This window comes from Nelumbo lutea, chromosome 5, assembly GCF_056320005.1.
Source record: "Nelumbo lutea isolate HS-2025 chromosome 5, American lotus-T2T, whole genome shotgun sequence".
Classification (NCBI taxonomy): Eukaryota; Viridiplantae; Streptophyta; class Magnoliopsida; order Proteales; family Nelumbonaceae; genus Nelumbo; species Nelumbo lutea.
This window is the reverse complement of record NC_142688.1, coordinates 1,904,564-2,176,325: the sequence shown is the minus strand read 5'-3', so window position 1 is coordinate 2,176,325 and position 271,762 is coordinate 1,904,564. Positions and strand designations below refer to the sequence as shown.

At 38.5% G+C, this 271,762-nt stretch overlaps 11 protein-coding genes, 2 long non-coding RNA genes and 2 other non-coding genes across 34 annotated transcripts; 6 read left to right on the top strand and 9 right to left on the bottom strand.

The window, feature by feature from the left end:
* The first annotated feature begins 2,547 nt into the window (after positions 1-2,547).
* LOC148849791 (uncharacterized) lies at positions 2,548-3,642 on the top strand. The gene is made up of 2 exons (XR_016099866.1): positions 2,548-2,875; positions 2,965-3,642. It is a non-coding gene; the product is annotated as an uncharacterized LOC148849791 (long non-coding RNA).
* Positions 3,643-16,376: 12,734 nt separating this feature from the next.
* TRNAH-GUG (transfer RNA histidin (anticodon GUG)) lies at positions 16,377-16,448 on the top strand. The gene has a single exon. It is a non-coding gene; the product is annotated as a tRNA-His (tRNA).
* Positions 16,449-37,925: 21,477 nt separating this feature from the next.
* On the bottom strand, positions 37,926-40,945 carry LOC148849789 (SEC1 family transport protein SLY1-like). Its single transcript, XM_088947485.1, has 2 exons — positions 40,372-40,945; positions 37,926-40,220 (listed from the first exon to the last, which is right to left on the bottom strand). The coding sequence occupies exons 1-2, from the start codon at positions 40,400-40,402 to the stop codon at positions 38,395-38,397; spliced, it is 1,857 nt and encodes a 618-aa protein (XP_088803611.1). The 5' UTR covers positions 40,403-40,945; the 3' UTR covers positions 37,926-38,394.
* Positions 40,946-45,870: 4,925 nt separating this feature from the next.
* Positions 45,871-59,870, bottom strand: LOC148849788 (1,4-alpha-glucan-branching enzyme 1, chloroplastic/amyloplastic-like). Its single transcript, XM_088943970.1, has 14 exons — positions 59,600-59,870; positions 57,241-57,369; positions 55,815-56,025; positions 55,421-55,490; positions 54,808-55,077; positions 53,723-54,629; positions 53,052-53,168; positions 52,686-52,748; positions 49,933-50,040; positions 49,109-49,210; positions 48,561-48,628; positions 48,399-48,480; positions 47,333-47,449; positions 45,871-46,251 (listed from the first exon to the last, which is right to left on the bottom strand). Exons 1-14 carry the CDS (start codon positions 59,672-59,674, stop codon positions 46,006-46,008), a joined length of 2,565 nt encoding a protein of 854 aa, XP_088800096.1. The 5' UTR covers positions 59,675-59,870; the 3' UTR covers positions 45,871-46,005.
* A 12,688-nt stretch (positions 59,871-72,558) lies between these two features.
* Positions 72,559-75,554, top strand: LOC148849787 (small nuclear ribonucleoprotein SmD3b-like). The gene is made up of 5 exons (XM_088943873.1): positions 72,559-72,828; positions 73,824-73,876; positions 73,966-74,032; positions 74,113-74,169; positions 75,238-75,554. The coding sequence occupies exons 1-5, from the start codon at positions 72,670-72,672 to the stop codon at positions 75,298-75,300; spliced, it is 399 nt and encodes a 132-aa protein (XP_088799999.1). The 5' UTR covers positions 72,559-72,669; the 3' UTR covers positions 75,301-75,554.
* A 3,383-nt stretch (positions 75,555-78,937) lies between these two features.
* On the bottom strand, positions 78,938-81,665 carry LOC148849786 (Tetratricopeptide repeat (TPR)-like superfamily protein). The gene has a single exon (XM_088945074.1). It carries the CDS (start codon positions 81,060-81,062, stop codon positions 79,323-79,325), a length of 1,740 nt encoding a protein of 579 aa, XP_088801200.1. The 5' UTR covers positions 81,063-81,665; the 3' UTR covers positions 78,938-79,322.
* A 550-nt stretch (positions 81,666-82,215) lies between these two features.
* LOC148849784 (protein LAZ1-like) lies at positions 82,216-95,759 on the bottom strand. 6 transcript variants are annotated; one of them, XM_088945076.1, is made up of 9 exons: positions 95,444-95,759; positions 94,421-94,692; positions 94,260-94,316; positions 93,874-93,982; positions 89,971-90,155; positions 89,741-89,829; positions 86,039-86,300; positions 84,598-84,846; positions 82,216-82,858 (listed from the first exon to the last, which is right to left on the bottom strand). In XM_088945076.1, exons 2-9 carry the CDS (start codon positions 94,568-94,570, stop codon positions 82,505-82,507), a joined length of 1,455 nt encoding a protein of 484 aa, XP_088801202.1. In that variant the 5' UTR covers positions 94,571-94,692; positions 95,444-95,759; the 3' UTR covers positions 82,216-82,504. The 6 variants fall into 6 exon arrangements, with proteins under 6 accessions (XP_088801202.1, XP_088801201.1, XP_088801205.1 ...); XM_088945075.1 differs by having other exon boundaries at positions 95,349-95,735; XM_088945079.1 differs by having other exon boundaries at positions 94,188-94,316; positions 95,349-95,671.
* On the top strand, positions 82,835-84,004 carry LOC148849785 (uncharacterized). The gene is made up of 2 exons (XR_016099315.1): positions 82,835-82,974; positions 83,285-84,004. It is a non-coding gene; the product is annotated as an uncharacterized LOC148849785 (long non-coding RNA).
* Positions 95,760-101,924: 6,165 nt separating the features above from the next.
* On the bottom strand, positions 101,925-111,436 carry LOC148849783 (BTB/POZ domain-containing protein). Of its 6 annotated transcripts, XM_088944515.1 has the most exons (16): positions 111,257-111,436; positions 110,774-111,008; positions 110,151-110,185; positions 109,887-109,980; positions 108,817-109,658; positions 107,753-108,082; positions 106,775-107,005; positions 106,232-106,393; positions 105,580-105,792; positions 105,440-105,487; positions 105,304-105,362; positions 104,525-104,657; positions 104,364-104,438; positions 104,194-104,274; positions 102,517-102,585; positions 101,925-102,427 (listed from the first exon to the last, which is right to left on the bottom strand). In XM_088944515.1, exons 5-16 carry the CDS (start codon positions 109,615-109,617, stop codon positions 102,209-102,211), a joined length of 2,421 nt encoding a protein of 806 aa, XP_088800641.1. In that variant the 5' UTR covers positions 109,618-109,658; positions 109,887-109,980; positions 110,151-110,185; positions 110,774-111,008; positions 111,257-111,436; the 3' UTR covers positions 101,925-102,208. The 6 variants fall into 6 exon arrangements, with proteins under 6 accessions (XP_088800641.1, XP_088800644.1, XP_088800643.1 ...); XM_088944518.1 differs by lacking the exon at positions 109,887-109,980 and having other exon boundaries at positions 108,817-109,847; positions 111,257-111,400; XM_088944517.1 differs by lacking the exons at positions 110,774-111,008; positions 111,257-111,436 and adding an exon at positions 110,321-110,399.
* A 206-nt stretch (positions 111,437-111,642) lies between these two features.
* Positions 111,643-111,715, top strand: TRNAE-CUC (transfer RNA glutamic acid (anticodon CUC)). The gene has a single exon. It is a non-coding gene; the product is annotated as a tRNA-Glu (tRNA).
* A 2,307-nt stretch (positions 111,716-114,022) lies between these two features.
* ATGRIP (Golgi-localized GRIP domain-containing protein) lies at positions 114,023-198,915 on the bottom strand. 2 transcript variants are annotated; one of them, XM_088942755.1, is made up of 22 exons: positions 198,590-198,915; positions 197,471-197,974; positions 177,213-177,328; positions 174,311-174,480; positions 157,924-158,017; positions 156,719-156,805; positions 156,478-156,558; positions 155,185-155,310; positions 152,195-152,303; positions 152,029-152,108; positions 143,667-143,795; positions 143,480-143,580; positions 139,271-139,404; positions 139,070-139,167; positions 138,865-138,984; positions 138,711-138,738; positions 138,538-138,596; positions 136,775-136,846; positions 136,657-136,704; positions 115,046-115,151; positions 114,857-114,915; positions 114,023-114,490 (listed from the first exon to the last, which is right to left on the bottom strand). In XM_088942755.1, the coding sequence occupies exons 2-22, from the start codon at positions 197,928-197,930 to the stop codon at positions 114,380-114,382; spliced, it is 2,388 nt and encodes a 795-aa protein (XP_088798881.1). In that variant the 5' UTR covers positions 197,931-197,974; positions 198,590-198,915; the 3' UTR covers positions 114,023-114,379. The 2 variants fall into 2 exon arrangements, with proteins under 2 accessions (XP_088798881.1, XP_088798882.1); XM_088942756.1 differs by having other exon boundaries at positions 138,711-138,732.
* A 7,940-nt stretch (positions 198,916-206,855) lies between these two features.
* On the bottom strand, positions 206,856-213,081 carry LOC148849780 (serine acetyltransferase 2-like). The gene is made up of 10 exons (XM_088942754.1): positions 212,624-213,081; positions 211,930-212,127; positions 211,746-211,805; positions 210,314-210,409; positions 210,174-210,198; positions 209,536-209,630; positions 209,002-209,168; positions 208,818-208,891; positions 207,642-207,701; positions 206,856-207,096 (listed from the first exon to the last, which is right to left on the bottom strand). Exons 1-10 carry the CDS (start codon positions 212,891-212,893, stop codon positions 207,071-207,073), a joined length of 1,071 nt encoding a protein of 356 aa, XP_088798880.1. The 5' UTR covers positions 212,894-213,081; the 3' UTR covers positions 206,856-207,070.
* An 8,146-nt stretch (positions 213,082-221,227) lies between these two features.
* On the bottom strand, positions 221,228-225,264 carry LOC148849779 (G2/mitotic-specific cyclin-2-like). 4 transcript variants are annotated; one of them, XM_088947022.1, is made up of 12 exons: positions 224,897-225,264; positions 224,648-224,711; positions 224,363-224,495; positions 224,201-224,257; positions 224,058-224,103; positions 223,822-223,974; positions 223,616-223,741; positions 222,733-222,822; positions 222,334-222,555; positions 222,178-222,228; positions 221,860-222,038; positions 221,228-221,762 (listed from the first exon to the last, which is right to left on the bottom strand). In XM_088947022.1, the coding sequence occupies exons 2-12, from the start codon at positions 224,709-224,711 to the stop codon at positions 221,618-221,620; spliced, it is 1,266 nt and encodes a 421-aa protein (XP_088803148.1). In that variant the 5' UTR covers positions 224,897-225,264; the 3' UTR covers positions 221,228-221,617. The 4 variants fall into 4 exon arrangements, with proteins under 4 accessions (XP_088803148.1, XP_088803146.1, XP_088803145.1 ...); XM_088947020.1 differs by having other exon boundaries at positions 222,178-222,255; positions 224,897-225,142; XM_088947019.1 differs by having other exon boundaries at positions 222,157-222,255; positions 224,897-225,135.
* Positions 225,265-246,685: 21,421 nt separating this feature from the next.
* On the top strand, positions 246,686-252,398 carry PUB15 (Plant U-Box 15). The gene is made up of 4 exons (XM_088945260.1): positions 246,686-247,387; positions 247,489-247,605; positions 250,193-250,627; positions 251,001-252,398. The coding sequence occupies exons 1-4, from the start codon at positions 247,037-247,039 to the stop codon at positions 252,051-252,053; spliced, it is 1,956 nt and encodes a 651-aa protein (XP_088801386.1). The 5' UTR covers positions 246,686-247,036; the 3' UTR covers positions 252,054-252,398.
* A 2,760-nt stretch (positions 252,399-255,158) lies between these two features.
* Positions 255,159-261,749, bottom strand: LOC148849777 (uncharacterized). Of its 6 annotated transcripts, none has more exons than XM_088945253.1 (14): positions 261,347-261,749; positions 261,172-261,253; positions 260,914-261,024; positions 260,190-260,287; positions 260,019-260,102; positions 259,779-259,915; positions 259,206-259,278; positions 259,049-259,094; positions 258,821-258,930; positions 258,612-258,719; positions 258,467-258,526; positions 258,112-258,173; positions 257,369-257,681; positions 255,159-256,475 (listed from the first exon to the last, which is right to left on the bottom strand). In XM_088945253.1, exons 1-14 carry the CDS (start codon positions 261,410-261,412, stop codon positions 255,675-255,677), a joined length of 2,151 nt encoding a protein of 716 aa, XP_088801379.1. In that variant the 5' UTR covers positions 261,413-261,749; the 3' UTR covers positions 255,159-255,674. The 6 variants fall into 6 exon arrangements, with proteins under 6 accessions (XP_088801379.1, XP_088801384.1, XP_088801381.1 ...); XM_088945258.1 differs by having other exon boundaries at positions 259,779-259,907; positions 261,347-261,610; XM_088945255.1 differs by having other exon boundaries at positions 259,206-259,281; positions 261,347-261,607.
* Between the last annotated feature and the right edge of the window lie 10,013 nt (positions 261,750-271,762).

The following is a 271,762-nucleotide window of genomic DNA, read 5'->3' as shown; positions in this document are numbered from 1 at the left end:
AACCCACTTCCTCCTCTTCATGCCTTGGAACAGGCACCCCCCATGAGTCCTCTCTGCGTCCATCACACCTGCAGAAAAGAGTTCGGCATCAGAAAAAATGAAGGAACAAAGCAAACAAGCAACCTGAGCTAAGAAACCTACCCAAACTCAGGTCGGCAGCAATAAGTTTGGCCTCCGTTAAGTACTGATGACACTTTTAACCTTGCCGTGCCCATTGCCGGAGGCCCTTCACTGTCTCTTTATCGAGAGTGACACCAGAATCAGGAGCGGCCTCCCCTCACCCGGTCTGAAAAGGCCACCCTTGTGCACTTTGCACCCCGAAGTAATCCCGCTTCCACGCCGGGGCCTTGTTAGGAAGTTCGTGCAGAAGCTTGAAACTCGGGCAAGGAGACAAGTAATGCGCCCGTCTTCCCTCGGGAAGAGAACCCACTTGTTTTTTGAGCATTAAAATAGAGGAGAATATCTCCAAGTCTAAAGGGAAGTTCTGTTCGCAAAAAAAGGGAGACTGTCCCCACCAGGTTCCGAATGGAGTTCGGATGAAGCTGGCCAACGGTAACACCGAAGTGGTTTATGACCTCGACGAGAAGGGGGTGGAAAGGTAGTCGTAGCCCTACAACAAGCTGCTCTCGAAAAATCACAATCTCATCAGGACCGTGTTCCCAAGGAAAGCTGCCTGAAGGAATGAAATAGGTATACCCCTAGGCAGATTGTAAGAGATGAGTAGAGATTGGAGCCCCTCGGGCATCATGGTCGAAGGACCAAACCTGTCTAGCATCTGATCTCGACGAGAGGTAGACGCCAAACTGCCAGAAGCGGCTCGGCCTACGAGTTCGAGGTCATCCTCAAGCTCCACCTCAGGATCACTAAGGCAGTCGGGGGATACGGCTCGGTTCGTAGAACCTACATCAGTCCTACTTGAAGAATTGTCTGAGCTATCAAAGCTAGACATCGAGGAGAAAATGTAGATTCAGGAAGGTACTCACCGGAAGAAAGTTTTGAAGGCTCCGGAGACTAGAACAAGCCAAAAACCTTGAAGGCGAAGTAACAAGCCTAGATGCAAACCGAAAGGCCTAAACGCGAGTTGAAAAGTTGGACACGAGCTCAAGAAGCAAACCGCAGAAGTGACAAATCGAATGGGGTCCCCTACTATTTATAGCTACAGTAACCAAGAACCGACAATGCAGATCAAAGCCAATCCGACGGCCCACATTCGCACTAACCGCACGTCCCCTGAGATCAAAACGTGATTGACGCACGTCTCTCCGAAATGAACGAAACGTCAGTGCACGTCTTTCTGAAACCGACGATGTGTCGGCGCACGTCTTTCTGAAACTGACAACGCGCCGCACACGTCTCTCTGCAACTGACAACTGCCAGCGCAAGTCTCCTCAAAACGGTAGTGGCGCACTTTTTTGAAAATTAAAAGACCCGCTGTCACGTCCCAGCGGCGCGATTTTTTGAAATTTAAAATAAGCGCACGCTGCCATGCCCGTCAACATTTATAAGCAGTAGGCACGTCTCCCGCCTTTTTCGGACGCTCCAAAAAACTGAAGAACCCTGGCAAAGCACCTCACGTTGTCAAGATTCGAAGAACGGGACAAATCCACCTACCACCTCGCAAACTCCCCGCGCCAGGGCAAGACCCTTGGCGCGAGGAGTGGGGGCAATTGATGAAGGAAGATTTGGCCCGACCTCACAGTTACGCAACACATGGCAAAGGGAGAAACCGGCGGACCAAACTCCCCTACTAGTGGTCCAAATTCCCTACTAGGAGCCCGAACTCTCCCTTCGGCCCCAAACCAGACAGTAACCCGAACTAGCTTGCATGTAACAATTCGGGACACACCTCGCCGAACTGACCTGCCTTATAGCAGTTCGGGACACACCTCGCCAAACTGGCCTGCCTTATAGCAGTTCGGGACACACCTTGTCGAACAGGCCTGCCCTATAGCAATTCAGGACATACCTCCGAACTCAAGACTTCGCCTCGCTCACCACTCCACCACATCGTCCCCAGGACGCCAAAACCAAACAAATCGTACCATGCCTGACACCGAGGAAGTCCGTACCCAAGGGCGGCACACTTGACTGACTTGTGATCTGACGCTTGACGGTCGCGCTCCAAACGACCACCTGCCACCGCCTCCTGACACCGCCATTTCCAGTTACAGAGACGGCTCCAACAAAGAGCAGTGGCGGTTCTGTCCCACTTACAGAGACGGCTCCAACAAAGTCCGTACCCAAGGGTAATCATACCCGACTTAATAAGGGCTTTGGAGTGGGTGCGCGAAATGGTTATAAAAGGCCCCTACCCCCAACAGCTTTGGAGTTATCTCACCGGATTCCCCCCGGAGTTTCCTTATCTTCTCCGTTTCAAGCTCCCCATAGCTCCAGTCAAAAACAAAATCATTGATAGCTAAGACCGGATGGATTGCGCTCCGTATTATTTTTGTTTGTCTGTAATAAGGAACATATTTACGAGCCCAGATTTCTTAATTACTTTTCCTACCCACACTCTTTACATGTGTAGACGACTGCAATGCAATAAGCCAATGACGTTGCCCTCATTAAAAAAGGCTGCGTGCCCTCCCACACGCAAGCGCCTCAACCTCGTGCGGAGCTAATGGGACGGCCGTTACCTCCCATTTCAGTGATTTCGCCCAAAAAAGTGGATTTCACTCCTCCTGTACTCTGAAACTCAGACCTCCCCATCACCTCCTTCGCCAGATCTTGCCAAGAAATCCGACGCCACGATCATTCCAGTAGATACACCATAATTCTCCATCCCTCTCATCTCAATATTCTCAGATATGATTTTGTTTTAGTTTTTTTAACTTTTTTGCAATAGAAAAAACGCAAAAGGGAAGAATCGCCGGTAGGTATTCTCGAATCTGTTCTCTCTTCCTCCTGCAATACTCCACTCTAAATTCACTGATTTGATTTTAACCATGGAATGTCTCGCAGTGCAAAGATAAGAGCAAAATCCATGGTTATTCGAAGAATGAATATGGCGTTAATTAAAACCATAAAAATTGTGTGGCCAGACAAAGCACAATCGTTTCCGTGATCAGAGGGTTGGCGCTGAAGACCTCATAAACAAGTGATGTGTTTCTGTGCTTTAAAGGGAAATCAAGCAGTTGGCTTGTCGAACTAAAAGTTTCATAATAAGGACAAAGAGCTTTCTGGGGATGACACAAAAAGACATCGCTGTCGTTGTTTCGAGCCTTTGAGTCCTAACCAGAGCTAGCACCTGTATCTTCTTCCATTCTGCGTTTCTTTTATTGCAAAAAAGAGGTTAAAAAAACTGAGAAAAACATATTCAAGAATATCTGAGATGAGAGGGATGGGGAGTATATACCTCCGATGTATCTATCGTAATAATCGTCGGCGTTGGATTTTTTGACAAGATCCGGCGGGGGAGGAGATGCCGTGCTCTGGGTTTCAGAGGGCAGGTCGATAGCGTTGGACTGAGTGGCCTACGTGGCCCTCGTTGTTTTGGCCTTGGTGCGTTGGATAAACCCCGTGACCACCGGACACACCGATGGACTAATTGTTTACATTTTGTGTATAATGTAATATACAATATCATTTCTCTTCTATTAATATATTTTATTTTTGTATAAATAAAATGTTTTTTCAAACTAGTCTTTTACGTGGGCTACGAATAAATGGCAGGTTAAAAAGCAAAAACAAATGAAATATATCCTTTCTCTCCTAGAAATCCATTATATTGGTGCTCCTTCACGTTGTTGAATGGTCCAGGGTCTTATATCTAAATCGACGGATGTCGCGATCTAAGCCTTCTATTTTATTAAGTATTTTCAGCCTGGATCAGAAAGTGAGAATTCTGCAGCGTGTGTATCTCTACTCCCTTAAAAAGAAGAGTTTCCCCTTTCTCTATACAATCAACTTCTTTTTTAAAAGGAGTGAAAAGAGACTGCCTCCCGTATTGTATCGGTCTGATGCGCAATACTACTTTATATCTTTTTTTATTTTTCTCGAAAAAATAAAAAAGAGAATATTTGATTTGATTGATAACTATGTCATAGAAGTAATTTATCTGTGGTTTTTCCACAAAAAACAGAAAAGAGAATATTTGCTTTCACGTATACATAGATCTGAAGTTTTTTTTTATCATTATTTTATTTTTATTGATGTTTTCGTGCTGAGCTTTTCTTTTGGGAAATGTGCTACCATTAATCACAGTCATTTGCTGATTCATCTAAGAGAACACCTGCACACAAAAAGTAATTTTTATTTAATTTCTTTTTACAAACATACATCGAATGAGTTTAAATCTGAGTTTCTGGGTATTTGTTTTGAAAACCGAAACTCAATTCTTACGTACATTTGAGTTTTTGTCTCATCAGTGCTTGGGATTTGATAATTGTATTGTTCCCTTTTTTATAAGAGCCTTACCTTTTTCGTCTGAAGATACAATTAAAGTCAAATTTTATTTGTTTGCTTAACTTAGATGATGTATGATTAAGATCTAAAAGCTTTACATTTTATTTGCTAAGCTTTACTTTTTCCAACGTTTTAAAAATTCTGCCCTCACTTTTTTTTTTGTGAAATTTGTTTAAGATCTATTCACATATTTAACTTGTTTGTTATACGAAAACTTGCGGTGGTATTGAATTAGAGTACGGAGCATTTGGATAGTCGGAGTTGAATCATAAACAAACCTAAGTTCCTCTAATTTTTCATTTATTTAATTTTAATCATGAGTGGTTCTTCTTCTTCCGCTGTTAATGTTGAATTGAGCAAAACTGAATAATTGAATAGAACAAAATGCTTTTGTTGATAGTAATTATGCTAAATTTTTTAAAAAAAACAAAATTGCTAGATTTAATATGCTTACATTCATGGAACCTGATATTGAGTTGATTTTTGAAGAATACAAGTATGCTAAAAATATGTTCAATGCTATTATTGAAACTTATGAAAAAGTTACTGAAACTTATGTACAATTATTGATTGAGAAATACTATGCATGTACATAAAAGAAACAGATTTTGTAGTAGATCATATTAATAGCATGAATATGATAGCTAAGGAACTTGCTGCATCAGGAAATCCCATTCCTAAAAGAATACAAATCTCTACTATATTGCATAGCTTACCTAATTCATGGGAACCAGTAGTTATTTCCCTAAGCCTTTCTGTATCTAATCTGAACTTAAAAAGTCTCACTACATTATTAGCATTAGAAGCTGAAAGGAAAAACAAAAAGAAAACAAATCAAGCTATGATGGCTAACACTAATACTATTACCACTAAGATAGATAACAACCCGATAGGAGAAGGAAAGTATAAAGGAAATTTTAAAGGGAATAACAAGTGGCATAAAAAATCTAATTTTCAGAAAAAAATTCAAAAAGAAAGTAACTTGTTATAATTGTGGAAAACCTGGACATACAAAACCTAATTGTAAGGAGCTCAAGAAAGAAGGAAATAATAATTATCATAACAAAAACAACTATCAAAATAATAACAAAAACAATAAGAACTATGGAACTTCTGGAACTAGACATTATTTGTGTTATTTCAGAATCCCTCATGACTGATTCAAATCAATTAGACCGGTAGATAGATTCAGGCTTGACTCACCATGTTTCCAATAATAGGGAATTGTTCGTGAATTTCAAGGAAATGCAAACTGGAGAACATAAAATTTTCATGGGGAATAACACTTATTGTGATGTGTTGGGAACAGGGACATTAAGAATTCCCATAGATGCCTCTACAAACTTTATTTTGAATGATGTATTATATGCTCCTACAATGAGGAGAAATCTCTTATCTGCCCCTCTTCTAGATGAAAAAGGATTTGAAGTTTGTTTTAGGTTAGGAAAAGTAATTATTGGGAAACATGGGCGTATCCTTGTAAGGGGAGAGAAACTTGATGGATTGTATCGTCTCATTAGTAATAAAACATCTTCCTTTTTTTATTATTCCTTTGCTTGTGATGATACTAATGCTTACACATGGCATTTACGTCTATGACACATAAATAGGGATAAAATGCATAGAATGACATTTAGTGGTCTTCTTCCAAAATGGATATAAACTTTAAACACTGAGAACCATGTTTGAAAGGAAAAATGACAAGATTACCTTTTGGAAAAAGTAAGAAAAGTGAATAATTATTAGACATAGTGCATTTAAGTGTATGTGGGCCCCTAAATGTAAAAACTCATAGGGGAATGGAATATTTTATTACATTTATAGATGATTTTTTTAGATTTGGTCAAATCTATCTTTTAAGACAAAAATCTGAAGTGTTAGGCAAATTCAAAGAATATAAAATTGAAGTAGAGACTCAATTAAGAAGAAAGATAAAAACACTTAGAAGTGACAGAGGAGGTGAGTATATTTCTGATTTATTTGATGAATTCTGTAGAGAACATGATATAAAACACCAACTCACCATTAGGTACACTCCCCAACAAAACGGAGTAGCTAAAAGAAGAAATATGACTCTACTTGATATGGTTAGATCCATGTTAAGTCATTCTTCACTAAGTAATATCTTTTGGGGGAAGCTCTAAATAGAGTACCTACAAAAATTAATAAATTAATTCCCTATGAGATGTGGACTGGTAGAAAACCAAATTTATCAAACCTAAGAGTTTGGGGATCTAATGCCTATATTTGGATTCCAAATCAACATAGAAGTAAAGTAGACAACAAGAGTGTAAGATGCAATTTATAGGTTATCCTGAAAATTCAAAAGGTTTTAGACTTATAAACCATAAATCAAATGGATGAATGAAAGTTATAGAAAGTAGAGATGTACTTTTTGAAGACCAAATTGAAACTCTAGATAAAAAGAAATTAGTAGAATTATTTGAAAATAATGATGGGGAAGAAGGAACTACCAATAAAACTTATTCAAATGATAACCCAAATGAAAATCCAAAAGAAAAGGAAAGTACAATAACAATAATACAAGGAGAGAGAACTTCCCCATCCAAGTATAGAGACTATTATACTTTCTTAAACTATGATGAGAGTTTGATAAATGAATGTGAAACACTAGACCCAATGAATTTTCAACAAGCCATGAATGCATATGACAATGAAAAATGGAAAGATGCAATAAATGAAGAATTAGAGTCTATAGAAAATAATAATGTATGGAAGATAATTGATTTACCATCTGATAGAAAACCAAATGGATACAAGTGGGTGTTAAGAAAGAAACTAAAAGCAAATGGCACTATAGAAAAATATAAAGCAAGACTAGTAGCAAAAAGATACAATCAAATAGAGGGAATAAATTATGAAGAGACATATTCTCCTGTAGCAAATTTCACATCTATTAGAATGATAATGGCCTTAACAACCCATTTTGACTTAGAAATATGTCAAATGGATTTAAAACTACATTTTTATATGGAGAACTAAATGAAAAAAATCTATATTACTCAACCTGAAGGTTATACAATTAAAGGAAAGGAGGACAAAGTTTATAAACTCAAAAAATGCTTTGTATGGTTTAAAGTAATCTCCTAGGATGTGGTACTTTACTTTTCATAATGTTGTTTTGAAAATGGGTTTTGTTCCCAATTCATTTGATCACTGCATATATACTTTGAATAATTGGAGTTCTTACATAATATTATTCTTATATGTTGGTGATATTTTAATTGTTGGGAATAATTTAAAAATGATAGAAGAAATGAAGGATTGGTTGAATTTTAACTTTGAGATGAAAGACATGGGTGATGTAAGTTTTATCTTAGGAATTAAAATTGAAAGAGACAGAAAATCTAGAATGATATGTCTATCTCAATAATTATATCTAGAAAATGTCTTAAAGAAATTTAGAATGGATTCAAGTAACCCAATAAGAACTCCTATTGAAAAATGAACCAAATTATCAAAAGAAATGATGCCATCTACTCAAGAAGAGTATGGGGAAATGAAAAATAAACCATATGCACAAGTTGTTGGGTGTATAATGTATGCTATGTTGTGTACTAGGCCAGACTTAGCATTTACTGTAAGTCTTGTGAGTAGATACCAAAGCAACTCAGGAAAGTTGCATTGGAAAGTAGTTAAAAGAATATTGAGATATATACAAGGAACAAAACATTATAAATTGACATATCAAAGCAACGAAATAGAGTTAATAGGCTTTTGTGATGTTGATTTTGTAGGAAACTGTAATGAAAGAAAATCAATAACTAGCTATATTTTCCTTCTTGGTGGAGGAGCAGTTTCTTGGGGAAGTAAGAAGCAAGAGTGTGTGGCAAGACACACCATGGAAGCTGAATTCATAGCTTGTAGTACAATTGCTATTGAAGTTGTATGGTTAAAAAGATTCTTGGAAGACTTAAAGTTAGAAAGTATGCCAAGCAAGTCAATCACCATCAGAAATGATAATCAAGCTGCAATTCAAACTATCAAAAATGGTGAAGTTGGTCCTAAATGGAAACATATTGAATTACAATATCATTACATCTTTGATGTGCAACAGAAAAAGGAAATACATATTGAATATGTGCCTACTAAAGAATTGATTGCTGACCCTTTGACAAAACCATGCATTGTTGGTGATTTTAAGAGGCACACGTGGTCAATGGGTCTAAGAAGCAATTAGTAAGAGGGTCTCATCTAAGGACAATACGGCCAAGTGGGAGATGTTGGATTGAGAGGCTTATGGCCTTCGTTGATCTAGCCTTGGTGTGTTGGACAAAGTGTGGCCCCTGGATATAGCCACACACCAATGGACTAATTGCTTACACTGTGTACAATGTGATACACAATATCACTTCTCTTTTATTATATTGTATTTTATTTTCATATAAATAAAATATTTTTCCAAACAAGTCTTTTACACACTTTCACATGTACACATTTGTTGGGCCAACTCTATCCAATGTTTATAAACGTTAGGAGTAGAGGAGTTGGCAAGAGTGGTTGAGAAAAGTAAGGCTTTAATCCCCACTCTATGAGACACCAGTCTCATCCTGATTGGAGCCGAAGTAAAAGTGAGGATAAATGGCAGGTTTAGAAGCAAAAGTGGTTACCTATATTCAAGGATGTTCCCAATGTACAAATTCTTCATGCAGCTATAAATAGGAATGAAGAATTAGGGAACTTGCACAAGTGAAATATATATTTTCTCTCCTGCAAACCCACTATAGTGGTGCTCCTTCAGGCTATTGAATGGTCCAAGATCTTGTATCCTGAACCGACCGGTGTCGCGATTCGAGCCTTCCATCATCATCAAATCCATCTTGCTAGGTGTTTTTAGATAGGAGTTAGAGACCGAGATAAAGATTGAGATTGACTTTTTTGGGTGAAATGGGAGCTAACCACCATTTCATTAGCTCCCCACGAGACTGAGATGCATGCGTGTGGAAGGACACGCGGCAACTTCTAATGCGTGTGGAGATGCATGCGTGTGGAAGGACACGCGACAACTTCTTATGGGGAGAACCCCATTCACATTTTCAAGTTGTTGGATGTGGACAATAAAGCTTTTTCAGGACTATTAATGGATCGGTTCACCCAACCTAATTGAACTGATTACTCTGGTTCTTCTTTCATGATTTTCTCTAGATTAATAATTGAGTTTTTTTTATTCTTGTTTGTTTTAAATTGATTATTTTGTAAAATACATAAGGTTTTTTAAAATTTTTAAAATTTTTATTATATTTTATCTTAAATGATAAATATAGTTCACTATTTTACTCTCATTTTTATTAAGGTTATATTATCAAAATTCAAGTTTTAAATTATTAAATAAATAAATAAATAAATATAGGCCTCAGAATAATCGGGTCTATCCAGTCAGACCTGGTTATTGTTACTATGTAGAATGCTTTTAGATCCATGATTTCATCTTAATTAATAATCAGTTCGGAATTAGGACACCCAGTCCAACCCATTGACAACCCTTAGTTTTTTATTGGACTTGGGAAAGGTTCAATCCCTTTAAACTTTAATAGAACCCATGGTTTTGAAAATTGGACTAGATTGGATGGTTGGACTGATTGACCTGGGAATTGGTCAGATAATCAGTTTTATTTCATCATAAAATCGCTTTTTGGCCAAAAACTATTGATTTGTTTAGTGATATGTTGGCTCAAGTAGTCAAACTATTAATTCGTCGACCCGGACAACATTTTTGCCCATTTTTATTTTATTTATTTTTCAAGTCAGAATGGACTGTCCATTTAAACCAGACGGTCAGACCGTTTGGCCCATAATCAATCCCATAACGGTTTTGTGTGCAGTCTAGTTTTTTAAACCTTGACAAAACCTCAACCAGAAAAGTTTGAGCCCGGATCTCCTACCCACGTTTATCACAACCACACAAGGAGAACATCTCATCCTTTGCATAGTATTATGCAGGGGGAGATGTTCCCAATTCACATGGAGTGGTGTATTGTGGGTAGGCGTGGGTAGGAAATCCAGAGTAAAAAAGTTTAACGTAAGATCTAATCAAATAGGAACATATTAGATTAAATTGAGAAAGCTTTCAAATTCAAGTTCAAACAAATCCGACACCATTTGCAGCTTTTAGTATGATCCAAATAAAGTTTAGACAACAACCCATTAGAAGTGTAAAGTGGGCTGTGTGGGGCACAACTCACCCCGTGTCGTTCTCCCCACTGGAAATTTTGGGGGTTGGCCCGACATGGTCCACTGTCCATGCCCAAGTGGGCCCTAGGCTGAGCCATGCCGAGCTACAGGCCGTGTCGTGGGCTTAGACCATGCTGGGCTGGGCCACAGAGTGGGCCTTGGGCCTAGGCCGAATCGGGCTGCATTGTTTATTTTTTTATTTTTTTATTTTTTTGAAAAATTTGATTTCTTTTCTAAGTAAAATTGTAAAACTAAAATATTTAACTTTCCTATGAACTTTGGGAATTAGGAACTATTTAAAAACTTAAGAAATGATAAATCTAAGTTATTTAAGACATAAATGAAAAAAAATACTTAACCAAATTGAAATAAGAATGATGGAATAACAAATTGAAAGAAAAATAGGAATTTTATTTAAAATTGAGTGGTACAAATTAGTGAATTACAAATACAATGATTGGATCATTGCATACTTGGATGAATGGAATATAAAAATGGAATAAATTAATAAAATATAAAAAATAAATATGGTTACAAATTGAAAATACAAAATTACATTGTTAAAAAATAAAAAAAATATATATCAAAGAAATTAAATAAAAATTAAAAATTTTACAATAATTTGAAAAAATGAAAATTCTACAAGTTGTCAGATTCATGAATCATCATCATGACTTTCATCATCTGCTTCAGGTGAAATGTCCGATGTCGTATCATGCCCTCCCTTGTCTTGTAATCTATCTTCTACATCTAGCCATCATTGAAGTAGATGCACATCTCTATGCTCTCATCGTTAATGCAGCTTCTTTTGTCATCCAACACCCTGTTACCTGCACTAAAACAAGAATCCGGTGGAACTGTAGACACCGGAGGGGTTAGTAGATCACGTGCAATGGTGGCGAGAATCAGATAGTTTTTTGAGTGTTCACTCCATCATGCTAAAATATAAAAATTATTTGATACTTCACCTAAATTAGAAAAATTTGCTTGCAAATAAAAATTAAGTTCAGTAAATGAACTTGTTGTAGAACTAGTAGATTTATGCCTTCTACTTATTAAATAGAAAAGATTTTCTCTTCTATTTCTGGGTTCAAAGTTAGAAGGAGAAGAAGAAGAAGATGACGATGAATTTCCTACAATTTCAGATTCATACAAATTGTACATTTCAAATAATGAGTTATTAATTTTTTCATTTTAATTTCCTATATCAATATTCATATTTTCATAATATGTTTCAAGTAAAATATCTAAACCATCTTTTCCATCATAGGGTCTAATATTGTAGCTAAACAATAAAGGGGAGAAATGTTCTCCCAATATTTTTTAAATTTATTTTCCATAATTTCAACAATACATTGAAATTGTGGATTATTTCTATGTTTGGAAAAACAATCACTAATTACCATTAATTGATACGATAAATTACAACTAGTTGGATAATAAATTCCAGATAATTCATTTGTTGCATTATAAAAAGGTTTAAAAAATCTCTTATACAGATTGCCATTTCACAGTCTTCCTTCAATATCATATCATTAGGCATTTTTAAATTATACAAATTAGAAAGAATTTGTTTATGAGATATACAACTTTCTAACACACCATAGTTAGAATTCCACATATGCTTTACATCTAATATAAAATGTTTATATTTTAAACCACAATTTTGGTATAAATATTTAAAATCTTGTTTTCTTGCCCTTGAACTTTATATATATATATATAATATAATTTCTAATTTTTGAAATATGATTTGAAATAATATTCAAGGCATCTTGAATACATAAATTTAAGATGTGACATGCACATCTAATATGAAATAATTTACCATTTAAGCATGGTTTTAATTGAGATTTTAAAATATTTATTGTAGAATCATTATTGTTAGTGATGAAGGATGATTTGACCTGATCTATGAAACGACGACACGTGGACACTGATCCGACGTAAGCGACAGTTCAGCATTGCGGCCCAGTACAGCTAAGTAACGGGCCCATAAAGCAGCTTGCCACATCATATTGCGCAAAAGGAGGAACTCGCCACGACGCAAGCTCCGGGTTCCCCGAGCTACCCCCAAAGAGATATTCCGAGGCAACTTCAGCTCGCAAGCTAAGAAAACCAGCTCGCCCAAGCTCCCAAGTAGACAAGTCATCCCGATGACTAATTCTACTAAGGGTACTCCTGAAGTATTCCGAGCTTGTTGCAAAGTAACTCGTGAATGAATCGCACGAGCATTCCGCAAGAAGCTTCTATCTGACAGGCCGTACCAATCAGGCTGCGCCATATCCCTTACTGATGGCGCAGTCCCTATCTTTCGTTAGTCTACGCCCACGTCTCTCAGTAGGCGGAGGCGTGCCTGTCACTTTGGAGACGTGTCACTCGCCCGAGTAAGGAGTACGTCGCAACGGCCACCTGCGCAGCCCTGGCAGGTAACGACTGTGGCAGGGGGCCCAGTGGCGATTATGCCCGATCTCACAAAGAGCGCCCCTATAAAAGCCCTCAGGGCAGAGGAGAAACTTCTTCTTGAGACCTCCAATCTCTCGAGTATAGGAAAATAGTGCGACCTCCACTCTTAGCCTTTGTTTTTCCCTTTATTTCCTATACACAATACTAACTTAAGTATCAGAGTATTCCCACCGGGTAAATCCCCGGGAATCTTTCCTTTCATCTTCTCAGGTGCCGTTCATTGCCAATAAGGAGCCAGTCAGCAGTCAGCTAGGAGTGCCTGGATTGCGCTACATCAGTTAGCATTATCAAAACTAATAGCAATGAAAAGTATTTAAAATACTTGCAACAATAGCTGGGCCACTACGTGGCCATTCAAGCCTAGTAAAACTTAAAATTCCTTTATTCAAAAGCCAATTTTCATCAATGAAATGACCGATAACACAAATATAACTAATATTAAATTTGGATGCCCAAACATCCGAAGTAATCGCAACTTTAGAATTAAGATTTGCTAACAAAGAAATTAAATTTTGTTTATATGAATAAAAAATTTTTAAAGCATCACTTCTTATAGTATTCCTAGAAACTTTTTTATATTGTGGATTTACAGAACTACACAACCATTTTTCTAGCTCTAGATCTTCAGCTAACATAAATGGTTGTTGTACATGTACAATATGCTTAGCAAGTTCTTATCTCATTTTTTCTTGTGAATATCTAAAACTATCAAAACTAGTCTCCCTCCCAATTTGTGTTTTGGTTGTTTCTCTCCCTTCATCTTCCTCTCGCTCATGTGTGAGTAGATGTCTACTCAAATGACCCGTACCACCCTTGCTATAATAACTAAAGTCTTTCCTACATTTTTGGCAAACGCCCCCTTCCCCTCAATATCCTCCACTTTGAAAATTTTCCAAACCGGGCTACTCAGCTTAGAAGCCCTCATTTTCCCCCTAGTATCACTACTACTAGGGGTGAAAGTTCCACTTCCATCGACATAAAACGCATCGGCATTAGTGTTAACACTAATACTATCGTGATGCGATTGAATGTCATCCATGGCGAACATGTTGGGGAATCAGTTTTGAGAAGGGTCGGCTATTTTTTTTTAATTCTAAAAAGAAAAAAATTAATCTAATTCGATTTACCCGGATTGTCAATTCAAAATCCCAACTTGATTTCAACGGTTGAAGCCTTTCAACTTCCAAGCCTCCCGAATTGAGATACTTGAGTTGGTTGAGCAAGCCTTCTTCTTGTTGTAAGTCGAAACTTTGACAAAAGTTGAGACATGAGAATTGGAAAATGCAGAATCGGACAATCAGCTAATCAAAATTTCTCAGATTGCAGTTAATTGAGAATGTATGAGTATAGAGAGAGAGAGAGAGAGAGAGAGAGAGAGAGAGAGAGAGAGAGAGAGAGAGAGAGAGAGAGAGAATTAAGAGAATTGTTGAATTGGTGTGATGAGAATGGTGGAGGATAGGGCTATTTATAGGAATTGAACATAATTCAATTACCCCAAATACCCAAAAAACTATTTGTTTTTTAGTTGTTAGGAGGGGTATTTTGGTTATCTAAAGTTACTTATAACTTTACTCAAAGTACCCCCTAAACTAGTTGTTATATAGCTATTGAGGGGGGCATTTATGTCATTTTTTCAACCCCCATAAGCAAAATACAAAAATACCCCCCCTAATATGGTTGTTTATAGCTGTTGGGGGCGGGGGGAGGGGGCATTTTCTATAATCCTCCCAAAAGTTGAAACCAACCGTTGGGCCCCTTTGGGAGGGGGACCCAATGGCTATATTCCCAGGTGGGCCAAGCGCGGCCCATTACGAGCCTGGCGGGTTGTCCTTCGTACCGTGTCGCGAGTTGGGTTATGCCGGCATGCGGGCTGTGAGCAGCATGGCATGTGTTGTCGTATAGTGCCGTGCCGTGTCGGCCCATGGGCCTCAAACCCCCGGCCCAACAAGGCATGAACCTCCGTGTCGGGCCTGGTACGACCCGTTAGCCATCGTGCCAGACCATGCCAAGCCTGTCCAAAATCATGCCGGGTCGCGGGTGGCCCAACCCAATTTACATCTCTACAACCCATGAACGAGAAAGTTGAGTTTCATCTAGATCATATTGACTTTTGGTTTAGACCCTTCGCTCAAGTTGTGACCATCTAACTGTGGGTCTCGCTCATACATACAGGCAACTAGGCAATTATCAGTCTCGTGTCATTCACCCAAGGCAATCTCTGAATTCTTTTCTTATCAAAAAGCATATGCTTATTTTTTAATCAAAAAATCCACTTGTATGCAAATTTATTTCTTTTTTATTGATGTATTTTTACATCTTATTATCAATGTAAATATGCATTGATCTGTCATTTGTTAATATAAAAATGTAATGTTATAAAAAACAAGCAAAAGTGAACCTGAGTGCAAATTTATCCTGAATCAGGATTTACACTCCATTTGCATCGTTTCCAAAGACAGCCTTTTGCTCGATTTGGGAGGAGTATAAATACAAATATGTAGATTGCAAAATCTTGTATTTTCTATTATTTTTGTATTTATACTCCTTCAAATTCGGAAAGAGTATAAATATAGATAAATACAAAATGATTCAAAAATACAAGTTTTTACACTCTACATATTTGCATTTATACTCTTTCCAAATTGAGACTTTTATTATTGCAAAATACCATTAAAAATGCAAATGGAAAAGGGAAAAAGGGAGATAGGAGAGAGGGTTGTGGGTGGGTCGAGAATCGAGATAATAACGAGGGGTGGTCTGAGTTGAAGAAGATAACATGAAAAGGAAAACAGGGATTCAATGACTCTCCAATAGTGTATAACGAGGGATGGTCTCACCATGGAAACAGAGTTTGTCCATACAAAAGAGCCTTTCTAATCTAAATTTAGTTTTGGAGTCAGTAACTTAAAAATGACTTCAATATTAGTACCTCTCACCGTGAAATAGAGAGGGAAAGCCGATATACTCCAAGTGAGGAGTCGAGTCATCATAACAGAAGGCATGTATATGTTGAAGTTGTCACCCATAATTTTGCTTCAATCTATACACTATTTGACTTAAAAATTAAGCCCACGATTTGGTTAACCGCTACCAACAGATCGAAATAATGAGAAAAGAGCTAATCATCTATGTAGAAAAGGCAGGGTCTCACACAGAGATACTTCGCCATCAAGTTCTCTTATTTTTTGCCATTTAGCGACTTGTTATGAATTCGTGGTTGCGCGAGCTCGGTTGGGCTTCGATTGGTTGTTTCCAATTAGTTTTACGATTTTCAGATTACTATTAAAAATCCTACCGGTGTTTATATGTCAGTGGCTGTAGTTTAGTGGTAAGAATTCCACGTTGTGGCCGTGGAGACCTGGGCTCGAATCCCAGCAGCCACATTTTATTTATTTATTTATTTTTTATCACTTCATCTGCCGCTGAAGGCTTGTTTCTCCTATTGTTGCTAATTGCTAAGACAAGGTATATGGGAATGAGGTAGTGTATCATTGCTCGGAGAGCTCATGGTGATGACTTTTCTTTTTTTTTTTCTTTTTAATTGGTGATGATTGTTGGATAGTGACTAGTTATGAAACCCTTTATTGGGGACTAATGAAACCCAACCTAACAACAAAGCGAAAATTACAAAATTCTCCAACGAAGAAAATTAAACATCCCATTTTAGACCATTAAAATGAGTAGAAAATTTAATGGATTTGATTTTTAAGCTAAATAAACAAAACTCCTGTTTTAAAGCCGGCTTCTCAGATTTTCGGTATCATGTGGGAATCTGTCTCTTAATCTTAGAACCCGTACGTCCATCTCGTTTGATTTTGTAGTTTGCTCCAGTATTATACAGAGAATGAGAGAACCATGAACCATCTATGCTCAATCCCTTCCATCAAGTTTCACTCAAAAGTCAAACCCACTTCGTCTTCCTCCAGTCTGTGCTGGGTTTTTTTGATTGCCAACGTACTAAAAAACGAAGCACAATGGGAATTTCAATCATCAAAATACATAGTTTTACATTTTACATATTTGTATTTATATTCTTCTTTCAATAATGGAACGGACGTGTTCGTATAGTAAGAACTGATCAAAGAATGAGGCTTAATAATTTGTTAGAATTGAAAAGGAAAGTTAAATAATTAACCTAAAAAGGTAATATTAAAATTTTTAAATTATTCTTATGATTTAGTAAATTGATTAATTCTATCCTTATTATTTATATATTATCTTAAATTATCTTTATCGTTTTTTATAATTATCTAAAACCATTCTTATTATTAATTTTCTATCACACTTTGTTTACATATAGCATGTTTGGTATAATTTTTAAAATTCCAAAAGTATCTTTTGCAACTTGATGGTCGGTCTAAATAATCAGATAATGATGAATCAGAGACATCACGAGGTCCAGGCATTATCCAGATCGGTGGTGATCACCTCGATTGCCATCAAGGCGGCTTGCTCCTTCAGGCCCAATGAACTGACCTCGAGAAGGCACAGTAAACGCCCCAAACCCCCTTCTTCGAATCACTGGAGGTTACAAGAACAGAGACAACCACCGTTGCTTTCTCTCGGCAATTACCTTGACTACCATGACGGCCTTCTCCTTTGCTCTAGTCTAAATCTTTGTACTCTACGTGATGCGATAAATGTGTGTAGCCGAAGGCCCGAAGTCGACGACCTATTCTTTCAAGGCCAGATTCTTCCTTTACGACTCTCTATCATCTCCGATAGCGGATTAGCCGGATTTCATCAAGATACCCAGAAGATTAGTACTTGATATTCGAGCTCAGAGTCCTTGGAGCATAGTTCTTCGTGTGGCTTCACTAGTGTGAGTAGGAATAGAGCCATTTTCATACCCACCCAAATTCTAACAAACTGAGCGCGTGGCGAATTCAAATGACAAATCAAATTCCGGAATGAAGTCTAAACAGTCAAATTTAAGTAGAATTGGTGGCAAGAGCTACAGATGTCCAGCTATTAGCTCAACTCCTTACAAATAAAGAAAAATAAAGGTGAATGATGTAGCACGATCTGATTACTCCTAGTTGGAGGGTGATTTGGCTTCCAATCAAGCAATGAATTGAATCAATTTGCAAGACGATGGATCACAGAATCCGGGGTGGCTAACTCGGCGAGGTCGCTTCGATGCTTAAGTTAGTATATGCAAGCTGAATGCTTTGAGAATTTGAGAGCTTGAGAGCTAGAGAGTAGAGTGATCACGCGTACCTGGGCCCTGGAGGGGTTGTTGCTCTTATATAGCTGAGCTTCCGCGGGTTTCATGGAACGGTTCCGGGATCTTCGGATTGAGGAGATGAGATCCGTTTTCGCTTTAGTCGGCAAGTAACGTATCAGTCAATAAAGTCTATCATTTCCGCCCGATCCGGGCGGGGAGAAGATAAGGCTTGCCATTACGCGGCATGATCCCATGAGGTTTGGAGACTACTGGAGAAACTTCTGGAGTCGTTACGTGGCAGTTCGGGTTGTTAGCCCCGAGCTGATACTTCGATTCTTTAGTTCCGAACTGGATTGGATGCCAAGGTGCCCTGACGCCGAGGTGACTCTATGCCGGGGTGACCGAACACCCGAAATCAAACGTTGCGAACTAGGCTTGCTAGGCTGAGCTGTCATTCCTTAGTCAGGTCGCGTCCACGTGTCCCCTTCTTGTTAGGTCACGCCAAATCACCCTTCATCAATTGCCCCCCACTCCTCATGTCACGGGTCCCAACCCAGTGCGAGGAGTTCATGGAGGATCTAAGTGGATTTGGCACGGGGTCTGGACAATCTGAAGAGCGAACCGTTGGTCGGGCATGTTCAACTGTTTGACTCAACCACGAAATGACCCAGATCGCATCCCGGGTACGCGCGGACGTCACACTGTTTATAGACTCCGTGGACGTCAAAGAGCGCACTCAACTGATTTCGTCCTCGGGTGTTGTGCAACCGATTTTCATGAGAGCCATTAGATCGAGCAAGTCCCAGCCGTTGATCGCCATGTGGTGAACTATAAATAGGGGGCCGGGGGGCCCCTCTTCTTCGCCAAAAAAACTTGTGATTGAGCTCTCTCGAGGTCGCGTCGAAGTCTTTCAGCTTGCCACTTCTTCCCTTGTGTTCCGAGGTTGTTTTTGTATGTTTGGTGAGGTCATCTCCTCGCCAAGCAGTTCCTCCCCTCGCCTCTTAGGAGAAACTCCTTTACCCAAAGTTGGGCCATCTTGGCCTGAGGAGCCTGAAGCTCGGGAGGAGGGACCGACCTCCAGAGAGGGGGTCCCGTTTTCTTCTCGAGGTTGGGATCCGGATGACTTCGGCCCTTCCACTATGACCTCAGACAGGTTACTATCCTTGGTAGCCCGTTATCGTCTTCCTGATAACCTTGTTTTTAGTATTCCCTTGGGTCGATATCCTTGGGTTCATGGTCACTATGAGCTCGCGGTTTTCAAAGAGTAGCTCGTAGCTGGGTTGCGCTTCCCGCTCCACCCATTCATTATAGAAATTATTAAGTTCTTTGATATCACCATTGACCAATTACACCCGAACTCCATCCGAACTATAGTTGGTACAATCTCCCTATTCCACGAGTATAACCGACCTCTATCCTTAGATATTTCTAGTTTGATCTGTTCGATCAAGAAGAACTCCGCTTGCTTGTGCGGGGATATCCGACAGAGTTATTACATCTCTCCCGCCCTGGGTTCAAAATCCTGTTCGGCAACCCGAACAAAGTACCAACCTGGAAGAGGAGGTACTTTTTTGTCTGGAACCCTAAGGGGTGGCCATTCCCGACTCACTGGCGGGTGGCCATTAAAGACCCCGGGGTGAGGCTAGATGCGGAGACCAGGGTGGTCGTTAACTCCTGGAGGGACCTCGACCTAGAGATGAGAGATTTCTTGGCTGAGGAGAGGCTTGTGCGAACTAGGCTGAGTCCTCCTGATAGGCCTCCACCTTGGCACTCATATTACTCTTTTTTTTTTTTTTTGAATTTACTTTAGTTTGCGACTAACCCCTTCCTTTTTCTCTTGTAGTAGCTATGCTGGAGGTTGATGTAGAAAACCTTCTGAGGAGCTTCTAGAGAGGGAAAAAGAGGAAGGCCTCAAAGAAGTCTCGTCGGGAGGCTAGTCCTTCTGCCCCCGTCCCACCCAAGGTCGTTGCACCGGAGTCGATCTCAATCGAGCTTTCAGAGGAGGAGGTCTGTCCCCAACCTCCTATCATGGACCTGGACGAAGGAGCTCCACCTCGTGAGCTGGAGAGTGTTTATGTGCCCAAGCCTCAGCTCTCGAAGGAGAGCATAATGATCCCTCTGCTCGGGCTCCTCAAAAGGTAGGATGCCATTTTTCCCACCAAAGTCGCGGAATGGGCTGACATGCCCACAAGTCGGCTCGAAGGCCGGGTTGCCAGTTACTGTATGGTGGTGAGTACTTCGCTTTTATGCTCTATTTCTTTGCTCATCTTTTAAAGATACTTACATCTGCTTTCTATTTGCTAGGTGAACTCTATCATTCATTCGTTAGTATACCAGTCCGAGATCCACCTGAAGCGAGCTCGAGAAGCCAAGGAGAATGCTTGGAAAATTTACCTTGAGCTGGACTTAGCTCGGGGTGAGGTTCTTTGAGCTAAGAAAGAAGCTCGGGGCCAACAGGAGCTGATCATGGTGTTGATGGAGGAGAAGGAAAAACTCAAACGCGAGAACGAGAACCTCGATGCGATGATCAAAGAGCGCATCGAGATCTTCGAGACTACCATCTAGTAGGCGTGAGCTGAGGAGAGAGAGTGTGCCATCGAAGGTTTCAAAGAGTCTCCGGAGTTCCACAATCTCTAGGTCGAGTATGGATCAAGCTCTTATTGGTCCAGTTTCAAACTATGCAAATGGTTGATGTGGCAGAAGTTTCCCGAACTTAACCTCGAAACTGTTTCCATGTCCGACCTTACTCTCGAGATGGCGAAAGCGGCTAACGAAGAACCTAACTCCTCCGAAGAGGAAAGTGATGATGAAGTCCCCGAGGTGGGCTCGTCAGGCTGAGAGGACGCAGAGGAGGATCGCATGGAGACTGACCTGTCTGGTAGTTCGGATGCATAATTCTTGCCTCTTTTCTTGGACCTCTTGTAATGTGCATCCTGGGCCTCCGAGCTCGGTTCATAGTAATAGTTTCTTCTTCTTTTTGTACTCAAAACTCCATATTAATGAAATGCAAGCATTTTGGCAATTTTTGTGTAAAAATATTCTAAGTGTAAATAATTCCCGAACTGGCGAACTAAACCAAATAGGAGCAGATTTTCTTCTAAGTGTTGGTTACCCCGAACTGTCGAGCTAACGAGTTGGACTGCAAGTAGGGATAACTGGAGTAGATTTTTTTTCTAAGTGTCGGTTACCCCGAACTGTCGTGCTAATGAGTTGGACTACGAGTAGGTATAACTTCGCATCTTGTACGCTGAGGTGGGCGGACACTGTAGGGTAGACCTGTCTGCGCACAGGCTACTCGTTTAGGTGTCGATTATCCCTTAGTGCCGAGCCACCGGGCCTAACTTCAAATGGGATTAACCTGTTGTTATGTGCTGAGGTGGGTTAGACATCGTAGGGTTTGTACCTGAACCGTCTATGTCTCAAGTGTGAGAACTGGTCTGCCTATGCTGTAAAGGCGATTAGGACTTGTTTGCCTATCCTGAAGAGGCGACTAGGACTTGTCTGCCTATGCCGAAGAAGCGACTAGGACTTATCTGCCTATGCCGAGGAAGCGATTAGGACTTATCATAGTGTCGATGTCTTATGTCAACTCGGCATCATGACCCTTAGGCTTCTGGGAGTGACTCGCAGTCCTCTCTCCAGTTCGATGGTCCCTTTTGACCAGTTCGGTGGTCACAAATAGTACCTTCTTAGGTTATCAATATTCCACGCTCGAGGTACCTACTTCCCTTCCAAAGTCTCGAGCTCGTACGTGCCTTCCTCGAACATTTGTCTTACTCGATACGGGCCTTCCCAATTCGGTCCGAGCTTATCAATGCCAGGCTCAAGTACCATAACCTTCTGAAGAACTAGGTCACCGACACGAAAGTGTCATTTTCTAACCTGGGCGTTATAGTATCGAGCTACTCTCTGTTGGTAAGCTACAGTCCAAATGTAGGCTAGGTCTCGTACCTCTTCTATCAGGTCTAGGTTGGTACGGAGTTCGTCATCATTCATCTCCTCGTCATAAGCCTCCAAACATAGTGTGGGCACATCGATTTCTGCTGGGATCACCGCTTTTGTGCCGTAAGTGAGATTGAAAGGAGTCTTACTTGTGGCGGTCTTAATGGTAGTCCAATAGGCCCAGAGGATGCTGGGCAGTTCGTCTACCCAGGATCTCTCTAACTTTGGCAAGTAAGCAGCCATAGTGGGGCTGTGGATTTTATATTCACCAGCGACTTGATTGACCACAAGCTGCATATGATGAAGTGTTTTGCCTTCATTTCCCTTGCTAGGTTTAATCCAACGACCAATGCTTCGTACTCTACTTCATTGTTTGATGCTATGAATCGGAACCAGAGTACGTATTCCAGCTTCACCTTGCTTAGGCCGTACAAAATCAATCCTGCATCACTTCTCTGTTGGTTGGACGAACCATCAACGTGAAAATCCAGGACTCCTCGTCCCAGGGTCGAACATGCTCTAACCGGGACCGGCGCCGCATGATAGAAATATCTGTTGACTCCTATTTATCAGGTACAAGGTAAAGAAGATTGTCGCAATTTTGAAAACTGAACAGAAATAGTTGCACAAAACGTGATTTGGAGCTGACTTTTCAAAGGAAGTGAAGAATCATGTTAGCGGAAGCATGAGCAAGAAAACAAACACGAATGACGAACCTAAATGTAAATTCTAATTCCTACCCAAAACTGCAAGAATCCACCAAGCAAAGCATAAGCCTTATTCTTCCGAGAGAACTCCCCAGAATTGCAGCATAACTTATTGAAATCAAATAAAGAGCAACAACGACAATGAGGTGGCTAGTTCCTACTTCTGGTTCTGGTGCTCAGTCTTTAAGCATGGGTGGCCGGGACCGAACTTCTATTGTATGGAGGCTTTTCCGAGTGGGTGTACTACGGGCACCGGAAATTTAGTTACAAGACCTCAAGTGTTGGAATAGAAACAGAAGTGGTAACAGTTCGAGTAGTAATAGTACGAGGAATAGTGCTAACAGCGACAGAGACAGTCCTAGTGAGATCAGAGCAGAGAAAACGACGAGGCAGAGAACAGATTTTTGGATCGGTTGAGTAGCTGTAAGTGTTCCGGGTGGAAAGAACCACCATCACGACCAGCACCAGGTCAACCAGATGGACAATCTGCAATTGCGCAATTCTTAATCCTTGTCGTTGGTTTCGAGTTATGTGACGCCATTGATGGCCGATTTCAGAGGTGACAGAGATGCAGACTCTGCTCCCTTGCACCAGCTCCGTCTCTCTAGACGGTGCTCCTTCAAGAAATTCTTAGATGAGTCTCAGTGCGTTGGGAGCCGTGACGGGTGAGGTGACCTTCTCATTTATTCTAGAAATTCAACTTCGTGCCTTTGGGTTTTCCTGACGGTTTCCTGACCTGATAGCTAACGTAATGGACTGTCTCCCCCGTGTTATCAAGGTTTCTTGAAATCCGGTTAGCAATTAATAATGATGTCAGTTATAAGAAGCAACAAGGATAATTTAAAATAATATGTAACACTAAGTATAGAGTTAGTCAATTAAGCCATAAGGGTAGTTTAAGAAATTTATCCTATTATTTTTTCTTATCAATTGAGTTCGGATGTATTATAAATTCGCTATTACAATGCACGTTACACTTCTTAATCGTAAAAGTAGATTTTAATGATATATAATGTTTAATCTTTTTAAAGGGTAGGCTACACATAAATGTTTAATGATCTACACTTCTAACGCCGGTTATACATCAATGAACACTTGATAAATATTCATACAACTGTTAAAAGTAGTTTTTTATTTTTTTTAAGGATAATCTGTGGGTATTTTAAGGAACAGGTGTCAAAAAATCTTTTAAGTGCTCATTGAACCTGATTACAAATTTATGCTAATCTAATTCAAACTGTTCTAATTCGTTTACTTTTTTAGAAAAATGTAAAAGTTTTTTTTTTTTTTTGAATCACTCGCCTTTGCCCCATAGGGGTGGTATTTCAATTTTCCATGGCATAGTAAAATACATTTTCTAGCAATATTAGTAAATATTCTCAAATGTGGTGAGAGCCGATGGCGGGGCTCAAAACTGCATATCATCTAAGACTACGCAGTTTACGTGCCACCCAAGCCATCACTCAGTTGGTGTATAAAAGTTTAGATAACCTCAGTTAATCCATTTTTTTATTTTCCACAATAAAAAATTTTATAAACTTTTTTCTTCAACTTTTGACTTCAACAACTTCCCAATGATGACAAATAAAAAGAAAATAACAAAAATAATACTGTTTCGGTATTTCCATTAAAACCCTCGTCTTCTCCGTTCATTTTTAGGGTTAAAGGAGCAAGCATAGGTCAAGTTTTGTTTCTCCCTTTCAAAGCAATAGAGAACAAATAACCTACCACAGCACCACATGGGTGGTAAATGCCCTCCCCAAAAATGAAGAAAATGAAACTTTCTGGCAAGTCTACCCGATTGCTCACTCAACCAAGTTCTTCATCAAAGGTTATTATGCATTTTAAGAGGAACATTAGAAACCATGACACACAAATTTAAGAAGTCCCTTCCCCTACATGAAGATCTTTTCGAGATGTTTAGAAGGAAACGCCACAAGAAACGGATCAAGCCAAATGATTGATAAAAATGGTCCATATCACTTGCAAGAATCATTTAGAATAAGAAAATCCTGATCTTCCCACTAGCCGACCCATCCATTATTTGCTTTCCCACAAATGATGGGACCTGCAAGTCTGCAACCCACAATTACAAAGGCAAAAAACTCCAAATCCAAGCTAACAAATAAATCAAACTACACTCCATTCTCCTTACATTTAAGATTTGGTGCCAAAAGAAAGAAAATGTGTTTTTATTGAAATCTTCATCTTACTACCAACATGTATTCCTCTATCTATATTTGCCTTTTGCCTGTATTTGTTATGAACAAAAAAGAACTTTCAGAACTCAAAAACTATAAATAGAAAAAAAACCACAACTAGAGAACAACTTATATTGTAAAGGATAACAGACCACGTTTGCTTCTTTAATCAATTTCTTCTCTCTCTCTATATATAGGGTAGGAAGTTGTAAGGGGAAATGCCCCTTGTAACTTGCTTTAATTTAAAACAAGTAAATGATCAAAAGAAAACTAACAGGTGTCGGGTTTTGGGATTTGTATGGGGAGGGGGAAGAAGATTGTTTGCTATTGGGAAATGAATTAGGGCCGAAGAAAGAATAAATTATTTTAGTTTTTTTTTGAAAAATTAAAAAGAAAAATGAAAGTTATCTCAACTTTTGCATGTTTTCAAAAAGAGCAACGTGTTACTATGCAGACGGAAGTGTAGCCTCCGTTGTAACAATGTATTTATAAACCATCCCGACCCTCATCAGCTGGCCTCTTTTGGGGAGTTCACATCTCCGCCCTACAAACGATGACACTACACGGCGGGATGTGCTGTGGGGCGGAGATGTGCTCTCTCTTGAAAGATACAGCTGTGCATTTGGATATTTTTGTACTTGTATGTTTTTTTAGGTAGATTAGAAGGATCCCCTTGTACTTTTTTTTTTTTTTTTTTTTTATTTTGCGATAAAGAGCCCTTAAACTTTTATATTATGACAAATGCTCTATTGAGAGTGAAATCAAATATCGAAAAATGTTAAATGACTAAAATACCCCACTAAATTTTTTGAATTTTCTTTTTCTTTGGGGTAATAGCATATAACGGCAATTTTTGGGGTTTAATATAAATAAAGGTAATATATTTAAAAAAATTCAAAAATAGGTTAATTTTTTAAAAATAATACCAATAAAGAGCAAAAATACTATTCATCTTCTTCTTCCCATTTATTCCCCAGAGCCGTTGCCCGCTACTATCGTCTGCTACCGCCCGCCGCTGCCTCCGACAACGTTGCCAGGGGTGGCGGCGACAACATTGGTGGTCATTCCTCTGCCTATCGCCGTTACCACCTCTATCTCCACCCATCTCCGGCAACGTTGCCAAAGATGGGTGGAGGCAGAGGTGGCGGTGGCGGCGTTGGTGGTTTCTCTGTCCAACGCTGCCACCTTCGCCTCCACCTCCGGTAATGTTGTCGGAGATGGGTGGAGACAGAGGTGGCGGCAGTGGCGGGCAAAGGAATGACCACCAGTGCCGCCGCCGCCACCTCTGCCTTTGGCCACCTCCGACAACGTTACTGGAGGCGGAGACGGTGGTAGCGGGCAGCGACGGACGGTGGTAGGTGACGACGGACTACAACTCTAATGAATAAATGGGAAAAAGAAGAAGATGAACAATGTTTTTACCCTTTATTGATATTATTTAAAAAGGTTAACCTATTTTTGAAATTTTTTTAAATATATTACTTTTATTGATATTAAACCCCAAAATTACCCTTATATATTAGAAATACCCTACTAAACTTTTCGAATTTTCTTTTTTTTTTCTTTACATTCTCTCTTAAAACCTAACTAACCCAAAAATAGCGGCCCCCCTTCTTAGGCTTCTGCAGCTAAGGGACCTCACCAGACGAAAATGAAGAACAACCTCTTATCTTTATCGGGTTCCCACATTCGATCCCTTTATCACTGAACTGTGCACGCCCACCATGTCAAACGAAGCACTGATGACCGCAAATGATTCGAGTACTACAGGTGTGGGTACTGAAACGAAGGCACTCCTTCATGCTGGTCGTGATGTAATGGAGGATATAACTTACCAGGGTTTCTTCCCTCTGATATGGACCTTGCAGAATTCGTTGTCGACATTGAGAAATTAGATTGTAAATAGAACTCTTTCGGCATGGGGTTTTGGGATTATTAGATTGTAAAGTGGAAGAAAAAACTGACTGCTACTTCGGGAATGGAAGGGTGCCAGCTCCTGTTAATTTCCATTAGAATTTTCTCGGTGCCAATCGCCCATGTCATTAAACAACCACTCTGTTGCTTCGATGCTTCAGGATCAGCCGAAAACCATGGAATTACAATCTACCGAATACAAAACAATACTTGAAAAAAATGAAAGAAGAAAGTGAGAGCATAACGCGTCAATGCGTCATCATATTGACGACACAAAGACATACAATTTGGTATATTTGAAATAGAAAATAGAGAATTTACCATCATCCAACACATACAGACGTACAAAAATAGGAAAAACTTACAGCTCCATAAAAGGCGTCTGATACTTCTATTGCCCACCATCCTCCAACTTCTGAAGATATGCTTTTAAAGTCATCGCCAGTTCTTGCAATTTATAGGAGAAGTCGCATCGATAGAACCCCAACTGCTATTGTTGTAGTGGTACTGTTATCCCTTCTCATTTTCTCCTTCACATATTGCCTAGTTAGAACAAGCTATCAATCTGTAATATCTCTTCCCTTCTGATTACCTATATGCCTGTTCCTTTGCATTTCCTTCACGATCGTTTGAAACAAAAAGAGTTAGTTGTGGTCCTGCCCTGCAGTTTGAGCAAGTGAGTGAGGTTTTGTTTCTGTCAATCAAAACCCATCGAATCTTAAGCTTATCCCGGAGCTTCTATTTCTTTATTTAAGTTGGTATCGGTTCTTACTTTTGTCCTACTTTCATGAAAACTTTCTCATCCTACTCTTAAAAAAAAAAAGTCAGAAAATAAAGAGCAAACATGGGAGTCAGAGGTACGTTAGAATATCTCTGGTTTACTGATCAGTAGTTCTCATAAACAAAAGAAAAATAGTTGCGGACTGTGGACCTTAAAGTCAGGATGGACTGTAAGGGTTGTGAACTCAAACTCTCAAAAGTTAGAAATGCCCTCTCTAAATCTCATTTTTCTCTACCTCCCACTCTCTAAATCTCATTTTTCTCTGGAACACTAATAAAAGGGGTTTTTGTCCAAGGCCAAAATTCAGGGCTTTTTATTGCAAAAAATAATATAAGGTCTTTGTCGCTGATCCCTATCCCCAATGCAAAGGACTGATGTGAGCATGGTCTTGTCAGGACCAAATCCGATTTCCTCTTTTGACTTGACACTATTTTCTACTAAAACAAGTTATGTTTAAACCGTATTCTTCTATCTGGCATTTAATTAATTTGATTATTAACGTTATTCTTTTAGTAGTGTACAGTGTATTCGTCATTTAACCTGCCCTTTAACAATGGACTACTAATGGCAAAAGCCGCAAACATAAACCATATTGCGATTTCCATATTCCTAAGGCTCAGTTTGGAAGGAGTACAAGTACAAATTTGTAGAATGTAAAATTTACAAGTAACCATCGATAGCTATCCTGGTCAGATCTGTGAATTTTCCACACCCATAAGCGATTTTAAGTCTGGGTTTTCATCAACACAATAGACAAAAAACCTGTTTTAAGGTTTATGGTAAAACTTAAGCATACCCTCTCTCGCTTTTTTTTTTTTTTTTTTTTTTGAGTTTTCATAAATTAACTTGAACGTACCCTGCAAGGGAATTTAAGAGAATGACCTTTTTTTTACCCTTATTCATTCTTCAAATTTTGAAAGAGAACCAAAGAGACCCAAACCCAATGAATGCCACCAAACGGAGCAAACCAAGGCAGCAGAAACCTTAAACATTCATCTTCATTCTCCCATATATCTTAGTAACCATTGATTTGATGCCTTGGTGTTGGGCCCAAATGAAAAACACGAGTATATGCGAAAAGGGACCCTGTTTCCGATTGGGCAGGCCTCTTTGGGCAGAGAAGCGATCAACTACCTTTGGATCAGATATTGACACTGAGAATGTTTGAGCAAGTTGCAAGATTGTTGATACTTTCCCATAACCCAGAAGCATAGGGAGGAGATGTTTTTGCTTGCTCGACAGGATTACACCAGGTCTCAAGCTTAGGACGTCCTTCTTTTTGCTACTTGTTAGTTTCCCTTTTTCTCATTCCACCATGAACTCCTCTGCATTTCTACTCTTTCTAGATCACTTGTGATCCTCTCTAACTAGGATCAGAAAAAAGGGAGAGCCTTGCTGAGTCAATCTTGAAAGAAACGAAACACCGAAAACGATTTCAACAATGTTTCACACGAACCAGATGAAGCGGAAGAAACCCAATCTGAGCCTCAGTTACCTTCTTCGTGTGGTCTCTTTCTCGTATGTATGTGAAGGAGAGAGAGAGAGAGAGAGAGAGAGAGAGAAAAGCACAGGTCCGTCTGCGGACAAATGCATTTATCTCAGGGGATCGTTACCTTCTTTCTTCTTTTCCTATACAAGGGTCGAGGAGATCTTATTACGGAAATTCCCCATTATAACATTACCAGAGCCTTTGATGCACACTATTATCACAGAGCTAATCGCTAGCTTCAATCTCCCTCTATCAAACACTACTATTTCACAACAGCTCGGCTGGAAACCGCACCTAAATGCGAACTTTATCTGCTGAAAACGACAGTTCCAAAAACCAACAAGAAAGGGCAAGGTGTGAGGTTTCCAATTGAAAAAATCAGACTATTTTCCCAAGGCTTGCATAAAGAAAGATAGAAAAGGGAAAAGGCCTCATTTTTGGTTCTTGGCTACCTACTGTTATCAAAACAGGGCCGAAGAAAAAGGGATTCTGTATTTCAAAGTTGTAAACTTGTAATTCAGCGACGAGGTTACACATAAGATGAGTCTTTGCTCTTACAGTACAACTACTTCGTAACTGCGTAACTATCGTACAGACGACAGTTGGACAGTAACAGAACGTTATTATAATATTCTAACAACTATATATATTCACTTCAAAGCTCTGATCGTCTCTTTCTACAGTAGTGAGAGAAAGAGTGAGAGGAGAAAGCCGAGGTAAAGAAACGAAGGTCAAACCGTCAAACCCAGTTTTCTTTTGATTTGATTCTGGGTTTTTATTTTTTTTTCTTTGGAGGAAAACTGAGATACGGAGAAAAGGAAGTCGCTCTGATATCAGTATCTGTAATTTGACTTTAGTGAGAATTTGGTTTCCTAATTTAATTTTAAAATATGACAATTCAGAATCCGAATTTTCGAAAAACAACAATCCGGTATTTGCCGTAACCAGGATGTAAAAAGACATAATTACCCATTGCGATTACTAATTGAGATATTTTTTGAAATGACAAAAATGGCCTCCACTATATTAACTTTTCTCTGCGAGTGGGAACTACTGTTCACTACTCTAAGTCTCTAACTTTTCGAAGAGATCAGTTCTCCCACTGGTGTTGAAGTAGAAAATAATGCCGAAAAAAGCAGAAATCAACTGAAAAACATCACCAGAGAGCATCATACGAAGATATTCACCATTTATTTGAAAAAATATCGCCTAAACAGAACACATTTGCCGCCGTTAGAAGTTTTTCTAATCCTACTGTCGTCGGAGAAGATGAATGCCAGTTGCCGGCACCGGACGGACGGCCGTGATTATTTGGCAGCTATTCGCTTGATGTTTCCATAATATTATAGATTTGTAGGCCCTACACGGTCAGAATTCGACGATCTCGCATTTCTGTGGGGTCACACTGAAGATGGCGCTTCCGCACCGAACGTAATAAAGGTCGATAACTTGATCAGTTCTATACCATTCTACCAAGAGATTCCAATCTGACGAAAAGGAAGTACTCCTTACGTGAGGGCTTCATTAGCCAAATGTAGTGAGTCCATTTTGGTCTAACAAGTCAATAACGACGATCACAGTTGTATTTTACTTATAATGTTACTGCTCCATGGAATACATGTCTAACACGGAGGGATAATAACACCGTCCGTGTTATTTGCAAAGTTAAAGACTGGTTGCAATGCAATTTTATTTGCACTAGAATAAATGTAAGGAAAAAAAAAAAAAGCAAATTCTCGTTTAATTTTGTTTTGGGTTTTACCTTATTCTGTTTCATGCCTTAATTTACTTCATTTGTACTGCAATTAAACAAAATAAGCTAAATTTGAAACAAAAAATAGGTCAGAATTTACACTAAAATCATTTGCACTGCCATAGTTTGCATCAGTACAAATTTATTTACATTACAACCAAACACAGCCTTACGAACAACACTCAAATGATGAGTGAGGAAAGAGAAGGAAGGGGGATGGCAGGGAATGAGTTAATTTGCCCCCCTGTTTCAGTTACAAAAAACAGAGTGGTAGTGGCTTGTGCTCCTCAATTGAGCCGCAGCAGCAAAGAGGATGAAAACAGAAATAAACACGAGAAAAGAAAGGAAAAAACATGCAAGTTTGAAATGTGGATTAGAGTGGAGAGGATGATGGGCAACTATGGGTTGAACTTCATCGATTTTTAGAGGGGGATGCTCGCCTTTAATAACCTTTTCATAACAAACTATGAATATAGTTGTTGCAAGCATGGACTGGAGCTGCTGCAGATTTCCAAACATCTTGAATCGGAGACTGGCATATATTTCAGGGGTTTTGGAGAGATTGAGAGGGCATCTCAAATGGAACCTTTCTAGCATATATACAAATGATGGCAGTGAGAAGAGTTATGACCTTAGAGGAGGGTGTTCGCCTTTAATAACCAATTCAAAACCCAGATGTAAACACAGTTACTGCAAATTCAAGGATGGATAGGAACTGCTGCAGATTTCCAAATAGTCAGACACTGACCTAAATTTCAGGGGTTTTGGAGAGCTTGAGAGGGCATTTGAGATGGAACTGTCCTAGAATATATACAGATGATTGCACTGAGAAGAATTTATGACCTTAGGTACCAAAAGAAGTTGGCTTTTTTAGGAAGTGAAATGAATTAGAATAGGAGTCATGCACAAAAGAAATTAGATTTTTGAGGGAAAAAAATGTCTAGCAAAGGGGTAATGACAGTATCTATTAACTAGCTCCACAAGTTAAAGATTCTAAACACGTTTGGAGAAAAGTGGCATTATTTAACTGGATTAGTAGAGTGGTAGAATTGAATTGGTAGAAAATCTGGATTGGCTTTGAACATCCAGTCATGACAGACGTTTGATGGAGGAGAATAGACGTCTTCTACAGCAAGGTTTCCCACTTTCTGAGCTTTGCCTAGTGAGCACCTTCTCTTTAACTATTAACTTTTTCTTTCTGTAAGAAGCCACAATGCACATGATTAGGCTTCTCACAAGTGGTTTTGAGCAAAGAAAGAACTATAAAGAGAGGGATTTGACTGATTTTGATCAAGTAAGGAAAGTTACTGAATGATAGCAGAGAAAGGGTGGAAAGGGAGAGTAGCAATGAAATTGAGATTAGGATTTCGGATCAGCAAAAAGAAGAGTCTGCAAAGACTATGTTTCCTCCTAATGACACATCTGACAATCTCCTCCTCCAATGCATTCTCGTAGCCAGCCAGAAATGAACCCAAAAAAGAGACTACCTTCTTTGCATCACTTGAACCAGACCTCCAATTTTCATTTTTTTTCCCTTCCTATCCCCTTCACAGAAATGAAGCATGAAGAACTGTAAATCATGCTGAAAAACATAATCTAACCCAGGAAAAGAGCATTCATAATCTGCAAAAAGCAGTATGAAGTGATTGGAATTGCTATAACTTGGAAAAGTCCAGAAGATCTCCAAGTATAAAAAATCTACCAGAGTAAAATGAAAAGGTGAAGGATTTTTACAAACTTGAGTAATCTCCCCAAATAAACCTCAAAAATCCTCTAAAAATGCATATTCCCAAAACATGCAGTAATGAAATGATGAGAAAAAACCAAATCGTAAATAAGGAGAAGAAACTCTCAAAAGCATTGATACCTTTGACAACTTATATCTCCTAAGAAAAGTTGGAAAAAAACTTCGAAGATCTTTGAGTTCCAATTACAATTTTTCAGAACGTTGGTTGCAAATAACAAGTGCGCAATGTTATTGTATTATGCTGGACAAGCTTGACTAAAGAATAGAGTCCAGGAGAGTAGGGTTGAGTTAGACATATTCTGCAAACAAGAAACTAAGCAAAATGTGTTTAAAGATGAAGATTTTGTACTTAAATACTTCGTTTCATAGTCAAGGATGGCAAGAAAACCCTGATGTTTCAATTTTTGGCTAAGTACCTCGTCATATGGTCTGCTTCCAAGTGGTCGATGACTCAGAGGCCAAAGTGGAAAATTTTGCTGGGTGAGGACCTAGATGCCGAGCTGACCAAGCCGAGTTGGGGGCAGATTGGGTGCCAAGCTGACTGAGCCGAGCTGGGCAGGTTAGGTGCCGAACTAATTGAGCCGAGCTGGGCAGGTTAGGTGCCGAACTAATTGAGCCGAGCTGGGCAGGTTAGGTGCCGAACTAATTGAGCCGAGCTGGGCAAGTTAGGTGCCGAACTGACTGGGCTAAGCTGGGCAGGTTAGGTGCCGAACTGACTGGGTCGAGCAGAATATTAGGTGTCGAATTGACCAGAGTGTCGAGCTGGATTGATTGTTGGGCTTCGTAGTTCTTTAGAGACCTGCAAGGAATCAATGTCAGAGGACTCGGGGTGGCTAACCCGGCGAGGTCACTCCGATGCTTAAGTCAGTACTCTCATGGTAGATTGCGAGCTAAAAATCATAAAGTATGAGAGCTAGAATATGCTTACTTGCCCCCCTCTCATGCCATTGAGTTTGGTGCCTTTATATAGGCATTGTCTGGCATGGGCTTCACGCACCGTATCCGAGATTTCTGAGAGGTCGTCTAAGTGGTCTGAGATTCCAGGAGGCAACCGCCATGCACGTTGACCATCCTCCGGAACGTTCGATACGTGGGCCAACTTCCAAGGATCGTGGGAATGTTGGGATATGCGTGCCAAATTTGTCGGCAAGCACGTCTCATAGGTCGCCAGGTCGGCGCCTGTGCCAGGCTACCAGTTCGGCGCCTGTGCCTATGCCAGGCCGCTAGTTCGGTGCCTGTGCCAAGCTGCCAATTCGGCGCCTGTGACAGGTCGCTAGTTGGGACACCATCATCTTGGCTAAGGCAAGTTGTTGCCTAAGTGGTTCCGGATGTCACCTAGTTGTTCCAAGATGCCATGTGACACAATGTCATTGGAGGGCCAAATCCGCCCTCATCATTTGCCCCCCACTCCCGAGCTGAAAGTAACTCAGCGAAGGGAGTAGATTGCTCCTTCGAGCCTAGAATGACTAATTCAATGAGCTCATAAGCATCAATGCAATTAGCTTCTCAGGTCAGAAGAGTCCAAGTGTTTGCAGCCTTGGGCTCTAGGAGTGACTCGTAGTCCACTCTCCTTACCCTTGATTTTTCCCATGCCGAAGAGGCGACTGGGTCTTATGTGGTGTCGAGATCTTTTATCAGCTCGGTACTTTAGCCCTTGGGCTCTGGGAGCGACTCGCAGTCCACTCTCCTTACCTTTGATTTTGCCCATGCCGAAGAGGCAACTGGGAGCTCGACCTACGGGGGCAACACTACAGACTTTAGGTCACCAGCTCGCGCGGGAGCCCTTGAAGGCTCGACCGGCAAGGGCGTCCATGCAGTCCGTTGGCTGCCAACTCCCGCGGAAGCCACAAAGAGCTCATCTTGTAGAGGGTACCTCGCAAAGAGGACTGATGAGGCTTTATCCGAGTTGACATAAAGTCAGCAGAGCTGTTGGCCATTGACTTCCTGCTTAGTCTTTGAGTTCATAAAAAATGGAAATTAGAAAGTGAGAGCTTTAGTTTCTAAAAGGCGAGAACTTAGCTTTCTGGAAGAAGAGGACTTAGCCTTTCAAAAGATGAGAACTTAGCTTTTTGTAGTGTTTCCCACAGACGGCACCGATTGATGTTTCAATTTTTGGCTAAGTACCTCGTCATATGGTCTACTTCCAAGTGGCCGGTGATTCAGAGGCCGAAGTGGAAAATTTTGTTGGGTGAGGACCTGGATGCCGAGCTGGAAGAGGACTAGGTGCCAAGCTGACCAGGCCGAGCTGGGGGCAGATTGGGTGCCAAGCTAACTGAGCCGAGCTGGGCAGGTTAGGTGCCGAACCGACTGGGCTGAGTTGGACAAGTTAGGTGTCGAACTGACTGGGTCGAGTTGCATATTAGGTGTCGAGCTAGATTGATTGTTGAGCTTCGTAGTTCTTTAGAGACCTTTCAAGGAATCAATGTTAGAGGACCCAGGGTGGCTAACCCGGCGAGGTCGCTCCGATGCTTAAGTCAGTACTCTCATGGTAGACTGCGAGCTAAAAATCATAAAGTATGAGAGCTAGAATATGCTTACTTGCCCCCCCCCCTCTCATGCCATTGGGGTTGGTGCCTTTACATAGGCATTGTCTGGCGTGGGCTTCACGCACTGTATCCGAGATTTCCGAGAGGTGGCCTAAGTGGTCCGAGATTCCCGGAGGCAACCGCCATGCACGCTGACCATCCTCCAGAACATTCGATACGTGGGCCAACTTCCAAGGATCGTGGGAGTGTTGGGATATGCGTGTCGAATTTGTCGGCGAGCACGTCTCGCAGGTCGCCAGTTCGGCGCTTGTGCTAGGTCGCCAGGTCGGCGCCTGTGCCAGGCCGCCAATTCGGCGCCCGTGCCAGACTGCCAGGCCGGCGCCTGTGCCAGGCTGCCAGTTCGACGCCTATGCCAGGTCACCAGGTCGGCGCCTGTGTCAGGCTGCCAGCTGGGACACCATCATCTTGGCTAAGGCAAGTTGTTGCCTAAGTGGTTCCGGATGTCACCTAGTTGTTCCGAGATGCCATGTGTCACAATGTCATTGGAGGGCCAAATCCGCTCTCATCAAACCCTGAAGGATAAAATTGCAAAGGGTACTAGGCTTCTCTTAAATCCTAAATTCCTAATTAATTTTCTATTAGGGGAAGAAACAAAACCTATGTTTAAACTCTAAGGAGGTCAGAGACCAAATGAACTTTTCAAAGCAAGGTGAACATTTAAAAAAAAGTACAAAAATAGTAATACATTAAAATGAAAACCTGAATTTTAAAAGAAATTAAATGTTTTAAAAAAGCCTATTGGCTTAAATTAAAATACATAAGCATGGCATATAAAACATATTCAAAGTGAAAATATGAAAATAAAAGCAAACATATGTGGATTGTACTAAAGTACTTCACAGTTCACACTAAAAAATTCAATGCGTAACTTTCAATCTGTTTATTTATCTCCTAGTTGCATCACTTCAAGTAGCTATTGTGATGTTGCATGTCTTGCATCACTTTAAGTAGCCTATTGCCTCCACCTCTGTAATGGCCCCTTGAGTCAATCCCAAACAACTCCATGTGAGAGTTCAGGGCAGTCCCCCAACCTAAATTTTGACCCATACATATAAAGGGGTTGATTTTTGTAAAACACACAAGAATATTAAAAACGACGCATTTAAAAAAGGCATGTGTGTAAGCTGTTGTTGAAATCCACCAAAGGGGCTACACCCAAGTTCATGTAGGGTAGCTTAACCGAACCATGGGCTTTTTTCCAAACCAAACTGGTCCTTTGGCTTTTGGAAAACCAAGAACCAAAACCAATTGGTTAACTGGTTGATTGGCTTGGTTTTTTACCAGTTCGGTTCTTTGATTTTTTTATGTTTTATATTTATAATATCATCATCATCATCCATGCCTTATCCCAACTATATGGGGGTCGGCTACATGAATCCTATTTCGCCAATCCATTCTATTTAAAGTCATATCCACTATTAAATTATTAGTGCTTAAATATTTTCTTACTACTTCTACCCATGTCCTTTTTGGTCTACCCCAAGCTCTTCTAGCCCCTTCAATGTGTAACAAATCACTTCTTCTAACTGGTGCAGTTGGTGGTCTTCTATGCATGTGCCCAAACCATCTTAGTCTACTCTCTCTCTCATTTTCTCACCTATTGGAGCTACTCCTAGGTTCCTATAGATAATATAAATATGTAGACATATAAAAATGTAATATATTATACATTATAAATAGCTAATTATAAATATAATATATACATATATTTGTATATAAAGAATATATTTATATATAATATATAGATAATATATAATATATATGAAAAATATATAATATATAAATACATATATATACTGGCTGTTTCGATTAACCACCAGTTTTTCATATCGGTTAACCAAAACTGAACCAGTACCTTTGGTTTTTCAAAAATACCAAACCAATTAGTTCGGTTAACCAGATTTTTGGATTTTGGTTTGATATCATCAGTTTGGTTCAATTTTTTGGTTCCTTGAAAGAATGTGTTTAATGCATCTTATATTTAGTGACTTTTTTTTGTATTTTGTTTCTTCCATTCTATTTAGTGCCATATAAAGGCCATTACCCAATGTTGGTCTCAGCTATCTGGGGTCTTGGGAGGGGTGGACTGGATATGGTCCTAACCTTTGGCATTTTTTGCACAAAGTGGCTACTCTCAGACTCAAACCCACATTTTCATTCTTGACGACCTAAGATTTTACCATTACACCGATAAGGGCCCCTTTATTTGGTGCCATATCCATTATTGAATTATGGGCCCTCAAATCATTTCTTACTACTTAAACCCATGTCTTTTTTTAGCCTGCCACTATATCTTCTGGATCTTTCAACCTGCAATAGATCACTTCTTATTAGTTTTGTAGATGGTCTTCCATGCATATGAACAAAATTTTCAGTTTTTTTTTAACATTCAACTGATTATTCAGAGTGTTAGCATCAATTATTTTCTTTTTGTTTTTCACAAAGTCAAAGGAGTTTTGGTACTTCAGAGAATGCCATAAAATAGAGTAGAAATTTTGATTGTATGTGCCCTATGTCAAGCACAAAATTAATTGGTACGCTCTCTGGAAACAGAAAAGATCAACTCTGCAATCAACATAGATGCAAATCATAATAGCGCTTCCCGAACATATAAAAAATAGTAATTTCCTTAACCATTATTGTCTAACAAGTAACACTTTCCAATCACTATATATCATGTGGGAGCCCCAACCGCTCATTGAGATCCCAAGACAAACTTTTTATCTTAATATTTGGATAATATTAGCACTTCTATTCTGGAGGTTAACTTTTCAAATACCAGAAAAAAGTAAAGGAAAGAAAGAGAAAATAAAAAGGGGAAGAGTAAGAATAAGCAAAAACAGGAAAATGTAAATGGTGAATGAACACTCACAAATGAACATGGTGCTGATCTCAAAAGCAGAAGGCAACGGATAGCAAAATCCACTTTAAAATCTGCTCTAAATAGCTTTTCCTGACAACAGATTCAGATACACAACTTGCCTCTCTTAACAGGAGAGTTTCAACAATTTGAACTTCATATAAGCAAGTTCACTTCTGCAAATGCACCATCAAAGACCAACGTTCAAATATGATATCAGCTTCAATGGGATAAAGAAGCAGCACTACCACCTAATCCCATTTTTTGACCCAACAGTGTAAGTTGCTCAACAAACTCTGCTCCCGTAAGAACCTCTGTCGTTCCATATATAACATGCTTAGCTGGCTGCTGGTGTGCAAGCTCTTGCAAGCTCCCATACTCCATGTAATTACCACCACCTATCATGAACACAATTGCTTCCTTGAATGGTCCTTTCAAATGGCTGCTTGCCCCAGAGTTTGATTTTGGGGCTCGGGGGTCAAAGATGAGGTAGGATTCAATTTCAGGGTTTGATTTCCCCTCCATTAGTGCATCTACGGTCCTCGTTAGTGCAAGCTGTCGACCACTTGACAAGAGATTTTTCATACCTGCTGTCACAGCGCCTATTGACTGCCCATAAAGCTTCTCAGCCCAATCAACAATGTTACTCCTGCTAGCAGAATTCACTGAAGCCAATGAGACATTTAGTGATTTTATCTTCTTCACATACTGAAATGCACAAGTGTCTACCTCAGATTCCCTTAATGCTGCTTCCACTGCTTCCAAGTCTGAATGAGGTGTGGTTTCTAAAGAAAGAAGATAAATGATTGCAAACCGTAGCTTATCAACCTTTGAGCCTTTCCCCCTTAGAAGACTAAGAATTTCATTTCGATCAATGCTTCCTTTTGCCAGCATATCATTTTCCTTCTTTGCATAAGAATCCAAGGACCTCTCCTTGATCTCACCTAAAAGCACTGTAGCAATGTTGGTATGCTTATCAATGATTTTCTTCCGTTCTGTCAGCTCAGGTAGTGAGTTAACAGCATTCATCAAATGCTTGGTATTGCCAATCAAATCCTGGCTGTCAAAATCTGCCCCATCCTGTCCACCAGTCCGCTTGTTCACTTCATCCACATCCTTTTTGTATTTGTTTAATTGGGTCTCTATCTCCACTGCAACTTCCGGGAATTCCAATGACCCATTTGCCATCCAGAACGGATCTGAATTGTCCAATTCATACGATTTTGGGGCCCCCTTCTCCCCTTGCACAGTCAGTTTATTGAGTTTTAAACCAAGAACATCATGGACAAGGGGACGGTACCTGAAGTCATGTTGGATTCCAACTGAGAGCTCAAAATTTCGGTCAAAAATGCACAGAATTGGACGCTGGAAAGAACTCCCCAAGTTCCCTCCCTCAGTGAACAAATTATTCTTCGATATGATATGGTCACGCAGTCGTAAATCAAGTGCGGAAGCAACCATCTCTGCAGGCCCACCTCGCGGGCACCTTATGATGGGGACGACCGCAAGTGTTGCCAGAACACAGAATAGCCCACTGACAATCTTCTCTACGATCTCTTCAATATCGCGATCCCCAGCCGAGGGATCATTCAATTGCACATAACAAGACTTCTGCGCAAGGGAAAATATGCTATCCTCTAGGGTTATAAATTCCAAGTATTGGTCGTGCACCTTGGAGATTCGTTGAATTGATTCAGTTTTTAGGGTTCCAGAGGCCAAATCTTCGAGCAATGGTCGAGGAATGGACGATGAGAAATTTAGGTGAAAGCTCTCGTAGAGAGAAGCGGAGGCATCGGCGACGATCCGCTGAATGTTGGATTTAGTCGATTGGACGAAGTAGACAGCTGGGACATCAGGAACCGGTCTCCTCTCCTTGTCAATGAGGAAGTAAAGAGTAACTCCATATTTCCTAAGCTCTTTGACATGGATCAGGGGCGAGAGAATGTTTTGGCAGAACTCATCATACACTAGGATCTTGTAAACTTCTTCGTCCACATTTCCGCTCGAGTTCAAGGGTTGATTCAGATTCAACATCCGAATAATACAACCTACTCGTTAAATGGATTCCATTGTCCAAATCAAAACATAGAAAATTGATTGAAGCCGCAGATACAATATGAGAATTTTGAATTCGAGTTCATTTCTTTGTTTTAAGTTATTGTGTGGGTTCATGGAGATGAATTAAATAGAAATACTTACTTGTCTGCTTCTGTCGAAGATTGAGCGCCATTGACGTCCTTAACAAAGATTTCCAGTAGTTGGATTTTCCTCCACTTGGCTTCGATGGAGAATTCAAAGTTTTTCTGCTGCCTTTTTATTTTAGATCTGGATTTCGGTTTCTGTGCTTCTCTGCCGGACAGAGAAAGCGGGAAGAAAACAGAACTAGTCTCGGTAGTATATAGTATATAAGTAATTCCTCGTGCCGTCGTGCGCTAACATCGCACAGAGTCCGACCTCGGTACCTGCTACTGTTATAGAGCAAATCTAAGCCATTGATATGTAATAGAAACAGGGCATTGATGCCATCCTGATCAATCAGAGCCATCCAACATGCTATAATGACGTCATACTTCAGTTAAAGACATTTAATGTTAGGAAAGGACTATCCTGTCGGAAAGACATGATACCGGAACCGGAAGGATTCCCCTCAGGGTCTCTCAGTCTCTCACCAATCAAAATCCCCGTGAAAAGTCAGCGAACAATATCCGTTTGGATTACGGGCGACCCGAAATCTTTTCACTTATTATTGGATAGAACATAGATGATGGATCCCTATGGAGTGGCTGCGTTTGTTTGCCATATAAACACAAATATTTACTTTATAATTTATATAAATACAAAATACCTTCTCTTTCGTTCATAAATGCAAAATGGGTTCATAGTTGTAAACCCATCTTTTACTCTTCTTATTTGTTTCAAATCGATCTAAACAACTGTACGGTGGTCTCTCTCGTTCGATTGACCCAATAAGTAAGCCTGTGATCCAAAGAGTAAGTTTGTATCCATGAATGGTACGGATGCAAACAGATCGGATTGAATCAGATCAACCCTTATTTGAATTTGATTCGATATTGTTCATGTCAAATCTGATTCAATCTATGATAAGACTCGATTTGAATTTGAATCCTATTGGTAAATCAAATCGGATCTGATCGACTTGTTTTTTTTTTAATTAATAATTATTAAAATAAAATTAAAGTATATTAATTTAAGTAAAGTAAAAATACAAGTATTTTTTAATTATTTTCATCATATATATATTTTTATAAAAAAAACAATATACCAAATTTATAAAAATATATTTATAAATAAATAACATATATCTATTTTATTTATATATATATATATATATATATATATATAATATATCGGATCGAATCTTCTCGGGTCAGATAGGAGTGATCTGAATTCAACCAAATAGGATTGGATCAGATCAGATCATGATCCAATCCATTTGCACCCTAATGAAGGAAGATTTGGCCCGATCTCACAGTTATGCGACACGTGGCAAAAACAACAGCTCGGCGCAAAAGCGAGCCTAAGGTGCGAACACCAAGGGGAGACACCAGCGGACCGAACTCCCTACTGGGGGCCCGAACTCACCCTTGGCCCCAAACCAGAAAGCAATCCGAACTGGCCTACATTGTAACAGTTCGGGATTCACCTCGCCGAACTGGCCAGCCTTGTAACAGTTTGGGGTACACCTCGCCGAACTGGCCAACCTTATAACAGTTCAAGGTACACCTCGTCGAACTTGCCCGCCCTATACATACCTCCGAACTCAAGACTTCGCCTCGCTCACCACTCCGCGTCACCTTCTGAGCACCAAAACCAAACAAATCATACCGTGCTTGACACTAAGGAAGTCCGTACCCAAGGGCACCGCACCGAACTGACTTGGGATCTGACGCTTGACGGCCACCTGCCACCGCCACCCGACACCGCCATCTCTAGTTAGAGAGACGGTTAGGCAGTGACGGTTCTGTCCCAGCAGAAAGGACAGTGACCGATTTGACAGACGCAAGGGTAATCATACCCGACCTGACAAGGGCCTCGGAGCGAGTGCGCGAAGTGATTATAAGAACCCCCTGCCCCCAACAAACGAGGTATGTGAACTTTGCGCTATCTGGTCTACAATTTGCCTTTGAGAGATTACTGACTTGAGCTTCGGAGTTATCACTCCGGGTTCCCCCCGGAGCTCTCTCATCTTCCCCATTTCAGCCCCCCCCAACGTTCCAGCTCAGAGGCGAGTTCGTTGATAGCTAAGATCGGCCGGATTGCGCTCCATCAATTGGTGTCGTCTATGGGAATGCTTCTAAAAGCCTCGCAAAAGCAACTCGTGCATTCAAGGTTCAAAGGACGAGACAAATCCACCTACTACCTCGTGAAACTCCCCGCGCCAGGGCAAGACCCTTGCACGAGGAGTGGGGAGCAATTGATGAAGGAAGATTTGGCCCGACCTACAGTTATGCGACATGTGGCAAAAACAACAGCTCGGCGCAAAAGCGAGCCTAAGGCGCGAACACCAAGGGGAGACACCAGCGGACCGAACTCCCTACTGGGGGCCCGAACTCACCCTTGGCCCCAAACCAGAAAGCAATCCGAACTGGCCTACCTTGTAACAATTCGGGATTCACCTCGCCGAATTGGCCAACCTTGTAACAGTTCGGGGTACACCTCGCCGAACTGGCCAACCTTGTAACAGTTCGGGGTACACCTCGCCGAACTGGCCCGCCCTATACATACCTCCGAACTCAAGACTTCGCCTCTCTCACCACTCCACGTCACCTTCCGAGCACCAAAACCAAACAAATCGTACCATGCCTGACACTGAGGAAGTCCGTACCCGAAGGCACCGCACCGGACTGACTTGGGATCTGACGCTTGACGGCTGCACTCTAAACGGCCACCTGCCACCGCCACCCGACACCGCCATCTCCAGTTAGAGAGACGGTTAGGCAGTGACAGTTGTCCCAGCAGAAAGGACGGCGGCCGATTTGACAGACGCAAGGGTAATCATACCCGACCTGACAAGGGCCTCGGAGCGAGTGCGCGAAGTGATTATAAGAACCCCCTGCCCCCAACAAACGAGGTATGTGAACTTTGCGCTATCTGGTCTACAATTTGCCTTTGAGAGATTACTGACTTGAGATTCAGAGTTATCACTCCGGGTTTCCCCCGGAGCTCTCTCATCTTCCCCGTTTCAAGCCCCCCCGACGCTCCAGCTCAGAGGCGAATTCGTTGACAGCTAAGACCGGCCGGATTACGCTCCATCACACCCCTAATGAATAAATTCAGTAATGCACTCTTCATAATATGAATATGTCAAAAAAAAAATTAATGGATTCACTTTTATATGACAAACAAATACACACAAACCCAAAAATCAACGTTTGTATTGCAAATAGACGCAACCTATAGGTCATTTACATTTAGGCACTTGGGTAAATTTCCCTTCTTCGTCATCTCTTTTATGGGGCAAGTTTCAGCTTGGAAGCTCCTGCTCCTGGTAGTGGGACAGCACAAATAATCCATTCATATTAACTGATGCTATTTAGGCAAGAAAACCAACGCTACATGCTTCATCCTTGTGCAGAACTTGGTTTCATCCTCCTAAAAACGATACTCACGCTGTCCGTGTACCGAGAATATCAACATACTTCTATGTTTTTATTCATGAGATTGGCTGTGAGTACAATGTGAGCACTGTTTTGTAAAGACTGAATTGATAGTTGGAAAATCGATTCTCTTGGGTCCAACTTGACATGTGTTAAGAGGACGGCACCACTAGGGCACTAAGAAAATCCACATGTGATAGTAAATTGAATCAATAAATTCAGTATTAGTCAAAGGGATATTATATGAAACTTGCCCTGATTTTTTAATATTTCTCTTAAATTCATCATAACTTTTCAAAATCTTTAGAAAATTCTTTATTACTAAATTTTATTGTCTTGTTAGATTCCATTAGAGTACCATTCATGATCATTAATAAAAATTATCTACCTAGGTATTTTACATGGCCAAACTATCTTTGAATGGCTACTCATCCTTGTTATATATTTTTATGACAAAATTATCTGACTCGGGCCTGGGCCCACAGTAGGCCCAACCTACGTACATTTAAAATATATGTTCGAATAAAATTAACCAACCATTCAAGGATAGTTTTACCATATAAAATACTTAAAATGCTTATAAAGTTATAATGGAAGAGAAATATAAAAAAGTCATGGGGAGTTGTACATTATGGAACAAACATGAGTTAGAATTGACTTCCCCAGAGTGCATTGCACACGCACCCACACCAACAGCACATTCCAACCCCGCATTCGGAGTGTCAATGCAAGTTCTTCAAAATTTTACCAGCGCCATCTTAAAATTTCAGAAGGGCTCCCCAGTCCCCACACATGTCCCACACCACATCCCAACCACGCATTGCGAACATGGGGTGTGTGTACGGCCTCTAGGGGTGGCCACGAGCCAAATTTTTATGAGTTATTTGAATTTGACTCGTAAAAAGCTTAATTCAGCTCGATCTAAGTCAAGTTTGAGCCTAATATATAGGTTCTTTTGCAAATTAAGCCAAGTTTGAATTCAATAAAACTCGGCTCATGTGGCTCGCAAGCTTATATATATATATATATATATATATATATATATATATATATATATAGATAGATATACACACAATAATAAATAACTAATTTATTATTGTACATATAAAAAATATTATATATAATATTTTTATTTTATATATAATAATAACTAAATTTTATAATTCTTAAATTTCTATATGTATATTTTTTATTTTTATAAAATGTTTGACTCAATCAAGCTGACCTCAAACTTTGAAACTTTTGACTCAAACCAAATTCAAGCTCAAATCTCTAGCTCGAATCGAACTCGAACATGATGATTTATTGACGAGTCGAACTCAAATAGCTAGATATTCGGCTCAAATCCACCCCTAGGCACCTCTATGGAGAGCCAATCTTAACTCCCAAAGATTTTGCAAAAGCATGGCAGCAAGGGAAGAGGTTCATGGCATGAAGGAGCTATACTACAAAGATATCATCGCCGAGCAAGATCCAATGGTGGCAATAGCAAGCATCAACAAAAGGTGCAGACTATCAGACTATCTGGACATCGGCCATCATCATCATAGACACCCATATCACGAATAAAAGATGCAGCAAAAGGATAAATTTCACACACGTCTCAAGCTAATGTGCTGGCAGACCTTTCAAAAATAAGGCAAGAAAGTGGTATCAAAGGATTATTGGAACAAGCACTACAGGAAATTGGGAGAGTCAGGGTAGAGGATTTGTGGTGCCGCAGTACCCCTAGAAGCTGTTAGTGCAAGCTCTTTCTGTACCCCCCCCCCCCCCCCAAAAAAAAAAAAATCGCTTATAGAACAGTGAGATTGCAAAAATGAACGAGGTGAGTCCTATGCCAATGCACAAAGTGGAATCCAATTATTTAGACGCTTATATCTACGGAAAAAAAAAAAAAAGGAAGCATTAAAACGTTTTAGTCATGGCATAATTGTTTATCTTACGAGCAGAAACCATGGAATCCAATTATTCAACCACATATTTACCAAAAAAAATTATCCAACCACATGCCACAAAGTGGTTTGCAGAGCATATGTTTGGATTCTAGATTTAAAGGGTGATGAAGAAGAACGAAAGAATGTAGACATGTGAATCATTATTTATTATCTATGAACATTATATTAACAATGAAGTACAAGGGGGAAAAAGAAGCCCAAAAAACAAAAGAAGTCTTATACTATCCTCAGATATAAAAGCACGGATCTCAGTCATCCAATCATACATCTCCCACGTCCTCAATTTCTTCATCCTCAATCTCGCTGCTGCCAACATCAACAGATTCTGATTCTTCAAGACTCTCCCCGCTAGCCACCACATTGGCCACTGCTGCCTCGTCTTCGCCAACCAACTTGTCTCCAGAATTTTTTTTGGGTAAGTCCAATTTGTCTCCAGCATCACTGTCTTGTGGACTTTTTTTTCGATAAGTAATGTCTTGTGGACTTTCTTCAACCTTATAATAAGCCTAAAGTTCCAACGGAGGCAATGTCATTCATTGCAACACTATATCATGACAAAGGGTACGCTAAAACATAGAATGATGCATAATCCCTATCAAATGTTGAATCATCTCCCATTCACATGTTGCAGCATTTCACACAGAATTGGATCAATCATTTTGGTAGGTTCCAAAAGCAGATACTTGATGTCGAAAGATCAACTTAGTTTTTTTTTTTTTTTTTTTTTTTTTTTTTAAGTGGGGTTATTCATTTAAACTCTCATATTTTCGGTCTACCTCTTGCATGTGGGTTACAATAGTAACATAATATTCGTGAAAAATGATTTTTTTTAGATTTCCCATTCGAGAGAAGACATATTTTCAGTTTTATTGTACTCTTGAGTGCTCTGGTACTAAAGCCGGTGCAGTATTGAACTCAAGAAAACACTTTTAACGATAATGAAATACCAGAGACTACTCAGAAAAATAGAGGTTTGATATCCAAGTATCAAATACAAATTAACATGGGAAGAGACAAGAGGGCACGAAAGGACAGATGGAAGGACCACTCAACTCTCAGCCACCAGGTAGAAATTACTCAAGCACCATAAGACAAATCGCTCAACTCTTGAATCAGATAACTTTCTAAAAACACACTTTTGAACTGTCTTCCCCTAAGCATAAGGGTGGGCATCCCACAATCTCTCATGCACATTAAGTTTGGAGGTTAAGAAAATGTATTTTTTTAAGATAAATAAAAATAAATAAACTTAATTAGAGAAAAGGAAAAGGAGATTACAGCAGGGTGATATGGAATCACCCAGCAAGAACAGACCCAAAATGTACCTCACTAATTGTGTTTCTAACTTTTTATGCGCTCATTGTGATTCCATGATTCCTAGCTCACCAATACTATGTTCATAGCTATGATTTCTTGTTTCCACCATGTTGTAATCACATGCACTAAATACTTTTTAATGTTTGATCATTGAGCTACATTCATGTAGCTGACCCAATATAGTCTGGACAAAGCTTAGATGATATGCATAGCTTAAACAACACATTAAAAGAAACATATATTCATTAAAATGGAGAGAAATTCTCATACCACACATGTACGAGCTGGTGATAAAACCTTAAAGGAGTTGGGACGGTTATTGAAATTTGTTTCTGGTACACCTGGTATCCCTTCTGGCGATGTGAAATGGTCTACGTCATGGCCCACCTGCAGTAGGCAATATCTGAACTTATCAGCAGTACTAAAATGGTAGATTTAGTAAAACTGATCAGTGGTACTCATGGATGACACAACTGAATATGCAGAAATAGGGTGTTTAGCATGAACACAGACCATCTTATCATAGAGAGATGAGTAACTAATCTTCATTGAAATTACTTTCATCTTATTCAGAAGATCAAACTAATTACTCTACTTGGGAAACTACATATTATGGTGGATTTTAAAAGCAGCTGATATATCAATTCCAGTAATAAAACAAAGGCACTCCTCAGAAGGTGCTCTAAAAAGGCAAGACCAAAGGGAGCAAGGGAGATCCGATGAAGTCCAAGACAAGCTATGAAGATATCATGAAGTGGTAGAGCATGACTCATGTGATCAAACTTGACGATGATGATGATGATGACGATGATGACGATGATGACGAGTATTACTATCATGAAATAAGCAATGAAACAAAAAAAAAGAAAAATGAATAAAGCTATCTAAATGCAGAAATGCTTGGCTGTCTTATGCAATGCTGCAGGAAAAATTAGTTTTCTAAATAACTATTTATATATGCACCCAACTTTTGCAACACAGATTAAAGGGAGTGAAAATACCATGTGTTACTTTGGTTGCTTCTGAGTTAAGACTGCAGAATCTGAAGCCGATACCATGAACAAGAGCATAAATTTTAAATGCAATATTATGTCGTGCACCTTTCAAACTTTCCAGTTTGTGAGAAAAGAGCTGATATATTGTGTAGGTAGGAAGGATCACCCAATCAGGTGGGTTTTTTGTTTTGGAGGTTCTCAATACATCTATGACAATGCCATTCATGGGTCATCCTTAGTTCAAAAGTTAAATCAGAAGTTTATTAATTTAACTGGTTGTCGCTATTATATTGTTCCACTTCAGGCAATACCCATAATCATGCAATGAGCAGAGTACTTACTCTGCCTTGTCCACCAAATTCCCAAGCATCACTATCCAAGGATACTCTATACTTCCCTGGCAAGTCACACCCAACTTTGTACCTGAATGTGTCATGCATGTCAGTAAAAGAGAAAGTTTAGGTAAAAAGAAAACTCTGCCAGCACTATAAGGACTCTTGTACCCATCATATGTATTCTCTGGATGAAAATTGAACACGAAAACCAGATCCCCACGTTCAAACACAATAACCTGCATGCATAAACAAGTAACCAAAGTTTAAAATCCAAACAAAATGCACAAGACATTGGAATTGTGGTGCCAACAAGTTTACAAGTTGACCTTAAGTACCTAGCTTAACTTTCTATTACCAGTTTAACCCTAGAATCATTTGAAAGAAAACTAGGGTGAATCCAAGCATCAGCACAGTTTGATCATGAGTCTAGAAGTTTTTGGAGTCACAGTACCAGCCATGTAGATCAGTGGTTACTGTCATCCCTTTCCTTTTGATTGTAAAAAGAAACATTTGATTATTAGGTAAGAGAAGCTGGACAATTCAACATTACTTTTAATATGAACACGCTCAAGTTCTCATCAAAGACCCAAAGCTGGTTTACACACCATATGGACTTCACTTTAAATCAATTAGAATTAATTTCATTTGAACTGCTTGTATTAGAAGGTAGGCAAAATGCTACTATATTAGTGAAAAATAACCAAGATTATCAGTACCTTGTTTTCTTCATCAGTGCTGCTTACAATCTGCTTTGTTGATGAAAGGAATGAAAATTTTTCATCAAGCAAATTCATGGCTCTGTCAAATGCATTCATGAACTGGATTTTATTTCATGCACAAAAAGGAAAACCCAGCATTATAATTTATTTATTGCAATAAAAACTTTAATCTAAATTTACAACAAAATAAGGAAAACAATCACCCAGTATGGCTTGATGAATATGCAAGGGGCACAATGCCCAATATTTTATGAATCCCAGACAGGATTTTTCCTCAAAATACAGCATACATCTTTTTGGATCATTTCCAAATTTTTCAAATTAAGTGCTAGAAATCAAATGGCCAAGGCCATCTGATTGGGTTAATATTTGGCCTATATGAATTTTGACCACTCCATTGGGTGGGTCTCAATTCCTTTGGATGTGCTATATAGGTGCAGAAGAGCTAGGCATTTCATAAATATACAGGATATGGAGGTTAAGTACACTAATGTCCTGAACCCGGTTACTATATTAACATTTGACTATAATTTTGAGTCAAGAGCAACTACTAAAGTAATATATCATTCAAGTAAAAACTATACTGCAATCCACCTCAGAATTCTAAATGCAGGCCTACAACAATTCAAATTTTCAAATACCCCCACCTATAACACCAATACCTGCCCGTGTATTGGCATCAATTCCAAGCTGGCACCTACCCCAACTGTTCGGTGGAGCTAAGATTTGTTGGGGTGGACTGAACAATAAAAACCCCTAAATTCAATACTGATCAAAAAAATAATAATCATAAATTCAGTGCCAAAATTTACATTCCAAACCTTGTATCTTAAGTGTTCTGTGTCTACCAGGTCCCACTGACGCCTGCATTTTTCATAACTCCAACCATTGCCTTCTCTTGGGAAGTCAATCCATTCAGGATGGCCAAACTACATGAAACATGCATTAGAGAAGAAACAAGATTTGGTTATAATATGAAAAAACATGGATATTGTAAGTGGGTTAGCAGGTATAATTGTTTGAAAAGAGTAATATTGTATTCAAATATCAAAAGTTTCAATGTACAATGAGAAGCTTATTAGCCAAAGTATTCAAGTATCCTCAAAAAAAAATGAACACCCAAAAAGGAAGAAGAAAAATCATTCTCCTTGAAGTGAGCAGTATTTGATAACCACTGCCTTGGAGTCTCAATAATGCTATTAGTCACTCTTTCCACGGCTATTTTTCTGCTAAAAAACCCAAGAATTCCTTTACAGCCACACAAACCATAAAACTGCCAATGGAATAGTAGACCAAATCAGACTGCCTTTCCTGCCCATTCCAGTTACTTTCCATCCCTGTAACAAAGCTTGAACAGACCTTAGCATACAATCACATCCTTCGTAAGTAATGATCTTGAAGAAGAAATCCAAATCTTTTAAGTGAAATTGCAATAGAGGACGAGGTGGTTGGAAGATTCCTCCTCTCTCCCTGCACAAGGGACAGAAAAGATCTAGTAAACCCCTTCCATGCTAGCATCTGCTTAGTAAGACATCTCTCCCAAACTACCAGCCAAGTAAAAAACTTGATATTTGAGGGTGCAGCAGACCTCCGGATGTTTTGTTAGGAAAAGGGAAAGCCACAGCCATATCCAACCCCTTGTTAGGAAAAGGGTTAGCAGGTATAATTGTCAAGGGAATTCAATTTCTAGAAACCGTAAATGGTGATTAGGGATAAGTAAACCCTTCTCCAAGAACGTTTCTCCAGGCATTCTGTGTATTCCTTACAGATCCAAATCCATAATGAAGGAGCTGATAACCTTGCAAATTCTATCAATCAACCTTGAATTATTATTGAAATTCAGCAACTTTTCCTTTCATAGGCCCTACAAAACAGTAAAGGGGTGACTCTCCAAAGCACTTGGCATTTGGCTAGCTGGCCAAGCACTAAGCTTGTAGAAGGCCCTACAAAACAGTCTCGTTTTTCATGTTTAGCATGAAGAAAAGTTTAAATTGTAAATATGATAGTCCTATGGTTTTTTCTTCTCTCATATAAAACAATCTAACTGTAGAAAGACTGATAGCTTCATCAATCAAGCTCCTGGAGCATAATTTCATGGGTGCAAATGATCCTGATTCCTAACAGAATATTTCTTGTGAGGAGAAGATGACAGGAGCAAACTCAAATAGGGAATATCAATGTTGGGGTGACCTTCCAATATCCTACAGTTCCTACCCACTAAGCATATCTCTTATTACCTATCAAAAGGAAATACTCAAGTATGACCAATGCTGTTGTCGAGTCCAATTGTGTATCTTCTACCATTCCATTTTTTGAAATTCCTTGTAATATTGTCTTGTGCTTCATCTATTGGTCTCCCTTTCATCCCTGCTCATTCCAAGTTGGCTAAGACCTAGGAAAAAAGAGTTGAGGAGATCATTGATAATATTACTATCAAGGTGGCACACTGGATTAAAACGCTAGACTTGTTTACTCCGTTCTCCATTGATGACATTAGCAGAAATTGGAAAAGAGTGGCCAATTCTGCTAGTAGGAAGGAACAAATAGCTGCTTATGGCGACCTCCACCTATGTCATTTGTCAAGTTAAACCTTGATGGTTACAGCCTAGGAAATCCAGGCTTGTCAGGTATTGGGGGAGTGATAAGGAATAGTGAAGGAAACATAATTGCTATGTTTTCAGGTCCATTTAGGGTAGGAGATTCTATAAGAGCAGAACTATCGGCAGCATTAACAGGGCTCAAGAAGATAAGACCACTAAACTATTCTAATGCCATCATTGAAAGAGATTCCAAGGTTGTCACAAAGCGGTTGGGTACTTCGGGCTGGAAGCAGTGTCTAGCAGTGTCTAGCTGAGGCTATCCACCTTATGGTCCATTATTTGCACTTCTTTTTCATATTAACAAAGTGTTCTTTGACTAGGAGAAGGCACAAGAAGCATAGGATCTTAGCTTTGAGAAAAAAGACCTTGATTACATAACAGAGACATGATTTAGTTGAAGGACAATGAGAGGTATATCCTACTTTTCTTTAGCTGCTTTGTAACAAGCCAGCTAGCTCACTGAGTCCAAACAGTCAAAGAATTAAGTATTTTTTTGTCCTTCATTTTAGTTCTTTATGTTATATATAGTCCTCTATTGCCCTTATGCATGTTCCAGAAGAGTTATATTTGTCTTTAAAATTTACTCAAGTTGTCAGGATGCTATCATTTTTTACAAATAGTCAGGTTGCTATCATGTGATCACTTAAAGATTCAGTCCACTACTGAACCAAACTGATTCAGGGAGAGGGGAAGGGAAAGGAAAAACAAACCGTTAGACCATTTACCTTGCTTGACAACCTAGAGTAAACTGTAGAACTTACACTAGTTTGCTGTTTTTTTTTTTTTTTTTTTTTTTTTGGGGGGGGGGGGGGGGGAACAGAATAATAAATATGAGTAATGGCCTTTTCATGTATTGTGGGTGTCAGAACGTTTATTCAATGCATTTCTTTTTACTCATTACTTCTTCTTTTTTTGTAGTTAATATGAGGTTCTTGAGTCACATTGTTCTTCAGAAGTGGGAGGGGTTTAATCACCTCATTGCCCATGAAATTTAGATACCCTTCACCTCCTAAGACCATTGTTATGAAATGAATCATCTGCAAAAACATAAAAAGAAAACATGAGAACAATTACATTTAAAATAAATACAAAATCCATAAGAAGGCATCTGAAATTTGAGAATAATCAAGAGAATATTAATGTCAACTCATAATAAAATATATGATGCATGAAACTAAATACTTGGTGCTACATATGATTTCAGAAAAGAAAAGTTTTTCTTCTGCCTAGGTTAGCTGGAGTTTAACATTTGACCATCAGAATGTAGGCTACCAACTAACTGAACTACTAAGACAATCAGATCCACCCAAAGCAATAAGTGCATAAACATAAAGAATAACCTTGTGAAGTGCAATTCCCCGCTCAATTGTAGGAGAAGCATCCGTCAAACAAGACATGCCAGAATACATATCTTTATCCATTAGTAAAAATGCTATGGTCTTGTCACCAACAATGGCCTGCCAATAGCATGAAAGTGCATTTTCAGAAAAAAGAAAAAAAAAAATAGCTGAATTAGAAGGAAATGGTAAATCCAAGGAGATATCAATCATTCAAGGATACGTTCTTTTCCACAGAGAGTTTTGGTCAATGGAGTGATTAGTGGGGAAAATTGACCTTCAAAATGGAATATTCCATTGTATTGAAAAGCATAAAATTACCAATCAATCCTTCCTAGGAGGTGTTTGGTACTTTTTCTGCTTTGGTTAACCTCAACCAAACTAGGCAGGGGAGGGTGGCTAAATTTAATCCTTATTATTTATTACGAAGAGAGAGAGAGAGAGAGAGAGAATAAAGTAACTCCATCACCCTAGATGCAAATATACTATTGTCTTACCCTCCCAAGAGAAACAAAGGGAAGACAGTGTGTCCTATCCCTTGCAGAAAGGCACCAAAATTACAATTCTCTTGCATAAGTGCTATTTTTCCAAAAGGTTAATGTCTAAACACCAAATAAGGGAAACCAAACAGAAGTAACTCACAAGAGAGATTCACCACAAATGCATTAAAATACCTGATCATGACTCTCAGCATATGATATGCACTTTTCTGTGTATCTTCTGTTTGTCAGGGTCCATGATATTTCTTTCATTGACCACTCACTATCCTTTTTATTCTTTAAGTAGTCAATCCATTTGTCAGGGATTGCCATCGCCAGGCGGTAATCAAAACCAATTCCCCCTTCAGAGACAGGTCGGCATAATGCAGGCATACCTGAAACATCTTCAGCAATCACAGTTGCATCTGGCAAGACATTATGAATCACGTGATTAGCTAGCATCAGATAAACAACAGCATCAACATCAGTTGCCTCACTGAAATATTCATTATAGTTCCCTGTATATGCCATGTTGATTCCATGATGATGGTACAACATTGATGTTACACCATCAAATCTAAAACCATCAAATTTGAATTCATCAAGCCACCATCTCAGATTTGATAGAAGAAAACGAAGAACTTCCCAGTTAGCAAAGTTAAACAACCGACTATCCCATAACTTATGGTATCCTCGATCTCCCGTATGAAAATAGGAATCTTGTGCACATTGGCCAACATCAAAACCATTAAGGCCATCTGTTACATTGTTACTTGCATGACTGTGAACAACATCCATCAGGACTTGCAAACCCAAACTATGTGCTTTATCAATCAGATACTTTAAGTCTTCAGGGGTCCCAGATCGACTGCTAACTGCAAAGAAGTTTGTAACATGATACCCAAAGGATGCATAATAGGAATGTTCCATTACAGCCATCAACTGGACTGTATTGTAGCTATTTGCCCGTATGTGAGGCAGCACATCATCAGCAAATTCCCTGTATGAGTTTACTCTGGGTTCCTTGCTACTCATTCCTACATGAGCCTCATATATTCGTGGAGACTTGGGCTTTGGAGGGCGAGGATGCTTAAACTGATACCTACATTATCACAAGAAACATTAAATTCTATTGAACAATAAATCTTTTGTTATGCAATAACATAAGGATCTAGGCATACGTGCAATGTGATATACGTGGGTGCTTTAAGTTTGGCCCCCATGTGTGCATTAATCCAAAAGGAGAAGAGGTAAAGTATAAAATGAGTAAGATCTAGCACCTTTCTGAAGGTGGAGGGTCCCAGTACACACCATCATATGGTGCTGCAAATCTTGTGGGGTCCACAACAGCATATTTGATCCATGCAGGAATGCGGTCGACCCAAACTCCATTCCCATGCTTAAAACGAAACTTCACTCTTGAATTGTGTGGAATAACTGGATTCCCACCAGAATCAGGAATCTTAATGCTCCAAACACCAAATTGGTTCTTTTCCATTGTGTGATTGGAACCATCCCATCCATTGAAGTCTCCAATAAGTTGTGCTTCCCTACATTAAAGAAAAGATGAAGGTCATAAGTGGAAACTTGAATCAGAGGATAACTAAGCATAACAGCCAAGTTAATATACTCATTTTTGTAAAAAGTGTGTAACACATGCAGATGATGCAGAGTAGCAGTTTGTGATGAACCCTAGTGCAGAACTTAGAGTTCAGCATGAAAGTACAAACTTCTATCAAGGTTGGAATGATGATGAATATCTGATATTTAACAAAGGCCAGTTGAGTAATACCAGCATGGTTCTGCATTTGCATGAAAAGTCATCACAAATTGGGACTATGTATAAAAACAACAGAAACAATGAGAGTGTGTGAATGTTATCAAAGAATTTACTCTGCTGCAGGAGCCCATTCACGGTACACAATGCCATCTTCTTCTCTGTTAAACCCAAATTTCAAATAACCTATAAAAAATCAAGTATGCAACTAATCAGGAAAGATTAGGGAAAATACAAGGAAATAGGTAAGCAAACACTTTTACCCAGGTAAAATATTTCTCCCATTTTAACAGACTCTAAAAGGAGTAAAAATAAAAGGAGGGACCAAAAAATAAATCAACGGACCAGCTAGGAGGTCACTTGACAAAAAAAAAAAATTAGCTTAGGAGACATATACTGTTAATCCTTCCAAAAAGTGTCTTGAAGATGATAAATTTATAATCCTCATTTCATCATTTTACATGCATGTACAAACAATGAAAAACAAAACATCCTGCATTAGAATTTGACCTCGTGCAAATTCCTCTAGACTCCCTTCATATTGTTCAATCAGTTTTTTCTGCTCTGCGTATTTCTTTAATCTATATTTGAAGTGATCTTTATATGGTTCCAATCCTGGATCCATTGCCAAGACACCAATATCTTCAGTATCTTCTCCCATGTCTGTCACTGCTGAGCTTTCATCTGCTAAAAGGGTTGCAATTGCAGAATTGTACTCAACCTAGAAAAGAAAAGGGAACAGATTAGAATTCTTTCTCCTTATTGTGGTTGGTAATAAACTGAAGATCATTCAGAAGTTATCAACAGATTAGAATTCAATGTTACTGAAATAGTCCAAATCTTAAACACAATAATTTTCACTAAGAAAAAGAAAAAAAAAAGTTATTTTTGGTTAATACAAAAGAAATATAAGTAAAGGAAAACATAAAAAAGAAACCAAATAACAATCTATTCATACTATAGTTAAATAAAAAAGAGGTTCTCTTTTTGAAAAGGTAATATTTTCATGTGTAATCATTCAGGATTTAAGTGTGCATGGTGTAAAACCAGCAGCTATGCACCAGAAAGTCGAGATATCAATGCGTATTATCTATACTGCCTGCATGGTGAAACAAAATGAAAAAAAAAAAAAGGAGATTCCTTTCTTGACAAGAGAATGATTAGAAAAGAGGTCCCTTCTGCCAAACTTTTCAAAATAGTCACAGAAGTCCAGTTTTCTTACTGATATAAACTGTGTAAACTCCTTTCAAATTCCCTATGCAATTTCCCCCAATGGACCCTGCTTGAGAAGGCACCAAAGACTTCTTTTATTTTTTGATAAACAACAGACACTTTTATTAAAAGATAATAATAGAAATGACAAAGTTCAACACCATCCCTTGCTAGTGGGTTAGCTACTACATTGGCCGATCTACTAACACCATTTAATTAGGCATTCAAGTTTTAGGCCAAAAAACAAGCTTCCTGATATTATGTCTGAATTCCAAAGAAATTTCTGCCCTCCCCTCATCCACCTTAAAGGGGTAACCTGGTGGGAAAACATAGCCTGGGAGTAGAAATAACAACTCTTCTGTGATGGAATTTCCTTCTCCAGTAGGGCCTGAAAACTGGATATACCAGTAACATCTCCCCTTCAAGATTCCAAATTGCTCCTTCTATACTCTCTCTCTGACTGGGTTTCCTAGGCAGCACTAATCAAACTCAAAGTTTGATAGAACCTGGAGAGGGTTCCAAGTCCTAATGCATTAAACAATAGCCCAATGGTCCCAAGTCCTAATCCTGTGATTATGCCACAACATAGATGGAAAAAGTGGTGGCCCATATTTTTAATGCATTAAAGGCCCATGATGAATGGTGAATCTGTTTATTTTTGCTCTCAGATCAATAAGCACACACGGAGAGATTCATGCAATTATGTAAAAAATATTAAGCATACCTTCCCATATATCAAGGGTCTTGGTTGGGAAAAGAACAACTTCAGCCCTTTCTTCCCAAGCAATTTCCTACACTGACAGGATACCAAAGTTGGTTGTAGAGTTGAGAGGCAACAGTAGTCTCTTGAGGCCTGCAGTTAATGTAAAGACTTGAGTCCAATACAAATGTCCAAGCATCAGAAATTATAAAGAAAATAACCTGAAATCATCAATCAGAAATTCATAGAAATGGCATTCCAAAGATGCAGATATTTTTAGAATAAATACAAAGTTACAATTGGGGTTGAATTATGGAGTATAATGTGGTCATTTCTTACATTTATAATAAGTAATGGTTATTTTCCATATAAACATTTCCTGTTTGTATTGCCACCATTATAGAGCAAAGGGTTAAAGAGCCTAGATCATATAAATTGCATTACAATGTATATTAGCTGTTCAATATGCAGAAACCAGATGGCCCACCGTCACATGGGGCCAAAAACATGAAAGAGATGAGTCCAAATTTTTCAATAATTAAAGGTTAATATTAACATTGCAAAAAAAGAATGGTTGCTAAATGATATAACATGGATACAAGTCATGAGAAATAATATAAGTGCCTATGTTTAACGATGGATATGGAAGTAAACAGAGCAAAATGGAAGAACGGGATTCATGTAACCAACAAAATGTAGTTGGGACAAAGCTTAGGTGAGTTGAGTTGAGTTGAGTGAGTAAATCAAGAATCATTCACAGAAACAATTCTTTTAGTTTAGAAACCTCAAAATATCAGACTCAGAATACCAAATGAAAAGTAAATTGCACATAGAGAATGGGAAAAACTACAGAATTAATTCAAATGCCAACAAATCCATATTATCCAAGTATCAACCAAAATCTTTTGTAACTCAAATCAGCCCATCCAATATCAAACAGATGTGAAAACCAACTGGCATAGAAACTCCAAATTACCAAGGAGGACATGGATAGAGAATAGCAGATTAATGACATTTCTAACAGGACATCTATGGCAGATAAAAAGATCAATTTGTAATTGTAATTCATGACCTGAAGCTGAAGAAGGAGAAACAGTCTTTTGCCTGAGCATTCTCCCTTTATTAAGAAGACCAGGAACAAAAAATGGGCTGATTCTGCATATGATCCTCAAAGTAAGCCCATTTACTCTAGAAGTGAGGATGGAAAGCAAGTTGTTAAACACATGAGATCAGGTTGGGGGTGGGAGATGCAATTAAGTAAGGAAACAATAATGCTGTGGGGAGGCAAGAGATGAGTTGAGTGGTTCCTCTTGCCATTGGAATATGCCGGTGGTATTCTAGTTGTGTGACACATGAGAACTACCTTTGGAAATTTTCAGTTTAGTGGAACTCAGAAGTGTGTGAAACCAATTTATCTGGCTTCGGCCAGGAATTTATGGTGTAGTAGATTCCCATAAAAAATGTAATGGAAATTATTCTTGTGGAAGACCAATTCTTTGGACTACCTTAGGAGTTTACAGGCCAAAAAAGAGCTTTTTGCAGCAATCTTTCTAAGAGACAAAGGGGACAAGCACGGATTATGGGCCTTATGGCCAAATGAAATTTATATCTCACCAATCACCACTACGTGTTGCTCAGTAACCGTAGAATATGACCTTATCAAAATTTTTAGTGGAGAAGGGGCATGTTTAGGTCGGTAATAGGAAGGAAAATCATCATTAATATAATTTTGCAGTAGAAAATACAAATTGAATTGTGGAAATGTTAAAATTAAACAAAATTGACCAGAATAAAAATGGGAGGGGAACCATCAAAAAGAAGCATAGGAGAATTCAGAACCTCATCAATCCCAAGGAACAAATATACTGTTAACAGGGATATCATTAAAGTAAGCTCACTTAAATGTGATATGAAATAAACAGGAGAAAATCCAAAACTTGTAATTCCAGAGAGAAAAAAAAAATGAATGCCATTCAATTAGCATCAACATAACTAATACCACAAGTGCCTTTTTTATCTGCCCTAGTTACAACTACAATAATGTCCGATTACATAATTTCTGAATGCAAGGACATTTGTCCAATTTGAATGAGTATAAGCAATTGAGGAAGACTCGCGAAATTCATTAATTCTATTCCAAAAGGGTAGGTAGAAGTTAGTCCATAAATTCAAATATAATAAAATCGTAAGATCCATTGACAGAAAAGCAGCAGTTCTAAACCCACCACTGGAAAGAAAAAACAAAACAAAAGGACAAACAAAATGTAGCAGTCATTGATATATGAAAACCTATTTCCAGTGAATGCATAAAATCAAATTCTAAATAGATAGAATACTTAAAGTGGTCCAAAATCAGCCAACTACAAGAGCAATTGTAAGTTACTTTTCTGCAACCATTCGGGGGAAATGACGGAGACCCAAGAATAGCCGTCTGAGGAAACCCAGAAAAACTGTACATCTCTTCCAGTCTCAGGGCGATTGCTCCCTCTACATCAGCTCACCCCTAGTTCTCTCCATCCACACTACAAGCAAAGAAGGTTTGTTCGTGCCTGAGGTTAGATCGGTACCCTCTAAACGAAGCTACAAAGGCAATACTGGTTTTAATGGATAATCATCCCAACTACAACTGATCTGCTATGACAGACCGACAGAAGCCATATATATATCATGAATTCATGATATAATACTGCGAAGTGTACGTAAGGAAAAGAACATCACACTCTCTCTCTCTCTCAATCTCTCTCTTCCTCTCCCACGGAAGCGGCAAAGCATATATTCTAGTTCTAGCCTCCAGGTGTAACGGTGTATAGCCTTCAAGAAGAAGCCAGAACCGGCCCAGGACACGTGTCCACGTGATTTTATGATATAAATGATAAACCATTTATCAACAGAATTAGCAGAACAAGCCAAATGGTCGTCGATATCAGGATTCAGGAGCAATTTGCCTTTTGTCAGCTTCAACTCTGTCGTTTACAGGGAGCAGATTCCTTTAAGGTGGGGTCAAGTTAATTGTTATCCGTTGGTATTTGTCACAGGGAAGAGATGATCATCATCCGGGGAAGCTCCTAAGCCTACCCCACCTGTGGGTACTGCTCATTGGTGGGAGAATATATTTTTCTCTCTTTTTAAGAGCCAAACCAATAACAATCAAACGTGCAATTTGCCACATGGTTCGTCCATCATAGTTCTCTTTAAATAATTCGATTCAACGGTCGGAACTGAAGACAGGTCCTTTTCATTTTACCAAGTTTTTATAATTATATTTTTTATACTTTTTACCCAAAACTCATTTTTCAACTTTGTTGGAACAGCACAACAAGAGCAAAATGTCTCTCAACGATTATAAATCTTATATACGCTAAAGGGCATTATAGTCATAAAATTAATAAGTTTAACTCACCGTTAGGGTGTCCATAAAAAACCGATAAAACTAAACTGCAAAATGCAGTTAATCGAATCGATTAAGTTGGGATTTTTGAAAAACCGAAGGTCGGTTCGATTTTCGATTAATCTATAAAAGAACCGATGGTTAATCGAATCGCCCAGTATATATATATTTATGTATATTTTATATATAACTTTAATATATGTCACATATTTTTTATGTATTATATATAAATATATATTCATTATATATAAATATAGATTTATGTTATATTTATAATGGACTATTTATAAATATATTATATATATTATATATTTTTCAAATATTTATAATATATTGTATATCATTTATTATTTACTATATAATAGTATACATATATTTGTATAATATATATTATAAATATAAAAAACTGAAGAATCGAACTGGTCAAAAATTAAAATCGGCTAATTGATGGTACTGGTTCGGTTTCAGTTTGGAGAATTGGAAAAACTGGTACTACCAGTTTGATTTACAAAAAAGTATTATAGTTTAGTTAACCGAACCATGGACACCCCCCACTCACCATTATGGGGTAATTTAATTATAAAGCATTACATTTATGCTGATGTGAACAATTTCTATCAATGATTAAAGTTGAGGGAGCCACTTTTATTAATACAATTCTCTCTCTCCAAAACATAAACAGTTCATAATGGTGTACATGTAAAAATAACCTCTATTGATAGTATAAGTAACTTAAGAAGACTTTAGAGGCAAGGTGCCAACCATGGTTAAAGTATTGGTACACCTTGATATGCCAATAGGGTTATATTGATGTTTTTTATCCCACGTTTTTCAATCCTTTAGTTTTTCTTTTTTTCAAAATTTATGTTTTAAACATATTTTTATATTAACCAATAAAAATGCGGGTTTTTTGAAAACATCTTTTAAATGAATGTATTAGAAACCAAAGATACGATGATGTGTAGTATCAATACTTTGAACCTTGGTGTTTACACCAAAGTTGGGGGTTTATGGGTTTGGGCCTTTGGGGGCTGGGCTACCTCTGTTGTGCAACTGCATGGAGAATAAACAAAAATAAAACATAAATTTAAACAGATGTTAGAGGTAAAGTCCTCAGGAGATCTCATTATTTGAATACATCCCCGTATGAGGTACGAGTAATTTTCCATAAACAAAAACAAGCGATCGTTAGGTTAATTGCGCCAGTCTAAGGTTTCAAAACAAATCTTCAATGAAGTTGGACCCATGTAGGTTGACCTTAGGTCAAAGATTTTAACATTTATTAAACATGAAGCATTAAGGCACGTTATAGGGCTGCAATTTAGGCAGACTCAGAATGAAATTTGTACATATTTTTCAATCAATTTTACTTTAAATGAAAATATGTTAAAAATTTATTTCAAACTTGGTCAATCCGCCCAAGCCTTACTTGGCCTAACTTAGGTTGTCCTTGAGTTGATAAACCCGAATTTGACTTTGGATTGGGCCAAGCTCGAGTTGCAACTAGGGTTGGGTCTTGAATCTTGATTGATCCTCTACTCGACCCAATCCACTCGAGTTGCACCCTTAGCATGTGATGAAACAAGTCAACCCTATGGTGTGCTGACTTTTGGTCCATGATTTTAAAGTTTAAACATTTGGGCGATGGTTGATTATGGTGGCCTAGAATTTTAGATACAAAATTTGTACCTAATTCAGTTTTGCATTTGTTTGGAATTATAATTTGTACTTCTACCTGATACAAAATTTATAATTTTTGTGTCAATAGCTCTCACTAACAGTGTAAATTTACACTTGGTTCAGTTTTGTATCTATTTATAATTATAATTTATGCATCTACTTAATACAAAATTTATAATTTTTGTGTCCATAATTTTTCACTAGCAGTGTAAAATTTGTATCTCAAAAACTAATGCAAATTTTGCAACACCTTTCTACCACAATTTTCTCTCATAGAAATCACATCATCATGCTTCTTATCTCACTCCCAAACAAATAACTCTCCTCGTACCTCTGTTTTCTTGCAATATAAGGTGAGACCACACCATTTTACTTTTTATTTTAATTTTCACAAATAAATTAGACAACTAAACAGGTGTCAAATTCTGCAAGGTAACAAAACACAGCTATTATTTGACAGTTTCTGTAATTACAAAGGGACTACGGTGGTCTAGGGGCATATTAGTGTTTTGCCCAGGGTACGGAGAGAAAACTAGAAAGAGATGGTAAGATCTTGTAAATACAATAAGTCTAGGGAAGTTATGATTAATTTTCCCCACAGAACAAGTCACTGACTACTGTGCGTCTGTATTAGTAAAGCCTAAAAGGATTCGAAACAACCACCCGAAAGGTGAACAAGAAAAATAAAAAACTGAATCAAACAAAGAATCAATCAAAACCGAATAGAAAATGCAGTTAATCCGACCGATTGATTCGGTATTTCTGTATTTTTTAAAAACTGAAAACATCGGTTTTGTTTTGGTTAACTAATATAAGAATACCGTCGGTTAAGGAGATGTTTGAAACCGTGGCCGTTTTTCAAAAAAACGGTGCCACGTTGGCGTCACGGTCACCGTTTCGACGGCGATGTTGGCGTCACAACTCAACCGCAAGGGTGGTCCTCGTCCTCCCTCACAGTCAGTCAGTCACTGTTTTCGTTCGCCCTGCTTCTCCCTTCTCTTCGTCGTTCCATTTTCTTCTCCGCCGAGGCGCCAACGTTTCAGCCTTCACGCCTGGCTTCGCCGCCGCCGCCCTGTTTCTTCCCCACCTCTCTCTCTCATATCTCAGACTAACGCAATCACACTAAAACCTCCATCTCCATTTTATTCTCTACCAAAGCATCAGGCCACTGCCCCCCAATAACCAGGAATTGGTGCTCCCAGGCCACCGCCCACCAGGCCAGTTTGCGGTCGCCGGTTGGCCACCGCACCGCCGTCCAAGTTCTCAAGTAACTTGTTTTTTCTTTTCTTTTTTTATTTTTTATTTTCAAGTGCAAAAACATAAAGTATAAATAACCCGAAAAACCGTAATGCGGTTAACCGGTCCATCCTCAAAAAATCGCCCACCAATCACAATTGCATCGGTTCGATTTTGGTTAGGTTTTTGAAAAAATCAAACTGATTGGTTCAATTAAAAAAGAACTACGATTAAACTTGTGGTGGGCCGACCTTTGATCAAAGATTTCAAACATTTCAAAAAACACAAGCCTAAATTTGTTTTAAGTGTAAATTCAGTTTTACACCGATAGAAAATACGAACCAGTTTAGTTGTCGATGGAAATTGGAATTGATAAATTTTGAAAATTTACACCGGTCATGTTTTGCAAGGTATAAATTCTGTGAAAATTTATATAAAGAAGGAAGGAAGCATAGGAAGAAGAAAAAGGAAGAGGGTTATCATGTGAAAATTGGGCCGGGCCATGGGTGGCACGACTCAATTTACATTTTTATATAAGAGGTACTAGATTGGTATATTTTAAAAATCCGCATAATGAATTATCATATTTTTAAAGTTTAGGGACCAAAGTGTCACTAGAGCCAAATACAAGGTACTAGACAGAGAATTATTTGATAGGGTAAATTTCGTAAACTACCTTATTGTTTGCAAAATTGACTAACTCTATCCTTACTGTTTACATATTGTCAATTGACAATTGACGATACCCAACTGGTGAACAAATAAACCCAAAATCATATCATCGGTGACGACGACATTTTCCGGCCAAAAATGAATTCCCTCCTCATCTTGCATCATGAATTTCTCCAACTGCTCCATCCCCAACCACCAATTCTGTACTTAGATTACAAAGTGAACAAATCCCTACTCTCTCTTCCTACCCTTATTTCTTCGTTTTTTCGGAAAAGGTGGTTGAGACGGGAAAGAATTGAAAGCTCCCAACGGGGCAACAAGCACGGCTAGGGGGCCCCCGTCCTGATTGTAGGCTGCGAGGCAGGGGTAGGGAGCCTTTCCTTCCTTCCATGAGACAATGTCGAGGTCTCTCCTCGGCGGGAAGAGAGTTCATTGCAGTGGTGAGGCTTGGTCGGCTGCGCAGCCAGATGTCGGGGAGGGAGTGAAGGAAATTGTTGTTGATACTAATACTGGGACACTTGGTGCAACACTTGTTGCTGGTGGAACTGAAGTTGCTGGAACTGTTGCATTTAGGCCTGCATGGCTTGCATGCACTGCATCAAGTCTTCGAACTGACCTTGGCTGACCACCAGAGGGAGGATGGTGGGTTCAGTAAAGGTTGTTCCAATGGTAGAGGGTAATGGAATGGTCACGGGAGCCACCGTCAGGGGCCCATTCAGACTAGGTACCCTGTCCACGGAGAGGGGGACGATGAACTGCTCGATGCAGACGGTGGGTAGCTGGAGTTGTTCCTCTGGGGTGTTATGGCGTTCGGAGTTGCTAGGGGAAGCCATGGTGATGATGAGTTCTTTGAGGGAAGTTTCACAGAAGTTAGAGGAATGCCTTTTGAAGCGTTCCCACTGACGACGCCAAATGATGCTGCACAATATGGGCACTCCTAGCTGGCTGAGAGTTGGCTCCTAGCTGTGATGGACGGCACCTGAGAGGAAGAAGAAGGTGAAGAGTTCCCGGGGAGCTCTCCCGGAGGGAACACTCCGATGGCTAAGTTAGAACTCTGGGGAAAGCTCAAAGAAGATATAGAGAGTTAAGAGTGTTGAAAGTGCTAGCTTTGATACTTTCGCCTCGTGAGGGTTGAGGTTCTTTTATATCGAAGTTCAGCCACATCTGGCATAACCGCCACCGCCCTAGCCATTATTGCCAGGGCAGGTGTGGTAGGTGCAGGTTGCTGCCACAGACTGCTATTGCAAGGTACGGACTCGATAGGCGCGCCATGCTTTTCAGAGACAGCAAACAGAACGCCGCCTGGCAAGGGATCCGAGCCTTGCCACCGGATCCAGTAGGTACAAATGTCAGGCAGGCACGAATGTCAAGCAGATCTCCCTACAGCCTACCGAGATATTGTACGCCGAACCACTTGGAGCAGGTTTGCCTTGCACTGAGGTGCCGAGGTGCCCGCACTGGAGGCGGGCCTTAAGCAAGTTCGAATAGGAGTCTCGACGGTGCTGCCTCGAGGTATTTCTCCCTCGGGACACTTAGCCAAAAATTTGGGTGCTCTCTTCTTAGGAATGGAGAGCTCGAGACCCCTTAGGAGGAGCTCGGGTCTTAAGGGGATCTTAGGCCTTAAGAGGAGTTCGAGATCTCCCACACTTGGTGGGAGTCAAGGTCGGCCAGGCGCTAGTCCCCGGCGAGTCGCTTAACCCGCTGAGTGGCCAATGTTGGACTTGGTGGGTCCCTCCCGTTGAGTTACGATTGTGCTATTAGGCTGAGTTGTTCGTCGAGCCAGGTCACGCACACGTGTCCCCGTGCTACGAGGTCGGGCCAAATCACCCTCCATCAAGTATGTAATAGCTGTGTGATACATTTTTCAGTTAATATGCCTTTCATCCAAACGTTTTTATTCCGTTAGATAGAAATTATCCATTATTTTATTATTTTTTGTCAAAATGATTAAAAATAAAAAAATTGAAAAAAAAACATCAATGAGTTCCAACTTCCAATACGTTTAGGTTTTCCTTTTTCATTATTTTAATAAAGATAATAAAATAATGAATAATTTCTATCTGACGGAACAAAATTATTTGAATGAAAGGCACATTAAGTAGAACATGTATCACAGAGCTATTACATGCTCATGCTCACTCATTTTACCTTACGTGCCTACTACATCTGGATCCCCGTCAAACCAGCCTATTCTTTAATGAACTAAAGAATAGGGGATCTAGGTTGTAAAGACCTATAGGACACCATGCACAAACCAACATGACCCATTCTATCTTCGCTTGGAATGGGCATCACAAATTAAACTCATGAAGGCCTTAATCAAGAAAACACCCATGAATCCCTCTGTTTTGCAAAAATCAATACAGCTCGGCAACCCAAGTCTTCTTAATGTAAATAACTCATTTCAATAGTCAAAACTAACCCAAGACCGTATGCTATGGATAGCCACTAGTTTATGGAGTTTTCTAAGATACTATTGCACAAAAACACACAATTAAAATTCTACCCATAAAGCGCAGTCATAATTAAAAAATGCTATCCATAAAGCAATACAGAGGAAGAGATGACCCACTATACATGTCGGGCTCCATGGTAATCTCAGAATAGAAGGGGAAGAAATGAGCAAAAGTTTAAATTCACTCCAAGTTCTGATCAGAAGACAAAATCATGATCAGTCACCTAGTTACTTGTCATATTCCATGAGATTGTAGTTAAACTTATTTATATTCTTTTGTTTACTTTTATGCTAATCAGATAAGAAACAAGCAAAGGAGATATGCTCATCTGTAACAGATGTTTCGGCCTGAATAATCTATTTTTCTTGGCTCTTTTTTTAGTGAACTTTGGGGGCTGTTATTTCTGGCCCAACCAGAACCTATCATTGGAACTTTGAAGGATTTCTTTTTGGATCTTACAATCGATCCTTGTAGTCTGGAACCTATCCTTGGAGCTTTGAGGGCTGTAGTATGAAGTTACTGGTTTAACAGAGACAGAATCAAGAGAGAAAAAAAAAATGTTGTTGTATGAAGTTACTGGTTTAACAGAGACAGACTCAACAGAAAAAAAAAAAAAAAAAAAGTTGTTGTAACATGAAGTTACTAGTTTCACTATCCACCCATCAGAATAATTGTTCCCAAGCTTCTTACATTAAAATTATTTTTACCTGCTTTCGAACAATTAAGTGATTTGCTTCGAACAACATTTCCCCTTCTTTTTCTACGGGTCTTCATCTCTTTAAAGTTGAATTTGGGCATTTAAGAGAATAGGAAGAGATACTCTATTCTGACCTCCTTCTGATAACAAATTGAAGTAATGATTGTCTCTGCTCTTTTAACTTCTGTGGGAATCAATCTTGGCCTGTGCATTTTATTTTTCACATTGTATTCTATACTGAGGAAGCAGACAGGTAATGTTAATGCAAAAATACATTTCAAGAAGGTGTTTTTTATTTTTCTGGTATGACAACTTCAAAAGAAAAATGAAAAAAAAAAAAACATGAACACAGAAACCCATGGTGACTGATGTTTATTCAACATTTGTTCTGATCCAGAGACAGATTATCATATGAATGTAAAAACGAAACAAAAAATGACAATGGAAAGTAGACTTCTATCGATCAACACAAAGAAAAAATGAAAGAGAGATTATACGATCAACATATACAGGGTATGTGGTACGTCAAGCTAAAAATCCCCTATTTGGTTTGCTTGATATGACCTGAAACAAATCAAAAATGAAACGCGAGATCTGGAAGAGGCAGACGCCGGAAGCCATATCTAGACCTCCGACGTTAAAATGAACGCAAATGGCTGTCGATATGGCAGAACAACGCCTTGAACGGTAGATCAACCGTTTTCTGGCAATGAAAATTGGTCTGGACGACCAGGGATGAAGGTAGACAACGGTGAGATTTGAAGGGGGAGCTTATTCAATGAAAGAAGACAATAATGGTTAAAAAATGAACGCAAGTCGTCAGGATGCAAAATCCGAGCTTGCCTTCGAAAAAATCGTGGAGATGGCACTGGCGAGATGACCGTTGGACGGCGTATGAGGAGAAGATAACACTCTGGGTTGGCGTTCTCGATATTATTTTCTCACGAATGGCCTTTTTCCATTCTCATTGGGGTCTCACCATTTTGGTGCGACCCGCGTATCGAGTTTTGGGAACCCGCGTCTCAGATCTTTCTCTTCCCATCCCATTTTTTTCTTCAAAACAAACACCTGATCGATTCATTTCAATCAGAAACCATTGGGTTTGGATCTCATAGCGCTCAATCGCCGTTTGTGCGTCGAACCGTCCATTTGTTAGTATTGGCTTTGCATCGGTGTTGGTTTGTCGATCGGTTTTCGACCTATATCGGGCGCTGAATCCGGTGGAGTTTAAGAAGAGATGGAAGGATTTAGAAGGATAGCTTAGAGAAATGGTCAAATTCATAGGCGGATTTGGCCCTCCAATGACATTGTGACATGTGATACCTTAGAATAAATGGGTGATACACGGAATCACTTAGGCAGCAACTTGCCTTAGCCAAGATGATGGCCATTTGGCACAGGCGTCGAATTGGTGACTTGGCGACTTGGCACAAGCGTCGACTTGGTGACCTCGACCACAATTCAAGTCAGCAATAAGCGCATCGTCTAGGGCTGACTTGCAACACCTCATCACTAGCCGAAGTGACCTCGATGCAAGGAGCGACCTCCCTCGAGGGCGTGCCAGCCTGATTGAGGTCTAGGTGGCGACCTGCGAGACGTGATTGCCAACAAATTCGGCATGCCTATCCCAACACTCCCACGATCCTTGGAAATTAGCCCACGTGCCAAACGTTCCAGAGGGTGGTCAACGTGCATGGCGGTTGCCTTCGGGAATCTCAGACCACTTAGGCGACCTCTCAGAAATCTCGGATGCGGTGCGTGAAGCCCACGCCAAACAATGCCTATATAAAGGCACCAACCTCAATGGCATAGGGGGGCAAGTAAGTATATTCTAGCTCTCATACTTTATGATTTTTAGTGCACAATTTACTACGAGAGTACTGACTTAATCATCAGAGCGACCTCGCCGGGTTAGCCACCCCAGGTCCTTTGACATTGATTCCTTAAAAGTCTCTAAAGAACTACGAATCTCAACAATCAATCCAGCTCGCCACCAGTCAGCTCGGCACCTAATAGGCAGCTTGACACCTAATAGGTAGCTCGGCCCTCTGGTCAGCTCGTCACCTAATATGCAGCTCGGCCCTCTGGTCAGCTCAGCACCTAATAGGCAGCTTGGCCTCCAGGTCCTCACCCAGCAAAATTCTCCAATTCGGCCTCTAAGTCATCGGCCACTTGGAAGCAGACCGAATGACAAGGTACTTAGCACCAAAAATTGATTCATCAATTGGCGCTGTCCATGGCAGATGCTACAAAAAGCTAAGTTCTCATTTTCTGAAAGGCTAAGTCTTCTTCTTCCAGAAAGCTAAGTTCTCTCCTTTTAGAAACTGAAGCTCTCACTTTCTAGTTTTCATTTTTTATGAACTCAAAGACTATGCAGGAAGTTGATGGCCAACAGACTAAGCAGCTCTGCCGACTTTATTTCAACTCGGATAAAGCCTCACCAGTCCTCTTCGCGAGGTACCCTCTACAAGATGAGCTCTTCGTGGCTTCCGCGAAAGTTGGCAGCCAACGGACTGCATGGACGCCCCTTGTTGGTCGAGCCTTTCAAGGCTCCCATGCGAGCTGGTGACCTAAAGTTAGTAGTGTTGCCCCCTTAGGTCGAGCTCCCAATAGCTTCTTGTAGGAGTGAGTGACCGACGTCACTAACGAGACTAATGCAGCGCAGCCGTAGCTCTAAAAGTGTTGAACTGATAAAAGACTTCGGCATCACATAAGACCCAGTCGCCTCTTCGACATGGGCAAAACCAAGGGTAAGGAGAGTGGATTGTGAGTCGCTCCCAGAGCCTAAGGGCTAAAGTAGTTCGTATTCAGCACGAGAAAACAAAAGAAAGACTAGTCCGCTCTCAGCACCATGATGGATGCAAACTTGATTTCTTCATAGCCGACCTCCACCTCGGTTGCGGGCTCCACATCAAACTCACTGGCTAGGGCCAACTCGAAGAACGTTGCGTCGAAGTTTACCTAGGTGGAGCGACCTGATAAAGCAGTCACATAAAACCCCCACTTAAGGACAGCATGATGAGCTTCACTCTTGAGGTACTTAGCTGGATTGTAGAACCTCTTGATGGCCACATCCCTAATAAGGTAGATGTCCTTGGGGTACTTGCTCCACCTCTCCTTGAAAAGATGAATTCGCTCTCGGGCCCCGAAAATAAAGGTGGCGAGGTCCTACACAAGGCTGCAAACGCTTGGACTCTTCCGACTTGAGAAGCAAATTGGATCGACGCTTACGAGCTCATCGAATTAGTCATTACAGGCCAAAAGGAGCAATCTACTCCCTTCGCCGAGTTACTTTCATCTCAGGAGTGGGGGGCAATTGATGAGGGCGGATTTGGCCCTCCAGTGACATTGTGACACGTGATATCTCGAAACAAATGGGTGACACCCAAAACTACTTAGGCAACAACTTGCTATAGCCAAGATGATGGCGACCTGGTGACCTGGCACAGGCACCGACCTGGCAACCTGGCACAAGCGCCGACTTGGAGACCTTGCATAGGTGCTGAACTGGCGGCCTGGCACAGGCGCCGACCTGGTGACCTCGACCACAATTCAGGTTGGCAAGGAGCACCTCGTCCAGGGTCGACCTGCAACACCTCATCACTAGCCGAAGTGACCTCGACGCAAGGAGCGACCTCCCTTGAGGGCATGCCGACCTAATTGAGGTCTAGGTGGCGACCTGCGAGACGTGCTCGTCGACAAATTCGGCTTGCCTATCCCAATACTCCCATGATCCTTGGAAGTTAGCCCACATACCAAACATTCCGGAGGGTGGTCAACATGCATGGCGGTTGCCTCCAGGAATCTCTGACCATTTAGGCGACCTCTTGGAAATCTCGAAAGCAGTGCATGAAGCCCACGCCAAACAATGCCTATATAAAGGCACCAACCCCAATGGCATAGGTGGGCAAGTAAGCATATTCTAGCACTCATACTTTATGATTTCTAGCTTGTAATCTACTATGAGAGTACCGACTTAATCATCGGAGCGACCTCGCCGGGTTAGCCACCCTGGGTCCTCTAACATTGATTCCTTTTAGCTCTCTAAAGAACTACGAAGCTCAACAATCAATCTAGCTTGCCACCAGTCAGCTCAACACCTAATAAGTAGCTCGGCACCTAATAGGCAGCTCGACACCTAATAGGCAGCTCAACACTCTGGTCAGCTCGGCACCTAATATGCACCTCGGTCCTCTGGTCAACTTGTCACCTAATATGCATCTCGGCCTTCTGGTCAGCTCGACACCTAATAAGCAACTCGACCTCTAGGTCCTCACCCAGCAAAATTCTCCACTTCGGCCTCTGAGTCATCGGCCACTTGGAAGTAGATCGAATGACGAGGTACTTAGCACAAAAAACTGATACCTCACCAAAAATTGATTCATCAATTTAGCAATGCTTCATCTTTGTTATATTCGTTGTCATGCTCCACTGAATCGATATTGACAAATGGAATCTGGTCGATGCATCATGATGAAGTTACCTTCAATCAAAGGAGGAAAAAAAAAGGACAGACACGGAAATTTGAAGATTCTAGTTTTCCCGATGCATTAGAAATCCAGACCGGTATTCAGATCTGTTGCGATGAATGGGTGGGTATTGATCAATGTTGTGTGTTGTGGGTTTCATGTTGAGTATGAGAGCTAGAATATGCTTAAGTCAGTACTCTCATAGTAGATTGCGAGCTAAAAATCACAAAAGTATGTGAGCTAGAACATGCCTATTTGCTCCCTCATGTCATTGGGGTTGGTGCCTTTATATAGGCATTGTTTGGTGTGGGCTTCACACACCATATCTAAGATTTCTGAGAGGTCGCCTAAGTGGTCTGAGATTTTCGGAGGCAACTGCCATGCGCGTTGACCACCCTCCGGATCATTCGGTACGTGGGCCAACTTCCAAGGATCATGGGAGTGTTGGGATATGCATGCCGAATTTGTTAGCGAGCACGTCTCGCAGGTCGCTAGTTCGGCGCCTGTGCCAGGCTGCTAGTTCGACGCTTGTGCCAAGTCGCCAGGTGGGCGCCTGTGCTAGGTCGCCAGCTGGGACACCATCACCTTGGCTAAGGCAAGTTGTTGCCTAAGTGCTTCCGGATGATAGGGCCAAATCCGCTCTCATGAAATAACAGGGGAGGTTTTAGACAATTGAAAAAAATGTTAAGGATACTTTAAGACAATAACCATAGATTATGGGTGGAATTAGTTAATTTCACAATCAGTAGGGATAATTTAAAAAATTTACGCTATTTGATATGCTTCTATAATTACAAATCGGCATCTAGCACTCGGGTCATAGTAGGGTTTTGGGGAGACGGAAGAAAGATAGCCATGAGCAGGAGCTTGGGGATACCAGTAAAGCTCCTACACGAAGCAGCAGGGCATGTGGTGACGGTGGAACTAAAGAGCGGAGAGCTTTACAGAGGTAGCATGATTGAATGCGAAGACAACTGGAATTGCCAACTAGAAAACATTACCTTCACCGCCAAGGTATTCCTTGTCATTTCTTTTTCTTTTTCTTTTTCTTTGTTTTTTTTTTTTTCAATTTCCTTTTCAGTGCTTCCTCCTTTTTCGGTTTCTTAGAGATACCACGTTTTTCTGTATTTTCCGGTTCTTTCTCTTTCTATGCGCGGGCATGCTTAATATGATTTGTGGTTTTCTGATTTGTATGTGTAAACCTTAAGATAAAACCCTAGATCTTAGGTCCTTCAGCTTTCACAATTGGTGCACCTTATTGGCACTGGTTTCAGTTCCGAATCGTCCATGAGTTATAGTTTTAAATAAGTGATACTCCCAGAGACTTTAGACTTGATAAGCCCTATCAAATGCCCTGGTATGACGGGTTGTAATGCAACCGATTCCACTTCGAACCTAATGGCTAATGCAGATCGCGACTGGATTTTGTACTAGTACAGTCAACAGTGGTACTTATTTGGTAAGCATATTACATTATTTATTCGGTAATGTGATACAGCTTTGACCAGTGCATCTCTATGAAGCACAACGACCAAGTCATTCTAGCCCAAAGAGAAGGCTGATTTAAGACCTTGTAGCACTGAGTGGAGCTTAGCCCTTGCCAATCTCTAACAAGTAGTGGGTAGGTTGATAAGGTATTTGCCAAGGTGTCTTTAAACACTACAACACATGTCTATCCCACTTCCCTTGTCATTATTTCCCGTTTATATTTGAGGTTTATCTAGTTGCAATCAGGGAGATGGAGGATTTATTGAATACTATAATAATCCAAAATTGTTGTTTAAGACACAAGGAAAGATATTATGTTTCTTGTTTATTCATTATTTATTTACTATATCTCAATAAATCGATGCTTCACCTGAATGTCATCATACATCTATTTTTTTTTGCTATTTTGAGTTTAATTCTTTGTCTCAGCCCTGATATGTAGTTATTCTTCACTTAATATACATCTCATCTAATCTATACCCTGACTTATATTTGTTGCTGATGTGTTATCTTATCCATAGGATGGGAAGGTGTCACAGCTCGAGCATGTATTCATCCGAGGTAGCAAAGTCAGGTAGCTCTTTTGTTATTTCTATTTGAGAATAGTTGTTTTTGAGGAATTAACTACAACCGATTCCTAATTGAAGTTATTGGTTCCTTCAGGTTTATGGTCATACCTGATATGCTCAAGAATGCTCCAATGTTTAAGCGCCTGGATGCTAGAATCAAGGTAAGGGTATGCTTGTGCTTGCTTTTTATCTTCCAAGATCTTCCTCAGGTCCATTTAATTTCTCTATCTACTTCTTGAAGGGTAAAGGCACTTCACTTGGAGTTGGCCGTGGCCGTGCCGTTGCAATGCGAGCTAGAGTAAGTTTTCACTATTATTTGATGTCCATTAAAGTTAGCATAAAAACCAAGGGTCATCTACTATTCTTTGATTAATGATGAGAATTCTTAAAATTTTCATTAGTAATTTAGGTGATGTCTGGTACGGTGACTGTTTCTACTTGAAATGCTGCTATGTATCAGCACCACCTAGGCGTTTTGAGTTTAAACGCCAATTTTCTGTTTGATTGAGACTGTTTTGAGTTAAAACAGTCATCAAACACTTATACTAGAAACATAAACATAAATGAGGGGGTGTTGGGGGGCACCAAATTGACGTATCCTCCATCAACTGGCTGTTTGAAGAAACAGTCCAATGATTTAGTTCTTAATGGTATCTTATGTGGCACTTAGAGATATATTCTGGTGTATCAGGTACCTGTTAGAATGGATATACACCGTTTAATACCCATAAGCCCTAAGCAAGGCTTCTTTTTTAGTTTCGTTCCAATTTTTAGTTATAGGGTTCCTTTTTTAGTTTTATGCTTCTAGAACCATTAGATCTGCATATAGATGTTAATCTATGTGTAATAATGAATTAATCATCGGAAAACATTTATTTTTAAATTTGAACATTGGATAAAATCAGTGTAGTAAGGTGGTGTCACATTGAATATAAACATTTCATTTTAAACTTGTTAAATGCCTAGCTGACCATAAGTACCAACCAAACAAGTTTGGCAGTTTGACATGAAATGTCATTGCCTCTCTAAACATTTGAGCCTGAAATGGCAATGGCACGAAACACAACCTTAGTAGTCACATTCATAACACGTTAAACAAAGAGTATTAGTAAAGGGAAGAGAAAAAAACTCTATTTAGTGGGGGTTGGGGTTGGGGGGTGCAAGTGGAACTTTGATTTGTGAGTTTAAATATATTTGTTGGTTCCATTAGAAAAACCCTTGTAATGGGAAAAGAAAATGAAATGCCTAATAACCGTTTATAGCTTTTGACTTTCGAGTAAGCAGAGGTTCACCAAATATCACTAGTCTTTAAAACAATAAAAAATATGTTTATATGACACCTTTATTTGCCTTGTCATCTCTTCAGGCTCAAGCTGCTGGTCGTGGTGCTGCACCTGGTAGGGGTGTTGTGCCACCCGTGCGGAGGTAGTCTGTCCTAAATGGATTTCCAGCAGCTTCTTCATGGTGGGGACTTCTCTTGTACTAGGAGGGGCTTGAATGTTTCTTTGCGAGATTTTCTTTTAATTGCCCAAGAAAAAAGGTGGTGGAAGTAAATGCCTTGTCATTAGATTTTGTCTTGTCAGCTTTTAGGCTAACTTTATGCATAGACTACTACCAAGTTTCTATGTACCATTATCGTGAACAGAAATACAGAATGAGCAAGAGACACCACTGGTTATTGAAGATGCCCCTCTTCTCTGATGTGAGATTGGTTACTCTGATGAGCAACAGACCTTTTTCTTTTTGTTTTCGTTTATTTGTGCGTGCGAGAGAGCGAGCCAATCCTTAGTTACCAATTTTCCGACTGCCGAGTCCCAATTCCCAGGCTTCCAGCTAGTTTCTTAAGTGTATCCTCGTTCTTGGCATAACACACTGGGCTCGTATTGGACCTATTGGTTCTGCGTATGATCTATTCTCTGAATTATGATGGGTTCTGTTGTATTTTTTGATAGAGATGAATAAACTGTATTAGCTGAAAGGCCAAGAAACATAGTTCTGTACATCACGAAGATCGGTTGGTAATTGATCAAAATACATGAAAGAGTGGGAACTCAGTTTTGCCTTTCTTAAAAACCCCGATTCCCTGATAACCATTTAATGGGTTTCGTTACTTGATTAGCCATTACATGGGGTGAGGTTGGGGGGGGGGGTCTGGATTGGAGACTGTATTTGGTCCAATTCAATCCAGTCCAATGTGAATCCATTACAAACCTGGTCCCATCCAGTAATGCTTTGGATCATTTTGGACCATCCAATTTGTTCAAATTTGTTTTAATTTAGATTGGTTCGAACTTAAGCTTATCTATTGACACTTGTATTCTTATCTTCTATCAATGGATGGTCTATTGTCTCAATCCAGCCCAATTCAATATAAATTCATTATGGATGGACCATGTCCAATCCAATTTAATAAATATTTTGGACCATTAAGGCTGGATGGTCTAATTCAATGTCTTATTGGTCTGTCCAATCTGCCCAAAGTGGTTTTGATTTGGATGGATTCCAATGCATGAGAAATATGAAACGAAGGAGACGGTAATGTTATCTCTGTGTAATGGAATAGATTCATGAGGTGTTAGCAACATTCTGGTTTTTGTAAGAAACTGAATCACTTTCATACAAGTTCAAAGTATCAATACAGTCCAATATGCCGATGGGGTGTATTGGACTTTGTAACACGGCGTTTATTTTTTTAAGTTTTTCTTTTAATCTATTCAAATTCAAGGGGATCAGTATAAGGACTGCTTACCTTGAAATGAGTCCGCGTTCAGTGCATCCGTGGGTTCACGGGATACGCGAACCTGCCAATGAGAGGCGATCATGTCGGCTGGGTGATATTGAGAGTAAAGTGGCTGGTTCAACCGGACACAAAATGACAAAAATCGATCATTCCAAAATTTGTTCGAACTCTCACTCCTCCCTCCCATTCCAAAATTTGTTCGAACTTACTCCTCCCTCCCATTCTTCTTCACAGTTGCTCATTATTCTAGTATTGAATGGGTGTCTTTCAATACTTCAAGAATGACGAACATTAATTTAGGTGTACTCCTATGACCTAAGTTCGAATGATCTGAAATCTAAAAATTCAAAGGACGGGGGTTTTATACTTGTAGAGCTCTTAACCATCTTATGCTTGAGCATGGGGCTGCGTGTTGGCTGGGTTCCACATGGGTGCCATAAATGTTGAATAGCCATGGGCACTTCATATGGTTTTCTAGGTGGTTTTATCAGGTATGAGCTTGTGGCTTGCAAGCTAGAAATGTACGTGTTTATCATTGTGTATATAATTGTAAAGAAAAAAAAAAAAAAGTGACAACTGACAAGCGATTCTTCTTATTTTTGTGTGTATGTTGGAATATTGTGGGTTAATAAGAAAAAGTTGTTGCTGGACCGGTAGTGAAACAGGTGCTGTCTCAAGGTTTATATTAGCTTTTGAGGCTGAAATTGTAACAGCAGATTGCTGTAAACAAATCGTTCCTGTGGAAGCAAAAAGTAGGAGTTAAAATGAAAGGAGAAATATAGTGGGTTGACGGCATTCCCGTACATGTCACAATGCTGGATTTTTTGCCGCCTTGCAGTCAGGACAAGTTAGGGTTAGGAGGAGACGAGGACAAGAGATGGGGAAGTGAGAGTTCGAAATGTTAGGGCTCGGATTTCTTGCGGCCTATTTATACTTTTTTATTTTCTTTTGCGTTTTTGTCTTTTTGCGAGTGGCTGAACCGAGTTTGTTCAGTTAACGGTTAAACACCCGTTAAAGTCAGTGGTTTTGCGAAAAACAAACGTGGTCTTCTCTGATTGGTGCTTCACGCATCCTGTGAACCCACATATGCACATAAGGCGGACTCCCCTGAAATAGGATAAATCTCAAAACAAGTTCGGATCATCTGCCCACAAGAACTCTGCCCACGCCTACCCACAAAATACTATTCCCCGTGAATTAGGAATATCTCCCCTTGTATAATATTATGTAGAGGATGAGATGTTTTTCATGTGTGGCTCTGATAAACGTGAACAGAGTTCTTGTGGGCAGAAGATCTGGACTCTCTCAAAACAGCAAGGATTTCACATATCGCTGACCCACCCATAAGACATATCAGCTGATATGGGTATCGGGTATTGATTGATAGTTGATACGTAGAGCGTAAATGCAAATAAGTGTGAATGCAAATATGTAGAGTGTAGAACGGTTCATATAAATTGCAAAATTGGGTTAGTTTTGCATCGACAAATTTACCTTCTTACCAAACAAACTTTTAGCTTTAATGGATGCAAACATGAATTCCAATAAAGCATATGATATTTTTTTTATCAAAAGTCCAATTGAATGCAAATTTACTTCTTTTTTATTGATATACTTTCACATCTTATTATCAATGTAAATATGCATTGGTCTGTTATTTGTCAATGCATAAATATAATGTTGCCAAATACAAGCAAAAGTGAACCAGAGTGCAAATTTACCCTGAACCTGGATTTACACTCCATTTGCATCGTTTCCAAATGCAGCTTTAGGTTCAGTTTGAAAGGAATATAAATGCAAATATGTAATGCAAAACCTTATATTTTATATTATTTTGTATATATGTGCATTTATACTCTTTCCAAACTAGCCTTAGTTTTCATACAATCATGCGATTAATCAATCCTATAGACTATTTTTAGGCTACAATCATGCATCAGCAATCAATTCCACTTCTATAAGCCTTCTTTTGATGCAGTTAAAATGATGCTTTGGAATGTCTTCCTCACAAACTTTTCAACCTTTACATGAAATGAAATAGTTTCCTTGTAGTTTTCATCTATTTTTATAACAAGTCAATTGTCTAAAATGAATATGTTCTTGGTTAACACTATTTTGAATTGTGGGTTAGAATGCTATGCAACGGGACTGATATTGGTTCGGATTCCAAGCAAAACCAATGGAAAGAATTCATTTCATGTGATGGCATGAGACTCAATAATGAACCCTATTATCATATTTTAATTTACTTCTGACCCAACCGAAGAAGTTGCAACGGGAGAATTTCTAACTCAGAACTAACCCACATGCAATTGAGGCTTATAACTTGCATTCAAGAGTGAAACTCATTTATTCATTGAATTCCAATCAGAAATCACTGGGAAACAAAACGTCGATAAATTTGACTGGTTGGCTGTAGTTCATTTAATGACTCTGTAGTCTGCACTGGTCCGTTTAGAATGAAGACCGAACCGTGGCCGAGTCATTTGTCTCGTTCATCTCGAACTCGTAGACATCATGAGAAGCAGTAGATGATGCCAGAAGAAATGCATGACTGTTGGTCTGTTGCATTCCACAATCCACATGGCGTGCAGAATTCGGACTACTTTTTATGGCGTGCAGGGATAATATGAACCGCTTTGAAACGTGAAAGATTCGATTCAGCATGCAGGTAGAAAATCTCTCTCATTTTCTTCTTTCTGGACTCGTCGTTACCAGTAATCTCCACAAGAACACGAACCGCTTTCGAATCGATGAAAGCGAAGCCGATCCCTCACCAAAATCACCCGGTTTAATACCTTTGAAACAACTTTCATCCATCCATGGCAGTCCAGGCAAGTCCTGAGGTTTTTTGAGACTCGAATTTCGGTTCTAGGACTGGTCTTTAGGATTCCATAGGCTGTCGCCAGCTTTTCGCTATGACAATTCAGGTTTCCTTCCTTTTCCTCCTCAGAAATATCCATCAAAACTAGTTCTCTGCTAGGAACAAATCCCTCCAGTTTAATCCGCTGACTCAATCTTTCCAACACCCTGTATATGGCCTGCGATTCAGGGTGTGTTTGATCACCCACCTTGAACTGGTGAACAACACTCCCCACCTCAATCCAACTCAATCCACTGTTCTTTCTAACTCCCTTCTTTCTCATCAATTGCCTCACTCTCTGAGCGCTATTCCATCTTTTTGCAGAAGAGTAGATATTCGAGAGCAGGACATAGTCTCCGCTGTCGGCGCGTGCCATTTGATTGATCGCAGCCTCACCTAATTCGGCCTTTCCGTGAATTCTACAAGCACTTAACAGCGCCCTCCATATTACGACATCCGGTTCAATCGGCATTTCCATTATCATTGAGTGAGCTTCTTCCAAGAACCCAGCTCGACCTAGTAGGTCAACCATTGCTCCATAATGCTCGAGCTGTGGCTCGATTAGGTAATGCCTTTTCATTGAAGTGAAGTAGTCGCGACCTTGATCGACCAGGCCGCAGTGGCTGCATGCAGTTAAGATTCCAATGAAGGTGATAGAATCAGGAGTTTGACCTTCACGCTCCATTCGGGAGAGTATTGCCATTGCATCTGATGCAAGCCCGTGAATCGCTAGTCCTGTGATCATGGCATTCCACACAGATACATCATCCCGTCGAATGCAGTTGAAAATTTGCTTGGCAGTTTGGATCCTTCCACATTTTGAGTACATATCTATCAGTGCTGCGCTCAATATAAAATTGAGCTCGATTTGTTTCTCGATCATCAATTTGTGTACCCATTCGCCGTGGTTAAGAGCTCCAGTTCGAGCACACGCAGTGAGAACAGAAGCAAACGCGAACCCATCTGGACTGAAGTTCGAGTTGATCATCTGCTGAAATATATTTATAGCTTCCTTTGGGCGGGCGTTTCTAACACAACCCGCAATCATCGAGTTCCATGAGACAACATCTTTGCATGGCATTTGGGAAAACACTCGATTTGCATGATCAAATTCTCCTGTCTTCATATAACCTGAAATAATTAAATTTGCAGATACGAGATCAAAACCCCACCTGGGAATTTCACCGAGGAGTCGATTAGCGTCATCGATGCGACCACAGGCAACAAAGTTTGCTATCAGAGAGGATACAATGGATGGATAGGATTGGAACCCGGATTTAATAACGCTAGTGTGGATACGGCTTACGGTTTCGAAATTCAATGATATCTTGCAGGCTTCAAGAACAGAGAGAAGTGTTTGTTGATCGAATTGGGTTACCCTGCAAAGAACTGTTTTATAGTCCAGAAGGGCCTTTTGTGGGGAACCCTTTTCTATGGAGGCTTGGATGACAGAACCACAGTGAGATGATAATAACTCTAGAGTTGATGTTTGTGCTCTGAGGCATTTTGTCAAACGGTTACGAACTGATTGAAGGTTCATAAACCATCCAAGTGACAATGGCGGCACTGTTATGTTTCTGAAGAACATATTCACAGTTTAAGTTGAGGGAATATACAACAACTTGCACCGAATTTCATAGGGGTAAAATGAAACCTGGAACTCTCTATTCGGAGTGGACACTGGACAACGCGTCCTTCCTCTGTTGCCTGTTCCTGTTCCTGTTCTACCAAGGTTGGAGACTTGGAGTTGGAGGAACTCTTGATCCCAAGTGCCTTTTATTGTCGAACATAAATGATAAAACACAACGGAGGTTTTAAAGAAAAAAGGAGGAGAAAACAGTCAACAATAGTGTGTGATGTCATTAGAGATTTGGGCATTAAGGAGGCGGGTTTAAAGGTACCTCCCAAATCTGACTGTGGCACGAATTAATGGGCTCCAGTAAATGCTAATTGCTTAGCCCCACCTCCATCAACATATAGCATAGATGTCCAATCCATCAAACTAATGGACGCTCCAACTGGTCTGGGGGCAAAATAACTGATGAATCATTCCCATTGAGAACGAGGCATCAATCAAAACCTTTCGACCTTTTCATCCAGTTAGAAGTTTGGTCAGGAAGGGTAAACGGGTTCGATTGGTCCTTGTGTTTCTTTGACCTTTTCATTCCCTCTTAAGATTATGAATGCTTGGCTGCTCCCAATAAAATATGTCTGTGTGCTGTGTGCATGCGTGTGACGGTGTGAATGAGAGTGGATCTCAGATTTCCTGTATCTTTTTTATTTTCCCCTAAATTTCATACACTAATCACTCTGACAAGTATCAAGGACTTGTAAAACCAAGTCGCTCTCACATGTATGTGAGAGATCCTGGTGATCATAAAGCAAGCACATTCTTGACTCTCTTGAGGATTGGATACATCAGACGCACGAGTTGCCAGCTACTGAAGCCTCAAGGATTTTTTCTTTTAAATGTATGAAGTCGCGGAGGAATATACCAAGACTTGGTTTTGAGATTGAACCCTTCAAGAGGAAACCTCTCTATCGATCCACTACTTATGTCCGTGTTAAGGGATCATCGCATAAATCAGATTGGAAGGTGAAATTGTACGATGATGCTCATCCAGTTTGAGCGAGAGCAAGTCAAGAAAGCCAAATGATTAAAATTTAAAAGAACAACTTCTCAAGCAGATAATACCTGACTGCAGGATTCAGCCCCGAAACAACAGCTGGTAAGGGGAGTCTGATAACAAATGAATGCATTTGATGAGCTCAAATTAAATATACATAGAACTCACGGGTATAGTTATAGACAAGCACAAGGAATCATAAGTACAATGCACAGCCCCCATTGTAAACTGCCTACAACAGCTAGCAAAAAATGGGGCCAGACGAACATGTACTCTCCAAAGACCATTTTCACATTTAGATCCTGTGCACCCCAGTACCTGAAAGTCTAATGAATGCCCAATTCCCAGGTAATGCCTCATCTCGCTTCATCCATGTCTAATGTTTTAGAATTAACATCTCTAGTTAATCTTTAGTGACCCATCTGTGCCCCCGAATTTGATACCCACCATAGGTTTGGTCACTGCTACTTTCTCCCCCACTTTCAGCACTCGTATATCCTGATTTTCTACGGTGCCTCTTTGACCTCGACACCCCACTATCACTGAAACTCCCATTCAAGAGAGGGTCATCTATTCCACGGATTACTCTTCGTGCTGGTGATGATGTAATGCAACTGTCATCCTTGGTTCTCCTTCTTTCCTTGTCATGTCTCTTTATGTTTTGGGAGATCTTGTGCAGTTTCTCATTAAACCGTGTGATCCCCCTCTCCACAGGCTCCACTGCTTGGTTCACCGTGAACCTCACATCATTCACAATCTGTACAAAAGCCAAATCCACTTTCATGTTAAGCTGATAACCATAACAAGAGGAATTCTAGCAACAGTGAGGTGCATTACCAAGTGCAACTACACACCAGAAGAGAAAACTGATAGGTATGGAACCCTTTTTTATTTCTCAAAAAAAGGGTAGGCCATTTGTCTTCAAGCATTTAGGCTATGTTTGGTTTGAAGGAAAAAGTAGGGAAATGTAGGGAAATCTTTACAAGCCTCATATAGGTTTTCCTACGTTTCCCTTCCTTTCTCTACTTTTTCCTTAAAATCACAGCCTTAGTTTAATGAAAATTAGGTTGACTGGTGCATCATAGCGCAAGAATTCCTACTACTAAATGTAGGATACAAAAATGAAAGGCAGAACTAACCAGCAGTCTACATTGCTAGTACTCACTTTAAGGTTTGGTTACAGATTCACATGGTACCTCAGGGAATGGTTGAAGATTCAAGGATAAATTTTTTAACAAGCTTCACAGGTCAGGTACTCCCCAACCAAGAAAAAATCCATTCTGGACATCTAGAACGTGGACTGTTTGTGCACAAGAGGATTAAGGTCGACCTCAGGCAGCTGTTATATTCAGATTGACTCATTCTCTACTCAGGACAACCAGTTTGGCTAAGGTACTGCTATTAGCAGTTGCGAGTCTGCGCCAACTGTGGATTAATAGGGCATGTGTGGATCAACTGTAAAAAGAAAGAGGAGGCCATCACAAATTACAAGCAATATCTTGAAAACAGAACGATAAACTTCCCCAGCAACTGGCTTAAAGCAGAGCACCAGCAAGAATTTCAAGTTAAGGCTGTAGCAAGAATTTCAAGCACAATGGTACTAGCACTCACAAACGCTTTATGGGTCCTGTAGCAACAGATTTCCAGACCAAGTTTTTGCCTCCTGGGAATTTCAAGTTAGGGCTGTAGGAGCAGCACTATGTTAAACTGGAAGAGTTTTGAAGAGGGAGAAAGTGATGCCTGAGTTTTAATTCGTGTGAAGGCCTTATAACTTTCTCTGTAGAACCCTAGGTTAATCTCTTCTTTTCTTAATGTCAAATTACATTAAAGATCTACTGTTCTACTTCAACCCTATAATATTCCTCATGAAAACTTAAGCTCAGTTATTTTTTGCCAGTAGCTATATCTATAGTTATGTCTTGTAATATTTTTCAATATCTTTATTATGCACTGTTGCAATGGTTTATTTTAGGGCAAATTATTGATTCCCTCACCTCCCAAATTTGTCATTGTTTGTAATGGTGACAGGTCGGGGAATCTGACACAATACAGGGGGTTTTTCAAAGTAAAATAAAAAAAAAAAAAAGATTTGTGAGGTGAGGTAGACCATAATTTTCACTTTATTTTAACCTTAACCCTAATTCTTGGAAATTTAACTAGTTATTGAAATCACTGTTCATACCACATCATGGGCAACCTGCAGAGGTATCAGACACAATGAGATACACAGATAGTAATGATGCCTTCAAAACTTTTATGACAATTTATTATGTGACATTTTGATGGTTTATTTCATTGCTATCGTAAGAATGCATATCTCAATATGCATTTGTATAGACCTTCCTATCCTGACCAACTGTTACATGGCTCCTTATCAGATTCACATGGACAACTGCATCTCCATCATTTGAGCAGTTGTTACAGTCCATGCAATTGTCACTTTAAATTGATGGGGTAACTTTGTCATGCTCAACATAGGAAGTAGAGAAGACTTACATATTCACCACCACCAATGACAACATCCCGAACACTTTCGCTGATAGTCATTCCACCTTTGACATCAATGTCAGGCTGGGGCAATCGTAACTTGGTGGGGCGCTCACTGTCTCTAACCTCATCAGGATCTAAAGGCTCCACAGATGCATAGTCTCCAAGAACAGAAACACTTCCAGGAAAGCGGTCTCCCATTAACTCATATGGTTTCGCAGGAAATACATAGAGGTGAACAATGGAAGCAATGCCCATCTGTGCTGGAAGAACATATATACTTCTTAGACTTCAATATCTTGTTACAAAGAAGAATTGGTTAAAGAGGAACATCAATCAATATCCTGCTAGTTATAGTGTATTTCCACTCTCCACCAAAACTAAATGGCCTTGCTTGACATCCAGTTACAGGGAAGGGTTCAATCATCACTAAAAAGTGTTTGATGACATGACTAATCTACATGGCATGTCATGGTATAAAATTTAGTCATACCATGACCAGGCATCGGTTTTGGTCAAATATCCTCTTCTTCCTTTTTTCCCAAATGCACCAGTGAAAAAGAAAATGGGGCAAGATTCCATAAAATCATGCCTTTCTTGCTAAAGCTTCTTACTGCTCATGTGATAACGAGAGAGGAAGAAACCAGGAATAATCCATATCCAACCAAACAACCTCATGGTGTCAACAAATCTATTAAGAAAACAAGTGAATAAGCAGATGATCAAATAATTCCTCCTGCATGTCATGTAAGGCATATAAATTTTTGATGTCTCTATGTAAGATAAGAAAATCTATTGTTAGGATCTTTATTAAGATAAGCCGTCAATGATTAATAATTATGGAATTACATTAACTCTCTCAACCCCAATTCCTAACAAGTATGTGCCAACAATTGTTAATAGGATGAAGCAAGGGCCACAATACATACAAGGACAAAATTGTCCAGCTAAAAGCTCAAGCAAATCAGATAAACACATTAGACTCTCATGCACAAAGGGTGGATGAGAAAACCAGGAAATGTGGTGGCATGTCATAAATCAAAAGGAGTAATTATCAGATACCAGATTTCTCAATCACAAAATGGGCAAGGGGTTGATATGAAAAACTAAAATTCACATGTCCAAAATTTTAATAAAATATAATATGCCATTTCCCATGTCCATGTTGGACATGGGAAATGGCATATTATATTTTATTAAATTTTTTTTTGTTACTTATCAAAAAAAGGAAACTGTCACATAGGTTGCAACTCAATAGATTCACATGAAAAACAATAGCTTTCAAAGATTAAAAGGGAAAGAACTAGCATGAATAGATGGCAAATATTCCAAAAAAGGACAATATGCAGTTTTGCACTTAAAGTTGTCTCTATCATACAAGAAACATGACAATACACAATCCTTAAGTCTAACATGGATGCAAATGAAGAGAAACAAGTAAAATGAATACCTCTATACAAATGATGAAATCCTGAACGCTTGATTTGGATGGCAACCCTAGAGTTGAAGAACTTTTGAATATACCAAGTGTATAGATGAGTGCAATTCCCACACCTTGCCACCAGGTCAGAAAGACAATTGATTTAAATGTTAGAAACTTGGCCAATGGCTTTATGTGCTCCAGTTCATCTTTTGTAACAGTATAGAATTGAACTAAACAGTACAATGCCCATGATTGACTGAAATTGAGAACCACAGCCATGTATGGATACCTACAAATGGGAAAGCAGGTTAGGACAATCAGAAAAGCTTTATCAAAAAAAAAAAAAAGGAAATCTACCATAACTGAAAAAAAAAAGTGGAATCAACCAAATATTTCATCATTTAGCATTCCCTGCTTACTGTAAACAATCAACAATTTCTCTTTGACATGCTAGCTTCACAAACTCCACGAAGTTAATAAAAGAATTATCAATGAGTAGTAATTTGGTTATATTCCCATTTTTACAAAAAAAAAGGAATTTTTTTAGGAAACAAAAAGAACCCAATAAAATTTTCCCACTGGAGGTGTGCCCTCGACTCAACTCAGTCTTAATCCCAATTCCCAACTATTTGGCATCAGCTATATTGGAAATTATCCATGTTGAAGTCCTACAGAAATTTTAGGGGGGGAGGGGGGGGGGGCGGGGGATGTTAAAGTTCTCTAGTTAAGACCTCAAAACAATTGAGAAAAAATGCAAGCTCAACACCAATGTTTATTATCATGAGCATAATATTTTTTATTAGTAAGAGTAAATTTTATTGGTTACGAAAGATAACGGATTAAGTACAGTATGTGCCTAGCACCCCTCTTTTAGCTTAGACTAACCAACTACCTAACCCACCATAAACATGAATTCAATTACACATAACCCCTAAAATAACATACCTGCGGATCAATGTAAATTGCTCTCAGTTATGGCTGCTGTTAATCCATTAGAATGCAGTTTCCAAAATGAGGAAAGTGGATTGGGTGTGAGCAAAGTGGTAGCTAGGAACTCCTCACTATTGGGGAAGTGGTTATAGAGGTTCCTTCTAGAGTCTAACAAACTGGGGCATGCTGCGAGAAGAAGCAATCGTGGTATGGTCATGGAGTGGCAGTCAATGGGTGGGATGTTGCTTTATCTGGTAGAGCTACCTTAGCCTCCACATGGGAGACTGTCACTATTCTCTTATCATCCTTTCTTCCTCTCATTAGGTATAATGTTGCTTTAGGGGACAGAATCAACTTTTGGGAGGATCTAGAGTGGGGGGATTTACCATTGATGCACAAATTCCTGAGTCTTTATGCTCTCTCTATTCACAGTAACAAAACCATAAACAATTGTGTCATGTTCAAGTGGAGAATTTATCTGTCACTAATTAATCTCCGGCACACCGCACACTTGTGTCTAAGAATTTGGGAGTGGTTATCTTCTCTCTTTGGTTGCAGGTGGATTCACCCTTTAGACATGGAAAGCTTGTTCCAACCATTCTTTTTGACATTGCCAAGAGAGGAAGGATTATATGGAGGTATTTTCAAGGAAAAGACGTTCATTTAAAATGATGAAAAATTTTAATTCATTTTCTATGGATGAATTACATTAGAGGCTACAAAGAACAAACCAAATTAAGCTAAACTTTGATGGCTCTGTATTGTGGTGTTATACGGTTTGAGAGTGGGAATATCACTAAGCTTTAAGAATTTAATAGTGGAAGGGGACCCAAAGGTAGTGGTGGCTGGTGGGTTTGATAATAGAATAATAAACAAATTGACAAAGGATGTGGCAATATCGAGACATCATGAAAGAATTTAATTGTTTGGCTGGGAAACTACAAATGACTTCCAATTGAGTGTATAGGTCAGCAAATGGTTTGGCTGATAAATTGGCCAAGCAACAGACAAGGGATTAAATATAATGTAATGATCACAAAAATGAGTTAGGCGGCAAGATGCCATCCTAAATTGAAGATTGTGTTGCAATATATGTATATAAATTAATCTTTTATTCAAATTCAATTGATAAAAAGTTACGATGTTACCAATTGAAAAAAAAATAAAAAATTTTAATTTCTACATGTCCTGAACACCTTTCGCTTCCTAGCAAAACCTTCCAACTAGAGAACACTTCAGAAAATCTTTCCTCTCAGAAACAACAAAAATTTCGGTTCCACACATACATCTTTATCCTCAACACAACATTTACCTTTTGGCAACTACTTCTATAAATGATTGAGAGGAATCGGGCTGACTTCTGTTTATTTTGATTTTCATATTTCTTTTCATTCTTCTATCCCCTTTTTCTTTCTTGATAACCATGAAAAGAACAATACACAGGAGTTCCACTTTTGTTTTCCCATTTGCCTGTCACTTTAGTTGTGCACTTGTGCTCTCCCACTTTTTTTTTTTTTTGGAAAAAAGGTAATGTATTGAAAAAAGAAAGAAAAAAAAATCACCTGCACAGCAACTAGTGTGCCAAAAGATACCTCCACCTTTACAAAAAGTATTGCTTATGCATTACAAAATAACAATGCAGTATTCAAAAAATAGCTGTACAGTATATCTGTAAACAATCTGTTCATTGCAATCCAAGAGTGTATTCTACCCCACAATTCGTTTTCAATTCTCTTCTGTTTTTTCCAAGTCTTCAAATAAGAAATATTCATTCTTCTAACTCCATATCCAAAGAACCAGTGCAGAATAAGAAACACTCTTTAATTTTAGGGAGAATGACCGATACCCCCAGTGTCAGAATTTGTAGGTTCAAAGTACATTTGGGGTAGGTGCCAGCTCGGAATTGATGCCAATTCACGGGCGGGTATGGGTGTATCCATACTTCTCCGTTATTTTATCCCCCTGGAAAAGAAAAGGCTCTTAGCACCCTCTTGCTGTCTTATTGTATTCAGAAACAAACCATTTCAGTTCAACCAGGCTCCAAGGAAGAGTTGATGATGTGCTCAACAGGATGGTCTTTAGATTGAAACACCTTGCTGTTCCTTTATTTTTTTTTATCAATAACCAGAAATTTCATTAAATAGAAAGAAGGTACAACACCCTGCTGTTCCTTTTAAGCACACAGCCCAGATAACAGCCAAAGGAATTGCTGCCCAGTAAGACTTCCCCTTTTTGTTCATCCCCTTCGTTATTGTCTCTATCTCCTTGTCATCTTCTTTCTGCTAAAAAAGGAAAGGCTCTTAGATCCCTCACTTCTGCTCCTTCTCTACTCGATGAAATCTTGTTTATTAAACAACAAAGCTGGTTATTTCAATCTTGATTCTAACATTAGATCTCAATATGCATTTTCTCATATTTGTAGATAGTTGTATGTTTTGTGTTACTTCCCTATTGTGAGAAGTGAGAAAACCATTTGTGAGCTCATTATTCAACAAAGCATATGGCCTCAGATAAAGACAAATGGGAGAGCGTGTTATGTGCATCTGGTCTCCACTTAGGTGGGACAAGCAGATGATGGCTTGATGTGCTTCTTATGCATTGCATAAACTTGCCTTCGGCAATTGGTCCCATAAATTCAACTATTACTATGCTAAATATTAATGAAACAATTCAAAGAATGAATGACGAGCCCAATACATTAAAAAGGACCAACCAATTAATCAAACAAAAGTTACCATATGGCAACATGTCTAATTGTAGCAATAACTCTGTAGTCAATGGATGTTGACATCAGCTTACCCACAACCCCATTTGAACTCCCCTTCACAATACACCCCAAAGGCTTCAAGAATGACAGCTAAAATGGCAGTAAAAGTCTTTATTATCATCTGCAAAAAAAAAACAATAATAATAACATAAAAATGAAGCAGTAGATTATTTGCTTTCAAGTGTGTGAGTTTGTGTTTGAGGGAGGGGGAGTTGGGGGGAAGACAGATAGGAGATAACTTTCTGGCTCAAAGGAAACATACATATTGAACAATTCCAAACTTGATAACTTGGTAAAACCACTGATTGAGTTTCCATGGTCTTAAGAGATAATTCATTGGAAAAGGATGCTTTACAACTCCCCTTTCAGAACTAGGCTCTAACAAGGGAGTTTTAGGACCTGCACGTCCTTGCCTCTCTATAAACTCGATTGTCCTCTCCTCCCCACCTAAATAGAAGAATAAAGCTAGTCAAGTAAAATGAAAATGTACAAAGCTAATTCCATAACAAATCATTCAGATAAGAGAGGAAAATAAATGGCATAATATTAAAGAAGAAAGACAAACTACTAGCACATCTACCAGGATGTGAGTGTGCATTTGCACTTTTAGAAGTTTCCTTAGCTGGCTGCAGTTTTCTGTTTATAGAATAGTTTTTTTAATCAGTTCTGTCTTTCAAGATATCATTCTTTTTGTTGTTAACAGTGAAACTATATTATGAGAAAATTTATGTACAAGCATTAAGCATTAAGTGCAAAGCACTCCTATGCTAGGGCTAGCATCTGCTACCCAGCCCTATCCCCTCTTATCACAATTGCTTAATTACAAATATACCAAAAAAATCCCTATTCACTCCTTTTTTGGTTATTGTATCAGTCAAACCATTTTCTACTCTTACCAACCACAAGTAACTATTTACCAAGTTCCTCACCAGGTAATTAATTCAATATATGATCTTAACATTGACTTGTCAAAATACAAAAGGAATCTAGGATGCTGATATTAATTTACTATGCCCGAATAACCTGCAAACCAAAAAAATAAATATGAGCCTTTCATTTAATACTCTTTCACATGCTGGTTGAAATCGCATGTCTTGATCAGAGCTTGCAATGTTAAAGAAGAGCCTTGTAGTGGAATAAGTTGGGGTGACAAAACTACAAGTGGAGTCTGTAGGAAGCATTAATGTTATCAGAGATACAAATGTCTCAATCTATCAAAAAAAAGATACATATGTCTCTGTCAATGGCATTAATTGGTGGTATCCCATTTACAGTTTGCAGATGTGAAGAGGCTTCGAACTTGAAGGTAAATTTGAGAAAGAGCTCTATAGATGAAATTAACATGGAGGAGAAGGTGAGGAGATTTGCAGAGGTTTTGGGATGTTCAGTATTTGGGTGGCCAATTAGATACTTAGGACATCCCCTACGAGGTAATCCTAGGACTTTTAACTTTTGGAATCCTGTCATTGATAAGTTCTCTTAAGAAATTAGTGGCTTGGAAGAAGAACTACGTCTCCTTGGACTTGGAGGATAGATTACCTTAACAAAATCAACCCTAGCTACTCTAGTCATCTTCTACCTGTCTGTCTTTAGGATCCCAGCTAGTGTTGCCAAAGTTTTGGAGAAAATAATGAGGGGCTTTCTATGGGACCAAGGGGACACTAGAAAAGATCATTTGATTAAGTGGGACCTGGTGTACACCAGTAAGGATGAGGCTTAGGTTTGGGCAGGTTGAGAAGTAGGAATGTGGTTCTTCTTGGAAAGTGTGTGGAGATTTCCTAGAGACTCAGACAAACTGTGGCATAAAACCATCAAAAGCATTGTTGGTTGGGATGCAAACTTAAACTCTAGAATTTCTCATTCCTCTCCTTGGAAATCTATTAAGTCAGTTCTCCTGGTTCATGTCTTTTGTGGGGTGATCAGACTTTAAAAGATAAATTCCCCCTCATTTTTCTCTATTTTTCACCTCAAAGGTGCTCTGGTGTTTCAATGTGTCTCCTTCTCCCAAAATGGCTTGGTTTGGAATCTTGGTCTCAGGAGGGGATCTATTGTGATCTCTGCTGAATTCTTTAGAAGGGGTTTTCTTAGATGCCTAAAGGAGTGATAGCAGGGTTTGGGCATTTACTTCCTCTGGTTCCTTTTCTTGTGCTTCCCTCTTCAATGAGCTAGTCAGAAACCCAAGTTTTGCTTTGTCTTGTCCAATTAGTGCCACTTGGAACAGTCCTGCCAAAGATAAGAGACTTCTGTTGGGAGATTTATCATGATACAATTAATACTCGTGAGAACTTATAGCAAAAACCTTATTGGTGTATCTCCCCTCACTGCTGCCCCTTACGCAATCATACAGTGGAAACTCTTTCCACTTGCCAATCTCTTACATTTATGTATAGGCTATTTGGATGATTTTCCTTGATCTTTTTTTATGCAGGTGGATCCCTCCATCCGACCTAAGAAGCATATTCAAACCTTCTTATTTCTATCCAAGGAAAAGAAGAGACAAGACATTATAAAATGCACAAGGGTGCCAGTGTAATGGTCTATTTGTGAAGAGAGACATGCAGGGCTGTTTAAGGATAAAGAGAGAAGCACGGGAGAGATCATTTAAAACATTTTAATCAAAATGGCACACTGGGTCAAAACAAGGAAGGAGTTCAGTTTGTTTACTACTGATGATATACTAAGAAACTGGAAATCAGTGGCTAATTCATCATCATCAAGAAAACCACCGGTGACAATTTAGTTGGAAAATCTGGTGGCAGGCCTCATCAAATTGAACTTTGATGGGTGCAGACTTGGGCATTTCGGAACAATCTGGAATTGGGGGTGTGTTTAGAGATGATGAGGGGCATGTTATAGCACTTTCTTCTGGACCTGCAGGCTATGGAGCTTCCATTAGAGCAGGATTATGGGAAGTTCTAGAAGGGGTAAAAGGGATAAATCTATGAACTAAGATGAATCATAGTTGAAGGAGATTCAAAAGTGGTTACAGGGTGGCTTAAAAGAAACCAAGAAGGCCCATGGAAATATAGACATGCAATAAGGGAGGAAAAAAGAACTATTGAATGTTCTCTGTGCCACGGGAGTTTGGATACCAAGATCTGCAGATGCTTTAGCAAATTCAATAGCTAAGCAAGGGGCATCAAGAAATTATTTGTAGGGATTAGTTTGGGGGGTCTAATGTTGGTTAACTATGGTAGTATGGTTAACCACCACAGTGGGCATTGCATTGGAATCCATGTAACAAATTTATATGCTTTAACATGCTATTTTCCAAAAAGGGTAAAAATCTCGGGCTGACAAAGGTCAGATAGGATATTGCATTTGACAGCACCAAATTTGCAAAAAAAAAAAAAAAAGCCAAAATTTTAGGTCCATATTCAGCCCACCCCTCCCAAGATCCCAAATAGCTGGGACCAACATTTAATGGCCTCTTTTTTTTTGTCTCTATCAATAAGCTTCAAAAACAATATATTTGTGGAACTTCACCTCTGACTAATCATCTTTTATCTTTGCATCTATTTCTAGAGACCCCTACTCAAAAGCAGCACAACAGTGCATGTTTGGTCCCCTCTTTGGAACCAGGCATCTTAAATACAGGTGGCATTTTCAGATGAATGGGGGGGGGGGTGAGGGCACCGTCTTGGTAGGGGGGTGGGAGGAGATTATCGAGGTTTTACATTAGCCATATTCCAGTGCTTGGGCTTTGACAGACTGATATAGAAGGGGGACCTCAAGTCATCACTGAATGCATGCAAGAGGGCTTTGAGAGCCCATTGATATTGAGACATCATTCTATGGAGCCAAATTCTTGATGTTCACAGTTAGCACCTTGTTTAGATGAATTCCTAGGTCTGCAACTCCAAAGGGCAATACTCTCACTCAAGGAGTGGTTGGGAGGAATGACTTGACGTATAAGTGCAACTGAACTACAAATTTCATATCAATGAAATGGGAAGGGGTGGACCTTGTTCAACATTTTGACAATTAAACTGGATTACCATGGAAACTAAAAACTTGATCTACTAACAACCATAATAATTAGACATTACAAGACAATGCATTGTGACAAATAAAAGTTTGATAGTGGATAATAATAGAAATGCAGCAAATTCTTGGAAAAAAAGGTGAATATCAATGCAGAGCAGGCCTTTGCACAGATACATACCCAGACAAGCAACAAGGTATCTTCCGAAGCAATACATGGCAAAAGCCTCATAGCAGTCACGCAGAATCTCACAATCAACACTAATTGATGGGTCAACCAACGATACAAACTGCACAAGCGAATGCAAGGTCAAACAATATGATATGTTGTTCCGCAGAATGCACAGGAAGCAGGTAAACAATCCAGATTAAAAGATATAGCTCGAAAGATAGTGCTTGAAAGTAGTTAATAATTAATAAAAATTAATTAAAAAGACAAAATATAGAGACCAATAAATTTTTAATATCAATAAATCAAAGGACTTGAGATGTCACCAATGGATTTGACCATGTGCAAAATGTAAATATTTGTTCCTGGTATCATACAGTCTTGACTCAAAAGCATACCGATTCAACAGCATAGCAAGGAACCATTAAGATAACACCAATTAGAAACTTCTGTTCCTGTTAGAAGAAGACAGAAATAACTTTGAATTAATTATAGAAAAAGCAATGGGCATAGTTATAGCTCAAATAAGCCTTATGAATACAAGGATTTGGAAGAGAACCTCGGGATTTTTATATGCCGAAAGGTGCTCAAATAAAAGGTATGTTGAAAGTGAAAGAGTTAAAAGCACAAGTACGCCAGCAACTAGTTCTACCCATGTAGCTGGATGGTAGGATTGTAAAATGAGATTGAAAAACTCTGTTATCTTCATTAGCTAAGATGACTTCTGACTGCCCTTGATTCTCATGGACGGGCAGCATAATGTATTTACCAGTTCCAAATGGAAAATCTTTGTGACACTGGCATCAGCTCATAGAAGCAGCACTTATGTATCTGAAAACATGCATAGAAAGAATAAGCCAACTTATTTTATTTTGAAAGAGTAAGCCAACCATAAGACCAAAGCTTTGCAAACTATAACAATATGGTAGACCAAAATGAATTTTACTGTATATTGTAAGAACTAATATAATATATATAAAAGTGAGTTTAGACCATTTCCGATCCATTTATCCAGCATGCTATTTATCACAACAAAGAATGAACTCCATTTAGACCAACAACACACATAAAGATGTTGGGTTAGGGAGGCTAGAGAGATCCCAAGACATTCATATTGAAAAGAAAGAGTCAGTGACTTCTCCATGGTCGGTAAAATTCAGTCTAGTGGTGAGAACAGCAAAAAGTCCAACAAGTCTAAACTTCAACCTAGCTCAGAACTTTTGAAACCATGGACCCGGGAGCAACATAACCAATTTAACTCAGAGCCCAATAGAAAATAAAGAAATCACATTACACCACTCATAAACCCTATGGAAAACAACATATCCCATTCTTGATCGCTTCGAATTCGTCTTAAATTCAAATGCACTCAAAGAAGACAGCTATGTATAAAAAATCAGACACAAATATAATCAGCTGAATATTCGATTAAAAGAACAGATGCTTCTGGTTGAAGGACAAGATCGAGAGGGGAAAAGATTTCGTACTATTGACAAGTGCTTCCTCTGACCAATCGAGGTCAAACAAATATGAACCGAAAAGTTACCCTGATTCCCAGTAGGGTGTGAAAGGACGAAGAAACCTGATCGTAGGGATTGAGCAGATGAAGCCCTCTGTGTGTGATTCGGCCACTGATTCCCTTCCGATGGCCACCAAATGGTGCCAAGATCAACAAACGAAGACCGGAAGACCGAAGACGTACTATTTGAAATACAGTTCTATCAGGAGCAGCTAAAAAACCAGCACGAAGCCACGAAAGCTTGAAGACCTTGCCGATTTTATATACGGGCTCTCTCCCCACTTATGATGCGAGAAGTGAATATTACATCCCTATCCAAAAAAAAAGACAATACTTTATTTCGAAAAATAATTTCCGACTTTTTTCTCTGATAGTCATTGATAAACTATTTTCGACTCTGGGTTAGGATAAGACTGTGAACATGTGAAGTGTTGTGGAAAATTGGGAAATCAGATACAAGTCAAAAATCTCCAACTCGATGGGATAATGCTGACTTGATAATCCGAGTTGATACGGCGGAATGCTAAAATATTTTAAATTTAAAAAGGATTCGGATAAGTTTTTGCTTTAAAACACTTTTAAGCACAACACTCCAAATAATTTATAAAAACATAAAATCTAAGGTCCGTTTGGAAGGGTTGAAGTTTTGATTAAGCTGCTTTTATTTGAAAAAGCTAAAGGCTAAAGCCACCAAAAGAATTTTTAGTGAAATATCATATTTTTGGTTGTAACTAATAGGGGTGGCAACGAGCCGAGTTTTTCATGAGCTGCTCGAGCTCGGCTTGTGAAAAGTTCGATTCAGCTTGGTTTCAATCGAGCTCAAGCCCAATTTATAGGCTTGATTAATAAATGAGCTGATCTCAAGTTTAGAGTCGAGCTCAAATATATATATATATATATATATATAGAGAGAGAGAGAGAGAGAGAGAGAGAGAGAATAATACATATAATAAAAATATTATAATTCTTAATATTTTAAATATCAAATATATATTTTTATATATATAATTTTTTTTATAAAATATTTTTCCTCAAATCGAGCTCGAGCTTATGAGTTTTTTACTTGAGTTGAGCTTGAGCCTGATACTATTCAGCTCGACTCGACTTGACTCTAATCCACCGTCAATTGTAAGATAGTTGTTTTGAGTTTTTTTTTTTGGATTTTCACCAAACATTGCTTATAGGTTGCCAGGCCCGGTCCACTTAGAACACATCATAAGCCCTCTCAAATGACTGAGATCACTTGCCAACAAAAGACATTCCAACATCCTCCCAACCAACATGAGTTGACACCAGTCACACCACATATCTCATGCATGGTGGGTCATAGTCTCATGCTGAGATGTGTGGTGTCTTATGACTCATATCATGTTGGGAGGGTGTTGGCACATCTTCTGTTTGAAGATGATCCAAACTCCTCCTAAACGGGCATTGATCTTGGCTTTGCTAGGCAAGTGATATCAGGTAGTTTGTAACATTGTCTTAAAAATCGGATTAGATGATTAGACTATTTGACTCGAGAATTGGTTCGGTTTTGAGTTGAGCCACTTTTTATGAAAAAAATATTGACTTTGTCAAAAAACCATTGACCTAAGCAATCAAACCGCTAAATTGTTTGACCTGAGTAGCGGTTTAGCTAACCTCGCATATCTCATCTCTGATCTCTCCCCCTTAGTCCCCTATATCCTAATAAATTAACCCATAGGCTTTTAAAGCTTTTTTTGAGCATCAATGTTAGTGGAAACCATTGGAATAAATATTCTAAATTAAAATACAAATTTGTTATTACAAAAAGCGACAAGTGGGTTGGTTTTTAAAACATTGTTTTGCAAACAACGTTTGTTGAAAAAAATCAAGAAGCCCAAAATTGCCCTTTAGAAAAAAAAGGGTAAGTTATCAATTCCCCCACCTCTCAAATTTGTTATTACAAAAAGCGTCAAGTGGGGGAATCAAAACAATTCAAAGTTAAATAGGAATTTGTGAGGTGGCGTAAATCATAATTTTCACATAAAAAGGGTAAATTACAATGACCCCCTTTTATTATGGGATCAGTAACAATTATCCCCCCTTTGAACTTTGCGACAAAGACCACCTTCTACTATAGGTAGTAACAATTACCCCATGAACTTTCACTATGCGACAAAGACCACCTTCTCATTCGATTGTTTTAAAACTTTTAAATCCTCAAACTACCCTTTGCTTATTTATTTGAACGGTTTATGATCCAATTAATCGTACATACATACATAAAAGTCCTCTTGATTGCTTTGATATAAATTTAAGGTTTTCTACTAATAAATATATGAAAAAATTCTTTATAAGTATCCTATACTAAAATATCACTAAAATCAAAACCAATCATGTTCACACTATCAAAGAACCCGAGGAAGGTCAGAACGTCTTCCTGTCAGTATATAGAACAAAGATTGTCGGCTAGTGCCGTCTGATCACTTTAACATGGTGTAAGAATCTGTTACTCAACGGCCTTCGCGCATGTTAGCAAACCAAACATGGAGACATGGAGACATGGAGACATGGAGAATTCTCCTCCACTGTCAAACCCTGCAATAAATCTTCTTCTGAAAAAAAAAAAAATAGTGGACATCTGGACTTGAGTAGCACGGCACAACAAACCCAATAAGCCGAGGTTCCAATTTCTTAAATGGAACGAGCTGTTTCCTGAATTGAATTTCTATGGATTTAGACGGAGTAGCTTTGGTGCTCAAATGTGGTAAATATCAGAAAGTTAGTAGTGTACATGGTTGGACTAGGGGCGTCTTCTAGTTCTAGACAGTAGTCCTAGCACTCCCATAAGAATGGCTCCTCCATCTGGAATCTGAAGTCGGCTTTTCCGGGCGAAAGCAAAGGCGAAAAGAAGACTAACCTCTCGATTTGATTGCTATTGAGGTCTAGGAATGGGTCGGGCGGGTCGAAGAACAAGCTGTCATCTTCATCTGTGCACGGAGAAACTGAGAATTCTTGGATGTCTTCAGACGTGGTGGTGAGAGATGGGGAGTGAGTGATTGGAAGAAACTCCGGTTCCGGTTCAGCACATCCAATCTGTCAGTGGGCGGGTTTAACAGATAAATCCATTGAATTGGGTTAGGTTTGAATTTAGAGAGAGAGAGAGAATTAACAGATATGGGATTGGTCAGATCAGATGTCAAAGAGTCTTGTTCAAAGGAGCCAGATGTCAGGTCTGCCTCTCTGCCGCCCTACCCCCTACTCCAATTAATAAATTGAAAATGGGGTTTTAACTTTGGAGCAGTCCACTCTCTGCCTTGTTTTCAACAGTATTTGGCAGTGTGTTTTACTTAGCACAACAGTTGGCACATTCGGCTTCTTGGGCTTTCCTTGATACTTTCTGTATGTTGCTGCTGTTGAATTCTTTTGGGTCTTGCGCGTGCTGGTAGGGGTGTATTGGGTGTTTTGATACTTGTTTTTTTATTTTTTTTCAAAACTGGTTCTGTGCAGATGGAACTATGCAGAATTGAATAACTTGGGATTGGATTTAATTTCTTGGTTATTTCAAGGTGTGTTGATAATGGCGTAAGCAATCTTTGATTATTTTTTTTTGTTAGGTCTAGAAAGAGTGGCAATCAGCTTGTTTGTGAAAATAAACCGAGATGCTCGTCTTGGTAGTTTATTATTGAAATAATTAGTTTTTAAATTTGTTATTATTAATTTCATGTAAAAAATGCATAAAAGTTACAAAAAATTGAAATAAATTTACATATAAAATGCATATGGGGTATACATCAATAATGAGTAAGCATTTACATATTCTTTCTCTTTAAATAAGGGAAGGATAGGATGCCCAAAATCTATTTGTCCCATTTGCTTCAGTCATTTTAAGAGGGGAGAGGGGATAAATTAGAAATAAAAAAAAATCAGAGAGGGGTAGAATTGAAACTATAAAACCAAGGTATTTGGACGATGGATGATTCGCCCATTTCTCTTTTTTATAATGGGTAAGAAAAAATAAAAACATAATATATATATAATAGGCATAGGTATAGATAGAAAAAAGTGTTAAATCACTTAAAAACTTTCTTATCATAACTGTAAGCAGGAATGACAAATTGAAAAAAAGATTATAAAAAAACAAATTGAAAACAGGTTCCAATAAAAATTAGATGGATAAAACTGTATTTAATGTTTATAAATGACAATGCTTTTATTAATATTTTATTATTGATAGAGAGTTGGTAAAATACATATTTATGTCCTAATTCTGTCTCTTCTAACAAAAAACACCCTGTAGTTTCATATGGTATATGGATCAACCCCATTTATTCAAGCTATAAGTGTGCTAATGACTCGGTAGTCAAGTTAGTCACATGGCACCCCTCTATTTAAAAGGTGTGTGGGATCAAATCTGTGATTACATGAGTTTTTTTTGATATACCAACCGAGGGCTGATTCGTTGGTGTGTTAGCTGGTTTGTTCCAGTATTAATGTGGAATCAAATCCTACAACTAGCATTTTGAAGAAAAAGGGGTCAGGGGGGGAATTCTTAATGGTGCGTAGCATCGAATATCGGAAAAAAAGTTTTCTTTGATATGATCAGTGGCATTTGGCACCCTATTCTTTTTTGCCCCAACACTGATTCATTCGTAAAAAATGAAAAAAAAAACTTATGGATATAGATAATTTACTTGTTTTAAAATGTTGAATATTAGCATGATTATTTTATCCTTAATTTTTTTAAAATTTATTTTTGTTAAATAATCATTTTAAAGTTTTATCATATTCGAATGATACGCTTGAATTTAGGGGATGTTCACCAATGTAAATGGCTTTGTTTTCTACTTTTCTAATAGAGCCCCAAAATCATTGTTTCTCTTGTTATAAGCGTAGAAAGATAGTTTAGATAGAGGATGCATTTATTTGTTTATGCTGTTTAAATGGCCCTTCAGATCTGCTACAATAAAAGACACGTTCAACAGGTTACCCAACCAATCAAGAATAAATATATGGCACCAAATGCACAGATCACTGGCATGTTCGCTTTTAATTAGTTACGTAGTCCATTGCACATGCCTATGTTTGTACCAAATCCCAGTCCGTTAAATACCCATCACTCACTGCGGGCTGATTTGGCCAAAAATCATCCCACATTCCCATAACGTGTATAAGTCTAATACTGTTCTATCAAGATGTTATGAATATGCACACAATCGTCCCACATTCCCAATGTCCACCTGTAGTTTCCTGTAGAGGTGGACCAGTTTTGGATTGAACTCCATCCAAACCAAAATCAATTTGGATGGATTGGATGAACCAACAAGACATTGAATTAGATCAGACCAGATTTAATGGTCCAAAGTATCTATTAGATTGGATTAGACCTGGTCCATCCAAAATGAATTTATATGGGATTGGGTTGGATTGAGCCAAAATCTGGTCCATTAATAGAAGATAAGAATATAGGTGTCAATGGACCAGATTTGGATTAAAATCAATCTAAATTAAAACAAATCTAATCAGACTGAACCGTCCAGACTTTGAACTGGACAGGTCCACAATATTCAGTAAATTGGATGGACCTGGTCCATTTGTAATGGACTTACATTGGACTGAATCAGATTGGACCAAATGCAATCCAATTGATACCCCTAGTTTCCTGTGGGTATGATTGTGTGGGAACAGTTTGTAGGTACTATTCTCTCTACAGGGATTCTAATAACAAAATGCAAATTATGATCTTCGATTTCAAATAGTAGAAATTGTCTACTAAGAGACCAATGCTGATGAAGAAAAAAAATCTAAAACCCGAAAACAAATATCCACTGTTTACAATTTGTAAAAAATAAAAAAGAATTAATTTAAAGGTGTCCACTTTCTTGTACTCAAGAAAATGACAACAATTGGTGGTGGATAGCGGTGATGATCACTTGAAAATAGAGGGTGTCAATCTTGAAGTTTTACAAAAAAATAGTAATAAAAAATTCATATTTTATTAAGATCCTCTTTCCTCCAAAGAAAACTTGCGCCTACTTGGCCCTTTCCGCCCGAAATGCTTCTGTTGAGTTAGTTTTCAGTGCAAAATTCATTTGCAGTGGTGTAAATGCATGATCAACAAAATACGAGGGTTTCACTTTATATGAAAAAGAATAAAGATAATAGGGTTATATACTTAGGAGTGTGGTAGGAATCAATATGATGTAGATCCGGAAGTGAGGTAGGAGGAAGGTGGTGCAAATTTTACATCAATTTTTGAGATGCAAGATTTGCACTGCTAATGAGTACAAATGAGACAAAAAAGTATAAATTTTTTATGAAGAGTATATAGATCATAATGACAAACGAATATTTTTTACCAAAAAAAAAACCGATGCAAAACTGAGCTGGTGCAAAATTTATATCCAGTTCAGATTTGCACTGCGAACAAATAGTCCTAAGAACGATTTTTGACTTTGTGAGCATAACTTTAGAAATAAAGAAAATCAATGTAAAGAGTTTCTTAAGTAATTAAAATGATAAGTTTTGGTATTATTGCTAAGATTATAGATGTGATGTTGCTAAAACAAACCCACCCCTGTGAATGATAAAGCTAATATTGATACTTGCCATCTTTACCGCATATTTCCAGCAATAGTTACTCTTACACCTGTATATACAGTATAAAACCAGAAACAGACAAAAAAGTTGGGTACATTTTAAGAACACAACATGTGACTGAGCCTAATCTTTCGGTTTACCTTACAAGTGAAAAAAAAAACTATACATATCAAAGGGAGGGTAGACGTACGAGTTCAAAGGACAGAGCAGTAACAAGTCTGCCATCATTTACACAGGTCAGACGCATTTTTTTATCCAGTTATATTAGTGAAAATAACCGTACAATTCCAGGAAGCAAATGGAAAGATTCCAGGGGCTCGAATTGCTAGTGGTGGGACCTGTCAAGATAACTCTGAAAAATCTGAATGGAAGCACTGCAGCAGGACCTTGCACAGGCCATGAGGCAAACTGACCAGGCTTGCATATTGTCTGATCATTTCCGTGTACTTTCAGGTCAGTCCAATTTCTTCCGTCCAAAGAACCCTGAAATAGTTCAGAAAGCTTTCTCAATTTGGTCTTTCGTCATATTTTCCTACGAGATGCAGAGTAAATAGGACAAAATTTTGATTTACCTGAAGAGCCCAACATCTCATGTATACATTTGAACCATCCTGTCTCAAGGTGTAGCAGTTGCACATCAGCTGTATCAACCAAAACCACATGATTATACTTACAAAGATTATCAATAAGACTCGGGATAAATGTGCAGAACTCAATTAAGGTAGTAGATGGAGTCATGTAGGTTATAGAGTAGTTATGGACTTGTAGAAAGACAATAAATTTAATGAATTGCAGGCTATTCATGTAACCTATTCCACATAGCTGGACTACTACTTTCTTGAATTGAGCTGATGTCATTTTAAAAGGTTAAGATATCAGATCTCATTACATCTACCACCCTCGTTCAATTTGATCAAACTTTTGGGATATTGAGAACTTAGAAAGATGGAGATGAAAGAATGCAGTTTATTTAATCATGCAGCATCGACAACCTCCCTAATGCTCCAAGCAGGTCAGTCTAAATACCTACAGAGGAAGGGTATTGATCAAAAGCTAGAACTCTAAGTGGTATTTGCCAATGCATTCGTTTTTCTTTAGGCAGTTTTGTCAAGAAAACGGGACCAATGTAATTAATTTGTTTTCACCATTTTCACAATATGAAAAGAACAAAAAGTTGTTCTTCAACCTTAACTGATTTTCATTTTCAGGATTGGATCCCACATATCATGTAAGCAATATGTGAGCAAAACTTGAACAAATTAGATAGAAAGTGGGCGCACTGAGATGACAAATTGTTTTTCAATTTCTGAAGTTAATGCTTTTATTTTCCCAATTCCAAGTATTCACTCTCCAGTTGCCATAATTTGAAACCAAAAACTTCGATTGCAGTATGCATTTCTCCATTCTGTGATGGATATTTGTTGCTGACAATGATGGCAAAATCTGCCATGAAGAAACAGGAAACAACCACAATGGGAAGCACCACTAAAGTGGCCAATTGTCTGACACCATAAACCCAGGAAAAATCAAGAATTATCTTGGTTGACCTTCCAATGACTCGTTTAAGTCATTATACCATTTGCAATAGCTATAGTAACAGTTTGTTGGTTCAGATGTTGTGGCACTTCTACAAAGCCAATGAGTTCTTCCTACCAATCCCAATTCCCAAGGAACCGGAGAGTATACACTACGAAAGACCAAGGAGGAGAAAGAAGAGAGCAAGAAAGCCTGGGACTGTCACTCAGTTCAGGAATTTATTTCTTTCCCAGTGAGGATTATTTCTGGTTGACTATGATCTTAAGTCAGGTATTCACTGTGGTCATCCACCATGTGGACTATGACTCTTTTCTAGAAAACCTTTCAAGTGAAAGATGCAACCATTCGAGTTAATGATCATTTCTCTATGATTCCTGAGCGTATTTGTGCTGCTAGTCATTTACCAGCTATCCAATAAAGTCACAGGTCTTCAAATGTTTATTCTGATCCATTTTCAACATGATTTGGCATAGGACAGTCTCTCAGTGAGACTCACTGGATAGTAGTTCCCATGCTATCAAATGCAGACTGCATGAAACTAAAATTAACAAATGGAAGGTATAATACCCTTCTTTGTTCAGGGTTTTCATTGTATTTGGCCTTTATGATTTGCAGGTAATCTTCATAAGCATGTCAAACAGTGTCAAATAAGAAGCTTCCAATTCCAAAGGGAATAAATCAAAATTTAGGATGCTAGAGGCCAGAGACAGAACCTGGTGATCCTGGCCAAGGTCAACCATCCACCATGCACAATTCTTTCCATCCTCCATTCGAGGCCCTGCGAAAGAAGTTGCCTAAAACAAGCCAAGGTTAATTCAATTATCATACAGATAAGCTCAAAAGTCATTGTAACATAATCTTCTCAAGAGATTAATCACCGTACCTGATATGTCCTTGATACTAAAACCTTAGGGTCAGTGTATCTTGAAGCAGGGCTACTAGCAGCCACTGTAATTTTCTGTAATGTCGAAATTCAGAGAGGTGATTAATATGACAACTTCCATTTTAACACGCAGAGTGCTATATCAAGTGAGAATGCTTTACCTGTGCTAGAACAGGATTGACCCATTGATGTTCCCCATATGATGTTCCTGCAAAGTAAATGACTCCATTGTTGTCCCCATCGCATATGTACTGGAGCTCCTTAAAACTAGATCGCCTATGCTGAAACCTTACACTATGAGAGCAAACTGAGTTAGCTATAACACATACTGATTAAGAACTCTAGAAAACAAAACAGGTTCTCTTTATTTGAAATTTTGAATGATAGAACCATGCAGTGTTATTACGGGCTTGTTGTATTCTGTGGCTGACTTATCACCAAAGGCTGTATTATACATTTTATTAACAGAAGAAAAAGAAAATTTTCAACAGGGAACAATTTCAATATTTGGAAGGCATTTTGTTCCATATGAATTATTGCTATAAGGCAACATTTTAATTTTTGAGATCAGTAAGTAGCAAAGATGCTTTATGCAAATTATGATTTCTGATACTTTTGTTCTTCCTCTACTGTGCCATGGTGGATATTCATGTGGTCAAAGTTCTTCTGTCCCTATATGATGCTACATCAAGTCAATTCTAATGGTCTAATTCGTCTGGATTGTAAAGCACATGGTAGAGTCATGGTTAATGGAAATATTTCCCTTGACATAATTGTAATTATATATCATGGTGAATCATTAAATTTACAATTTTCTTTTGTCATGGGTCCAGCCAAGCATTTTGCATGTGAAGTTCCAAAGCATGAAAGAGCATTTTAACAGAAGAAATGAAAAATCCTGGATGGTTCAGATTGAAAGGTAAAGTTAACAAATGCTTACTTCTGATCATTTCCTGAGATTGTTACTCCAAAACCTGAATAATTTACAGCCTCCATCACCTGTAACATCATGCAGATAAATCATCCAAGAAGAAAATGGGAAAGAATGAAGAAAGCAAAAAGAGAGTTTCTCTTACAAGATGTTCAAATACAGCAACTTTTCTGGCAAGATTGCTCTTTTCCAGCTGCAACACCGTCAAATATGTACCAGATCTTGGTTATGCATGCCAGCTCATAAATGACATGCCAAATATACTTCGATATACACAATTTATACCTTCCTAAGCAAGAGCAATGGCATTAAAGGGAAACGCACTAAGGGCAACAGGTCATTGACTGATTGAAGCCTCTGTCCAAAAATAAGTTCAGGAGTTGAAGATTTCAATAGATCATCAGCTGTTTCCCACCCACATTGTTCCTTTGCTTGCAAGCACCACAATAAGATGGCATCGAGAACTTTTTCTTCAGACGTTACAGTTAAATCAGGGTGCTGCAGCCAACAAGTAGTATATAATTAATATATGCATTTTACTGACATATCTTGGTAAACAATCTCATAAATTACAATATTTCATTATAAGGAAAATTAGGAAATAAGGAATAAGGGAGAGTTAGAAAGGGGTAATGGTAACTCAAGACATCAAATAACCCAAAATAGTCTGCTAGTACAACCAAATCTCCTAGCTGGGGACCTTAACTAATGACGTTTCACTTCAGCCATCTTCACTATAACATTTCTGACCTTTTCTTTGTATGATTTTTTGATGAAAAGTTTTCACAATACATTGCACCCTGTGTATCAAAATTCCTGGTACAATTAACTGAATGAGCCATACTGCTCTCAGGGTGTTGATGTTTGTTCACCGGCACTTTTAAATCCTGGAGCTCAACAATTATATCAATGCATAACTTGAATAGGGGAAACTTACCTGAAGAATGTTTTTGAATGTTTCCTCATCCAACAACACAAAGCCAGTGCTGGCAGTAGTACAATAATCGAAGTGCATTGAGAATTTCCTCTCACAAGTTTCTTCAATCAGTTTACAGGATGGAATCATTGAGATCACTTGAAGAATGGTGCACACTGAATCCTGAAAGAAATTTTCAAATAGTTAGTTTAAAAGGTATTAACCCTACAAATTTCCCAAAACCTTCTGCTGCCTGGTCCATTAAACTTGTGAATTATACAAAAAACTCTCGTATGGGCTTCTTCCAGTAGAACTCCAACCCTGCATATGTATGTAGATGAGAAGTATCAATATCTTATAATTCTTCACAATCTAAGGGTCTCTTCTTTTGTTTTCGGAAGTCTGAAGAAAGCAAGGAAGTCCTCTATACAGAACTGCTTCATTTGCCCATTCTTTTAAAAGTGTACCCATTACTCACATGAATTACAAACTAAACTATTTAAGACAGAAAAGAATATAATGTATTCCTAATAAAATTGCCTCGTGAAATTAGATGGAAAATACCTCAGAGAGGCATTCCAAGAGGATCTTGCAGCATTCCTGATGAAGGGGCATAACCCCAAATTGATCTGCCAATAGCAGAAGCTGGAGCAACAAGCTACACTTGTCCATGGCATCATTCACATCAACTTCTCCACTATACATGAATTGGAGCATAGCTGTGAAAGCTTCTGGTAAGACATCCTTTAAGCAGATTTCTGAAGAACTGCTCTCACTCATTCCATTAGTGAACATCTGTTGTCATTGTAGCAATTTCTCTAATCAACAACAGGCATAAATGTGACATAAGGAAAAAAAAGGATGACTGATCTATTGATTGAAAGCAACAGGCTCTCTATTGAATGCTGAAGATGGATACATAATGATTCTTGATTCTGGCCACCATGTTGGCATATATGGCCAACAATCTGGAAAATAAACTATCTATTGCCATATTTGGTGCACCATCTTATCCTTAAGCATTTTATGCTTTCCTCTGAAGAAACACCTTCCTGTGCGCACATGAATGCATTCATGGCCTAAACACTACTTTATTGTAATCCCACCCCCCCCAAAAAAAAAAAAAAAAAAAAAAAAGGGTATTTAAGAAAATTCTAACCAAAGATCTTACATCCTATTATCCTTTATACATCTTAGTTCCCTAGTATTCTGCATGCACCTGATAGATAGCATAAATAAAGTTCACTTGGTAGGTCATGGCCTGTTCTTGTTGTCTCATGCAAACTGCAATCAATTGTTTTATATTGAATTCTTATCTAGGAATTTTGGACTATGGGATAAACAATGCTGGTGAAAGTTTGTTCTTTTCATTTCTTACAGGTGCATCTTGTACCAGACATCAGGAACATTTTATAGGAATCCATTCAGATTGGCATAATAGTCCAGACGTCTGGTGTATGATGTATCCAGAATGAGAATGAAACTTATGCCGCTAATGATCCTCTTTCAGGGTTGGTTAAAGAAGAAATATATCTTGATTACCTTCATAAATGGGGTACTCCATAAACTGAGGATAAGTTTATGTGAACGGGCAACAAGACCATGCCTATCAATATAGATGTCCACATCGCTGTACTTGCCAGTTGAAAATACTTGCTTGAGCTTTTGAACATTGATGGGGAGTTCAGATGGGAAGACCGTACAATGCTGAGGCCTGGAACTTGGATGTGAAATCTCAACTTTCTTACCCGAGTCAAATAATTTTTTGTTCAGCTTAAAGCGTTCAATCATCTCTTCACACTGCTTAAATAATGATATGACTTCAAATTGTAAGCTCAGATCCCTTAACGAAGCAAGCTGTGACTCCAGAACCTACACCATTTTTAGATAGGAATATAATTAGAAATTGGAATCAAATATCTATATATTAACAATACAGAATCAACTTTAACTTGGGATCCGCTATGATCATAATTCTCAGCTATCAAGTCCAGTTTTTAACAGTCATCTTGCCAGGGGTCAAAAGACTCAAAACCTCAATCACTTTGAGCCAAGCAGACTTAAGGAGTGTATGTTTACAGTGCAAGTATGACAGATCATAATCACATGCTGTAAATAGAACCTCAGGAAATGTGGCACACATGCATTTTGGACTTTTAACTCAATAGGTCCCCACCTAGAAGAGTTGTGATGCGCTGGTGCTAGTTAGACATTAGTCTGGTTGGTTGAGTGTTATCTGACCCATCGCATTTCTTTGGATGGTTAAAACGAACGCTTAAAAAGATAAAAAAAAACCCACAGGGTAAAGATTTGGATGGATTAAATCATCAAATTGGTTGCTTCTGACCAACTATCCTACATCACATGCTCTATTACTTTCAAAGAAAACAATATTGTTTTCTACCAAACAGAATATAAGTATTCACTTCGGATATGGTTATGGGTGAATACCCAAAATATAATCACAGCCACATAACCAAGGCATATCTGACTTGGCTCCAGAAGAATAGGCTTCTGAACCTTGCTATAACCTTCGCTAACTTATCTATAAGAAATTAGGAAGAAGTGAATGGTAGGTTCATAAAAATAGGAAAACATGAACTCACCTGGGTCTGGCCGGTGTAGATGTACTGAAGAAGAGCATGGAGGATTGGATAGGCTACTCTTGGAAGATGGATGACCCCTTCATCCGACAAAGAAAAATGGAAATTACCAGAAGTTTCCAAAATAACCTTGTGTGCAGGGACTGCCTTTTCCTCCATACCAACCACAAAGAACATATCTGACAAATCCCAGCTCTCGAGAAAATTTTCAAGCCCCCACTCCTCGTAACCTCCATATCCATCTTCCAACTCCTCTTGGTTATCCTCTTCCCCTTCACCTTCATCATAATCCAGCTGCTTCCAGAGGGATATGTGATTCTGCGTCAGTGGCAACACATTGACGTTTCTGTACCCTACATGCTTGTCCCAGCTGCTGAGCCCGACATATTGGACTTTGCAGTTGGGATTTGAATCAAGCCACTGGAAGACAGGGTTTTGAAACGGGAAAGGACCCTTGCCAATACTAATCAAACCATCATAAATACTTATCCAATAGCTCCGAAAAGCTGAAGAACAGCAGAGTCCAACGCCGGCCACATCCACCACGGTCTTCCCATCTACCTCAATCTTCAACCTACGGTTTCTGTGGCTGCCCAAAACTACGGTGTAATTTGGGCTATTATCCGTTTTGTAGTGATAGTGTTGGCTACCAACATGCTCTCTGAACACAACCGTGACATCGTTGTGAGCGAAAGCTTCAAAAGCGACACAACCCCGTCCAGCTTCCCTGAATCTCAACTCCTTTCTCCAAGCACACTCAAAGGGTGCTACTGTGAGGAACTTCTTCTGTTTCTTGCCACCCATTTTTCCTTGATAAACAAATTTTCTTCTCAACTGATCCCAAACTAGACGAAAAACTCAGATTCAAGCATATTAGTTTGGTAAGGGCTAAAATATAAACCACGTTGGTTTCAGAAGATAATTCTAATCCACGACAAAGGAAACACAGAAAAGCTTATTGCCTTATTTCTGCACCAAATCGGTTTATTCGAAATAGAAGACAGGGACCGATAATCCATCAAATCAATCTCCCTCTGTTCGAAAGTTAAAAATTATTAGAAAATCAGAATTACCTGGAAGCCATCAACAAGGATGAATATCAATTCTGCAAGTTGCTCCGGATCCGACATCACATTCTTATCCCAAAGCACCATGCAATGAAAATATCTTACAAGACGCCGAAATACAATGAACAAATCCAAGAACACAATCAGTCGCTCGGATTGTGACAACATAAATATCAGATTTCGAGGAAAACCAGCCACAGGTTTTCATGAATTGTGCAGAGCATCGAACAAAAAAAGAAAAAAAAAAATCATGGTGGGCATGTGTTATACCTGAAATTGATGTTGATGCTACCATCTCTTTCTCTCTACACAAAGCAGACATTCGGAAAAAAACAGACAATAGATATTTAGACCAAAGAAGGAAACCAGCTACAGAGAGTAAGATTACCATTACCCAATCAAATCGAAGATTAAAAAAAGAGGAGAATAGAAAAACAGACTTTGTTTAAACTCTTGAATTGATGATACGTTTCATATAGTCCCGACAAATGCGGTTATCCTCATATTATTTTATTCCTTAATTAAAATGCTAAAATCAAAGATTATGATATACATAATTTATTGATGTATCATGCGTTTTCGGCAACACGGATTTTCCCTTTTATTGATTAAGATATGGTTACAAACACACTCCCTATACGGTAGACACGTGGACCTCTTCTCATGTTTTTCTGACAAGTGGCCGGTTTTCAAGAAAATTAGTCTGAGAAAGGAAAGGATGGAAAGGGATGCGATGAGAAACAGAAAATTTATTTTCTTATTGGGGTGTCCTGTGTTTGGTTTGTTAGTCAAATATGTGGGAAAATCAAGTTCTCAGTGTTTGTTAATTGAGAAGAGTAACTGTTAACATTTACGAAGAAGAAGCCACCAAGAAGCAATTCAATCTTCAATACCTTGAGATACGGCTAGAAGTTTGGGGGCTTGCATTTGCAATAGCCTTTGCGGCAACTCTACTGCAACATGCCAGAATATACAGCCTCCACTCATGCAATTTCAGGGCCTGTATTTGCTTCGGCTCCAACAACATTCTAATGTTTTTTTAGAAACTCTTTCAGAAGGAAACCCCATCTACGATACCGTCGGAATCAATGGCGTTCAGAACAGGGGCGACCAGATATTGCTAGTGCCCTAAAACGACAACAAAAAAACAAAGAAAAACTGAGCATAAAAATATGCCCAAACCAATGGGTGTTGTGCCAGATGAATCATTGCCGGAAGCAACAACAAAAATGGCTGGAGATCTGTCAAAAGGGGGTAAACATTGGATTGAGAGAGAAAAAATATCAAATCGAAAATACGAAAAAGAGGGCTTAAATGAACCAATATCACAAGTAGAATGTTGCTCTGATTACGGCCAAAGTGATCAGAGTTCTAACCGGGAGGACGTGAAAGCTTGGAATGTGGAAGAAAGACGAGACACTCAAACAAACAAACAACCAAAGTGATCACGATATATTTTTTCATTGTTTCCTTTCTCACCGGGGTGGCACCATTTCAGCGCGACCTCGCATTCCGAGTTTTGGGAGGTCGCGTCATGTGATTTTTCAGTCCGTCTCATAAAACAAACAAATGAAAATGAATATCTAATGGGAATATTCCCATTTTTTCCTAATCGCAATACCCAAACAGGCCATAAGTAAATCTACCTCGCGTCACACGCCTTCTACATTTCTTTCCAAACTTAAAGTTCGGTTGGGGGGTGGCTATTGTTTCGACAGATGGATTTCACAAACATAAAACCTGAAATTCACATACGCATCAATCCGTTGTAGTCTAGTTGGTTAGGATACTCGGCTCTCACCCGAGAGACCCGGGTTCGAGTCCCGGCAACGGAATTTTTTTTTGGGTTTTGTGTGTGTTTTGTTACACTCCTTGTTTTTGTTTTCTTCTAAGCATCAATTATAATCCCATAAAAATCAAGAATATACAAGGCGCATTTTGATTCTAATTTGTGTGAATAAGAAAAAAAAAAAAAACGGAAGGAAAGAAATCGCAAATCCATTTTATGTGACTATGCTGATGTGACCTATCGCCATGGTTGCAAAGAAACGGGATTCAGTCAGAGCAAAATCCATTGGAACCGCCATCATAGCCTTTGCTCTGACCGAAGCCGATCTCAATTGCAAAATGCCTTCTCATTTCAAAATCTTAATAAATTTGCCATTTCAATTGGGTGGTGCGTGTAACCAAAAGTAAACACCTGGTTTTCCAAGCACAGCATTATTTTGCTCCAATTGGTATAGGGGCTTTCAAGGTTCAAAAATTCGATAGGCTTGATGTTAGACGTATCATATCATTTCGGTGGTTCCCTGAAACCCTAAATAATGGATGTTTTGGAATTTGGCCACTTTCAAGGGGTAGACTAGACAAGTTTAGAAGCCATCTCATCTAACATTCAAAAAATTCTAAAAAAAACGAAGTTTGGAATTGGCAAAGCAGAAGTACCTAAGAATTGACACGCGGTTGGAGTCAAATTTTTTCCCTCAACACAAGAATAATTAGTTTGGATAGCCAGGCATATGAAATGATTTGTTTGTTTTGAACCCTGTCAAAAGCATAGGGTATTCTTTTTCAGAAAAAAATAGGGCGAAGAAAAAAAAGCGTGCAAACACTGGTATTGTTACTTTAGGCTGTGTTTGGTTGCAGTGCAATTTTATTTGTATAAATACAAATGCATTGGAGTGCAAATGAAAAAAATGTAAATTTACATTTAATTTTGTTTTGAGTTTTACTTTATTATGCATCATATCTTAATTTACTTTATTTGCACTGCAATCAAACAAAATAAGCTAAAATTTGAAATAAAAATAGGTCAGAGTTTACAATTAAACCATTTTCACTGCCATAATTTTGCATCAGTGTAAACTTATTTAAATTGCAACCAAACGCTGCATTAGTTTTTATTAACCGACGCCTGTATTCAAATCTTATTCAATTTGGAATTTGCAGTATCTGAATGTTATGTATATAGAACCATATACATCTATTAGCATTCTAGAATATATGACAGACCAGAAGAGGGTCTTCTCATGGCTCATTCAATGAAAGAAGTAAGAGTACGAGTAAACTGTAATTATAGTAGACCTTTCTATAAGTCTAACTGTCGAAGGGATGACAACTTCCAGCACTTGTCAACTGAGCTTGGGAAAACGAAAGGATGGGCGAATCAAAAGCGCAAGACGGTCCATCTTTTTTTTTTTTTTAATTCTGGGTAGACAAGACAGTCAACTTCAAGGGCAGAGACTTGGAAGCCCTTTAATCATATTCGCAAAGCAATATGACTATTCTCGATCATTGCTAACTCAAGCAAATGGGACTAAACGGCCTAACGCTGCGGTAATAAGAGTGACATTCGCGTCTGTGAAGCCAAAGGTTTAAGTCTGTTGATACCAATATTGGCTAATGATCTTTATCTTTAAAAGGTTAAGGGTGTAAATGTGTAATATTACATTTACATAATATTTGGTACCATTATCTATAAAAAAACATATATATTTGGTACCATTGGTGTTTCTACCTGAAAAGTCAAATTGGCATTCCTACAAACAGCCATCCAACATGTAAAAAACAACTATAAACAGCTTCAAATTACAGTTGCGTGTCAATTTATATTCTCATCAACCCAAAGCATCTCAGATGGAAACAGTGACATCAACCCAAAGCATTTCAGATAGAAACAGCAATGGCACCAAACAGAACCTTAGTGGGTGTAAAAAAAAAATTTCTTGCAAAATAGCAGGCCAGACTGGCATTTGATGGAACTCTCTGTAGTGTGCAAGTACCCCTAGTGACATTCTGTTGTTTGTAATGGCTCGACTCAGCATTTGCATGTTGCCTCTGTTATAATTTGCCATCTTTTTTACTCATGAACGCATGGTAGCAATTAGGTTGCCACAGAGAGGATTAAGTTCCTCACAGCTGCCTCAGAGTTTTTCTACATTGTAACAAGATTTCAAGTCTCTTATATGGTTCATCTAGTTAACTTCATAGATAAGTTTCTTCATTACAACAAGTGAGATTTTGGTTACTTCACATAGTTTATCTAGTAAACTCGTCCTCACCTGTGTATCCTTTTTGATGGCCTTAACAGAGGCATCAAACTGGTTTAGTGAATTCAAACAAATGAATAATTTGACTAACAATTTAAGAAAAAAAATGAAGAAATTGACTATATTGCTTACTCTTTCTCCCCCCTTTCTTCTCCAAGTTACCGTATCGAACATGTTATCCACATCTTTCTTTATTAGTTCTTTACAACATCTGATCTTTTCATGAATACAGCTCTAAGTTACAAAAAATACAGCACCAACGGGATCAAAGTTTCAAGATAGGAACTGAGATCTCCAAAAATTTCTACTGCATGAGCACACTTACCTAAGTTTTACCATAAACCTACCTCGCTTCTTAATTGGTAGGTGCTTGGACAATGTCTCTGTGTCTGAAGTGCCACTGTATTGTACTAGCTCCCAAGGAAAACATTTTGTAGCCTGTCCTTGCTGCTATGAAAATGAGAATCTAGAAAAGAGTGAGAGACTGGAGGATGTAGCATCACTTGCAGGGCTTGGTGGCATATCAGTTGAGGACCGATAAGCTTGTTGACACTTCTGGACCTGCAGGCACCACTACATGCATGAAGGGAGAGAACTGACAGAAGGTTACTAAGAAAATAATTTTCAAAAGATTATCGGACAAATATTGCAGGCAAGCAAAGCAATATGATAAATTCATTCTTGCTTAAACTTGTACGGAGGTACAATGGAATACTGAAATTACGTATGCTAGTCATGCATAACAATGCAATGTTTGAGACAGCTAGGTTGGCCTTACTACTGCACTTTTGGCATCAGCATACTGAGGTCTAGCCCATTGATCAGAGAGATTAGATCAATGAGATAATAATGGCAGGTATGGATAAGGTACACCTCCAGAATTCCATAATTACATGGTAGAACTTAATACAGAGGTGTAAACTTCACCTCTTCAGGGCTGAACTGAAGTAGCATTCCTATTACAGGTAGCAGAGCCTCAACTTCACCTGTTTACAAAATTTATCAAGGTAAGCTATTCTTAAACCCTTGAAGATTTAAGCTGTCTGAAGGAAAGAAAATACAGTAAAAAACCTCCATTTTCACAATTGTTACAAATATAACCTTTTAGATGCGTACCTGTTTCAAGAAGTTTTAAGATAACATTTTTTAGATATGTCATATCCACCCCTTCCCTCTTCTTCATTCTTTCCATGTCCCGTAGCTCAGCCTTAAGCATTGCTTCCTGCACAATTATTTTTCAAAAATCAAGCAACTATGAAAACAGAGTGCTTTTGATAGAAATATAAGTACATCAACCGTGTAACGAACAAAATACAGAACAAAATGTTAACTGTTAACAGTTCTTATTACTTAGGCCCAAGGGCTTTTTTGTCATTGTATCTTATTTTTTATTTGTCGGGTCACCTTATTATAAATAAATTGGCTGGTGCTGCCAACCCACCTTTTTGACTCTCATTCTTTTTCTCCTCTCTCCTCTCTTCTTTCTCCCTTTCTCTTCACTCTCTGCTTTTTTGTCATTGTACCTTATTTTTCTTATTAATTGTTAGGTCACCCTATTATAAATAAATTGGCTGGTGCTGCCAACCCACCTTTTTGACTCTCATTCTTTTTCTCTCTTCTCCTTTCTTCCTCCCTTTCTCTTTATTCTCTGCTGATGATATGGTACAAGTACTGGGCCTGACAACAAATTTATCAAATGTTCTTTTCTTGCTGTTTTTTTTAGATTGGGGTTCAAGAAACTCATTTGCGACTGGTCTAGAAGTTTTGTTCCTCTTCTCTGAGTTTTCTCCTCCTGTTGCTCGTGTGCCAAGAAAAATCTCCAAGACTGAGGCGGCTGAATGCTGTGAGGGGGTTTAGCAGTTTTACAATCCCTGTATGTGGATTGTGTAATCCTTTGCGTCCAGGTATGAGCTGTTTGTAGGTCTGGTATGACCTGTTTTTTGGTATGGTAGCAGTAGTATACTTTCTTTTGTGATTGGGGTGATCAAGTGGCCTAGAGTTGGGCTGGACTGTGGTTGTTAGATCTGTTTAGACTTGAAAACACTCTTGTTTGGTTCTGGAGTTGCTTAATATTGTTGCTATATTTGGTTTAGTAATGCTGTTTGTGTTCAGACTGTGCAGTGGTTTATGTGGACTGCAGTCCTTGTTTTTTCTTAGTGCTGGTCTGTGTTAAAAATGGTTCTTGTGTGCCCCCATCAAGTGTGTTTAAAGTTGAACAGTAAAGTTTATCATGTTCTTTAAAGAGTCGGAAATTTCTGGTGTTTCCTCAAACCAAAATGGACCGAGTGGGGGGCTGGATATGAATTTCCCTATGATTATTATTCCCTTAGATGGACTTAACTACCTTGAGTGGTCTAAGGGAATTAAGCTTTACATTACTGGAAGGGGAAAGATAGGGAGTCAAAGTCTGGAAAGTGCCGAACATGACAAATGGGACCAAGGGAATAGTATGGTGATATCATGGCTTCTAGTTTCTATGGTACCATTGGTGAGAAAGAACTTCATGTGGGCTGATATTGGGAACAAGCCAAATCTACCTATTCAGAGCAGTAGAGCTATGCAAAGATATACCAATTGCAAGCTAAATCATCCACTTGTAAGCAAGGGGAAAGGAGTCTCTCAATGTCTTACTCAGATTTGACATCAATTTGGAAGGAATTGGATCATTATCAAAGTATGGATTGGAAATGTGACGAGGATGCAAAAGCCTACAAATCTCGTCTCTTAGCAGGAGGTTTATGCACCCTATGTATGAATCTATAAGGGTGCAAATTTTGGAAAGGATCTCCCTTCAATCCAGGAGGTCTATGCCTTAGTATAGTCAAAAGAGAGTAGAAGAAATGGGATGGATAGTTCAGAGGAGGAGCCAATTGCTTTGGCAGCCAGGGGAGGTACAAATGCAAATGGAGGGAGTTCTTTTAAGAAGGGTGATTTCCGGAAGAGGGTCGATGACAAGGACAAACTCTAGTGCACTCATTGTCAGTGATCCAGACACACTAGAGAGATCTGTTGGGATCTCCATGGGAAGCCTAAGTGGGCTCAGGAGTTAAATAAGAAGTCAGCATAAGAACAAAATAAGAAGCCAGGTAAGCAGATCCAAAAGAAGTATAATTTTGCAACCATGGCTTCACAGGAGAATCAGACTTCTAGCTCCCCTACGAACCAAGAACATTCTTCTGGTTTCAATCAAGGAAGATATCATCAATTCATTCCATGACCATTTAGAGTTGTATGGTAAGGCATGCCGTTAGATGGATTCTGGCACTGCCCACTCGACCTCCTTTGCATCTACACTAAGTAACTCTGCCATAGCCTTCCATGTATTTTCTCCTACTTCAGAAGTCCCCTAGATAATCGATTATGGAGCCCCAAACCACATGATGGGAAAGTCCAAATTACTTCAATCCTATAACCTATTTTCTAGGAGGGATAAGATGAGACTAGTTGATGGCTCATTGTCCACCATAGCTTGTCAAGGAACCATCTCTCTCCCTTTTGGCCTTACCCTTTCCAATGTTTTGCATGTTCCAAAACTTCCTATAAACATGTTTTCCATTAGTAGCATTACCAATTCGTTGAATTGCTCTCTAACATTTTTTTCCTTCCTCTTGTGTGATATAAGATTTGACTCCAGAGATGATAGGTAAAGGTAGTATAGTTGATGGTCTCTATGTGTTAGAGAATAAAACTGATCTTGTAGTAGCATAGTCTATAATTCAGTCTAGTAAGAGTCAAGTTTATTTATGACAGTTGTCTTGGTCATTTGTCTTTTGAGTCTTTAAAAATTTTGTTTTTGGAATTATTTAAGTCAATGTCCATGTCTGAATTAGAATGTCAAATGTGTCAGTTGAGCAAACATTGTAGAAATCTTTTTCATTCAATAAATAATAAAGCTGAATTTCATTTCCATATTGTTCATTCTGATGTTTGGGGCCATGTTCCTTTACCATTTAAGACTGGTTATAAGTACTTTATTACACTTATTGATGACCATTCCAAATATGTATGAGTGTATCCAATGCATTCTAGGGACAAAGTGCCAAAAATTGTGAAATATTTTCAATGTATGATATTTACATAGTTTCAGACTAAAATTCAAATTTTCTAATCTGAGAATGCAAAAGAGTATTTCCATAGTGATCTCACCAAACTTTTTTTCTTTGTTTGGATCCCTTCACCATAGTTCTTGTGTCAAAACACCCCAACAAAATGGCATTGTAGAAAGAAAAAAACTACCATCTCCTTAAGGTTGCTCGTGGATTGTTACTAAACATGAATGCTCCTAAACGTTTCTAAATGGATGTTGTTTTGTCTGCTGCTTACCTCATTAACCCTATGCCATCTCGGTTGTTGGAGTACAAGGCTCCACATCAACTCCTATTTCCCAAAGTCCCCTTGTTTTCTGTTCTTATGCATGTATTTGTTTGTTGTTTCTTTGTTCATGACTTGTCTCCCACTCGTGGTAAATTCAACCCTTGTGCTATTCCTTGTGTTTTCATGGGTTATCCTTTCTCAAAAGGGGTACTGGTATTTTGATCCTATCTCCAAAAAGTACTATGTTTCTATGGATATGTCATTCTTTGAGAGTGAGCCTTTTTTTCCTATTTCTCCTCAGGGAGATAGTAATGTTAAGGAGAAATATGTTTAGGTTCAACTTCCTCTGCTTCTAGATCCTCCACCGTTCCGCATTTTCCTTTGTCACCACAAGGGCCAACTGAGTTCAAGAGCCATAAAGTAACTTGAAGTTATGTCACCTACATCATTCATATTCTCTAGGGGTAGATCCTTCTTAGCCAGGTACCATTATTCCCCTTGATATGTCCAACCCCATTGATATAGATGATTTTGCTATTGATGACTTGGACATCCCTATTGCAAAAAAGAAAGGGTATAAGGTCCTATTCTACTAAACATCCCATTTCCCATTTTGTTCCCTTTGAGAACATCTCATATTCTTTTCATGCCTTTTTTTCTTCCATTGACAGTGTTCCTATCCCTAAGAATGTGGTTGAGGCTTTGTTTATACCTGAATGAGCAAATGTAATGAAGGAAGAAATTAGTGCTTTATATAAAAATGGTACATGGGAGTTTATGAATCTTCTAGAAGGAAAAAAACCAAAAAGATGTAAGTGGGTATTTCCAATGAAACATAGGGTTGATGGCATAGTGGAAAGGTATAAAGCCCAATTGGTGGCAAAGGGATTTACACAGGTGTATGGAGTGGATTATGTAGAGACATTTGTCCTAGTAGCTAAGATTAACTCCATTAGGATCCTCCTCTCATTGGCAACTAATTTTGATTGGGATCTTCACGAGTTGGATATCAAGAATGCCTTCTTGAACAGTGATCTTGAAGCAGAGGTGTATATGATTCAACCTCTTGGTTTTTGTGCCAAAGGCAATGAGTAGAAAGTGTGCAAGTTGAGGAAGTCCTTATATGGCCTAAAGCAATCACTAAAGGCTTGGCTCAATAGGTTCCGTCAAGCTATATAACATATCAATTTAAGCAATATCAGTCTGGCCATACTTTGTTTATAAAGAGGGGAGAAGGTAAAATTGTAGCTTTGATAGTATATGTTGATGACATAGTATCCATTAGAGATTAGAAAAGTGAAATTTAGAAGTTGAAGAAGTTCTTGGCCACTCAGTTTGAGGTGAAAGATCTAGGTCCCTTAAGGTATTTAATTGGAATTGAAATTGCCTACCCACAAAAGGGATCTTCATTTCTCAAAGGAAATAATCCTAGATCTATTACATGACACATGTAAGCTAGGAGTAAATCTAGTTGATGCTCCCATTGATCCAAATCACATGTTAGGTGAATATCATGGAGAGACCATAAATGATGTGAAATAGTTTTAAAGGCTTGTGGGAAGACTTCTATATTTATCTATGACTAGACTTTAGTCAAATCATGTATGCCCCTAAGGCCACTCACAATGGAAGTTGTTGAGAAGATTCTTAGGTATCTTAAGAAGTTTCTAAGGGCAGGTTTGTTGTTCCAGAAGCATGAGCGTTTTGAAGGTGGAGGTGTATATAGATGTTGACTAGGTTGGGTTAGTAGATGATAAGAAATCCACCAAGGATATTGCACCTTTGTGGGAGGAAACCTAATATGGAAGTGAAGTATAGGGCTATATCCCATGGGGTGGCCGAAATTTTGTGGATAAAGAACTTAGTTGGAAGAACTGGGATTTACAGTTGATAGTCCCATGTCACTTTGTTGTGACAATAAGGCTGCTATCAATATTGCAACTAATCCTGTCCTACATGATAGAACAAAACATATTGAAGTGGACATGCACTTATCAGGGAGAAACTTGTGAGTGGCAAAGTGTGTACCCCTTATGTTAGTTCTGAAGAGCAACTTGCATGTCTTCACAAAGGGCCTACATCACTTGCGACACAGTGACTTGTGTGACAAGTTAGGCATGATAACTGCTGATATTTCTTATTACTTAGGCCTTAGGGGCTTTTTTGTCATTGTACCTTATTTTTTTTATTAATTGTTGGGTTGCCCTATTATAAATAGATTGGCTGGCGCCACCAGCCCACCTTTTTTACTCTCATTCTTTTTCTCTTTCCTCTCTTCTCTTTTCTCTCTCCTCTCTTCTTCCTCCTTCCTTTCTCTCCACTCTCTGCTGATAATACAAATATACAACATCGTTACTTGAGTATCTTTCCAATCATGAATTGTGGGAAAATGGAGTAAAAACAAATAGGTCTTATAGGTGTCCTATAAAAAAAGAGATGTACTGTGCAAGAACAACTCATCCTAGCCCTCAAAACAACCTCAACAACAATCGGAACCTACTAAGCTATTCATTGGGGGAGAGTAATAATTCTCTATAGTTAATTAGATCTACCTAGTAGTGATTGACCTTGTAGTATAATATACAATCATTAGATATTCTCATTAATCCTTAGGAGACATTTAAATGGATTTTTTTTAATAATTTATTTGGGTCAGATAGGCCAGTCATCAGCATAAAAACAAGTTGTTTTTTGGTGGACAATATTTTATATGGTAATTTGGACAGATAGGGTTTATTATTATTACTACCACTCAAGCAGTTATATTAATAGACAAATGATAATAAAATTCAAATCCAATCTGATATTTAATAACATTGGATGCATGCACGTTCCCATTGTCAACTTGGAGGGTGGGGGTAATAATCATGCCCAAAGCTGCAACCTGGGTCAGGCTTAAACCATACTCAATCAGAAAGTGATGGGATGGCATTTTCAGATTTAGGATGTGGCTTGTGCTAGGACGCCTTAAGCGCCTGAGACAACCTAAGCCAACATGTTCATCCTTTGTAGCCCAATCCAATAATCTGTTATTTAGTGTTTAAGGCTATCAAACCAGGATACCTTTACATGCCTAGCATACCCATACCAGGCATAGTATGTACCCAATATGACATTGGATATTGCATGGATTGCAGAGTATATTTTATAACAGTAACACTTTGAAAATATGTAAAATGATATGTTTTAACAATCATACTACAATGAATCTTTGTTGTGGGATCCATACATTCAAACATTTTAGCTATCAAGATTGCCAAATTCTCCTTCAGAATCTTGGAAGATAATAAAGTTTTCCTTGAGATTAGATGTTAACAGATAATAATCTTAGTTTCCAAGTTTATTATTGAATTATCTTCTAGGTTATTTCCTATTTTGACTATAGTTAGGAGTACTAGATTTAGGAAATACTTAGGGATTTAAAAGATATTTTGTTTCTTTTTTAGCTTAGAAGTCATTATTCTGTTGCAATAAGCATATACTACCCAATGCATGGTTTTAAATGTCAACATATTTCCTAATATTTCCATCCATGCATATCAACATGAAATATTACTAGAATTGATATATTTCCCAATGAAAACTACCAATGCTATATGGAATACACGAGATGGAATTATAACATTATGAGTTGGCAATTGCAAGATATGCAGATTCTCAAAGAACCATTCAACCTAAAAGCTTAAGCTGTTAGGTGAGGTCCTTGAATAGGTTGATATTCTCTAAGGTTCCGTTTGGTTTGTGGGATGGGGATGAGAAAAAGGGAATATTCCAAAAATATTCCCTTTTTCTCTTATTTGGTTTGAGAGAAAAAGAAGGATGGAATGGGAGAGACGTGGGATGGCAGATCCCAAAATCGTGGAATCGGGATCGCACACCAAAACAGTGCGACCCCGATGGAAAAACTGGGAAATCACTATTACCACTTACCATCACGATGAATAGAGGAGGAAAGGCCAAGAAAAGTGAACCAACGACAACGAAGAGGAAGGCGAGAAATAGTGTGACTCCGTCTTCCTCCCTTTCTCCCTTTCTCAGCGACGACGAATAGACACCCGTCTCTGTCCCTGGGTTCGTCTTCCTCTTCTCTCTGTCCCTGTCTCCCTTTCTCAGTGCGACTCCGTCTTCCTCTTCTCTCTTCTCCCTCATCGTCTTCTCTCTTCTTCCTCGTCCTCTCTCCCTCTGTCTTCTCTCTTCTCCCTCTTCAGATTATAATGGACTCAACAGGAGTCGCCTCTGTTCGAGCTTGCAGAGCAGCCCTTATTCGGTTCTCGGTGTCTACGAAGACAAAGAAGAATGAAAACTCGAAATTTCTGACTTCAGAATTCGCCCCTTTCAGAGTCCACAAATCTGTCGAGATGGAGCTTCAATGCAACCTATTAGAGAAATCGAGGAAGCAGACTGGTAACCGATTTCCCTTCTCGTCGATCTGTCGCCTCTGTTCGTGAAGTTCCTGGCGAAGCTCATGGCGAGAGTTGCGTTTGTTCGTGAAGTTCCCGTGCCTTTGTTCGTGAAGTTCCTGAAGTTGTGCCTCTGTTCATTCGTGAAGTTCCTGAGGAAGGACGAGCGAAAGAGGAAGGTGAATAGTAATTTCCCATCCCATCCCACCCAAATCTTCCTACAAACCAAATGGAGCCTAACACGCCCCCTCACATGGAAGCCCATTGGGCTTGAAGTGTGAACAAGCACAAGCCCACCCATACCTTGTGCTGAAACTTAATTAATTATAATGGGGGTAATGAGGATTGAAAACTAGACCACTTGGTCAAAGTGGCTCTGATACCATCTCAAAGAACCATTCAACCTAAAAGTTTAAGCTGTTAGGTAAGGTCCTTGAATAGGTTGATATTGTCTAACACAGACTACTACTATTTTTGCCTACTTAATAAAGATGATGACCACTTTGAGGCAGATCAAGTTCTTTTTGGAATTGATGTTCAATCTTGGTTTTTGTTTGTGTAATAGATTATTTGGTTGATCAATTAGAAACATTTGCATTTTCTACATGTTGAAGTTTTACTTGAACTTACTCTATTATGTATTTTTACTCTTAACATCTACAAGACAATTCATAGAGTATTATTTTATCTATTAACCATAGTATTTTGGTTTTATTTGATAGTTTTGAACAAGATATTAAACTAAAAGGGTGTCTCTATGCTTCTTTTATCATTTCATAAATATTGTTGTGTATTTTTACATATTTCACATTGTTTCCATGTCTATGATTTTTATCTTATTACTTTATGACATTCCCCACATCTCTGGCATGTTTTCTGTATTTGGATGACCAGCATTTCCACCAACACAACATTTAAACCTTGACCTATGAGTCTATAAATAGGTGGAACTTTTTCCCAACTATATGTTAAACATGAATCCTGTTTTGCCATTCTGCTCTGTTCAGTGCCATATCCATTGTTAAGAGAATGAGTGAAGGACTCCAACACTTTTTAAGGTGCTGGCTCCTAATAAACTCCCTAGGTGCTGGTTTCTAGAGAAGCCTAGGTGCTTACTTTTAGGGTATTGTATCCTTTTTCCTCTTTCTTTTCTTATTCTATAGATCTGTTTTAGACCTAACTTGACATGGTACCTACACATTAGATCTGTATTTCAGTATTGTAAGTCATGTCCTACATCAAAAGCCTAACATGTGCACTTCAGATTTTATATTACATGATAATAGTTGTTTAAAACTAACCTTACACAACCCTAATGCAGCAGAACCTCAGCTTGGTACCAGGATCAGACTGCAAATGAGCTGAATTTTTTTTTCGAACTGTAAAGTATTTCATTAATATCCAAAACAAAACACAAGGATAACCCCTGTACAATGAGAATCTGTACCAGGGAAAACATATAGACCCAATTACAACCAGCCCAAAGCCAACAAAAACCTATAGATTCCTTACAGAAAGAAAATCTTGATAAAAAAGAATGTCTGTTTTTGAAGAGTGATTTTCCAACCAAGAAACACCATATTCAAAATCTTTTTGCAAGCCTCTTCTTTTGTACTGTCTCTCTTAAAAAATTATGCTTGTAGAAATAGTTAGCAGCTTCGAGTGTGTGGTTCCATACCCACACTAAGTTATTTTATCCTTTTTTTTTAAGTTGGGCCGGCTGGCTTTATCCTAGTTTATACTTTTGTTTGAGTTTTATTCTAAATAGGATTAGAGTATGTTTTTTATTCTAAGTAGGATTGGAATAATTCCTATCCTTGTAAGGAGGTTAATCAGTATAATAAAAATTATGGGGCGGCAGAATCAATCAACCAAACCACTTTCTTCTTTCTTCTCTTCTCTTCTCTTCTTCTTCTCTTCTTCTCTTCTTCTCTTCGAAGCCTAGTTATTCCTATCTTTTCTTTTCTTTTCTGAATTACCATAGAACAGAAATCTACTTGTTTTATTCAAGTAGGTATCAGAGCAATTGGTGAGAAAGACTAGGGTTTTCATGTAAGCCTGATCGGGTCGGCTACATGAGAATCCATTAGATCAAGATTTCTGCAATAGTTGCCTGGTTCTTGGAGATTACTGGAGTGCTGAAGACTGCCCAAGAAGGAGAAAGATTCTTGGAGAATTACTCGGTGACCGGGAAGAATCAGAGTTCAGATTCAATCAAGGTTAGGGTTTCAAACCAAAGTGGACGATCAGAATTCTTTTTCTGAGAAAGAGTTCAGGTTCGACCAAGGTTAGGGTTTCAAACCAAAGTGGACGACCAGAGTTCTTTTTTTTTTTGAGAAAGGTACAACCTTTAAGTTAATTTGATCTTAGATAGAATCAATAATTCTTTTTTAGCAGCAGCATAATAAATCTGAGAATACCTTGCTGTTTTTTCCTTGGCATTAAACCCTTCGATCTCTTTTGAAGAATCAAGATCTGTTCTTTACTGATATTGATCTAGGGCTCTGATATTTTGACTGAATTTACAGTTTTGAGAAGAAACTGTCGACTGAAATTAAGATCTAGGCAACTATTCTTTGCCGAGATCAATTTCTGGATTGTTTTTTCTCTGTTTTTTCTTAGTGTTTCAGCAGGAAATTAAGTTCTTGGAGTTTTGTGACCTATTTGTAATCTACATAGTATGGAAAAGGTTGGAAGTGAGGTGAAAACACAAAGGGGAGGTTTTTTGGGACTGGTAACATGTCTGAAAATTCGTTCTAGATTACCACTGTTAGGTTTGATGGAACAAATTACTTAGAGTGGGCCCAATCGGCAATGATGGCCATTGGAGGTAGAGGAAAATTAGGGTATGCGACTGGAGACACAAAGAAAACAGCCAAGGAGGATACATCTCATCCAAGATGGGTTCAAGAGAACTACTTGGTGATGACTTGGCTATGCAACTCTATGCAGCCCCACATCAGCCGAAACTACCTTTGGGCAAAAACAGCCAAGGAGATTTGGGACAGCATGAAGGAGACTTATTCTCAACCCCTTAATGTGGCTAGAGCTTATGAACTAAAGTGTGAAGTAAACAACCTCAAATAAGGGGAGAAGTCAGTCTCAGTGTATTTTGCTACTCTGAAATCTCTTTGGCATGAAATTGATCACTTGGAAACTATTGAATGGGAAAGCCAGAGAGATGAAGCAGCATATAGAAAACTGATTGAAACAAAGAGTGTTTGAGTTCTTAGCCGGTCTAAATTCAGATTTTGACATTACAAGATAGCAACTTCTCACTGGGGAGAGTGTGACTGATAAAACTCAGATTAGATGTTCGTATAAGTTCAGATCAGAAGAAAGAGAAGGAGAAGAAGAAAAAGGAGAAAAGGTCACAGCTGAACTAGAGAGAAAAATTCAAATCCCTCTAGTCGGCCCTTCTTTTATTTATACTCTTCTAAGATATACAAGAATTACCATTGTGCCCTCACTTAAGTGAGAACCACATCAGCTGAACAATATATATATATATATATATATATAACTAAACATAAAAGGACTATACTACCCTTGTACAGCCGGCTCTAACAGTGACCTTATCTCAAGCCTACTTATTGGTTTACAATGAAGAGAGTAGGAAAAAGGTTATGCTATCTTTTCAGCCTACAAAAGCAGCCTTAGCAGCAACAAAATCTAAGGTTGGAGGAGAGAAGGATAGGGAAATTAAGAAGGAAGACAAAAGAGACATTGTTTGTGATCATTGCAAGAAACCTTAACACATCAGGGACACTTATTGGAAGCTGCACCCTCACCTAATGCCAACAAGATTTCGAAACAAGAAGGGGAGTGCTAATGTGGCAACTACTACAGACATTGCATCTTCTTCCAGCGCAAGGACCACATCTTTAGATGCTTTAGCTGCTGTCTGGGCTGCATTGACACAGCTAGAAAGTGAAGCCAGTATTACTGAAACATCTCAGCATTCAGGTACCACATCTGCTTATTCTACTTCAACCCTTGCTCACATAGGCACAAGAGCTATAGCATGTCATGCTTCAGCCCTAGGTAACACTAGACCATTCTAGGTTATAGATTCAGGTGCTTCAGACCATATGACCAGATTATCTACCTTGTTTACCGCATATTGCTTAACCTCTGGGAGAGACAAAGTATCTTTGTCGATGGCTCCCTTGTGCCGATTTTTGGCAAGGGAAACATCAAACTATCTGATGCCATCTCCCTAACCTCAGTTTTGCATGTTCCTAAGCTTAGTGCTAACTTGCTTTTAGTTAGTAGTATTACAAAAAACCAAAATTGTTCAATAACCTTTTTTCCTGACCGTTGTGTTTTTCAGGATCTGGAAATGAAGAAGGTGATTGGGATTGGCTGTGAGATGAATGGAGTTTGCCTGTTTGATCATCCACAGGGAAAATAGAGTGAGGTTGGGAAATCATTTGTCTCTCAGTCTTGGAGTCAAATTATACTTTGGCAATAATAGCTTAGGTCATTTATCTTTTGGGTCTTTAAAGAGTTTGTTTCCGGGTTTATTTGAGTTGGTCCAAGTGTCTAGTTTGAAGTGTGAAAGTTGTGAACTTGCAAAACACTATAGATCAACTTATCGTTTGAGTTATAAAAGAAGCAATCTTCCTTTTGAAATTGTGCATACAGATGTTTGGGGGCCATATCATACTCCTACCATGGGAAGGCACAGATATTTCTTATTATTTGTTGATGATTGTACCCGCTTCTCATGGGTTTACCTTATGCACTCTTGAGACGAGGTCCCTTCTTTAACCCAGGCTTTTCATCAAATGGTTCTGACCTAGTCTGAAATCAAGATCAAAATTCTTAGATCTGACAAGGCCAAAGAGTACTTTACAAAACCCTTGACATCATATCTCCTAGATCATGGGGTCATTCATCAGAGCACCCGCCATCGTACACCTCAACAAAATGGGGTTGTTGAGAGAAAAAATAGACATATCCTAGAGGTAGCCAAAAACATCATGCCCAACTCTAATGTTCCCATACGCTTCTGGGGGGATGCAATTCGTACAACTATTTACCTTATTAACAAGATTCCTTCACGGGTTCTAGACATGAAAACACCATTCAACCTCCTGTATCCAGACAAGGACCTGTTTACTATTCCCCTCAAAACTTTTGGGTGTACTTGTTTTGTTCAAATCCTTGGACCTCATCACTCCAAGTTTGATCCAAAAGCTATTAAATGCATTTTCCTTGGGTATGCACGAAATAAAAAAGGACATTGCTGTTATTAGCCTGTTTCAGGGAAACATTGTGTCCATAGATGTCACCTTTTTTGAGGATATGCCCTACTATCATAGGGCTTCTCCTCAGGGGGAGAGCAGTGAGGAAGGGATTTCAGTTTCAACCCCAAGAGTTCCGTTACCTGTTCCAATTGCTGAGGGTGAGTGTCGTGAAGAGGGCTGTCAAAAGTGCAGGGAGTTCAGAGTGTATCACAGAAAGTGGTGGAAGCAAGTTGATTCCCATCCTCAGCAGCAGTCCAAGCTGATCCCAGCATCTTTAACAGCCCCAAATCCAGATACTACCATTGCTCCTACTATTGAGACAACCTTTGCAGATACTACAGATACTTTGCTTGAGCCTGACACTGTTGATCCTCAGCCTCCACCTTCCGATCTTGATCTTCCAATTGCAATTCGTAAGGGGAAGCGCCGTTGTACCTCATCAACTGCCCGTTGTATCTCCAACTTCCTTTCCTATGATTGTCTCTCCGAATCCTATGGATCTTATCTGGCAAATATTGCTACTATTCCTATACCCAGAACGGTACAAGAAGCTCTATCGATACCTGAGCGGAAGGAAACAATGAAAGCAAAAATTGATGCTCTTGTTAAGAACAATACATGGGAACTAGTTAACCAGCCTGAGGGGAAGAAACTTGTTGGATGCAGATGGGTATTTATGGTAAAGTATAATGTTGATGGTTCTGTAGAGACGTATAAGGCTAGACTGGTTGCAAAGGGATTCACACAAACTTATGGCATAGACTATATGGAAACCTTTGCACCAGTTGCAAAGATGAACACTATCAGAGTCATACTATCCATTGCTGCAAACTTCTCATGGCCACTATTTCAGATGGATGTGAAGAATGCTTTCCTCAACGGAGACTTACAAGAAGAGGTGTACATGGAGTTACCCCCTATTTTTACAATATAGAAGCAGGAAGAAAAGTTTGCCTACTGAAGAAGGTTTTATATGGGCTGAAACAATCTCCGAGAGCTTGATTTGACAGGTTTAGACTAGCTTTGGAAAAATTTGGTTACACACAGGCTCAGTCAGATCACACTCTTTTCTTTAAGAAAACAGACTCTTCCCTGACCCTACTGGCTGCCTATGTGGATGACATTGTGATAACAGACAGTGATACTGGGGAGATTGAATCACTTAAACAACATCTTCACAAGAAATTTGAAGTTAAGGACTTGGGGGAATTGCATTATTTCCTGGGAATTGAGGTAGCTCGATCTAAGCATGGCATTTTTATCTCTCAGAGAAAGTATGTTCTTGACTTATTAGAGGAAACTGGAAAGCTAGGAGTAAAGCCTGCCAAAACACCCATTGAACTAAACCATAAAATAAGTGCAGAGAATGGAGAACCACTTGAGGACAAAGCTATGAATCAAAGGCTAGTTGGAAAACTACTTTATCTTTGCCCAACTCGGCCAGATATCTCATATGTTGCCCAGTGTTGTTAGTCAGTACATGCATTCTCCCAGGACCACTCACCTCCTTGCAGTGGAAAGGATACTTGCTTACTTAAAGAGTGGTCACACGAAAATAGAGGTATACACGGATGCAGATTGGGCTGGATGTGTTGATGACAGGAGGTCTACCTCTGGATACTGTGCATTTAGGGGGGCTAGTTGGAAAACTACTTTATCTTTGCCTAACTCGGCCAGATATCTCATATGTTGCCAGTGTTGTTAGTCAGTACATGCATTCTCCCAGGACCACTCACCTCCTTGTAGTGGAAAGGATGCTTGCTTACTTAAAGAGTGGTCACATGAAAATAGAGGTATATACGGATGTGGATTGGGCTGGATGTGTTGATGACAGGAGGTCTACCTCTGGATACTGTGCATTTAGGGGGGCAGGGGAATCTTGATTCTTGGAGAAGTAAGAAACAAAATGTTGTTGCTTGTTCTAGTGCAGAGGCTGAATACAAATCCATGGCCAATGGTGTTGTAGATATATTATGGCTAAAATCCTTGCTTAATGAGCTGGAAATTGATTATGAGAAGACTCTGATGCTGTATTGCGATAATCAAGCTGCGATTAATATTGCCCACAACCTAATACAGCATGACAGGACTAAGCATATCAAGGTAGACAGACATTTTATTTGAGAGCGAGTTGCATCTCAAGAAGTATGCCTTCCTTACATTGCCTCAGACATGCAGTTAGCTGATTTCTTCACCAAAACAGTCACAAAAATCAAATTGGAGACAGACTTACGCAAGTTGGGCATGAAAAATATCTACTCCCAACTTGAAGGGGAGTGTAGTGATTAGCAGCTTCGAGTGTGTGGTTCCATACCCACACTTAGGTACTAGTGTGTGTGGTTCCATACCCACACTTAATTATTTATCCTTTTTTTAAGTTGGGTCGGCTGGCCTTGTTTATCCTAGTTTATACTTTTGTTTGAGTTTTATTCTAAATAGGATTAGAGTATGTTTTTTATTCTAAGTAGGATTAGAATAATTCCTATTCTTGTAAGGAGGTTAATCTATATACTAAAAATTATGGGGCAGCAGAATCAATCAATCGAACCCCTTTCTTCTTTCTTCTCTTCTCTTCTTCTTCTGTTCTTCTCTTCGAAGCCTAGTTATTCCTCTCTTTTCTTTTCTTTTCTGAAATACAGTAGAACAGAAATCTACTTATTTTATTCAAGTCTGCTGTTCTTTCACATCACACATTCACACTGCCAAGAAGACTGCTGTGGGGAGGATGCTCCTAGATACTCTTCCAGCCTTGTTTAACCCTCTTAAAGACTAAGCACCTATGAACCTCTTCACATCAGATGGGACACACATTTTAACTCCAACAGTTTTATCCATATCCAGTAAACAAAGTCACAATGCAGCAAAAGATGACAATTTGATTCTTGGGATTCACTCCGGGTTGGCCCTTAACCTGAACCAACTGCCTGGGTTGCACTGCCTACACAACTATATTTTTCAGGGTTTTTTTTTGGTAAATATGATTTTTAGGTTTAGTTGACTATCAATTACTTGTTTCTATTGGTACTTAAGTCAGTTGCACTGCATGTATATAACTATATCACAATATAGTTTTTAAGTTTAGTTGATTACCAATCTAATGCTATATTTCTACTTTTCTAGTACAAAAGTTTACATAGCCCTTGCACCAAGTAAGATCAGAACTTGTGAGTTTGTTTTTAACATGTATATCAGTATAAATGTGTTGGTTCGGCTGTCTTAGTTTGTATGTTTACCTTCTGTTGGGTCTTAAGTCATTAGTTAGTGGGCCTTGTTACTAGGCCTAATCTTACTTAATGTTTATTTCGACTAGGTGTCCCATCACTAATCAGGGACAGTCTTGTCCATTCATGTAACATTATGTAATGCCTTTATATATAATAGATTAGGGCCGGTCGAATAGATTACTGCCGCCCATTTCATTTCTGTTCCTCTTCTTCTTCCTCTTCTACTCTCATTCGACAGCCCTATTTCAGCAAACATGGTATCAGAGCACTGATCTTACGACTGGTTACAGCAACCGCATCTTCTTCTACTCACAGGTAACTCTCCCATTCTTCTTGTTGGTTGCTGCAAAGAAACCCTAGGGTTGGTCGTAGAACACAGCTAGACCTACATCTAGGGTTTCCCTTGGTTGTAGGGCCCAAGGGGAGTTAGACCCAGAGGCTGATGCCCTAATAGACACAGTACAGCAGACTGTAGCCATTCGGCTAAGATAGATCTGTGTAGAACAGATCTAGGCGGAAGGACTGATTTCAGCAGTCCTAGAACTGTTCGTGGGTGAAGTTATAACCTGCGGCAGCAGTGTTTAGCACACAGTAGAAGCCAACACAGCAAGTTGCAGTGTAGTACTCGGTGACAGCAGTAATTTGGGCACAGTGTGCAGTGTTTCAGCTCTGTGTCTGGTTCTCAGGACTGAGTTTACAGTGCAGCAAGTTCCGTAAGTGTGAAACAGTTCTCTATACATTGCAGTTACAGTCTTGACACTTACAAGTAAGTGAAGATGTCTTCGATATCCGGGGAAGTGTCTTCTAGAGATGTTAGGGCTTATGGGAGGTTTCCTAATCTGGAGAATCCAAATCTGCATAGCCTACAGATCACAAGTGTGTTGTTGGATGAGTACAACTTCAGGGAATGGTCTGTCTCAGCCATGCTTTTCATCACATCCCGTGAAATCACTGGTTACTTAGACGGGCAGAAGAAGGAGCCAGAAGTGGGAAGTGCTGAATATGGAACTTGGCGGAAAGAGAATGCTACAGTTATGTCTTGGCTACTTGCCTCAATGACTCCAAGAGTAGCCAGGACACATTTTTCCACAGCTGCCAAGATATGGGAAAAGGTTTCTAAAACCTATGGGCAGAAAAAGAATAATGCCAGAGTTTACAGATTGAATCAAGATATTGCTGCCTTGAGGCAAGGAGATATGAGCGTTGCAACATATTTTGCTACACTAGAAGGACTATGGGAAGAGTTAGATCACCACCTTATCATTGACTGGGAGAGTGCTGGAGACAAAGAGAAGCATGACAAACAAATTGAAGAGGGTAGAGCATTTAAGTTTCTTGCTGGCCTAGATCCTATATATGATAGCATAAGATCCCAAATTCTGGGAAGGGATGAAATGCCAGACTTACATCATGTCTACTACCTTGTGAGGAATGAAGAGGTGAGAAGAAAAGAGATGCAGGTTGATACTCCAACAAAACTAGCTGAACAGCCTGTGGAGCATTCGGCCATAATCTCTACAAATCAAAGGGGAAACAGGTACTCTGACAAGAGACATCTGAAGTGCACCCACTGTGGAGGGGAAAGGCATGTGAAAGAGACCTGTTGGGTTCTCCATCCACATCTGAAGCCAGCTGCATTGAGGAAAGATAAGAAGCATCAGAAGGGTCAATCTGCAAGTGTGAATTTGGCTATGGGTCAAAGTGATGATGGTTCAAAACAAACATCTACAGTTACTTCCTCTTCCATGGGACAGACTTCTAATTCCCCTCGAACCGAGTCCTTGGGTTTTACTGCCGATGAGGTAGAGGTACTTAGCCGGGCCCTAGCCCGTCTAAGGACCAATTCTCTTCCATCCTCCTCCCTTGCCAGATCAGGTATTGTCTCTGCCTTTAGTGCTACTAGTTCTATTGATCCTGCCTCTTGGATTATTGATTCTGGTGCAACTGACCGCATGACACACATGTCTTCTCTATTTTCTTCCTATCATTTAATGTCTGACCAAGATAAAATGAGGGCTGCTGATGGTTCTCTCTCTACCATCTCTGGGAAGGGAGTGGTTGACCTAAGCAAGGACCTCTCACTAAAATCTGTCTTGCATGTTCCCAATCTTTCTTCAAATCTCTTATTTGTTTCCAAGCTTACCAAAAATTTGAATTGTAGCATAACCTTTTTTCCTACTCACTGAGTCTTTCAGGACAGTTTGACGAAGAGAACGATTGGGAGCGGTCATGAGTGTGGAGGTCTCTACTACCTTAATGCAGACATCAGTTCGGCCTTGCAAACATCTGCTACGTGTAGTCAGTCCAATGTGGAGTCAATAGCTAGGTTACATCTATGGCATGCTAGGCTAGGTCATTTACCTTTTTCATCATTGGAAGTGTTGTTTCCAGAACTATTCACAAGTGTTTCAAGTCAAGAGTTAGTTTGTGAAGTCTGTCAACTATCAAAGCAATGTAAAACTGTTTATTCAACTTCAAGTAATGAAATTCGAGCTTCTTTTGACTTAGTCCACTCTGATGTTTGGGGTCCTCCCATTATTTCTGTTGATGGCTTTCGATATTTTATCAGCTTTATTGATCACTATTCTCGATGCACATGGATATACTTATTAAAAGCACGAGAGGAAGTGTTGCGAGTAACCATGACATTTTGCAAAATGATTGAAACACAATTTGGTACGAAGGTCAAACAATTCAGGTCAGATAATGCTGCAGAATATTTTGAAAGGTCCTTGAATTTGTTTATGGAGGATGCTGGAATGATTCATCAGTCATCTTGTGCCAGTACCCCCCAACAGAATGGGGTTGCTGAGCGCAAGAACAGGCACCTATTGGAGACTGCTCGAGCCTTACTATTTCAGCACAAAGTTCCTAAAAGTTATTGGTCTCAAGCAATCCTTACTGCATCATATCTGATAAATCGAATGCCATCCAAGGTATTGGGGATGAAAACTCCTTTCTCTGTTCTTTGCCCCCATCTTCCTGACTTTTCTCTTCCACCGAGAGTCTTTGGATGTGTATGCTTTATACATGTCAAGGATCCGAAGAAGACCAAATTGGATCCTAGGGCTACAAAGGGAATCTTTTTGGGGTACTCCCCTACTCAAAAGGGATACAAGTGTTATGATCCAGTCAACAAGAAAAAATATGTCACAAAGGATGTGGTATTCTTTGAGTCTCAATCCTATTTTCAATCTTCCTAGAATCCTCTTCAGGGGGAGACTAGTGGGATGGAAGAGGATTCTTCTGTTTCCCCATTCTTTGTACCTCTCTCGACCTCAGGTCTTCCATCTTTTCCTCCTGATCCACCTAGTTGTGGTATCCCGGGTGAATCTAGTGAGGCTCCCATTGTACTAGCTACTACTAAGGATGTTGCAAATATTACTGAAGACTCCGGCAAGCTGCAAAGAGATATCAGTCACCTACAACAGAAGGAAGAAGGGTCCTCTAACTCATGACAATGACCAATTGGACTCGGATCAATCTGTCTCAGAAACTCAAGGTAATCCTATCAGTTCCTCTGACTTAGATCTTCCGCCCTTCGTAAGTCTACTCGTTCTTGTACTATCAAATACCCCATTGCTGATTTTGTGTCTTACTCACAGTTGTCTCCTCGTTATTGTTCTTTTGTGTCTGCTCTATCTTCTGTGCATGTTCCTACCAGGTATACTGAGGCAGTATCTGACCCAAAATGGAAAGAGGCTATGGATGAAGAAATGAAAGCCTTAATGAAAGCAAGGACTTGGGAATTAGTGGATCTACCAGAAGGGAAAGGCATTGTTGGATGCAAGTGGGTGTTCACTGTGAAGCACAGGGAGGATGGGTCCATTGAGAGGTACAAGGCTAGACTGGTAGCAAAAGGGTTTACTCAAAAAGAAGGGATTGACTACAAAGAAACTTTTGCTCTGGTGGCAAAACTCAACACAATCCGAGTTATATTATCTTTAGCTGCAAAATTCTCATGGGAGCTACATCAGTTGGACGTGAAGAATGCTTTCTTGAATGGCGACCTGCATGAAGAGGTGTTCATGGATCCTCCACCAGGTTATGTCTTGGGCAAGAAGGTATGTAGACTGAGAAAGGCCCTTTACGGCCTTAAGCAGTCCCCTCGAGCTTGGTTTGAGAAGCTATGTGGAATCATGAAGAAAGGGGGTTACACTCAAAGTGGAGCAGATCATACCCTATTCATAAGGAAGAGAAATGGCAAACTTACGGCACTTATTGTCTATGTGGATGATATGGTAATTACAGGGAATGATCAGGAAGAGATTAAAAGACTAAAGGAGTTTTTGGTTGCTGAATTTGAGATCAAAGATCTGGGCCAACTAAGATACTTTCTTGGGATTGAAGTTGCAAGATCCAAAGAGGGCATCTATATATGTCAGCGGAAATACATCATTGATCTTCTTCAAGAGACAGGCATGATGGGGTGTAGGCCAGCCGATACTCCAATAGAACATAATCATGGTCTACAGGTGTCAGTAGGAGAGGACTACCCTGATAAGGAAAGATATCAAAAGCTGGTGGGGAAGTTGATTTACCTGTCCCTTACTCGCCCTGACATTGCTTATGTTGTACATGTTGTCAGTCAGTTCATGCACACTCCTAAGATCCCTCACATGAAAGTTGTGGAAAGGATCCTCAGATATTTGAAGTCTTGCCCGGGGAAAGGGATTCTGTTCAGGAAAAACAGTAAAATTGAAGTTGAAGGATATACTGATGCAGATTGGGCTGGCTCTGTTGGGGACAGGAAGTCTACCTCTGGGTACTGTACCTTTGTTGGAGGAAATTTAGTTACATGGAGGAGTAAAAAACAGAATGTGGTTGCAAGATCTAGAGCAGAGGCTGAGTACCGAGCTATGGCTCATGGTGTTGCTGAACTCTTATGGCTGAAGATCCTGTTTGGTGAACTTGGAATAAAGATTGAGTGCCCTCTCAGGTTGTACTGTGACAACAAGGTAGCCATCAACATTGCAAATAACCCAGTGCAACATGATAGAACAAAACATATTGAGATAGACCGTCACTTTGTTAGAGAAAGAATTGTCTCAGGAGAACTCTGCATTCCTTATACTCCCTCCGAGATGTAGATTGCAGATGTTCTGACTAAAGGGCTAGCTACAGTGAAATTCGTGGACTTACTTGGCAAGCTAAACATGATAGACATCCATGCTTAGCTTGAGGGGGAGTGTTGGTTCGGCTGTCTTCGTTTGTATGTTTACCTTCTGTTGGGTCTTAGGTCATTAGTTAGTGGGCCTTGTTACTGGGCCTAATCTTACTTAATGTTTATTTCGACTAGGTGTCCCATCACTAATCAGGGACAGTCTTGTCCATTCATGTAACATTATGTAATGCCTTTATATATAATAGATTAGGGCTGGCTGAATAGATTACTGCCTCCCATTTCATTTCTGTTCCTCTTCTTCTTCCTCTTCTACTCTCATTCGACAGCTCTATTTCAGCAAACAAAATGTATACATAAAAAACAAAGGCAGATAAAATCATGAAATGTTTAAGTCTTCAAGATTCATTTGTACCTGTTGACTGTGTAGACGATTTTCACGTTCAAGCTCTTCGATTTCCTCCTGAATTAAATTGATTGTCAAGACATGCTTAATAGGGAATACATATAATCTAATAAGAGGTGAGACTTACTTGAAGTGCTAATATGTGCCTTTGTGACTGTGCTAGTTCTTCCTCCCTCTGAGCTTGTTGCCGTGCCAAAAGCTGAAATGATCATGAGTTCACTGTAAATTCCGAATTTCCGACAAACAAGAAAGGATCCTTACACATCAAATATGCTCTTTTTAAAGAGTTCACAAAATTTTCAGCAAATTTTAACATATAAAAAGTAGCCAAGCAAACCTTGAGAATGTCTGTGTTTTGACAATTGATCTTTTCTTTTTTCTGATGATTAACCAACAGAATTTTATTAATGCTAATAAAAAGAGTACAAGTAACAATCTTACACCCAAAGGAAACGGTTAGCCTCAGCAATTGATGGAGAAGTTTTTTGATGACAAAAATTGACGGACAGGTTGAAAGAAGATGAGTAATCACCAAGTGCTGAGTGCAAATAGTGTTCCCATGTTTTGAAAGGGCTTGTTTTCTTTTTGCAGTCAAGCCTGTTCTTTTGTACATCCTCTCATGTAAATCTTTTATAGTTGAAAGGATATATTGGATGTCGGCTCCTGGTAAATTTCTAAAAGTATATATACTAAATTATTGATTTTTTTAAATATATTAAATAATTTATTTTCTTTTTTAAATATATTATTTACAAAATTACACTAATTTATCTTTTTTTTTTCAATATAAGTTAATTAATAATTTCCTTTACTAAAATTTTCCAATATTAGACTAATTTATATTAATAACAGAAATAATTTGTGTAATTATTGGTTCAAATTAACGTTTTCCTTTACCAATACTAATTTATCTTTAATAATTTAAAATGAAAATCACACAATTTTTAAATAATTTTCCAAAATCTATCAAATGTAATAAAAATTCCCAAATTTCCAAAATATTCCAATAATTATTTACTACGTTTTAAAGAATTTTTCCAAAATTACATTAATATATATTTTTATTTTCTTCTCCAAAATTTTCCAAAATTATGATATTTTGTTTGCCAATTTGCAAACTCCACCAACTCTTTCCTGGAGCTATAATTGTTGAATTTATTTTTCAATTTTATAATTTTTAATTAATTTTAAATGGCATTTATAAAGAAATTATTGGTTGAAAATTTTGTATATTCATTGATTTCTAGTAATTTTTCTGGAAAATAACACAATTTAATTGTTAGTGTAATTAATTTTAAGAAATTGTAACTATAGTAAAACATTTATTATAATGATTACTCTATTTAATTACTACACCAAAATTCCAATAATAATTATTTTGAGAAAATAATTAATTTAACTACACTAATAATTATTATTAGAAATACAGTTATTTCAAAATTACTGTAATTACAGTATTTTGAAATTAACAAATTTTACTATAATAATTAATGTAACTTAATAATTATTACTACACTAATAATAAAACTACATTGATAAATTTCTGAAAATGTAATAAGATGGAAATATATTTTAATGACAGGGGTATAAATGGAAGAATGAAATCAGGGTCCTTTGACGATAACATTGAGCCATTCTTATTTTTGTTAATGGGTAATATAAAGGGAGAAATGACTTCGTCTCAGATATATCACTACATGAAGTCACAGGGAAGAAACTGGTAGTCAGGTAGAAAATACCTGACTTATTGAGCCTTTAGACATGGCTAACACTTAAACCCCTAAGTATTCCCTGTTCACATTTTTCATATTTCAAGTTTTTGTGTTTCCACAACTAAGTGTCACGCATGCTAATTGCTAAATGTGATTTTCTGAATAAGATGTGATATACCAGAATTTGCTGTTCTGCTGCGGAGGTGCTTGAACTTGGTGCCTCCTGCTTTTGCAAAGCTATGGAAATCCATTGAAGAAGGAAATGTCAAAAACCATTGGATAAATTCATGATAATAAGTCTTCATCAAATAGTATAGGAATTGACATATTACAGAACAATGCTTCACTAACCTGTGTTGTGGTTGTTGTGAGGCTGAATCTAGGAGAATCCACCTCTTGGTCAGACCATTTTTTTATAAATAAAACAAAACATACATTTCATAACAGAATGTAAGCATTTTGGGTTAGTTATTCAAGGTTTACAAATGAATAAACAGGAACGTACAGTTGTCCTTGATTCCATAGCTCGCTGTAGATTTTTGTTATCACCCAAGAGCCTAGAAATCTCTTTGTCCTTCTCCTCCATCATTCTATCAGCAATATCACGAAATGAGTTGTGTTCTTCCTACAAGTTACGAATATCATTCATAAATTGCATGTAATTACATAACTTAAGAAGTGGACCTTCAAGATAAACAAAAACAGCATACCTTCAATTTCTTATAACGCACATTGAGCTCTTTTAATTCCTTTTCTAGATTTTCCCTAGCAGATGTATCATTTTGAGCCTCTAATGCCTCGCATCTCACTGCAAAAATATCAGTCCTGGTCTAAATCCATGTATTCATTTTGGATTCATATAGGCAACAATTACAATAATGAACATTTTTAGCTCAAAAGGGATGAATCACATCGCCAAGTTTGCTCCAAATTCTCAAGGTTTTTCTGCCACGCTTCTTTCTCTGATTGGTAGAAAGCATTAGCAGCATCAAGCTTCATTTCTGTGATCCTAATCTGCTGCTCAGAATCACTAAGAGCTGCATCTCTGAATATGGAAAAAAAATCTATAAGATGATTTTTAATGTAGTTCACAATGTTGAACACAATAGCCGAAGTAAAGAAATCAAAAAGAGCATTCTTTCTTTGCAAATGAAACACATTTACATCAGGACGCTTTAGTAAACTAGGCTTGTTGAAAAATATAATTAGTTAAAAGAAAGTACAATCATGTATGGGTTTCTATCAGCTGATAGAAAAACATAATTCTGTGGCAGCAGTGACAAAGCAGATCCATGTTGAGAACCTTTAAGAGAAAAGGAATATGAATGGAAATCCTCTTCCACAATACTTGTTTCTTTAAGAAAACATTCCAGAAAATTCAATAATTCTATTCATTAGTTTCAGTCAATGATTTCAAGTAAGCTAAATTTCCCATATCTCAATGAAACCATCCAAATTTTATTGAGACTTTAATGTTTCACAGTAGGCAATAAGACAACCCCCACCTGCCTGAAATCTTTTTGATCAGTTACTAGTAAAAATTGTATCATCAGAAACACATATGTAAAATACAAGATATACAGTCTCTTTACAGAAGATGACAGATTGATTGAGCTGTCCCAAGTTGCCCCTGACTCTGCTCTGATAGGATCCCCTTTACAACAAAAACTATCCTTTATCCCAGTGGGTATCAACCACTGAGGTAAAGTTGCTCTCTACCTGCCCATTGTTTTGCTAATACATCCACAACAGAATCAGCACTTCTTTTTACCCATCTCAAGTTTACTTCCAAGTCATGCCAACGATTTGTATTTTCTCCTTTTTTGATCAATAACAGTAATTTTCATTAAAGATTAAAGAGGAATAAAATACAAGAAGAGGAAGGGTAAACTTTCTTAACTCTCCTCAAGAAACTTAAACATTACAATTGAGCCCAAACAATTGACTTCTTCCCACCCCTTGTTTTGTTAGAACATCAGCAAAGGCATTAGCAGTTCTTTTAATACAACTAAGCCTAACATCCATATTTTGTGTCAGCCACTTCCCTCTCATTTGTATTTTATCCTTTCATTATTATAGTTCCACCATCTAGCTTCCCCCTTTTGCAATCAACCCACTACCAACTTGGTATCTCATTCAATAATCAACTTTCTAATTTCTATTGTTCATATCCTTTGACCTTTGTACACCTTCTGTCGAGCCATAAGCTCAGCCCTAAGAGAATCTCCACCAATTGAGCCTGAAAAGTGCAATTCTTCTGCCCTCCTCATCTTTGAAAGGTCATTCCAATACCAGAGACACACGGGTTCCCTGCACTACTTCAATCAAAATTAAGTTTGATAAAACCACCCGGATGTGGAGACCAAAGGAGACTTGTAGCAGCCTTATAAGGGGCTGAACCAGCCACTTCCTTCCAACTTCTAATCAAGTCATCTGCTGAAATGTCATCAAATATTTCCAAGGATCTTATCCAATGAACCACCCTAATGTTAATGGCCTCAATAACAGCTTCTACACATTAGTATATTACTGATAAAAAATGCTTCTACACCTCTCTCCTTTTCTGAAAAATTTCTCAGATTTCTTTCTTTCCAAACAGTCCAGCAAACAACGGCTCTTGTACATCTCCATATTATTCTTCCCCTTTTCTTTGCCCAACCGAAATCTGGAGAGTCAAACAAGCTTTGCAAATTTGGTGAGGGATTCCACCTACACCCAAACAAGGAGAGAAACAATTCCCAAATATAATAAACAAAGGGGCAGGAGATTAATAAGTAATAGCCAGTCTCACCATTGGCCTTGCACAGAAAACACCAATAAGGGGATATACACCAATTGGGTCTTTTTCTTTAGAGTAGATCATGGGTATTTATTCTTTCCAAGAAAGCTTCCCGACAAAAAACCATAAATCCCTAGGTTTCTTGTATTGCTCTTTTTTGGTTCTCTTTAATGTAATTTTTTAAAGTTTATTTCTCCCAATTCAATCTACTAGAACACCTTACTCATCTAGTTGAGATTCCAAAACATCAAAACGTTCCTAGTCGCAAACTATTATCTAAATGGCATCTTTCAAACTATTAATGCTTTGTTGGAATTGCTGACACTACCATTTATGACCAACCTAGGAAAAATTCACCAATAGGAATGCGCCGAAGTGTCTAAAGTAGGGATGCAAATTGCAATCAAGCCGAGCTGAGCCGAACTTCTATGTCTTCGCTCAATTTGAATAAAATACTAAGCTTGAGTTGGGATAAAAAACTCGAAAATAAATATATTTATAAATATCATATTCTTATATTATATATAGAATATAAAAATATATTCTCATGATGCATATTATAAAATATATTTTTATATTCTATAATATGTATGTATGTATGTATGTATGTATATGTTAATCGAGCCAGGCTCACAAACCTTCGAGCTGAACTTTTTATTAGTCAAGCTTGAGTTCGAATAGCTAATCGAGCTTACCTCAAGATTTGAGCTAGATTAGAATCAATTTCAAACCAATCCTAATTGAACTCGAGCCCAAACAATTTGATTGGAGCCCGATTCGAATGCAGTCCTAGTCTAAAGATCCTCCAATCCTTTACATGCCTAAGTTCCTTGGCAATGCCACATTCCCTTGAGAGGATTGGATATAAAGAGATTTCAAGCCCAATAATCCATGGCATGACAAATTCTTTTAACATTCCTAAGGTCTCATTCGAATTTTTTTAAACCCCTCAATTTTCTCCAAGTGGAGGGTGGGCCACTTTAAAATTTTACTAATCCAGTCATTGTATTGAAGATAAATACAAGGTAGGACATAGCCTACCTTGCCCCAACCCATATACAAGGTGTACTCATCTTTATCAATAAACCCATAAACAAAAAGGAATAATAAATTAATCAATCCTAACCCTAGGAAGAAAAAGGTCATTGAAAGGATGTAAGCGAATAAGACATGGGAGAGAGTCTCAATTATCAAACACCATGTTGGATAGATTATCAAAGGCATTATTTGCCAATGTGTCTACAACCGAGTTCCCTTCATGGAGTACATGAGAGAAAGTAATCTGGAAACCGTCCAAATAAGAATAGACATCGTCCAACCAGCTAAGGATATTCCAAGGTGCTTGAGCTTTTTCCTTGTAGAATATTAATTGACACCTAGGAATCACTCTCAACTTTCACTATATGTAGATCGGCAGCATTGCAAAAAGAATAGCATCCAGTACAGCCTGACATTCAGTTTCCATATTAGAGCAGTGCCCATAGAACTTGGAGAAGGCAAACACAAACTCACCATGCTTCCCTCTAAAAATACCACCACCTCTTGAAATATGTGGGCTTCCTATTGAAGCCCCATCAACATTTACCTTGATCCACCCTCTTTTTGGAACTGATTAAATTCTTATGCGAATTTTCTTCCTCTTCGTCCAAGTAGCTTCTACCTTTAAGACTCTTAATAAAATAGCATTAGAAAAGGACAACTCCCACACTGAAGGAGCTCAGTGTAGCTACTAGTGCCAAAGCCAATCATATATTCCTTGAATCACCAATCCTGAAGTTTTGGCCCTATCCTCAATTCTCCTAGAGCACCATTCTTTCCAGATTTCCAATATAATAAGGATGGTAGTGGTAATAATTTTCATCACCCATGAAGACTTAGACATCTCAAAGGACAAACAATAAAGCAACCTTGAACGAGTTGTTTGAGTGGTAATGAAAGGAACACCCGGCAATTTTTCAGTGCCTACGATGGGTTTTGTTGAGGATCTGTGTTGGTTCTGTGCCCTATGGGTGGGGCTTTGCAGTTTGTTGGTAATTATTATTCGGGGTTTGGCCATTTCTCTAGTGATTCCCTAAGTAGTGGGATGCATCCTTCTACATATTTGTACTGGGGGGTGCTGTTGGTTTTTGCTTTTTGCTTTTCCCTCTAAAATAAAATAAAGTAAAATGGAATAAAATGGAAGATTTGTTACAAGTATCTGGTTTTTATGCTACAAGTATAAAGATGATAGGAATGACCAAACAAATAGATGTGGTAGTATTGAAAGATAACTAGATAATGAAGATAAAGAAAACATATTCAGATGAAAGCACTCATATTACAAACTCTCTAAGATTATCACCTTGTTGCAAGCTCTTTATCATGATTAGCCAAAGCATCCTGAAGATCTTGAAGGGCCCTATCTCTTTCTGCAGATGCCAGTGCCACTTCTTTCTCAGCTTCCTAAGGACAGAGGCAATGTGATAAACCAGAAGGAACAGTATAACTTTTCACTCAAATTAGTCCAAGTTTATCATAAGAGTATGTACTTTTATGGCTTCCTCTTGAGCTTTGAGTAGATCAGTGTCTTTTGCTGCAGCTAGTTCTGCGTCCTTTTTCTGAAGAAGCGCATGGGCACGGATCTTGTATGAAGAAAATTCACTTTCTAAGCGGATGATCTGCAAGATATAAGCAAAGTGAGGGAGGAATTCATATATTAGGACAGTCAATAAATCAAAAGGATCCCTTCATCATTAAACTACTCACATGTGGTTTGGTGCCATAATGTAGTGCTATTACATAAATATGAGAATACCAGATGAGGCTTCCTTAATAAATTTATTCTAGTGAGAAGAAGATGGCATATCATGTACTCTAAGCTTAGTAATGGGAAGTTAGAGAAATGTTAATGACACAAGACCCCCCCCCCCTTATACCAGTAACAAGTGCATCATACACCACATATCTGAAACAGTCAGTCCAGTTGGCTCCTTCAGACAAGGTATGAATGTATGATAGTAAGGGTCCATACGGCCAGCATTAGAATGATTAACTCATTGCTAAAGATACTGTTTATATGGGCCAAACTATCAAGATCAACTAATATACCCAGGACAGCTTGGGCATGATTCGACTTAGAGGTACTTACCAACCCAATAATCAAGCATAGGCTCAATGTAAGGCAAGGTTCATGAGTTAACAAGTGGCATTGAATTCTAAAGAATTACAACCACGCCCGTATCTAGATTCACATTCAGCCCCTGAAAGCTTATCATTGAAATGGGAAGAAGCAAGTTTGGGCATGGCTTAGGTCCAAGTGCCAGGTGGCCCAAGTCAGGTTACTAACACCCAAACCTTTAAATGCTAGATAAGTTGAATATATGTATCGGCTGGCACTGGGTAAATGCCTTTCAATTACAGAGTGCAGATTCTTTGGAAAATGAACCACCGTGGCAATAAGCATCAAAGCTCAAAACAAAAATGCATGGCATGAGCTATATTTAAAGCTTGTAAATGTCTCAGATTCACTATCCTAGATCTCCTTTGTTATTTTCATACATAGAATTTTTATTCAGTTGTGACTTCATAATTTAACAATGGATATGGTACTAAACGTATCGGACAACTTGGATACGGATACGCTTTGGAAACGCATGGATACGGATGAAAAATATAGAAATGCTTGGATACACTAGCGAAATACATACAAATTCCATAAATACATCAACAACACTAAATTTAAAATCAAATAGTCACAAGTAATGTATAAATACATAGGAAATGTATATTTTAATGGTGTATATTAAAAAATATATTACAATTAATATAACGAGATGCATAAATATCATACAATGTTATTGATAATGCATCAATCAAGAGTCCAAGACACATAGCATATGCACCATAGTTGTCAAGGCGACTAGGCGATTTTTAAAAGTGGCCCTGCCCAACGCCAAGTGTTTTTTGAATGCCTTTATATATATTGTATCATTTTATTGGTTGGTTTTATTTTATTAGAATACATCCTGTTGTATGTTATAACTTTTTTATAAAGATAAATCTTTTTTACTAAAGCTATGAAAGTTGCTTTGGGTTTGAGTTCTGAACCGAGACAGAAGAGAAACTGAGGACTCAGTCCAAGTCATCATCATTCTTGTTCTTTTGGTCCTTTAACAGTCCAATTGTTCTGTGGTCCACTTTTTTTCTTACTTTTTTGGGATGAAACAGGGGCTCTGCCTCTTCAACCTCCTCCTCCCTCCTCCTTTCTCAAATCAACCTAGTACCCCAGTACTTTATTTTCTAATTTTTTCAAAAAAACTTTTGGAAACAAAACAGGGGTTCCACCCCCTTCTTCTTCTTCAACAGGCGCTGCGCCCCAACTTTCTAAAACTTTCCTGTATTTTTTTTTTATGAATGAATGGTATTTTATTAAATACAGATAGAAATAGTACAAGCATGAAGCACCCTAAGAGGAGGCACGAGGTGTTACCTCCCCTTAAAGGTGGTTCCAAACCAAACTCTTTTCAGATTGCAGTTACAAATTAACCAAAAACAGAGAATCCCTTGAAGCCCCTTGTTTAGCTAAAGAATCTGCCAAAGCATTTGCTGATCTACTAACCCACTGAAAGCTAACCGACATGGTTCTCATAAGCCATTTGACTTTTTTTTATGATGTCCCTATATCCCCAAACAACATTTTCTGGGTTTGACATCCATCCCATTATCACCTTAGAGTCTCCTTCAACTATCAAATTAGTCACTCCAAGTTGGTCGGAAATCTGTAGTCCTTGTACCATAGCTAATATCTCAGCCCTTGTAGAGTCTCCATAACCCACTGGACCTGAGGATAAGGACAAAATGTTGCCATCCTTATTCCTCAAGATCCCTCCTATACCCGAAGGTCCTGGATTGCCTTGATTGCTCCCATCAAAGTTCAACTTTACAACTCCTTCCGGAGGGGGTAACCAACTTGCTTGTGCTCTATTTTTCTTGGATGATGTGGAGGCCACTGCTGCCCAACTCCTTTGAAGGTCATCACTAAGGTAATCGGCAAAGAGATCAGTAGTTTTTAGCCAAAGGATTGCCCTTGTTAGTATACAATCCTTTATTTCAGCAATGCTTTTCTCCTTCTCCTGGAAAATTTTGGCATTTCTTTCCTCCCAAATGGTCCATAAGAGGGCTTTCCTAATACATTTCCACATTACTTTCCCTCTCTTTGTTGGCCAACCAAAAAAAGATGGATCAAAAAGCGGATTTACTTCAGGAGGCAGGTTCCACCTGTACCCAAACAGCATAAAAATCCAATTCCAAATATTTACTGTAAAAGAGCAAGAAATCAGTAGGTGATAACAGTCCTCATTCTGCACTTTACATAAAAGCACCAATTGGGGGACAAGCATGAATAAGGTCTCTTTTTTGTACATTATCCATAGTATTAATTTTACCATAAAACACTTCCCAACAAAACCCAACAATTTTAGGTGGAACTGGCCTTGACCAGACTTCTTTAACTGGGAACAACAAAGGGGAAGGAGTAGAGCAAAGGGACTTAAAGAAGGAAGAACAAGAGAATGATCCACTCGAGGTCAAAGACCAAATTCTTGTATCTGGTTTAGGAGGGTCTAGACAAATAGAATCAAGTAAAAGTAAGAGCTCAGAGGCAGAAACTGATTCCTAATCCCTCAACCCTCTATGGAACCCAGAATCCCAATTAAGAGACAATGGGAGAATGGGGGGGAGAAAGAAATCTCGAAACAAGCTCCTTTTTATAGACGGAAATAGAAAAAAGGGAGGGATAGAGGTCTTTTAATGGTTGGTTGCCCACCCAAATGTCTTCCCCAAAAAGCACAGAATTACCATTGCAGACATCATACCTTATGAACTTGAGAAATTTTGGGAGGATGCCAAAAATCGCTTTGCAAGGTGTGGTGAGTGTGGCCCGTTGAGATACCCCGACATCCCAACCAGATTCAGAACAACCATGGATACTAGCCACCACCTCATGCCACAATCTCTCTTTCCAGAGGCCACCTCTATAACCACTTGCCCAAAATAGTTTCATTCTTATTTACTAGGTTCCCTAACCCTAAGCCCCCTTATTCCATGCTTCAACTCACCACCTCCCGTCTAATCAAATGATCCTTTTTCTCTGCACCTAGTTCCCACAAAAAATCCCTCATCAACATTTCTATCTTCTTGGCTTCCCTAACAGGTATCCTGAAAACAAACAAAAAGTAGATGGGTAAGTTTGCGTGTGTGTGGCCCTAATCAAAGTTATTCTAACCCCCAGAGAGATATAGTTCTTTTTCCAGGTCACTAGCCTTTTTTCAAACTTCTCTACCACCGAGATCCAAAACCTACTTTCCTTTGGATTTACACCTAGGGGAAGTCCTAGATAGGTCAAGGGCCAAGCAGAAATAGGGCATTCTAAGCAAGCAGCAATAGACTCCAACTCCCTTCCCTCCACATTTAGCCCCACCACACAACTCTTCTCAAGATTTATTTTCAGGTTTGAAACATTCTCAAAGAGGGTTATTAGATTTCTCAGATTCCTTGCCCTCAACAAATTACATCCCTCACAAAAGATTATGATATCATCTGCAAACTGAAGGTGGGTAACCGAAACTTGATTTCTTCCTAATCTCTATCCTGTTATCAATTCAACCCTGTTTGCTATTGACAAAAGTCTATTAAAAACATCAACAACCAATGTGAAAAGGAAAGGGGACAATGGATCACCTTATCTCAAGCCCCTACATTCAAGGAAAAAATCCTTTACAACTCCATTTACTAAAACTGAGTAATGGCAAGACGTCAGACAACTACCTATCCACTTGCACCATCTATCCCCAAAACCACACTTTCTGAGCACCTCTAGCAGAAAACTCCAATCCACTAAATCATAGGCCTTTCCAAGATCCAATTTGCAAACAAAACCTTGCCTACCTAATCTTCTCATCTCTTCCACACTTTCATTTGCTATTAAAATTTGGTCAACTATTTGTCTACCATGAACAAAAGCACCTTGAGTTTGACTTATGATGGGAGGGAAGAGCCTTTTTGATCCTCAAAGATAAGACCTTTGCCAATATCTTATGGATGCTTGTTAGCAAGCTGATTTTTTGCACTATTTTTTAATAATGCTTTTTTGGGACGAAACGGGGGCTCTGTCCCTTTATTTTTCTCTCCTTTTTTGAAGCATTCTCCCTTTTTATTAGCTTAAAACAGGACCTCCGTCACCTTAAACACAGTTCAAGTCTCTTACTCCTATTTTTCTTTTTTGCACCATGTCCTTTAACCTTTATGTTTTTTTTTCTTTTTTAAGAAATATTTTTTGTGAGCAAAACATGGGCTCTGCCCCCTAATTTCTCTCTGTTTTTTTGTTACATTCCCTATTTTTTTGGCCTGAAACAGGTATGATGTATATGATGGAATTTTATGTTTTATTTGAATGAATTTATTGCTAATAACCAGTATACAGTATGTTGGTCAGTATAAAAAACTAAAACAATAGCTTAAGAAGGGTTAGGGATCTTTATTTTATACTTTCAAATTCCATCGCCTAGGTGCCCGCCTAGGCACCTAGGCGACTAGGCACCTTGTGACCGTCTAGGCTCACCTAGGTGCCTTGACAACTATGATATGCACATATTATACTTTAATTATTATATCAATTATATTCTATTTTACTATTTTTTACTTTTTTTACATTAACAAAAAGTCAACCAAATATTAAATTCTGAAATATAAATTAAAATATCAATTAATAAATTATAAAAATATATAGTCTCAATTTAAAATATATCAAATATGTTAAAATTTCTAAGACACATTTCATATGCCAATTTTTAATTACTAAAATAATTATTACATCATTCATATTTTTGTTTCTATAATTTTTCTAAAATTAAAAACCATATTTTAATATAAATGTTGATTAGTAAACTTGATAAATTCTATTCAATATTATATTCTCAAATATTTTGTAACCACTTTTTATTTTTGTAAATAGTTAATATTTGTTATTTAATGTAATGTAAATTAAAATTTTAACTAATAATTTAAATATATATATTTTAAGTACTAAAATACTTATTCTATTATTAATATTTTATTTGCATAAATTTCTTGAGATTAAAATCATCTTTTGATTTTAATGTGGATTTGATAGATTATGTATTCTATTAGTTTATAAAATATTAATTTTGAATGTCATTCTTTTTAATTTTTAGTTGGAATTGTTAAACATTAGTATGTATTATTTATTTGGATTACATGTACATGTAGATACTATATTTAATATAAGTTATTTTATTTCAATTATTAAGAAAAAAATTAAGTTGGCTTAGTGGTTTAAGAGTTGATTCAATACACACATTGCGCACTGGGCGACCTAGGTTTGAATTGCTCTAACCCTCAGTTTTTAGTAAAAAGGCATGGCGTATTAGTCCATATTCCATTGTATCATGTTGATAGACACCAATATGGGCCAATATGCACTTGTATCGACCCAATACACACGATTCGCATGAGACACCTCTAGTTATAGCGTATCTCATGTCGGGTAGGGTTGATACTGATACAACACACCCCTATCAAACGTATCGTATCAATATTTAAATCCTTGGTTGGGATAAGGCTTAGATGATGATAATGATGTGGCTTCATAGAGTTTACTAACCATGATATAACTATCAAATTTTCTTTCACCAACCTTGCATGCTTTGGACCTTCAGGATCCGGTTCTACCTAATAATCTGTGAGACAACCTAATTTCCTATGTCCACCAATATACATGCAAGATGACTAAAGCCCACTTCAAATACTCATATCCATTAAGTTTCATAGTGATAAGTTAGCTATCCACACTTTCTCTAGTAACTTCAAACATGGATGGAATCCATAATCTACTTGGAGTCATTCCTAGAAGATTCCATACCAGTCTTGGATTATCAGAAAACCAAAAATAGAATAAAAAGCAACCCTAGGGATATGCTCCCAAGAGAAAACTATAACCCTATGCACAATGTATGACAGACCACTCCTATAGGGGCTGGAAGAAATTGAAGAAATAGGGGGAACTCACCCCAGAGGCTTAAAACACTCACTATATTCTGATCCAATAAGACCATAAATACCTAATTACCATTACTGATTTCACCCATAGGCTGCAGAAAAAATTCTTTGGCTTTCCTTGACTTTTTGGGAAAATCTTCACAAACCTGAATTAGTTATCCAAAAATCATCTAAAACCAAGTCAATAATTCTGATATTATTAGCTTCTTTAATATCATATGTAGACTATTGATCCTAGATCTGCATGAGTTTCAACTAGAAGGTATATGCAAGAGGGATCTAAGGATAGTGGGTTCCAATACCTTTTTTTTTTTGAAGAAGAAGAAGGTAAAGTATACTAAAAATTAGAATAAGAAAATAGAGGTGAGAAAAGAAAAGAGAAACAAATTTGAGAGGGGAAAAAAGGTATGAGGAATACAGCCTCTCTCCACTATGTGTTTGAGTAGGGGTGTACAATCTGTCAGTTTGGTTAGAACTAAGGACTTAACCGACTATTCGGTTTGACCATTTTCTTCAACTGAACTGATCCTAACTGAATTTGGTTCGGTTGGGCCCTGATTCCACATAAATGGTAAACATTTAACACCTAATGAATAATTAATAATTAATAAGTGTTATTAATTAAAGGTTAAAATGGCCCCAAAACCCAATGATTTTAATTAATTAGCTTTTATTAATTAAAAGCTAGAATAGGCCCAAATCCCTATGCCAATGGGGAATTGGCGAATTGGCCATTATTTACAAACAAGTAATGATTAATGAACAATTAATAATTAGTCTAGGTAAGTTAGAATAGGCCCAAAGCCCTATGCCAATGGGGAATTGTCAAATTAGGCGATTGACCATTATTTACAAACAATTAATGATTAATGAACAAATAATAATTAGTCTAGGTTTTAATTAACTATTATGAATTAAAAGTTGGAATGGGGAATTGCCAAATTGGTCATTGGGAAATGTAATAATTAATTAGCATAAAGTATTAAATATAACACAAAATATGTAATATACTTAATTAAATAACAGCGCTAACAAACCGAACCGAACCGAAAACCGATTTTTTAAAAAACAAAAACCAAACTGAACCGATAACCAAATTAACTGAACCAAACTAGCTTATTTGGTTTTGTTCAGTTCGGTTCTCTTCTCTCACAAATTCTCTCATCTCTTCTTCTCTTTTATATCTTTTTTTTCTGCTGATTTCTACTCTATGTATACAACTTCATAACACAATGGAAATGACCAGTATGCCCGTGGTCATTTACTACCCATCTCCCTTGGATTTAAAAAAAATGAACAAAATAAATAACATTGGAAATACCCTTAAATATATTTAAATCTTTCTTACATTAAAAGAGTTTTTAAATAAATTAAATCTAAAATGCTACAACACCATAACACAGAGGAAAGAAAAGTTTACAACATGGTTTTTGAATATGTGCCATTTTGAATACTTCTAGTTAAATTCATACAAATAGAACAATTGTACCCAATCATTTAGATGTGTTATATCATTATGCTACATCTGTTACATTATAATAACAGCATAGTTTAAATTCACAAAAAAAAATATATAAACGTAATAAATATGAATATGTTTATTGTATTTCTTTGCAATAGAGGAAATACTGCTTCGTGATTGAGGTCTACATGTATTGAAAGTTTATTTAAATGTACAAGTCGGATGTATTCTCAATCTGCAAGAGGCGTGTTGAGACATACATTAGTTGTTAATAACTTCATATTTATATTCCCACAAAGTACTTCCACATTCTTAGGGACCGAGATTATACTGAAACCAAATTGTAAAACCTTCCAAGAAAAAAGATCTGATACCTCCTCCCTGGCAGCTGCTAGGTCAGCATCTCTTGTATTTAGGAGCTGGTTTTGCACAGACAATTCTAGTTCCAGTTGACCTGGCCATAAGAAAGATAAGGAACTTAAAATTTTCTTCTACACATAATAAATCACACAATAGTATAGTGTACAATCTTGAAAATACTTTTTAATTTGGCTGCTTCAATTTCAGCACGTATACAGCTATTCTCAGCAACCTCCAGCTTACTTTTCAGTGCCTGGATAGCAGCTTCCCAGCTTTCTTTTTCTTTTTCCTGAATAAATTGGGCATATGAACAAGCTATGAAGTCATCCACCCATCCCTTGACAGAGTTAAACAGTATATGTCTTATTGATGTATAGTTACAGATCAGATCCAAATGACAACTTGTCAGTTTCAACTTTCAAGCACAAAAACTACAAGTTTTCATAAAAAAACTAAAAAATGTTATTTATCAAGTAGAAACCTTGCATATACATTCAAATGATAAATATGTAACCCTGGAACACAAATAGTAGAAAGCTTTAGAAAACCAACCATAAGCTTTATTTATAAGTTATGATCCTTTCAGACACTGAACTAAGAACAGGGGGAAAGAAATACAAGAAATGAAAACTGAATGTTCTACATTCATGCTTGCAATAGAACTGCATTAGGAGTAGTTGTACATTGTAAGAAAGCATATCAAATCAGTTGGTACAACATCAACTCAAAAGGTCATCTGATTAATATGTTCATAAATTATCTTGAATAAAGGAAATCTCAAGACATGGATTGAAGGTTGATTTAATGGTACAACACACTGCATTTAGACAGATAGGGACAGATATTAGACTGCAGGTGCAAAAGGATGCCATTGGACTTCTCATAAGTAACAATCATGTTAATTACTACTGGCATGTCATTACATTACGCAACATATTCATCCAAGTTATTTCTTCCTAACCCAAGCAGATACCCCCAAGAATGGGACAGAACAAAATGTTGTGCTTTTGGTATGTAACAAATTGCAGAGTAGATAAAATATTTAAGTAAAAGAAAATATGATAATATGCCGCTTGCCCCAATATGTCATAATAAAGAAGAAAAGTATGACATAATCACAGAGATTGTGACAGAAAAGAAAGATATCTCCTAAAACATCATTAACAACAAAGTTCAATATCAACCAAAAATCTGACCCAGACGCAGCCCTGTTGACACCTTCAAATTCAGGATGGACCACCATCCAATCCACTAACCATGATGCAATATCAACAATTGTATGGCTGGAAACATTCATTTTTAGACAAGAATGATACAGATAACTGGAATTCTTTTGTAAAGAGGTTTTCCTTATCTTCTCCAATATCACCCCCTCTCCATTGCATTCAAGAGCAAGCAGCATACTGCTAAAACTCCCCGTCCAGATTACCCATTCAGAAAACACCATTTGGCAAGAAAACTAGCTTAATGAAGATCTACAAGAACACAAGAAGCCTCCAAATTTCTCAATTGACAACTCCCCAGTGCAAAAGGCTGTGGTCAGAGCCTCATCAAAGCAACAATCAAGGACCCCTGCTGAACCAGGGGGTTACAATTAGATGCATTTATTTATTTTATGCCACCATTATCAAACAAATGTTCAAACTTGCAATTAATATATGGTTCATGAGATTAGGGGTAAGATTTGAGCATTGAGCCCCTTTCAACCACAGTAGAGAAAAGGGAAACCAAATGCAACAGCTGTACATACATCCCATCTTTTTTTTTTTTTTTTGATGAATGAGGATAATTTTATAAAACCAGAAAAATAAGGCATCACAGGAAACCCATGGAGAGGCACGAGCTGTTACCTCTCCTAACAAGGTATTAACATCAAGTTAAAACATGAATAAAGTTACAGTGCTGCCGAAAATAAATGTTCCCTTGAAACCCCTGGCTTAGCTAACCCATCCACTAAGGTATTTGCTGATCTTCCACCCAAAGAGAGGTAACAGTCATGCTCCTTGTGAACCAACTAACTTTCCTCAATAAGTCTTTGTATCACCATATAGCTGAGCCTGGATCTGTCAGCCATCCCACAACAATTTTGGAGTCTCCTTCAATTACCAAATTCTGAACTCCTAATTGTTCTGCAATCTGAATACCTTGTACAGCCGCTAAAATCTCAGCTCTATTAGAGTCTCCTATTCCCGTGGGGCCTGAAAACAAGGCTAGGATGTTGCTATCCTTATCTCTCAGCACCCATCCTATCCCCAAAGGACCTGGGTTTCCTTGACTGCTACCATCAAAATTCAGCTTTACCCAACCTTCAGACGGAGGCACCCACACTGCAGATATCCTGTCTTTCCTCGTATTACTATTAGCCACAGCTATCCAGTTTCTCCAAATATCATCAAAAGAAAAGGTATGAGAGGAATCCACAGTTCTCAACCAATGAATGGCCCTAGTCAAGATACAATCTTCTACAGCCTGAATGCTTCTTTCCTTCTCTTTGAATAACCTTGCATTTCTTTCTTCCCAGATTGTCCACAAGGCAGCTGCTCTAATACATCTCTACATAGTTCTTCCTTTTTTTTGTAGGCCACACAAAAAAGGAAGGATCAAAAAGTTGACTTGTGTCTGTGATCAGATTCCACCTGCACCCAAACAAAGAAAAAATCCATCTTTCCACCATGGCTTGAAAAACAAATAACATTTCTTTCAGTAACAAGTGGAGCTCCCAGACCTATTAAGTGAGCTACATACGTCAAGGCCATAGGAAGGCATCATATCCCAACCTTCCATCCAACCCCTCTCCCAAAGGAATTCCTATCTTCTAAATGTTGCCCCTTTGTGAATCACTTATCTCAACTAGGTTCCCCTTTCTCTTCAGAAGACAAAACTACCTATGAAAGCCCACAGCCAAGTCCTGTTTTCAATCAGAATAATTGTGCATGTTGCGTCATTATTACCTCTGAGTGATAATAGAATCTATACTTTACAAGCATTTCTACAAACACATGCACATGCCATGTCAATATCGTATTGTCTGCCATTACAATCACACATACATCTCATGTCATGAAGTCCAATAAAAAATTTAAGAGAAAGCATCAAATAATGCCTGCCTATAAATTTAAAGCAACAAGATGATGATATGGAGGCACTCAAACCAAAAGCTCCAGTCATACATGCTCATTTTTCAATTGAACAAGATCTCCTTTTACTGTCTCCACAGAAGCTCGAAGTCTTGCAGCTTCACCAGTTGAAGCTGCATCCATCTCTGCAATTTTAGACTCCTTCTCAGATACTAGAACCTGACAAAACAGAAACAGATTCACCATAGGTTAGGTCAGTTCATAATTTGGAAATTGGTACAAGAACATGAAGAGTCCACATTTGCTCTGAGACTACAATATGGAAGATAAGAGGGATAGGGACAAAGGTGATTAAGATAGCCCCTATATCCATCATACCATGATGTTCTGTAATTTCAGCAGTATGAAATATGTTTCATGCACAATCAAAACTATGTTATGTTTGTGCAATTCAAGCATGATAGCCATCTAGTTGAAACATGTATACTACTTAAATTCAACAATAGAAAAATACGAAGCAGTAACCAATATTCTGAAAATTGTAATTGTATTATAAACAATAGATTCAAACCAAATCTAATCATGAACCATAAGAGTATTTCAATTTTTTTTAAAAATGTATATACTAAAACATGGATATATATATATATATATATATATATAAGAGAGCTATTTTACCCATTTTTAAATCCATATTCATCATATATGTACTTACTACAACAAAGCTTATCACTTTTACACTAGAAGCATAAGCTGATATAACCTAAAAGTCAATCAACACACAATTAATGGATCCTTAACCTACAAATGATTAAAGGCCCTTGAAGAAAATTAGAAAGAAACCAAAAAAAAAAGTGGAGAACTAGGTCCCAGTTGGATAAATTTGAATGACATGAATATATATGATGGGAATCTTCATTTAGCCCCACCTCACAAATTTTTACTTCACCATACAGTTGGGAACAGTGATAAGTGAGGGGAATTGATGCCAATATGTCATAAGTGGAGGCGTTGGAAGTTTTGAATTGTTTTGCGTGTACAGTGAAGTAAATCATACTATTCAAGAAATCATAAGATTTTTTATGAGTAATAAGAAGCATTTTATTAAAATCAAGTAAAAACTATCAAAGGATGCAGCATGAAATTCCAAGAGGTGTGAGATGCAGCCTCAAAAACAAAACAATATTCAAGAAAACACAAGATTCACATAATAATCATAAGATTTTTCCAGAAAAAAAAAAAAAGATTCAAACCAGCTTAGGATTCACAATTTGAATCATAAAGAACAAAATTTTGACAACTATGGCTGGAAGCCCCCAATGTAAGATGTAGCAACCAATCGAGTAGAAACAAAACAAGACATGGACCTATATCAATGAGTCTAACCTGTAGTGAAGATATTGTTTCAGATGCTTTGTTTCTATCAGATAATGCATCAGCAAGTTGGGCTTCCAAGCTTTCTACTAACTGGAGGAAATAAAGATATGAGAAAAAAGATTATGGAGAAGAATCAGAGCCATAACTTGCCCAATGCAGCCATAAAAATAAAATGAGGGGAGAAGAGAATGACCAAATTCCAAAACTTTAGAAGTAACATATGAGATGCATTTAAAACTCCATATTTTACCTTCTGGTGTTTAGCAGAAAGCTCAGCGATTGAATTTTGTCTTTTCTCATCTGCAGCTTGCAATAAGCCCCTCATATCTTCTAACATCTGTGCAAATGTGAGTAATTTAATATGGTTTAGATGATCAATAGGTGTTACAATTTTCATTTTGACAATATTTCTTATCCATTTGGCCACAATATTAAGTCCAGTTGGTATTTAAATTTTAATCCACAAAAAAGCTAGTTGGATCTCATAATTAATCTACCCTTAGACACCAAGACCTTTATCCGTTAAGTTCCTTTCCCTAACTATCCTTTTCACTATCCTACATCAATCTATTTTCTATCAATCCCCTTCAATCAAACTGCAGGGACTATGGAAAAAGACTTTTACTCCTGTACTAGACCATTGGATTTGTGTCTACAGATAATTGCTTCTGCAACTGTATCACCCAATTGCATATGCTTTGGAAATAGAGTTGTGCCTCAACCATACTCCTAAATGGCCAAATGATCAAAAGAACCATAAATTCCATGGGCATGGCGAGACGGAAATAAGCAAAAGCAGATAACAGTTAGGTACAGCAGCAGAACACAATCATACAAAGTTGGGCAAATAAGAATGAATGGGACTAACATGATCTTTTTAATTAGTAACAACTAACATGATTTATTAGAAATATCTAAGAATCTCTTTTTTTATAAAGAGATTAAAATTTCATTAACATATAAATTGAATAGCAAATATAAAACCTAGAGCCATGGGTAAAGACTAAAGTGAAATGGTTCTTCAGGCAATTTAAATACAAAGACATTGAAAACAAGAAAAACAAAAGAACATCTAAACCATATAGAGGCATGTAAATTGCTGTTCTAAAATGTCAGTCATCATCTACAGAATTTCAGTTACTATGTAATACCCAAAAAAATCTACAAAATCTTGGTTTGTAATTTTTTTTTTCAATGATATTATCCTTGCAATTGGAAATACTGAAAAAAGTGAAAATGCAGACATTCACAAACTTCAACGAGGATATCGCAGGATATTTGTACGTACAGTACTTATGCATTGGTACACTTGCACTAAGAACAGTAAACCCTTCAAGTGTATGTTTTTAAGTTTCCAGTAAATAATACCAAGTAACAAGCATGTGATTTCAACAACATACTGGATATAAAGAGAGAGTTCATATCCTCATGACATAGATCTGGGAGTATCCAAACCTGTTCTTTCTCTAAAAGGGACTGCTGCAAACCTTCAAGAGCATTCTCTTTGGCTTCCAATGAACGGCGCATTTCTTCAAAGCTCTCACGAAGCCTAGAGGTTAATGAAACTGTTAGAAGAGGGAGACAAAAGATAATCCACAACTACACAACTTGGCATATGAGATCAATAGAGTTTTTTTCTTTTTTCTTTTTGATAGTCATATGAGATCAATGGAGATAGGAAAAGGTCTATACATTGTCCATTAGAGAGTGGGAAGATATTGAACAAGAGAAGGCCTTCAAAGCAAATGTTCTAATTTTCTTCACAAAACCAGTGATTTAAAAGGCACGCCTGCACATAGGCGAGGTGCATACCCAAAAATATGCCTCACCAAGGTCCTAGACCTCAGCCCAAGTGTGCACCTTTTGAAAATTTGACCGTTTTGTTTTTTTTTTTGGTTTTTTGTTCATTCATTCATCCTAATAAAATTTCTTAAAAAGCAATTAAAATTATAAAATCATTATTTTTGTGTGAGAACTAAGAGAAAAGCAAGAGAGAGGGAGGCTAAGAAAGGAATTAGAGGATATCCTTTTCAAAGAAGAGATCACCTAGAGGCAGAAATCTAGGCAAACATGGGTAAAGGAAGGGGATAGAAACACAAAATTCTTCCATGCCTTAGCCAATGGTAGGAGGAAGAAAATTTTCATATCCAAATTGGAAGTTGAAGGGGAGACTATTGATCAACAAATTGAAATTGCTAGTTGCCCTTGTTAACCATTTCAAGTCAATATTTAGAAAACCTCTCTGGAAGACTGTGTGGAAGGGTTGGAGTGGCCAAGAGTTGAGGATGATCAAAAAAGGTGGTTAGAAAGAAGGCTTGACTTGGAGGAAATAAAAGAAGCAGTTTTTTCGATGGATAGATCTAAAGCACCAGGTCCAGATGGCTTTACTATGGCTTTCTACCAAGACTGTCAGAACATTTTGAAAGAGGATATCCAAAAGTTGTTTGATGAATTTTTTAACAGAGTAGTAATTAACCCAGGATTAAATTCTACCTTCATCGTTTTGATTCCAAAGAAAGCAGGAGCAATACAACCTAAGGATTTTAGGCCCATTAGTCTTGTTCACAAACTTTATAAAACTATTGCTAAGGTACTATCAAGAAGAATCAAATCAGTGCTTCCTTCTATTATATCCTTAAATCAAGGGGTCTTTGTTAAGGATAGGCATATCTTGGACCAAATCCTTATGGCCAATGAGAGTGTGGAGGAGCTAAAGAGATCTGGAAAGAAAGGCTTGATTTGCAAGCTCGATTTAGAGAAAGCTTATGATCTGGTGGACTGGGATTTCTTAGTAGAAGTGATGAGGAATTTTGGCATTGGAGATAGGTGGTGTAAGTGGATTAAGGGATGCATTAGTACTTGTTATTACTCACTCTTGGTTAATGACATAGTGGTTGACCACTTTCCAGCCATTAGAGGTATTAGAAAGGGGCACCCTCTCTCTCTGTTCTTATTCACATCAGTAGTAGAAGTGCTAGGAATTCTTTTCTAGATGGCAGATTTAAAGGGTTTCGTGAGAGGTTGGAGAGTGGGAAGAGAAAGAGTGCCTATTACTCATCTGCAATTTGCCGATGATACTGTCCTATTTTGTGAGGGAGGTGATCTAAATTGGGTGAGGAATATGAAGGAGGCGATACAAGTCTTTGAGAAAATGACAAATCTGAAAGTTAACTTCAATAAGACTTGTGTGGCAGGTATCAACATGGAAGATGAAGAAGTAATTGAATGTGCAACAATATTGGGTTGGGAGGTATGTCAGTGGCCTATGAATTATTTGGGTTTACCTCTGGGGGGCAACCCTAGAAGCGTTAATTTTTGGAACTCGTTGGTGGATAGATTATCAAAAAGGCTTGCCTCCTAGAAAAGGAATTATCTCTCGATGGGTGGAAGAATTACATTGATCAAATCAACTTTAGCAAATCTGCCAGTTTACTTTCTTTCGGTCTTTAGGATGCCTACAGGGATTTGTAGAAGGTTGGAGAAGATAATGAGGGATTTCTTATGGGAACCGGGAGAGGAAAAGAGGGATTATAGGGTGAGATGGGAAATGGTGATTAGAAGTAAGGAGCTAGGGGGTCTAGGAGTTAGGAACATTCAAAAGAGCAATACAGCCTTGTTGGGTAAGTGGTTATGGAGATTTCCAATGGATCAAGACAAGCTGTGGACAAAAGTGATTAAGAGCATACACGGGCTGACGGTAGATGGCTGGGACACAGGAATTTCGGCTAGAGCATCAGCAATAGCACCTTGAAAATGCCCTTCTTCCTTGTTTTCTACCCTTTGTCAGGTATAATTTGTGTTCTGGAAATATGGTAAGGTTCTGGGAACATGTGTGGGTGGGGGAGACACCACTTAAGGATCAATTCCCTTCCCTGTTCTCCCTTTCTAGGTACAAAAACTTAACTGCCTCTTCTTTAGTTTCTTCTATTGGTTCAGGACCTCATCTTAATTAGGATTTGGGTTTCAGACGAGGTCTCAGAGATTCTAAGATGGAGTCGGTGTGGTCCCTAGTTCATGTACTTCAAAAGGTCTTCTTAGAACCGCCAAAGGGGGATTCCCGAATTTGGACCCTTTCCTCTTCTGGTTCTTTCAGTTGTGCCTCCTTTTTCAATGCCCTGGCCCAATCTTCTCTTACTCTTGCCATTCCCTTCCCTTCTAAAGAAGTGTGGGGAAGACAGGTCCCACCTAGGGTCGGAGCACTCTGTTGGGAAATGGCTTTGGAAAGAATTAATACTTGTGATCATCTTCAAAAAAAGAAGCCTTTTCGGTGCTTGTCCCCGCACTGGTGTACCCTTTGTAAAGTCGATGGTGAGTCTTGCTCCCATTTACTTATATCCTGTCCTTTTATTTCATCTATTTGGGAGTGGTTTCTCTCTTTATTTGGTTGCATGTGGACTCCCCCATCAAGCATTCGAAGCCTCTTCACCTTTTCAATTGGTAGCTGGATCAAAAAGAGGGGAAAAATCTTGTGGAGGTGCACCAGGGCAGCAGTTTGTTGGACGATTTGGGAGGAAAGGAACCAAAGGATATTTGCTGAAAAAGAAAGAAGCAGGAACACAATTATAGAAGTGATTTCTTTGAGGGTAGCACAATGGGTAAAAACAATGAACCTGTTTGAGGATACTCTAATAGAGACCATTGTGAACAATTGGCAGGAAATAGTCTCGGCTCCTAGCAAAATTAATGCCCAGCCATTGTGGCTCCCCCCAATGGAAGGTTTTATCAAACTCAACTTTGATGGGAGCAGTGAAGGAAATCCAGGGCCATCAGGGGTTGGTGGTGTTTTTAGAACAGAGGCAAGTACAGTTAAGGCTGCAACTTGGGCTGGGTTGGCCTGAAACCAACCCTAACCCAACCTGAAAAAGTTGGGTCGGGTCGGGTCGGGTTGATGCTCGGGTTAGAGTTAGGGTTGAAATTTATGAACCCAACTTTATTTCGGGTTGAGTTAGGGTTGACCCCTCGGGCAACCCAACTCTATAGTACATATAATATATAAATATATGTTATATATATGATATCATACATTGATTTATTTATATGCATGATAGTTGTATAGCCCCTACTACATACTATCATTTATTTCTTTTAAGATAATCACTTCACTTAATCCTAATTGGAAATACCAAAACCTTAATAACAATTTTTTTTTTGTATTTTTGAATATTTTATTCTTTATCTCCTCTTTGTTGTTTGCCACCCATAGCTTACTACCCATAAAAGATCTATTGTAAGCTATAACTCATAATAAACTATAATCATTTAAAACACTTTTTTTTTTTTATTTTGTACTTAAAGAACCAATAAAAACATCGGCAAACAAATACTAATAAAAATAGGATTAATATATGTAGTGAAAGTTGAGTTAAGATCTGAGATTAAGTTCTACGGAATTTTAAGGGATGGGAAGAAGGTTGGGTTGGGTTAGTGTTGAAGAAATTTAGTTAGGGTTAGGGTTGGGTAGGTTGGGTTGAAGGTTGGGTTGGATTAAGGTTGGGGTTGGGGGTTTAGAACTTAGGGTTGGGCTAGGATTGGCCTCAACCCGACCTAACCTGGCCCAACTTACAGCCCTAGGTTCAGTTATAGCCTTTTTTCAGGACCAATTAGAGTTGGAGATTCATTGAGAGCAGAAATTCTGGCCCTCTTGGAGGGGGTAAAAAGGGCTAAAGAGTTGAATATTGTAGAGGAGATGGGCCGAATGGCCCATAGACTGTCACTTCATGTTATGTTATGTTTCTCTCTGTTATGGGCCTTATTCTAGGCCCATACTCTGTAGTGTTCTGTTTTTGTATTTTTCTGCCCACTCAAGGGCCTCTCTGTAATTTATCAAAGATTAACTTAAATAAAAGAGTATTAGAGTGTTAGAGGGAGGTTAAGTTCGAACTCCTCATCCTCTAACTCTCCTTGCCGCAGTTCTCTCTCTCTCTTCTTCTCTAATCTTCTCTTGTTAGTTTTTTTTGGTCTTCTAGCACAGTCCCATACTTCTAGGACTGTTTTCAACTTGGTATCAGAGCGGGTCGTTACTTGGCATGTCCCTCATGTGGTTCTAGTTCAGCCAACTGCATGAGGAGGTTCTAGGGCTGAATGTTTACATTCATTCGCCTGATTCTTGGAGGTCATTGGAGGGTGCCCAAGTTTCTATACACTTGGAGAAGGGTTCGGTGACCAGGAGGAATCAGAGAGCAAGTTTTTTCAGCCTGATTTGAAATCAGAAAAAGGGGATTTCGAAGCAAACTCAGAGAGCAAAGAGTTCGGCCTGGTTTGAAGTTCAAACCAGAGATACTGTAAATTGTTTTCTCAGTTCTTTGCTGAGTTATTTTTGTTATTTGGGAGGACTGTTAAAGCATTCAAAGCACACCTCCATTTGGCCCACTGTTGCTGGACTGATTTCTAGGTTATTCTAGAAGTGTTGTTCAGTTGTTATTGGGCTTCAAAACTGCTGAAAAACTGATTTAAATTAAGTGGTACAAGCCTCTACTTTAGTTCAGCTGCTTCTTGGACCTAGACAAAGTGTTCTTGAAGTGATTTCTGCTTGTTAACAGTGAAGTGTTGACTGTTGCATACATAGTGTTTGTAAAAGGTCCTCTTAGGTACTGTGGATTGTTTTCTTTGTTCTCCTTGGGAAATTATTGTTGGGAACCAAGAATACATATTGTTTGGAGGCTTGCTAATTGTTCCTTGAAGGCTGAACCAGGGTTTCTTCTCTTTGAAAGTGCTGCCACCGAACTTGGTTCTCACGGCTGATAGTTCTAAACTGAGTTTGTGTGTTGCTGTGTTTGCTATTATTTCAACTCAATCTGAGTTCTTTGAAGTCAGATCACTTTTAAAGGCTTGCCGAAACCCTAATTGAAACTATTACATAATGGACTACTCAGAAATTGAGAACAAGAGCACTGCTGAATATGGACATAATTCGGGAACTACAACTGATTCCATGTTGGTTGTAACTACAGTTAAATTGGATGGAACCAATTATTTGGCCTGGTCACAATCCGTAAAAATTCATATTTGTAGTAGAGGAAAAAGGGGGTTTATCTCTGGGAGCAAGAAAGCTCCCCCAGAGGAGGATCCCTCCTATGAGAAATGGGTAGAGGAGAATTACACAGTGATTGGGTGGCTTGTGAACTCAATGCAGCCACAGATTAGCCAACATTACCTGTGGATGAACTTGGCTAAAGAAATCTGGGATAGTGTTGCAGAAACTTACTCCCAAAAGTTGAATGTTGCCAGAGCCTACAAATTGAGAAGTGATGTGAAGAATCTAAGGCAGGGGGAGAAGTCACTTGCAGCATATTTCTCAACCCTGAAATCTCTATGGCAAGAGATTGATTTGATAGAGGCTGTGACATGGGATACCCCCAAGGATGCTGAAACCTACAGGAAACTGGTTGAAAGGAATAGCGTCTTTGAGTTCTTGACAGGGCTGAACTCTGAATATGACATTACAAAGCAAAACATCTTGTCCAAGGAAGATGTTTCATTGTCATAAGCATATACTTTGGTCAGCAGTGAAGAAAGTAGGAGGCAAGTGCAGGTTCAAGGAGTCAGTATCAATGATCATTTTGCAAATATGGGAATTAAACCCAAAGGGGTTACAGGAGCTCACAGTGGCACAGGAAGGAAGGAGGTGGTGTGTGAATATTGTAAGAAGCCGAAACACACAAAGGACAAGTGCTGGAAATTGCATCCCAATCTTGTTCCTATCAGATTCCAGAAGAAGAATGATAGTAGAAAGACAGGAAGTGCACATGCAGCCACAAGCACAGATACAGAGGTTGAGTCTACCAGTGCACAGTTGGCAGCCATGAAAGCTGAATATGAGAAGTTTGGAAAGATGATCAGCCAACTTGAAGGTGTATCTTCATCATCCATCCCTTCTGGAAGTTCAGCCACCATTGCATTTGCTCACTCAGGTATAAGGGCTTCCGCTAACCATGCATCCACCTCAGGTAATCACAAAACCCCTTGGATCATAGACTCAGGTGCTTCTGATCACATGACCAACCTTTCCACTTTGTTTGTTTCATATGATTTACTTCCTGGTCGTGACAAAATCACCTTAGTTGATGGTTCTCTTGCCCCTATTTCTGGCAAGGGAACTGTCAAGGCTACAGACTCCTTACTCTTATCTTCCACTCTTCATGTGCCTAAATTAAATACCAACTTATCATCTGTAAGTAGCCTGACCAAGTCATTGAATTGTTGTGTAACCTTTTTCCCTTCTCACTATGTGTTTTAGGACCTGAAGTCTCAGAAGGTGATTGGGAGTGGCCATGAAGCGAATGGAATATACTTGCTCGACACCCCTGGCCAATGCTTTGATCATCCCAAGAATGTTACTTTTGGTTCTACTTTTTCAGAGTTTGTTAGTCAAATTATGTTGAGTCATTGTCGGTTGGGTCATTTACCTTTTTCTGCTTTAATCCATTTGTTTCCAAAACTGTTTAAGGGAGTCAGTGTGTCCAGTCTCAATTGTGAGTCCTGTCAGTTGTCAAAGCATTGTAGAAAAAATTACCCTGTGAACAATAAAAGATCATCTTTTCCTTTTCATATTGTGCACTCTGATGTGTGGGGGCCTTACCACTTATCCTCTATGGGGGGTTACAGATATTTTATCTTGTTTATTGATGACTTTTCTAGATTCACTTGGATATACTTAATGAAATCCCGGGATGAAGTCCCAAGACTTGTGAGGCAATTTCATGAGCTTGTTTTAACTCAATTTGATACCAGAATTAAGGTTTTCAGATTTGGCAATGCAAAAGAGTATTTTGAGAAGAGTTTATCCTTGTATCTCTCTGACATGGGGGTTATTCATCAAAGCTCCTATGTTAGAACCCCTGAACAAAATGGAGTTGCTGAGAGAAAAAATAGATATATTGTTGAAGTTGCAAGGAGCCTTTTGTTTGCCTCACATGTTCCCACAAGATTTTGGGGTGATGCTGTACTTACTGCTACCTATCTCATAAACCGTATGCCATCCAGGGTTTTAGGGTTTAAATCCCCCTTATGTCTTCTTCATCTAGACAAGGATCTCTTCCCAATTCCTCTTCGTGTGTTTGGCTGTACCTGCTATGTTCACATTCCAAGTGTGCAGAGACATAAGTTTGAATCGAAAGCCCACAAATGCATCTTCCTTGGTTACTCCCCCACACAAAAGGGTTATTGTTGTTTTGATCCAAAGACCTGACATGTCTCTATGGATGTTACCTTTGATGAACTTTCTCCTTTTTATGATTCCTCTCAGGAAGGACATTGTCCATAGGGGGAGAGTCTGCCACAAGTTTTTGCCCTTCCTCTTCCTGTCCCAGTTGAGTCTCTTGACAAACCTGTATCCTCACCAAATGAATCAAAGGAGGATCAATCACTTCATACCTCTTGCCCTAGTGCCCCTATTTCTTTACCTTCCCGTCCTAACCATAATCCCAAAGTGTATCAAAGGCGAGATCCAGGAATGAGCAAGTAGTTTCCCTTACAACAGATGAGGCTCATACATTCCCAATCATAGATGAGATAACAGGTACTGCTTCAGCTCCTTTGGAACCATCATTCCCAGACCTTGATGTCCCCATTGCTGTTAGGAAAGGGAAGCGGAAGTGTACTACACACTACATTTCCAAACACCTTTCTTATGACCTAGTTTCTCCTTCATACTTTGCCTATCTCTCTTCTGTTGCTTCTAACCCCATTCCTAGGTCTGTCTCAGAAGCTCTTGGGATTCCAGAATGGAGAGATGCCATGGAGATCGAAATGGATACTCTACATGCAAATGGTACTTGCGAGGTGGTGGATTTGCCTGAAGGGAAGGATCCAGATGGGTGCAAGTGGGTTTTTACCATTAAATACAAGGTTGATGGAACTATTGAGAGGTACAAGGCCAGACTTGTTGCAAAAGGCTACACACAGACATATGGGATTGACTACCTGGAGACTTTTGCCCCTGTTGCCAAGATGACATCTGTGAGGGTTCTTTATCTCTAGCAGTTCACTTTGATTGGCCTCTCTATCAGTTAGATGTAAAGAATGCATTTCTGAATGGTGACTTACATGAGGAGGTTTACATGTGTCTTCCTCCAGGGATGTATGGGAAAGATATGCAAGGAAAGGTATGTAAATTGAAGAAATCCCTTTATGGTCTCAAACAATCTCCTAGAGCCTGGTTTGAGAGATTTAGAGCTGCACTTGTTAAATTCGGCTATGTTCAGACACAGTCAGATCATACTCTGTTTGTGAAGAAAAGTAGATCTCTAGCAGTGTATCTCATTGTGTATGTTGATGACATTATAGTGACTGGTGATGATGCCTTAGGCATTCTGGCCCTTAAGTCTTTCCTCCGTAAAGAATTTGAGATTAAGGATCTGGGGGAGTTGAGATACTTCCTTGGCATAGAAGTTGTCAGATCCAAGGGTGGGATTCTTATTTCCCAAAGGAAATATGTTCTTGATTTGTTGTCTGAAACTGGAAAACTGGGTGCAAGACCAGCTGCAACTCCCATTGATATGAGTCACAAACTTTCAGCTTCGGATGGAACTTTGTTGGAAGACAAAGGGGTTTTTCAGAGACTTCTTGGGAAGCTTCTGTACCTGTGCATGACTAGGCCAGATATTGCGTATGTTGTCAGTTGCATTAGCCAGCTCATGCATGCTCCTAGAGATACTCATATGGCAGTAGCAGAACAGATTTTGTGCTATCTGAAAGGCTCTCCAGGGAAAGGAATTATATTTACCAAGCATGGTCATCTGAAACTTGAAGCCTATACTAATGTTGATTGGGCTGGAAATATTGATGATAGAAGATCTACTTCAGGGTATTGCAGTCTGGTGGCTGGTAATGTTGTCTCTTGGAGGAGTAAAAAACAATCTGTTGTGGCCCGATCCTCCGCAGAAGCAGAGTATAGAGCCATGGCACATGGAGTCTCGGAATTGTTGTGGCTAAGGTCCTTAATGGAAGAACTTGGGATTGATCATGACAAACCCAAGATGTTGTACTGTGATAATCAGGCTGCCATCAACATTGCTCACAACCCGGTACAACATGATCGAACCAAACATATTGAAGTTGATCGACACTTTATTCGAGAAAGAGTCTCCTCCGGAGAAGTGTGTCTTCCATTCATTACTTCTAAAGGACAATTGGCAGACTTTCTCACCAAGGGCATTTCCAAGGTAAGGCTTCATCATGACACTGGCAAGCTGGGCATGATTAACATCTATGCTCAGCTTGAGGGGGAGTGTAGAGGAGATGGGCCGAATGGCTCATAGACTGTCATTTCATGTTATGTTATGTTTCTCTCTGTTATGGGCCTTATTCTGGGCCCATACTCTGTAGTGTTCTGTTTTTGTATTTTTCTGCCCACTCAAGGGCCTCTCTGTAATTTATCAAAGATTAACTTAAATAAAAGAGTATTAGAGTGTTAGAGGGAGGTTAAGTTCGAACTCCTCATCCTCTAACTCTCCTTGCCGCAGTTCTCTCTCTCTCTCTCTCTTCTTCTCTAATCTTCTCTTGTTAGTTTTTTCTGGTTTTCTAGCACAGTCCCATACTTCTAGGATTGTTTTCAACTAATATAAATAGGTTGATTATCAAAGGAGATTCGCAAGTGGTAACTAGCTGGATAGAGAAGGCAAATGATGGGTTATGGGCATACATTAATGAACGAAGGCATTTCAAGTGGTTAACCCAAGGAATGGATGTGCATGTTGGGTGGGTTAAAAGATGTGCTAATTCATTTGCAGATGCTTTGGCCAAACAAGGGGTGGGGAGAAGTCATTTGTTTTGGGCTACACTGTAAATTTCCTTATGGGGGTGTGGTAAGAGACCTGACATGTCTCTTAATTAATGAAAGTTTTCTGTTATTTATAAAAAAAAAAAACAGAACTAAGGCTTACCTCAAGGGGTGTAGCACAAGGGTGGTTCGGAAAATCAGGAATGTAATATGTTTTACATCACATTAGCTACTTGAAGTAATGCAATTGAGGAAAAAAAAGAGATTGTGGATTTTACATGTTTGAAAATGTTTTATATGTTTGATTTTATTTTTAAATTCTCATTTGAATATGCTTTACATGTTATGTTTATGTATTTTAATTTTAGATAATAGGTTTTTTACTTTTTTAAAACACTTATTTTAAAATTTAAGTCTTTATTTTTTATTAATATTATGGTTAATATTTTTTTATTTCTTTTTTGCATTTTTTTAGCTTTTTTTTTATTTTTGTGCTTCAAAAAGGCGCGTGCCTCACCTTGCTCCTTAGGTGCAAATTGATCCGACCCCTGTGCCTTGCGGTTTTAAAACACTACACAAAACACAAATCTAAGGTGATACACACCAGTTGGTCCTTCTCCTTTGGAGAACCTCACGAGTATTGATTTTCAAGTGAAATAAATTCCAACAAAAAAGCCCTTAATTTGAGTGGAGCCTAGCCCCCTTCCACACTGCTTTCGCCAGAAACACCATTGAGGATTGCAAATATGAAGAAAGGATTTGAAAAAGAACAAAAAAACGCACTCATCCAAGTAACAAGTTATCGTCATAAGTCCTCCCCAAAAGGTACATTATACCTTTTAAAGGGTAGGAAAGCTATTAAAAGAGCAAGGATGGCCTTCCAGAGGGAGGTCAAATAGGCTCTAGCAATAAACTCAGATTGATTTTAATGAAGAATTCACCCTCCTTTATTTTACAAACTACATTTCAGCTGATCAAATGGCCTTTCTTAAATTCCCTACTCCCATAGGAAGTCTCTCATGAATCTTGCTACCCATTTTGCAACCAATGTTGGAGCCCTGAATGTTGAGAGGTAATAGATAGCTAGGTTTGCAAAGGTTAGCTCTTCCTCCTGACTATTGTTAGTGCCCTGAATATAAAAGTGAATCTTCCTACCAAAGAGCTCAAAGAGATGACAAATCTAGAGTTGCCTCCAAATTTTAGTTCTAAATAGCTCAATGGCCCCTTTGACATTGCATATCCCAAGACTTCAACATGCCTTCCTGTCATCTTCCTATTGAGATTGATACCTGCTAGACAACTCTTTCTAAGATTTAAATGCTCTCAAAGAACTTTAATAATAGATGGGGATTCCTGACTCCCTCCTCCCCTTTTTCCTCACAAAAAAAAAATGCCATTCATGAATTGCAAATGAGTTACAACCACCTACTCCCGAATGTATTCCAAGTCAATCGATTCTTGAAATGAGGTAATAAAAAACATTTGAAATTAGAGTAGACAGAAACAGGTGGCAATGGATCTCCTTGCCTAAGTACTCCTTTTATAAGAAAGAAATTTTTTGTTGAGATATTGGCTAGTAGGCACCGGTAGATATTATTGTGTTATTATTAAAACATATTTTTTATCAATAAGAAAGGTGTCATTAACTTTTAAAAGCAAACCAGGGTACAAACCAGAATATAATCCAGGTCAAACAACCTGGACCCCCATGGAATTACAATATAGCCCAAAACATATGATCCCTTGACACCCCTTGCTTGGCAAAGCAATCTGCCAAGCTATTTGCAGACCAATTTACCACCCCCCCCCCCAAAAAAAAAGACTAGCATCAATCTCTCTAGCTATGCACTTTATCTCCCTTAAGACTTGTCTATCTATCCATACTCCTTGATTACCACACTGTAATCAAGATATTACTAACTTCGAATCCCCTTCAATCTCCACTCTCTCTCTCTCTTTTTTTTATCAATAACTGTGAACTGAATTGAATTAAAAATATGAGAAATATGAGAAATTGCAAGCAAAGGGGCTAAACCATCTTAGCTCCCAAGTACAACCATTGAACACCAAAAAACAATTACAAAACAGCCCAAAAAATAGAGCTTCTGTTCACCCCTTGCCTAGCTAGACCATCTGCCAGTGAGTTTGCGCTTCTCTTTACCCATTTGTACTGAATTTCAATGTCCTTAGTCAGCCACTTAAATTTTCTCTTTTCATTGCTGTAATTCGATATCCTAGAGTTATCCTCTTTTAACCAGTTCACCACAACTTCAGTCTCCTTCTATGATCAGCTTGTTAAAATGCATATCCTTTACTCTTTGTACCCCTTCAAGAGCTGCAAGTATCTCAGCCCTCAAGGAATCCCCCACCCCTATTGGTCCAGAAAACATAGCTAACAGATTCCATTGTTCATCTCATATTGCTCCCCCTATTCCAGATGGCCCTGGCTTACCCATACCGCTGCCATCAAAATTCAGTTTAATAAAGCCATGAGGTGGAGGAATCCAACAAGAGTTTGATGCCTTCTTAGCTGAAGTTAATTCTGCAATCTCCTTCCAGTTTCTTGGCATCTCATCGACTGAAAATTCTGCAAACAGTGCCAAAGTTTTCAACCAATGTATCACCCTAATATGGATGATCTCCAATATTACTTCCAAGCTTCTCTCCTTATCTGAGAAGATCCGTGAGTTTCTCTCCTCCCAAACAGTCCAGCAAACTGCGGCCCTCATACTGTCATACATCTCCACATAATCTTGGCCCTTTTTGTTGGCCAGTTCGGCATGGAAATTAATAAGCTTTGCACATTCGGGGGGGGTCCACCTGCGCCCAAACAAAGAAGTACACCATTCCCAAATAACTCTAGCAAACCGACAGGAAATGAGTAAATGGTATCCAGACTCTCCATCAGCTTTACAGAGAGCACACCAGTGAGGACACAAACAACTATTGGGTCTTTTTCTTTGAAGTAAATCACCTGTATTAACTCTTTCCAGAAAGGCTTCCCAACAGAAACTCCCAACCTATGGAGGTATAGGAAGACACCACACCTCTTTACCTTCATTCTCCACTCTCTGCTGTTTAGCTGTTTTATGAGCCTCAAACCAAACAATAGAGCCATAATTTCTGCATTTAGGGAGTCCCCAATCCCTAAAGGACCCAAGAAGAAAGCCAAAATTGATCCATTTCAATCCCTCATTGCCCCTCCGATCCCAAAAGGACCTAGCTTTTTTTTCTTTGATAGATAACAGAAAAGATTTCATTAATAGAAATCACCTAACTGCTCAACAGAGAATAGCAAGCCTGCAAAGTACAAAGTAGGAGGAAACAAAGAACTACAAAAACAGCCACAAACAGAAACTTTACAAATTACAGCCCAGGCCCAGGCAACCCCAATCTAACACCTCTTCTCCCAGCCCAGGCCCATGATGAACCCTAACTCAAAGAAAATAAAAACTCTAGATTCAACATCATTACCCATTGACACCATGCCAATAAAATGGCCACAAATTTCATGATGTACATTGGGTTCACAATATCATGGTAACTCAAAACCTTTCCAAAGACACACAGAAAAAAAAATCAAGTAACTGACATGTTTTGTCCACTAAAAAATAGTCATAATGAAAAAGCAACATGATTCTAACTTAAAATCTAAGAAAACTTTGTGGATCCAAAATGGCACATCATTAACTCAAACTAAATCTTCTAGATACCATAAAACAACTTACTAAAAGGGCAACAGGTACTGAAATTTTCAAACTCCAAAATCTTTGCAAATCTAGAAAATACAATAAGTTACAGAAATTCCTTTTCCAGATTCAAAGGGCTAAGAAATTAAATAACCATTAAACTACTATTTATTTCAATTAAAGTAAACATTCTCTTAAGACCTCATCTAGAGTGCTTAAGTACGTGACAAAATGACAATATGAAGGAAAATAGACTAAGTGCTTATTTGAATAAGCACTTATTTTGGGCCAGGACCACACCGTTAAGCACTTATCAACATTTGGGAAATAAGCCCAAAATAAATGCTTGTTGAAGAAGCCAAAAATTCCAGATTTTTTAAGTGATTATACAATAAGCACTTATTCAAAATTTTGGTTCCAAAATTGTCCCCAATTAAATTTCAAAATACCACGTATGCCCTTCAATTGTCCAAAAACATAGGGTTTGGCTCTTTGACTCTTTCTTCTCCCTCGTCTTCTCCAACCAGTGGTGGAGCTGCAACTTGACCCTTTCTTCTCCAATTGTCCTCTCTTTCTTTTTTTCTTCTGCATTTTTACATCCTTAAACAATCAATAGTAGAGTTTTTTTTTTTTCGTTTTTTTCATGTTTCATTTTATTCTTCTCCATCGTCCTCTCACTATACCAGTAGCAGAATTGCAGCTTGCACTGATCAACCAGTGTAAGGTATGGTCCCTTTTTATTTTTTGTCCGTTTTCTCATAGTTTGGGGGGGTTGGAGTTTACCCATTTTTTTCTTTTTTTTTCCAGTTTTAACTTTTAATCACAAAGAAACTCTGCCACTCTTCTAATCACACTCATTGTCAATCAAGTATCCACTATCTGCTAATCTGATGCGTGTTTCAGCAGTTGAAAGCACGCTCAAGTAAGGCTTTGTTTTCTCCTTCTTCTGGTTTTAAGAAGAAGGATCCTGTTCTAACACTCTTGGAAACATGTATTTGAATTTCAAAGGATCCTGTTCTAACATTCTTGGGAACAGAGATTTGAATTGATCCAAATTATGTAGCAAAGCCTGCAGTCGATAATTCTTTGGTTCTGTCTTGATTGTCTGAATGCCTATGCCTGTTTGTTTCATGGTCGATCTGCTTTCCAGTCTTTTTTGGGTGGATTCCTCTTGATCTGGTACGAATGTCTGCTAAGAATTCAGGTTTTTGATCGGTTTGTGTTGAGTGAATCTATTGGTATTTGTGGGTGGTTTTGGCTTGATATTGGTAGAGAGGTTGTGGGTCTGGTTTGCCTTGTTGTCATTTTGGGATTTAAGTGGTTGGGTTTGGGAATTCTGGTAGAAGGTTTTGAACTAATATTTTGATCCTTAAAAGAATGCATAGGATCGTATGTCATTTGATGATCGTATTCTTGTAGTACTTTCTTTAATCTGTCAATTTTGGATTTTCTTTTTATTTCTTTTTTTTCATAATGTATGATTTGCATAGAATTGGATTGGTGATTTATTATAGGAGGGATAACAAACAGAAAGTATGAGTAGAAAACAAGTAGTAAGGAAGAGGAGAAACAGTAAAAAAAAGGAAAATTAATTAGAAGAGGGAGCGGAACCCATACTGCACCAGTTTTGTCACTCCAATTAATTAAAATTCTCATTTTAATGGCATATAATTTGCTTGATTTACTGTTCAAGAATTTGTTAAATCATTGTACATGTGGCACTCTCAAAATGAGGGTTGAAGTTGTCTTTCTAAATGAAATAAGTGCTTATTTGAGAAAAAGGCCACCAAACACCTAATAAAAAATAAGTCTTATTTTTTAAAATAAGCACTTGAAAAAGCTGAGTGTCAAATGCAAATAAGTGCTTATTCGAATAAGCACTTATTTTTCAAATAAGCACTCCCAAACTTGGCCTAAGAGAGTTCAATGATGTGCACGAAAGACCATCAGTTAAACCAGCCAAGAGTGGTACTTTTTTCAAGGATCTAAATGGAATGAAGGGAGGATAATAGTTGAACTTAAGATTGTAAAAAGGACTTGGAGGCCTTATACTTCAGCAAAAGATATGGCCAGGGAAGCAGGAATCACATAGCTCACAGCTAATTCTGAACGATTGGAACAAGACTTTGCATATTATTTATGCAGAGAATACAATCTACACATATTTTCTTTTGTCCTTGTGAGATGGTAGAACCTCAATGTATTTTTACATGCATACAATTTTTTAATAATGCAAACAAATATTTTAATCTAAAGTCTAAACATAAGCCATTTATTTTATTAAAAGACAAGTTGTAACAATCAATACAAAAGGTAAGCTTCAACGATAATACATGATATTAATCATAAAGTCCTATATGAAAAATCAGTAATAGCTTCTTTTTGTATGAACAAGTCATCCAAAATTAATATAACAACTAATGGGATATTGTACTTATTATTTGTAGTACGTAATTGTTGCCTATCCACATCCATTGCCCGCAATGCTTCATTTGCGTGTTGCCGTGAGCGTTCAAGCTCTTGCTGCAATGAAGATTGCTGGGATGATGCTCGCTCAGCCACTTCATTCACTTCACGAAGGTGGGCTTCAAGGTCATCCTTTTCCTGAAAGTCACAATTCCAGTCAAGATACGGACTCAACTCCTACATAACTAAGAGGTGTTTCTTTCTTTAGGAGAAAAGCAAGCTCCACAGTTTTAAGGCAAAAACTGTCCAAGACCAACACTAATCGCATCATATATATATATATATATAATCACCTTATCATATATGTCTGTCTTAATATAAATTAATTCTATTTCATTATTGTCCCATGTTTTTGCTGAATATTGCCCCCCACTCCCCTACACACATAAAGAAAGGAAAAAAGAAGAAGAAGAAGAATGCTCATATCTCCACCAAGAAAATTTCCTAAGTTTTTCAATAAACTTATAAACAAAAGAAAAAAATAGGGAAAGGCGTATTGGTTCGCTTCAGCATAGATGCGGATTCAATTCCCACAACCACCAAATTTGGGGGGCAGGGGGTTATTAGTGGTGCACATCACAAAAATATCAAAACAAAAATAGAAAGCTGTGGGCACAGAAATAACCTGTTTAACGCATTTCAATCACTAAATTAGAAAGTTCATTCATGCTTAGAAAGGCAAAGTTTACAAATTTCAGGAACTTGAATCAAGAATTCATTTAGAAATTCCTTTGTTTTGCATATGCATGTTGTTGGCATATTGCTATAAATATTTGTTTTGGAGCATGATTAGCTGATGGTATATAAAATATAAATAGAGCATAAAACAAAAGGTGAAAGTGGTGGAGAGGTTCATTTAAGTTTTCTTCCAATAATCCTATACTGGTATGGAATTGCCACAAACAAGGGGAACACCAAATGGTCAAACTGTCAAAGGATGCACTCTTTCTTGGAAAAACAAAGGCTAAACTTTTTGCAAATGATTTCTGGATGCTTATAGTCATACCTTTTTGTAAATTTTTGAAGGTAATATATTGCCAACTAGTTAAAAACTAGGCACTAACAGGTCGCTGCATCAACTATAGAGGTCAAAATGACTACATTGCTTCGTTTTTTTTATCAGCACAAAATATATTTATTTTATTAGATTTAATTAAAGTAGTTAGTATAACTTGATGACAGGAATATAATCCCCCACTTTCAAACCCAAGTTACATAGAAGCCCAAAATAGTTGTTGTCTCATAACCCCTTGTTTGGCAAGGAAATCAGCTAATCAATTTGCAATTCTTCTAACCCATGTAAATTCAGCCTCTATTAACCTTGGCAATCCTTTCCGCTTCCCTTATCACATGTTTAAGAGTCCAATGAGTACGATTGTTGCAGTTTTCCCATGAGATAACTATTTTTGAACCCCCTTCCACCTTAACCTATCTAAAACCCAACTGCTTTGCTAACCAAAGACCTTGCAACAGTGCCAACAGTTCAGCCTTCAAAAAGTTTCCCAGACCAATTGGCCCAGAAAACAAGGCCAAAATCCTCCTCTCAGAAATTCTGATTACCCCTCCTATTCCTACCATACTCGGGTTTCCAATGGAGCTTCCATCAAAAATCCAATTGGACTTTGTTGCTTTCCAGCTTACTCTATCTTTTTCTCTCAATGACTGCTATTTAGGTCCAGGCTCTTAGAATGTCAGTAACTAAGAAGATTTGGAAGCTATCCAATGTCTTTACCCATAATGCCACCTTTAATTTTATGTTGTCCATCACTTCCTCCAAAGTCCTGCTTTTTTCAGAGAAGATCCTATTATTCCTTTCTTCCAAAACCACCCAGCAAATTGCTGCTTTAATGGCTCTCTAGAGTACCTTCCCTCTTTTTTTTTATTGCCTCAAGAAGTTAGAACTGAACATGCCCACCACACCTTGAGGGGTCCCACCTGCACCCAAAAAGAGAACAGAAAAACTCCCACTTGATTCATTGCATTGATAGTATTGCTATCCCTTGCTTATCAAAAAACAAACAAAAATAAAAAAGATGCTATCCCTTCATTGTGATTTCAGCCAATTCCTACAGGCCCACATTTCGAACATCTTTGGAGCACAATGAGTATTTCTGCCATCCATTAGGGAATCAGTTCTATGTCAGCAGCTAAAGGGCCTAAATGAAAGGAGGTAAAGATGTTCATGGATTCCAGTATGCAAAAAAAGTTCAGGGCAGCGTCTTACTCTCAGTTTTTTATTTATGATTCACTGTACATGCATCATAGGCACGAGTCGCTGTAAAAAATTGGACTGAAGGCCTACTTATACTCTGTTCTCCCAATAAAGCTTTTTGATTACTTGTGCATGTGTGTCTGTACAGCTAGATAGATTGTGTGTGTGTGTGTGTGTGAGAGAGAGAGAGAGAAAGAGAGAGAGAGAGATGGAACTATGACTTTCTAGACATTCTGGAAAACCATTGTATAGCTCCTTGTTGAACAATTTGTCACATGCACGTCCTTTTGCTTTCTGATTAATAATAATACCTTATTTTCTCCCAAGAAAAGTTCTGTAAGGTGTAGATGAAACAAAGTGACATGGCCATTTCTTGTACAAGGGCATCTAGTCCCTCATAGAATTATTGTATAATACGATTTTTTTATAGGTAACAGAAAGTATTTCATTATATAAACAAGAATATACAGAAAGTGATATAATCAGGGAATGAGTACCCCTTAAAGCATATGTAACAACTAAGTTCAATGCAATCACTCCCTACCCAACCCTTACATATAATACAATTTTAATTCTATCTGTCAACAAATATTTCATATGCATCCAACTGCTACTATAACCACAATATATTAAGAAATACATAGATAAAGGTAGTTACCTTCTGTATCTCTTGAATACGCTGCTTTGCCCGTTTATGAAGCCTGCCAAATTTAGAGTCAAGTTCAGTGTACTTCTCATCACGCTCTTTTATTTCTTGGTCCATCTTCTGTTGAACTACAAGAATAAACAACGAAATTAATTAAAATTTTATAAAGTCAAAAAGAACATTTAGAGACATTGCAGTGTTTTTTTTTGATAAATGAGTGGAATTTTATTAAACCAGCAAATAAGAGTTACATGCAACCTGAGGAAAGGCACGAGAGACAGTGCAGTGTTAAGGGATATGGAATGGTATTTTATTTTTTTATTTTGCAAGAATTTTTCTTTTTGAGTTCTATTTTTATTTGGTGACAACCCAGTATTTCATTTTTCTATAGTTACTACTCCTGCTTCTCTTAATTAAAAATGTTGAAGATCAGCTCAAGAACATCATGTCAGTGGGACACACTGACTGCAGAGCTAATTGGACTCCTGCAAGGATTAAGATTTGCTAGGTACTTTGGATTCCTTAATTTGGAAGTGGAAGGGGACTCTCAAGTGGTCATTGCATGATGTAGCACCCAAATCCCATGAATCTATAGGCATACTTTTAGGGAGATTGTGAGCATTGTAAGGGAGCTGGATGTTACTTTCAAATGGGTGAGAAGAACAGCAAATGGGTGGCAGATACTCTAGCTAAACAAGGGGCTAGGAGACCCCAATTGTTTTGGGCTGAACTGTAAACTGTAATTTGGAAAAGAACACTCTCACCATGTTGTAATTGTCTGTTCTAACTCCAATAAAACATTATCTCATTGATCAAAAAAAACATTGTGTCTAGTTACAGGCATTAATGGTTGGTAAGCATTAACAAATACCCTCACTTCAGAGATGTCAATCCAGTGCAGCTGCACAGGAACCTTGTTGAGGTGCTTCACCCTTTCAGGGTTTGAACCTCAACCTCAGCTCACTCTTCGCCTAAAACCTATCTGTGATTTCTTGTTGATGGGAGCTATAGAGATATTGATGGCAACCGAGGGCCAGCTGGGATTGGGATACACATTTTGGATGCCAATAGTTCTCTCTCTTGTGGGCTTTCAGTGTCCAATTGGGGAAGCTGAGGTTGCTAAAGCAAAGTTAGAGCTTTTCTAGTGGGTCTAAGGATGGACAAATCCATTCAAGTAAGGCCTTTTCTTGTTGACGGTGACTCAAAAAATATGATTGGTCGGGTCTCAAGTTCTATTGTGGGGCCATGGAGATTTGCCCATTTCTTAACTGACATCCGGGAGATTTCATCAGAATTTGTTGTTTCATATAGATGGACTCCAAGAGAATTAAGTTCATTGGCTGATCTTCTTGCTAAATCAGGGTGGATAAGGCTTCTTCATATAGTGTAAATACATTGCCTATGTAAATCTGGTCAGGTTTTTCTTTTTGTACATCTCCCCCACTTTTCCTTTTGAATGAGAGTTACCATTTTTCAAAAAAAAAAATAATAGTAGGAGTACAAACTAGGGTACACATGACTGGAGACCAAGAGATAGCTTAATACAACATCTTCCATTTTCAATAATTCATAACAAAGGAGAGATTGATGAGGATGTCCCTCGTAGGCAAAATGGAGGGGTGTACCCAGAGTCCTATGTGATACTTTGGCTAAAAGGAAAATTGTATAAAACAGTTGTACAGAGTAAAGTGTTGGGTAGTCAAGAAACAACATATCCAACAAAAAAATGAGTGTGGTGGAAATGTGAATGCTTAGATGGATGAGTGGTGGTAAAACTAAGAAGGCTGTGGTGAGAATGGGCCAAATGGGCCTTAATGTCTTTATTTCTTTTAAGTTATGTTTTAAGTTTATGTTCTTTCAGTTATGGGCCTTTTCTGTTTTGTTTTATTATTTCTTTAGTGCTGGCCGCCCCATTAAGGGCATCCAGGGAATTATACTCAGCTTCTTTTCTTCTCTTTTTCTATATTTTCTAAATTATTGCAGGTGTGTTTCACAACTTGGTATCAAAGCAAGTTCTCACCTTCAACATCTTCCTCCTTTCTTAGCCCATATGCAGTGTGTATGGAGAACAAATCAGCCAATCAATCAGCAGCTTATGTAGCCCAGTTAGGAGGGTTTTTGGAGAATTTCTGTGGAGATTTTTCCTGAAAACCTTAGATAATTGAAGAAATCTTGTTACAGGTCCTAGAGACACTTTGTAGCTAGCGGTTGGGGATCAAAGGGGAGCTCTTTGATTTCTACTAAGGGTGGCTTGGATTGGACAGTGTTCTAGAACCTCTAGTAGCAGCGGTTGAAGCCTCTCTCCTCTCATCCTGTTGGATCCTGTGGAACCCTAGTTTTGGGTGGTTAAAGAGTTGTTGTTTGCTTGGAATAGAAAATCTAGCTTAATAAAACCCTAATTTGATTTTCGTTCGCACATGTTCACTCAATGGAGCAAACTGGAGGAAAAACCAAATATCCCACAGATTCAAGGTTTGGACATGGGGGGCTAGTGGAGACTCTGTTGGGGGCAATGACCACTATGAAATTGGATGGAACCAATTATTTAGCTTGGTGTTGGTTAATTAAAATACACGTGTGTAATAGAGGGAGATGGAGTTACATTATCGAGAGCAAGAAGAAATCGGCGAAGGATGACCCTACCTATGAAAGGTGGATGTAGGAAAACTACACAGTAATGGGTGGGTTAGTGAACTCTATGCAGCCACATATTAGTCAGCACTACTTATGGATGGAAGCTACAAAGGAAGTTTGGAATAGTGTCACAGAGACCTATTCCCAAAAGTTGAAGTTGCTCGGTTCTACAAATTGAAGAATGATGTGAATAATCTAAGATAGGGGAAAAGCCCTTAGCCATCTATTTCTCCATGCTGAAATCTATTTGCTAGGAGATTGATTTGATGGAGATTGTTGCTTGGGGTTGTACAAAGGATGCAAAAACACATAGGAAGTTGGTGGAAAGAAACCAGGTCTTTGAGTTCCTCACCGGACTCAACCCGGAGTATGATATTGTGAAACAGAATGTTTTGGCAAAGGATGAGGTGACTTTGTCTCAAGCTTATATGCTATAGTGGAGTAGTGAGGAGAGTAGAAGACAGGTTTAGTCTATAAAGCCGTACGTTGATCACAGTAGAAATCTGTTGAATTAAAAAATATGAAAGAAAGTAGTTTCTTGAAGAGAGAAGGAGAAGAAGAGAAAAAGAGAAGTTGAAAGAAAAGAGAGCAATAATCTAGCCGCCCCCTTCACTTATTATTTATACTAAAATAATAGAACAATACAAAGACAACTATGCCCTTACAGGGCGGTAAAACATAAAACAGCATATATGACACTCAAAAAACATAATAAAATTTGGACTCACATAACTACTGTGGTCCCCACCTCCTATCTAACAATTAACATAAAACATCTACTCAGAAAAACATCATAAAACTAATTAATCTTCAAAACTCCCCCTCAAGTTGGGAGTAAATGTCACACATTCCCAACTTGCGTAGATCATGTTCAAGCTTGTTCCTTGCAACCCCTTTAGTGAGAACATCAACCAGTTGCAACTCTGAAGAGACATAAGGCAAACAAGCTTCTCTGGTTGTTACCCTTTCTCTTATAAAGTGTCTATCCACTTCAATGTGTTTTGTCCTATCATGCTGAATTGGATTGTGGGCAATATTGATTGCAGCCTGATTGTCACAGTATAACATCATAGGTTCATCTGCTTTCACCCCAATCTCACTCAAAAGAGATCTAACCCAAAAAAGTTCTAAGACACCATGAGCCATGGATCTATACTCAGCCTCTGCACTTGACCTTGCCACAACCGCTTGCTTCTTACTCTTCCAGGAGATCACGTTTCCACCTACAAAGGTACACACTCTTGATGTAGACCTCTTGTTAAGATGTGCCGAATAGGGGTAGTTTAATCTTCTTCTGTTTATTAAGTAACTTGCTTATGTGGCAGTGTTATTAGAGTTACTCTGCCCCACACTTAAGTAAGGGCATTTCTGTCTTTGTAAACATTATTAGAATCTAATATAGATTAAGGGGGTCGACTGGATGGGTTAACCATCAGATTTTCGACAAACCCTTCTTCTTCTTCTTCTTCTTCTTCTTCTTCTTCTTCTTCTTCTTCGGACTACTATAGTAGCAGTCGAAACATGGTATTAGAGCCATGCTCCTGACCTACGTCAGTTGGTAAAGCACCTCAGCATTGTTCGTGACTAGACCTTCATTTCTGGACAGTCAATGGAGGGAACTGGTTCGCCCTAGGTCAGAAACATTACAGCTTGTCTCTCTACTGCGCATAACCTTCTTCAACAAGGAAAGTGACTTCAGCAGTGAATGGTTGATTGATATTCTCAAAGGAAGGTCAGTTCTCTCTTCTTCTAGTGTTACTTATATTCCTGGGTAGAAACCCTATAAGAAGTTGTTAGTATTGATTAGAACCTAGAGAACTAGGTTCATTGTTGCCCTAGGAAGGGCTGTGTGTGCAGTAGCCGAATGGTGTAGGGCTGCTGTAAGTTGTTGAATGGTGTAGAGCTGTTGTAAGTTGTTAATTGGTGTTAGGGCTGCTGTAGGTGGCCGAGTGGTGTAAGGTAGAATGCAGTGACATTGCTGAACTCCTTGTGGTTGTGTAATGCCCTCTTAAGTGTGTTAAACAAGTCTGAACTGGGTGCAGCAGATTTGACTGTGTTGTGGTGCTTGTGATGCACAATTTGTTTTGAGTGGTTGTAAGAGGGCCTACTTGTGATTAGCAATTGATAAACTGATGCTTATGTGGGACGTAAGTGTGTGAAGTCAACAATAGTGTGAATAAGAACAAGTGTGTGCTTCCACTGTTGTGTTTAGAGGCTGCAATAGGTGCTGAAATATCAAACTGTGAACAACATCAATCAGTTTGTAGCTGAGAAGTAAAGTTAGGCAACTGTGAAAGAGTATAATGGCAGCAATAGGAGATGGCTACAATGATCAGAAACCTAGTATAGTAATTTCCTCCGACTACCTAGGGGTACAAATGACCTCAATTAAGATAAATGGGGAGAACTATGTTCCATGGGCTAAATCAGTGGAAGTTTTTCTCAAGACAAAGAAGAAAGTAAAGAATGTAAGAAATGAGAAGCCACCAGTTGACTCTCCAGGGTTTGATGATTGGGAACAAGAAGATGCTCAAATCATGACTTGGCTGTGGAATAGTATGGAACCCAAAATCAGTGCCAACTTCATGTTCCTTGATACGGCTAAGGATATAGGGGAGCATGCTAAGAAGCTATATTCTGGACAAAATAGCACAACGAGTATATCAGCTGTATCAGGAGTACTTTGATTTACAACAAGGAACCAAAACACTAGAAGAGTACTATGCCTGCATGAAGAATATAAGGAATGAACTCAATGTCTATCATCCCCTTACTCCAGATATTCAAGTTCAACAACAGCAAAGGGAGCAGCTAGATGTTACAAGATTTTTAGTGGGGCTGAAGTCGGAATATGAACCAGTTAGAGCTCAAATATTTGGGGGCTCTACTCTTCCTACACTTGAGGAAGTATTCTCAAGACTTCGTAGAATTTCTTTGGGACAGACAGAGAACCCCACACAGTCTGATAGATCGACACTTGTGACAACTAGAGGTGGTGGACATAGTACAAGAGGGGGAGGTCATCCCAGAGGGGGCCGTGGCAATTCCATGATTGGTCGGGATGGCCGTGACTCAGGGGGAGGCCGTGACAAAGGAAAAAATAACTCTACAAGGAAGTGTACTCATTGTGGTAGGGAAGGACACACAGTGAATTTCTGTTATGACCTACATGGCCCTCCCTCTAAATGGGCTAATCATGCTGTATCAGGCGAGGTTACTATTAGTGACAATAAACTGGCAGACCGAACACCTCCCACATCTACATCTACTTATAGGAGGGAGATGGTGAGTTTTCCGTGTGATGAGTATGAGCGGTTCCTTCAAACTACTTCACAGCATACCATTGCCACATATGCCCAATCAGGTATTGCTTGCATGTCATCTAAAACTTTCCTGGATTATTGACTCTGGAGCCTCAGATCATATGACCGGGACACCAGGTGTGTTCTCTTCTCTTTCTAAAACCTCCACATCACAAACCGTTACACTTGTCAATGGGTCATCATCTCTCATCTGTGGTGTTGATAATGTTGACATGGCTTCTGTCCCCTTATCATCTGTTTTATATGTACCTAAGTTTCCATTCAATCTTATGTTTGTTAGTAAAATAACCAAAACTCTTAACTGTTTCGTTACCTTCTTTTCTTCCACTTGTGTTTTTCAGGATCTCAAGACGGGGAAGAAGAATGGTAGGGGGCATGAAGCTGGTGGATTGTATTACCTTGATGGTGGTGGATCTTCAATTGCACTTCAGACTTCCCTTACTCCTCTACAATGGCATTGTCGATTGGGACATCAATCTCTCAAGGTTCTCAAGATGTTGGTTCCATCATTGAGTCAGTTGTCAGTTTTACAATGTGAGTCATGTCAGTTTGGTAAACACCGTCGTGTGTCCTTCAGTCCAAGAGTTGAGAGTCGTATGTTGAGTCCTTTTTCTTTGGTTCATTCAGTTGTTTGGGGTCCAATCAAAATAGAGTCTTATAATGGGTACAAGTATTTTGTTTCATTTATTGATGATTGTTCAAGAATGACATGGATTTACTTAATGAAAGAAAGAAGTGAATTATTTTTCATTTTTCAAAAATTCCATGCTGAAATACGCACACAATTTTGTGTTCCAATCAAAGTTCTCCGTTCAGATAATGGTCGTGAATACTTTCTTACTTTATTTCAACAGTATTTAGAACAGCATAGCATTATTCATCAAACCTCGTGTGCTTTCACCCCCCAACAAAATGGGGTGGCTGAACGGAAGAATCGTCATCTTTTTGAAATTGCTCGGTCTATGCTTCACCACATGAATGTTCCTAAACGGTTTTGGAGTGATGTTGTACTCACTGCATGTTTTCTCATTAATCGGATGCCCTCTTTTATTCTTCATGGTCGGTCCCCCTTCTCCATCTTGTTTCCCACTTTATCTCCGTTTCCATTAACTCCTCGTGTCTTTGGTAGTGTGTGCTTTGTTCATAATCTGAGTCCTGGAATAGATAAGCTAGTTGCACGCTCAATTAAATGTCTTCCTTGGCTACTCTTGGACTCAAAAAGGGTACAAGTGTTATAATCCCATTGCCCGAAAGTACTATGTCTGCCCTAATGTCACCTTTTTTGAGTTTGTCCCCTTCTTCTCTAGTCATGAAGCACCCTTGTCCTCACCCTTACCTCCTCTTCCTCCTCCTGTTAGTGATTCAGTTCCAGAGGTTGTTGTTGGAGTAGACTCATCTCCTCATCCAGTGCAGGTCACCACTGAACGACCACTGATCCGACAAGTGTATACACGTTGAACGACACCGACCCCTCCTCCTGCTTCTACCTCATCCACGGATCCTCTCATGGCTCCTATTGCTGAACCTTCAGACCTTGACCTACCCATTGCCTTATGGAAAGGTAAACGTAGTTCTACACTCCATCCCATTTCCAATTTTGTTTCATTATCTCATCTTTCTACCTCACATCGCCAGTTTGTTTCACTTTTGTCTTCTATTTCCATAACTAACAATGTTCAAGAAGCTCTTAATTCACCTGGATGGCGGTGGGCAATGGAGGAGGAACTTTCTGCTCTTCAACATACTCAAACGTGGGAACTTACTACTCTCCCACCTAGTAAGCATGTTGTGGACTGTAAATGGGTGTATACTGTGAAATACTTTCCAGATGGTAGTGTGGAGCGTCTGAAGGCCAGACTTGTTGCTAAAGGTTACTCACAGTTGTATGGTGTAGACCACATGGAGACATTCTCTCCGGTGGCTAAAATTGGTTCCGTTCGTGTCCTAATTTCCTTGGCAGTTATGTATGATTGGCCTCTCCTTCAACTTGACATAAAGAATGCCTTCCTCCATGGTGATCTAGTGGAGGAGGTATATATGGACCAAGCACCTGGGTTTGTTGTTCAGAGGGAGGGTGGTAAGGTGTGCAAGCTGAAGAAAGCAATTTATGGGTTGAAGCAATATCCACGTGCTTGGTTTGGGAAGTTCAACGAAGTAGTGAAGAGTTTTGGAATGAAACAATGCCAGGTTGATCACTCAGTGTTCAGCTATGACTCAGAAGCTGGGAAGATTTTATTAGTGGTCTATGTGGATGATATTGTCATCACTGGTAGTGATAAATTGGGGATTGGCAAACTAAAGGTATTTCTGCAAAATCATTTTCAAACAAAGGACCTTGGAACATTAAAGTATTTCTTGGGAATAGAGGTTGCCACGTCAAAACAATATGTGAATTTGTGCCAAAGGAAATATGTCCTTGATCTATTAGAAGAAACAGGATTGTTAGGTGCAAAACCGGCTGAGATCCCTTTGGAACCAAATGTTAAGTTGAGCAGTGATACAGGAGAAGTATTTGAAGATCCTAGAAGGTATAGACGACTAGTGGGAAAGCTGAACTATCTAACTATCACGAGACCCGACATCTCCTTTGCAGTCAGTGTGGTGAGCCAATTCATGCAGAAACCTCGTATACCTCACTGGGACGCAGTCCTTAGAATTGTGAGGTATTTGAAAGGAGCTCCAGGCCGTGGGCTATTGTATAAACCAGGAGGAAAACTGGAAGTAGTTGGGTATACATATGCAGACTGGGTAGGCTCAGTGAGTGACAGAAGATCTACTACAGGCTATTGCACATTTCTAGGAGGAAATCTTGTGACATGGAAGAGTAAAAAGCAGACGGTTGTGGCCAGAAGCAGTGCTTAAGCCGAATATAGGGCCATGGCTCACACTACCTGTGAATTAGTGTGGCTGAGGAATCTCCTACAAGAACTTGGGTTTCACATGGATAAACCTATGAGATTGTACTGTGACAACCAAGCCACACTCCATATCTCATCCAATCCTGTCTTTCATGAGAGAACAAAGCACATAGAGGTTGATTGCCACTTTGGAAAGAGAAGGTTCTTGCTAGAGAGATAAATACAAAACATGGGGGCTCCAATGACCAGTGGGCAGATTTGTTTACAAAAGCTCTAAGCTCAGGGAAAGTGAACTATCTATGTAACAAGCAGGGATTATATGACATATATTCTCCAGCTTGAGGGGGAGTGTGAAGATGTGCCGAATAGGGGTAGTTTAGTCTTCTTCTGTTTATTAAGTAACTTGCTCATGTGGCAGTGTTATTAGAGTTACTCTGCCCCACACTTAAGTAAGGGCATTTCTGTCTTTGTAAACATTATTAGAATCTAATATAGATTAAGGGGGTCGACTGGATGGGTTAACCATCAGATTTTCGACAGACCCTTCTTCTTCTTCTTCTTCTTCTTCTTCCTATTCGAACTACTGTAGCAGCAGTCTAAGCATCCTACCCAGTCTGCATTTGTATAGGATTCTACCTTCAAATTCTCATGATTTGAGAAAAGAATGCCTCTGCCAGGGTGTTTTTTCAAATATGCAAGTATTCTCTCAATAGCTTCCCAGTGCTGAACCCGAGGTGCATGCATGTACTGACTCACAACACTGACAGCATAAGAAATATTTGGTGGTGTCATACATAGATACAGTAGTCGGCCCACCATTCTTTGATATCTCCCCACACCCTTTACCAATTCACCATCCACACCATTAATTCTGTGATTTGGATCAATAGAAGTGTCTACTGGTCTAGTCCCCAGCTTCCCAGTCTCTCACAGTAGGTCAAGTACATACTTTCTCTATGAAATGAAGATCCCATGCTTGGATCTTGCAACTTCAATCCCTAAGAAGTATTTGAATTCACCAAGATCTTTGATCTCAAATTCTTGTTGCAATGATTTTTTGAGATCGTAAATCTCCTCCAGATCATTTCCTGTCACCACTATATCGTCCACATACACAATCAGAATTGACACCAAAGCATCTCTCCTCTTCACAAAGAGGGTGTGATCAGACTGTGTCTGTGTGTATCCAAAACGGATGAGTGCCCCTCTGAACCTATCAAACCAAGCCCTAAGTGATTGTTTCAATCCATGCAGGGATTTTCTGAGTCTACACACCTTTCCTTTACCAACATTTTCATAAAAGCCTGCTAGAATGTCCATAAATACCTCCTCCTGTAAATCACCATTGAGGAATGCATTTTTGACATCAAACTGGAACAAGGGCCATGAATAGGTGGCTGCTAGAGATAAAAGAATACGAACTGAACTCATCTTAGCTACTGGTGCAAAGGTTTCTAGATAATCAACACCATAGGTCTGAGTATACCCTTTTGCTACCAACCTTGCCTTGCACCTCTCTATCTTGCCATCGGCCTTATACTTCACTGTGAATACCCATCGACATCCGACTGTCTCCTTGTCTGGGGGGAGATCAACTTTTTCCCAAGTTTGGTTTTTGACCAAAGAATCCATCTCATCTTGCATGGTTGTTTTCCACTCAGGTTTGGAGAGAGCCTCAGTAATATTCCTGGGTATAGACACAGAATCCAAGGAAAAAGAAAAGCACGGTAGGAGGGTGATAAGGCACTGTAGGAAAGATGATGTGAAATGCAGTGAGTTGTACACTTTCTCTTCCCCTTACGAAGTGCAATGGGAAGATCAAGGTCAGTGGAATCAGCTGCAACAATGGTGTTAGGGACAGAAACATTATCATCAGAAAACATAACAGGCTCAAGAGGAATACCTGGAACTGTATCTGCCGAATCTAGAGTTTCAGAAGGACTGACAGAGAGTGGTGTGGGTTGAGGATGTGTGGAGTCAACCATCATCTGTCGGCGTTCATATTGTTGTGAGGCTGCCCGTAGTGGCTCAGGTAATGAAACTGGAAGTGCAGGTGGTGGCTGAACTTATGGAGGCACCACAGAAACAGGAAGAGGAACAGATTATGAGTTCTCCTCCCCAAAACTCTCCCCCTGAGGAGAACCACTCGAGAAGAATGTGGATTCAAAAAAGGTAGCATCCATAGTGACAAATCTGCTCCTCGACACTGAGTCATAACAGCAATACCCCTTTTGGTTCTGAGCATACCCAAGAAAAACACATTTATTGGCCTTAGGATCCAATTTCTTGCGATGAGGGCTAAGAATGTAAACAAAAGAAACACAGCCAAAAACCCTCAGATGTATATGAAATATCTCTCCATCTGGAAAAAAGGAGGCTAAATGGCACCTTAAACCCCAAAGTCCGTGAAGGAACACGGTTAATCACATGTACGACTGTAAGAACTACATCTCCCTAGAACTGCACAGGAACTGAAGCACACACCATAAGACTCTTTGCCACCTCCACAATGTGTCTATTTTTCCTCTCAGCAACTCCATTCTGTTGCGGTGTATATACACAACTGCTCTGATGAACTACACCATGTTCTAAGAGATACGTGGTTAGGTCCTTCTCAAAGTACTCTTTGGCATTATTTGATCTAAAAACCTTAGTTCTCACTCAAAATTGTGTGAGAACCATCTGGTGGAATTGTCGTACTAAGTTAGGAACCTCATCACGTGATCTCATCAAATATATCCAAGAATATCGTGTATAATCATCCACAAACAAGAGAAAGTAACGGAATCCTCCCATGGAAGGGATTTGATATGCCTCCCATACATCAGTGTGAACAATATTAAAAGCAGAAGTACTTCTTTTATTACTTGGTTTAAAAGACTGTCTACAATGCTTTCCTAACTGACAACTCTCACACTCCAAAGTAGATAATTGAACAAACTCAAACAACTCTGGGAAAAGACATTTCAAAGAATTAAAATAAAGATGTCCCAAGCGATTGTGCCAAAGCATAATCTGGTTTACTGACTCTGACCCACTATTGTTGCTGCTGCTAACATGATAGCCCTGATGTCTCGGAATCTCATCCATAAGGTAGACTCCATTCACCTCACGACCACTCCCAATCATCTTCTTTGGCTCCAGATCCTACAAAACACAATTACCAGGAAGAAAAGTCACAAAACAATTCAAATTTTTTGTCAAAGAACTAACAGACAGTAGGTTGGTATGAAGTCTAGGGACATGTAAGACAGATGACAGAGTTATATCATCGGTCACTCAAACTGTCCCCTTCCCAGCAATGGGCATATGTGAACCAACTGTTGTAGAGACTGTCACTACCAAAGCACAACTGATAGGAACTGAAAATGGTAGGGGCATTATTCATATGCTCATATGCTCTTGAGTCTATAATCTAGGGAGGTCCCTCCTTACCTGAAGTGGATGCAAGATTCATAGTTGCATATGAACTACTTGTATGTGCAAATGAAGTGGTGTAGTTGGCTCCTGCATTCTGTTGTCCATCTAGAAGGCTAGAGCTGGGTGAATCTTTCTTACTCGTGAGTTGTCCAAACCTCTCCAATTATGTTATCATTGCTGATACTACAATAGATTCCCAATCAGTTTGGGAGAGAGGGGCTGAAGAGTCTCTTGTAGTGGCTACATTTGCATTTCCTTTCTTGTTTCTTATCCGAGTAGGCATAAGATTTGGATGAAGCTTCCAACAAGTGTCCCTGGTATGCTTAGCCTTCTTGCAATAATCACACACCAAGTCCTTTTTATCTTCCCTTCTAGTCTCACTACTCCCCCTGTCTCCATTCGGCTTAGGTTTTGTTGTACCAACCATAGCCGATTGGTCAATCCCAGGCTGTCTTAGCATTACATTCCTCCTACTCTCCTCTCCAGAGACAAAAGCATAGGCCTGAGAGAGTGTCACACCCTCCCTAGAAAAAATATGTTGCCTAGCAATGTCAAATTCAGGGTTCCGCCTTGCCAAGAACTCAAAAACCCTATTCTTCTCTACCAGTTTGTGATAAGTTGTTGCATCATTTATACTTTTCCATACCACAGTTTCTAAGTGATCTATTTCCTGCCATAGGGTTTTCAGCATGGAGAAATACACAGCAAGAGGTTTTTCTCCCTATTTCATACTTATCACCTGATTTCTTAACTGATAGGCTCTAGCTTCATTTTGCTTCTAAGAGTACGTTTCAGTCACTCCATCCCAAATCTCCTTAGCAACATAGAATTACACAACCAAGACATTACCATGTAATTCTCTTGCACCCATCGGGAAGAGTCTGTATTAGGTTTCTTCTCCTCCCCAGTGAGATACCCTAATTTTCCACGGGCACCAATAGCCATCTTAGCTGATTGTGCTCACTCCAAATAATTTGTACCATCAAGTTTTACTGTAGTAATGATCCCAGACCCAAAAATATCACTACTACCTCCAACACCCAGTCCCACAATACCGGTAGATTTCATCTCGGTATTCCAACTCTCCATTTTACTTCAAACAGTTCAACAGTAAGAAAAAAATAGATTGGAGACCTTCAAAAAATAATTTAATACCACACACAGAGAAACCAACCCTTCTGGAAGAAGAAAACCCTAGCTAGAGGGAAATCTCTCTCCTCCCAACAGAGAGAAAAGTGAATCGATCACTCCGAGAGGCCTAGAAAATTTCAGAAACCAAACCGCCCTCTTCAGAAAATCAAAAGAAAACTAACAATACCTGGGCGCCCAAGATCATATCAAAAACAAAGAGTCCAACTTTTCTAGGACTCTTCCTCGTACTCCAGTTCTTCCTGATTTTGATGCCGAACAGTAGAACACCTTCCTGATGTCTAGATCCCACCAAAAACTCCAAGAACTAGGCAATCTATAGCAGATCGATCAGCCCTTTACTACTTCATGCAGTCGACTGATCTAAGGCTGCATGAGAATGCTTCAAGAAACCCTAACCTAGCTCTAATACCAAGTAGAAATCTGCTGAATTAAAAAATATGAAAGAAAGTAGTTTCTTGAAGAGAGAAGGAGAAGAGAAGTTGAAAGAAAAGAGAGCAATAATCTAGCCGCCCCCTTCACTTATTATTTATACTAAAATAATAGAACAGTACAAAGACAACTATGCCTTTATAGGGCGGCAAAACATAAAACAACATATATAACACTCAAAAAACATAATAAAATTTGGACTCACATAACTATTGTGGTTCCCACCTCCTATCTAACAACTAACATAAAACATTTACTCAAAAAAACATCATAAAACTAATTAATCTTCAACAGTCACCATGCCAATGTTGAGATGAACCTGAAGGTCAACACTAGGAAGAAAGATGTTATCTGTAAGTACTGCAAGAAGCCTAAACATACTAAAGACACTTGTTGGAAGTTGCACCCAGAGCTCATTCCTGCCAAACTTAAGAATGGAAATAGTGGAAAGAGGATTGAGAATGGAAAAGGTGGAAATGCAAATGTAGCCACCTCCTCACAGAATGAACTGGGGTAGAGTGGTACAAAATCAATGGGAAAGAAACTTGTAGACGCCAGGGCCGATGATGAAAAGTATGGCCGAATAACCAATCATATGAGTCTACTGCTACAGCATCTACTTCTTCATAGGCAATTCCTTCCTCTACATATGCACACTCAGGTATCCATGCCACTATAAATCATGCTCTATTTCAGGCACTCATAAAATCACTTACATAATTGATTCTAGTGCCTCTAACCATATAACCAGTGTTTCACATTTACTCACCTCTTACCAACTCCTTTCTGGCTAGGACAATATATCCCTTGTTGATGGCTCTCTTGCCCCTATCATGGGAAAATAAGACATTAAGACCTCACATGCCCTGACCTTATCATTTGTTCTTCATGTACCTAAACTCAATACCAATTTGCTTTCAATTAGTAATTTAACTAAAACCTTAAATTGCAATGTGATCTTTTTGCCTTCATATTGTGTTTTTCAAGACATGAAATCTCAAAAGGTGATTAGGAGAGGCTATGAGGCGAATGGGATCTATCTGTTAGACATGCCTATGCCCTATGCAGAGCCAAGTACAACCTCAAAGAACTAATGGGAAAGAAACTTGTAGACGCCAGGGCCGATGATGAAAAGTATGGCCGAATAACCAATCATATGAGTCTACTGCTACAGCATCTACTTCTTCATAGGCAATTCCTTCCTCTACATATGCACACTCAGGTATCCATGCCACTATAAATCATGCTCTATTTCAGGCACTCATAAAATCACTTACATAATTGATTCTAGTGCCTCTGACCATATAACCAATGTTTCACATTTATTCACCTCTTACCAACTCCTTTCTGGCTAGGACAATATATCCCTTGTTGATGGCTCTCTTGCCCCTATCACGGGAAAATAAGACATTAAGACCTCACATGCCCTGACCTTATCATTTGTTCTTCATGTACCTAAACTCAATACCAATTTGCTTTCAATTAGTAATTTAACTAAAACCTTAAATTGCAATGTGATCTTTTTGCCTTCATATTGTGTTTTTCAAGACATGAAATCTCAAAAGATGATTAGGAGAGGCTATGAGGCGAATGGGATCTATCTGTTAGACATGCCTATGCCCTATGCAGAGCCAAGTACAACCTCAAAGAACTACATTTGTTTCTGAGTCCATTAGTCGTATTATGTTATGTCATAGTCATTTGGGTCATTTGTCTTTCTCTTCATTTAGTCAGTTGTTTCCAGAACTATATAAAGGAATAAGTCTACCAAGTCTATATTGTAAGTCTTATGAGTTCTCAAAGCATTGTAAGAACACTTATCCTTCAAGTAATAAAAGATTGACTACTCCTTTTAACATTGTTCACTCTAATGTGTGGAGACCTTAGCGTTTATCTTTTATGGGTAATTTTACATATCCCATCCTATTTATTGATGACTTTTCACGATACACCTAAATTTACCTTATGCACTCTCGTGCTGAAGTGCATAAACTTGTGCAATAGTTCCATGAATATATACTCACTTAGTTTGATACCCGCATCAAAATATTTCAATCAAACAATGCTAAGGAATATTTTGAGAAAGACTTTACCTCCTACCTTCAGAAATTTGGAGCATAGTTTTCAAGGCATATAGGCAATTCTGGGCGACACTGGGGTGCCTAGTCGCCTTGTCACCTAGGCGTCCCCTACGCGATAACAATTTTATAATATAAAAAATTGACTTTTAGCTAGTTTCCTAGTTTTATATACCATTCAGCATGTATGTTAATTGAAAAAATAGCAAGTCTCTTAATTAAGAACATTAAATTTCCTCTAAAAAATGTGGCAAATCATCACACCTAAAAGATAAAAATCTTTTACATATATTAATTTCATTATTTTCAAAAATAATACTACTATAATAAGTATTTAATAGAGCAAATTCATATTAATTAACAACTAAAGAAGGTTATTAACTTTATATGATAAATATTCAAGATGGAAAGTAAAATAGAAAAAAAAAACAAGGATGGAGTTTCTATTTTACTTAATTAGAGAGACAGAATAGAAAAAAAAAAGAAATTTATTATTCTATTCTTTCTTTCCTCTTTCTTTTCTTTTCTTTCTTTCTTTCTTTTTCTCTCCTCAAAACCCTTTGATCTTTTAAATTTCAATCGTAAAACATTAAAACAAAGTATAATTGATATATATAGCATATAATAAAATGTATTAACACATACATTAATAAGATACAACAATATAAATGATATTATAAAAGGTTGTTGCCTTGTCATTTTTGTCGCCTAAGCAGGTGCTTAGTCGCATAGAAGGGTGCCTAGTTGCTAAAAGTCAAGCCATTTGGGCGAGGCACCCAGCCAAGGGCGCCTAGGCGATGCCGTGACAACTATGATTTAGGGTTGTTCATCAGAGTTCTTGTGTCCATACTCCACAACAAAATGGAGTAGCGGAGAAGAAAAATAGACATTGTGGAAATTACAAGGAGTATTCTTTTTGCTACCCATGTTCCTATGAAGTTTTGGGGTAATGCAGTTTTAACAACCACTTATCTTATTAACCGTATGCCTTCCTAAGTCTTGGGGTTAAGGTCTCCTTTTGGAGTCCTCTTTCCTGGTGCTGAGGTTTTCTCCATTCCTCTGCGTGTCTTTGGTTGCACTTGCTATATCCACATTCCCAGTTCCAAGAGATATAAATTTGAACCCAAGGCTCAGAAATGTATCTTTCTTCGTTTTGCCTCCACAGAAAGGTATTGTTGTTTTGATCCCATTAGTGGCACTCGGTTTGTTTCCATGGATGTCACCTTTGAAGAATCGGCCCCTTTTTGTAGTCATCCTTCTAAGGGGGAGAGTTCTCTTGAATTTTTTTCTTCACCCCTTCCTTTTCCAGCTCCGGTTGAGTCTTATGTCGAGCCCTCGACAATTACCCCCACTCCCATTAAGGGATCCTCTCCTTCGAAGTCTTTCATTCCTGTACCTCCCCCTCCTCTTGCTAGTCCTCAAGTTTTAGCATTCATCCTATTCTCCAAAGTGGTACCAACAGCAAAGGTTATGGCAAACATAGGTTGATCCCACATCTCCAATTGAGTTTCAGGTGCTTCCAATCACCAAAGAGAGGACAGGTTTGACATCTCCACCACCAGCACCCTCGTTTCTAGACCTTGACCTACCCATTGCTCTGAGAAAGGGTAAGAGGAAATGTACAGCTCATTGCATTTCCAAACACCTCTTATATCTTGTCATCCTCATCCTATTATTCTTTTCTAGCCTTCATTTCCTCTCAACCCATCCCAAAGTCAGTGATTAAAGCCTTAACCAAACCAAAGTGGAGGGATGTTATGAGGATTGAAATAGAAACACTTCATAAAAATAATACACGGGATATTGTTGACTTGCCAACTGGAAAGGAACCTGTTGGGTGTAAGTGAATTTACACTATCAAGTATCATGTAGATGGATCAATTGAGAAATATAAGACACGTCTTGTTGCCAAGGGATATACCCAGGTGTATGGGATAGATTACACTAAGACCTTTTCTCCAATTTCTAAAATGGCTTCTATGAGAATTTTTTTATCCTTAGTTGTGAGTTGGGATTGGCCTTTTTATCAGTTTGATGTTAAGAATGCATTCCTGAATGGTGATCTTACTAAAGAAGCATATATGTCCCTTCCCCCTAGTAATATATGGCAAGGTGTGCAAATTGAAGAAGTCATTTATGGCTTGATACAATCTCCATGTGCTTGGTTTGACAGGTATAGGGCTGCTCTTGACAAGAGTCTCTTGTTTAATTCGGCTACACTCAAACTCAATCAGATCAAACCCTCTTTGTTAAGAGGAGAAATACTCTAATTACATTTCTTATAGTTTATGTGGATGATATTATTATTATTGGCAGTAATATAGAAGAAGTTAATGATGTCAAGAAGTTCCTCAATTTTCAATTTGAGATTAAAGACTTGGGAGAGTTGTAGTATTTTCTGGGCATTGAGGTTGCTAAGTCCAAATAAGGTACCTTTATTTCTCAACATAAGTATGTGTTGGATCTTCTTATTGAGACTAGAAAACTTAGTGCTAAACCTGCCTCCACCCCTATTGATGTGAATCATAAACTCTCAACTAATGATGGAGAACTTTTAGCTGACAGGAGAGTGTTTCAACGATTACTGGGGAAACTTCTTTACCTATGTATGACTCGTCCAGACATTTCATATGTTGTGAACTGTAATTGTAATCAACCAATTCATGCATGCTCCCAGAGGCACACATATGGCTGTTGCAAAAAGGGTGCTACGCTATCTTAAAGGAATTCTTGGGAAGGGTATACTATTTGCTAAACATGGTCACATGAAGGTAGAAGCATATACAGATGCTGATTGGGCAAGTAATGCTAATGATAGAGGTCCGCATCAGGCTATTATGCTATTGTAGTTGGGAATATTGTTTCTTGGAGAAGTAAAAAGCAGTCATTGGTTGCTAAATCTTCAGTTGAAGCAAAGTATAAGGCTATGGCCCATGGGGCTTCTGAGTTGTTATGGCTTAGATCTCTCCTTGATAAGATGGGTGTCTCATGTGATAAGCCATTACTGTTATATTGTGATAATTAGGCTGCTATTAAAATTGTTGACTACCCAATTCAACATGATAAAAGTAAGCACATCAAGGTAGACAGACACTTTATACGGGAGAGAGTGGCCTCAAGAGAGGTGTGTCTTCCTTTTCTTACATCAGAAGAGCAACTAGCAGATTTTCTAACTGAGAGAGTTCCAAAAGCAAAGCTTCAACATTATGTAAGCAAGCTAGGCATGATTGACGTATATGTTCAACCTGAAGGGGAGTGTAGCGAGAATGGGTCGAATGGGCCTTAGTGTCTTTATTTCTTTTTAAGTTCTGTTTTAAGTTTATGTTCTTTCAGTTATGTGGGCCTCTTTTGTTTTGTTTTATTATTTATTTAGTGTTAGTCGCCCCATTAATGGCATCCAGGGAATTGCACTCAATTTAGAATTAAGAGAATAAAAGATATCTTGGTGGCTAGATAGAGAGGATCAAACTCTTCTCTTCTCTCTTCCCTTCTCTTCTTCTTCCTTCTTCTTCCACAAACCTCTACTGAAACCTTTCTTTCTTCTTTCTTCTCTTTTTCTATATTTTTTGAATTATTTCAGGTGTGTTTCACAACTAAGGGCATGATAAAAAATGAAATCATACAAAGGAACCTAGAAGTAGCTCCAATGGGTTATAAAATGAGAGAGTAAACAGATGATTTAGTCACATGAACAGAAGACCATCTATGACACCCGTTAGAAGAAGTAATCTGTTACAAGTTGAAGGGACTAAAAGACTTGGGTGGAAGTAATAAGAAATGATACAAGCACCCATAATTTAACAATACATTGAACAGAACAGAATGAAAAATAGGATTAATGTAGCCAACCCCATATAGTTGGGACAAGGCTTAGGTGTTGATGCTGATGATCCATTCAGTCCAAGAAATCACTGGATGGATTACCAGAACTCTTATAACGGCTTAAATACTCCTCTCATTTAGGGTATAGCACTATTGGTGGAAAAGTTTTGCAACTGAAGATTGGTTGGCTCCAGAGTAGGCTTAATAGCCCATAGATGTTGTTGCATTTCATTAGAAAAGCCCAGATCTCACCACTATTTTGAACAATTTGTTCTAATGGTTTCCTAAATCAGTGAATTCTGTAGCAGATGGGTTGGCCTGAGTCGGGATCTCAGATCTCTGAAGCAGATTTGTACCATGGTCTTGTTTATTAGGAAAGTTGTCTTTATGTTGGTTTTCTATTTTTGTTGTTTGGCCCGTTTAATATGTATGCTTGCTTGCTTCTCTGTTTTCTTCTTTTAGATGATCTTTTTAAGTAGAAATATGAATCAAATAACCAGAATTATAATTTTATGGTGTTGAGTAGCTGGAGGGGAAAAAAATTTGCATCTGACCTTCAGCCAACTTGACAGAAAGTTCTTGGGCTTTTGCATCTGCCTCGAAGTATGCTTCCCGAAGATGCTTCAAAGCATCCTCTGCAGCATTTTGTGTCAATTTCTGCTCCAGAAGTTCTTTGTTCAAAGATTCTATCTTTTCATGTAGCTCATTCACATTTTCAGACCTAACCCCTTCCTGCCCAGTTTTGCTTGCTTGACTGCAAGCCTCACTATGCAGGTTTTTCAAGCCTTCAAACTGAGCCTTCAAGTACTCATTCTGAAAATTGAGTTCGATAACCATCTGTACAAGCTGCTCACGAGTAGCATCAGAGTATTGGATAATATCACAGACCCCATTTTGCTTTGTAACATCGTCATCCCCCTTCATGTTCGTGTCAAACAATTGTTTCTCTGGTTTAACAGAAGATTCTTTATCACCTTCCGGCATTCCATTAATTTCTCCATCTCCTGTCGACATTACTGCCTTGATGTAGTCAGCGTACGGGCTTCGCAAATTGGAATCTGAGGATTGTAAAATGCATGAAAATCTTAGCAATGGGATGAAATATATAAAGGAAGATGTCGTTGACATGACAAAAACAACGGTATTAAAATCCAGAACAAAAGGGAAATTTAATGCATTTCTATATGAGAAGTAAGAAAGTAAGAAAATCCATCTTTCCCCTAAAAACGCTTAGAAAAGCGAATTTCTTAATAAATATAGACCGTCAAGTACTGATACTCCATTGGATCTTTTCTTTCTTTCCCACTACTTTTTGAAGTTGTAACCCGAATGCCAAAGAAGAGACCAGAGCCAACCCACCCACCCACCAATAAATAAGAGAAAAAGGAGCTTTGAATTGGAATTCTAATCTCCTAGCACAAAACGGAGGGAGGAAAGGAACACTCTGAAACACTATAATGAATATAATCTCGTTCTTTTGAAAATTTTTCACTCAAAATCCATCAGATCCTCGAATTACAACTTTATGCGCACGGCATATTGTATCAAGTCAATAAGATTTCAGCAAAGTTTCGTGATCTATCATGCTAAATTCTAATATACGAACAAAATCGAATAATGAAGATGAATTCAAGACGGACAGGATTGAGAATTGAGATTTAGCAAAGACCAACCTAATTAGTGTCAGATCCTTGAATTAGACTGCTCGAGGACTGATCAACTCCAACAAATGAATCAATACAAACAACAGAATTATATTCACTGTCCCTCGTGTTGAGTCCTTTAAAACAAGTGAAGCTGGTGTTAGATCGCAGGTCTTAGAGAGGCCAGACCTCGTCTCATGCTTACAATGTGTGCAAGACAAAATCACAAAAGGAAACGCGCTTCCCGTATTCTGAACACATCGATAACTTAAGCCTTCAGGGAATTTTTTAGGTATATTACACATGTAATTTTGTCAAATTTTCAATCGACATACCGGATATGAAGCATTCCGGGCGGTTTGATAACAGCTGAAGTCACTGAACTTAATGAATTATTGTTTTGTCTTTTAGTGAACAAGGCTCCGTTTGGATAAGCTTTTAGAATATAGTAAAAAAGAAAAAATAAAGTATTTTAAGCATTTAGTTGGAATTGAATTAAAATACATTATAATACAAAGCCCCAAAACAGAAAACCTAAGGGCTTGTATGCGAGGATTGAAGCTTTGATTAAGTTGTTTTCACTGGTGTAAGTTGGGCAGGCTAGGGCTTGGTTTAAACTCACTAACATGGCCCCATGTCGTACTACAATTTGATATACTTGAGCTCAAGCTGGTCAATCAAATCATACTAAAATTTGACACAAATGTGTATATGCATGCATGCAAATATGTGTCTATGTGATATATGCATCTATGTATATGGTTGGACTAAGCTTGGGTTGAGGCAAGGTTTAGCTGGATTTGGACTACCTAAGGGCTAGGTCCAGACCAAGCCCAAAAATAAAAAATAAAATAAAATAAATTTGAACTTTTAAACCCAACCCAGCCCAAGGATAAAAAATCTAAGCCCATCCCATGCAAAACTGCAAGCTGGGTTGGTTTGATCTTAGGTTGGGTCTGCCCAAGTTGCACCCCCAATGTTCACAAGGGGTTCCACGTAGTAGCTTTCTTGATGCAGCTGATGTCATGCTCTCAAGGTGTTTGCACAATTTTGACTTTCAAGGGATTAGGCTTGAATGTACCTCCCACCTTCCCAATTGTCATAGCAATATTAAACTTCTAAACTTCCCACCATAAAATATATGAGCATCCACCAAACATGTTTTGGACTTTCGTTTTAAACTTCAACTTTCATTGAATACTAGTGAATGACCCCATACTAAATACGGGGAGTCAATAATGTTAAATTTATATTTATTAATATTTTAAATAATGATTAAAATTTTAAGAAATATTTATTTTAGAAAATAATTTTTCAATAATTAATAAATTTTATAAATATGAAAATTTAATTATTGACACATTCATTTTGTCCATACACCAGGTTGATGCAAAACCAAGCTAGACCTAACTCAGAAGAAAATAGTTGCTTGGCCTATAAATATATAGGTATAGCTGGGTTAAGCTATCTATTAATACTAATTTTTATTAGCTTTTTAATTGTCAATAGTTGTTAGATAAAAACTTCTAAGTTTTAATATTTTTTTAATTAAGTTCCAAATTAATAAAACATAAACTAATTTTAGGGTCCTTTTGATTCACGGACATAATTGAAATTGGAATCAAAATCAAAATCGCCTCTTCTTGATGCCTATTTGGTTCAGTCGGGAATTGAAATCGGATTCCAGTTGCTATTGTTTAATTCATTTAGAGTTGGAATTGGAATAAACTACAAAATTTTCAATTTTGTATATTTTAATTATTAATTTACTATATTTATTTTTCTTGTATTTTATTAATTTGTTACTATTTTATTTATATTTAATTATTATTATTACTTTAATATTTTATGAATATTTTATTATTGTACAACTATTTTATTACTATTTTATTAAATGTTGTCTGATTAACGGAAACTTATTTTATTAATAGTCATTAATTTCAGGAAGTTATTTATAGTAATTAAATTTTCATGTTTACAAAATTTAATATTAATCTTACTGATTATAAATTCAATAATGTTAATAATGTATTAATAATCATTAACTGATATTAATAATTAAACTTTTAGTAATTAAACTTTCAGCAAGTACTTTTTAGTAATTACATTTTCCTATTTACAAATTGTAATATTAATACTAATGATTATAAAATCAGTAATGTTAAATTTATATTTTAAAATAAGTTATGTTAAATTCAGTAAATTTGATAATAATTTAATAATTATTAACTTTCCCTAAATTGAATTAGAAAAACCAGTTAACTTTTAGTAGTATTATATTATAATTATAATATTAATATTACTGATCTTAATACCAGCATTATGTTATTTATAATATTAATATTAGCATAGTTATTATTAATTAGTAGTAATTAATTATCCGTAATTAATTAAACCATGTGTGGTTTAAAACCCAACCGATTTAATTAATGTTATCTATTGACAATATGCTTATTAATTATCAGTAATTAATTAAACCGGATATGGTTATTAATTATAAGTCATTAATTATCAATATTTAATTAATCCGGTTTTGGTTTAACTGCATAAAACCGGGGTATCTTGGAAATCAGCCTAACTTAAATACATGAAACCGATTAACCTGATTCGTGTCGCTATTAAGTTTGACTCGATATCATAGCTCGGCCAAACCGAACCGACTTGACCCACCCATATGAGGCTATCTTCTCAATCCGAAACTAATACATAACTTGCTCGACAAAGCGATGAAAAAACAGCTATAGCGGCCTTCGAGAGGCCGAAGAAGGGTGCTTTATCACCCCCATTTAAACAAAATTATGACTTTAAAATTCGAAATAACAGAAAATAATAACAATGAAAGAAGAAATAATAAAAAACAATGGAAAACACAGCTGGGTTGTGATCACAGCCGCCGGTGAATGCAGTTGGCCGGTGTTCAATGGAACCCTCCATAATAAACCTCCCAGCCAATGGCGAATGGGCATAAATGATCTCTGGCCGTCGGCCGAATAAACAACCCTTTCTAACTCACTCGAGCCATCGTCTTCTCAAGCACTGGTTCGTGCTTCATTCAAAAAACGATGACTGACTATCCCATGAATCTCCACATTGCTGGAGGCTGGGCATAAATGATTGCCAATGGTCGGCGATGATTTCTAGTAGCCACTAACATTGATTGAAACATGTAAATACACAAAACAGAGAATGAAAAGAAAACAAAGATTAATACACGAAACAGATATTGAATATAATGTAAATACACTAATCGGATTGAATGTGATTAATTCTTCGTGATGAAGGAAGATTTGGCCCGACCTCTCTATTACATGATATGTGGCAGAAACAACAGCTTGGCAAAAGGGGCCAAGCCTAGGTGGGAACAAGGGGATACCAGCGGACCGAACTCCCTACGGGGGGCCCGAACTCACCCTTTGTAACAGCTCGGTATATACCTCGCCGAACTGACCCACTTTGTAACAGCTCGGGATACACTTCGTCAAACTGATCCACTTTGTAATAGCTCGGTATATACCTCGCCGAACTGGCCAACTTTGTAACAGCTCGGGATACACTTTGTCGAACTAACCCACTTTGTAACAATTCGGGATACACCTCGCCAAACTGACCTGCCCTATAGATACCTCCGAGCTCAAGACCTCGCCTCGCTCAGTACTTCGCATCACCTTCTGGGCACCAAAACCAAACAAATCGTACCATGCCTGACACCAAGGAAGTCCGTGCCCGAGGGCGCCGCACCTGACTGACTTGGGATCTGACGTTTGGCGGCAGCACTCTAAACGGCCACCTGCCACCGCCATCTCCAGTTAGAAAGACGGTTAGGCAATGACGGTTCTGTCCCAGTAAAAAGGACGACGGCCGAATTGACAAGTACAAGGGTAATCATACCCGACCTAACAAGGCCCTCGGGGCGAGTGCACGAAGTGATTATAAGAGCCCCTTACCCCCGACAAACGAGGTATGCAAACTTTGCGCTATCTGGTATTACCTTGCTTTTGAAGGATTCTAACTTGAGCTTCGGAACCTCTACACCGGGTTCCCCCCCCCGGAGCTTCCCCATCTCCTCCGTTTCAGGTTCCCTGCTACCCCGTTTAGAAGCAAGGCCACGGACAGCTAAGATCGGCCAGATCGCGCTCCATCACTTTGAATACGAAGTTTGAAGAACCTGATTGAATTTCTCTAAAAAAATAATCCGACTGAATGTCTTTCTCTAAAATTGTAGTCTCACGCAAATTGAATTCAATACATTTAAGTTCAAATGAGGAAAGAAAGCTAACATAATAACCCATTAAGATCTCCTCTTCCTACAATTTAGGTTGGTTGCCTTACAACTGACTACATTCTACAATGGAATGAGAGGATTTTGTTTGCTAAAAAATAAGTGTGTGACTTACAAATTGTCTACTAACTCATGTATTGTATGGCCACGTCTCTAAGTGGGGAACTGAATAAACTCCCTCTTAATTGAGCTTTTTATGGACATGTGTCTGAATGGTGGGATGGCCACGTGTCTAAAGGGTGGGTGTTGTTGCCTAAAGCCATTCCTTTATATATATTAGAGAATGAGCCCCGTACTTGTAATTGACAATTTATTATTACCTATTTTATTTGAAATCCACTATTAATTTATGTTTTTTTTTAATTTGATTTGAGATATTAAATGAGATCTTATTGGTAAACAATAACCCACTTTATTTGGTATTTACTATTTATCTAATAAATCTATTTTGAGTTATTTATTTTTAAAAATTAAATTAGGTTGCTTCCTAAAAGTTAAATTAAGTTTGTAGTTAATAAAATATTTTATTTTTGAAAAAAATCATTTAAAAACAAAGATGAGCTTATGGTAATCTTTTAATGGGTCCCACCATTTGTATTTAATAGACAATGGATAAACTTTTTGAGAATATTTATGAGTGAAACTACCCATTTTTTAAATCATATTTCTTTAATTAATAGGATGTCATGTGTCTAAATGGTGGTAGTGGGCTTTGAGCTTTACTAACAACTCCTTAGAAAAATGCCACATGTCTATCTTTTCAGAAAAATGAGAAAGCCACATGTCTGAATTGTGAGGGGTTGTAGCCTGGTAGTGAGTTATGGGCTTTAGTAGGAATTTCTCCGAAATTGCCATATATCTAGCTTTCCAAAAAAACAAAAATGCCACTTGTCTGAATGGTGGTAATGGCTTGTGGGCTTTAACAACAATTTCCCAAAAAATGCCACATGTTAAGATTTCTAGAAAATGAGAATACAACATATATGAATGGTGGGGGGCTATAGCCTAAAGACCTTCCTTTAAATATATATATATATATATATATATATAGATTTGAATCAGATGTGGGAATTGGGAATTAGTTCCTTGTATTACACCCTAAGATGTTTCAACACCCTTCCAACATGATCTTTGTGATGAAGGTTTTTTTTTTTTTTTCTTTAAGTTGTGTTTGTTTGCTATGCAATTTATTTGCACTAGTACAAATGCATGAAAGTGCAAATGAAAAAAAAATACAAATTTCCCTTTACTTCTGTTTTGTGTTTTACTTTATTTTATTTCATGTCTTAATTTACTTCGTTTATAATACAATCAAACAAAATAAGCTAAAATTTAAAATAAAAATAGGTTAAAATTTAGACTCAAAACATTATATAAATACATACAAAATAACACAAAATATAAGGTTTTCAAACTGAGCCTTATTATCATGTGCTGAAGTAAAACGTGGGTTTAACTTTAAGTTCAATTAATCTTGAAATTCCAGGAAAAGCGAACGATGCGATCCCCACAAGTTTTCTTTGCAAGAATGGATGAATGGTATTCGAAGCTTAGAGTTGAGACTTCTAAAGTGAACCAATAATACCTGGGGCGGCTTCCAGCAGATGCAGTACTATCAACGGATAAGGAATCCACTGGATTGACTACTGGTTCAATCTCGCATTCCATATCAGTCATTAAATAAGTCTTTGAAAAAGCTACGCTGCCCAGTCGGTGAAAATTACCTTCGAACAATTATTATACCTTTGTATTGAGAATATCTCCCTATTTTAATATGAAGATGTTCCGTAAAAGCTGTTTAAACGGTGTTCAAACAGGCTTTGTATTGACTGAAGTCGATTTTGGGTTTTGACCAATCAACTCAACGAAAGCCTCATCACATAATGACTTTATATTGATAAGCCCACAAAATACTTCAATTATGTATTGGGAACATCTCCCGATGGCAAATAAGGGCAATGTTTCTGATGCATGTTGAGAGGGCCATCGGTGGAGGAGATCAGATCTACTCTTCACACAGGGCGCTTCACAGGCACACCCCACCCTGCATTGGGAACATCTCCTGTAAATCATAATGAAAGATGTTCTCAATGTATGGTGGGATGTATCTGAGAGGTTGGTGTGAGGCACCATGTGTGAGGAGTAGATCCGAGATTATATTCACTTTAGGCCCTATTCGTTTTTTGGTAAATTATTTATTTAGATAAATATAATTATTTGAGTAAGTTTTTCTTAAGAAACATTTACCCAAGTAAGTGCATTTATCCATGTTCTTTAATTTCTCATGTAAATAAGGTAATGACCATTTTAGCCATAAAATTCTTTTATTAGAAATGACATTTTTGTCTCATTCAAGTGTTGACAAATTCCCCTAGGTGGAAAAGTTATTTAACCACTAAGGAGATGGGTATCACTTACAAGAAAAATAATCTTTCTCTGATTCCCACATAAATTTGAAAAAATAATATAAAATTCTTTGTAAATGGAAATCAAAATCCTCTCATTGACCAACTTTCCCCTCTCAAAATCCCAAAAAAAAAACACCCCTTAATGATACTAATTGATTGGTTAAAAGTTCTTGTAATAGTCCAATCCTTTTATTTTACATACATTGGCAAGTTGTTTTGATCTTAATTATTTAATCTAATTACGGTGAAAGGTGAAAACTCTCTCTTAATTTATTCTGTAAGGTATCTGCTTAAATTGGGATCTACTCAGTTGTAGTTACAAATCAAACATGTTTTTTTGAAACAAATTCAAACTCTATCCACTTACTGGGTGTCACTTCACCTTACATTTCTCAAATCATGATAAGCACAAAGATTATTCCCCGTGTACTGGCAGGAAAATATCTTTAGGGGTGTTAATTGGAATAGATTTGGTCCAATTCGATCCAATCCAATGTGAGTCCTTATAAATGGACCAGGTCCAATCCAATTCAATGAATGTTTTGGACCAATTTGAACCGATCCAATTTAATGTCTAGACCATCCAATTTGTTTAAATTCATTTTGATTTAGATTAATTTCAACTCAAACCCAATCCACTGACACATATATTCTTATCTTATATCAACGAACCAGATATTGGCTTAATCCAACCCAATCCAATATAAATTTGTTACAGATGGACTGAATCCAATCCAATCTAATAAATATTTTGGACCGGATTGATCCAATTTAATGTCTTGTTGATCCACCAATCCGTCCAAATTGATTTTGTACTAGATGGGGTCCAATCCAAAACCGGTACATTGACACCCTTATTTTATTACCCAAGGTTTAAAATTTGACAATCATGAACAAAAAAATTCTGCGGTCAATACTCTTATTTTTCAGTTTTTCTTCAATTTGATATTCGCAGATGGATTTTTGAAATACTCTCAATATTAAGTATTGATGACCTTCAACACTGACACAACACAATACAATTTTTTTTTTCAGTTTTTCTTCAATTTGATATTCACAGATGGATTTTTGAAATACTCTCAATATTAAGTATTGATGACCTTCAACACTGATACAACACAATACACTGTGTGATAGTTATGACACTTTAAACCTTGTAATATTACCACTTTGTCGGTTCATATAAGAAAAACAATAGATCACTCGTGCTGAAAATGGGGTTAAAACTTAAAATGCCTTTTAATAGTTGATTTGAATTTTATGAAATTTTTAGAAGTACTTTATAAAATGCCTTCATAAAACCAAGCACGGCCTTTCTCATTCTCTATCATAGCACTATTATAAAATAACTTTTACAAAAATACTTTTATGAAAACACTTTTATAAAAGTATTTTTATAAAAGCATTTCTATCAAACTACTTTTATTCATTCACTTTAGATTGGATATTTTAAAAATTTGAAAGAAAATGAAGGATAAAAGACCACCAAATGCCCAAATAAGTACTTGAAAAAATTGGATGCCAAATGCAAAACTTATTACATAGCCTAAAAATCATGGAAATAAAAGCTAAAGAAAGATTTTACTGTATAAGTGGATGCTGAAAGTGATTTTAGTCCCAAGAATCTCAATCCCTCTTTTTCATGTAATGAATTGATAAATTGTGGGCAAGGCGGGCAAGCTACTCAATTTTATATTGACTATATTTCCATAACTTGCAATTTTACATGTGACAAATAAAAACTTATTACATTAAGTATTGCTGGAAGAAGTCAAGACCACGTTTCAGCAAGGAATATCATCTGTGTGCTTTTGGAGTGCTCCATTATTTCTTTTCTGACTTGGGACGTCCTGCGAAACACCAAATCACGGATCAACTTAACAGAAGTATATGAGTGTGAGGAATACAGCAGGACATTTTAACCATGATGGGAAAAAGAATTGTATTGAAACTGGTTTTCTATAAAAAAAAAAAAAACTCAGGTTTAGCACTCCCCATGCAAGGAGGGGTTTTTATACTCAAGCTGGGCAACATGAAACTGCAAGGTCGGGCATGAATTGCAAACCAGCATTGAAAAACATGCACTTGTTTCATGGGAATACTAACTGAAAGTTTTTACTTTCTGCAAACCTCCATGCTTATGCACATGAGCACATCAACCTTGACAACCAATGCCATGGTCGTAAACCATCTGACCACTTCTTTCTGGATGGTTGCAAAATCTTGGATGATGACCCAGAGAAGGGAAGGAAGCTAGAACAGGCCTTGTATCTACATACACATTTAATACTGCACTTTTGGACCAAGCAGAAATCTCATAACCTTTTTCCGCTATTACAGGAAGTCACACAAAATTGCATTTTCAGATAACTTCAAAGAACTAAAGAGAACTAACCATTGGATCGCCCATCCATATTGTTCTCAGTTGCATGCTGGAAAAACTCCTTCGTGGCATCTGTATTTTTGATAAACAAAAACATCAACAGATATGGGATCAAAGCTGATAAACCATGATAACACATAGCATATGATCTGTTATATGCTACAGTTCAAGAAAGGTCTATATATCAAAATATAATTTGCCCAACGACCAAGCAAACCCAAATAAAGATGTGCTAAAAATCTGGGGCACATGCATAGGAATCCACACCCATACTCTCCAAACTTCTCCAACACCAAAACTGACACCATCTCAACCCCCTTGCCCCAAAAACCTCTTGTTATTGTTGTTTTTTTCCTTTTTTTTTTTCTATGGTCAATCAAAAACCACCATAGAATGAAAGACCATCTCATGGCTCTAAAGAGGCGTCTTTTAGGGTCAGTGAGCTTGATGCAGGAGCTAAAGAGTCAAAATTGGAATTTTATGATATTTTATGTATTTCTGTATTTTTGGACAGTAGGGGTATTTTTGTCGTTTTTTGCAAATTTCTGTGGGGTCCAATGATAGGGTTTAAATTGTCAATTTATAGTTTGTTTATGTTTAAAATTTCAGTCATTGCATAAGTAGGATTAGACTTACTGAATCTTCTTTGAATTGAAATAGGATGTGTCAGTTTAGTTTGAGTCCTACTAAGATTATCAAGTCTAACAGTTTGACTCCTAAAACTATTATGAGTCTAACAATTTGACACCTAGGATTATTATGACTTTAGAGTCTATAAATATGTATGGGTGTTTTACACAAAGGCAATGAAATTTATTGAGTTTTCTTCAGCTTATGCTAGCTATGGTGAGTGGTTCCCATGCCCTAGGGTGATCCTAGGCACCCTGTGAGTGATTCCAGGTATTTTCTCTCTTCTTTCTCTCCTTATTTTCTCTCTTATTCCTTCAAGAAGCCATTACAGCCATCGAGCCATAAGTTTCTGATCAAGAAGACCATTCAACACTCTTTAAGGACTAGAACTGAGCTGGTCCTACATCAGAGCTCTAATCACTTTTATGCATGACATGTGTCCCAGTGTTAATTGTGTCCGTCCATTCTGAGAACAGCCATTCTCAAAAAAAAAAAAAAAATCCTTAGAACAGCTTCTCAAACAGGTAAATCCTTATGATGTCTATACTTTTAACATACCATGCTTCATTGTTAGAGATGGGACTAGCTCTTTTACAAATCCAACCAACTTTGCTGGCGTTCCTACAACCATGCTATAAAGCCAAAACAGAAGATATGTCAAATCAATCAAATGCTCTGGTAACATACAGACTTATGCTTTACGTTTTCTCATATACCAAATACAGTATGAACTCTTTCATACCTGTGTGAAGGGATATCCTTCAGTACAAGTGAACCAGCAGCAACCATAGCTCCTTCTCCTATTTTAATATTGCCAAGTATAGTTGCATTAGCTCCAATCAGTGCACCTTCTCCTATTTTTGGATGACGATCTCCAATTTCCTTCCCAGTTCCTCCTAATGTCACACCCTGTGAAAACTTAACTATCATAAGTTGATCCGGTGGAAGTACAAAATGAAGGTACTCCTAAGTGGGCATGTAGTTTAAAGTATGCTTAGTAAAGGGCATAGACAATCATATTAAGGGCATACTCTACATTTTTACATACATTATATTTGTATCTGCAAGTTTAGATTGTATCAACACCATCCAGTATTAATAGAACAAAATTCTACACCCACAATCTTTTGTTACTCCAAAATGGCTCTAAGAAAATTAATAGGCACCAAGATCTCATAGAGAAGAATGTGATTTAAAAATGCTTATTCCATTAAAAAACTGCCTGATAATGAAACATTTAAAATTTACACAGAAGTAAAGGATGAGGTTCACTTGCCTGCATTAACGAAACTCTATTTCCTACAACAGCAGTCTCACCAATAACCACACCTGTTCCATGATCCAATAGTATTCCTTGTCCAATTTTTGCAGCTGTGTAGAAGCATAACATATGGCAAAAATAAGTCTAGCCACTTATGAATGAGAACAAAACACAACTCTTGAAGCATTATGAAGCAATCTATCTGAGAAGATTACTTTAAACATGGTAAAACACACTTCTAGCAGCCTATGTGCCATTAAAAGCAGAGCAGAACTTTTTGGCTATTAATAAAATTTTCTCAACAGTGCAAACACGTAAAATGGCATATAACTATAGTATCCATCATAAATCTTGTGAATAGAACTGCCAATGAGTCTGAGAACACCCTCCAATCCCCCAAAACATATGCAGATAAGGAGAAAAAGAGAAACAAGAAAAATTAAGTAAAGATAAAACAATAACTGTTTTACCCTCAAATGGTGAAATTTCCTAGTCCTCAAAATGCATAGCATCCATGCGATTTAAGAAGTTTTAGCTATAAAGAGTTATTTATTAAATTACAAGACAATTTATTTCCCCTTTACACAAAATCAATCTTCCTCGTTATGAATGATAATACAGGTGCAGTGGATGGGAGGTAATGGAAAGCATACCTGGGTGTATATCAACTGCAAAAACCTGGATATTAAAGAGATAAAACATAAATATAATAAGGAAGATTGCCTCATTGCTATAATAATCAAAGTTAGAAAAGCACATCTGAAAGCATAAAACAATGCAGGCCAGAGTTTACCTCACTTATTCTACTTTGCAGTGCCAAAGCCAAAACCTTCCGTCCTTGGTTCCACAAGGCATGTGCTACACGATATGATTGCAAGGAATGGTAACCCTGCAAAAATGATAACTAATCATCGTATTGGGTAGAATTCAACCAAAAAGTCCAACTCAATGAAGAGAAGGGGATCTTGTCAGCACAAGTGTAAAACATGCAACTACTTTAGAAAATTAATTTGGAATACTATATATCAACTTAGTGTTCTCTTATCTATACAATATCATGCAGTCCCTTCAATTTTGTCCACAATCTTAGATATACATAAATTAGAAATGAGTATCAATGTCAATTTTATTAACAGCAACAGCAAAAGTAATAATACCAATAATAATATAATAACAATATCGATAACGATAATGAGAGATACAACTTATAGTTATTTGACAACAACGTGAGATGTTAGGCTTTCTGTTGGAGAAACAGATATTGAATTTGTTCTCAACAACATTTTGCACATCCTAGCTGAGGTGGCAACTCTTGACAGGTTTACATGTTACTCCATGTTACCATTAGTCAACATGGCAAGCTTTTAAGACTAACAACCTTCTGCCACGTAAGCAAAGAGACATTTTAACCCATGTTTATTATCTAAAGAAATTGAATAGTTTATGGGGCTAAATCAAGGCTTTCTATTCCTAGATAAGTACAATTTACTCCATACCCAATTACCCACTACCCCTACTGAGAGCATTAACCGAAGAGTTAGCTCCATCTAATCAAGATGTCCATTCTGGATACCAAGGAACTAGCTTCCTTAATAAGATGCTGCAGAGTCCAGGTGCTCAATGGCAAGACAGAACTAATGTAGCCAACCCCAAATAACAACCTGAAAGTCTCCCTTGACCTCTATCAGTTCAAAGTCCATTGGATACATCAACTTGATACCATGCGGCAGTGCCAAGAATGTTATATTGAAGGGTACAAGTGTTGGAATTCACAAGTACAAGCTGCCAGACTTGGGAAGCCTGAAAAATTAGGATCGGAGGTCTTGGCCGGTATATTTTAACTTCTAAGTTCTAAATATTAGCTTTTATAAGAATCCTCTCGGGTGTTCTTTTTTTTCTTCTCTCAGGTGTTCTTCTTCTTTGTTTATATATATATATATATATATATATATATATATATATATAACATAGGATTTAATAGAATTACCTATCTCAAAGCAGGCTGAAAAGACAAATCTTATCTTGCTATAACTCAAGAAGCTAAACAGCATCCTCTGAACAAGCAACATGTAGTTTTGGTGAGTTTCTTACATTACAGAAGTTCTGTTACATAGTCTGGTTTAGACACTCTTTGAACCAAACAGGATATTCATTATGATGTGCAACAAATACTAACTTTTTGATCAGTATGTGCTACAAATACCATTAAACAACAAAAAAATTACCTTTAGATATAACAAGGCCCAGCAATATGACAAACATGCAGGATCCCTGTCTTTAAATGCCTGCAGAAAGAAGAAAAATTCACTTTCAAAAAAAAAAAAAGGTTTCACCTAATTTGGAAAACAGAGGAGGCTGCTCAAAAAGCAGAGCTGAAACTAATATGCATTGAAAATAGCGGTGAATTACCTGCAAATCTAGGCGAATTGAGCGTTGAATACCTATATCATGCATCATTACATCGTCAAATATATCCATTAGCTGTGTAGCTAAGAGAGTAGGGTTCTGGAGTCGATTAGCAAGAACAAATCCCAAAGCCCGTTCCAAACAATTATGTGACAAAATACTAGCATACAAGAAGCTGCTCAAAATCGGCTCCTTCTCTGCCTGAAATGGGTACAAAAAGGGAGGAAATGACAATTATCCAATATTTTCTTATATGCTGATAACATTGTGCAGTCAAACTGTCAAAGTTAACAATCATGTGTTCAATGAATTAAAAAGAAAAAAAAATAAAAATAAAAATAAAAAACTGATGAAGCAAAAGGCAATACGTACAGAAGTCTTTATATTCATATAACCGAAATACTAAGCACTCAAAAGCCGAGTAGTCAAGGTCAAGCTAAAACCATGTTCTCTTGGTTCATTCAGTATGCAAAGTCCCATAAAGACCTCATCGTTGCATCACTCAATTATTTCATACATGAACCATCACCGCAATTCTGCGAGTTGTTTTCCAACTTAAAGCGGTATCTACGACAGTATTCTACACCAAAACTCTACTAAAATCGCTCCAACCTTCGAAAAGTAAATAAGTAAACAAATGAAAACACTCCATTAATCCGATAATGGATGGGTCGAAATTGCTGAAGATCAGCAGTACCTCCGACTTTGCCTCTGCCATCACTTCATCCCAAATTGGATCGGTCATGGATGGGTCGAAATTGCTGATCAACGAAATTGAATTCATGTCGGAGTTAGAATTTCCCATCGCATAAACAGGAAACGTCCTCTCGAGACGATATTCCATGGATTTTGAATCAGAAATCTTCATCTTTCCTTCCTCCCCCTTCCCCTCTTCTTCTTCCAGAACAAGGCAGGTAGAGAGCGTTCGGAAGAGCGGTGACCTCCTCTCGTCGCTGGCACAGGCCATTTGGAATCAGTGAGAAAGCATGAAAACCCTAAGAGGGGAAAAGGAGAAAGAAAGAGAAGCAGAAGCTCATGCAGTCGAGTAATTATTTCCTATCAGCAGAAGAACGAAAAAAGTGTGTGGAGACCAGATCGTAACGTTTGTGAACACCGACCCAATGGTTTTCTAAGGTTCTGTGAGCTCTTGATGTCACCGTGCCACGGTGCCACCAGTACTTTTATTGGTGTGAAATGACAATAATAACCTATCTTTGCTTCGTGTTCGTGTGTCGATTCTCCAAAGTCCATTTTTCTATTGGAATTGGTATCTGCTCCTCACAACGACCATACAGGCATATCTCACCGTGCATATAATAATGAAAAATATTTTCAATACACGGTGGGATGTATTTGTAAGATCTATGTGAGGCGCCATTTGTCAGGAGCAGATCGGTCTCCGTTTATCACTCGTCATGCCATCAACTATGACCACTGTGATCTGTGAAATTAATTGCCCAAGCAAAAGTACTGAAAACTGCTAGCGGATCACCAAGCAAACAAAAAACTATTTAACGACAAAATATACCTAAAGCAAAAAGTAAAGCACGTAGGTCTCATTGACGCCACCGGAAGATTCTCCTTTTCAACGCTTTCGTTTGTATGTAATTTGTCGTTTATTTATTCATCTTCCGTGGTGTTAAAGATGTGTACGTATCTGCAACCAACAAAAACACTTCCAACATTTCCCGACATGGCACTGCAGCCATATATACGGTTGCAATGGAAGCAATGTCTTTGTTTGGTGTTGTTTTCTCAAAAAAAGCATTGTTTCATACCATGCTTTAGAAATTGGGAAAGTATCATATGGAATAAGTTAAATTTGATGTTTTTTGGGAAAATAGTGTATTGTTGTCAATAATGCAATGACATGGTATCATCTTGGAGGTTGGATAATAAGATCAATGTTAAAAATGTTACTACCAGAATTTGTATCAAATAAAATCAATATTGTTTTCTCAAAAAATGCCTATATGATAGCACCTGTTTCAAACAAAAAATAAATACTGTTTTTTGAAACATTAGGGGATGTTTGGAACCGTGGCTATTTTTCAAAAAAACAGTGCCACATCAAATCCACATAGGCGTTTCAACAAACACACATGTATCTCATTGTTTGGTATAGTCGATTATAAAAAAATCGGGGCATGCCTCGAAAATCGGGATCCCACCGATGCATGAAACATCAAATTTGGCGTTAATTTGACGTTTCATGCATTGGTGAACCGTTTCCCCCAACGATTGACTGATGTGTATCTTATGTGGTGCTTACTTGTCAACACATACATGAATAATGGTGATAAAAATCACCTTACCAAATAGCATAGTATTGCTTACTACTTATATGACAGAAACGTTTTTTATGAAAAGGGTCTTACAAATATGAGCGTTTTTTCTTAAAAATCGATCCCAAAAAACGCCCATACTTCCAAACATCATGTAAGATGTTTCCAATACCATTTTTCTCAAAAAAACAGCTCAATGTTACCAGCACGGTGACAAAGACCAACCGAAACGTTGTTGGGACCGTTGATGACCGATCCCAACTCGTTAAAGATGCCTGATCCGGCAATAAAGCGCCTTCCGAAAATGCCCTTTTTTTATTCTTTCTCCCTATAGGCTTCAAGAAAATATTCTTTCTTCTCATCTATTTTGAAAAGAGCGCCACGACCCGCCGCGACCATGAGTCCATGACCATACCTTTATCATTTTATATCAAATCTGGCTCTTTTTCTAAGACGTAATCAAGTTGTTTAACAAATGAAAGGATACAACTTTTTTGACGAATTTGATGGAGCACAGTCGTCTTGAAATGAAAAATCACATTTGTTTATTGGGTTTTCCATGACCATAGTAATTTCACAAAAGTTTTAGGGGGCATTTGGGAGGTGGTGTTTCCTTGTCCTGATGAGGGCTGATTTGGCCCTCCAGTGGAATTATGACACGTGGCACCTTATGTCAATTAAGTGTAGCATCTTGGTAGTTCGCCATAAACAGTTCGCCACAGGCAACTCGCCATAGGCAGCTTGCTACAGGCAGCTCGCCATAGGCAGTTCACCACAGGAAACTCGCCATAAGAGCTCTCTACTTAGGAGTAGCTCGGCGCTTATAGGTAGCTCGGCATAGGCAACTCGGCACTTAGGGGCAGCTCGGCCTATCGCAGAAAAATCTCCTGCCTGACAACCGTACCTGACAGATACGGAGACCTGCGCCCACGTCTCTCGCTAGGCGGCATCGTGCCTGCTAGTCCTGAGAGCTGTCCCTTGACTGGCAGAGCCGTACTCTGCAGCAGCCGCCTGCACTGCCACCTCAGCTTTGGCAGTAACGGCTATGGCAGAGAGACAGAGGCGGTTACGCCTGACTTGACAGAGGCTGTTGCGCCTGATTTGATAGGACACCACTATATAAGGACTTCGACCCCCAAAGACAAGGGGGAGAAAATGAAAAAAATATGGAGGTAATCCATGTTCTCTATCTCTCTCATTTCTCTCCAAGCTCCTTACAATCAAAATGCTAACTTAGGCATCAGAGAGTCTCCGCCGGGAAAATACCCCCGGGTCCTCTGATTCAGTTCTCGCAGGTTCCTCAGCTCCCGTCGCCTACAAAGGAAAGGAGATCACCTTATGCAGAGGGCAGCCGGGTTGCGCTACACTAGGGAACTCCAACATCCTCTCCTGTGAGCAGGTCAAATGACAAGGTACTTAGCCAAAAAATTGATACACCACAAAAAAACGATACATGACCGGAAATGATTACATCACTTGTGTTTAGTGATATTTTTTTACTTTGAAATGCTATCAATACCAATTGTTATTATTACTCAAATCTTAAAAAAAAATATTTTTCATATACATGCATTTTTTAGTTAAAATAATACTCATATTTCTTATAAATTTGTATTGATCAACTCAAAATGTAACATTAATACAATACTACTGTACCAAACACCCCCTTAATATTGGTTATCAACTTGGAGCAACTCACATCGGTAAAAGTAAAAAGATTTTTTTTCTTTGGGTAGAAGACAGAAGAGTGGATGTAATAGAAAATAAGAAATGATTTAAATGCTCAAAATTTAACAATAAACATAGCATTGGATATAACAAAATGGCAAATAGAAGTCGGGGAGCCATCCACCCCCGCTATGGGAGACTAGATCTGCTCCTCACACCTGGCGCCTCACAGGTGTCTTACACGCACATCCTACTATGCATTGAGAACATCTCCTATGAATATTAGTTATTACTCGCAGGAGATGTTACCAATGCACGGTGGATATGTATTTGAGGCGCCCATTTGTGAGGAGCAGATCCCGTCTCCACAATGAAATCTGCTGCCAATAATACACTCCACACATCGGGAAAATCTTCCCTATGAATGAAGAGACCAGATCTGCTCCTCACGTAGGGCGCCTCACACGCACATCCTACCATGCATTGGGACCATCTCTGATACTCATAAGTTATTTTTCATGGGAGATGTTCTCAATGCACGGTAGATGTACATGCGAGGCACAAGTGTGAAGAGAAGATAGTGTCACATGAATGAAAGGGAGATGTTCCTAATGTAGGATTGCTGACCTGTTGGGAGTCTTTTGTTGGTATCTGATCCCTGGCCCTCATTCGCATATAGTTACAATAAAGCTTAGATGATGATTTGCTATTGAATTTCATCAAAAAACATAAAGGTTCTCATACCTCATTTATCTTGTACCTTTACTCATATATATAATGCCAATATATGCCTTAAATCAGATTATCAGACCTATAAATTTAAATGTTTTTACAGAAAAAAATACTTTCAAATCTAAATATTATTTTCATCTACTTACTTTTCTGTTTTTATTTGCAATGTGCATGGCACCTGCCTTTCCACTAGTAGCACTTACCAGTGCTTCAAATAACAATAAAATATTATATTCCATTTTATGCGATATATAACACCAATGATCTAAGTTGAAGATTGAAATGCTTTGATGAAAAACTATGTTTTTTTGGGTACTTTATACATAGCGATGTCAATTGGACCGGATTTGGTCCAATGTCCAATTAGTTAGGAGTGTCAATTGGACTGAATTTGGTCCAATCCTATCCAGTCCAATGTGAGTCCATTATAAATGGACCAGGTCTAATCCAATCTAAAGAATGTTTTGAACCAATTTGGATTGCTCCAATTCAATGTTTGGATTGTCCAATTTGTTAAAATTCATTTTGATTTAAATTGGTTTCAACTCGAACCTGGTCTATTGATACATATATTCTTATCTTATATCAATGGACCAGATGTTGGCTTAATCCAACCTAATCCAATATAAATTTGTTATGGACAGATCAGGTCCAATCCAATCTATTAAATATTTTGGACCGGATTGCCACCCAATCTGTCCAAAATTGATTTTGGCCTGAACGGGGTCCAATCCAAAACTAGTCCATTGACACCCTTACCCATTACATATGGATCAAATCCAATCCAATGAATACTTTGTACCATTTTGGACCAGACCAATTCAATGTTTGGAGTTCACTGAATATTGGTTCAATTTGATCCAGTCCAATATAAATCCATTATAAGTGGTTGGATGGATCATGCCCAATCCAATCCAATAAATACTTTAGATCATTAAGTCTTGGATGGTCCAATTCATTATGTCTAATTGGTCCATCCAATTCATCTAAATTGATTTTGATTTGGATAGACTGAGGGAGTCCAATCTAAAAGGGGTTCAGTAATACCGCTACTTGTACATAAGAACCTCACAGATTGAACAATCCCTTTTTTTTTCTTTTCTTTTTCTTCTTTTTTTTTTTTTTTTTTTTTTTTGTGGAGGGAGGTTGATAGAGTAGATCCCATTGATCAAGAATCCCATGATATTTTTTCATATTAATGTGGGAACTAGGGAAAGTTTATTTTCCTGGATATCACTTCCTAGGTGGGTAAATAACAAGGTTTTTAAAACCGAACTGGTTAGGGGTTCAATCCCGAGTCGAACGGTCTGACCATTCTAGCCGAATGGATGACCCATTTTGACAAAAAAATAAAAATGGCCAAACCATTGGATGGTTCGACCACCCGAGTCAGTGGTTTGTTGACCAAATCAATAGTTTTTGGCGAAATAACGGTTTTGGGGTAAAATGGAACCAATCACCTGTCCAGTTCCCAGTTTTCCAATTCAATTGCCCAGTCCAGTTTTGAAAACCATGGTAAATAACTTTCCCACCAGGGAGAAATTTCTAACACTTGAATGGGACAAAAATATCCATTTTAATAATGAATTTTTATAGCTAAAATGGTCATTTACTTTTTTTACTTGGAAAATAAAAGAATATGAATAAATACACTTATTTGATCATGAAAGGAATATGAAAATAAAAGCATATGGATGAAAATCAAATAAGTAACCATATTTGAGATCAAATAGAAAGTAATCATGAAAAGCTTAATAGAATTTTTCTCTTAATTGGGATCTGTGTGATAGAAAGATGCACTGGACGTTAATGAATATATGTAACGGTTATCAACAAATAGAATGTCGTTTAGTTCAGTATAGCCTATAGGGAAATATTCATGACTAAATTTCTCCATTAGGGATGAACACAAGGTGGAGCGAAGAGGATAGACTAAAAAGCAACAGCAGACAAAAACAGTTGTTTGTGTATCCGGGGCCCAACAGTGCAGAAGAGATCAAAGCAACTTTTTGAATAGAAATGCATCTGACCACAAAAATGACCAGATACATGGTGTGACGAAATATGCCTAAAGCCTAATCAAGTATATTCGTTTTTTTCTAACTAAATCAAATTAGCTTGGATCTGAAGCCCACAGGACCTTAAATTTGTGTAATCAAACTAGATTTTTTCACTTTTCATGTGACTCTAGATTCTTTTCTATATCTATATAAGAGGAAAGTGTGGAGACCAGGAATCTCCCACCATATTGATCACATGAAGCCCTTCTCCCTCTCAATTCTTACATGTGCGGTTGAAAAGACAAAAATAGCCATTCATTTCTATATGAATACTTTTTTTGATAAATTGTCTTCAAGGCTGTGTTTGGAAATGATACAAATAAGTGTGAATGCAAATATGTAGAGTATAAAATGGTTCATATAAATTGCAAAGTTGGGTTAGTTTTGCACTGATAAATTTATCTTTTTACTAAACTGTAATGGATGCAAACACAAATTCTAATAAAGCATATGCCTTTTTTTTTATCAAAAGCCCACTTGAATGCAAATATACTTCTTTTTTTTTATCAATATTTATTGATGTACTTTTACATCTTATTATCAATGTAAATATGCATTGGAAAATGTATTTTCTGTCATTTGTCAATGCAAAAATGTAATATTGTTAAACAAGGGCAAAAGTGAATCATAGTGCAAATTTATCCTGAATCGGGATTTACACTCCATTTGCATCGTTTTCAAACGCAGCCTAATGAGTGATTTCATACTACTATTAATGACGAGGGAATGTTATTGACTTTTAACAACATAAGTGCCCAACAAAATTTTATATTCACCTAAAGTCATCTCGTAGAAGAGAAAAATGGGATTTGTCATGTGATCCTCGACTTCTATCATTTTAGCATTCGAGGTCAGATTCCCACATCTCTTTTAATCTGTTAAAGGTCCTTAAAATAGTATCACCTCAAAAAAAAAAAAAAAAAAAAGCCAAGAAAAATGCACTGTCTTAGAAATTAGAAACTAATTTCTACTTCAGTTCATCTACATCTTTAGGCTCAATTTGGAAGCAGTACAAATGCAAATATGTACAGCATAAATACATACAAAACAATACAAAATATAAGGTTTTGCACTCTACATATTTGCATTTGTACTCCTTCGAAACTCAGCCTTAAGGTTTCTTTTGTTATTGCAAATTGTATTATGAATGCCTTATTTGGGGCTCTGTATTGCATTTTAGAAACCCATTTTCTGTAATCTGTTCTTAGATTTAGATGTCCAAAGCTAGATGGTTGCATATGGTTCCCATTCAATATGGCTTCTTTCTGAGGTCAGTCACTATCTTGAACCATTGGATTTCTGTTTGAAAGTCTCAATGTGCCTGTTGATCTTAGTATTTGCAGTGAGCTGAAAGGTTACCTTTTCAATTTATTACAGCGTGACTGGTTAGCCCTCTTCCTTACTCATCTTTTGTGATTGTTAAAATGAGCTTAGTGAATGCATTTACCTTAATTAATTTACTCATCCTTTGTTTTTTGATGTTTTTAATTTTCTCCTTCTATTTTAAAATTTGAATGGATAATGTGAGGTTTAGAGTGTTGAGGATGAACCTGTTGTGTTTGGTTTAAGTACTACATTATTAATGGTTTGGCAGAGAAAGGGAAGATACTAAAATGCATTATTTTTGTCCCTTGAATTCTCATTATTTTTTTATCCAAAATACAGCCTCACAATTGTTGTTCACTTTTAGATATATGTCGTGTGTTAGACCTAATGCTATTTACATGTGGAGGACTTTTTTAGATGTCTGTTTTTTTATGGATAAAACTATCAGAATGCAGTTTGCTATTACCTTACTCCTATATGAATACCCTTCCTCTTGGTTGCTCTATCTTTCATGTAAAGTGGACGCCACATCATTTTACTTTCTCCAAACAAACAAGACAACATCACGCCTAAAGCAAAAGTAAACCATAATTTACTTTCATCCCATTTACAGTCCCTTGCACTACAGAAAGTTTTATTTGCATTGATGCAAATGCATGAGAGTGCAAACGGACTGAGTTCATTATAGTTTGCTTTTGCTTTGGATTTATCTTTATCTTGTTGTGGTATCATAGTCAGACGCTATCATGTTTACTCTGTCAGTAACATAACATAGTGAGTCCTGGTCCCCACCCATAACTTAATAATGGATATGACATTCATAAGGCTTGATGATGATGTACCCCTAGGTTTTTGAAATTGCTCTACACTTGCCTCATGTTGTCACATTAGTCTCTTTCATGATGACAACTTTGGCATTTTCAATTATATGGGTGCCATTTTTAGTTTACTTTGTCTATTATGACATTGAAACCGAGTAGCTTGAAGATGACATAGAGGAGGGGGGGGACTGGGGGGGGGTGGTATTTGATTGTCATTCGTTTCCTTTGTGCCAATCGAAGGCTTCTGCGTGATCTTTGTTGTAATTGACTGTTACTTTTATTAAAGAGGTCTATTAAGGATTTATCAAGAAAGGAAGGCAATGAGAACTGATGCTTTTCTGCAGGTTTTTACTCTGGTGTTCTTGGTATGGAAATCCAATGAGAAAATAACATAGAGATAACAGATGTATTTTACTCTGGTGCCAATCGAAGGCTTTTCTGCATGATCTTTCTCATCATATTCACAAAAAGACAATTTGTCTGAGAATAAGTTCATAAATAAAACACAGAAATAAAGGAAATAGAAAAAGAAACAAAAAAAAAAAATAGTTATGTGGCACAATAAACAAATCCCACCAAGACTGTTGTTCGTTTTCAGAGGGCAACTTCTGTTGCACAACTGCACCCTTGAAAAACTAAATTTCACACAAAATGAGTCATTTTGGGGCCACTGACTCATTTTTAGTTAGAGTCTTGTCTCTAAGAGAAAGCGAGCTGGCTCAATCTTTGCTGCATAACCAAACTTAGATGTACTGTTCACACAAAATGAGTCATTTTGGGGCCACTGACTCATTTTTAGTTAGAGTCTTGTCTCTAAGAGAAAGCGAGCTGGCTCAATCTTTGCTGCATGACCAAACTTAGATGTACTGTACTTCCTGTAGACCCCCGTAAGCTTCCCAGATCCTGCTTTCTGATGAAAAGTAACCATCAATCTAGAGCATTCCCTGAAAGCATAATAATAAACAACACTTCGTAAATAGGACATCTCTTGACCCATAAGAAGTAATGCAACTTGTTGAAGGAAATGCATGGATCACTCACAGAAGCTGATCTTCTGAGTAGCTAGTATGCCACACACTGGTTTTACTCCACTGCTTATAGCCACTAAGAGTACACTGGGCAGTGTAGATTGCAGCTGCAGCTAAATGAGATGGTGGGAATTTGAGCGTTTCATACTCAACCAAGCAAAGTTCAATCAGGAAGAAGGAGAGAAGCTCAAGCTGGTTCAAAGTCACAAGTAGAATCCTCATTAAGATTATTTTGCTTAAGTTTAGCTGGTCCAAATTAAATGAGCATCCACAGATTAAAGGTGATATGTGAAAGAATATTAATAATAACCTTCTTGTCAGATTGAGCTACCTTGAGGAACCTTCTCATGAAAACATAAGGAGTTGGGACAGACATGTTGAACTGTATTGTGTTGACCATCAATTTCTCCTGCAACCATGGGAAGCTGTTTTTATTTTTGAAAATTAACTAGCAGTGGTGCCCCATTGAGGGGGTCAGGAAAATTACCATCTCAAGAACTTCCTTCCTTGTGTAAGCCTTGTCAGATATTAGAATTAAATCATCCACAACAGGAACAGAAACTTCCTCATATTTGCACGCTAAAAGCATGGCTGTCACCCCTACCAGCTGAAGCTTCTTTCTTACCACTGTTTCCCGTGCTAAGAATCTATCTATAAGATTGACAGTAAGGAATAAAGTCTCATCCACGAGTTCAAACTTGTAGTGTACCTATGAGATTTGTTTAAGTAAATTAGTAACCCTTGAAAGGTGCCCAATTTGGTAATCTGCCACGCGACTTCCACCAACTATATCAGGGGGATCAAACATTATCAAAGGCTGGCTATAACAATATGTCCAATTATTCTCATTCTAGGAATCAGGCCACTAGGACACAATTTTATATACCTCAATTAGCCAATCAATGAGAATAGCCCTCATTTTCTGGTTGATGTCGAACTGTTGCACCATATAGTTTGGTGAGACGCAGCTACAATTCTGCACAGACATGGTTTTGTAAGTTAATCAATCTCAATTCTCAAACTAGTTTATCAGAGCTCTTCTCCTCTAATGTTCAGTCCAATCTCCAAAATTTTGCACCATCTGCCATCCATCGGAAGAGTCCCTGACTGGATGGAATGGAAATGTCTGACTTGATCGGATTTTCCATCTGAAAATATAATAAGCAATAATATGATCACATGCTTGGGCGGGTCATTAAATTTCCATCTGAATGGAGTGCCCTCTGTTTATTAAAAAAAAATCAAGGGAATGTTTGAGGATATACCCCCACTACTATTGGATGGAGTATGGATGGTGAAGTGTCCTAGTGCTAGATCAATTGCCAAGGCTGCAAACTGAATTGAATCTTATACATCATATTAAATTTGAATATCATATATGATTAATAAATTAAATTAAAAATTATCAAAGTGTTTCATATTGTTAATAAAATGAACTAGAAATGACGTGCATATGTAATGAACAAATTTACAAATGATTTTCAACATTGAAACTAACTTCACAAATAGATGCATATTAACTTTATATAGATATAAGCATATTTTCAATACTATTTGATTGGAGGATCCATGTTAGATCTAATTATAAATAAATCAAATTTGGATCCCTTAATCAAATTTAAATTCGGACAAACAGACACCATATGAAACCCCACCTTGCATTGAGACAAGAAAATATTATCATGGTTACTCAATAATTTGAGGAGATATTCTGGATGAAGCATGTGAAAACCATGTTGTTTTAAACAGAGAAGCCAGTGAAGGGTCACCTCAGTTTTTCTGTAGTAAGAATAGATATCTTCAATGTATTCAACAACTGCAAGTGGGTTCTTTTTGTCACCACTGTCGATGTCCATTACAGGATCCGTCACTATATCCTCCATTTCCACTTCTTCCTACAAGATTTAAAAGCAAAGTTGATGCTTCATGCTTCCACCGACATAGCCAGAAATCCATATCAAAGTGTTTCACATACCATCTGGTCAATTTCATCCAACATGTCTTCAGTGTGCTTGACGAACATGGGAACAGCTAAATCATTAGCTCCTTTATAATCATCCACATCTATGATAGTACAATCTTGGGACACGCTTGGATTCACAACTGGAGGGATTGGTTTTTTGACCTCCTTTAAACAAAATGCGAAAAGACCAATTACTATGATCAAGCAATGCAAAAGCAACTTTTTTTTCAGTAGTATGAAGGATGTACCTCGGGACAAGATTGCTGCCTACTGGCCATTTGAGCAGCAAATTTCCTAAACAAAGATTGTAAACCAATTATGATAGCTCCTCCATGAAAATAAATACAACCAATTTCCTACAAAGAAACGAAAACGAAGGTTTGTTTTCCACCTTGTAATTGGTCGATGAGCAGGAAGGAGTGGGTTCTTATCACAGATTGCATGTTTTCTGAGTCACAGAAACTAAAATTAGAATATCAACTAAGAAAAGACGAATTAGTCCTGACTAGATTGAGAGAAAGAATGGACTTTAGAATAGGGTTTAAGAAATTACTCTGATAGGGCTCTCTTGTTGACCGCAGGAGGGTAAGGGTGAGCTCCAACTAAATTCCGATTAATGTTCCTCAGAGCTCTTCGGTTATATCCGACCTCCGGGACGAACTTACCATCTCGCATTGGAAGCCCACCTTTTAAATTAAAAAGAAAAAGATGAAAAGTTCATAATAATAGAACTTATTTTTTTACAGATAAAATCATAGTTTCAGATAAAGTGTTTGATGGCTTTGCTCTGTCCATTCCCCTCCAAAAATAAAATAAAAACTAAAACACGATCATTTACCTTGCAAATTTGCAGGTCTTAAAACTCCTGGATTGTTCTCATCTGATCCAACCATATTGATCATCTACAAGAACAATTAACAAGAAGAAACAATCCAAATATTTTTAGGAAGAAGAAAACAAGAAAAAAAAACTATAAGAACACTAAAGCCCCCGAACTAACTTAGGTCATGTAAAATAGAAATGCAAACAAGAATAAATTTCAACAACCAAAACCGACATCATAAAATCGTGGACGACGATCACCAACCTACGGAAAACCCTCTAAATAACCCTTTTCGATTTCGACCGGCCGAACTCCGGCGGCGAACGCCGTCAATCTGACCAGAATTGCAAACTCGAAGAGAGAGATAGAGACTACTCATAAAACTCCATTTAGAGGAGCAATGGAGGCATTTTATCTTGGAGTCTCTTCTCTTCTTTCCGGTTATTTTAGGTTTCTGGCTTGTCAAGGAAAAAAGAAAACGAAATCAATACCGAAACACAGTCGGAAATAATGGATATAATGTCCGCATATGATATCTTTTTCTAAAACCAACGGCTAGTGAATGGTGCCCGTTGGATCTTGGGAGGGAAAGTCACGTTGATCTTAGAGATCTCAACGGTTACCTGGCTTTCAAAATTTTGAGTTCTCTTTCTCTTCATCTTTATTTGGAAAGCGAGTTCTATCGTTGGGTGGGTGGAAAGTAGGATGGGCTCTTCTTTCAGACTCTCAATAGAGCAAACTGGGTGCTCTTTGCCACGTCGCACATTAGGGCAAACTAACAGCAATGAATGCCCTCCCGGAAATCAGCACCTGTCCCATGAGTAAAAGATATTGGCTCACCTTTAAATAAAGAGTTTTTTTTATTTGGGTAAAAGTACGGTGGGACTAAAACATTCTGACCTGGATTGATCAGCCATTCTGACCGTGGATCGATGCCAAATCCATTGGCAAGATGTGATTTATAAGAAAACTATTAATAGATTAAGTGGGGTGTGTAATTTCAGATTTCTGAAGTGGAGTGAAGTGTACTTATACCTTAAAATAAATCCCACTTAAAAGACCACATCTCTTGGAAAATCATTGAAATATATATTTTTTAAATTCCAGTAATACCTGTTAGAATTAAATGGGATTTGAAATATATATATATATATATATATATATATATATGGTTCACTGTTGAGTTTTTCATTAAATGAAGTCAGTCGGCCATGGAAGCCAAAGGGCAAATTTCTTAAACTATTATATTTTTCAAATTTTCTAAAAATACCCTTTAAGCACCATCTGAAGCCACTTCTCCTATTAAACAAAAATGTTCTATTTACCCTCACAATGTTAATCGCCATTCCTCTTCTTCTTCTCTTAGAGGGTTTTCATAGGGAGGAAGTTGTGCTACTTTAATACGGGTGTGATGGTGATTGATCTAGTGAGATGGAAGCAGGGCAATTACTAGAGGAGAATATTGGGGCTGGCTGGCTTCAATTACATAAAGAGAGGAGGATTTACGAAATGGGTTCGCTTCCGTCATTCCTACTTGTTTTTGTTGGAGATTTTGAAGCTATTAGGAGGTATTTGCATACTAGTCCAATAATTTGGTTGTATTGGAGTAGCAAAGGAAAACCATAGGAGGTATTTGCAAAAGTCTCCTTCAATGGCAACAAACTATAAAAATGCTCTGTTCTGACAACTTTGGCAATGAGTGGATAGGAAAGCTATCTGCTGGTCAATATGCAGACCCACACGAAACACTTGGCCAAGTTTGCTGATAGAGAAGCTATCCCCTTGACCCAACCATGCCCAGGCCACCTCCATCCTTCCACCAACAAAGCTCTTCTCAACAAGCTATCCCCTCTTTACAGAGATGTTAAGCTTTTCCACCATAAGTAATAAACAAGGAAAACAAAAATCGGTCATGCCTAAGTCAAGCCACTAGCTCCCTCTATTTTTCAAGAACTAAAATGAGTGTAATGCTTCTTTTGCATCTTATGGAATTGGACGAAACCTTGTCTTGAAATTAAAATTTTCAAGAACTACACGAGAACTTGATGTTAGCGAGGATGGTGCAGGAGTTCGAGTGGAATGCTCACCCCTCCCAACACAAGATAGACTTCAGCAAGAAAATGGAATTCACAATTGTGACGAACAATGTTAGTGAGGATGGTGTAGGAGTTCGAATGGAATGCTCACCCCTCCCAACACAAGATAGACTTCAACAAGAAATTGGAATTCACAATTGTGACGAACAACACCCTTCGGGCTGTGATCAAGACGCAGACTTAAAAGCTCTCGGGATCTGACACTATGGCGAACTCATTATTTTCAATGAAATTTCAAAAGCTTCTAAAGTTTGAACCATGTATGTTTTATTTCCTGTTATTCTATTTGTTGAAGAAAAATTTTACATGGTATGTGAGTTGTGACTGTGATTTCATCTCTCTTTCCATAGTTGTTATATCATTTTCTTTCTTCCTTGTTTTTATGTAGTAATATCCACTAGGTTCTCTAGTGGAATACCAAAAATCCTTAGCAGCGGTGGCGTCGACAATTGAATTCCAAGTTAAACAACCAAGCGATTTGGGTGATTTACCCTCTAGAAGAGGATTACCCCGCTATTATTTCTCAGGTGTTCGTGAAGTATCCCAAATTTCTTAGGGTAAAAAGAAAGGAAAAGGGTAAAATGATCTGAATATTATTATTAAGGTTATTTTTGGTATTATGAAATTATTTAAACTGCACTTGATCTCATGTGATGGCCCTAACTGACAGTGAGTTAACATCAGGTATTGAATTGTCGCAAATTGAAAGTTCGGGGACCAAATTGTCACTCGAGCCAAAGTACAAGGTACTGACCAAGTATTTTACCTATATTATATATATTATATTTATAATATATAATATATATAATATATATGCATGTATATTACATATTTGTATATAAACTATATTTAGTTTTGGATTAATTAATTATATAGTCTGAACTTTCAAAAACAACTAATACATACCTTTGTTGACCTTTTAAACTAGGGGTAGCCACGAGCTAAGCTTCTAATGAGCTATTTGAGCTCGACTCGTGAAAAACTCAGTTCAGCTCAATTTAAACCGAGCTTCGAGTTAAGCTCGAGCTCAATATATAAGTTCATTTGCTAATTGAGCCAAGCTCAAGCCCAATGCAGCTCGGCTCATAAGGCTTGCAAGCCTAATTAAGCCTAATATAATAAATAAATAATCTTATTATATATAATAATATTTTTATTTTTATGTATAATAGTATATAATTTTTATAATTCTTAATTTTTTGTATGTAAAATAAAAAAATATTTTTATATGTATAATTTTTATTTTTTAGAAAAAGCTTGGCTTGTAGTCAAACTCGAGCTGAGCCGAGCTCAAACTTGTGAGCTTTTGACCCGAGCCAAGCTCAAGCTCAAGTCTCTAGCTCGAGTATGTAAGTTGTTTTTGAAAATTTAAATGGTGCACTAACGGTGATATAAGTTGTTTTTGAAAATTTAGAGTATATATATATGTTTCAAATGTACAAGCTACATAAGTAATTTACAATATGTATATAACTAGTTTAAACTCACATCCATGCACAAACATATTATAAATAAGTATGTATTTTATTATATATATTTTTTATTTTTATATGTACATATATGCATGTATACATGTGATGAGGGCGGATTTGGCCCTCCAATGACATTGTGACACCTGACACCTCGTGACAAATAGGTGCAACCTCATGACAATTAGACAGCTCGCCACAAGCAGCTCACCATCATGTAGCCTGACAATTTAGACAACTCGCCATGTCACAGGCAGTTCGACACTTGGTTAGCCTGACACTTCACAAGCAGCTCGCCATCATGCAGCCTGGCACCTTACAAATAGCTCGATACTTCACAGGCAGCTCGACCACCGCATGACAACCCCAAGGAGCTCACCACCAGACCCCACATTTTACGGGATTATGACTTGTAACGGCTATATTAGCTCACCCACTCCCCGATTTAGGTGGAAATGGGAAACCTTACCGGTTGGTGGCTTTATCCCCACCTAACACGAAAACAAGTTCCATCACAGTGGGAATCTAGAAACTGTTCCACCAAACCCACGAGGACTCCAGTATATAAAGGCCTCACCCCCCAAGGGCAAAAGGGGGGGGGGGGTGTGGAGGAAAATGAAGGGTAATCTCTGTATCTAACTCTCTCATTCTCTAATATCATTTTCAACTCACTATTAAGTGTTGGCTTAGCCATCGGAGTGTCCCCGCCGGATAAGCCACCTCGGGTTCTCTGATTCATCTCTTGCAAGTTATTCTATCCCTGTCGTTGCTGGCAGCCAGATCGTCTCCGGCAGGGAGCAGCCGGATTACGCTGCATCAACATGTATATTATATGTATATTTATTAATGACATTTGTACAATATTTTCAATCTATTATAGTAGTCGTCTTAAAAAAAAAAAAATCTATTATATTGAAACAATACCTTTAAACCTGACCAACCCTCCCAAGCCCAAGCAATCAGCCCAAATCCAACCTAAGACGTATTGGGTTGAACTCAGGTTCGGCTTGAGTTGGTAAACTTGGGCTTGACCTTGAGTTGGTCCAGGCCCCAACCCAAGGTTTGAGACTTAGGGTTGGGCCTGAATTAACCCTCAACCTAACTTGCCCAAATTGCACCTTACCTACATTGTTGTCTAATTCACAAAGTAAGAAATCCCAGTAACTTGTCTCACTTTTAGCTCATTCAGCTTTGCAACATCATCTTTAAGGTTATTTATAAAATTATCTCTAACAGTTTGAACTTTGAACTTGATATTGGCCAATTTGATTTCTTCTCTCCCTAGTTTTATTTCAGGTTGTTTTTCATTGCACAATGTTTTAATCATTCATGAAAGTCTTCGTTCCTATAAAAAGAATGCAAGAAAAATGGGTTATATTGATTGGGAATTATGTCTCCATAAAACTTACTGCATTCAGGATCGAATGGTCCTTTATTAGGATACCTTCCCTGTTATTGGTATCCTTAATACATGGTGGAGCTTAATTAGGGCTACAACTTGGGTCGAGTTAGCCCAAACCCAACATTTTTGGGTTGAAGTTTAGGTCAGGTTGGATTGAAAAAACATGAATCCAATTTCAATTGAGGTTGGATTTGAAAAAAAAAAAGAACAAGTAAATAAATAAAGAAAGAACAAGTATTATATAAATTGATCGTTTACTTTAATAGCATTCCTCCCTTTAGGCCTGAAACCCGAGGCCAGGCTTGACTCTTGACGCTGCCCTTTTTCATCTCCTCTCTAGTGCATTCTTTATCAAGCTTATAAGAGAATCTTTTAAACTTTGAGCTACGATTTTTCAAGAAAATATGAGAGCGTATGCATAAGGTTTTAATAATTGATTTGGACTTGAACGATTTTGGCCACTGGTTTATAGGTCATGGTTTAATTGTGCAGTTTGAATAGATGATTCGTTTCAACTTAAAAAATGAAAAATGGTCAAAATCATTTAACAAGTTAATGGTTTAACCACCTGGGTCAACAGGTTGCTGACCAAATCAATGGTTTTTGGTAAACAGAACCAGTTGCCTGAATAATTTCCAGGCCGAACAGTATTATGCCATGTTGGGCGTGTTGTGAATTCACCTTCAAAGTAAGCCCTATATATTGTCATTATACTTCCACAGCGGCACAACCTACTACACGAAAAAATTTTGGCTGTTTGTAGAAAACAGTCAGCGCTATTTTGGGAACTGCTGTGAATAGTGAATGATATCTTTTAATGACTGAAGATAAAATAATATTTACACTTAATACATTTTTAGTTGAAAAGACAAATGAGAACATGAATTAGTTAAGGTATCATGTGTAGAGGCTCCCGAAACAGCGCAGACTGTTTTCTCCAAACAGCCAAAGTATCAAGTGTAGAGGCTACGAAAATGTGTCTTTTGAATTTTTGCAATAAGAACACTTATTTTTACAGGAGTCAATGGGTCAAGTCTACATGATATAATTGAACTGATTGAATCAATAATATCAGTTCTCTTTATGTGGTTTTTTATGAAGGGTGATTTAGCCCGACCTAATGAAAAGGGGACACGTGGGCACAATCTGACTAAGGAATGACAGCTAAGCCTGGTAAGTCTAATTCGCAACGTTTGAGCTTGGGTATTCAACCACCTCGGCCCAAAATCTACCTTGGCTTTGGGGCACCTCGGCATTCAATCTAGTTTGGAACTAAAGAACCGAAGTATCAGCTTAGGGCTAACAACCCGAACCACCACATAATGACTCCAGAAGTTTCTCTAGCGGATCCCGAATCTCTCGAGATCACGATGAGCTATTAGACTCTGAACCTCACAGGATCACGCCGCATAATGGCAGACCATATCCTCTCCTCGCCCTGATCGAATGGAAATGGTAGATTTCATTGACTGATACGTTACTCCCCGACTAAAGCGGAAATGGATCTCATCCTCTTAGGCAAAAAATCTCGGAACCGTTCCGTGAAACCAACGACAATTCAGCTATATAAGAGCAACAACCCCTCTAGGGCCTAGGTACGTGTGATCACTCTACTCTCTAGCTCTTTAGCTCTCTCAAATTCTCAAAGCATTCAACTCGCAGATACTAACTTAAGCATCAGAGCGACCTCGCCAGGTTACCCACCCCGGGTTTTCTGATCCATTGTCTTGTAGATTGATCTAGCTCGCTGCTCGATTGGAAGCCAGATCACCCTCCAGCTGGGAGTAGCCAGATCGTGCTACATCAATTGGCACCGTCTGTGGGAATCACCGAAAAGTCATCTCCATTTTTTACGGTTACCAACCCCATTTCTACGACAATGTCATCTTCCAGTCATGCCGGGAAAAGCAGCGAGATGAACGTATCCGGGGGACAACCCCAACTCCCCATGGTGTGCATCGACCGATTCACCATCTCACTTACTGCATTTGGAATTCCAATGCTGACTACGCCACCAAACACCACACAGGTGAACGCCCCACTTCCCCCGGTGGTAGGCACAGCTTTTTCTGAGCCTTCTGTGGTTCCTCCCAAAGTCGGACAGTCCCAGTTCAACGACATGGTGCAGTGCGTCCGAGCTATCCAGATCCAGATGCAACAAGCTCAGCAATTTCAACAGTACTAGCCGTACCAACATTAGTTCCCTCCACTGCCACAGAACCAACAGTCGGTTCCACCTCGGCACCCAGGGGCACATTAGAGTTAGAACCGGCCTTGGATCAACCAGAATATCAGCCGATCTCCCCACCGAGGAAAAGAGACCTCCCAAGTCTTGATTCCTCCTAGGAGTCAGGTCTCACCCCGTGGGAGAAGAGATGACCAGCTTACTCCACCTGCCTCACAAGGGAACTACGAAAACAAGTCCGGGGATACTCAACCTCACATGACCAATCTTCCTCGGTGATCACAGTAGGAAAATGACAGTTCACTAGCAGGTAACCAATTCGGGGTTTGAGGTGCAAACTCGAGACAAGGTCTCTCCAGCCGTGATAGCAAGCCCCAGAATCCCATAAGGAATCAGAGTTACCTCGTGATAGAGCGGTACTAGAGCACACCAAAATTAGCAGCACCAATGCCGAACCAGTAAAGAAGCAACAGTGGAGACGTCGCAGGGCATGCCATACCTCGGCTTAGAATAGCCAGCTAGCAAGGCCGAACCAGCAAGAAGGGCAAGCCAAAGGTAAGGAAGAAGCGAGCTCGGTAGCTACAAAGGCCACTCCTCCCCTACTTCCAGGTCGTCTCCCCTGTCTCCCGAGCTCTCGGCGACCCCGATGCCTAAAGACTTCAAGATGCCTCCCTTAGACAAGTACGACGGGTCCTTTGATCCTAATGACCATGTGGACTCTTTCCAGTCCCAGATGCATCTAGCTGGGGCTGATGAGTCTTGCATGTGTGTGGCCTTCCCCACCACCTTCAAAGGAGTAGTTCAAACCTGGTATCGGAACCTCGCATTGGGATCGATCAGAAGCTGGTCGCAGTTCGCAGATTTATTTACCTCGCACTACATCACCAGCAAGAAGTGCCCGAGGTCACAGGAAAGCCTTCTCAATATAGTTCAGAGAGAAGGAAAGTTGATGAGAAGCTACATTAAGCGCTTCAACGACACCCGCCTATAGATTCCAAACCTAGACTCGGTGGTAAGACTCACAGCAGCTAAGAAAGGAATAACTAAAAAGGAATTTAAATGGCATGTGGTGGCCAATAAACCAAAGGACATCACCAAATTCCTCAAACTAGCCGATCAATTCATCGGTACCGAAGAGGAAATCAACTAGAAAGTTGATAACCCAACAAAAAAAAGGAAAAGAGACAATGAAGGCACAGGTAATGGTGGACAAAAAAGAAGAAAGAGCAAGTCTCCGAGTAGGGGAAGAAACAAATCTGGAAGCCAATCTCCCTCGCGAACTCGCAAATTAGGACGGCGCTCCAGGACCCCACCTGTTGAAAGAACAAACTACATGCCATTAAACGCCAAGCGAGGAGAAATTATAATGGCCATTAAGGACTCCTCCTTCATCAAATGGCCTCCTAGGTTGAGGGGAGATCCTGCAACAAGGAACCGGAATGTCTACTGCCATTTCCATAGAGACCACGGGCGCAACACAAAAAATTGCAGGAACCTCCGTGACGAGATCGAGGAGCTCAGAGAAGGAACGCCCCCGAGACCAGCAGGCAGAATGAGCAGCCGCCATGATAGTTGCCTAAGGAAAGACCGATCCACGGGATAATCAACATGATTACTAGCAGGTCCATCATCACGGGGTGTACATTGGCAACCGAATGGACCTCAGTCTACGAACTAGAAAATGAAGAGGAAAACCCGCCAAAGCGACCTCGGGTTGAAGAACCAATATACTTCACAGAGGACGATGCACACGGGATCTAGTATCCTCATGATGATGCTCTAGTGATAAAACTGAGGATCAATGACTTCGAAGTCAAGCGCATCCTGGTGGACTCAGGTAGCTCGATGGATATACTGTTCAAGGAAACTTTCGACAAGCTACAACTACAGTAAAGCAATTTAAAGCTGGTAGACACTCCCCTGGTAGGCTTCAGCGGCGAGTAGGTCAGACCTCTCGGACGAGTCATGGTACCCATAGAGGCCGACTCAAGTGCTACGTAGTTGTTCTCAAGGGGAAAGCAAAGCTAACGGCTGATGTTGAGCTCGAGCAACAAGGGGAACATGCTGACGAGCGAGCTGCCCCAACAAAGGAGACGGTCCACATCCCGGCCTCAACCGATGACTCAGCTAAGACTCTCCAGATCGGTGCTTCAATCAATGGAGCCACTTTGCTCCCAGCTAGTAAGTTTCTTACTCAAAAACTTAGATATTTTTGCTTGGTCTGTGACAGAAATGCCCGGAATAGACTCCAAAATTCTAATTCATAAATTGAATACTGACCCCTTAGTCAGGCTAGTTAGATAGAAGAAGCACAACCTCGCCCTAAAACGATGGAGGATAGTCGATGAAGAGGTCGGCAAGCTCCTAGAGGCAGACTTCATCAGGGAAGTCCATTACCCGAACTGGGTAGCTAACCCAGTTGTGGTAAAAAAGGCCAACAGCAAGTGGCGCATGTGCATCGATTACACCGACCCAAATAGAGCTTGCCCGAAAGACTGCTTCCCACTGCCCATGATCGACTGCCTAGTGGATGCGAACTCAGGTCATGAGTTGCTGAGCTTCTTGGATGCCTATTCCGGTTACAACCAGATTAGGATGGACCCTGCCGATGAAGAAAAAACTGCCTTTATAATTGAGCTCGGGTTGTACGGCTACAATGTCATGCCCTTCGAACTAAAAAATGCTGGGGCAACCTTTCAACACCTTGTAAATAAAAATTTTGAGCCATTAATTGGCAATAAAATCAAATGTCATGTTGGTGACATGGTCATAAAGACCCAGTTTTCAAAATTTTTGTTGAATGATTTACAAAGTGTTTTTCAAATTTTGCGAAAATACAATATGAAATTAAATCCCAACAAGTGTGTCTTTGGAGTCACCTCGGGTAAATTTCTAGGCTATATAGTCAACCGACGTGGCATCGAACTCAACCCAAAAAAATAAAGGCCATCCTAGATATGAGACCACCCCGCAAAATAAAAGAGGTTCAGAGGTTGACTGACCGGATAGCCACCTTGAGTAGCTTTATATCCAAGTCGGCAAATCGCTGCCTACCCTTTTTTAAAGCCTTAAGGACTTCGAATGGACTACAGTTCGGTACTAATCCAAATTGGAAAAAAATACCTAGGTACCACCCCAGTTCTGACTCGACCAGAGGAAGGGGATGTGTTAAAGTTGTACCTCTCCAAGAGTAACGAGGTGGTCAGCTCGGTACTAATCAAAGAAGTAGATCGGGTCCAACGACCCATCTACTATGTTAGTAAAGTTTTGCAGGACGCAAAAACCAGGTACCTGGAGATCGAGAAATTAGTGTACGCACTAATCATAGCAGCTCACAAGCTTCGCCCATACTTCCAAGCCCACACTATCATCATCCTCACCAATGAGCCTCTGAGACAGATTCTGCTCAAATCGAGGTTTCTGGCAGACTGACGAAGTGGTCTATCGAATTAAGCGAGTACGATATCCGGTATGAACCTCGGACGGCAATCAAAGCTCAAGCCTTGGCCGATTTTGTGGCAGAATGCACATTCAGTACCACAAATCCCAAGCTGGCCGAGCTCGAACACACAACGAAATCTTCAACTAGTGCGGTGCCGGTCCCGATCAAAGTAGGTCCGACCTGGGATGAGGAGCCCTAGATTCTCCACGTTGACGGCTCATCCAACCAGCAGGGAAGCAGTGCAAGACTGATTTTGTATGGACCAAGCAAGGTGAAGCTGGAATATGCACTCTGGTTTGGATTCGCGGCATCAAACAACGAAGTAGAGTACGAAGCATTGGTTGCCGTGTTAAACCTAGCAAGGGAAATGAAGGCAAAGCACCTCATCGTATGCAGCAAACCATAGCTCATAGTCAACCAAGTCACCAGTGAATATGAAGCCCGAGACTCCACTATGGCTACTTATTTGGCCAAATTTAGAGAGATCCTACGCGGCTTTGCTTCCTACTTCATTAGATAGATTCCGAGGTCCGAGAACGTTGAGGCCGATGCCTTGTCCCAATTAGCCAACACAAGTAGTAACACCATGTGGACAATGCATATAGAGGACTTACCTCTGTCTAGCATTCTCAAGGGGGCAAGAGAGGTCACTCCCGTAGCACAAGCGGAACCGAGCTAGATCGATCCAATCGTAAGTTACCTGCTTCAGGAGACCCTACCTACAGAACGCAATGTGGCTCGAAGGGTAGAGCACCGGTCAGCTAAGTATGTCCTTATAGGCGAACAACTATATAGAAGGTCCTTTACGCTGCCCTACCTACGTTGCTTGCGACCCTTAGAGGCCGAGTACGTACTCTGCGACACCCATGAAGGCTTGTGCGACAGACACTTGGGGGTAGGGCTCTCGCATAGAAGGCATTGCGGCAAGGCTATTATTGACCCACGATGAAAGCGGATGCACTCAAGCTCGTCGAGAAGTGTGACAGGTGTTAGAGGCATGCCAACATCCACCATCGACCTGCTACCGATCTGAAATACCTCACTAGCCCATGGCCCTTCGCGCAGTGGGGAATCGACATCCTTGGCCCATTCCCGCCAGTGATAGGACAGAGGAGGTTTCTGGTCGTAGCAGTAGACTACTTTACGAAGTGAGTGGAATCTAAACCTTTGGCAACAATCACAACCCACAACGTACAAAATTTCTTTTGGAAGAACATAGTGTGTTGCTTCAAGTTACCTCAGGTACTCATCTTCGATAATGGAAAGCAGTTCGAGGATATCAAGTTTCAAAATTTGTGTGCTGAAATGGGAATCCAACAAAACTTCACTTCGGTGGCACACCCACAGGCGAACGGACAAGCAGAAGTCACTAACAGAGCAATACTTCGCGGACTGAAAGCTCGCTTAGCTCGAGCCAAGGGGTTGTGGGTAGACGAACTGCCCAACGTCCTCTAGGCCTACCGGACTACCACTAAGACCGCCACAGGTGAGACTCCTTTCAACCTCACTTATAGCACAGAAGTGGTGATCCTAGTAGAAATCGAGGTGCCCACACTACGCTTGGAGGCCTATGACGAGGAGACGAATGATAACAAGCTCCGTACCAACCTAGACCTGGTAGAAGAGGTACAAGACCTAACTTACATCCGGACTATAGCTTACCAACAGAGAGTAGCTCAGTACTATAACGCCTGGGTCAGAAAATGACACTTCCATGTCGGTAACTTAGTTCTTCGGAAGGTTATGGTACCAATGCCCGACGTTAGTAAGCTCGGACTGGATTGAGAAGGTCCGTACCGAGTACGATGGGTGTTTAGGGAAGACACGTACGAGTTTAAGACTTTGGAAGGGAAGCAAGTACCTATGGAACATCAACAACCTAAGAAGGTACTACTCGTGACCACCGAACTGGTCAAGAAGGATCACCGAATTGGAGAGAGGACAACGAGTCACTCCTAGAAGCCCAAGGGCCATAATGCCACGCTGACATAAGACCTCGGCACTACGATAAGTTCTAGTCGCCTCTTCGACATAGGCAGATAAGCCCTAGTCGCCTCCTCAGCATAGGCAGATAAGTTCTAGTCGCCTCTTTGGCATAGACAGGCAAGTCTTAGTCGCCTCTTCGGCATAGGCAGACTAGTTCGGCTACAAACCCTACGATGTCTAGCCCACCTTGGCATATAACAACAGGTTGGTCCCATTTGAAATCAGACCTGATGGCTTGACACTAAGGGATAACCAACACCTAAATGAGTAGCCCGTGTGCAAACAGGTCGGGTATATACCCTATAGTGTCTGCCCACCTCGGCGTACAACGATGCGAAATTATCCCTACTTGGAGTCCAACTCGTTAGCTCGACAGTTCGGGGTAACCGGCACTTAGGAAAAAATCTACTCCTATTCGATTTTAGTTTGCAAGTTCGGGAATTGTCTACACTTAAAAGAAAAAAATAGATTCTTGCACAAAGAATGCAAAAAAATATTTGTATTTCATTGATATGGCATGTCGAGTACAAAAAAAAATTACAATGCACCAAGCTCGGTGTATTACAGAAGGGGGTCCAATAAAAGAGGCATCTAGTCACTTCGGGGCTCCTCACCCTTGTTGGAGGCTTCGGCAGGAGGATCTGTCTCCTTGCGGCTCTCACCAGCACCGGTCTCCTCATCTTCATCAAACAGGTCGCCGTCACTTTCTGCTTCGGAGTCTGGATCTTGGGCAGCTTCGACGGCCATCTCCTCTATGATCCTCGGAGTGGTTTTGACGCTGAGGTCAAGTTGGGGGAACTCGCGTCGGGTCAGCCACCTCCTAAGTTTAAAACCTTTGCGGTAGCTCGTCGTCCCCACCTCGACCATCTCTTTCTGGTACTCTGCCGAAGACTTGTACTCCTCAATGGCCTTAACCTTGGCCTCCTCCATTGCCTGAAGAAGTATCTCATTTTGCTCCTTAACGTGAGCCTCGAGGTTCTCCACCTCCCTCTTCAGTGCTGCCTCTCACTCCTCGAGCTCCCTCTTCAAGGCTGCCTCACGCTCCTTCTTCTCCGACATCTGCAATGTGAGCAGCTCCTTCTTAGCCCGTGCGTCCTTCTTCAACTAGTTATTTCCATTGCGGGATAAGTTCAGCTCGGCGTGGGCTTTACGGGAAGACTCCTCGGCTACGAGGGCCCGCTTCAAGTTCCCCTTGGATTGATAAGCCAAGGCGTGGATGGTGGAATTCACCTACCAAGAGAAGAAAACAAGCGTAAAAAAAGCCAAGTACAAGACAAATTGAAGAAGACAAGTCCGAAAACTTACCACCATGTAGTGTGTAGTCACTCGGTCTCTGAGCTGAGCAACCAATAGTTTGGCCCAGCTAGCAAACTCCTCAGCAAATACCGCACTCTTGCTCTTGAGGAGGCCGAATTTTGGAGTCAAAATGCTCCGAGCTGCGTCATCGCTGCCGGGGCGGGCTCCAAAGACGTAGCCTCCTCGGGCATGTGGGGCAGGGAGATATTGCCCGAGTCCTCCTCGACCAGGTCTATTACTAGAGGCTGATCGGTAGTTGATGGCTGCTCGGGCTCTGGAACGGCGGCTGGTGGGGACTCAACGCGAGCCCTTTTTGAGGCTCTCTTCTTTTTCCCCTTCTTCATACTCCCGAAGAGTTCGTTGGCGGGGATGTCCATGATAGCTGCAACAAAAAACGAGCTGTTAGATACCATACCAAAGTAAAGTAGAGAGAAAATACAGCAAACAACGACCTACCAAGACATAGACTGGCCTGCACAAGCTTCTTCTTGATCACGAAGTCCTCAAAATTCAGGCTAAGCTCCACCCAAGATCGGAGCACCTCTCTTGTCTTCAGGTCTAGCCTAACACCGGGGTCCTGGATGCTGCCCTCCAATGAGTCGGGAAAGGCCACCCCTCAGTGTTGCGGACCACGAAATAGCGCCTCTTCCAGGTCGGGACCTTGTTTGGGAGCTCATGCAAGAGTTTGAAGCCAGGACGACGTGATAGGTAATAAGTTCGTCTGTGCTTGGGCAGAACACAAGATGAGTTCTTGAGAGAAAGAATAAAAGAAAAAATGTCGAGGTCAAGAGGAAGACTGTAGTCGTGGAAAAGAGAGATGGTCCCTATGACGTTGCGGATGGAGTTCAGGTGCAACTGATCTATGGTGATGTTGAACAACTTTATGATTTCGACTATGAGAAGGTGGAGAGGAAGACGAAGACCAGCCACGAGCTGTTCCTTGAAGATCATGATCTCATCATGACCTTGTTCCCAAGGGAATGTTACCTAAAGGGATGGGAGCCTATCCATCGTCATTGTCGATGGGCCAAAGTTATCTGGCATCCGACCTCGATGTGAGGTGGAAGCCAGGTTATCAGAGGCCTCTCGCTCCCCCCGAGGTGAGTCCACCTCTGGAGGACTATGGACCGTATCCTAACCCGAAGTAACCTCATCGGTAGGACGAGGATCTACGGCCTGAGCCGAGGTACCCACCTCGGCTCTAGTGGATTCACTACTCTCGTCAAAGAGGCTATCAAAACTAAAGTTAGACATAATGGAAAGACACGGAATCAAAAAAGAGGGAGCTAAGGGAGGCTGACCAAAAGAAAGACCGAAGAAAGGAAGGTGACATCGGAAAGACAACGAACTTAAGGACTCGAGTGCGACCTTAGATTGCGGATTAGTGGACTTGTGGCGAAGAAAATGAGCCCCCTGCCCCCTATTTATAGTCGGTGTGTCCGAGGATCAACGGTCGAAATCGCCACAATCCAACGACTCCTAGAAAAACTAGTTGCATGACCCCCGAGGTTGAAATCAATTTAGCGTGTGTTTTGATGTCCGCGGAGTTTATAAACGGCGTAACATCTACGCGTAAATTAGACACGAACTGGGTTATTCCTGGTTGAGTCGAGCGGCCGAATAGGTCCAACCAATGATTCACCCGTCAAGGCGCCTAGACCTCGTGCCAAATCTACCTGGACTCATCGTGAACTCCCTGCACTGGGTTGAGACCCCTAGCTCGGGGAGTGGGGGACAATTGATGAAGAGTGATTTGGCCCGACCTAGCAAAAAGGTGACACGTGGACACGACCTGACTAAGGAATGACAACTCAACCTGGCAAGCCTAGTTCGCAACATTTGAGCTCGGGTATTCAACCACCTCGGCGTCAGGGCACCTCGACATTCAATCCAATTTGGAACTAAAGAACCGAAGTATCAGCTCGGGGCTAACAACCCGAACCGCCATGTAACGACTCTAGAAGTTTCTCTAGCAGACCCCGAATCTCGAGAGATCACGATGAGCTAACAGACTCCGAACCTCACGGGATCACAACTTATAACAATAGACCATATCCTCTCCTCGCTTGGATCGGGTGGAAACGGTAGATTTCATTGACCAATACGTTACTCCCCGACTAAAGCAGAAACGGATCTCATCCACTCAAGCTGAAGATCTCGGAACCGTTCTACGAAACCCACGGCAACTCAGCTATATAAGAGCAACAACCCCTCTAGGGCCTAGGTACGTGTGATCACTCTACTCTCTAGCTCTTTAGCTCTCTCAAATTCTCAAAGCAATCAACTTGCAGATACTAACTTAAGCATCAGAGCGACCTCGCCGGGTTTGCCACCCCGGGTTCTCTGATCCATCGTCTTGCAAATTGATCCAACTCGCTGCTCGATTGGAATCCATATCACCCTCCATCTGGGAGTAGTCAGATCGCACTACATCGGTTTTGTATCGCGATGAATAATTGTCAATCCTTCTTATTCCCAATTGATTGTATAAATAATAATATATAAAGGTTTTTTAGCATTTTTGTACCTTTTGTAATATTTTATTTTTAACCTTTAAAACGGAAAATTTTATAGAAATTATATAAGATATTTTTTGTTGAAAACACTTGCTTTATCGTCTACAAACAATCCATTGTTTATTATTATTCTTTAAGGTTATATTATCAAAATATAGAGTTCGAAGTTATTATTGTTATAATAATTATAGACATCAAATATAATCGGGTCAAATCAAGTCAGATTCCATTATCACAATTAATAATTGATTTGGTTTTAGGTCTATCCGATCCATTCACATCTCTTTTACTTAAGGCTATGTTTGGTTTGAAAGGAAAATGCAGGGAAAGGAAGGAAAATTTTATAAATCTTGTATAAATTTTCATGTCTTTCCCTTCCTTTTCCTTCAAAAAACATAACCTAACCATATTAACTCTAATGGAAGTGAACACCATATTATTTGATTTTGAAATATATAACAAGTAAAAACCCTACTACTTTTTACTAGGATAAACATGCGGGTTCTAGTCTTTTCTCATTACCGTTTGCTCTATTTCAATTCAACCCCCACCCCCCTCCTCCCAAAAAATCGTAGTTTTTACTTTTTAAATGTTTAGTTATTTGGTATTATTGCTTGTACACATGCATAGTACATGCTGTTATACTCATATTTTATAAACTGGGTATTTGCTTGAGTTTTGGTGTAGGTCATGAAAGCAAAATTAAAATACCATATATCATTTAAATGATAATATGTAAATTGCTGAAATCTCCCCCGTTCTTTTTTATATGTACAGTTCAGTACCTATTTTATGCTAATAGCACTTTTTGTTGCATCTACACCCTGATTCAACATCAAAATGTTAACCGGAATTGTTGATGTCATTGTCTCAACATTTTTAAATGTCAAGATTCTCTTTAGATTAAAACATGTGGTTTTCAAAAATATATATCAACCAAAAAAATAGAATTGAGGAGTACATGCATACATACATACAGGCAAAACTTATAAAAAAACAAACAAATTTATTAAAAAATTAAATATATATGTTTTAATAAAACATAGAAAATGTAAAAAATACATAAAATTCATAAAAACCCAAAAATGTATATAATTCAACAAAATATACAAAAATTGTAAAAAAACAAATTTTAAGAATTTTATGGTCAATGTAATAGGGAAGGGCAAATTTAGAAGCTAATTTACCATTCAAGTGAAGAGTTGGGTATTTTGGTAATATTGCCCACTTTTGTGGCTCAAGATAATGGAAATGGTGTAGATGCAACAATGTTGGATAGTGTAGGGGAGGGCAGTGCTATTAGTATAAAGTAGGGTAATGAACCAGAATTGTCAGAAGTAAAAGAGAGGTTTTAGCAATTTACCTTGTTTTGGGGATTTTGAAAGGAGAGGGATGGGATTACCCATATTCTTATTTCAGATGGCAAAATTGATTTACCCCAACTGTCACTTACCTGAGTTTGGATAAGTTGAGTTTCCCAAATAGAGGGTAAATGAAAAAAAAATAAAATGGTCAAAAATACTCCCACAAAATACATTTACGCGAAAAAATGAATAAGGGTGAATGCACTTAAACAAAACAAACAAGGCCTTGAAATTTTCTAATAATTGTCAACTCCGATGATGTTTGCCATCTACACCTTTCTGTTAGAATCCATTATCAAGGTGAAAAATCACTAAAATACCCATTCATTAATATTTAATCTTTTTCCTTTCCCAAAATTGTATATTTCTCTAAATCCACCCTTAATCCACATATAACCTTCATTTTCTCTCACTAAAGCTTGAACTCTGACATGTCAATGTATTTGAAGTTGTTAAATAAAAACAAGGCTGAAATTGCATCTCCTTGCTATGGTAGATTCATCTCTTTAATCCGGCTTAAAGTTTGAATTCTGTTAATCATAATCCGATGCTAATGCATTAAATTGTACAAAGTTTACCCAGAAGAACTAATAATGAAATAAAAAATGCTAGAACTCCTATTTAAAGAAGAAAGTTACGAAGGTTAAGCTTTGGAAGCACACCAATGCACAGCTCCTCAATTCAACTCCAAAAATCAGAGAATCTACAATGACAACAATGCTAGGAAAACAAATTCCTTTGCACTTCCTTATGCAAGTCAAAAAGAATAACCAACAAGTAGCAAGTAACAAATAATAAATCAATTTAACAAACACAATGCAAGCAACAATAGATATACCAAGATTTACATGAAAAACCCCTCATTATGAGGGTAAAAACCATAGGACCAAACTCTCAATCTTCCACTATCGCCAAAATAGTAGGATGCAACAATTTTCTATCTAGTTACAACTAGATGATAGCATCAAGAGAAAAACTCTTGACTTCCAACAAAAACAAGCATCACCACATAGATGGAATGAACAAATAAAAAAGTTCTCATCAAGATGGAATGCAAAAATAAAGCTAAGAGTTGTTGTAGGATTTGTTCTTTTTCTTCTACAACCCTTTCATGTTTTTTTTTGTTCCTTTCTCAAAGCCTTCTCCACCAAAACCCTTATTTATTCTCTAATAACTCTAGAGAGCAAGAAAAAAATGAGAAAGGAGAGCTAAAATCAATTCGTTGCTAGTTTAAGAATGTAATACAAAAGCCTTCTTGGTTTTTCCTCTTGTCTTTTTGTACTTTTCTTTTCTTGTCTTTATTAGTGTGTGTCTCGTCTCACGAGGAGGATAGCCTCAACAAATCTCCTCTTCTGACTCATGAGGAGGATTTCTTTAAGCTCAAACCCACCAAGCTCTTCCAAAAATCAAATTTGTTCTTGGCTAGTCATAATATTTGAACTATTCTTTTCAATGTGGATCTTTTCTAATTGTAATTGCTTCTCCTCAAGAACATTTCTAATCCAATGAAAAGTTTGATTCATAGCTAGTTGATAACACTCTAATTGTCGCAAGGAAAAACATTTTCCTTTACACCCAACTCTTCAAAGAATCTTTTCATCCACAAAATTTCTTTGCAAACTTCAGTTGCAAGAATATATTCAACTTCTGTAGTGGATAAAGCAATGCATTTCAATAGTTTGTGATGTAGCACAATCCGGTCAATTCTACCTGTCAACGACCTTGCCTTTGACTGGAGTAACAAGTGCCTGAAACGGAGAAAAAGGCGAGGAATCTCCGAGGAGGAACCCGGTGAGATTGCTACGAAGCTCAAGTTAGTATTTTCTCAAAGGCAAGATCAAAACCAGATAGCGCAAAGTTATCACATACCTCCTTCTTGAGGGCAAGAGGGCCTTTTATAACCACTTCGCGCACTCACTCCCAAGCTCCTATCAGGTCGGGTATCATTACCTCTGCACTTCTGCCAGTTTCGGCTGTCATCACCTCTGTTGGGGCAGGCAACTGCCACTGCTCTCTTTGTCGAAGCCGTCTCTGTGGCTGGAGGTGGCGGTGGCAGGTGGCCGTTGAAGTGTGGATGTCAAGCATCAGATCCTAAGTCAGTCAAGTACGGTCGTTCAGTTCGGCGGCTTGGAGACGAAGTGCTGGAGTGGTGTGCAATGTGAAGTCTTGAGTTCGGATAGAGGTGTGGCCCAAACTACCCTAGGGTGGGCCAGTTCGGGTTGTTGCCCTTTGCGCTCCTCGTAAGGCTCAGGGTCAAAGGGGGAGTTCGGGCTCCTTTTGGGGAGCTCAGACTGCTAGTTCCTCCTCTCGGAGCTCGCGCCTTAAGCATACTGCCGTGCCGAGCTGTTGCTTCTGCCATGTGTTGGGTGGTTAAGAGGTCGGGCCAAATCTTCCTTCATCAGTTTGGATTACCATGACATTGCTCCCCCTACAAAAGTGAAAATTATGACATGGACTTTCTAGAGTCAATGTCCCTAATGCATTTGTGTTGCATCTAATACTTTTATCACTACAAAAATATAAACACAATTCAAAAGTGCCCCTAAAATACTTGAAAATCCATTTAATTATTTTCCAATGCTCTTTGTTTGGATTGACAAGAAACATGCTAACAACACCAACTACATATACAATGCCAAGCCTATTGAAAACCATAGCATACATTAAACTTATATTCAAGCAAACTTACATTCAAGCGCAATCCTTAAAAACCCATATGATAACTGATTGGAGGGAAAAAAATGTAAAGCAAAGCAATACAAAACACACATCTACATACTAAGGCTCTGAAGAAGGGTCCATCCGGTTCAGGTTATTTGATTTGATAGAACCCTCATTGTTCAAGTATTCCTTTATAACCATCCTTGAGTACCTCCTTTTAGTGGAGTTTGGGAGTGCTTATTTGAGAAATAAGTGCACTTATTTGTTTTTGGCATTCAATTTTTTTAAGTGCTTAAAAATAAGTATTTATTTCATATTGGGTGTTTGGTGAGCTTTTTATCCAATAAATGTTTAGTAATTTAAAATGACAAATTTGACCCTCATTTAAAAGCACCACATTTAAAGCATACTATAACAATTTAAATGGATTTTTGAACACCAAATCAAGTGCACTAGGTGTTAATTCATCGAAAATAATAAATTTTCAATTAAATGCCCTAATACACAAGGACAAAAATAATAGGTCGACAAAAACAGAGAGATGAGAAAACTAAAAAAACGGGGAAGGATGAAGACAGAGAACTTGACATGAGCTTCTAATTCGATTTGGAGTGAAGATATTGCCACTGCAGCCTAAAGAATGTGAGGTGGGAACAAGTATAGTGGAATGAAAGAAAATCCTATCTTTTTTTTAACAAGGGTATTCTTGGTACTTTAAATAATGCATAGGAACTTTTTTGGAGCTAAATCTTAGAATAAGCCCTTATTCCATAAGCATTTAATAATAAGCTCAAATTTTGGGTTTTATTCATGCTTATTTCTCAAATGAAAGTAAGAATCTATTGGTATGATCCCAACCCAAATAAGTACTTATTCCAATAAATACTTAAAAAAAGCTCAATTTTAAGTCACTCCTATACTTGGCGTTGACATCATTAGAATCCTCGTATCCTCTATTCAACCGGTGATCCGGTCCGGCGCTCAAGCAAGGTTCGAGAGGAAGCTTTTTTAAGAGTATTTTCCTAGAAAACCATGTCTCTTCAGTTAAAGGCATTTTTTTTATAAATAAAATAAATAATATTAACCGTCAAAAAAAGGAATCAGAAGTTAACTTTGAGATAATGGAATGACAAAAATTAGCATTTGAGAAATTTTCAGTCCACTTCAGAAACTTTTGTTAATTTTTAGGATTTATTTACCAACACCTAATTCACGACCCTTGAATTTTCATTCATTCCCGGATTTGTCACTATTCCAACTTTACAAATTGTATTAAAAAAAATTTATGTGGTTTGAAGCAATTAGTTTGTTTAAAAAACAAATAATCTTATTATTTTAATAAAATTAAAGTTGTATAAAAGACCAAAAACTTCCCGTAACCAGGTTCTCTGTCGGATCTTTAGTGTTGACGTGTCACTAAACTGTGGAACTGTGGATTCAAAGGAAAATCCCTTCGGTTAGAAACTTAGAATACTATCGTTTGTCCACGTGGATGAGCAGACGACCGTAGGAAACTTCAGTACCCGTCAATTCAAATGATCAAATCATTCATGTGATGGAGACAGGTGACCCGAGACCCAGTAGCAGTAGAAGCCTTTTCAGTAGGGCCCCCCATCAAATGAAACCAACGAATCAGGTTTCCGTTTTGCGAACAGAGGAAAGTCACACTGGATCTGTGTCAAAAAAACCCCGTCATGTCCGTTACAGAATAACTGATTTTCAAAAAAAATCCTTTTTAAGGAGCACTGGACCCGCGAAAAGCACTGACCATTAATCAGACCCGAAATAACAGCGGAGGCCTTCCGCCCAGACAACTAAGACCAAGAAGAACAAACAGCTCCATTGTCCATGGCAATTAGGGTTAGGGTTTCGTTTCTCGTTTCTACCCTCGTGTTCTCTCCTGAAAATGGTCGTTCCCCTCTGAAACCCTAATTCAACTGAAAAGGCAGGTATCTAAAGCTTACCGACACTCAGATCTTCTCTTGGGATGGAAATGGAGGGGCAGATGACGGAGGGAGGAGGGGAAGGAGAGACTATGGATAACGGGAACATCTCCAATGCCTCATCAAACAGCAAAGAGACTAGCGATGCGATCCATGAGTTGATAGATCTAATTGAGTCCCTCGGCTTGTTCCCGGATTACCGCAAAACACAGAAAAGGGAATGCCTCAACCTCGTCAGGCGGATGAAGCTGTTAATACCTCTGTTAGAAGAGATAGCCGACATTGCTTCTCCACTTCCGGACGAGGCTTCTACGTGTTTGTGCAACATAAAGAAATCGCTTCTTTCGGCAAAGAAATTGTTAAAGACTTGTCATGATGGGAGCAAAATTTATCTGGTTACAGTTTCTTTCTGTTTTCAATTTGTCATCTCAGGATGGTTTAAGTTTTTGGACACTTATTCTCGATTCCTTTTTGTGCCTCAACTTTTCTGGTTTAGGCATTCGAGAGCGAGGCGATCGTGGGTAGATTTCATTCCATTTATGACAAATTATATCAGTCTTTGGATAGCATGCCTTATAAAGAGCTGGGAATCTCAGATGAAGTGAAAGAGCAAGTAATTTCTCTTCCTTTCTTGCACGATTTTAGGCTCTTGTTTTTGCATTGTTTTATGTAGAGATTCACTTTGAAACACGCTTCAGTTTTGTGTTTATAATATATCAAATCAAAACCTTTCCTTTGATTTGGTTTTTATAGTATTATCACCGGATTGCATGATAACACAGCAACAAGGTCCAGATAGTGGATTAGGTTTTTATGTGGCTGAATGGAAAGTGCTACCAGATGATATTAGAGCCTTGCATTTCTTTCTTTCTTTTTTATTTTTTTTTTCCTGTTGAAACTTCCAGTATAACAAAAAATGGGAAGAAAGGCAAACAGAAAAACTAAGACCATTGAATGCTATCCTCATTATGACTGTTGCTCTAGTCTTCCATAAAACTAAGACCCTTTTCAGATTATCGTTTCTATTAGCTTATTTATTTTTGTTTATTTTCATTTGTCTATCTTAGCTACACTCACTTTCTTCATTAATCATAACTTCCTCTTAAACTTTTAGCATTACTATTAACCAGTTCATCTTGGCTGTTATTCTTCCTTAACAGCAACACCAGCATAAAGCCTCTGGCTCTAAAAATCTTGTAATGCAATGGAGAAAAACACCTATAATAAAGCAAGCAATCAAAAAGAAGAAAATTTTACTGTCCAAAGTACACTGAGTTTACATTTAGATTTACAAGGTTATTTGGCTATTCTCTAATCATTTAAAATTTTATTTGGTTTACCTATTATTTTTGGAGGTTAAAGTTTCAAATAGTAATTAAAAAAAAATTGAATTCTGAACATTTTATGCATTTAGAGATATATGGCATTCATGAAATAGCTTTTTCAGTGCTCTGCGATCCTAAAAAATTCCCAGTTGTTTGTTGACAAATGTAATTTTGTTTCTTTGAATAGAACAAAGACAGGCATTCATAATGGTGCAACACGAAGGCAAACTACAACTCTTTCAAGGCTGTGAAAAGTAGCTTTTTATTTTTCGAAATCTGAAATAGTGAAGACCAGTGCCATCTGACCCAACAAGAAGGTTAATATGAAATAGGAGCTCCGGCCTAGAGTAGAAATTCAAGTCTTCATCCCTGTCACAAGCCAAATTGGCCAAGGAATCGCCACCTGATTGCTTTCTCAGTAATTGTGAATGAACCGGAAGGAGAGAATCTCCAATTGATGCCAAATTTCCTCCACCAAATACCAAATGCTCCAAGGGTGTTTTAGCAGACCCCTGGTAAATATCAATTATAATTTTGGTCTGAACACACTGCCATTGTAAGAAAACCAGCTGCTTTTAGCATAAGCATGCCCATACAAAATGGCCCTACATTAGGCTACAATATTAGTAGTGAACTCCATAACTATGAGCAAAAGCCAATAGAACATTGTTATGGCTCTCTCATACAATGCATCCCCCACCACTAACTCCAGGGTTACCTCTACTAGCTCTATCAAGTATCAACATTAATCATAACTTCCATTGAGGAAGGAGTCCAAAACTTGAGCCTGTTGGATGTATGACTTGGGTTTGAATACCAAGAGAACACACTTGAGCCTGTTGGATGTGTGAAAGATATTGATTGAGAGATTTCCTTAATCCAAAGAGAAACCTTGCTAATAATTTCTGCCAAACATTTACCTTTCCCTTCCACATATCTTCTGCTATGTTCCTTCCAAATCTCCCAAAGTCTAAAACCAGGGAGGCTGCCAATAATCCACCCCCACTGAGACTTCTTATTACCAGCCACTAGCTGTCAATGTCTTACTCTACTACCAACAGAATCCTCAATGCTGATACCAATCCCAATCAGGTTAGCAAAATGACTCCAAATCTTTTGAGCTAAGATGCTGTCAATAAAGAGGTGGTGCAATGTTTCCTCCTTTGGATGTCTACAGCACGCGCATTGAGAACATAGAGGAATTCCAATATTTTTAATGTTTTGATCAATCAGGATCCTTCCTTTAATTATTCTCCAACTCCCAAAGGAAACTTTCGGTGGGATCTCCTTCGCCCAATCCAATCCATTCCTTTAATCCAGTTTCTTACTGGTTTGAATAGACAGGAAGTCAATCAACAGCTCATCCCCAAGCATTTTGTCCAACCAAAAGGATACTTTGCCTTTCCCCAATAATCACCTTGAATTCCCAACAATCTCCTCAATGTAGGAGAAATTTTCTCTCCAAGTTTTAGATCCTTTTGAATTGATACTCACTCAAAGAATAATGCTTACCCTTCAAGAACTTGGCCTTAAGAAACTTGGAACAAAAAGTATCATTGAAAAGAGAATTTCACAAGGCTTAGATTCTAAAACCTTTCTCCACCAATATATATATATATATATATATATATATAATGTCGGTAAATGGACAGCATAACTCTTTCCAAGCTATCCAGTGGTGTTTGGAATCCCCATTCAAACCAGCCACATAAAAATTATAGAACAGCTGCTCTAATCTTTTCAGTGAAATTTAGAATGAAGAAATCAAATGGTTATAAGTTGCATGAAAGGTATATAACTTGTAATTTTATGGTACTTCTGCACCAAGACTCTCTATGGTAGAACTTATTTTTCTATTCATTAACTTTGATTCAGGTCGAGCTAATGCGGGTACAACTTAAAAGAGCAAAGAGACGAACAGATACTCAAGATATAGAGCTTGCAATGGATATGATGGTTGTATTCTCTAAAAATGAAGACCAGAATGAAAACCGCAATGCAGACAGCGCCATACTAGAAAGATTGGCAATCAAGCTCGAGTTGCACACTATCTCAGATTTAAAAGCAGAAACTGCAGCTGTAAGAAAACTTGTTAAAGAAAGATCTGGGCAAAATGCAGAAAGTATTCAACATGTTATTGATCTATTGAGCAAATTTAAGCAAATTGCTGGGGTTGAAGAAAACATTCTTGATGAACCTGTTTTGCCAAGATCTTTTCAGAAGTGCCCTTCCTTGGCAATTCCTCATGAATTCCTTTGCCCCATCTCACTGGAGATCATGACAGACCCCGTTATTATAGCAACTGGACAGGTAGACTGCATGTACCCATTGGAGCCTTTAATTACCTTCAGATAACAAGTTTACAACTGAAAATAGAAATAGTTAATTATTATTGAATTAAAAACAAAATTATAAATTTAGGGAGCTATAAGCAAGATAAATTGTATTGTTTCTATAAAGCACAATAAAGGAAAAATATTTAAAAGCAACTATCAAATCAACATCACACTTTCTCCTTTTGTATATTAAGAAGGAAAATTAGCATTTTGTTTTTATTGTAATTTAAATATGTTAGGCCTAATATACCTATCTCTAGGTAAATGATTAGCATGCTCCTGAAAAATAGGTTATTTTACAAACAATTCTCATGGTATGTCTGACAATTTCCTTCTTCCTTTCTCAGACTTATGAAAGAGAAAGCATACAGAAGTGGCTGGACTCCAACCACCGGACCTGCCCAAAGACAGGGCAGATTTTATCTCATTTGTCTCTTGCACCAAACTATGCCCTCCGCAACCTTATTTTGCAGTGGTGTGAGAAGAACAATTTTGAATTGCCTAAAAAGGATGCTCCTGCTAGCTCTCAAAGCTCCTATGCTGAACAGAAGGAAGAAATCTCTTCCTTGGTTAAAAACCTGTCCTCAAGCCAACTGGATGTGCAGAGAAGGGCTGTTGCAAAAATCCGTTTGCTTTCCAAAGAGAATCCTGACAACAGAATCATGATAGCAAGTTGTGGAGGAATTCCTCCTCTAGTTCAGCTTTTATCCTATCCAGATTCCAAGATCCAAGAGCATACTGTCACAGCTCTGCTTAATCTATCAATTGATGAAGCAAACAAGAGAATCATTTCCAGAGAAGGAGCCATTCCAGCTATAGTTGAAGTACTGCAGAAGGGGACCGTCGAGGCTAAAGAGAATTCTGCAGCAGCTTTATTCAGCCTATCAATACTTGATGAGAACAAAGTGGCAATTGGATCTGCAGACGGCATTCCACCCTTGGTAGATCTCTTGCAAAATGGGACCATAAGGGGTAAAAAAGATGCTGCAACCGCACTTTTTAATTTGTCACTCAACCAAACAAATAAGGTGAAAGCCATTAAAGCGGGTATTGTAAAACCATTGCTTCAGTTAGTAGAAGATAAAAACTTGGGTATGGTTGATGAGGCCCTCTCAATCTTGTTTCTACTTGCATCTCACCCCGAAGGGAGAAGTGTGATTGGACAGCTCTCTTTCATTGAAACTCTAGTTGGAATCATCAAAGATGGGACCCCCAAGAACAAGGAATGTGCCCTTTCAGTTCTTCTTGAGTTGGGATTGAACAACTCATCATTCATTTTAGCTGCACTTCAGTACGGAGTGTATGAACATTTAGTAGAACTTGTGAAGTCTGGAACCAATAGGGCCCAAAGGAAAGCAAATTCCCTTTTGCAGCACATGAGTAGGTGTGAACAAATATGAAGTACCCAAGGATTAGATTTTCAGGATTTTCAGGTTGTTGTAGCTTGCATCTCAGGTTGAACTGCTGGTGTGGAGTCTCTACTTGTACTACATGTTGTTGGAGGTATACATCAATATCTGTTACATGTTCTTCTTCCATAGATGTATTCTATACCTACTAGGACCCAGCATTTTTCCATGTTAATATTTGTGAATCCCCACCAGGTTTATAGTATATATTTACTGGGAAAAAATGTCATACATGTGCTTACTAAAATATGTATTAAGGTATGGTGTAAAACAAGAATTCTATCAAAAGAGAGCCATATACAATGATAACTATTAATAACTGATCTATGTTGTTAAGTCGTTGTGGTGTATTCATTCTTTGGAGCTGTGGTTGTGGTTAATATCTCTATGCTTTTTTATCCCTGATATTTTTCATTTTTTCAGGCCAACACAAGATCAAGAAACCACGTCCTCATATTGAGACTGATATTTTCAAACAATTCCTTATGAGAATTCCTAATATTTATTGATACTTTCAACTAGGGTTCTTCCATCTAACAGGGATAACATCCTTCTTTCTCAAACAACTTTTATCTCCCTCATTCACCCCTTGGATCTTCAAGAACATATTATAAGCCCTTTCAATGATAATATAGGGATGCAAACTCCTATTTTTGAAAACACATTCATTATGATTCTTTCAAATTTGACAGAGGAGGAGAACAAATTTCTTCTTACTATAGGAGCCACCCAGATCCGTTCCATTATTCTCGAAATGAAATTCCACCAATCACAAATATTATTGTTGAAGTCATTGGGAATCCGAAAGGAGTCTTTAGCAATATTCCATACTTTCTTAGTAATAGGGCAGTTTATAAAAATGTGATCCGCGTCTTCTTCCTCTCCACACACCACACAAGATCCATCAATATTCATCCCTCTCAAAATTAACATTTTCTTTGTTGTCAGCTTTAGGTTGACAAGCAATAATAAGAAATATTTGTACTTTGGAGGGGTTTTCATAACCCACACTTTTTTTGAATCATTCCAATTTCTGGGGTTATTGCCATTCATAATGCAATATTCATTTTGTAGACTGATTTAATGGAAAAACTGCCCTCCGGGTTGGGTCTCCAAATTTGTTTCTCTAGCATCACTAGTCAGGATAAAAATTGCCTTAACTTTATATACCAAGATGAAATAGGGACCAAACTGCAGATTTTTGCTTTATCCCATGTGAGTCTCTCATTGTCAATCTCATTTTGATATTAATATCAACGACGGTATCTTTATTTACCTTATTAATAAGGGGACCCCATCAACCCAGCTATCTAGCCAGAATCTGGTTGTGTTACTATTGCCAATGATAACACCAATACCATGTTTAATAAGGTCTCTAGATGAAAGAATGCCTTTCCATGCCCAAGAATAACCCTTCTTGTTGTCTAGGTCCCAAAAATCCTTCTTCCTTAGGTATTTCTGTCTTACAACCTAGACCTAGAGATTGTCCTCTTCATTCAAAATTCTCCAGCCAAGTTTGGCCAAGTTAGCCTAGTTTGTCCAACAAAGATTCCTTAGTCTCATACCTCCCAATCCCGACCCAAGTATAATTCAGACACATAATGCAGACCCGAACCTTATATAATTGGGTCGGTTCAGTTCAGATCTAGTGGGTCTACCCAACCTGTTGACAGTCCTATAGGTCCTATACAAAGTATTATTTAGGAAGAAACAAGCAAGGTTTGAACTATGATTATGTTCAGCCATGTTGTTTTGGGAGAGGGGAGAGCAAAAGAGGGGAAAAGAAGCAAAGTGGAAACAAATATGTAGAGTGTAAAACTGTAGATACAAGGTTTAGAAATACCATATACAACGTTTTGCACTGAACGTATTTATATTTGCACTCTTCCCAAACTGTACAAAGACATATGCTGTCATTTTTCATGAACCGAGCACATTTGTATTTGCATTCTTTCCAAATAGAGCCTTGGATTGTTTGCAATGCAAATCTGAACTAGATACCAATTTTGCTCCTAGTTCAATTTTGCATCTGTTTGTTTGTAACTATGATTTGTACTCTTACTTGATAGAAAATTGGTACTTTTTATCTTGTTTGCACTCACTGGCAGTATAAATTTTGTTTCCCAAAAAAACTGATGCAAATTTTACATTACCCTCCTACCTGAATTCTCATATAAGGTGGGGACTATATCATCTTGCTTCCTACCTCACTCCAAACAAATAACCCTCCTCCTACCTCCATTCTCTTTCATATAAGGCGGGGACCACATTGTTGTAATTTCTGTTTTACTTATCACAAACTAATAAGGTAAAAGGCAAGTTTGAACAAAAGCAAACCAGAACTTACACTCAGGCACACAAAACACAAAACACAAAAACAACCATAAACGGAAAACTCTCATTCAATGGCCCAATGACCTGGTCAGTTGAACCATTAATATGTTTGAACCAATCAACAAGTCATGAGTTAAAAATTTATTCTTATTTCTTTTTTTTTTTGTAATTTTAGCTATTTCTATCATTAATAACAATAATTTTCATTTAATATGATGAATAAAAAATATTAGAGACATGCCCGACTCTTAAGCAATTTTTCTGTAAGTATCCATATTTTATGTATATTTATTTTTTATTTTATTGTTCAATTTATGATATCGCAAGTTGACTAATTTGACCAGGATGATTTAACCACTGACCCATCACCCAAATGGAAAAGCAATTCCATTTTGGGATGTTAAATCATGGCCAAAAGGGGTATAAGTCATACAATATTATTTTCTTTTTCTTGGATATTGATTCAAATGATGCTATTACAAAGTGGCAACTACCCAGCATTAGACTCTTAACTCGGAAAGATGTGTTGCATAAAAAAACTGACCCAATCAAACAACAGTCCCACCCTTCGGAAACTTTCCCTTTCGACTCTTCCCAGGAATATTAACTCTTTTAATCCTATTTGGCCAGAAGAATACGACAATGATCTAACCATATGAATTTCGCAATTTGCAGACAATAGATTCATTCTATTCCAACATACGTTTGGTTTGCTCATTCATCAATATATAAGAAGAAACGCCTCTAGGCTGGGCTCGGCTATTGCCAATCATGAAGATAAGCTATATTGATTACTAAATTGTTGGCATGCAAAGAAGGCAAGCATTACTATTGACAACAATACAAAGCAAATAAACCAATAAATGCCCAACTAAAAACCCAAAATATCCTCATTTCTACTCCCTCCCCAGACCACATTGGCGGGAGCCATTATTTATTTTGGTTGCATGCCCATTGAAATGGTTGCATTCTTGCCCAACCCATCAGAATTGGCACAAAGACGTACACAGATTTCGCGGATCTGACACATTATAAACCTACACCCATGTAATGTGATGTCAGAGTGAAGAGTCAGTTGTCATAGTTGCGCAATACCCAGTCATTTTTGAACATGAGCATTGCATAAAATTTACAACAGATGACAATTGAGGTGAACAATACATAATTAGAAGTCACATGAACAAACGAGACAGTGATTGATGGCGTGCCTCCTTTACCACCTCCTGTTGTCCCAAATTAGATTGAGAATGATGTTTTACCTCTACTGCCTTGCAATTGTTATTCAAAAAAACTAGACAATGGTTGACGGTATTTCTCCTTGCTTACCACTGCCTGGTTCTTTTCCTGTTCCTTCTGGAGTGCCTCCTGTTGTTCAAGACCGGATGATGGAAAACATTTTGCCATGTTTTCCTTGGTAGCTTCACAATGATCTTCTTCCTTCTTTTCAGAATCCTTACAGTGCTTTTCTTTCTCCTTAGCCACCTCATGATGTCTTTTCTTCTCCTTGGAAGCCTTCTGATGGCTTTTCTCCTTCTTTTGCTGTATTTCCTTGCCCTCCTTGGCTACCTCCTTATGATAATTGACTTTTTCCTTATCCACCCCACCATGCCTTCTTCCCTTCTTAGAGGCTGCCTCATGGCAATATTTTTCCTTGGTAGCCTTCTGACAGCTTTTCTCCTTTTTATGTATTTCCTTACCCTCCTTGGCTACCTCCTTATGATAATTGCCTTTTTCCTTACCCACCCCACCATGCCCTCTTCCCTTCTTAGAGGCTGCCTCATGGTAATCTTTATCCTTGGCCTCTTCCTGCCAATGCTTTTCCTTCTTCATCAACTCCTGTGGGTGTTTTTTCTTCACCAACTCCTCATCAACTGTCCTCAGCTCTTGGACAACCCCACTGCTCATTGTGTCCATGATGACTTTGCCAAGCACAAATCTCACCTCATTACGATCTCCCTTCCCAAGCAACTTGTAATTGATCTCTAGACTCTCCCTTTCCCTTGTATAAGATTCAATATCTTCCTTCAGTACACTGAAAAGTTCAGCAACATGTCTGCCTACTGACTTGGATATAAAAACCTGAAATAGCACACATCACTAATTGTATCAAATACAATTCTAGATAAATAATAGCAATTCTTGATATAAAAACCTGAAATAGCGTACATCACTAATTGCATCAAATACAACTCTAGATAAATAATAGCAATACTTGAAGTGATACTAACAATTAAAACAAGGGTGTCCGTGCAAGTGAATGTCTTTACATGTGTGAGCAAGGATAATCAAAGTTAGTCTTGGAGTTAGCACCTCCTTGCCTGCATAGTTCAAAGGGTGTATACATGCATAGTGGTTTTTAGCTGCCAGTTCACAAATATATCTGGTATATAGGTGAAAATCAAACTGATTGGGTAGTCCCAATATCTGCTTTCTTATACTTTTTTTATATGAGCATCACAAGTAATGCTGAACAGCCAGAAAATAATCAAGTAAAATTACAATGCTAAGTAAAATTATTAACATATAAAAAATAAAATTCTCATGATGCGTATAAGTGGAAAGATGAGAAGATAACACAGAAGGGGCCAACAACCTTGAATGCAACACGCGCCTACATGTGAGGCAAGAACGCGCGTGCACACACACACACACACACAGAGTAAATCTTCCTTCCAATGATCCAATCCAAGCTCAATTGGAGTCGATGCAACCAAACGTATGAAAGCTAAGCAAGTAAGACTCCAGTTAGGCTTGGGTTGAGCACTCCAGCTTGATTCTTGGGTTCAAATTGATGAGATTGGGTTTTGGTTGCCCTCTAATTGAACCAACCAATCTTATTTGCACCCTACTTATAAACCATATCAAAGTTGGGAAGATCCTAAGCTCAACCAGGATAAAGGCCATAAAGTTTAGTGTCTACAAAGTTTAGATAAAAAATATAGTTAAAAGTGGCCAACTGGGTACGGACTTACCAAACCAGGACATGGGGAAAGTGGGTATCTATCCATTGATTTAAGAAGACTTTCAGTCCCAGTCAAAGCATCAATAGAAGATATTATCAATGATGCTAAATAACTGACTTCTTCTGCAAGCATGTCATCTGACTTAGTTGCACCAGCATCTGAAATCTCAGGTACAAAATGAATGTGCATTTGAGCATTTTCTCTTGCAAATTTCACAGCTTCTCTCCAATCTCCATGATATAGAAGCAACGAAAATGTCCAGACTACAAGAGCATCTTGTCGATTATTTACTAGTGCAAGGTGAAATGCCAGTAACCCAACCCTGTTCAGAGTCACACGAACCAAAAAGATTATCATCCACCAAAACCTAGAATTGTTCAGACAAATCATCTATATCTCTGGATTTATACATATCTCCCCTGCTAGTTTCATGTTCAAAATGACTGGCATTGCTAGAAATATTCTAAGTTACAACAAAAAGGGCTGCATGTCCCTTGAAACCAAGCAAGATTTTGACTTCTTCTAACTTGGAGTTTCCCATGCAAACAATTAGGAAAGCAAATCTTTAAAGATAGTTTATATGAGGGGTGCAAGTCAGGTGCCTGAGTTGATGAATTTACACTGCATTCAGGTCAGGCCCATTCAAAATTTAACAAATTCCCAACCCAAGCCCGCTGAAGTTGCACCCCTAGTTATATAGTTTTTTTTTTTTTGATAAACATTAACTCTTCAATCAGTAAAAACTATCTTACCACAGGATGCAGTCAGATGGCCGGTCACAGGCAAGTAAGTTATCCATGTTAAGAAATAATCTCTGAAAAAAAAAAGGCAATCAACAATAAGGGCAAAAAAGGGATGAAAAATGAAACAATACTACAGCTGGATGATGTAACACTACATAACAGCTCAGATAAACAAATTCCTGGAATATTCACACAAGTTTCCATCAATCAAGAGTCAGGACACCTAATATGAGGGACATCCCAAGCCCTTGCAATGTAACTTATCTCTTTTACATGTCTTGATTCTTGAAAAATCATGTTAGCTACTTATTAAGAAATATTTTTTACATGCATGAATGTAGTTTAGTTTGTCCACTAAGCTTACCATCAACATAGTGGAATCCTGAGCACCTTGATTATTGCCCTGTTTAGCTAGGTATGCTGCCTGTATTCAACATGATTTTTCAACCAAATAAACTTATTATGATAAAAAATGTAAAAGGTATGGCATTAGTTCAACAACCACGCACCTGAAAGGGAAGCAAGATATCAAGAAGTTTGAATCTCTTCAGTAAATGGAGGGAGGACTTAGCAGCTCCATAAGACAGCATAAAGTTCATTTCCATCATCAACCTTGACTAAAAAATTAATGGAAATATTTCATTACAAGCCTAAAGAAGTTTATATACAGAGCATAAAGGATATCCAAATGGTCCAAAAGAAGAGCCTCCAAGCATACCTTATCCAAACTCATCACAGATGAGGAAAGATTTTTTATTGCTTCAGCAGTCTCCTCAGAAAATGAAAAGTGAAGGCGAGCTGCAATTCTTAAGCCCCGCAAAATTCTTGCTACATGCCAGAATTGACATATTGATGTTCAAGTTAAACCTTGTTAAAAACTATATGCATCGATCTCCAAATGTCAAAGATGAATGACAGACCTATAACAGAAAATAGAGAAACCTACCACAATCCTCTTGGAATGACAGCTGGGCTGGGGTTATGGTTCGCACCTATGTATATATCAAGTTAACAATATAAATCAACCATAAAAGCTTAAATATCCTTCAGATAACAAGAAAACTTAAATTTTTCTTCTAACAAAATAAAATAAAATAAAACACCTTGCAGGTCCTCAAATCTTGCATCCCATTGGCATAGTCGTAGATTGTATTCACAAATGGGTCAAAGAATAAACTGCTTCCATAAACACATGAATAGAAATATTCAGTAATCGGTATCAAAGAAAAGATAATAAAAATCATATTCAAATGATGAATATTAACTTCATTGCAGGGAAATGGAAAGTTAGCATGTAACATGTAATATAACAACATTTCTATAAGGTTTCAAGTTTCTATTTCAGTGCAAACTTCAATTTAGATAGAGACAAATAGTTTATGGAGGTTTATGGAAGCTCAGACCCACAGAAACATTGTATATATAAAAAAAGCATGAACTATGGGAACACTATGACTATGTAGGAAAGCCATGAAAAGCTTTAGAAAATGACATAAAAAGCTTCACTAGATCCTGCCGGTGTTTCACAAAAACCTTTTGTTGTTTTTACTTAAAGAATTGATATGTCAAAGTGGAATTTATTTGGTTTTCTTAGATGCTTAGAACCATGGGTTGATAGTTGATATGACCAAAATGCACAACAGAAGAAACCATACTACGTGAATAAGCAGGTATACCTGTTAATAGTAAAGTCCCTGTGCATGCAATTCCTCCAACGAATGAAGTCTTTTTCATCACAACTAGTTGACATTTGAGAGAAAAGAACTGTTTCATTTTCTTTAACATGCTCACCCACTGTCTCAAAACTAGATATCTTATACAGGTATACAAGTAAATCAATATATCAGTGCCATATATCAAAAACAAAAGTATTAAAAAAACCATAGTAAACAAACTAGGTGGAAACAGAAACAAACCTCAATAACAGAACCTTGGACATGGACCAGACATATAGGAAATCGTCGTCCAACAATTCTGGCACGATGAAATTGTTTCCGTATCTACAAAGAAAAATGCACCCCCTGTATCAAATTTTGAAGTTACACAAAATATAGGGAGGAGATGAACAAATTTAACAATATATAAACCTGTTTAAGAGTAGCTGTGGTGATCACATCAAAATCCTTGGGTATTCTCCTTAGGAGTAAATCCCTCACACACCCACCCACTAGATAGGCTTCAAATCCTGAATGTTAACCACTAATTAGGGCAGACCTTCCAAGTAGGATTATAAATAATGGCAGCACGCAATTAGGAAGAGAATAATGATACTAAAAACTCCATTTCAGTGAAGAATATGCATTTTCCACATTAAAAATCCTGCATACTTCATCACATCATATGGAAAAATATTTTACAATTGAATATAATGTCCATAAAGAAGGAAAATATAGGGCATAGTCATCTAACAAACAGCAATGAAGATTTGTCAGTGAAAAAAAAAGGATCAAATAAACTAAAATATGAATTTTGATTGACAATTTGAATTAAGCGTTTCCTTGAACATTGTCCTTGTTTAAAGTGACCCCTCGACACCTATAAGCTTTGAAATTTCCTTCTTCATCAGGGAGGCACAAAACTTAACAGGTAGCTTCTGGCTGTGAATTCTAGTCTTAATTAAACACAATGTAATAGAGTACGAGACCAGCATAATATATGACCACTGTGAAGAAGATGATTCAGACCCCACGGTTTCATACTGAGAGAGTGTTTGTCGAGGGTACTTCAATTAAGCAGCATTCTTTAAACATGATAAACAATGAGAATGACTTGTAACCATAGAGAGGATCAGACAATGAAACAGGAAATAACCTTTGCTTTGAAGAATTTTCAGAACTGTCCACGTCGATGTTGAAATCATGGACCTTTTTATCCCTAAAATCCTGGAATACACTGCTTTCGATGTTGAAATGTCAAATATACCTACGTTATAAGTTTATAACAATTACGAAACGTGAAAAGGAGGGCAGAGCCTGAAGGGATACAGAACTCTCTTCTTGTTCAACAATTTATGGGGATCTCCAATGTAATAATAAACAAAAGAATTTGAGATGTGACTACGACGATTACTGTTCTCAGCTCTTGCATCAGAAGCAACTCCCCCGTAAAGCCGAGCCTTTGCCCCTTCTCCGGCCAATATGTGATTCGATTTCTAATGGACAACAGAATCAAACGGAGATAAATTGATAAAGCGTTCGAAGAAATGCTCCAACTAGACATGGCATCAGGGGGAACAAGTATATACCTGTACGTTGGAGAGCAAGATTCGTATGCAGTAGAGGAATTTACTGCTCCTTGACGGAATCGCCATGGACCCAATAACACGGGACTCATGGCCTGAACGTTGCAAAGAGCGCCATTTTAAGAGAAGTTTTGTATTTATTTTCGTCGGGGTCGGCTGGGAGTGGAGGGATGGGAGGGGCCGATTGTAATAGACCTCCCCGTAGCCCAAAATGTTGAAATCGTGAAACGAGTAGGGTGCTTGCGTCTTGCGAGTTGCGACCAATGCGTTTCACGAGCGTTTCGTTTCACCGATTTAAGGTTGTGTTTGGTAATCATTCGTGCTTCAACATGCAATATTTTGAATTGAAACACCCCGTAATAGGGATTTCCATGCCGAGGGTTATATGACTGTTTTAACTCAAAACGTTTTGTGATGCTGATGTGGTGGTGTTTATACTTAAATTGCCAATATTACTAGGAGCTGTTTGGTAACATTGACATTTCAAGTATAAATAATAATAATACATTATACATCAATGCTATATAGGCGTTTATGAGTTTAGGCTTCGTTTGGTTTGTGGGAAGATTTGAGTGGGACGGGAAAAGATGGGATGGGATGGGATGAGGAAGTGTAAAAATTTACACTTCCATTGTTTGGTTTTATATATGGGAAAATAATGGGAAAAGTACTATTCATCACCTCCTACCTTCATACAGTCCCATCAAAGACAGTAGTTTGGACTAATAGGTAGCAACAGACCGTTCAGACTAAAGAGAAACCTAATTTTCCTATTTGGAAGAAGAAGAAAAGGGATGAAGGGGAGTGACTGTTCATCATCTCCTACCTTCTGACTAACAAGTAGCAGCAGACCGAACCTCCATCTCTCTCCATTTCTAAATCTTACTCGCATATTCCTCTCCTTCTCCCTCCATCCTCTTCTCCATTCGTTAGTCTTCTGTCAAATGTCTCTGTTGGCAGTGAGGAAACGTGTCTGTCACCGAACCAGCTCTTGCTCTTGGGTTCTAATGGGGAAGGGGAGGTAGCAGATCGTCGATGGTAACGGGGAAGGCATTGGTTTGCTCCCTCTGTTCGTCATCGCTGGTTGCCTCCTTACCATGTGATTTTTCAAAATTTTCCATTAGGATCGCATGATTTTGGTGCAACCCCAAATCCATGATTTTGATATCTGACATCCCACGTTTTTCTCATCCCATCCCTCTCTTTTCCTCAAAATAAATGAAAGAAAATAAATATTTTTGGAATATTCCCCTTTTCTCATCCCCATCCCACAAACCAAACAGAGCCTTAACAAACAATTTTCTATTTGATTGGTGATGTTGTCCAAACCAAGCTAGAGTCGAGGCAGATATAAAACAGATGATCTTACCAACTTAGATGAGCCAATGTGAAAGAACAAGGTGGTGCATGGAGCTGAATTTGCAACAAAGCTATGCCAGAGGTCCCGAGAATGAAGTCTCTAAGACAGGCATTACAACGCTCAAGTTAGTAAAAAGTGGCCAGGCCGAGTTGTGGATGACAATCAGGTTCAGACAAAATAGATAAAATAGAGGAGTATGAGAACTAAAAGATTAGAAAGCGGGAGATACTGGAGAGAGATTAGCCCCACTATACCTCGTGTCTCTTCCATGAAGAGGCCGAGGCCATTGAACTTCGGAGGGTCCGTGCAAGGGACTTGTTAATTTTGGAAATGGTGGAATAATTTGTTCCATTATTACCAAGTGTGCATTAAATTTTTATTTAGAAACAAATTCATGGTGATCCTAACTCGAGTCTTAGTAGTAAGAAAATTTGGAGACTCATATGATGGAAAATGCCAAAAAAGGGTGCTGCTAATATCAAGTTTGATGATTTGCTAAATGATAATGGTTTGTGTTCATTGCTTGCATTGCTAAAAATTATTACAGGGTTGTTAAAGCCTATTTTATAGGCTTGACCACAATTAATGTTGTTGAAGTTTGAGCTGCATGGAAAGCTCATAATTTAGGAATCATCCCATCAACTTTGAAAAAGGAGTTGTTCCTTGTGATCTCATGTCTAAATAAGCATATTGAAGTTTTGTGGAGATTGAAAATTGATGGAAACTGGCTGATCTTTTGGGAATGTGGAGTGTCCTATTTTCATGCTTTTAGGGAAGCAAATCAAGATGTGGATTGGATGGCGCATGAAGATCTCCCTTCTTCTGGTTGTTTTCTCCCTCTCAATGTTTTTCTCTAGAGTGTATTTGTAAGAGTGCTGTTCGGGGCCGAGCTACCCCCCTCCCTCATCTTGTGTGGTTCTTCCAAATTTCAACAAAAAAAAAAAAAGACTTTTCTAATATTATCCATGTGTTTACAAATCAAGCCCCAATATGTCTCTTAAATTCACTTTGTTGATATTATTTGCATTTTGAATACTTAGAACTTTTTACTTTGAATATCAGTACTCTTGATTTTCAACTAAACTCTCTTTATTTAGGGAGTGTTAATGTAGATGAGAAATTGGGTGGTGTATTTTCATCCACACCACACCCCAACAGAATAGTTGTTCAGCACCATGGACAAAATGTGTGTATTGATCCATACCACACCTTAATGGGTGTTTTGCAAGTGTGGCACATTTATGTCCATATCTTGTGTTTGATTCCATGCATCTCAAGTACAACATGTGAGATTATCAATGCCATTAATCATTAAAATACAATATTTTATTTTTTAGTAATATATATAATGGAAAATATTAATAAAATACAGAAAAAAAATAATATTAATAATAATTAAGAATACTAACAATAATATTTAATAACAAATAATGATATTAATATCAACTAAAATTAGTAATAATTATTAATATTAATAATTCATGATTAATAAAATAATATTAACAATAATTAACAATATTAATAATAATATTTATAATATTTGATAATAATTAATAATATTATTACTAATTACTAATAATTAACCATGATTAATAATATTCAAAACTTATTAATTAATAAAAATATTATTAATAATATTACTAATATTGTTTTATGAAGTTATTGATAATTTGAGACTACTACTATTTATTTATGTAAAATAATAAATAATAAAATATATATTTATCCAATTAAATGTTATTACTTTTTTCATTGTTTTCAAAATCGAACTGGATCAGACGGTCGAACCGGAAAAATTGGAAACCAGACCGGTTCTGTTTTTCGCCAAAATTGGATTTTGGCCAAAAAAAATGTTGATTTGGTCAACAAACTACTGACTTTGGCGATTGAACCGTTTGAACCATTTTTTATTTTTTTTATTTTTTTGTCAAAACGGGCTGACCGTTTGATTTGAATGATCAAACCAAAAAAATTGGGACCGGTTCCGTTTTTCCTCAAAACCGGATTTTGGCCATAAAACGTTGATTTGGTCAGCAAACCCTTGACCCGGGCAATTGAATTGTCAAGGTTCTATCGACGTATCGAGCGAATCCATACCTTTTTTTTTACTTTTTTTTCAGAACTAGTTCAATGGGCCGGTTTAGGGCTCCTCCACCCCCTGAACTAGTCAGACCCTCAATACACCCACTCTAGGGGCATATTGGAGAGGTCCTAGAATGATATGTATCATCCAATATGGGCTGATATGTGTCAACACTTTGAACCTTGCTTGAACTGTTCAACGGTTTTGACCATTTTTTTCTATCAAAACGGGTCGACCACTCGGTTCGAATAGTCGAACAAAAAAAAACTAAGAATCAGTAAGGTGACCGGTTCTGTTTTTTGCCAAAACTGAATTTTGGCCAAAAAACATTAATTTGGTCAGCAAACCGTTGACCCAAGCAGTTGAACCGTTCAAACCGTTCAATATATTGACACAAGATAAGAGTGGTTCAATCCCAGATAAACATCTGTGATAAAAAAAAATCCAAATGAGCATCTATTCAAATAGTTGATGACCAGATGTTCAATGAAGTAGGGTAACTTTGATTGGTGTTGGCCACCTTCTTCCGGCGGCAAGGCTGAATGATGGGAGAGTATGAGCTACAATGGTTTCCTCAAAAAAAGAGCCACAACAATAATATTTAGGAAGAAGTACTGATCAACCCAGCTCAGAATTTACTAGCCACGAAGTACAGGGGGAATGCATCTGACCGTGAATTGATGCCAAATTCACGGGCAGGATGTGGTTTATAGGGGGGAAGTATTAGGATGGAATAATGATGCGAAGTAGGGAATCAATGGCTTTAGAGTTTTTTACCGCCGCGTGGAGCATTCCATAACTCTTATCCGTGGAAGAGATTTTGCGATATAGTGTAGACTATTCCACGAGATATTGTGATTCGCCACACCATACTAAACGGAATGATGAAAATGACTGTAGTGTGTTTTGGAACACAATATATCGTGGATAACCACGACACCGAACACCACCTTAATTTTCAGTCTTGACAATTATAAGGGATAAAGCCACATTGCAATTTAACATTTAAATCATACCAACCCAACCATTTATTAAGTAGTCTCGGTTGCAACTGAGGCTATTTAACAATGCCTTGCCATTAGGTCCAATTGAAATCTGCACAGTTTTCCCATGTGTTCAGACTGAGAGTCCTCGTTTGCAACCAAAAGATGTCAAATTCAAGCGTTACCGAGTCTGATAGTCTCTCAGAAACATTCAACCACCACTCACATGGTTCCTCCCCTGTTGATTCCTTCATTGATGTGATTTCATCATCTGAGCTCACAAACATGAACATTGCTGATTCAAGTAACACAGGCGTGCAACATCATCCCATTGTCCAAGAATGTAACAAGTTAATCCCCATGGATATGGTATCTACCTGAAATAGTGGTGTCGTGTTTAAAAGTTCAACAGGGGTGGATCGGGCTTCTTTGGTAATTGATAATCTGGTTAAGGAAAGCAACTTCCCCAAAAGGGGAGACTCTTGCAAGCTGTAATAGAAGCAGGACCACTGCTTCCAACACTTACCGTGGCAGGTCCTCCACCTCAATGGCGAAATACTCCCCATCTTCAGCCCTTAAATATCCCACCTGTTTCCATTAAAGGGTGTGATCCTCGAACAATTAATCGGGCTTCGGATGCCAACCCAAATTACAATGTTCAAACTTCTTTCAGTTCTTCATCGGTGAATATAACAAATTCCGGCAACACTAGAAAGGAGAGGGTGAGAGGAATTACAAAGAAATCATGCACAAGAAAAAGAAATTTTTAGGAAAAGATGTTAAGGAAAGGGCAATAACAGCTGTTAACTATTTGCAAAAGTTAGGATTCTAAATCATGTTTAGGTATAGGTGGCATTGTTTTATTGGGTTAGTAGAGAGGATTGTAGAATTGAGTTAGTAGGAAATCGAGACTGCACATGTAAGAGTTATTTTGACTAGAAACACCAATTTAATGTTTCTAGAAAGAGTTTTTCACACATGCATTTTTAAGGTATGCTTATTTCAACCATTAATAGCCTCAAATAACAAATTTATGCCAATCTATACTAATCAACCCAAACATTTCACGTAGAAATAGCAATGGCACCAAACACAACCCAAGAAACATTTATTTTTAAATTTCTCCATTGAATGAGAACACATATAATAGGGTGGTGTACATAAAACATAAACAGTTCATTTAAATGTTTTAGGTAACAATGCCAATGCCAATGCCAATGCCAAATACAATATTGTTCAAAACGCTTGTTTAATGCCTAACCAACATAAGTACCAACCAAACAAGTTATGTCAAAATAACTGTGTTGGTGTTTTAACATTAAATGCCATTGCCTGTCTAAATGTTGTAATTATATTCTCCCATATGGGGGAATGGCCATTCCAGCCTCCGGGAATGAGATTTCCATTTTATAGTTTGTCAAAAAGTAAGAAGTCCTGACAAAAATAAATCCCTAGAGCCTAATCACCCAACCCTAACATTAATAAAATATTAGTAAATGATAAAAATGTTATTAAAGAAGATAGGATGCATGTCCCCTTCGTTTGTTAGTTGTTTGTTTTTGGTTTCCATTGACCAAGAATTCCATGTTCTTTTTTCAAATTTATGTGGGGCCAGGAAAAGTTTATTTTACCTTTTTAATAATGGATTTTTATGGTTAAAATGGTCATTGCCTTATTTACATGAGAAATAAAAGAATATGGGTAAATATACTTACCCGGGTAAGTGTTTCCCTGGAAAAACTTACCCGGGTAAGCAACTTATTGAAAAGCGAATGGGGCCTTAGTACAAACCACCATAATCAAATAAGAAATTAGCTATTGAACTCAAAATGCAGGCCATCCTAGCATCGATATAATAGCATTTCAAGTCCAAATGACAATGGAACCAAACAACACATTAGGTTGCGTTTGGAAATAATGCAAATATGTAAAATGTAAAATGGTTCATATAAATTGCAAAATTGGGTTAGTTTTGCACTAGCAATTTTACTTTTTTACCTAATAGATTTTTAGCTGTAATGGATGCAACACTAATTCTAAAGCATATGCCTTATTTTATCAAAAACCCACTTGAATGCAAATTTACTTCTTTTTTATTGATGTACTTTTACATCTTAGTATCAATGTAAATATGCATTGGTTTGTCATTTGTCAATGCAAAAATGCATTGTTGCCAAACACAGGCAAAAGTGAACCAGAGTGCAAATTTACCCTGAACTAGGATTTACACTCTATTTGCATCATTTCCAAACGCAGACTTAGTGATAGATCATGATAAATATGCAAGTAATTGTACATGTCATTCTCATGTTGGTGGATAATATCATGGGGATGATGTTCCCAATGCTTGCTTGTAGTGTCTTGTGGGTAGGAGATCCAAGTTCATATCATGATAGCCTCTTGTTTGCAAAGTTTACATACTTTCCACGAGAGGGATGGAGAAAATGAGAGGTAGGGCTGTTCACGGGTCGGGTTGGGTCGGTTTACTAAGATTTTTCCAACCGACCCAATATGGTCGGGTTACCTGAAATTGAAACCGAAATTGACCCTATGTTAAGCAAAACCAACCTGGTCAGTTTGAGTCGGGTTGGGTCAGTTTCGGCTCTAAGTTCAACCATGATAATAAATTGAAATTTCAATTTTTTTATTCTTGAGAGTCAAATTGTATTAGAGTTCAATAGCTAAGGGGCTAAGGGGGGCGGGCCAAATTAGAATAGAAGTTATCAAGAAAATAGAAAGTCAAACTATATTACATAAAGAATACTGAAATTTGTATATTTCAAGAAACCTTATAATCTAAGTAAAAAAATGACACCTAATTCTAATGGTAATCAGTTGCCTATTTGGTGTAAAAGACCATAGAAACTAGGATCCTTTGATTCTTTTCTTTAAACTTTTCCAAAAAAATTCCTTGTCTATTTCTTACAATACTTGCCATTAATGCCATTCCTAACTAGAAGACTAGAAATTAAGTTAGGTTGTAACTAGGATAGAGACAATTTAGTTAAGTAGGAAATAAGTAGGTTGTAACTACTAACTACTAAGTCGGGTCGGTTCAGGTCGATTTCGGTTTTCACACATGAAAACCAAAGCCGACCCGAACCATTGGTTTATGATTTTTTACAACCCGAAACTCACTGTTGTTGAAGAATGGGTCTTCTTATGAACAACCTTAATGAGAGGTTTAAAATTGTTCATTGATTTGGTTTGCAAATATGGTTTGTATTCTTAACTAATACAAATTTTAGAAAAGTACGGAAGGCCCAAAGCAGATTTCCGAATTCCACTGCAGATCTATAAACATTCAAAATGTCAAAAATCCCCCACTTTATACACCAATGCCCGTGAATTGGCAACAATTCCTAGCTAGCACCTACCCCAATTGTATTTTGGGCCTAAAAATTCTGACTTGGGCTGAACCATCATTCTCCCTACAAATTTCTATTTTTTTGACTCATCTGTATAAATTGGCAATGTAGATTTTACATTTGAGTGATTAATATAATTTAGGAAATAAATTAATTTCAAAATTGAAATTGGGAGGGCTTGGGGCAGTGATTGATGGAGAGAAATTTTGAAAAATAAATATTTTGGTTAAAGGTAGCATGGGTATTTAGACATTCTAGTGACTCTTGTTAGAGGATTCTTACATAGGGGGTCTACTTGAAACTATGCCAGAAAGTTCATAGGATGTGATTTCAATTACTGAACTTTAAGGGGGGGTTTCAATTACCCTTTTAAGAGAATGGCTTTGAGTAGTCTTCTTCTTCTTCCCTTTTTTCAAAAGAAGATTAACATGTAACATCCATAAAACATAAATAAAGGGTCATGTGACATAGCAAGCCAAGGTTTTTAAAATCGAACTGGACAATGAACTGATAGGGGTCCGGTTTTTGGATTGAACGGTCCGACTTTTTGAATCAAACAAATGGCTCATTCTAACAAAAAAGTAAAAATCAGCCAAACAGTTGAATAATTCAACTGCCTATGTCAGCAGTTTGTTGACCAAATCAATAGTTTTTGAATAAAATAAAACCGATCACCTGATTGATTTTCGATTTGTTCTGATCCGACCATCCCACCCCATCATGTAGCAAGCATTTATGTGTTCCTCCCAACACTAATTGTATGAAAATATTTTAAATCATACCTAATAACAACATAAGTTGGTATATTAATTGAACCCTCTTGGAACATAATCACCCAAGCAAAATTCAAAGCAATCAACTATACTCCTGCAACTTGCAATTACGGTATGAAGGCACCGAGGCACCGAGGCACCGAGGTGGTTTGCTGATCCACTGATAGGACTTGAGAGCCATGTAGCATTTTTTACATCGTCTTTCATTATAATCTTAGACTATTGCCACTAATTCTGAACAGTATATTGTTGTTTTTTTTTTTTTTGCCTTTTCCACCTCTTCCATGTAAACATGAACAACATCAATCAGTCATTGCGAGACAAGTTTTCTCTTTCTTCCCTGTCTCGTTCTCTAACTTTCAAAAAAATGCCAAAGGATAATAATACATTTAGAAAAAGATAGATATTACATATGAATTTTTTTGTCCTTCTCCACCCAAAAGCTCAACTAGTTAACCAACATGTAACGAGGATAGTCTTTGCTCTCATTTTCACACGCAATCAGAACCATATCGCTTTAGCCAATACTTGACTCCTACCTATTGGAGGGCATGCATCTTATCACCTCCTGATTTCTATACTGTCAATTTCTAAATCCTAAATCCTGAAATTTAAACTCTGAACCCTTGAATTCAAAACCTTAAACCCCCAAGCCCTGCTCCCGAGCTTAAACCTTAAAATTTAAATTCTAAACCTTTAAGCCCCTAAACCCTGCCGTTGAATTTTAAACCTTTAAATTTTAAAATCTAAACTCTAAATCCTTCAAATCCAAATCCTATCCCTAAATCTTAAATTTAAACCTTGAACTCCAAATCTTTAAATTCTAAACTTTATACCTCTAAATCATAAAATCAGTATGTAAAATGAATGTGGTATGATGCATGTCCCCACTGTGGTAGGGGCCAAATATTTTCCAATCATTTTCACCATTTGAGATTGAACGAACCAATTTATCACTGATGGCCAACACGTGATTAGCCTCTTTGAATATTTGTTCAATAACAAACATATGAAGTGCAAATACAGACAAAATATATTTGCACTGCATATCTTTGCATTTGTATTTTTTTCTAAACTGCAGAAAAGTGTACAGGCTCAATGCAGATTTCTGATTTCTATTGCAGAACTATAAACATTCAAAAGGTCAATAATCCACATTCTATGCATCAATGTCTACCCATGAATTGGCATCAATTCCGAGTTGGCACCTACCCCAATAATACTTTGGGCCTATAAATTCTAACCCTAGGTTGAACCGTCATTCTCCCTCCCAAACTGAGCCATTGCAACAAATAAAATCTAATTGCAAATCAAAACCAAATGATTGAAGCATTACATTTGCATGGGCTTCCACAAAGAAAAAAAAAAAAACATTTGCATGGGCTTTAGATAAATTGGATTGTTTATATTACCCAAATGCGGATTAATTAATTGTAAATCAAAATTAAATTGTCGCATTTAAAAGTTTGAGGACCAAATTGTCACTCGAACCAAAGTACAGAATAATGGTCAGGAATTTTCCCTAATAAATATGGGATCATTCACTAGTATAAGTTTATCTTTTGGGCGGCAAATGATAATGGATTCACTTGGTCGATAGTACTCTCTCATACAGCCTACTTTTTTTTTATATTATTGTTATTGCTGTTATTTGATTTTATTGGAAAAAAATTAATTGTAAAACTTATTTGTTATTATGATTGTCGCTATTGTCATTGTTGGTGTTGTTGTCTTTTGTTATATCTTTATATATTTTATTGACATGGTCAATTGAAAACGCAGAAAAGAAACATTATGGACATGTAAATTGCAAAATACATTTTCTAGGTAAAGGGTTGAAGACCCCATAAAA

Excerpts from the sequence above, each read along its gene's own strand:
- LOC148849789 (XM_088947485.1), bottom strand. The coding sequence starts at position 40,402 with ATGGCGCTCAATCTTCGACAGAAGCAGACAA. Across the intron at positions 40,221-40,371 it reads TCTTCGACAGAAGCAGACAA|GTTGTATTATTCGGATGTTG; the intron begins GTAAGTATTTCT and ends TTTAACGAGTAG.
- LOC148849788 (XM_088943970.1), bottom strand. The coding sequence starts at position 59,674 with ATGTACAGTTTTTCTGGGTTTCCTCAGACGGCTATTCTTGGGTCTCCG. Across the intron at positions 56,026-57,240 it reads GACCCTTGATATATGGGAAG|GTTGAGTACAATTCTGCAAT; the intron begins GTATGCTTAATA and ends TTTCTTTTCTAG. Across the intron at positions 47,450-48,398 it reads AATTTGGTGGACAAGGCAGA|GTGGGCCATGACGTAGACCA; the intron begins GTAAGTACTCTG and ends TGCCTACTGCAG.
- LOC148849787 (XM_088943873.1), top strand. The coding sequence starts at position 72,670 with ATGAGCAGGAGCTTGGGGATACCAGTAAAGCTCCTACACGAAGCAGCA. Across the intron at positions 73,877-73,965 it reads ATCCGAGGTAGCAAAGTCAG|GTTTATGGTCATACCTGATA; the intron begins GTAGCTCTTTTG and ends TGGTTCCTTCAG. Across the intron at positions 74,033-74,112 it reads GCCTGGATGCTAGAATCAAG|GGTAAAGGCACTTCACTTGG; the intron begins GTAAGGGTATGC and ends TACTTCTTGAAG.
- LOC148849786 (XM_088945074.1), bottom strand. The coding sequence starts at position 81,062 with ATGTTCTTCAGAAACATAACAGTGCCGCCATTGTCACTTGGATGGTTT.
- LOC148849784 (XM_088945076.1), bottom strand. The coding sequence starts at position 94,570 with ATGAAGATAACAGAGTTTTTCAATCTCATTTTACAATCCTACCATCCA. Across the intron at positions 93,983-94,259 it reads CTTGCTATGCTGTTGAATCG|TTTGTATCGTTGGTTGACCC; the intron begins GTATGCTTTTGA and ends TCGCTTGTGCAG. Across the intron at positions 89,830-89,970 it reads AGTTTGGAATTGTTCAATAT|ATGATAATAAAGACTTTTAC; the intron begins GTATGTTTCCTT and ends TTTTTTTTGCAG.
- LOC148849783 (XM_088944516.1), bottom strand. The coding sequence starts at position 109,617 with ATGGGTGGCAAGAAACAGAAGAAGTTCCTCACAGTAGCACCCTTTGAG. Across the intron at positions 104,439-104,524 it reads TCAATCCTGTTCTAGCACAG|AAAATTACAGTGGCTGCTAG; the intron begins GTAAAGCATTCT and ends TCGACATTACAG. Across the intron at positions 102,428-102,516 it reads TGAGATGTTGGGCTCTTCAG|GGTTCTTTGGACGGAAGAAA; the intron begins GTAAATCAAAAT and ends GAACTATTTCAG.
- ATGRIP (XM_088942755.1), bottom strand. The coding sequence starts at position 197,930 with ATGTCGACAGGAGATGGAGAAATTAATGGAATGCCGGAAGGTGATAAA. Across the intron at positions 156,559-156,718 it reads TTTCTGCTAAACACCAGAAG|TTAGTAGAAAGCTTGGAAGC; the intron begins GTAAAATATGGA and ends TATTTCCTCCAG. Across the intron at positions 138,739-138,864 it reads CTATGGAATCAAGGACAACT|ATTCAGCCTCACAACAACCA; the intron begins GTACGTTCCTGT and ends GGATTCTCCTAG.
- LOC148849780 (XM_088942754.1), bottom strand. The coding sequence starts at position 212,893 with ATGGCCTGTGCCAGCGACGAGAGGAGGTCACCGCTCTTCCGAACGCTC. Across the intron at positions 211,806-211,929 it reads CAATTCGCCTAGATTTGCAG|GCATTTAAAGACAGGGATCC; the intron begins GTAATTCACCGC and ends TTCTTTCTGCAG. Across the intron at positions 209,169-209,535 it reads ATAGAGTTTCGTTAATGCAG|GGTGTGACATTAGGAGGAAC; the intron begins GCAAGTGAACCT and ends AAGTTTTCACAG.
- LOC148849779 (XM_088947019.1), bottom strand. The coding sequence starts at position 224,711 with ATGATCAATATGGTTGGATCAGATGAGAACAATCCAGGAGTTTTAAGA. Across the intron at positions 224,496-224,647 it reads AAGACCTGCAAATTTGCAAG|GTGGGCTTCCAATGCGAGAT; the intron begins GTAAATGATCGT and ends TTAATTTAAAAG. Across the intron at positions 224,104-224,200 it reads GCTCATCGACCAATTACAAG|GAAATTTGCTGCTCAAATGG; the intron begins GTGGAAAACAAA and ends ATCTTTGTTTAG.
- PUB15 (XM_088945260.1), top strand. The coding sequence starts at position 247,037 with ATGGAAATGGAGGGGCAGATGACGGAGGGAGGAGGGGAAGGAGAGACT. Across the intron at positions 247,606-250,192 it reads CAGATGAAGTGAAAGAGCAA|GTCGAGCTAATGCGGGTACA; the intron begins GTAATTTCTCTT and ends ACTTTGATTCAG. Across the intron at positions 250,628-251,000 it reads TTATTATAGCAACTGGACAG|ACTTATGAAAGAGAAAGCAT; the intron begins GTAGACTGCATG and ends TTCCTTTCTCAG.
- LOC148849777 (XM_088945255.1), bottom strand. The coding sequence starts at position 261,412 with ATGGCGATTCCGTCAAGGAGCAGTAAATTCCTCTACTGCATACGAATC. Across the intron at positions 261,025-261,171 it reads TGATGCAAGAGCTGAGAACA|GTATATTTGACATTTCAACA; the intron begins GTAATCGTCGTA and ends CTTATAACGTAG. Across the intron at positions 259,282-259,778 it reads AGGGACTTTACTATTAACAG|CAGTTTATTCTTTGACCCAT; the intron begins GTATACCTGCTT and ends TGTTTATGGAAG.